General features: G+C 41.0%; 3 protein-coding genes across 7 annotated transcripts; 1 reads left to right on the top strand and 2 right to left on the bottom strand.

The window, feature by feature from the left end:
* Positions 1-14,299: 14,299 nt before the first annotated feature.
* On the bottom strand, positions 14,300-35,119 carry gng13b (guanine nucleotide binding protein (G protein), gamma 13b). Its single transcript, XM_078269866.1, has 3 exons — positions 34,583-35,119; positions 20,795-20,921; positions 14,300-17,631 (listed from the first exon to the last, which is right to left on the bottom strand). Exons 2-3 carry the CDS (start codon positions 20,890-20,892, stop codon positions 17,526-17,528), a joined length of 204 nt encoding a protein of 67 aa, XP_078125992.1. The 5' UTR covers positions 20,893-20,921; positions 34,583-35,119; the 3' UTR covers positions 14,300-17,525.
* A 16,884-nt stretch (positions 35,120-52,003) lies between these two features.
* On the top strand, positions 52,004-72,565 carry traf7 (TNF receptor-associated factor 7). Of its 5 annotated transcripts, none has more exons than XR_013503037.1 (23): positions 52,004-52,097; positions 54,437-54,576; positions 54,769-54,826; positions 54,968-55,047; positions 55,472-55,588; positions 55,703-55,795; positions 56,751-56,784; positions 56,872-57,094; positions 57,252-57,386; positions 58,590-58,685; positions 58,948-59,069; positions 59,908-59,981; positions 60,114-60,162; positions 60,547-60,674; positions 61,903-61,985; positions 62,105-62,144; positions 62,278-62,394; positions 64,107-64,229; positions 66,731-66,850; positions 67,311-67,442; positions 68,004-68,123; positions 69,051-69,139; positions 71,661-72,565. XR_013503037.1 is itself a non-coding variant. In XM_078268893.1 (23 exons), the coding sequence occupies exons 4-23, from the start codon at positions 54,775-54,777 to the stop codon at positions 69,063-69,065; spliced, it is 1,953 nt and encodes a 650-aa protein (XP_078125019.1). In that variant the 5' UTR covers positions 52,016-52,097; positions 52,619-52,681; positions 54,437-54,576; positions 54,769-54,774; the 3' UTR covers positions 69,066-72,565. The 5 variants fall into 5 exon arrangements, 4 of the variants coding, with proteins under 4 accessions (XP_078125020.1, XP_078125017.1, XP_078125018.1 ...); XM_078268893.1 differs by adding an exon at positions 52,619-52,681 and having other exon boundaries at positions 52,016-52,097; positions 69,051-72,565; XM_078268894.1 differs by having other exon boundaries at positions 54,971-55,047; positions 69,051-72,565.
* Positions 72,566-73,889: 1,324 nt separating this feature from the next.
* Positions 73,890-214,300, bottom strand: LOC144530517 (caskin-1-like). Its single transcript, XM_078270115.1, is given in 25 exon segments — positions 73,890-79,311; positions 92,391-92,800; positions 92,802-92,896; positions 93,669-94,224; positions 94,944-95,243; positions 95,705-96,909; positions 98,014-98,157; positions 99,480-99,618; positions 99,999-100,100; positions 102,354-102,464; positions 104,947-105,059; positions 105,554-105,635; positions 107,498-107,613; positions 108,453-108,557; positions 114,816-115,061; positions 120,035-120,152; positions 121,314-121,408; positions 122,185-122,293; positions 123,944-124,052; positions 126,117-126,247; positions 126,388-126,483; positions 130,192-130,337; positions 130,692-130,789; positions 147,716-147,767; positions 213,518-214,300. Coding segments are annotated over 25 exon segments (4,869 nt in total). The 5' UTR covers positions 213,612-214,300; the 3' UTR covers positions 73,890-79,214.
* Between the last annotated feature and the right edge of the window lie 8,454 nt (positions 214,301-222,754).

Genomic DNA, 222,754 nt, shown 5'->3' with positions numbered 1-222,754 from the left:
GAGCAGGATACCCAGGGCTCGGTTTACACCTATCGCCATTTCTAGCCACTGGGGGACCATAGGCAGGCTGGAGGAACTCATATTGATGTTAAAAAACCTCATAAAGTGAAATTTTCATGCCATCGGACCTTTAAATGTAGCTGAGAAAAGGTTAGTGTGAGGCGGGTACCGGCGACCGTGAGGTGCCGGTCGTTTCAGAGGCCATGGCAGTTGACTTTAGCCGACAAAAGGTGACTGTGAGCCGGGTACAGGGCACCACAAGGTGATGGTCCTTTAAGCTGCCGTTGCAGTTGAGTTCAGCTGACAAAAGGTGACCATCATGCGGCGACAACAGTTACGTTTAGGCACCAACACGTCTAGTTAAGATCAGAACCACTTCGGGCGCCTGGATAGCTCAGTTGGTAGAGGAGGTGCCAATACATAGAGGTTTACTACTCGACGCAGCAGGCCCGGGTTCGACTCCGACCTGCAGCCCTTTGCTGCATGTCATTCCCCCCTCTCTCTCTCTCCTTTCATGTCTTCAGCTGTCCTGTCAATAAAGGCCTAAAAATGCCCAAAAAATAATCTTAAAAAAAAGATTAGAACCACTCCCCTTAAAGCAACACCAAAGATTATTTTGTACTTTAAAATAATGTTTTCAAAATCGTTTCAGTGGCCCTCTGCCGGCTATAACCGCACTATGCAAGTTTGTCAGATTGGGTAGCGGATCTGTAGTTCGAATGAGACATAAGGGTTACGGTAATGGACAATTCCGCTTCCAACCTGTAGGGGGACCGAAGAGGAAAAGTGCTTTGGTGTTGCTTTAAGTAGTACTCCCGGGACAGGAACACGTTTCCTGGGTGATAGTCTTGTTTTCCCCAGGACACAAACTCCGCTCCCCTGCCTTAAAAGCCCTGTGTTTTATGACCCACGCATCCACGCCGACCTCCTCCCTGTGCGGACCAGAACGGTCTTATGCAGCAGCAGTCAATGTGGTTACAGTTTTGGGGTTACTGTTATTTTAGTTGAGAACTTCCTCTTTCCTCCTTAATGCAACCTTATACAACCACTCTATTATATCTCTAATATGTTGTATATTATTATATTATTATTATTATATAATGTAACGAAGTACAAATACTTCCTTACTGTACTTAAGTAGAATTTTCACGTATATCCATCCATCCATCCATCCATCCATCTTCATCCGCTTATCCGGGGTCGGGTCGCGGGGGTAGCAGCTCCAGCAGGGGACCCCAAACTTCCCTTTCCCAGGCCACATTAACCAGCTCCGACTGGGGGATCCCGAGGCGTTCCCAGGCCAGGTTAGAGATATAATCCCTCCACCTAGTCCTGGGTCTCCCCCGAGGGAGGCGCCCAGGGGGCATCCTTACCAGATGCCCGAACCACCTCAACTGGCTCCTTTCGATGCAAAGGAGCAGCGGCTCTACTCCGAGCTCCTCACGGATAACTGAGCTTCTCACCCTATCTCTAAGGGAGACGCCAGCTACCCTCCTGAGGAAACCCATTTCGGCCCCTTGTACCCTGGATCTTGTTCTTTCGGTCATGACCCAGCCTTCATGACCATAGGTGAGGGTAGGAACAAAAACTGACCGGTAGATTGAGAGCTTTGCCTTCTGGCTCAGCTCTCTTTTCGTCACAACGGTGCGATAAATTGAATGTAATACCGCACCTGCTGTGCCGATTCTCCGACCAATCTCCCGCTCCATTGTCCCCTCACTCGCGAACAAGACCCCAAGGTACTTCCTTGGGGTAAGGACTCATTCCCTACCTGGAGAAGGCACTCCATCGGTTTCCTGCTGAGAACTATGGCCTCCGATTTAGAGGTGCTGATCCTCATCCCAGCCGCTTCACACTCAGCTGCGAACCGATCCAGTGAGTGCTGAAGGTCACAGGCCGATGATGCCATCAGGACAACATCATCTGCAAAAAGCAGCGATGAGATCCCCAGCCCATCGAACTGCAACCCCTCTCCACCCCGACTACGCCTCGATAGCCTGTCCATAAATACTACAAACAGGATTGGTGACAAAGCGCAGCCCTGGCGGAGGCCAACTCTCACCTGAAACGAGTCCGACTTACTGCCGAGAACCCGGACACAGCTCTCGCTTTGGTCGTACAGAGATTGGATGGCCCTGAGAAGGGACCCCCTCACCCCGTACTCCCGCAGCACCTCCCACAGTATCTCCCGGGGCACCCGGTCATACGCCTTCTCCAGATCCACAAAACCCATGTAGACTGGTTGGGCATACTCCCAGGCTCAGTCCAGGATCCTTGCGAGAGTAAAGATCTGGTCCGTTGTTCCACGACCAGGACGGAATCCGCATTGTGCCTCTTCAACCTGAGATTCGACTATCGACCGAACCCTCCTTTCCAGCACCTTGGAGTAGACTTTACCGGGGAGGCTGAGAAGTGTGATACCCCTGTAATTGGCACACACCCTCTGGTCCCCCTTTTTAAAAAGGGGAACCACCACCCCGGTCTGCCACTCCTTAGGCACCGTCCCAGACTTCCACGCAATGTTGAAGAGGCGTGTCAACCAAGACAACCCCTCCACACCCAGAGCTTTAAGCATTTCTGGACGGATCTCATCAATTCCTGGGGCTTTGCCACTGTGGAGTTGTTTAACTACCACAGCAACCTCCACCAGGGAAATTGATGCCAATCCCCCCCTCATCCTCCAGCTCTGCCTCTACCATAGAGGGCGTATTAGTCGGATTTAGGAGTTCCTCAAAGTGCTCCTTCCACCGCCCTATTACCTCCTCAGTTGAGGTCAACAGCGTCCCATCCTTACTGTACACAGCTTGGATGGTTCTCCCGCTTCCCCCTCCTGAGGTGGCGAACGGTTTTCAGAAGTACCTTGGTGCCGACCGAAAGTCCTTCTCCATGTCTTCTCCGAACTTCTCCCACACACGCTGCTTTGCCTCTTTCACGGCAGAGGCTGCAGCCCTTCGAGCCCTTCGGTACCTTGCAACTGCCTCCGGAGTCGTCTGGGATAACATATCCCGGAAAGACTCCTTCTTCAGTCGGACGGCTTCCCTGACCACCGGTGTCCACCACGGTGTTCGTGGGTTACCGCCCCTTGAGGCACCTAAGACCCTAAGACCACAGCTCCTCACCGCAGCTTCAGCAATGGAAACTTTGAACATTGTCCACTCGGGTTCAATGCCCCCAGCCTCCACAGGGATGCACGAAAAGCTCCGCCCGGAGGTGTGAGTTGAAAGTCTGTCGGACAGGGGCCTCCTCAGACGTTCCCAATTTACCCGCACTACCCGTTTGGGCTTACCAGGTCTGTCAGAGTCTTCCCCCACCCCCTGACCCAACTCACCACCAGATGGTGATCGGTTGACAACTCCGCCCCTCTCTTCACCCGAGTGTCCAAAACATACGGCCTCAGATCAGATGAAAGCTTGATTATAAAATCGATCATTGACCTTTGGCCTAGGGTGCTCTGGTACCAAGTACACTTATGAGCATCCCTATGTTAGAACATGGTGTTCGTTATAGACAATCCATGACTAGCACAGAAGTCCAACAACAAACAACCACTCTGGTTTAGATCAGGGAGGCCGTTCCTCCCAATCACGCCTCTCCATGTGTCTCCATCATTACCCACGTGCGCGTTGAAGTCCCCCCAGCAGAACTATGGAGTCCCCGACTGGAGCCCCATGCAGGACTCCACTCAAGGTCTCCAAGAAGGCCGAATACTCTGAACTCTTGTTTGGTGCATATGCACAAACAACAGTCAGAGTTTTCCCCCCCCACAACCCGCAGGGCGTAGGGAGGCGACCCTCTCGTCCACCGGGTTAAACTCCAACGTAGCGGCGCTCAGCCGGGGGGCTTGTGAGTATCCCCACACCCGCCCGGCGCCTCACACCCTGGGCAACTCCGGAGAAGAAAAGAGTCCAACCCCTATCCAGGAGTATGGTTCCAGAACCAAGACTGTGCGTAGAGGTAAGCCCCACCAGATCTAACCGGTAGCGCTCCACCTCCCGCACAAGTTCCGGCTCCTTCCCCCACAGAGAGGTGACATTCCACGTCCCCAGAGCCAGCCTCTGCTGCCCGGGTCTGGTCCGTCGAGGCCCCTGACCTTCACTGCCACCCATGTGGCAGCGCACCCGACCCCAGCGGGGTGGTGGGCCCATGGGATGGAGAGATGTCCGCCACGTAGCTTTTTCGGGCTGTGCCCGGCCGGGCTCCGTGGCAAACCCGGCCACCAGACGCTCGCTGACGAGCCCTCCATCTGGGCCTGGCTCCAGACGGGGGCCCCGGGCTTCCTCCGGGCAGGGTCACTTCATCCCTTCCTCGATGTTTCATAGCATTTTTGAACCACCTTCGTACTTCGTTATTTATATTCCTGGAAACTTTTACTTTTACTCCACTACTTTTATAAAATGTATACTTTTACTTCACTACATTTCCCCTGAGTGTCTTCGTTACTCGTTACCAGAGTGATAGAGAGAGACTCTCTATGGCTCTGCTCGTTACTTGCAAAAAATGTTTTTGTACGTAGGACTGAAAGATTCTTTCTCATAAAAAAAATGAAAATTCTGTTTCTGTTTTTCTCTTTTTTTTGTTGATAGCAGACTTTGAATTTGATGTTTAAGAAGGAGTGGAAACCCTGAATATTACGCTTTACTATAAGGAAGCCACAATTAAGTTCATAATCAAGTTTTTTTTTTACTTCTAAATATTAAGTACATTTAATATCAGAAAATAACTTTTGATACTTAAGTACAGTAAATAGCAGATACTTTAAGACCTATTCTAAAAGGTGACTTTAACTTCTACCAAAGTCATTTTCTGGTAAAATACTTTTAAACTACTTTATACAAGACTGATTAAAGTGATGTCATCATTTGTAGAGTTCCATGTCCATCCGAGCCACGGGAGTGCTGAAACTCAGTCGAAAGCACCAAATTGCAGCCAGTTCAAAATGTATTCTAAGGTGTTTGTTATTCCTTCTTGTGTATGCTTGTTGACACACATTTTACTGGTTTTGATACTAATGTGATCTCATTCTCTCCCCCCCCCCTCCCCACTTCCCTCCTCGTCCCCTTCTTTTCTTTTCCAGTCTTGGTTCCTTGGTAAAGTAAATATCAGATACTTTAAGACTTTCACTCAAGTAATATTCTAAAAGGGGACTTTAACTTCTACCAAAGTCATTTTCTACTATACTTGTACTTTTACTCAATTATTGCTGTTTTGCTGTTGACTGTTTTATTACAGATATGTTAGAATGGTCTAATAAATGTTTACTATATTTATCTGACAGCTACAGTTATTAGTTACTTTGCAGATTAAGATTTTACATACAAAACAAATTACAGTTCATTTCTATAGGTTAACAGTATATGAAGTAGGTAACACATTTATAATAAAGTAGTACAAATCCATTACAATGACTTTATATAACACTCACAGGGGGCATTTTTCTGCACAACAACTACTTTTACTTGTGATACTTGCACTGTGGGAACTTCAATAATGCAGCAAACGCCCCCAACCCCCAAAGTATACTGTGGTTGCTCCTCCCCCCAATGACCTGACCTCATATTTGATCTGGCTCGGTTATGTGAATTGAGCGAGCGAGTGAGTGAGTTGTTTGCTGGGTTATTATTGATCTTGGAGCACTGAGCTTGGATTACTGCTGGGTTTAATGGCTGTGATGTTGATGGAGCTTGCAATACTACGATATGTAATTTTACTAGATTGTATCTATGGAGCTATACAGTCTGCTAAGAGACGGTTGGATTTTCAGGCTCTTTGTTAAGCTGTGATTATCTGAACAGCCTGATATTTTTCTCTCATGATTTTAAAGTAAACTAACAGGGAAGAAAGACTTGGCTTCCATCAAATCATCTTTGGTAGTACTGTATTTTTTTAGGTTTTAAATTTCCTTTGGTATCTGCAATGTAGGTTCATCACTATAAGCAACCTCTTTCACATTGTCACATAGTTTTCACACCATTATTTAATACATTGTTATTATAAATATATAAATTTAAAGCTGCTTTAAAGCTAAACTTTCATATGGCACACCTGTTAAAGTGATAGGCTCTGTAGAAGTTTCCTGCTTTAGATGTGCCATTCTTTCTTTCTTTGACATTGAAATCCCCTTTTGTAATACCAAAGTTTTTCACCTTATGACAGCTGAACGGAGAGCAAAAGTCAAGTATTTCTCAGAGGCTGAACAAATGTTCAGCAGTAACTTAATCTGGCATGCAGCGTGTGCCACTAAAAGATGCCCAGAGCTGGCACAGATTTTTAAATTCCATTTGAGTTTCTTGACAGCTCCATCTGGATATAGCATAGAGTGTTATGCAAGTGTCTGAGCTGCAGCTCTGGTGGATTAACCCTTGCTGCGATAATGAGTGTTGATGGTAACCTAAAGACGAGGGAAGCTGCTGCTTGACTCCCTGAACTGCTACTACTATTATTTCTAGTCATTGTTCTATTGTCTTTATTGTAACTATAATTGCCACTGTTCATCATACCAACTGCTATAATTATTATGAATCATATTTCTGTATATCTGTATCAGTGTCTCTGTGTCCCAACCATAGGTCCCAACTGGCAGCGGCAGATGGCCGCCCACCAAAAGTCAGGGTCTGTCCAAGGTTTTTGCCTGTTTTAAAGGAAGTTTTTCCTCGTCACTGTCGCACCAAATGCTTGCACTTAGAGGAAATGTTGGGTCTTTGTAAATTATAGAGTGTGGTCTAGACCTACTCTATCTGTAAAGTGTCCTGAGATAACCTCTGTCATGATTTGACACTATAAATAAAATTGAATTAAATCGAATAGTTACTGTAGAGCAAAGAGGGCAGACTGTTTTTGAATTCCAAAAATAGCCTACATGTACGAATAGCCTACATGTACGAAAAAACAGATCTCTCTAAATGACTTCTGTAAAGCAGTGACACACAAGGTTGTCACTGTTTTACTGCAAATTAATATAATTTAGTGGATCTTTTTAGCACAACTGCTGTTGCCTTCACTCTCTCTGGCCCACTAGTGTGTGATAGCATGATACCCCTTCACATTCTCTCGAGCTTGGACCAAACTAACATGGAGGTGTTCGGACGGAAAATGTAAAGTGACTTCAAAATCGATTTAGCGTTTTTACATTTCTAGCATTTCATTATCTGTTTAAATAACAACAACGTAATGTAATTTATTAACACTTTATACTTTAAGATCTGTAGTTTGGTGTCTTTATTTTGAATCATTGTAAGTATAGTAACATCTGAAAGGAACAAGAGGCGTAAGTGTGAGAAAGAGAACCATGCACAAAAATACTTATGCATGTGTGATTGCGTTTAGTGTGGGTGTGTAACTTTATTTATTTATCAGGGACAACACAGGCTATATTTAGAATATTTTTACAGCTTTACATAACTTTCAAACAGCCCTGTTTAAGTTTACGCAGGGGGAACTGAAGCTCTTATCTATGCTCTCGTCAAGCAACCAGACTCCATTGACAAAAATAGTAATTTTACCTTACAGAACACGGGCGTGGCTGGTCAACCACTGCCTGGATCGGTTAGTTAGTTTGTTAGATTTGTTAGTTCCTAACCCTTTTAAAACACCAAAGTCGCACAATAACACAAACTAACTAACCAATCAAGGCAGCGGTTGACCAGCAACTCCTATGTTCTGCGAGGTAAAACTACCGGTTTTGTCAAAGGAGTCTGGTGGTTTTGACAAGAGAAGAATGGCTTCAGTTTTCCCTGTGTAAACCACACAGGGCTTTTTGACGGCAAGGTAAAGTGATGAAAATCTAGTTCTATATAAGTCTAGGTGCTGCCCAGTTTACAGCAATTGTTAGCTTCCGTGTCGGTTCTCCTGCCTGCTTCTCCAAACTCCAAACTGGGGGCGTGCCAACCTCCATCTACTGTAGCTAATACACTGGCTATGGATAAGTATCTCATACAACCCCACTTCAAAAAAATCTGAACTATCCCTCATTAAATTTATCAACAAAATTGTGCAGGCGAATTAACAGAACACTACATTAAATGATATTGTTATCTTTTTAACATGTGCTTAAGGGACGTCAAAGACATTCTTCGTCAATACTGCTATAGGTGCACATATACCTCTATGGAGAACTTTTTTCTCAAGCTCTCTTCTTTTAATTTGTTTTACACAATTACTTTGATAACCACATGCAACACAGCAAAGGCTTAAAGAGGATCCTAAGAGTTTTTTCAAGTGTAGCTGTTTGAAATATGTAGGTAACCACTCTGCCTTGCCTTGCCTTGCACATCACTTCTGATACAAGCTTGTTCTTTTGAAGCATACTGAAGCCTTAAATGCTGCCAGTTCAGCTTTTTGTTTGTATCACAAAAAGGCTTAAGGGTGGTTTTACATGTCTGAGACCAACTGGTAAAACAATATGTGATATGCAACTTCTGCCCACAGCTCTTTTCCACATTTAAACACAGAACAGTGCATTAGAAGGGCCCCGAAAGAGTGCATTAAAACTCGCAGATTAGATGGCATCTGGTGACCTCAGCAGCACAGAGAGCAGTGATCTGGGTGTATGCGGTGAGCGTGAGAGAGATGGAGAGAGAGATTATCACTACCAGCAGAATGTGCATTAGAGATTGGTTCTGTTTACACTCTGTGTGTCTGTGTGTCTGTGTGTGTGTGTGTGTGTGTGTGTGTGTGTGCGTGTGTGCGTGCGTGCATGTGCGTGTGTGTGGCGGTGGATTGTTAATCCTAATCCACTCTTGAATGTAGATGCTGAGGACAAACAGACCATTAGTTCCTGTTTCGTGTCGCATGTGCACCTGTGTATACGAACACGTCCATGTTCACCAGTGTGTGTTTTTAAGTCCGTGCATGAATGTGCGCGTGCACGCGGAGATGTACCGGTATGTGTACGGTTGTGTGTGTGAGAGTGTAATCTGAGAGTGAATAAAGGGTTAGAGGGCCATTAACCAGTGCATTAGCCCTGACTGCAGACAGACTGGGTAAGAGTGAGGAGACGGCGTGTGTGTGTGTGTGTGTGTGTGTGTGTGTGTGTGTGTGTGTGTGTAGGAGAGCTGATGGCTTGAGGATTTCAGGGGGAAATGGACAATGGGGGTGAGGATTTAGCAGCAAGGGTGAGGGGAGGGGGGTTGGGATGGGTGGAAGGGTGGGGGGGATTGAGTGCATTAGTGAGTGCAGTGTGTGTTGAAGGGATTGAGGGGAGCTGACCCATTAAAAGACAGACACACACCCTGGGCAAAAGTCAGCTGTCTCACCGTCTCCTCTTCTTTTTATTCAAAATCGACCAAACTAACAATTTGACATTGAGTTAACACACCAGTGTTGAAAATGTGAATATGTGCGCAACAAATGAAAGTTGAGATGCCATTCTTAGTCACCCGAAGGTATCAGTATCATTTAGGGGCATTGGGGGCTTTGTTTCACGTTCTGCAGCTCCCTAAACAAACCTCATCCCACAGTTTAAACTTGCCATTTATGGCATTAGTTGAAGAAGCATTGGGCATTGGTTGCATTTTGTTTTCAAGATTTTCCAACACAGTGTCCAAAGACATGGACCTGCATTTGTTTGTACTGGCTAGAATGTAAGGTAATCCTTTGACACACAGAGTATGAAGCATTGTAAGGGAGAGGAGGACAGGTGAAAGTAAATATTTCTGTGACAAACCTGCTCCTTGTTTAAGGGCGATATGAACTGATTTGTTTGTTCGTATGTTTGTTTTCTAATAGAATGGAATTCGCCAGCTAGGTACTTCTTGTGCTAAATGTTTATAGGTTAAAAGGCATTCAAATATACATGTACATGTAGAGGGGAGTAACATTTTGGAGAAGTAATAACCATGTTTTTCAGTTCACAACTGGTCAACTCATGCTGTGTTCCATTTACCACGCAAGTCAGAGGTCGGAACTGGGAATGACGTCACTCCTGAGGTAGTCAGAGACAGTTTAGAAAGTATAGAGGATCTTTGAGGTAGTCTATATCAACAACGTTTCATTTCTGGGATTGTTCAGGTGCCGGCGGAAATTCCGCTGGATGTCTCTCATTTAGGCCAGATGTCCGTTACCTTCCTCTTTCTTTGTGTTGGCGTTCTAAACTCCGGTGGATTTCTGAGGACTATGGTTAACTGCTCCTCAGATCTCTGCAGGGTAAATCCAGACAGCTAGCTAGACTATCTGTCCAATCTGAGTTTTCTGTTGCACGACTAAAACTACTTTTGAACGTACACATGTTCCACCAAAACAAGTTCCTTCCAGAGGCTATTTTGCAGTGGCGCCGTCATTGAGTACTGCGCTTAGAGCCGCCCAAGACCATTGTGATTGGTTTAAATAAATGCCAATTAACCAGAGCACGTTTTTTTTCCCATCCCAGAATGCTGTGTGTGGACTAGCCAGACCTTCCACCACAGCGGTGTGGAGGAAGGTCTGCCAATGAGAGAATACTCCTGAGTTGACCGCGTTTCAGTACTAAGTTGGAAAACCATTAAAGTTTAACATGGGGGGGGGGGGGTTAGCCGTTGTTATCAACACCAGTTAATAACAACACATTGTGCTCTATTTTGTGCGTACAAACTCCGCAGGAACTAACTTAGCATAAATGTGTTTTATTGCTTATGAATTCAACTTTTTATTTGTAAGAGGAAGAGGTTACACATGCTCACTTTAGGAGAGTAAGCTAGATCTGAAACAAGTGTTGAGTAATATGCTGTAATTCCGAACCCAGCAGTTCAGGCGATACATTTTTGGTTAAACACACTAGTTTATGTTTCAACATACATTTTCCTACTGGAATAATATTGGAAGAGAAGTAAAAGGGATGAGATGGAGAAAAAGGTAGCCACGGGGAAAGTGAGAGTCCAAAAGGCGCTGACAGGGTGAAGAAAGTCAGAGCCCTTCCCTTCTATAGCTATCTCCTGTTTTCCATTATTCATGAGTTACAAGAGGCAGTGGAGGGGAAGGAGGAGAAGAGATTGTAGCTTTCCATCTTTCCCTCGAGTGTAGTCTGTTATAGGACCATATGCCTCCTCCTGTCTCTTACTCCTTTCTTGTAGTCTTTTATTTTCCCTCCAGGTCTCTTAGTCTATCGCTCATTCCTCTCTCTCTCTCTCTTTTGTCTTCTCTCGCAGATTTGAACTTAAGAGTTTTGTGTACAGTACACATCCCTGAGCCAGAGATGCTTTGAGGCTGAGAAACTTGTGACTAATGGTCAGATCCAAAAGAACTGCAGTTTCTCTGGCTAACATCATACGAAGCACAGCAAAAAGGCAAGTGGCAGGAGAAAATGCTAAGAGTTTGAAGGCTAGCATTCTACTACCGTAAAAACAAAACAATTCTTTTTTTTGTGTGTGACTACCAGTAGGGAGCATGCCTATGTTCCCACAGCCCTATGTTTCCACATTTTAAGAATTTATTTTCAAAATAAGGCCCTATGTTCCCACATTTCTTTTTTTATTACTTTAGTTTTTATTGAATTTTCAGTACATTATAACTACTGAACACAGTCACCTCAATTTGTGAGTGATATATGGAGAAAAAAAATAAATATATATATATATATATATCAAAACAGCTCCTGTGAGGAAAGGTGATAGCCACAAAAATAGAAATAAAATGTATACATGTATATGCTTTATTTAAGTAAGATGTCCACTTCTGCCATCTTTTGGCATATACACCTTCTCTCAAACCTAGCAAAAAAGTCAAACTTTCCATTGCCCCTATTTCATGTATGACCTCAAACCATTGTTGCCGTTTAGGACAATCGGGCTTATACCAGTTTCTGGTTATGGCTTTCCTCGCTGCCGGTGCCGTCACCAGGTACCTGTCCCTCTGTACTGTTACAAGTGAAATATGACCCAAGTACAAGACAGTGCATACGAAAGGAATCTTATAGCCAAGTACATTACTCAAAACTAAATGTACATCCTCCCAAAATGACTTCAATTTTTCACAACTCCAAAAAACGTGTGTGATGAGCTTCTAAGCAGCCACATCGTCTCCAACAGGGCTGGTGTGTTGAAGATGTTTTACTTTTAATCTTAGGTGTAATAAAGAAACGCACCAAATTCTTCCAGTTAAACACCCTCAATAGTTTATGTTCCCACATTTCTAAGATTTATTTCAAAATTAGGCCTTATGTTTCAACAGTTCCCACATTTCTAAGATTCTTAGAAAATTCTTAAAAAATTAGCCACTATGTTTGCCTAACCCTTAACCCACCCTAACCCCTAACCCTAACCCATCCATTGAAGGGAAATGTAGGAACACAAGATCTCATTTTGAAACTGTCCTAGAAATCTGGGAACATAGGGCTGTGGGAACATAGGGCCTAATTTTAAGAAAAAATTGTGACAGACTACCAGTTAGCTGGTAAACTAGAGAGGCAGACTTTCCACGGTCATGAATGCTTATATGATATGGCCATAGATACATATACATAGATACCGCATTGGCCGCTGCTGTTCATTGGAGTGATACATTGACGCGGCCGCCATTTTGGGACGGACATGCCACGCCTCCTAATGCATGTGTGTCTATCCAGGCAGGAGGTTTATCCACAATTAAAATAATCTTTTCTTTCTGAGTTTCCAAATGATTTTCAAGCAGTTTGCTTTGCTACAAATGTCAGACATGTATTTATGATACAGCATACTTGAGTAGGCAGTGATCCAAAGGTGTGGAATCAGACCTCTTTTTTTTTTTTAAGATTATTTTTTTGGGCTTTTCCGCCTTTAACTTTTGACAGGACAGCTAGGTGAGAAAGCGGCGAGGCATGCAGGAAATCATCACAGGTTGGATTCGAATCCTGGACCTCTGCGTCGAGGCATAAACCTCTCTGCATATGCGCGCCTGCTCTACCTGCGGAACCAACCCGGCCACGAATCAGACCTCTCTTAATGTAGATTTGCAGTTGAAAATATACATTTTCGCACTTACACATGTACATACCAAACACATAATAAAAAAAACAACCCAGACAACCAAGTTGTCTAAAAATCGTCTACTTTATTCAATAACATAAATGTTTTTGTAAAACATTCAATAAAAAAATTATCTTTAATTTATTGCTCATTGTCATCTTTACACTAGGACTTGATCTGATGCATAATATTTTTTTCCAAAGCACTCTCACAAGGAATATGTTGCTAGATATTTAGACAAGATTTTATGCTGCCATTATAATAGTAATAACTTACATACGTATGCATGTTCAGATTATATAAAAACAAACCAAATAAAGTTACAGTTGCTGAACAGAAAACAGACAAGGGACAGGCAGACTCAGGAATCCTCTCGTGTACTTTTGGAGCTGCTGTAAGACTGTAACGGACAGCATTTGTTGCATTACCAGTGGTGTTGTAAGAGAACAAAAAGTTTTAAACCTTTTGAGTTGTAAACCCATGTTGGAAGAGGGAATAAACTTAACACTGGAGAAGCTACAAACCTGAAGCTCAGAACTTTAGTTCTTTGTACCGTGGAAGCCGTTTTTAAAGTCCCCCTTCATGCATTTATTATGACATTACAAGGCTAGATTTTAACGCAAAGCTTTAGTATCATTCTGTCAACTAGTTAACACACATTGTACTTTCCAACACCTAAACTATTCAAATAAAATAAAATGAAATAAAATAAAATAAGGGAGGTGTATACTTTACATGCCAGTGAATCAAAGAGTTTATAAAATGGCTCCATTTGGAGTCGTCATGTTGCATAATAAGCTTATTGTTGTACTGGATATCCTAAATTCACCGGTCTCACTTCAGCTACACTGATACAATTTTACATTTGCAGTTTTTCTTTTGTTCCCAAAAAGTATTTTTAATAAATCTGAAACATGTCAGTATGATTGGATGGAATCTTTGCTTGTCGGACATGTTTTACAGAACATATGAAGCGCGAGGTCTACAATTTATTAGCACATTATGGACCATGTCATTGTTGAAATTGAGTTGTTTTTTTGTTTTTTTTAATAGGGAAATTAAATATTTGCAGTTCTACATTATATAACCAAAGTGATCCAAGCACTGAGTAGCCTTTTGGGAACCGGTTCATCTTGAAGAAAATGTATATAATGAGACTCATTACAGTACTGAGATGATGTGAGGCTCCCCTGTCCCAAGTCATTTAAAGAATCCCACATCCTTGCTACTCCTCCCCTCATACACATTCTCAATGTGTGTGTGTATGTGTTCTGCTGATCTGCTCGGCCTCAGGCTTGCCTGTGTGTGTGACACAGCTGCGTGTGTGTGTGTGTGTGTGTGTGTGTGTGTGTGTGTGTGTGTGTGTGTGTGTGTGTATGTACAGTACAGTATGTATGTGTTCTTCTCAATCTGCAAGGGAGCTTAATGTTCAAATGTATTTTTTTTTTTTTTAAGAAAACAAATACGTACACGTAAACTCACAATTACAGTCACGTGCACGCACACACAGGCCAGTTCTGAGGTCAGTGGTTATCATGCCACATATTTACATTCTCGTTTTAAGGAAACTGTGTACAAGGCAGTAGTAGATGGTGATCTGGCAAGGTTTAGTCTTTTTTTTTTTTTTGTGTGTGTGGTCATTTTTAGTTTTTTTGGGGGGGGAGGGGTATGAGGAAAAGGGAGTGCAGACGCAGGACATGAAAACTAAGGTGAGAAAAAAGGTCTCGTCAATAAATAAATAAATAAATAAACCAAGTATTAATCAATAAGTTAATAAGTTAAGTTAAAGGGGTTTTGTCTGTACATGTGTGGAGAGAGATAGCGTGTGTGCATGGTTCGTTTGATGTGGAGTGTTTGTGTGTTGTCCTCAGAGTCTGTCGCTAAGGAGGAAAAGAAGCAGTAAACTCAACCCCCACCCCCCCCAGAGACCCATAGCTTCATTGTGCTTTGACAACACAAACAGAGCTGCTATGAAAGTTTGGGATCTAATGACACTGAAGCAAAGAAAACTGGTTGCAGAGCTCGTCTTTTTAGAATGTAAATGCGATAACCATGCTTTAAAAAGTTGTGTGAAATCAAAACTACACATGTAGGAAAACTGTAGTCACATTGGGAAGATAGAAGTGAAAGCTGAAAACACAATTTCAATGTGATAATGATCCTTTCTTAACTCTTAATTCTCAAACCCTGGCAGCTACGCACACTTTTGTCTTCCGACACGGTCAGACGACACTAGTTTGTGTCAAGCATACTGACACCTTTTAAGCAACTAATAAGATACATTTTTAAATAAGTTTTTTTCTTCCTTTTTTGTCTTTAAAGAATCTGATCTGTAACAGTGGAATCATTTGTTAATTCAATTTGTGGTTTATGTATTAAAGTTGAAGGCACAATGAGTAGGATTTTCCTTAAAAATGATGTAAAGACAAAAATGATTCCTCTCAATCATCACTTATGACCCACTAGAAGTGTGTAGTGGTGTGTGTATCTGCAAAGACCCTGCTCTCTGCCTGTATTTTCTCTTTTCTTTACATTTTGCTGTGTTTGGGACGATTCTGGGCGTCAACCTCTATAAATAAAGTAGCGACCAGGTGCCAGATCGTAAGCACGCATCCAAGAGGAAGCTACAAAAATGGCTGTCACAGCGTCAAAAATATAGCAAGGCCAAATGCCAAGCGGACAAAGCTGGTTCCAAAACGAGAGTGAATCTTGGGTTGGTTTTCACCCGCTGGCGAGCACCATAACGCTCGATGAGCCGGGGAGGAGAGGCCAACTTTGAATGTTGTGTTTACAAACCAAAACTGAAAAAATCCTACTCATTTTACCTTTAAGTAATTAGTCAATAATAAACATGTTTATAATTTGTAAACGCGCCATAAGAACCTATAAAGATTTAAAATTGGTAATAATGAAATTCATAATGTTACAATTTCTTACAGTATAGGCATACATGTATTACAACTGGCCCCATGTTGGATGGAAATGCCTTGAATGTAGACAAAGACACCATTTACACTCATGCGTCTTGGGTAGATTGGATAGCTGTCAGATAGGGCTGGGCAATATAACATCTTAGATGTTGGATATCGTAATATCGTTATATGACATAAGTGTGTCTTTTCCTGGTTTTACAGGCTGCATTACAGTAAAGGGATTTTCTGAACTCACAGTTCTATTATTTGCCTTTACTTACTTACCAATTCTGTGGCCTTAGTCATTATATCTACATTACTGATGATTATTTATCACAAATCTCATTGCGTAAATATTTAGTGAAAGCACCAATTGTCAACCCTACATATCGTCGCAATATCGTTATCGAGGTATTTGGTCAAAAATATTGTGATATTAGATTTTCTCCATATCGCCCAGCCCTACTGTCAGAAAAAGCTGATTGTAAATGTATCCAAGAAGTGTTTGAGATGGGCTGAAATTCAAATGCTCAAACCATTAGCTTATGGATAGTTGTTAGCTAGTAAGTAAACTACTACTGTCACTACCCGATCCATACCGAAACCGTAATCCGTTCAGGTCCTATACCCCTGACCAATAGGCAGATCTGGGTTTTCGGTACGGATCGGACCACCAACAACTACGGCATTTTTGGCATTATTGAACAGCCTGAGGTGCATTACCACCTCCCTCTTTTCTGGAGTAAAGCCAACATGCATGTAGCCCAGGAAAACCAAAGCAATCCGATTTGTGTAAATATAAGTGTGTTAAATCACATCTGGATTTAATCTTACTTTACGCATCATATACACGCTACAGTCATGAGTCTTAAAGTCCTTTACATGAAGGTCTGACGTGTCTTTTAAGGCAGATTTCTAACTTTGGGGAATTGTGAAACATTAAAACCATTGTCTGTAAGACAACATAAGCAAATCCTTGGATTATAAGTATACTGTATTTACTATAAATCATCTTCATTCAATTATGAATCTTCATAGGTTTTTATGAATAGTTTAGTTGTAACGAGGTGTTAGTTATTTTGTCAACTACAGTGTCCAATCTATTAACTTTCAATTGAAAAAGTGCCTAGGTTTTATGATCATTTCGTAAGAGCAAGTAGTTCAATCTCAACGTGGGACAAAATTCCCTCAGCAGATCTGCAGTCAGTCTGGCAGTGAGAATTTTACAACTCATCAAAAATGGAAAGGAAGAAAAGCTGCTATGCTCACAATGAAGAGTAGAGATTGTAAGAGGAGAGGAAGCGTGTGACTGGCAGCTGCATAAATAAGTCGTCATCTATCATACAGAAACATGTAATAGGAGTATTGATCATCGTCATCATATATCATAGTAATGATGCATTGCTGTGGCAGGAATAAACTTGCAGTGGATGCATGGCGGCCAGGGGGGAAAAAAGAAAAAAGTTTGGAGTGTGTGTCTGTGACAGTGTGTGTTTTTGTGCCCTTGTTGGAGTGTGTGTTCAGGGAAGTTGGGGGACATCAGCTGTTGTACATTCACGGTGAGACGTTAGGAGGTGCCGTCCTGCCATGGCTTTCACAGGCCGGGACAGGAGGGTCGGGTTCAGGGGTCATCTGTAGGTGTGTGTTGGTCGGTGTGGTTAAAGTTGAAAGGTTGTGGCAGGGTTGTTGTTGTTTTTTCCTTCTAGAGAAGGATGCACTTTCCTTTCTCCACCCACGGGTTGTTCTTCATCAGCTCCGGGTTCAGGAACGGATCCTCGGGGACGCCGTCCTCTATCCACTTTACCAAACTTTGTGGAGAGACAGAGAGGGACAGAGAGATTTTTTGAATTCCAGAGGAAGTTTATAACCACAATCCATCCTCAATCCACTTTTCCTCTTTTCCCATACAAGGCAAGGAAGACAGGGAGAAGCTGAGCAAGCAGAAGTAAATACTTTCATTTAGCCTACCCTACAACTGTAGCTTTTTGTGTACTTTTACTTTTTTGGAGAAATTCCTTTTATTTAGCCAAAGTGGTGTTGCAGCAGTTGAAGAGTACAAGATTAAAGAGTACAAATGTTATGGCCTCACCATAAGCTTTAATACTTGAAAGTAGCCAGTCACAATCTACTGTACATGGCTGACAATTAGATGAGTCATCTGATTTTAATTGTTGCGCTTTATTGTGTAATTTCAGATTTTTTTACACTTGCATTAAAGGATTGTTTGATATTAATTTGGGAAATACACTCTTCACTTTCTTAGCGAGGGTACAACGAGAAGATCTTCTTTTTGTCGGACAAATATGAAGCTAGCACACAAATAGTTAGCTTAGCTTTGCTGGGTGCAGAAACTTCCTCTGCCTGTAGTCCAAAATATAAGCCCCTGTGTTGTATGTTTTTTTTTACACTTGGGTTTTTGTACAGATTAAACAAAGAAGACATAACACGTATATAACATTAGTGAGATTTAGATGTGGTGGATTGGATGGGCAGGGTCAGGCTAGCTGTTTCCCTTGGAGCCCGGTCTTTATGCTAAGCTAAGTTAACCGGCTGCAAATAAACTGAATTAATAAGCCTTAAAACACACACTTTGCTTGCTTTAACACATATTTGTTTCTGCTACAGCCTTACTTGGTCTGGTATGACCAGTAGCTTATAATGGATAATGTTAGCTAATCTTAGCTAACTTTAGATAGGTACTGTTTTGTAACTTATCCTGAATTAGTCCATTGTCTTACTATTCTTTGCTAGTGCTACATTGCAGTTACACGATGTTTTAGCATGTCACAGATATACATGTTTACTTCCTGTTTTACTCTTGTCATAAACACATTGAAATGTCAATCCGTGACAGTAGCACAAGTAAGGAAAGATTATTACTAAGTAATGCCAGCAATATACTGTATGTCTAATGTTTGCTATCATTAGCCACCATAAGCTACTTGTCATATGAGACAGTAAGGCTGAAAAACCTCCGCGTGTACTGTTATGTCTTCATTCAAAGGTTACATATTCTTACTTTAAATTCAGTTAATTATTCATAACAGCACTTTACTTGAGTAAAACATTGCACTCCTTCTATCACTGCTTCTCTTATTTGTTCAGCATCTTTTTAGATTCTCATTATTTTTTATGCAGGGTTTCAAAATACTGACCCTGAATACTTTAGTGAGTGTCATGTGTGCTGATGAAGCCTCAGAAGTGTTTCTTCTGAGTTTCCTTGATTGGGCCCTAATCTAGCGGCACGGCAGTGAGAGCCGGAGACAGACAAAGAGAGTGCTGAACACAGCTTTGCTTAATGATTAGATGTGCACTGCGGCTGTGACAATAGCCTTCAAGGCAGCATTACTTAATGAAGTCATATCACTGTTTTATTATTGTGGTGCAGTGACTAATACTGTCATATCCAAAGTCATTGTATTTATTCAATCACTGTACTCATTACAATGAGCAGCAGATATTGCTTGCCTTATGTGAGTAGCGTTTATATTAGTGTATAATTGAATAACCCACTGAATACTTGAGTTACCTTGGAAACAGCAGTTGGTTAAACAATCACAACTCAAGATCCACTTGTTCTGGAGCTTTCAACCATATGGCACAGCCTTTATTGGCTGATGGGGTTTGCTCAGTAGTCATAGAACTGTGATTAAAGTTGCCGACTGCCTCACTGACCAGTAACTTTTGGTTTGAAAGAAATTAAAGGCCTTAGAACAGAACAGGTGTGTCGCCTCAACCCAGAGGTGCCGGATTTGTGTCCGTTGTAGACTAGTATTTTTGCACATTTGTCACAACGAACAAAGTCCAGTTCGTTTCCATCTTTGTCACAAACAATTGAGAAACTCCTCCAAATGTCAGACTTGCCTTGCTTTGTTTTTGTGTTGTAAAGACCTCGTTTGAGGTTCTTTTCCACATCACTTATTGACTCCATCCTGTCGTTAGGCTACATCCCGATCCTGCAGTGTTTTTTTTTTAGCCGCCCGTTCCCGCCTTCAGCAAAGTTCAAACTGCCCGCTCCCGCGAGAATTTAGGGCTTAGTTGATGTTGTGATAAAGGTCTTACATTTTATTCATAATGGTCTTAAAAAGGTTTTAAAAAGTCTTAAAGAATTTTCATTTTAAGTGTGTTGCTTTCCACACGGCCAAGGCACAGGAGACGGCTGCCTGATTCCAAATTTTTTCAAACTCTTGTTTTACAAGCTGGACAACAGGTTGGTCTGTGTTCCGTGGTCGTGTGTCGTGCTGTTGTTTACCTTTGTAATTTCCGGATTTCCCTATGGTCTCCGCGCAGACTCACGGAAAGGGCTCGGTAAGTGTGTACTCAAACCCTCACGCCCTTTGAAATTCGACATTGGGACAACCCTAAGCCCTTACGAATTTTGTGAGAAAGCACACCAAAGTCCGTGAGTCTGTGAGTCCGGACTTTGGAATTGGGCCAATGTATTTAGCAAAAACAAAGCTATTTTATTTCAGTGCTTCTTACAGGCCAGTAGACAGGGGGGGGGGGTTTGGGGCGGTTCAAAAGACACCCCCCGCCCCATACTGCCAAAGGTCAATAGTTTAAGTCCGCTTTATGTTTTTGTTGTAATAAACAAGTGTCTTTTAAATAACAACGGCCAATAATTTGAATCCCCCCAAACAAAAATGATCTAAACCAAACCAAAGCCCTAATCTTGTTAAAAGCACCACTGTGAATCTGTGTTAACTGGCACGCGACATAATGTAACAATCTAACGTCTAATGTACCAACAATCCACCCAACTAACTTTATGCAGTCATAGAAATATCTGTGAGGCTAAGGACATCAAAATTAAGTATTTGAACCTCATAATTAAATATAAAATGAGGGAAAACCTGCAAAATGGTCCACTTTTGCACTAGGCTGGCTACGGCCCTGTCCTATCACAGTTGTTTTTCGGGGCTTAAACGCCGTGCAGGTGCTTGTAGAGCATTTTGTGGACTAACAACTCACTCAGTCACTGTTTTGGAGGACTTCTCTCGTTTGAAGGCCAGCTGGTACTTGAGGCTCTCCACCTCTTTCTTCATCTGGGGTACGTCCCACTCATCCATGGCTGCAGTTCGATGTAGGGCTTTTCTACCTGTGCACAGCAGGGAACCCACAATTAAATATATACAGTGCACACAACACTGTTAAGTAGTAGTCAGGCACACTCCATACAACTGTGCCCTGCAGCAAGAACACAACGGCGTACATCTGACTTGTAACCTCTGCTTTGCAATTCCACCTACAGGAGAGAAAAATGGAGGCTATTAAATGTTAGAGAACAAAACAAGTGCTACCAAAACTGGCAGAGCCACTTAACACCACAGGATACAGGACGCATTCTTTTGTGTCCTTAGGGCTGCATGTTTCTACTTTAAGAAAGGTTCCCCAGCTTTAAGGGATATGCCAAATTTAATTACATTTGCAAGCAAACTTAACAGCAGTTCCACAGCACTGCTGTCTTATTTTCTCAAAATTAGTTTTTCTCATACACTGAGGCGGAAATCTCCACTTCAGTAGCACTTAGGTACACCAAACTTTGCAGTTTCATTCCTGTCTATATTCTGAAGATTTCTTTTTTACCGAGGGCTTTGTTCATATATCATTCATAGCCTGATTTATGTAAAATGTTATACCTAAAAACTGACTAAAAAATAGATTTTTTTATGGCTGTTGACACCATTTTTTGTTTTACGAAGTATTAAAACGAATAAATATATATTTTATATATATATATATATATATATATATATATATATATATATATATATATATAAAAATACGAGTATAAATGACTCATATGCATATTTAAACATAACATTTCAGGAAACCTTTAATACAAATGTATAGTCTTAATCCACTAGGAAAGTGTCATGGTGATATATATTAGTTAAAATATTTCCCATCACCTCCAGTGTTCCAAGGGAGGGAAGAGAGAAAATGTTTTTGCTTCGCCCAACAAGAAAAAGGACAGCCTGTACTCGTGCTGCGTCCCATTTCTTCCCGTTTGCCCTCAATCCTCCCCAATCCCTATTGCGTGTGCTTCTGATATGTAGCGGTGTTCCAACACAAAACTTCACTCTGTGAGACGAGTGCTTAGCCCTTCACTCTGTGAGACGAGTGCTTAGCCCTCCCCTCCACACCCCGTCACACCGAGGTTTATGTACGAGGTTTTAGGTATAAAAAAAAAAAAAAAAACACATATTGAGTCGGCTGAAACACAAGAACACCGGTACTTGTTGTGATTGAGAGTGCATGGAACAGAGATGTTCACAAGTCATTTTTTGGATGTCCAAGTCGAGTCTCAAGTCTTTGAGCTCGAGTCCAAGTCAAGTCTCAAGTCTTTGAGCTTGAGTCCAAGTCAAGTCTCAAGTCTTTGAGGGGCAAGTTCAAGTCAAGTCTCAAGTCTTTGAGGGGCAAGTTCAAGTCAAGTCTCAAGTCTTTTGCCACAAGTCCAAGTCAAGTCTCAAGTCTCTGGCCATCTGTCCCTAACACTGTATTGTTAAATCTCATGAATTCAAAGCATGTCCTGTAGCTACCATCCAGACAGTACAGTATCAAAATCAGTTGTAGGATAACTTTATGGGGTCTACTTAACACATCCCTCTAGACCTCGGACCTGGTGAAATATTAACCTAAGTATGTCACATCATATGGATACAACTATAACGATACAATTTGCCTGTTCCCAGCATTAGCACAACACTTTGCGATGGTTAGCTTGGCTTAGTTTGGATCGTTTCCAGTTTCTGAAATGTGAGGATTTTTCTGCAATGAGTACATTTACTTTTAATACTTTAGGTATCTTTTCCTGACACACTTTTACTTAAGTAACATTTTCAATGCAGGACTTTTACTTGTAACAGAGTATTTTTACAGTGTAAAGTTTACAGTTAGTACTTTTACTCAAGTAAAGGATCTGAGTACTTCTTCCACCACCATCACCAGATTCTGTATATATGACACCAGCACTTCCTGGCTCTTCTGAAGAGTGAATTTTCCGGGCAAATCTTTTGCTAACTACCTAAAAACTAACTATATACACAAGTCTTAGCCACTCACCCATCATAATAAGATCAGTACTCCCTCAACACAACCTGGAGAGATTAATGCATCAGTAATATGCACTTTTACAGGTCCTATCCATTTCGCCCACACTGTACAGTGAGTAAGTGTGAGGAGCACATGGGAGGAGTTAGCCTTCAGGGCTTTCTGCTAGAAATATGGTTAAGTTTAGGCAACAAAACTACTTGTTTAGGCTTAGGAAAAGATCATATTTTGGGTTAAAATAGACCCTTTCTGGCAGAAAGCCCTGAAGGCTAACTTCTCGTATGTGTGTAGGCGGAGCTGCAAATAACAAAAGACAAAATCCATCCTATGGAGACAAAACTGTAGTGCGTTTTATCATGTCATAGGGTGCTAGCTGTAAAGACCACTAAACCTAAATGTCATGTCATGACTGTGTCAGATAAAGCGTCTTGCTGTGGAAGGTGGTAAAATATGTGGACAATTTATTACAGGGAAAAATCCCACGAATTTGAAAATACATTTGAGAAGCGCACACAAGCTAGGAGGCTAACCTAGCTTACCTTAACAAGGTAAAGGAGAACGCAAAGCTCCCCTCCCCCGAAACAGAAGCTAACCCCGGTAACGTTACAGGCATGGATGTATGGATACAGGCCAGGCAGCATGACGGAGACAACAGCAGGACAGAGAACACTACAGGAGGGCTTTCACCGGCGGCCCGATAGCTGCTGGTTAGTAAATACGCAGGATCGCCAAAAGCGGGAGGAAGCGAGGGTTAATATGTGGATTGATACTGGGATGTCTACACAACTGTGTGACTCGATTGACTTAAAAAAAGTTCGCCACTTTACTCAAACCAAAGTTTAAAACACCTGTTCATGTCTTCTTTAGTCTGTTGGCTATTTAGTTTTTTTTCCTGGAACACGTCACTTACACATTTTGCACATACTGCGTCTTGTGTCGACTGTTTACATATTTATGACCATATGTAGGCTACATTTTATGTACTGGTTATTGTTGAATACATTGTGAATACATATTTCTAAAATCGTATGATGTTTTTGTTGAGTTATTATTACTAACAATACTTTTTCTGATCTTTTTGAATCCCCCGACAAATAACCCATATTACAAAAAAAGACTAAAACTAATAAAAACTAAGCATTTTCAAAAAATAAAAACTAAAGTAAACTAGCAAACCCGCTTTAAAAACGAATTAAAACTAAACTGAATTTGAAAACAAAAAGTCAAAACGAAATAAAAATAAAAACTAATGACAAATGCAAAACTATAATAACCTTGGCTGGCGGTCACCTAATTGCGTAGGATATCATACGAATTGGTGTGCATAAGTTTTCGTACGCCATCATACCAACCCGTTCATGAGAATGCTACCTCATACAACACTATTTCACAAGATCCAAACTATCCCTTCGACGCACAGATATGAGAGTGGTATTGACCGTCGCATCTCACTTTCAAAAATAAAGGAGTACATAGGAGTATTTCCCAAAATGTTGAAAATATTTATTTAAACGCAGTATATTTAGGACTTTACAAAATCCACTGAGGCACACACACACACACACACACATTTGGATGTTGAAGGGTTAAAGTGAAAGGAAGTGCTTTCGTGAATGTATTTTGGGCCATGACCAGTTTGTACCTCTATCACATCTCATGTTTCATCAGGAAAACACGTTATATTTACATGTAATAATTGAAATTGTAAGTATTTTTCTTTGTCTGTTCCTCCCTCTCCCTCTCTCACACTCTGTGTCCACTATACCCTCTCAGTACTCTATATACCTTCTTGTGTGTGTACTTCTGTACCCTTGAGTGTGTGTGTGTGTGTGTGTGTGTGTGTGTGTGTGCATTCAGGTGAGCCGAGTGCTTATCTGGTCTGCACTCAGAATCGATCTCACTGAGGTGCTTCAGTGGTATTTATAAAAGGGACATTAAATAATACTTAATGTTATGCAATGATCCTTTATGACAGTTTAGTGAGCGGGGGGGCATTGTGAGGCAGGAAATAGCCGCTCTGAATTCAACACCTACTTCACCGTATGGTCAGGATGCTAATGAAGTACATAAACAATACAATAGGAATGTGTGTGTGTGTGTGTGTGTGTGTGTGTGTGTGTGTGTGAAACTCTCTATTTTTACCCCAATGCAGTGTAGTTAGAATGGTGTTTGGAAAAATATAGCTTACAGTAAAACAAGAATCTAATAATACAAAAACATGCATGCTTTTATTCTACATATGTCCGTATGGTCGCTGCATGTTAGAAAGTAATGTTTCACACCGCTCCTTCAAAATGGATAGTTAAGATGTTAGAATAGAATGAATCAATCATCTGTCTGCTTCGTTTTACAGAGAGAGACACCACACTGGGAAAAGAAGAACCATTTTGCTGGAGAGTGTGGAAAAACATGAAAGATTAAGCTAAAAAAAAAAGAGTGTTCTTAACAGTGTTGGAGGCAGACAGTCATTTCAATTTGGAGATAAACGGACGTAGTAGGAGCTGAAAAATAAATAAAAGATTTGTGCTGTAATGTATAATGTTGTAATTTGTTGTTGTTGTTGTTGTTGTTGTTCGTTGTTAAAATTGATTTTATAAAATTGGTATCGAAAAAAGTATCATTCAGGAACCGGTATCGAAGTCTGGGTTTTGGTAGCATTACCGGTATCGAACATTTTTGAACGATACCCAACCCTAGACAAGAAAAGGTTGTGGCTCAAAAAAGGCGAGACTGAGACAGGCAGTGAAAGATACATTTACAGTATAATGAGTTAGTGAAGTGTGTGTGTCCTTTTGTGAGTTTAAAGGAAAACACCAGGTGCAATATTACATGACAAAGTGTGTGTCTTACCAATATTAGACACCGAGAGAGAGAGAGAGGCAGAGTGATGGCTTCCTGGCTGAGATCAGGTTTCAGCGCCCTCCTCCAGAGACGACGGGAGGATTGAATGCTTTTTCTCTTTCTTACTCTATCACTCACCATCTCCTTCATCCCTGTTTTCCCCTCTTTCCCACTTTCATTTCTTTTTGTCCGCTCGATCCATCTGTTTCCCAGCCTCTACCTTCTTTCGGGTCTCATTTTCTCGCTTCTTCTCAGCCAATGTCTCTGTTTGGCTTTTTCATTTTTCCTCTACTAATTTTGTCTCATTCTCGCCATTTTTTTTCCTCAATCCTTTTCTGCTTCAGTCTCTGTCACTATCTTTATGACAGAGGGATTAACCAAGCTTTGAGGTACTGGCTTGAGGATGTAAAGGTGGTGTGATGGTACACTGTCCACAGCTAAATCAATTCAATCGCTGCATAATTGACAGAAAAAGCTCCAAAAACAAACTGTCTGAATATGAATTTAATAATATGTAACTGAGCTTTAGCCTTAGTCTTTTAGCACAGGTAGGTAGCCATCAAGTGCATATTGAAAAATCATTTAAAGGGTTCTCGTTTTTAAACAAGTCAACTTCAGCTGGAGGCAGTGTTTCCAACCTACTCCTGAAGCTAGCATTAGCTTAATTAGCTAGCTACAGTGGATAAACTCTACTAGCGAGAGCTGCCATGTCAGTCGACAAAATTGACGGTCACCTGCTAGAAATGAGAAGCCTGCTTTTGTCTACTTCTGACTGAAATCAGGGACTCTAATGTTTCACAAATGACTATGAATTTTGAGTAGTAAATCAGCCACCATCATTGTTTTGCATATTCCTGAGGTTCACTTTCCATATTCCTCGACATCCACTACAGCACTTACTGACAGAAACAGAAACCTTTAAAAAAAAGTCAAACTACGTTTACTTTGTGAGCACAGAGGTCCTGGAAGCCATCCATATCACATGTTTAGTCTAAAATTAGCTGCTATGATCCTGATCTTTATTGGCTTTGGAAACATTTACATTCCAGCAACCCCAGTCAACATTACCCAAGATAGTGTTCCGTTTGCCAAATACACCCTAAAAGTCTTTTTCCTTGTAATGTTCAAAGTGTTTCCTACTGTTCAAACGAAGAAAGCATTTCCAATCAATTTGCAGAGCTAACGTTAGTCTGTTTAGCTAGTTGATATAATCTGCCTTTTACAGTGTCATTTCAGCGGGCAAAATTAACGGTTGCCGGCAAGGCATGTAAAGCTGCTTTTGTCATTCTCTGACAGAAGTCAAAGCCTAACATGTGTAGCAACAATAAGAGGGTTAGGGTTTAGCGAACGGCCAATCAATGGACTTGGGCAGAATGACAGAAATCTCTCATTTTTGATGGTTATGCAGCACATGCAACTGTTCGCTTATGATTAACTTAGTGCAATTATTTGTAGTTAAACTTTCTTTGCAGCTGAAGGTAATGCTTAATTTTATACTGTGTATTGTTTATTTTTTAGTTATAAATTAAATATTGGACATTTTCAAGAATGATTACTTGAAAGTTAATTAGAGAATTAATAACTCCCATAAAAAAAAAAACTACAAGCATGGCAGCGCGTGTATTTATGTCATTGTACCTTCTACAGTCATTTTTTCAGCTTTCTAGCTGTAATCTCTACTGTCCAAAAACTTGCACGGCATTCAGTCCTCTCTGTCCTGCTGTTACTACAGACATGTCTGAACTAGCGCTAGCGGCGACCACTCGCCTATCTCGTGTCTCATATCAAAGCGATGTCTTTAAATAATGTCCTCCCTCTTCTCTTCTCACTCATCTATCTACCTGCCTGTTTCCATTATATTCTCCCCATTCTTTCTCGATTATTTACCTCATTGACATCATTGTCCTGTCTCCCTCTCCTTCAAAAATGACTCTGCCTCACTGTGTTTATCTTCTGCATCTCAGCTACCAGCTAATTACCAGCCTGAAGCAAACTTTAAGCCTTAGACATCACACAAATCCAAATCATGGAAAGAGTGTAAGACAACAGTAAGCCACATGTCAATCCATGTGGCTTACTGTTGTCTTACACCAGGGGCGGTTCTACATTGAATTACACCCAGGGCGAGACCCCCTTCGAGCACCCCCCCAACAACATAAGTGAAAGAGAAAATTATATTTCTCAATTGCACAAATCCTTCATTAGAGCGTTTGAAAAACACACTTAAGAGAATCCAGTTATTTAACTATTGCAATTACAACAGGAACACACTTTTTAAGGTGAACAATCTCCACAATGAACACAACTCTGCACAAAATATGACAGTATAGGTTATCAGAACTTAAAATAAATATACACTATATACATGAATGTGCCAACAATATATACAATAATAAAAAATGTAAGATTAATAAAACGGTATACTCCTCATGAATCATAAAACAAGCTATATATATATATATATATATATATATATATATATATATATATATATATATATATACATTTATATATATATCTGTCTCTGTCTCTCTCCTACTGAGTCTCGTCCTCATTGTGGATGTCACTGCCGCCTACACCGACACCAGCACCACTATCATTAGCCACGGGAGCTGATGAAGGTCCTGCTACTGCCGAAAACATTTCTTTTCACTTTTTTCTTTTATTTGAGCCGCTTGGGTAACTTTGTTTCATTTTCGGGTTTAGACCATTGACATAAAAGAAAGGTTTAGACTCGTCTTGCTCCGTCTCTGTGTACTTCCGAGTTCTCCTGTCTCCCGTGTGTTTATCTTTCGTGCCGGGCCCCATCACCGTTACGGACTAGTCCATTTCATTGTGAAAGTAGGGGGTGCAAGCAGGGCGCCGATTTGCCAATTCCCCACACATTGAAATGGTAGATAACAGAAAACCGCTTCGCGGCGCAGAGGTGCGGTGTCCCCCGCGCGCCCCTCCCTTTTTCCCCTTCTCACACACAGCTTCTGTGCACAGCACTTCCAGCAAGCAGGGCGCCTGCAGCTGCAGGGGGCGACAATCTGTCAATTCCCCACACAGTGAAATGATAGATAATAGAAAACTGCTTCGCGGAGCAGAGGATTTTTTTTTTTTTTTTTTCAAGTGCTCATGGCGCCCCCCCCCATGACTCATGATAAAATGCCGCCGTTGCCGGTGCCAAAAAAGGCCCCTGTCTTACACTGTGAGGTTTGAATGTAAAATACTAGTCAAGTGAGGTTTTCCCTGCACTGCATGCATTCTCCCTGTTTTCCTTTCATTCTCAGTCTGTCTCCTGCTGTCATCTGCGGATGCCTCCTCACTAAGTGCTCCCAGTCCATTCTCCTGAATTTCAAACAGTTACTACATTGCTCCACACATTAATCAATCCCTCTTTCTCTTTGTTGCCCATCAACACCCCTCCAAAATAACACATTCAACCTTAACCAACAGTCACATTTAAAGGTGCTCATGTAGTTTATTACAGGCTGTTTTCATTAACCATTTGTACATGTAGCTACGAAAAGTAAAGGACTGTAATAGACCTTTTTTCACGGCAGACATGTTGACATGTCATAGTAGGAAAAACACAGGTGTATTCAAAACCATTAATGATGGCTGCATTCCACTTAGGAGAGGCCCTGGTATTGTGCATACTGACTCACTTAAATAGCTTACTGGGACACTTGATGGAATTGAGCCATTGTTTAGGTTATCAATTTCAGCTGTGCTTTTCCTACTATGACAAGTCAAAATGTCTGCTGTGAAAAAGGTCTATTCGTATGTAGTCCATATATTTTTTGCTGTATGCACCACATTGGCTGCCGCTGTATAAGAGTGCTGGACCACGTAGAGAGGAGGTCGGGGTGAATAGGTGGGTCATTAAACCCAGGGCCAAGCAGGTGAGCAGAGTTCACTTCCCGGGAAAAACAAAAGACTTACCAGACACCCAGGAAACACGTGTTTGTTCCTGGGGAGTATTTTAATCCAAACCACAATCTTTTTCCTAAACTTAACTACCCGTTTTGGTGCCTAAACTTAACTGTTGTCGCCACATGACGCTCACTTTTTGTCAGTTAAACTCAACTGCCACGGCCCCTGAAAGGACCGTCATCTCGCGGTGCTCTATAGCCGGCTCCCAGTAACTTTTGGTCCGCTAAACTCAACTAGCAACGGCCATGGTACGACCGACTGCTCGCTGTGCTCTGTAGCCCGTTCCCAGTAACCTATTGTCGGCTAAACTCAACTAGCAACCAGTGTTGAATTTTCGGTCTTGGTCTTAAGACCGGTCTCAAGACCACTTTTTGAAGTTCTCGGTCTCGTCTCGGAATCAACCGCATTTTTACTCGGTCTCGGATAAAGAGGACAGACGAGGGTTCTAGTGGGCTCTCCACTAGCAGTTATCAATCTCGCTTCACTGAGAACTGACAAACAAAGAAAAACTGGAGGCTGCACCTGATTGGATGAACACTTTACGTGGGGCCGTCTGCTCCCGGACCATAATGGTGGCTCGTTAGGAAAACCTTCTCTTATTTTAGGAAAGTAGTTCACTGAAATGTGTTTCTACAAACATTTTATGCGAGAAATAGGCTATGTAGTTTTTGAATCTCTTAATTTCGGATCGACAACTGTTGAAAATATTTGCGCAAGTTTTTTTAAAGGCGGCTAGTCGAGCTGCCCGCTCCTCATTTGCATTAATTTGCCTGGATTCAATTTTATGCAAATGATAATGGCGCTAGATAAAAAGTCAAAGGATCACCAAAGTCAGCAGGATACATTTTCAGGGAACCATTAATGTCTGTGCAAAAGTTCATGGCGATCCATCCGATAGTTGTTGAGATATTTCAGTCTGGACTGAAGTGCTGCACTGTCTAAATGACAAACCGACTGTCGACATTGCCATCCCTAGAGTCACGCTGCCAGTATGGCAAAAAAAAGAAAGATTGAATGTTCTTTGTCTGCTGCACTGGATCACAGTGTACTGTGTGATGTATTTTCCTCAACCAAGCTGCTGAATCACTGTGGAAATAAACTTCTAGTCAATTTATATATAATCTGTGTACCGGCTGAACCAGGCTTTGTCTGCATTTACACTAAGACAACAGTGACCTGTGCTTTGCATATAATCTGACTTATGAAACAGTGCAGTGCAGTCATCATGGCAGTGTTCTCATTTTTGCAGCATTTCTACTTAATATAACAATAATTCATTGATGTAAATGTGCTACATTACAAGTCAAAGGTAACTAATGGTATCCAATGTACACCTACTGTATAATGTAGGCCCACCTGTGAAGCACTTTAGTATCAGTGTAAGAAATGTTGGTTGAGTGTTCAGAGGAGCAGTGTGTGGTGTTTGGTTGAGGTTTGAGTGTGTAACTGCAGCCGATATTGAGCTGTAAGTCTAAACTGGGACACTTTGCCATGAAGGGAGTTCAGGTTTGCCTTAAGATAATACTCTGCTAAGGAATTTTGGAAGATGAAGAACCAGTTAATTACATTTGCTTTATTAAAAACTATTCTTTAAGATCTTCTAATCAAACTTTTTCCTGTCTCCTCAGCTTGAAGGCAATCCAATCCTCCAGCCTGTTTTGTCACAGGTAATTAATAACTCAACGGGGCCTTGGAAATTGGTTTTCCAGTTGTAGGGGTGTAAATCCCACATTTTATCATGATATGATATTATATTGATACTGCCACTTTATGATTTTGAACGATTCCATAGATTCCGAGACGATACGAAAGCCCGTTTAACACAATCAATTCCATTTATATATATTTACAAAAAGCAACTAAAATATGATTAGTCAATTTCATTTCTAAACTCTACCCGGACATTTCAGTTAAAACCAAATTACTCTTTTTGATAAAAAAAGAATGACTATAAAGTGGGAATTTCAAAATAAAAGCACATCTTAAAGATGACGATATGTACCGATATTTTCACTTTGTATCGATAATATTGGATCGTTGAGGATTTAATCAATATATCGATCCATATCGATGTACCGTTACACCCCTATCCAGTCGTAGTGTGGCTCAGAATCCAAACGGCTGTTTTTGTGTGTGTGTGTGTGTGTGTGTGTGTGTGTGTGTGTGTGTGTGTGTGTGTGTGCTGCTTTTTAAAGACATGTTTGGGTGTGTGTGTAGTGGGGATTGTTGAGTGGTTGTTTAAGTATGTGTGTGTGTGTGTGTGTGTGTGTGTGTGTGTGTGTGTGTGTGTGTGTGTGTGTGTGTGTGTGTGTGTGTATGGGGGGGGGTATGTAGGTTGCATGGAGATTTGGGTCAAAAGCATCCAGAGATTAGCCTCTGCCCCGTCTCCTCGCTGTCTTCACAGCCTCACACAGTAATATACTGTATGTATGTATGTGTGTGTGTGTGTGTGTGTGTGTGTGTGTGTGTGTGTGTGTGTGTGTGTGTGTGTGTGTGTGTGTGTGTCAGTGGAGCAGTTGGCATTCTGCGTGCTGAGCTGCTACCAATGCTTAATGTGTTAAATCGTTCTGTCTGACTTGATGATCTATGATGATGGCACAGATAGCAGCTTGAAGGAGAAACCAAAGGTTAAAGGGACATTAAAAAAAAGTGAGTAAGTGAAAGACAGAAAGAAGAGGATCAGACAGGTAGGGAGAGATGCGAGGCAAAGAGACAGATGAAGGGAAACAGAGTGAGGTGCCTCTGTAGCTACTGCAGTGTAAATAGAGACTAAAAATAGAAAGGAACAGGCAGAGCTCCTCTGACCATCTGAGAGTGGAGACTAAGAAAAAAGGAAGAGGCTCCTTGCTGTTAAACTGCAGAGGAGATGTTGCTGAGGATTACAAATGCCAGATGCTGACAGATGATATTTGAGCTTTTACAACCAGCCGATCTGTTCGGCACTTCAATGAGCTCTGAGGCCAATGAGGACCAGTCCAGCTGATATCACACAAGCATACATGGGGAAATGTCCAGTCGATCAGATCTGATCAATATAGGCCCGAAATGGACTGGATGGAATGTAGGTTTTTGTGTGTATGAGGGTCAACTGTTATGTGTTCTGCCCCACTGTTTCCACATTGTAAGGAGCCCAATCAGAGTTCTCTAATCTGGGTGTGTGTGGGTGTGTGGTCCCAGAGGCCAGCCAGATGGGTGGCCCGGGTCCCTGTACCAGAGCCAGAAGAAATTAAATTAGTATCATGGATTGATTAGTGAACAGGCATATCGTGTACAGTCCCAGGGGACCCTGGACCAGAGCCTCTGTGTGAAGGGACGTTAACCTGAATGTTTAAAAGTCAATCAAATGACTACAAAGTGACGCAAAATTAGGGCTGGGCGATATGGAGAAAATCAGATATTGCGATACTCTTGTCCTAATACCTCAATGTCGATATTGTGGCGATATTATTGGGTTGACAATTGGTACAAAATATCTTCACAATGAGATTTAAGATAAATAATTTTCAGTAATGTAGATATAATGACCAAGTGGGTAAAGGTAAAAATAATAGAAGAGCTAGAATAGTCTGGTAACACAGAAAATGACATAACTTTACTGTGATGCAGCCTTTAAAACCAGGAAAAGACAAGACTTAAGCCATTTACGATATTATGATTTCCAAAATCTAAGACGATATCTAGTCTCATATCACGATATCAATATAATATTGATATATTATATATTGCCCAGCCCTACGCAAAATAACCACAAAGTGACGCAGAACGACCACAAAGACGCACAGAACGACTACAAAGAGACGCAATATGGCCACAAAGAGACATGAAATTATGACAAAGATGCAAAACGATCACAAAGAGACACAAAAACAGCTACAAAGAGAAAAACTACAATGAGACAAATAAGGACTACAAAGATGCAAAACGTCTACAAAGAGATGCAAAACGCCGCAAAATCACTAAAAAGACATGCATAACAACTACAAAGAGACAGAAACTGACTACAAAGACACAAAATGACTAAGAAAAGACGCGAAAAGACGACAAGGACAAACACAACAGCTACAGAGCGACTCAAAACATCTGCAAAGAGGGGAAAAAAAGCATGCAAAATGACTACAAAGAGACAGGAAATGACTACAACGACACAAAATGACTAAGAAGAGACACAAATTGACTCCAAAGAGAAGCAAAACAACTACAGAGAGATGCAAAACGACCACAAAGATGACTACAAATGACACGGCCATTTTCTGTTTTCTGTGTCTTCTTTGGCATTCATTTATTACACTAAATGAACCAGGGCTTTAAATGTGAGACAGTCATTTTACAAATGTGTCCCCCTTCTTTAAAACTTGGCCCTAATCTGGGCCCCCTATACCAAAGTTTAAACCGCCCCTGCTCAGAGCCAGAAGTAAGATAAACATCTTCCATCCTTAAAACAGGTTCAGGTGAGGCCAGAGAAAGAGAGGGAGAAGGAAAGGATAGAGGAGGAGAAACTGCGGAGGAGAAATGTAAGTTTTATGTAACATTCGTGGGTTCCATATGGACCAGTATTAAGGTGTGTGTGTGTGTGTGTGTGTGTGTGTGTGTGTGTGTGTGTGTGTGTGTGTGTGTGTGTGTGTGTGTGTGTGTTGGGAGGCTGGATGCAGACAGCACAAAGTGTGAAATCGTCCACCCAGATTGTTGCACTTTGTGAAGTACACACAGAAATAAACAGGTGAGCACATACACCTGCACATATAGCCTAGTCAAATCACATTCATAGAAATGAATTTTCGAGCCTATTTGATGCCCATGTTGAATCTAACGCGAAGTTATTATTGCTGCAGAAAGGCCTGTAGGCTTATTAGGATATTACAGCACTGTGTTGGTATAACAGGCACAGTGAATGATTATTATAATTGCATAATGTGACTAAAACAGACATGCAGGCGCATCTCTTACCTCACTGATGCGCCGGTGGAGGCTGTTGCTCTTTCCAAGTCTGATGCAGTTAAACCGGAGGGGGGGCAGAGAAGACGGCTGGACGGACACAAGGCTAGAGGATTTTAGTCCCCAGCTATAAAAAAAATAAATATATATATATATATAACAGCAGACTTAATGTCCGTACACTTAGTTTGTCTCGGGGAGGCGGTGCGCACTCTCAGTAGCCTATCCACTGGAAAATAAACCAGGGATAAAATCCGCAGTCTCCGGAGTAAAAACAGACGATGACGACCAGTCTAAGTCTGTCTGGAGGGTTGGAGGTGGAGGAGCCTTTCTTTAGCCGGTAGTTAGCCCGGTAGTTCGATGTGTGGCTGCTGCTGAAGCTGAAGCTGAAGCTGCCAGAGAAAGAGGGGAGGGGACATAGGAAGTTAACGAGCTGGTCCGGTGCGCGCTCCGCCGTTCACTGGCCGCTTCTCTACTGGGAGCCTCCTATATGAGCTTCCGCGCGCGCACGTGTGTGTGTGTGTGTGTGTGTGTGTGTGTGTGTGTGTGTGTGTGTGTGTGTGTGTGTGTGTGTGTGTGTGCGTGCGTGCGTGCGCGAGTGTGTTAGTGTTAGAGAGAGAGAGAGAGAGAGTTCCCTGAGGATGCGGTTAGAGTTGGCGAGGGAGAGAGGGAGGGAGGAGGAGGAGGAGGAGCTGTCTATCTAAGCAGGATTTTAAACTGTCTTTACTGTGTGTGTGTGTGTGTGTGTGTGTGTGTGTGTGTGTGTGTGTGTGTGTGTGTGTGCGTGCGTGTGTGTGTGTGTGTGTGTGTGTGTGTGTGTGTGTGTGTGTGTGTGTGTGTGTGGACACTTTTTGCCAGACTCTGGATTTCTGCCCTAATATGGCCACTTATAGCTCCATTTGCAAAAGTCCGATTTAGGTTCTCAGTGCAGCTGCAGGGGGAACACTGTTTGGGTTTGTTTGGTTTCACATATGAGAAATACTGCATTTGAGACCACAGCTGGAGATTGATTGACTGTTCATGGTGTGTACAGTGAAATTGCTGATTCAGGGATTGTATTGTTGTGTGCTAACAGTCTGTCTGCCTGTGTGACCTTTGAATTGCCTTTAATGGTGTTGTCTACGACAGTGAAATGAAGAAACATATATGAGATACAGAGAGCAGCTAAACAGATTGTCATTGTACTCGGAGCACAATGGCAATAACGATCTGTCTATTGTTGAATATGTAGCCTACTTTTACTGTAAATTGGACCAGAATACTCAGAGTAACTGAAGAAAGCAAAAAATAATAAATATGTCCATTGCTTTTATCTGAGCGGGACCATTAAAGGGTAATTAGAATTTCACATGTTTGTCCCAGCCTGCACGGTCCATGACTTACAGTTTCAACAGAAATCTCAATGCATGTATGCACCTGCACAATTCATTAATCCAGCAGCACGCGTTTCATTCATTTCCATCTGTTCAGGTGTCCTATTGAGAGGGGAAAATGCTTGATTCAACAACAGCGACGTAGTAACAACAACGATGTTGTGCAGGTGTAGTTTGTTGAATGTAACATGTTGATCTGTGATCTGCTCCTAATTAGTTAGGATGGGTAAAATGCAGAAGATGTATTCCTCGTATGTGTAAATGTGCTTGGCAAATAAAATAAATATATATCTTTATAGAACTTAAAAGGAAAGACAAATGTAACATTAAACTAGAAGGCTACGTTTTCTGAAAACAATTTGCATGTGCTTGCTGCTGAAAATCCATGGTTGAAACACTTGAAAAAGTTGAAATCCTAAAAATAAGAAATGTTAGTTGAAGTGGCAGATGGAATACAAACACTTAATCCCTGTACTGAGTGAAGTTGTGGTATCAGTGAAGTGAAAGTGCTAAAAAAAAAGCTGAAGATTCAATGGTATGGAGCACTGAAAGGAGTTGAAATGTCAATGAAAGCGTAGATGATGACTTGAGCCAGAAGTGTCCTGAAAACTGTTAGTGTCATTTGAAGTGTATAAACTGAACGACATGTTAGTTAAAAAAGTGTTGGCTGAAGTATATGAACTGAAAATACTGAAGAGACCATGTCAGCTGAAGCGTAGGCGCTGTGATCAGTTAAAGTTTCCAACAACAGCAACAGCAGTTGGTTTTTAATAAACAATAAAAACTGCTAGATAGCATGAACAGTGACATATGAATCAAGGCCCTGACACAACAACCCGACGGCTGACCGTTGGCAGAAAAGGCAGTTGGACTGACCAGTCGGCTCCCCGAGGTCCAAAAAGTGCCTTGGAACACACCGAAAGGGACGCCAACTTGAGCGTACGTTCTGCGCGTGCGCGAGATGTAATACAAAAAAATTAAAACCGGAAATGACAAACACATCACGTGGGTCTTTTTCTTAGAAGTGACAACATTTGGACAAGAGGCTGGAGTTTGGGAGGAGCGCTAAGCTAAACGCTAAGTTACCAGCTAACACTAGCGCTAGCTTGGTTAGCAAGGTGCATCCGTATTTCACGTTAACATATTAATTGGAATGCTAATTTCGGCTTAAAACTTTACCAGAAGAAATGAACAGCCGACTCCTTAGTGTCTTTTAGTACAACCTAATGCTCAACAAAACATTTTTAGGCGACCAAAATGTTACAATTAACTTTAATAGACTAAAGAACACATTGAGAGGGTCAAAGTTCTAAGAAGAAAACACGGACAACACTCAAAAACAAGTTCACAGCTATATAAATGTACTCAATGCAATGGTTAGCATTGCTAAGCCTTAGTCCTGAAAAACAGGTCAGCGTGTAGCCATGCTAAATGGGACCATAGTTTACAAAATGAACATCATGCTGTATTAGAGAAGACGTAAAATTACAATTGATACCATAAACAGTTTACTGGGGTAAGGAATCAATTGAGAAGTAGGGTCATTTTCTCATAGACTTCTATGCAGTCAGACTTCTTTTTGCAACCAGTGGAGTCGGCCCCTGCTGGCCATTAGAAAGAGTGCAGGTTGAAGGCACTTCCGCATTGGCTTCACTTTTCAGGCCGTCACAGTTGCACCACGCTCCCATTCAGTCATCCCAAGACACTGATCTGGTTTCAGTCCATCGATTTCTCACTCCAGTAAGGAGTTCAGGAGTCCCTCCCCCACCCCCCCATCGTGGTGTCCATTGTGCTTAAGCTGGCTCTGACCTTTAACCTTACAGCAGTAAAAACAGTACCAAATTACATGACAAACCCACCATACACAGTTAAAAAAATATATTTTAAACTAGAACACAGTTTTGGTTTTCTGAGCATGAATAACGTTAGTTAACTATTCATTTATGTTGAGGAGAGTACATCCTCAACATATGCAAAAACAGGACTGAGAGATATTTAGATGGAATAAATGTAAAAATGTATATTACACACGCTCCCCTCCCCCCACTGTAAGGGATATGACACTTTACAGACTCCATTAAGAGCTGTGCCCATCTCAGAGAGTAGAGATACCAGGATGCTGGCTAGATGAAATTAGTCCCCTTCACTTCTTAGTGTCATGGTCCGCCACTCTCTATAGCCCGCCCCCGGAAAAAAAGAAAAATCTATTTCCATTCTTTGATAGATGATTTCCTGGAGCCAGAGTGCATATTGGGAGCAGAGGCGGTCAACCAGTTACACAGAAGGTGTGAAATGACCTGGAAATTGGCTGTCTCACTGTCCTACAAACAACCTTGAAGAGTTTTTTTTTTTTGCTTTTCTTGACACTAGTGATTCCCAAGAGCAGAAGGCAGAAGGTCAATTTGAGAACTGTGATACTCATCTTCAGATGTACTTATGCTAAATTCATGCCATGGCAGCAGAATGGGAAAAGCAGGAAGATGTTCTGTTGACTTGGGATTATTCCCATAATACGTACATGTACATACTGATGAATTACAGTAATAGTCCTTCATTCTTGAAGACCTAGAGGTTTAAAGAGATGAAGAAAGTAACTGGACATACCAGTTTTTGCAAAAAACATTTGAATAACTCAAGCATTTGATTTGATTGGTTGTTTTTTCGCCTCGTCCATACACTGACATCTTACTAATATTAATCTGGATTGATGACAGTCGCTGGACCCATGTGTGTTGCCGTTGTCTTCGAGCTACAGTAGCAAGCTACACCCTGAAAATAGCAAGTTTTGAAGAAGATAGAGAATATATGTTTACAGCATTTCCTCTCTAACTGGCAAGTTTTGAGAGCGACTGGCAGGGATTTGCTAAAGACAAAATACACACGGCGATACACTGGTAAGAGCAAATTACGTTTAACCATGTATCCAGCCAATTTAAATAGCTCATGTTATATAAGATATTTAAACTGCAGGAAATCTCCAACTTTATGTGTTCTGGGTCTTCTACCGGACGACATAGTTTTGAATGAATGGAAGAGATTATGGGTTTGTCTGGCCACAATAACAGGGTGTAGAATAATATTAAGACACTGGAAAATGACTAGCCCATGTTGTTTTAAGGAATGGATTGAATGGATGATGACACAAATGGCTACATTTGAATGTGTTACATACAGAGTAATGGGGAAAGAAGATATTTTAAGAAGAGTGTGGGACTCCTTTTTGGATGTAATAGAAGAAATCAGGCTGTCTGATTTTTTTTTTTTTTTACTGGCACCTGGTATTATAGATTGGTAGGCTTGGTAACTGGTTCTATCAAGGCATGTTTCTTCTTTGTTTATTATTGTTTATCATTGTAATGTTCGTTCTGTGTTGTCCACAGCTGTGTCTCATTTTGAAATTGTATTGAATGGCTGACAGGTGCAGCCTGGGATAATTTAATCGAAGAGGGAAAGTATTTGTGTAGTAGTCTGATTTCTATTATTATCGTTAAAGGGATGCTGTGTTATTCAAAAAAATGTTGGGGACAAGGAGCATAATCTGTTGTCCTTTCAAAATATCAATAAAAAATAAATACTCACGTTACTGTATTGTGTGAACAGTTAACTTCATTTAATATTGTTTGTGGCAGTACAATACAGTACTGTGGAGTAAGGTCTGGCTATGCGAGACTAAACTAATATTGACAGTCTGTTTTATACTGTTGTTCAGCCCCAGTTGCCCTTGGCGATAAAGAGAAATATCTTTTGTACTGAAGTCTGGTACAGCATGGCAGCAGCTGCTGAACAAGGATGTTGCTACTTTTAAAAGACATTTAAAATAGCAATGATAGAATCGCGAATGAAATATAATTATACAGTAAATAGACTCTTAAAGAGGAATTCGCTTCAAAAGCGGGAGTGAATCCAAAAATCTTGCTTCTGTATGGTGCATGTGCAGTTTTGCATAAGAGCATTCAGACTCGTTCAGCGTGCAACCTCTGAGCCTAAGAATAATACACTCATGAGCACACACCCAGAGGCTGATGGGAATGTCATTAGATTAGATAAAAAGTCAGGGGTAGTTAAAATATTTTAGTCCGGACCAAAGTTGTGGATCAACTGACCAACGGACAAAATATTGATTAGTGCAGCTTCAAGATTTGTCTGCGCTAGCTATACCTCTTGACTTCATTTAAGGCCGTCTCTGAAACACACAGGCCACCCTGCAGTTTCCACAGAGAAGGCTCTGGAAACACCTTCTGTCTTTAGACAAGCTGTTTCTAATCCAGGAAGTGTCCACACTCTCACCCATTAATCTAATGTCATATCTGGTGTGACATATTGGATGAACAGTCAGAGCCAGTAAAGAGGGTCTGGATTAGATTAGATCACAGCTCTTTGTGTAAATGCGCACGCTGCTGTGAGATTACATACTATGTCCCTCTCTATGTGTGTGTGTATGCGTGTGTTTTGGGATTAGACGTCATTCAGCAGATTACTGATGTTCCATTAGAAAAAAGTCTGCTGGTTTAGTAAAACCAGTTTATTGAACACACTGGTGATTACTGTAGGACCTTTACAGACAGTGACACCAGACACACACACACACACACACACACACACACACACACACACACACACACACACACACACACACACACACACACACACACACACTAACATACACACACAATGATTATACAAGAGGAGTAGACAGATAGAAAGCTATCTGAGACTTTCATGTCTGTACTGTAATTGAAGAGCTACAGCCAGCAGCCAGTTAATTTAGCTTAGCATAAAGACAGGGAAACAGCTAGCCTGGTTCTGTCCAAAGGTAACAAAATCCACCTACCAGCTCACTAATTATGTTATATCTCGTTTTTTGTTACCTTTGAACAGAGCCAGGCTAGTGTTTCCCCCTGTTTCCAGTCTTTATGCAAAGTATAAGATAACTAGACGGCGCCACTACTATAAATATGAGTCGTAATTGTTGCTTATATAACAAACGACTTATATGGGCTAGTATTACCTTTTGTATTTAAAAAAATGTGAAACTATGTCTTTAAGCAACTGAGAAAAATCCTTGGATTGTGGTGGCACCTGGATTGTGGCTGCGGCTGTGGTCCTGCTCCAAGCCCACTGCTACTACATTTATTATAATTTTTCATAGTTTTATTATCCTACTGTTACTATAATTGCCACAGTTCATCATGTCATTCCATTATACCTACTGCTATAACTGTTATGAGTCATATTTCTAAAATTGTTATAGTTACAGTAGGTATTATTACTCTCTCTCTCTCTCTCTCTCTCTCTCTCTCTCTCTCTCTCTCTCTCTCTCTCTCTCTCGCTCGCTCTTCCCCAACCGAGGGCTTGGGGGGCGAGGCAGAAATCTAGTCCTAGAGCTGAGGTGTGGCGGGGACGGTTTATCTCGCCCCCGCCACGCTCCCTAGGGTGAAATGTGTCACCACACCTGATCTTAACAGCAGGTATGAACTACAGTATCATTAGGGATATCAAGGTTTCTACTTAATTGTTGATTACTGTCATTATTGGTTTATTTTTCCTTTTTGGAAAACATTCCTCTGATTTCTCTTCAAATGAAGTCAGTCATTGTTGCATAAATCTGCAGAATATTCAGTATTGCTTTGATCAAATCTTCAGCATGGTTCACTAAAACTTCCCAATAAAAGTTCCCCATCACTGTTTCATTTTCTCTCTCTCGCTAGTGTGACTGGAAGATTCAATTGCCAATATCTGTGCGTATGTGAGATGGAGCATATTTAAAACGCACGCAGATGGGGCAGCACTGGTGATGTGAGTACCAGCAGTACTTAGAGACAGGGTCTTATTCAGCGCTGATTATTAATTCATGATGCACATCTCAGATGGAACCTTAGATCAGAAACCTCAGCCTTAAGCGTGAATTCTACTGGACGCAGCCCAGCTGGCGCATACAAATGTGACGTCATGGGATCGCTGTGACTATTTATACCCGCGCTGGTGCTCGCGACACTAGTTGCAGTCTTCTCCTGAACAGCGGTGGCGCTAATGAGCAAAGGCTACTGACGTTGCTCTTTCTACGGACTACAAGAAGAAGAAAAAAGAACAACAGCAGAACTGGCTGCAGCATTGCCTTCAATGCTTCGATTTGATTGGATGATCTACTTCGTCGATCAAGCCTTTCATTCACCATAAAAGAACTCAACCCAGTAAGGTTACCAGAGAGACTTGCAGTCACTCTGAGAGTCCTGGCATCCGGTTGTCGGCGAACCCGTTCAGGCCTCCTGTTTCCGCTTTGTCGCACGCCGCTGGAAAAAAAAAGAGCCGTGCACGACAGCTGGGCACGCGCCATAAATCGGCGCGCTACCTTGGATGCGTCCAGTATAATTCTCACTTTACATTGATGAAAAAAGTGAAACTGAACAATAATTTCATAAATAGATAGATAGATAGATAGATAGATAGATAGATAGATAGATAGATAGATAGATAGATAGATAGATAGATAGATAGACATGAAAAAAAGTAGGGAGTACAGGGTGGGAAAGAGAAGAGAAAAGAAAAGAGAGAGGGGTTCATTTGTACCAGTGAATTACTAAGAGAGGAGTGTGTTTCTTCTGTTTCTAAAAACATCCACTCTTCCAGACCATGGCCCGTAAAGGGAATATTCCATTTCAGCTTTAAGCCTGTCTCATCTTTCCTCTCTCCACTCAAACTCTGATCTCCTCTGACCTTATATGTGCCAACACTCAAAGAAGTTTTCATCTCAACAAATCTACAAAAAAACTTTTCTACTTTGATTAGTTGGACAGAGTTCATATATTTTCCCCATCTGTTTGTTTGTAAGTCTGTCTCTTTGTCAAATCCCAATGAAGGGATAGTGAACAATCAATTGACTTAGGTGACTGTTTCACAGAATAGCCAGCTGTTAATATGACTACAATATGAAAATGAAACCTTTATGGTTTGAACCCCCCCCCCCCCCTGCTGCTTCCATCATCCCGCTCCTCTCATCCGACCCCACCACCACCCATCACCCCCACCCTTCCTCTATCGTGTGCCTGGCTGTCTCTCTGTAATCCAGTGTGTCTCTTTGTGGCAGTACAGCATGTGGCTCAGCTGCACTTTGGCCCCTAATGGACCCAGTCAATGGGGAGAATTGCCACCCTGTTGTCTGTATCAAGGTCAAGTGTGTGCATATAAGCGTGTGTGTGTTTGTTTGGTCGGTATATTTGGTGGTATTCTTCAATTGTATTCTTTGTTTGCATGTGGGTTTGCTGGCAGAGTCATGCATTTCTGTGGAAAGATATCTATGTAAGGGTGCAACTAATATTAGTTGTAGTAAGTAGTTGTAATTTTTAACTCTGGTTAAATTAACTTGTGCTTTTGTTTATCTTACATTGTTTGTGTACTGTTACAATATATAAGTGTGTGCGTTTGTGATTGCGTATAATTCTGTATCATCAAAGATTTTGAGTGTGTGCAGTGTGTTTGACCCGGTTCCTTGCTCTCCATTTTCAAAGGGAAACAAGACAGACACAACAAGTCTGCCATGCTAGCAACTACAGTATGTGATACTGTACATCATCATGCTAACAAGGTTACAATGACAATGTTAACACAATGATATTTAGCAGGTAGAATGTTTGCCATATTTGCCATCTTAGCTTAGCCTGTTAGCATGCTAACATTTGCCGCTGACCACTAAACAAAAAGTACAGCTGAGACGGATGGGAATGTCATTAGTTTTTCAGTATAATGTTAGACATTTTTTGTAAACCGAAGACACAGTTACAAACATTTTAAAGGGGACTGATTATGCTAATTTTTAGGTTCGTACTTGTATTTTGGGTTTCCACTAGTACATGTTAACATGCTAAAAAAACTGTATTTTTCTTATACTGTCTGAGACACTCTGTTGTAGCGTCTTTCTCTTTAAGTCCCCCTCCCGAAAAAGACCAGTTTGCTCTGATTGGTCAGCTTTCCAGAGCCTTCCGCATCCTGTATTGCCAACTTGGCAACTTTCTTGCTAGATCTAGCAACCTTTTCCGACTTTAAAAAAAAAAAAAAACGACTTTAGACCATCAGGGGAAAAGATATATTATATTGTAATGTTTTCCCATGCATGCTAATCAGAGTAATCACAATCCACACCTCTTCAGCCAACAGCACGGGTCTCTCTCCTCCCTTCAGCCATGAGCAGCAGGCACTCAGCTGACACAACCACTAAGCATCATGCAAATGATACGTGCAGACGTCAGCAATATGCAAATGAGTGTATGGCGTGATCTGGCGACCTTAACCACTACTAGCACTACTACTTTCATAAGAAAAGAGTTGGCAACACTGTCCGCATCTGTGCTCTTGCTGTCTGTCATTGCAGCCGGGGAACTGACTGTAACTGACTAACGTTACAGCAGCATTTTCTACTGTGAAAAATCACCAAAAAAGGCTTCTTAATCAAAAACTAAATAACCAGACATGTTCAAGCAGGAATGTGATCTGAAATTGGAGAGAAATTAACAACACTGGCAGCCAAGATAACAGCTTTCTCTGGCATTAGCAGCTACGTAGCAGTGTAATGACTGTAGGCTTATGGAGAATAAAACTGCCCTTTCCACAGAGAAAAATTCCAAATAAAAGCTTCTAAACTGAAAACTACATAACTGGACATGTTCTAGCAGGACTGTGATCCAAAATTGGGGAGAAATTAACAACATCGGCAGCCAAGATTGCAGCTTTCCCTGACGTTAGCATGTAGCTATATGTAGCAGTGGAATGACAGTAGGCTAAAGAAGTATAAAGCAGCACTTTCTAAACCAAAAACTACACAACTGGAATTCTTGCAGCAGGAATGTTATCCGAAATTGGGAAGAAAACATCGGCAGCCAAGATTACAGCTTTCCCTGACATTAGCATGTAGCTACATGTATGTAATGTAAATACTGCAGTAACGTGCCTGGAGTAAATGACCATATGAAGAAATCCGGCACGGATTGACGTCACTTTGAGCCGGGAGTAGAAAACTGAGAGAACTGTTGGAAGCGAAGTGTTCAGAACGTTCTGAAATCTGTGTTTTTTGCTCACAGGGATTACCTTTTTACATACATGTACCTCATTATTTGAAACTTTGGCCACGTTTAATATGAACACCCCACACTGTAACATTATATATATAGGACAGGAAATAAGGAAAAGCATAACAGGTCCCCTTTAATGTCACATCTAAAGCATGTTTTTTGTATGTGTGAGAGGGAGGAAGACGGAGGGGGCTTTGTGCACACTGTCAGCTGTTACAGGCATGGTTACTGTATCTGCACAGAACATAGGAGACAAGTGTTTTGTGAATGGAGACTGAACTGACATGACACAATGAGACATTTTGTAATTGCACATTCAGAGGGACTGGCAAATATTCTGTACACACTGTCAGCTGTTTGAGGCATCTTATCAGCATAAAAGGAGAGACAGCCTTTTGAAAATGAAGCTGAATCACTCTCTGTGAAGAGCCTGCTCTGCTGTTGGGACCGCCATTAAAACTCAGAGTAGCAACACATCCGAAACATCTGCATCAGAGAGACAGTTAGAGACAGTGGGGGCTGTGTGTGTGTGTGTGTGTGTGTGTGTGTGTGTGTGTGTGTGTGTGTGTGTGTGTGTGTGTGTGTGTGTGTGTGTGAGTGTGTGATTTATAAGTGTGTGCTGGGGGGGATAAAGAGGGGAGACTTATCAGTGCTGTCCCACACAAAGAAGATAAAACTACTAATGGCCTGGGTTTTCCTGTAATGGAGTGCTGAGCTGTGTGTGTGTGTGTGTGTGTGTGTGTGTGTGTGTGTGTGTGTGTGTGTGTGTGTGTGTGTGTGTGTGTGTGTGTGTGTGTGTGTGTGTGTGTGTGTGTGTGTGTGTGTGTGTGTGTGCGCGCACACAAAGCATTCAAAACATCTCTTATTCATGGCTGCATTACGGCATTCAGGCCCGGTCTTTCCCTCTTTCTATTTACAGCTCCATGTCTCTGCCTGTACATGTGGGCATCTATTCACATGCACCCACTGTTTCCAGGCTGCAGAGCTGCATGGATCGGCTCCATGCGCGATGATTCAGCGTCCAACAGCGCCTCTCTTCCCTGCACCTCATCCCACATCCATCACATCTTATCACACTGCGGTGGAAGTGAACAGAGGTTCATTTTTGTGTTGATGCCCTTGCAAATTTTTACACCATACATTATGTAATGTTGTCCTAGGCCAAGGTTATGAGACATATTGTATAGTGATGGTCAGATTTAACTGTTTCAAACAAATTTAATTTACAATGTATTGTTATAGTCAGTATATTTAGGCAAGTACCATAGGTACACTTGTGAGGTACTTTAACTTTACCACTTTACTTTACTTTTACTTTTAATACTTAAGTATTTACATTTTTAGGTTACTTTATATTTCAACTAGGGCGTTTAACCGCATGATTGTCCATAGTTAACTCGTGATTAATCGCAGATTAATTGCACATTTTTCATCTGTTTTTAAATTTACTTTAAAATTGATATTTTTCAAGTTTTTAATGATCTTATCAACATGCATGGACAAATATGCTTGCTTTATGCAAATGTTTATTATTCTTGCAACAATCCAAAACAATGACAAATACTGAGTAGAATATTCTCCAGAATAACCTCAAAGGTAAGGTATGCTCAAAAAATATGCTGAAAGCATTATATGGCAAACTAAAGCCCATCAAGCAACAGATGGGCACATTGACCTGAATGTAACATCACTTGATACTACTAACACAATGTAGTGTCCCACTTTACACTTGGAAAGGTTGACTGAACATCCCATTGTTTTTAAGCAGCTCTACACAAAACAATGGACAGTGTGTATTACAGCAACAGACACATTGTACAAGTACATTGTGTAATTGTGTTTAACCTCACATGTGGGAAAATAAAAGCTGATTAAATCATCCCCTACTACTAAGTGAGCTCAAAACAGGTTGATACAAAAAATTGTCTTCAAACAAACAATACATAAAGTGTGAGAGAAACTGTTGATAGCTTGGTGGAGGTTATGTGCCACGCAAGGCATTTTCTCGAACAGGAGTTGCCTGGCCGCTGCAACCATGATGCATGCACTATCTCTGGTCAGTGTGCTGACTTTATGTTCGATGTCACACTGTCTAGCTACTTGCAGTAAGTGCTTGGTGCACGCGTCGGCAAAAGGTTTCTCCTTTATCTTCATCAATAGTCAAAGCGTGCAACCAAAGTTCCCACTGTGGGTCAAAATAATGTGCTGTGACTCCGAGGTAAATGTGATTAGTCTCCGATTGAGTGCCAATTAGTGGCGTTTAAAAGGAATTTGTGTTAACTCGTCATTATTGCGTTCATTTTTAGCCCTAATTTCAACACAACATGTCAGACTTACATTTATTTGACAGCTATAGTTTCTATTTACTTTTCAGATTAAGATTTTACATTTAAAAAAAAATTATATGCTTGTAAAAACCAGAATCAGAATCAGCTTTAATGGCCAAGTAAGTGTGTACACATACTGTACAAGTAATTTGAGTCTGGCTTTAGTAGATACACAAAAATAGACAGCTAAAAACAAGGACAGCAAAGCTGAACCAGGTCAACATAAACAGCCCTGCATTGTTACAGATTAAAGCAGTGGACCCCAAAGTGGAGCCCCTTTGGGCTTGTGTCTTTGGGGCCCCTTGTCACATTCCAGATGTCTAGTTGTTAGCAGTTACGCCAAAGGCAGAATTCCCCTCAAACTTGGGGGAAGATGGTTTCATTTAAATAACTGTTTGGGGGCCAATGAGGAAAGATTATCCAATATTTCACAAAATTTCATTCATCAGAGCTTTGATTTCTCTTCTTTCCATCCCCATCAATCATGGCACCACTCATTGTGACCCTTTTTTTATTTATTTTTTTGGGTGCAAACCTAAACTTACTATTGTATGTAAAGAAGATCCACCTCGAGCCCGTACAACAGTAAAATGCTGCTTACACACTAATGTTACATACCGTGTTTTATCGTCTATTTTAAAATCAATCAGACAATAATTCAAAAAATGAACATAATTCTGTATTAAAAAAGACTTAAAACTAGCGATTAAGACCATAAACTCTTCATGATAATATTTACTGAGGTAATAAATCAAGTGAGAAACGGGTCATTTCGCCATAGACTTCTATAAAAACCAACCTCGTTTTTGCAACGCCCCCTGTTGGAACTTAGATAGAATGCAGGTTTAAGGCACTTCCGTTTGACTCACTTCGCCGAACCAGATGCTCTGTCCATTAATTTTACAGCCAGTGGGTGTTACTAATAACGAAGGCTTCATTCTAGTAAAGTGTCCCGGTGTGACTATGAGCGTGCATGAGACCATAGATATACTGACCACGAACCTCCTTTGGCGCCATTTTGATGCTACCAAGCCATCACCTCCCGTTAGCATCCCATTGACTGCCATTCATTTTGACAACTTTACATCTGAAGCGTTTAAAGACTCTATTTGTCCATTGTTTATTTCTAAAGAAACACGACAATGTATAAAAGGCTCCATTACCTTGTACTTCACGTTATGGCTCCGTAGCAGGCGTTTTTGTAAAAATAGGCTAACGATTGTGTCATAACCATGTGACTTACTGTCGCATAGTAGAGGAATTACCGTACAGTACAGGAGAAACTCGCAGGCAGTTTCGTCTCACATTAGCTGTTTACGTTTAATTACTAATGTTAACTAGCATTTTAGTTAGCAATAATTAGCCTGTGTCCATGTTATCTCCTTACATATACCTACGCTCTCCGTCTCTGCAAGATTGGGAATGATTGAGATTTCTCTTGGCACAGCTACCAGAAGACTTAAAACTTTCAGAAAGTTGCTCACGGCGCATTTACGTCTCTCTCACATGTGCGGCAATGTAGGCAAAGGTCTAATGGAAATAAAATCACCATAAATCGTCAAAATCTCATGCGATTTTCTAGTTTTTTTTGGTTCGTATAATTAATATGAATATGCAAAGTAACTAAAGCTATAAAAAATAGAGAAGAAAAAACGTACAATAGGCAAGTAGGAGAAAATGAAAATACACAATTAAAAGTACCTTACAGATGTAAGTGTGGCATAGTTACATTCCACAGCTGATAGAATCCAATGATCTTTACGTGTAGCAAGCCTAAACATGAATTCATATATATATTATATCTGTCAGCAACTCGGACAGCAGTGTGTCCGCGCTGACGTACCCTCACCTGTTGGGACACAGATGTTGTCCGTACCGTCTCTGGTTCTGGCTCCGACCACGGGAACAGTGGCGGGACAGCTCGCTTCAACGCAGCGTAATAACGCCTGAAAATAATGTCCATCTCGCAAATGTATCTGTCTCTGCAGTCATCTCAACCATCGAATATAGCAACAGGAAATAATACTCACTTTTTTATTTTCCTGTGAAGAAATGTTTCGCGGTGTTGGTGAAAAAACACCACTAAATGTTACACGTTATAATGCGTTAACGTGTAACTCGCGTTACTGAGATTGTAACGGGTATAATATTACCGACATTTAATTAGCAATGCGTTATATTACTGCGTTACAGCAAAAAGAATACATTACTGTAATTGCATTGCATTGTACGTTTTTAATTGCATTACTTTTGTAACGCGTTACTCCCAACACTGGTTATCGTTCTTGGTGTGCCCTTAACATTACTTGACAAACTAACACTGACACAACTGTGTGGCCAAATTTCCAACATTTTACTTAGATGTCGCCTTGGGCTTCTAAGCATGCGTCAACACCGCCGCCATCTTGGAACGGGCATCTGAAGCGCCAAATTAGTTTTCCCGCATTCAGATGAGCACTAAAGATGCCGGACTTTTGTGCTGCTCATTGATGTTCGAACGAAAGAAATTAAAAACCAAACAGCAAGGGATAACATTTCACAGGTGAGAATGTGTTTTATGATATTGAATGTTACGAAATTATATTTCATGTTTCAGTCCTTGGTCGACGACCGCATGTAGTTAATCCATGCTAGTTAGTTACCCATGCTAGTGCTAGTTAGTCTTGCCAGTTAGGAAAACCAGCAATGAACGGAATGTATTTATATCAATGTAAGACCCTGATACTGACGCAGCTAAATGGAATGTAGCCTGAATGTTTTTATTATCTACACCTGTGCTTTTCTGTCACATTTTGAAATGTTTGTCGTAATGTAAATGTCTGTTAAATTATCTATTAGTTTTGGTGACAGTTAATAAGATGTTAAACTTCAAGCCAATGTGGATGAAAATGTTGTTTTGTTTGTATCACTTTTACATGGAAATCTCTGAGCCACTTTCTCAAAAGAGTCACAGTCACAGACAACCATAAAGAGGTTTTAGACCAATGCTCTGGCTACATCTAGAGAAGCAGCGCCCTCTAGTGGTGAAAAGAAGGTAGCATAAAATAACTTAAACACTAATATGTAGGCCTACAGTGTATATACTTTTACCAAATATCCGGACATCCTAAGGCTAAGGTGAAGAATTGGGGAAGGAGAAAACTGAATAATAAAAGAATAACAAATGATTCCTCCACCGTCTACTAAACCTTTTGAGCTACGTAACTGCTGTAGACGTTTTTTGATCCTTCTGTTTTGACAACTGACATGCAGACATCAGGGTTCCTCACATCAGTTTGTTCTCTGCTACAGCTCCTTTATACTTACACACACACACACACACACACACACACACACACACACACGCTCACACACTTCTCTTGCCATGTGCTGATATAATTCAAAGAATGTGGGATGTTCATGAATGTTGTGTTGTATTTCTTGCACGGTTTCTTCTCAGTCAAGTGCTTTTTTTTCACAGCTGTTTGTTAAAAGCACTTCAGGAATGTCTTAACTGGACTTACTGCCACCTTTCCCACAGAAAGTCCACTGTAGGGAAATCAATTAGAGTCAAAAACAGAATGGCTTCATTTGCTAAAAGCAAAAAGTACATGGATTTATGTAGATGACTTTGGTGTAGAAAATGGCAACAAATAATATGCACAAAGTACAGAGAAAGATGCAATCCCAGGTGCAAGATGTCCAAAAAATTAGAAAAATATATTTGATTATTTTCCTTAATATATATTTCTATATGCCCTGTCCATGGTTCTTATAGTGAGTTTATAGTACAACTTTCATAGTAATTACATATGACCACGTCATTTAACTTTTTGAGTTTGGCATTGCTATTAGTGGGCCTCTCTGATGCTATAAAATAATATTTTCTTTATACATATTATCTTTGGTATTTGTGCTGTTTTAGTTATAGGATGTAACAATATTTTTATTCTCCACTTATATATTCGTTGTACATTCTTTTCATTCCTCTGAGTATATATTTTGAGTAGGTGTTCTGGTATTTCTTTCCTTTTTTTTTAAATCTTATTTATTTTTTAATTATTATTAATTTTTATATTCTGTATGGGTGTTGTGTGCTTTGTACCTGCCTGCTGCTGTAACACAGAAATTTCGCAATTTGGGATCAGTAAAGTCCACCTATCTAACTATCTAGCTATATATCTATCTATCTGTCTGTCTTTTTATGCTCTATGATAATACTATCACCTTCCTATATTGAATCACAACGTGCCTATATTAAAGCATACTCATGTTTTTTCTTTTCTCTTTTTGTATTAACATCTTTTAACCATGCATGCGGCTGCATGGTACAGTATTTCACAGTTTCTCTTTGATGTTGGTCAGTATCTCTCCACATCACACCACCGTGCACGTGCGTTTACCATAAAACGTGATGGTGGCTGTCGCATGATGGCTCGGTCTCGACAGGAGCCAATAACGGCGCAGAACCGGAGCAAATGTGGATTTATTTGGTAATAGTGCGCTTTGCAGTTGGTTTGCGGAATTTACTGACAGCACCGAGTCCAATGGCAGCTCCGCGAAGCGGATTGTGGGAGGCGTAGTCAGACAGCAGAAAAAAAATATACTTATCAAGGGACAGCGGTCCGCCTTCTACTACATGTCCCAGAACACACTGCGGCATTTGAACTGTGTGTATGTGAGGTAGAGAGAGAGCGAGAGAGAGAGAGAGAGAGAGAGAGAGAGGGAGGAAGATTTAGGAATTCGTCTGCAGACTTAGCTAGAACTGCGCTGTTATAGAATAATGGTAAGTCCACAAACCATTACCCAGCCATTTTGTTTAATAATTGTCTTACTAAGTATAACATAACGCATATTCCCCGTTGGTGGTTAGCATAGTTTGTCAAAGACCGTTAGAAGCAGTGATTGCTAATAGAAAATGTAACATTGGCTAGCTAACTTAAGCTAGCAAATGAGCCACTTTAGCTAGCTAATTATCGCAGTTTTAAATGGTTGTTGACAAGATGACGGTTGACAAGAAAGTGCAATGTGGGCTGTCGTTTATAGTAGCTGCCTCGCATAAAACTGTTATACTCTATGCTATACGTATATATTTGGTGTTTGAACATTTAGCTAGCTAGCTGTCAGTGTTCAACTTTGTGTGTGTGTGTGTGTGTGTGTGTGTGTGTGTGTGTGTGTGTGTGTGTGTGTGTGTGTGTGTGTGTGTGTGTGTGTGTGTGTGTGTGTGTGTGTGTGTGTTCCGTCCCGTCCCCCTTCTCTGTGTCGGGGCTCCTCTTTACGGGAATCTCCTGGCTTGTGAAAAAACAGACAGTGACGCTGGCTGGAGCGGTCCTGGATACTTTTCATTGGCAGATTCTGCAACATATTACCGTATGAGCTGACAGTCCGCATACCTTTCTGTTTACATCAGTATCTAGTTTTCCGGATCACTGGTTTTTTTCGGCTGTCACTTCTCCCTCTTCCCTTTGTCTCTGTGTAGCTCCCTCCCTCTTTGCCTCTCATCCTCCCCCTGTGTGTTTGAGGGTTTCCAGATGCTGGTCACTTTTTACAGTTTCCATTATGAAATTGTTGACTCTGGGTCAGTGCTGCCTTCAGTCAGACAGCTGTTTTGTTGTTTTCCTGCTGCCTCACATGTGTGTATGTCTCAGGAGGAGGATCTGCATGGTTGTCAGTGGTGGAATGTAACTAAGTACATTCACTCAAGTACTGTACTTAAGTACAAATTTTAGGTAATTGTACTTTATTTGAGTCTTTTCTTTCCATGCCACTTTCTACTTCTACTCCACTACATTTCAGAGAGAAATATTGTACTTTTTACTCCACTGCATTAATCTGACAGCTTTAGTTACTTTACAAATTAAGATTGTGTGCACACAAAACACATGTAGTTCATAAAATATGATGATTTATTAAAAATGAAACTACCCAACAATATGCAGTCTAGCTGAAACGATTAGCCGATTAAACACAGAGCTGTTTGGATCGTTTCCAGTTTCTAAAATGGGAGGATTTTTCTGCATTGAGTACTTTTACTGTTAATACTTTAAGTACATTTTCCTGATGATACTTACATACTTTTACTTAAGTAACATTTTCAATGCAGGACTTTTACTTGTATTTTTACAGTGTGGTATTATTACTTTTACTTAAGTAAAGGATCTGACTACTTGATGGTTGAGGAGTGCGTAAAGAAATTTTAAGTTGAAAACTATTTCCTCTACTCTACAACGTCCTGTTCAGCTTTTGCTGCTGAATTTGTGCATCCAGTTTTGCATGTACGGTATTAGTCTTAAATTTAAGCATGTAAAAATGTCATGTACGGTACATTTCTACATCACCTTTTAAAACTGTAGGAAACTGTCAAGTTGAGCAAAACTAAACCTTAGCAAAAGCAATGTTATGACACGTCTACATAGAGCTCTTTTGGAAAGAGCTCTATGTAGATATGATATGGGTGAGAAAATATCCATTGACAAAATACTTATGAAAACTCCTGGACAGACAACATCTAATCTTATGACAGTATAAGTAGTATTTGATGGATATACTATCCAGCTCTAGTGAACATATTAATATCTATCTAACTGGTAAATTACTGACTCAGACTGACTGATTCAGCCCCATGTGCTTCTACAAACTAGATAAATATAAAAAAAAAAAAAAGCAATCCAGTTGAACAAAGTAAGCCATAAGAACTTCTTGGAATGGAATCATTATGTTTGATTGTGTTGTTGTGCTTGAGGCCAGTAAAGTAGGTCAAGCATCAATTCAACAACAGTAACTGCACTGTACAAGTTCCACGCTGCACTTATTTCTCACTGCGCTGCCTCTCGTAGCTTTAAGCGGTCCTGAAGCTACTGGCAGTCGCCAACATTTCTCCGACCAAGTGTGGGTGTGTGTGTGTGTTTTTTTTTTTTTTTCTGTCTCTGTTGACACATAAAGTCAACCTTATGGCTAGCATTATGTATCTATCCTGATTTCAGGCTCCTGCAATCACAGTGCTGTTTAGAAATCCTCAGAGTTATTATTTTTGTACCATGTGTCATTTTCCCCCCAATCTCCTCCTTATGAATGCCCTCCATTTCTCTTCACCTCACCCCTCCCTGGCCTCTTTTCTCTTCATAGGCCTAGCAGACCTGCTAACTGTGTGTGCTTTGGGTAAGGAGCAGTGGTAAGACGCCTCGCTACAACCCATACTCCTTAGGAGCAGCATCAGCAGCCATCCCCTGCAGCCCCCCAACCCAGCAGCAGACTCTGGCAACGGGGTGAGAGAAAATAGTGTGACACGGGGAGAGATTTGAATTAAATACCCAGACTATACTCATGTTGAGTGATGTATTCCTGCTGTAATTACTCTTTTTTTTTTTTGGTTTCTGTTTAAATAATTATATAGTTGAACTCCACACTGTCTCTATACCAATTTATCGAACCATCCAACCCTCCTTTCTTCACTGCAGAGCAGGATGGAGGCTTCATTTGGCCCTACCTTCGCAGCCGTGGCTGCTGGAGCCAAAGGTGATACACTAATCATATTCCCCTCTATAAATGCTCTCTCTTTTTTTCGACATTACTGCTTCTCTCTTTTGCTCGATAGTCACGGAAGTACTCCAATATTCTGGCATTATTTCTTGAGACTTTGCCCTCATGTGTTTTCAGCAGAAGGGTCCAGCACCTACAAGCAGCATAGAAGGACTCCCTCCCTGACCTACTCTCCCCGGGATGACGACGATGGAATGGTACACTCTCTCGCGCGCACACGCACACACAAACACACACATACATCCTTTTGCGTGTTGTGTTTTTCCAAGCTAGCCTAATGGATTCAAAGCCCAAAGACATCAACATTTATTATAAAGTTACCAAAGATGATCAGATCTGAAGAGCCTTGGGTTAAAAGTAATAATAAAAATAATACATTTGACATATATAGCGTTTTCACAGTAGTACACCTAAAAGTAAAAGTACACCTGGAATGGGTGGGTAAAAGTGAATTTCTTTTTTTAAACCCCTGTGTCAAACCTCACATTTCATCTCATCAGTTGTGTGAACTATAATGGAGGAACTTGTGCACAACATCCCACACATCTGGATGTACTCTGGTACTGTCGATGTATGGACAGGCTTTGACCTCTTCTCTCCACTGCTTCCCATCCCTCCCAGCCTCCTATTGGTACTCCCCGGAGGTCCGATTCAGCCATCTCAGTCCGATCTCTCCATTCCGAGTCCAACATGTCTCTGCGCTCCACTTTCTCTCTGCATGAAGAGGAGGAGGACACGGTATGACACACCGCACTAATGTATATGACGAAACGTCAGCCACCATGTAAACTGAACTGAACCCATACCACAAACTGAGCAAATGAACAAATGAGAGTGTGTGTTTGTGTGCAGGAGCCCCAGGTGTTTGCTGAACAGCCGTCCGTTAAACTGTGCTGTCAGCTGTGCTGTAACGTCTTCAAGGACCCCGTCATCACCACATGTGGAGTGAGTTTCCTTCTGTCCCTTCCAGCCTTTCCTCCATCTCCATCTGTCCATCTACCTCGTTCTCTTTGACCACTCTCAGATTTTCTTTGTGTCTCTTTCTTTAAACTCTGCTCACCCGTCCTGTAAAAATCATTTTTTTTTAAAAATGTTTTAACAGTTCTAAAACAGTTAACCAAGGGAGGCAGGGCTTAGTGAATGGTTATTGTGTTAAAACAGTTAATAATAATGTCACGGCATAAGCACACTGAAAATGTGATATCATCGTCAGGTGTCTAGGGCTTCCAGAGCTTGGTTTACTTGTGCATATGAAACATATGGTGCAACATCGATCAGCGTTGACGTTCAGTTGATAGTTCATTTGTAGACATTTACGACGCAGACATCGATATTAACACAACTTGATTGGGAAAAGAGGATTTGTAACGACATTCTGAAAATACTTGGCGTCCTTCAAGACTAGGTTGGCCATGAAAGGCGGCGTCCGCAGCCCCCCCCACCCACGGTCTCATAGGCCTGTTCGTCTTCTCGAGAGGGATAAAAAGGCATACAGGAAACAAAAACCTTGAAAAAAATGATATACAACACCACCAAATCACCGGCATGTTGATTCGCACGGGACTAATATTATCACAGGACCTCGGTGTCCGGCGAAATATGGTAGGTCATTTGCGGGTGAATTTGTACTTTACAAATTACAGACATGGCTGATTCGCACAGGATAAGGCTCACAGACAACCTCCGTAATTATTACAAATGACTAAAGGTCACCAGGGAAATACTAATCCCGTGCGAATAGTGCTTTAGTCTGCTTCCCTTCCGCTTTGGAAGCTCTGCGACGCAACTGAGCCACACCCACCTCAGCCTGGCGGCCAATAGGAAGATGTTTATGTCGTGACAAGAAGAAGAATGAAAAAACATGAACATATCACCATGCCTGTTTTTCCTTCTCCCTCAGCACACCTTCTGCAGACGATGTGCCTTGACTTCAGGTGAGACTTCTGAACGTGCCTGCATCACGGCTGTAGTTAAAACTTGAGTTAACTATAACCTTACATTCACGTCTGTTCCCGTCACAGACAAGTGCCCAGTGGATGCGGCCAAGCTAACGGTCGTGGTGAACAACATTGCGGTAGCCGAGCAGATCGGAGAGCTGTTCATTCACTGTAAATATGGCTGCAGGGCCACGGCAAGCGCTGCAGGCGGGGCTGCAGTCTCCACCTCCACAGTGGCTGGGAAACCTGGAGCGTACGAGGTGGACCCACTGGGCTGCCCGTTCACCATCAAACTGACCACACGCAAGTAAGGACTACAGAAGGGGATTTAATGGGGTGTTTTATTTCTACTGCTTTTCAGTGGATGTGCTACAATGTAAAGCAGCAACACATTGCAGAGCAGTTACTGACAGTTTCCCTTTGTCCTTTTTAAAAAAAAAATAAAATCTTTCTTATCTCTGTAGAGAACATGAGGCCAGTTGTGACTACAGGCCAGTCCGCTGTCCCAATAACCCTTCCTGCCCCCCGCTGCTCACCATGAACCTGGAGGCTCACCTCAAAGAATGTGAGCACATCAAGTGTCCGCACTCCAAATATGGGTGAGTCCTAAAAAACACACTTTCAACAAATGATTTGTTTTGTTTGTTTTTAATCTCCAATTCTTATATTTATTTATTTATTTATTTGTTTATTAAAAAGATCCCCATTAGCTGATGCCGTAGCAGTCAGCTACTCTTCTGGGGTCCACACTGGACACATAAAACATACCCATTACATCACAGACATTCCATTACATGAATATATGTAAAATCGCTTTAATATGCAATACACTTACCCACGCCCCCACATACATCCATGTACACCCGCAAACATGCACATACCTACATTTCCCATAAACAAGAGATCAAACTAACAGTCCCACTCAGTAACTTGTAGTCACGTTATAAATAACCCACAATCTAAAACCTGTATGATGATGATGATGATGAGTCAATGAAGTAATCATGTATTAGCACCGAGACTTTGGAACGCTCCGAGTCCTCCTTTAAAGTGCCCATATTATGAAAAAAACACTTTTTCTGGGATTTGGGGTGTTCTTTTGTGTCTCTGGTGCTTCCACACGCATGCAAACTTTGAAAAAAATCCATCCATGCTGTTTTGAGTGAGAAACGGTTTCTGAATGTGTCCTGCCTTCAGTCTCCGGGTGAGCTGTTCAAAATCGGCACGGCTTGTGACGTCACAAGCCGAAATGAGCTGTCTAATCGCAACTGTTAGCTCGTAGCGTTAGCGTTCGCATTCTAATGCTAAAGCTAGCATTCTACCTCGTTCTCAATAGCAAAGTACTGCTACAACACACACAAGTTCACCATAATCTACAAAAGAACTACTTCCATGTGCGCCCTCATTTAGAAGTCTCCCAGCTAATCCTGCCTTGTAACTGACCGAAGTTGGAGAAACAGCCTTTCTTTTACTGTCTATGGCGCTAGCTAGCTGATATGATCTACATCTGAGCTACTGCACATGTGCGAGTGCAATCAAAGATAGTACAGAAGAAAAGAGGTCTCACTCTGTAGCTAAAACAGAGACCAGGTGAAAAGAGGATCTGCAGCAGTGAGAGAGAGCTGTGCAGTACAACAAAAATATGGTGAATTTTGAAAATGAAACCATGTAAACCTATTCTGGTACAACCTTAAAATACAATTATGAACCTGAAAATGAGCATAATATGGGCGCTTTAAGGTGTGCTGTTTCTGTGGACTCTTTTAAAAATCAGTCACCAATCTGCCTATTCTCCCCGACAGCTGCACCTTCATCGGTAACCAGGACACGTATGAAACACACCTGGAAGTGTGTAAATTTGAGGGTCTGAAGGAGTTTCTGCAACAAACTGATGACAGGTGAGCAGACATACTCAAGCTGTACACATCAAGTGGAGCTATTGACTGTGACAAAGATCCACGACTTGATATATTCTCATCTGAAGAGCCAAGTGTTCAGATATCCAACAATTAGATTGTTAGTTAGATTGATTGGTTTCTGTCTGTGTACCTTTCACAACTTCATTGGATTATTAAACCTAATGAAACTCCATAAATATAATGAAGTCATTACTGTCTCTGATCTATCTGTTTGAAATCTCTGCCCTTTGACACTGTTTAGGTTCCATGAGATGCAGCTGACTCTGGCCCAGAAGGACCAAGATATTGCTTTCCTGCGCTCTATGCTGGGAAAACTATCTGAGAAGTTGGATCAGCTAGAGAAGAACCTGGAGCTCAAATTTGGTAAGATAGAGTTCTTCATTTTTGCCTGCTTATTCAGCCATACAAGCCAGGACTGAGAATACATTCTTATTTATGACATTTAAAAGAATTATTTGCGGCGGTGACCTAACGTGTAAAGTAACCACTGATACTTTGGCACTTCCTGCATGTTCTTTACAATGTGAAGGAAGTTGTAGGCTTCCAATGTGTTGACAGTGACTTCAGCAGTTAACTTACCAAAGATGTACTACATTTAGTTTTTCTAACTGCGAATGCACTTTTTGTGAGGAGGTAATTTTGAAACTTTGGATGGAATACAATTGTTTGTGTTCATCAGAGCTTGTTAAAAGTGATGCCAAAGAGAACAAAACGGAGATCTTCAAAATTGTAACTTTAAAGCACAAACTATGTGTTTTATGTGTACTAAGAACATGATGCTTTCTCAATTCCATAACCCCTAAAAGCATGTTAATGAATATTGTATGAATGTTTCCACTTGTACTTAAGAAGTGATCTGTAGTTATGGCCTTATGTTAACTTAAGTTTAAGTCAACCAGTTAGTTTGACACAGAATGGTTACAGATTTAGCATTATGTAAAACAACGAGTGCTGGTATCGGATCAGTACTCAGGATCTGATTAGTCAGTAATCGAGTTTGGTTATGGGAATGCTGGGTTTAGTGCATCCCTAATTGCCTGTTTTTATCAGCTCACACAGACCTTCTGGGTGCTGATGGATACATATTGACAGGAAATATCGACTGGAGAAAGTGTTATTATGACCGTAATGGACCAGCCTGCTTGAGCACAGCGTCCTGTGTCTTTGTCTCAAAGTTATCTCGCCTGTGTGTGTATTTCAGATGTGTTGGATGAGAACCAGAGTAAACTGAGCGAGGACCTGATGGAATTTCGTAGAGATGCGTCCATGCTTAACGTAAGTGTGTGTGCACATGCAGACAGAGACAAGTGTGTATGTGTGAGAATAAAAGTTTGAATTAGGATTGGAAAAGGTGTGTTAGTGTCGCTGTAAAACAAGTCCCCTAAGCTTTTGCCTGTCTCTCTGCAGGATGAGTTGTCCCACATCAACGCCAGGCTCAACATGGGAATCCTGGGCTGTAAGTATCTGCTCTCTCTCCTCCTTTTTTAAAATCCCTTTTTAATCATCATTGTTGCTCACCTCTCTCTGTGGAGGAAAGCATTTGATAATCACTTGCTGTGACCTGGAAGCAGTTTTGAATGACTTTATCATTAAAGTTCTGTTGACTTGAAATGCAAAATCTAGCTCTGACTATCTTCTCTTGGCGTTCCTTCCTCCTCTCCCTTATTCCCACTCACCTTCCTTCACCAACCTCCGTCTGTCTCTTCCTTCCTCCTTTCCTCATCTACCTTCCTGTCCCTTTTTTAATCCTTCTGTTTCTGCTTCAATTATACTCCTCTCTTGTTTAGCTTCGAATGAAAAATACATATCCAGTCATACCCATCTCTGTGCCTGTGTGTAGCATACGACCCCCAGCAGATCTTCAAGTGTAAGGGGACATTTGTTGGCCACCAGGGTCCCGTTTGGTGTCTGTGTGTGTACTCCACTGGAGACCTACTCTTCTCTGGATCCTCAGATAAGACTATCAAGGTAACATCAACGCACACATAAAGGAAATGAAAGGCCGACATTAGCACTGCGAAAAAAAAATAAAAAATCATCCCAGTTTCATTTTTTGTGATGCCCACTGTTGGTGTAGAGGGCCTTTAAACACATGCATGTATTACTCAAGCTTCTCCAGAATACCTGTAGCAACACGCCCACACCAATGCAACCCCCGTAGGGTCTTATTTTTGACACAGCGCTATTTTTTAACACAGCCTTCCAGAGAGATTCAGATAACTTCCGCCCACAACCTTGTTTTGTATTGAAAATCTGGTATTATAGATTTGTTTGAATGCTCTTACTGGAGAGTTAGAAGACACCTTTAGTGGACATGAACTGCCTTTAAAGAACAAATCCGGCGCAAAATGAACCTAGGGGTTGATAACGTGTACCGAGTCGACCGTTCTCTGGGACATGTTTTCATGCTAATCGAATGTGTCTCTAGCTTGAAACAAGCTAGCGCGAACAGCTGATTAGCCTATAACGCTAGCCTTCGGGGCAGAGGGTAAATCGCTATTTCTATACCACTAACAAGGCTCAAAATACCACCACACTCCAACAGTAGCATAATGAGGGTCCCTACATGTAAACCGAAGTACTGAGAACTTTGGAAGTGTAGAGACAGTTTATTAAAAAGATAGTTTAGAAAGACAGTACCTTCCGCGAATACATGCGGGCGCCATCTTGGGAAAGCATTCACGACCAGTCGAACCACAAACGCCCTGCTTGACCTATGTCACTGGTTACTGGTTGCAAGGCGTTTGTCGTTCGACTGGTCATGAATAGCGTCTGCCTGTATAGTGAACGGTACTGTGTTTATAATCTATCTTTTTAATAAACTGTCTGTACACTTACAAAGTTCTCACTACTTTGGTTTACATGTAGGGACCCTCATTATGCTACTGTTGAAGTGTGGTGCTATTTTGAGCCTTGTTAGTGGTGTAGAAATAGCGATTTACCCTCTGCCCCGAAGGCTAGCGTCATAAGCTAATCAGCTGTTTGCGCTAGCTTGTTTCAAGCTAGAGACACATTCGATTAGCATGAAAACATGTCCCAGAGAACGGTCGACTCGGTACACATATGTTATTAACCCCTAGGTTCATTTTGCGCCGGAATTGTCCTTTTTAAGAGGCCTAAAGATGCACACAAACACAACATTTAACCTTTTCAGCCTTTTGGCAGTATGTCTATCTGTCTCCTCTCTTGCCCTCAGGTATGGGACACGTGTACCACCTACAAGTGTCAGAAAACCCTCGAGGGCCATGATGGCATCGTACTAGCATTGTGTATTCAAGGGTAATCACATGCACATAAGCAACACACGCTTTGATCATAAGATACATGTCGACTGGGAATGACCAGCCTTTTCCCCAAAGCATAACTCGTTGATTTGATCTTTTTTTTTGTCTCCATAGAAACAGGCTGTACAGTGGCTCTGCAGACTGCACCATCATCGTAAGTAACATTCACCCCCCATTGCTTCCTCTTTTTAAGAGCACTCTTGCACAGTTTGAATTGTTTTCATATGCTATAGAAGTTGTGTTTTTGTCTTTCTGTTGCGTGTCTTGCCACTGTGCATCTTGCGTAGGTGTGGGACATCCAGACCCTGCAGAAAGTTAATACAATCCGTGCCCATGACAACCCTGTATGTACACTGGTCTCCTCCCACAACATGTTGTTCAGCGGCTCCCTCAAGGCCATTAAGGTAAACTTTCTGCACACCACAGGCACAAATTTATTTCCCACTCAAGTCAAGTCAAGGATTATTAAAAGTGCTTTATCATATGAAAGGTACCTCAATTCATTTTACAGCTATGAAAACAAGAACTCACATACAGAACAATTAAATTACTGATAAAACATTGAAAACAATGGACTGGAAAGTATCCTGAGGCAGAAGAATGTAGGAACTATTTGCTAGTTTATATGGCAAAACAAGGTTTGAGAGTAGGGTTGGGTACCGAAACCCGGTGCTTATACGGCACTGGTGCCTTAACAACCGGTATCTACTGGACCGAATAGTAACGCGGATTTCGGTGCCTCGTTTAGGTGCTACTGAAATGCCAGCGCTGCCCTCTGATGCTCCAAAACGGACGTTAGAGGCACCAGAAGCATCGCTGCATGTGACGCTAGTTAACATAATACACTTGGCAGCAGGTAACGTTAGCCTACCGTTAGCTAGTAGCTGGATTAAACACGGTTAAAATGCTGACCGCTAATGTTAAATGGTGTGACTGTATTTCCCTGTAGAGGAGTCCAACACCCGGTGTGTCACTTGAAACTCGCCTCGTCAGCCTCGTGCTGCATTCAAAGTTATTGTAAAATACCCTTTTTCCATCTAGTGGTTGTTTTTGTTGTTTAGCAGCAATTTACTGGTGAAATAAGTTATTGTTATAAGTTATAGTTATTACATTTTTATTAAATCATTTCATTTTGACCATATGGCCTTAGCAATAAACAAGCCGTTCTTTAATGTCGCCGACTGTCGTTTTGTGATCCTTTTTTCTTTTATATATATATATATATATATATATATATATATATATATATATATATATATATATATATATATTTATATTTAATCTTTAATCTTTTTAAAAGTATCGTTTTAGCACCGGTTCCAGTTCTGAGATCAAGCAGTAAAACTATAAAGGAAAATATCGTTTGTCACCTTGGCCAAAGCGTGTTTAGTGGGATTGACTGCGTGGAATCCAGATTGGTTATTTACTGTATAGATAAGTGGTGAGTTGATTGGCTATAACCAATATATATGTTAAGATTGAATTTCTTTAAAAAATATAAATTATAGTATCAACTAATTACCAGGAAATGTTTTTTAAGTGGCCTTTTGTTTTGACTCAAAAGATGAGTATAAAAATGTGGCTCAGCGAGGAGGAGAGACAGACAGTAAGAAGCAATGGCTGCAGCCTTGTCTTTGTTACCATGGTTACAAGCTAGTGAGAAAAGGGAATGGGATGATTGTGGTGCTGTGTGCGTGTGTGTGTGATGTCATTCCTCTCACACAGGGACTTTCCTTTCTTACCCAACTCAAGTGCCTCCCCCTCCCGTCACCCAGCTTCTTTCTGAGCTTAGTGACATCATGCACTTCACTTTATTCACCATTGTGTATCAGCCCCAGCTGTGTGTGTGTGTGTGTGTGTGTGTGTGTGTGTGTGTTTTAAAATGGCAGTCTCAAGTAACTACTAACACAATGAGTTAAACTGAACTTTTTTGTGATGGAAGATCCCCAGTAACTGCAGCTGTTGTTACATTATTTCTTAAATGAACATTTTTTTTAAATCTATTCTCTTGTGTAGTTTGAAATTGGTAAAGTTTTAAGTTTTAGTTTTCATCATCTACGTAAACTTTATTTGTGTGTGTGTGTGTGTGTGTGTGTGTGTGTGTGTGTGTGTGTAGGTGTGGGACATTGTGGGTACGGAGCTGAAGCTGAAGAAGGAGCTGACCGGTCTGAATCACTGGGTTAGAGCACTGGTGGCCTCCCAGAACCACCTGTACAGCGGCTCATATCAGACCATCAAGGTAGGTGGAGGGGTGGGGAGACATAAGTAGCATACATACACACAGTTTCAATTCATGTTTTGATTGTCCAATCGTAGCTTAGCAACTATAACTAGGCACGGCAGGCCTGTCAAGCTTTGGATTTCTCCACATGGGGCTGTTGTAAGAGCGAAACTTCAGATATAAAGATTTGTGCCTTTTGAGCAAAAGTGTAAGGAATGGAATACACTTTTAAAGTAAGCGTCAAACATTAGCATGTCTGGCTAACTACTTTTCAGTAGTAGGTGTTAAATGTGTTACATTGCCATTGTTATCACTGTAAACCACATATGTGTTGTGCTAAAATGGGACACTTGATAGGTGTAGCAATAGTAACTATTAAGGGAGGCGGGGCTTAGGGAATGGTCAATTGAGTAAATAGCCTGTAATTAATATACTCTTTTACTAGACAACATAACTGTCGATGTTGTCATCTGAATCTTTCTCCTCAGATACAGTTAGTCAAGTTTATATTTTTTTAGTTTTCAGCAGAATAAATATTTGGAAGTGTTGTGTTTGGCAGGTGCTACAGATTTATCTGCCAGTGACAGATTTGAGTGGAATGTGGCTGATGGCTGGTGCTAATTTTGGAGTCAGAGCAACAACAAATAAAGCCAGAGGAAGGTGGAATGAGTTGATACTGTCCTATGGTTGTGTAGAAATACACAACCATAGGACAGAGAAATACAAAGGGACCTGTGTGGTTGTGGGTTGTCAGTAATTACATTATGTCATCTCTATATAAAAAAAGGACTTTGTGTCATCTTTATTTACTCTGTGTGTGTGTGTGTGTGTGTGTGTGTGTGTGTGTCCGTCCGCCCGCCCGCTGTCTTGCCAGAGTTGGTCACTAATGAATACCTCAGGGACGCTGTAGAGAGATGAAGAGAAAGACAGAAAAGAAAGCAAAGACAGGAAACTGGTTGTGGGAATGAGGAATTTCTGTGGAAGAATACAGAATGAGGAAAGAGAGATGAAAGGATAGATAAAGTAAACTCTGCTCCTTTTTATGATACTTATAAGCCAGCAGTCAGTCTCTAACCAGTACTTAGCTGGAGTTGTTAAGAAAATGTTTTGCTGCAGAAATTGCTGTGACAAATGTTGCCAATATTCAGGGAGAAACATCCCTTAGAACATTTTGGCAATTAAATAACTTTTGACACAGAGGAACTACAAAGCTCAGAAGCGTTAAGTTATAAAACTTTTTTTGCACCGATTCATTTTTTGAAATACAAGAAATTAATATTCTAGTATTCAGTAAATGAGTCTGTATTTTTGATGATTGATAAGTTGGACTCATTGGCTTGCTTCTACACTGACTGCCAGTGTACTGTGTATAAAACCTAATTAGCACTATTTAATAGCTTCCCCTGTAATTAATTAGACTGCTGAGGATTCCCTGTTGGTGTTTACTGGATGGTATAGCAACAGAGAGACGGGAAGGATGGAGCAGAGAGAAAGAAAGATCTCTTGTGACAAAGCTCATAGGCTAGATTTGAAACTAAGAGGTTACATTTCCATCGTGTGCATTCTCCTTATTCATTTCAATGAGACCAGTGGGGTCTTGCTGTAGAGGGACCCAGCAGAAAACAAAGTAAACAGAAAATTCTGAATTGTCCTACCAAGAAGCTGATCCTGGCTCAACCCTTTGATGTTTGTTTCTGTATAAATCAAAATACATATATGACTAAAAGAGTTACAAATTACCCTGTCTGGTTGGGATCATTATTGAATATTCTCTTGAACTTTTATTTCAGTTAATAAGTCAATCGGAAAAAAAATATAGACCATAAAGACAAGATGTAACCAGTAAATATTTGTTTTATGTACCCGACAAGCAATTGGGACAATGAGTTGCATAATCGTAATTGTTTCATTTGGTATTGATTAAAGCTGCTATAATCTATACTGTATATTGTGATCAAATGAGTAATGTAAAAGGTGTCGCTCGTAGTGAGGAACCCGCACAATTCTAAACTTTGCAGTTCCCCTCAGCTATACGGAGCGTTTTAGCGTCTTTTAGCTCACTGCAATTTTTCTTCTTTGGTTCACTCTCTCAGCATGTCGTTTTTGGCCACAGCAGGCAGCTGTTTTAAGCCAAATAAAGCTGCAGCCATATAACGTGATGCTCAGTATAAGCTGTGCACGGGCGTGTGTGAAACCGAGACAGATGACACATGAGTATTGTCTCTCGACTGCATTTTCTGGCCTGTTTTCAGTGCCGCATTGGGATTGGCCAGCTAGAGTAGCTGATTAAACTAGTGATCACTCCACTCTGTGTTACTATGCAGATGGAAAATGAAAACTCGCAGCTGTTGAACAACTCACTTTTTCCGATATAGTGTATGTGTGTTTTATGTTTAGTTATCTCTTCCTAAGCTACTCACTCTCTCACATCCTCTTCACCATCCTCCTCTTTCTCATTTAAAATGCAATGTTTTTGACATTTCTGACTCCATCCTTCTCTCTCTCTCTCTGTCTGTCAGATTTGGGACATCCGCTCTCTGGAGTGTGTTCACGTCCTGCAGACCAGTGGGGGCAGCGTCTACTCCATCGCCGTCACCAACCACCACATCGTCTGTGGCACCTATGAAAACCTCATCCATGTGAGGGAGATACACACAAGTACACACATACTGCTGCACATACACATAGGACTGGCTATACCTGCTCTTTTTTATTTTTATTTCCTTTATTCCTGCCTCATAAGCAGAACTAGAATGAGTCTCGCTCTCCCTCGCAAGGCATGAGGTCGTTTCTTGCTCCAATTACACTTAGCTCTTATGTTTTTTTTCTTCTTGTTTTTTTTTGCCTCTAAGTATTCCGATTATATTCACATAGGGCGTATCCTCTATAAAGATAGGGTTAAATGCACTCAAGACACATCATCACCAGACTAAGAGCTGATGTGGACTAGCATGTGCACCAGACCACAATTAAAAATGTTGCTTACTTCAACTATCTTACAAATCAAAAAGCTTTCTTGGACACAGACAAACTACTGTGATGCCGGGGGTTTTAATGATGCTGATGGTGATGATGAAGGTGTTTGTGTCTTCTCTCTAGGTGTGGGACATTGAGTCTAAAGAGCAGGTGCGGACCCTGACAGGTCATGTGGGAACAGTTTACGCTCTTGCTGTCATCTCCACCCCTGACCAGACCAAAGTGTTCAGCGCCTCCTACGACCGCTCACTCAGGGTAAGATCGGACCGTGTGTCCATTTCTCTGCGTGTTTGTCTTGCGTGAGTGTGGAAAGACAGAGTACACTTTACTGGTACATAGGGCTGTGCAATTAATCACATTTTGATTGTGATTGCGATTTTGATTTTGGCTCCTAACGATCACAAAAACAGATTATTTTAGCAGATTACGTTTAGCAAGTAAACTCTTATTTTGTCTTGTGTTCTGAATGAAAAAATAAGTTTAAACGGGAAAAGTATTAAGGGAAAGTTCCCTTTTACTGTTGATTTGTTTAAGTGTTTCACTGTTATTTCTAAGTTCAATAAATGCAACATCTTTGTAGAAGTCAATGAGTCATTGTGTCAACTAGTCATGATTTCAATATTGACCAAAATAATTATGATTATGATTTTTTTTCCATAATCGAGCAGCCCTACGCTTACACTTAGGATGCTGTGTGTGTATTTAAAGATACTAATAGCATGGAAAACCGTATGTATCAACAAAAGGGTGGAAGTTGAGTTTGTGTGTAAAATGCTTATTATATATGATGAAACCTAGTTGAAATGTGTTCTGTAGGTGTGGAGCATGGACAACATGATCTGTACCCAGACCCTGCTGAGACACCAGGGCAGTGTAACGGCTCTAGCCGTCTCCAGAGGGCGCCTCTTCTCTGGAGCTGTCGACAGCACCGTCAAGGTACCACTGCTCATCTCTCCCGCCAGCTGCTCCAGCTGCTGTACATCTGTATCTGTCCCCCTCTATTCTGTTGCTCAGTCCACCCAGTAAAGATGCTGTCCTGTTGTTCATGCTGCAGGTTCTCCTTGGATTCTAACATCATTCATTACTGCAATGTTTTCTGCTTTATCCAACCAGCATCCTTAATCTCAATCACCCACTCTATACATGCATGTCAAATGTATGTCTATCCATCCATACTACAGTTTACATATTTTACATAGTTACATATTTTATTTATTTAACCGGGGACAGAAGCATCAAACTGAACCTTATAGAAGTTGTAGAACAGCATCATAAAAAAGTGTCAGAATAAAAGCACTTTGAAATAAGTTCATATAAACATTTTATAATGTATTGTAACTTTGTTTCTTCTAAAGTAATCTCTCTCTCGCTCTCTCTCTCGCTCTCTCTCTCTCTGTCTCTCTGTCTCTCTCTCTCTGTGTCTCTGTCTCGCTCTGTCTCTCTCTCTGTGTCTCTCTCTCTCTCTCTCTGTGTCTCTCTCTGTCTCTCTCTCTCTCTCTCTCTCTCTCTCTGTGTCTCTCTCTCTCTGTCTCTCTCTGTCTCTCTCTCTCTCTCTGTCTCTCTCTCTCTCTCTCTTTCTGTGTCACACTCTCTCTCTCTCTCTCTCTCTCTCTCTCTGTGTCACTCTCTCTCTCTCTCTCTCTCTCTCTCTCTGTGTCTCTCTCTCTCTCTCTCTGTGTCTCTCTCTCTCTGTTGAATTCAATTCAAAGGGGCTTTATTGGCATGAAAGTTTCAATGACAGTTTTGCCAAAGCATCAAAATACAATGTGTCCAAATATTTGGACAGAACACAAGAAACAGTAATATGAACATTAACGCCATAGAAGATTAATTATAATCTCTCTCTCTCTCTCTCTCTCTCAGGTGTGGACATGCTAAACGAACTGTTTGCTGTGCAGGAGTCCAGTCAACTCCACATGTCTTTGTTAGTCAGAAGACAGACGCTATGAACGGTAACCTTTCTACACGATTTTCCTCCTCCACACCCGTTTCTTTGATTGTGATTTAACGGCCGCAGACCAGTCATAACCACCCCTTCACAATCGAGCTGCATCGGAAGCATTTTAAACTAAGTGTTGCTGTTAAAACGTCAAACAAACCCTCCAACACCTTGACCAGATCGCCCGGATTGAGGCTCAACTCGCGGTCATGCTCTTTAGTGACCTCTTCACCAGTGCATTACGGGGCAAAATAAGACAAGCTGCCTTACGGTTGCGCCGCACTCTGCCAAAAACTAACATGGACTGGCTGCTGCAGCCCTGTAATTAGAGCAGTAAGCAGGGAGTTTTCAAACTGTAGTCCTGCCTGCTTCCTGCGGACACACCGCCAGTTTCAGAACTGTACTGATGACGCCTGATGCATACTGTTCACACAGTCTAAGGGCTGGTTTCACAAACATGGAGTGACAACACACTCATTCCAAATGTATATGTTATGTATCCCACAATACATTAGAACAAAGACAGGACATTTAAATTGGGACTATGTTATTTTATGCAAATGAAGTAGTTTTATGTTAAAATGTATGTAAAGACGTTTATTGATCCTGACCTGAAGAAGTGAGTGAATTATGGTGACCACATAGTAACTATCCTCACCATAATATTACCGTATCCTCTTTTTTTCCCTGTTGTAACCTGGTGGTCTTTATTCATAACTTAAAGCTGGCGTAGGCAGTTTTCTGGAGAACGCAAAACAAACACTAGAATTTAAAAATACAGCCCTCCGCCTGCAGCTCTCTCCTCTGGGTCCTAATGTGGACCCCAGGAAGAGTAGCTGTGCTAATGGGGATCCTATAATAAACTAAACTAAACTAAGCCCCTCCCAGCAGATGAGTATGGGCACATGCTCGCGTTTCATACATGGACCTGTCATTCATTTCAATCATCCCATCGGGATTGTAATCCCGATGCCGTTATATAGCAGCAATTCTATGAGAGTGACCGTCCTGTTTTCTCTGTAAAGCCCTTTGAGATGACAGACTGTGATTCGAGGCGACATGAACTTGAATTAGCCACAGCTGTGGGCCTTTGGCTACAGTTAGCAGAAGGCTAAACTATTAGCAACATTATGTCTCCATCCCTGAAAACGCCTCGCCAATATTGACACGTTTTATTGTCTCAATGCCTCGTTGCCAATGCTGGCATAGCAACTTTTTCTGCAGGTTTTTGCTCTATTGAATCAGGCTCAGACCATCTGAAGGGATGTGCACGCACATCTGCATTTGTAGAACAGCCAATAAGTACTCCGAAATGACCTGTGATTGGCCAAAGTCTCCCGTCCCAGGCTTAGATTTTCTAAAGCCTGAATACAGAACCAAGAGGAGGTGCAGAAGTCTGGATTTCTTAGTCCGTGTGAATTACAATATGCTGAAAGGTTAAAATGCCTACCCCAGCTTTAAAGTCAAGTTAAAGTCTCAGTTGATAATATTAATTTTTGTTGTGAGCTTTTTGTGACACCAGAGACCGTCGATATACGCATGAGAAGCATCAAAGTGCTACGTGGTCTACATGGTCTGTAGTCTCCAGAATTAGATTTCTCTGTGTTGGTCCATGTAGCATTGATGATGATGATGATGATGATGATGATGCAGAAAGAGTTACCTGTCAGTCCGTTTTAACTTCACTTCACTCCTGGTTCGTTTATAAACTGCCAATGTGAACATGAACCGAAAACAGAACCAAAAGGCAACGGTGTATCTTTCCGGGGGGGGGGGGGAGCGAACATAGCCCTGGTTTGTCCGGTTGATCAACGGCAAAGAGATGCATGAAGGTGAATTTTCCATCAACTTGCACAAATAAGAAAGAAATGAGAAACATAAAAGATCAAAGAAAGGATACCCTGATACTTCAGTCAGCATCTTCTGCACTTTCACACTAGCTTGTGTGTTGATAGAAACGATGGCTGAGAAGCATCAAGAATGAACTAAAGACAAAGTCCAGTTCCTTGCAGACAATGTCCATGTCTCTTAACACTCCATTTCAGGACGCAGACTTACTAATGTTTTTCCTCCCTCCTTGACCACTGTGGTTGTCACCCAGAAGTTTGTGAAACCAGCCTTTCATAAAACACTTTTTATGAATGAAGACTTTAAAGAGAATGATGGATCTATATATTTACTGAGTTTTATATTAGTGCCATGATAGAGCTGTATTCAGAGAGCCATTAACGGTTGTACAGTTGTGTAAAATAAGATAGTGCCGAGCCCGGACATGTGCCCATGAGAATGACTCACACTGGCCTACATAACAGAGAGGGACAGGGGGAGAGGACGTGTGTGTGTGTGTGTGTGTGTGTGTGTGTGTGTGCGCGCGCATGTATGTGTCGTTATCGTATATATTTGAGTGTGTTTCAATGAGTGCCATATGTGTGGATGAAAAGTAAGGAAAGACTGTAATGATGTGTCTTTTTGTCCCCTCTTTTCTGCCTCTCTCTCCTCCCCCCCCTCTCTGATTTCTAACTTGGACTGGTTAGAATGAACATAACCACAGATTAATGCTGATTGTTGTTTTATGACTGTAACACTCGATGGACTGACCGTGAAGGCAAGCAGGTGATCGTTTGTAATTAACCTTAAAAATGGTAGTTTTCAACCAGAACCCTTTTCCCCTATGCATTTATGTCTAATAGACTGATGTGAACAAAAATCTTTGAAATTGTTCCAGTATTGAGAAAAAAACGCCGTTCACCCGACTCACGTTCCACACTCCACACACCGCTGTCTTCGGACAAGAAGTCACCTCGCGAGAACGATAATGTTGAACGACAATCTGAGCTCGTCGGTGGCAAAACCAATCATTTTTAGTGGACAAAAATCAAGGGTGCACAATTGCCCCACTGGGTTACATTGCAGCCCGGTTCGCGGTGGCCCGATTACTGCGTTCTCGCTCAATACTGGAACCGATTTCAACGGATTTTGTCTATGTGAGGAATGGGGAAATAGTCCAGGTTGAAAAAAACAAACAAAATGAAATTACCCTTCAAACTCCCAGAGGCAAATGCATACTGTAGAAAGTGCCATTGAGCTAAAGTGAAATCCTGCTTTCCTAAATTATGTTTCGGGACCCATATTGGGTTGACAATGTATAAAACTGACTAAACGAGCCTGGGAGGGTAGTTTTAAGTTCATGAGATCATGTACATCTACACCAAATTTAGACACGTGGGCAAAATTCAGTTTTTACAGATGTTTAGTATTATGTTGCCTTCATTTCAGTGCACATCTGGCCACTACTACTGTACTTACTGTAGCCTTGGTGAGAAAGGTAGTGGGGAAAGGAAGGAAGTGTCTTCACTGGTCACAGTTAAAGTGATTCATTGTATACTTGTAATCATGTAAGCCTGAGTTGATCATTGATCAATAAAACTGTTGTACACTTTGAGAGCTGTTGATCTGATTTATTTCCACTATGAAACGTGCTTCTAGACCACAAGATTCTGTTGAAAGCCCTGGAAAAAGCTAGTTAGTGGACCTTGAGTTCAGTTTTTTTGGTCATGCCCAAAGTGCGGACCGAGGTCCACATCTGCACCGAACGGCACATCGATCTGGACCATGTGTAACGAATACAAAACCTTCTGTTTTCTATTTTTAAAAAACATTTTCAATCGATCAACAATTCAACAATTTGGTCAGTGAAGTTAGCGGTGTAACGGAGTTTGTAGGGAAGGGTTTTATTGTTTGTGGTGTGTAAATCCGGTTTACAACTGAAATCATTTTTTTTTGTTATAACAGAGAGAAAGTAGGCCACCGAAAAAAGGTACAGTTGGGTACAAAAGTTGACTAGGAAAACGGAGTATTCAACTTGAATGTATGTTACTTAAAAGTAACAAGCGAGTTGATTAAATGTTATTTTGTTATTTCGGACCTTCGGCCTTGAATAAAAATCTTTTTTTATGGCCTTTGAGTGATACCTTTTGAGAACCCCTGCTATAGAATATAACTTAAAATCTGTATCCATGATATAATATTCATATCAATAGTTGCTTAATATTTTAGTGGGTTGGTCTCGCAGCTCTTTCATCCAAGCCACCGTCTGCGGTGGTTCCCAACCTGAGGTTCTTCTAGCAGTTTCCCTGTTTCCAGTCTTTATGCTAAGCTAAGCTAACCGACTGCTGGCTGTAGCTTCATATTTGCTCGATGGTGTTTTAAGCCCCCACCGTTGACTTCAAGGCACCTAACCATAACCCTTGCCTAACCCTAGTGCCTTCCATGCAGCGCTGCCTGGAAGACGACGTTGGGGGCTTAAAACACCAAACACCTTCATATATACTGTGCAAACATGAGCAGAGCTGCAAAGATTAATTGATTAGTTGTCAACTATTAAATTAATCGCCAGCTATTTTGATGATCGGTTTGAGTCATTTTTTATCGACAATGAAAATAATCGTTGGTTGCAGCCCTAAGCAGGAGAGTGATATTCTTCTCAACCAACTCTCAGCAAGAAAGCTAACATATTGCATTACCCAAAATGTTGAACTTGTCCCTTTAATCAAGCACATTCTGTACATGCCCTGAGCTCTAAACAGCCACATTAAGCGGAAACACCTGTGTGAGAGTAACAGGGCTGTGAAGGGGCTTTTAAAGGTGCCATTAAAAAAAGGCATTGCCATTTGAGGGCTGTATTGCAGTCATGTGCTGCCGCCTGGAGGAGGACCTCACAAATACCAAGTTCACAACACAAAGAGAGGCTGACGACGGGACGGTGCAGTTTGTATAGAACATTTATTTATTCAGAGCAGATGGCCATAAGATGCAGTCACTGCAAGCACACCACTGTCCAGCCACTACAACACACACACTCACACATACTCACTCACACACACTCACACACACACACACACACGTTTCATACAGTCAATAGCAGAGCAACATATAACACGCTCGGCCTCTCTCAAGCATTCACATACAGTCACTGCAATGCAGAGGAGACTCCAGTCTGGTATGTGTTCAGATAAGCACAAGCGGAAAACCAAATAAAAACAGCTTGGCTTCTTTTGTTCGGAAAGAAAATGAACTGTACTTTTTGTTCCATAACATATTCGACCATCTGTGTTTGTTTTTTTTTTTCCTTCACCATTTGCAGTATTTCACTTTTGTAGCCTGAACGCACCCCCGCATGCTCAAACACAACTCCGAAGAATGCCTACAACATGAGAAATGACCAAAGTGAGACCCAAGGAAGGAGGAGGACAGGGCCGGCTTTAGAAAGCGGTGCGTGGTAGAAGTTAAGTGAGAGAACTAGAGTTAACCTTTGACCTCTGTACAGTACAGCCTCTGATCACAGGACGTTGCCATGGATTCATGTGCTACAAAATCAATTCGGAAAACTTGCTTTTTCTGCTTGGAAATTCCACATAAACATCAGGTTGGAAAAGTCAGACAGATGGGACCAGATGTAAGAAAATTCAAATATACACCCAGCTGTGGTTCGATGCACAGCTGTACCAACCATCATAACTGACATTTTGCTAATTAGTGTTCATTACAGGCATGTTTTTAGTAAATCCACATTCAAAAGTAGTCGAAAAATACACAGATTCACTTTCTTGCTGAGAGTTCAATGCTCGTTATAAAGGGAGTGGTATTAATCTTCTCATCTAACTCTCAGCAAGAAAGCAAAAAAAAAAAAACAACACATTTTCCAAATTGTTTGCGCTGTTACTACCTTTTATGTTTGGATAAAATAGATCACATGTTGCATATTCCTGCAAGCATGTAAAGAAGTGGCCAAAATGTAACTGTTTAATTGGAATAAGTTACTTTCTAATTGTCCAATCAGATGGAGAGAGACACATTAATTTGGTATGTTACTGATTAATTACTGAACAGCAAGTGTCAGAAAGATGTATATGTTTCAAATGTCTCATCTCATTGGTGATGGTGGGAGGGGGAGGGGGGCAGCATACTTTTTAATGATGGCATATCAACAAACAATGCATAACAGAACAAGAGAGAGATCCTCATATATTGTACGTACCCATCTACTGTATTGTAGTCAGACCAAAATGACAAAGCAAGGCACATGTTTCAAAGGAAAAAAAACAAACAGAACATTGCATTAAAAATAATACAAAAATAATAAAATGGAACAACAAGAATTGCTTGTATTATACACATCGCCACACCTGGACACATGTAGGCAGAGGAAAACATGAAAAATAAAAAACCACAAACCTGGAAATATCCCAACATGGTTACCTACAATGATTCATCAGCTCGGACCACTTAAGCATGGAGAAGCAAACTGACTCAACACTCAGATTAGATCGGTTTACTTTGAAAAATAGTCTTCAGGATGACACACACATCATAAATACACTTTTTTTTTTTTTTTTTTTTGTTGCAAATATCCATATATATAATCTCTATTTGATCATAATTTAAAAACCACAACTATTCTCTGAATTCTTAGTCATTTATATAAGGAGTGTGGCTGCTATGGGACTGTGAAACCTGGATTTTCTTAATGGACCGAGGTGCATATGGAATATCAGAGCCTGGCAGCTCGCTGGATGCAGTTTCTGGTTGTGTTTGAGGAATTTAAAGGGGCACTCCACCTATTTTACACATGAAGCTAGGTTTACTAGCCTAGTACAGCTCAGCTTTTGAAAACGGCAGGGGAGGAGCCAGACGTTGTAAACTTTCGGGGCTCAGCCTAAATCTGGGGGGGGGGGGGTCCTGGGGCATGCTCCAATTACGGTAGCTGTATGCACAGTTTTTTAGCCATTTGCCACATGCAAAGGAAAACTATCCTAGAGAGCCGACATCCTGTTTTGTATCTATTGTTTTCCAACTGTCTTCATCATTCTGAAACCAGAACACAACAGATGTTGAGGATCCCTACTATTCACTTCTGCCACCTAAAAAGCGGCAGAAACGGTCTGAAGTTACATAACATGGGTAGGGCATAAACTGGCATTACTAATCTTGAAACATTTTCACAGAATGAATAGCTGATATATGATATTTCTCCAGTTATATAACTTGTGCTCCATTGATTTGCCTGTCCAGTCAGAGAAACTGAGGGGAAATGACAAAAAGTTATTTTAAAACCCTTAAAGATTTGCGCCTTTTAAGAAAACATTCAGGCCTGGAGCCCCAGAAGTCACCCCCTTTGCTCTGCCCCTGGAAAACAGTTGTTTAATGTCCTCTGGAGTAGTTTTGTAAAAATTCAGAATGATGTCATAGTGATGTCATCGGAATTATTATTTTAAAAATGAGATCCTGTGTTACAAACTGGCGTCATGGAGTTTGAAAGATATGGGCGTTTACCAGGCAGAAAGGATCTAGTAAAAGACACTATTTAGATGCATTATGGGAAGTGTAGGACCCATACCATAGCCTTTATAAGTGCAGTACAAAAATGGCTGGAGTGGCCCTTTAAATGTTTCACTGAAACAAACCATCCAAACGGCTTCACAGATCTCTGCTGCTGCTTGCTCCATCAGCATTTTTTTTCTCTCCTTTTTAATCCATGTCATGGCAACATGTAGTGTAGTAACTATGGTGATGACAATGAGTATGGTGAGGTTGATGATGTAGATTGTCATGGCAACATAGGGTGGGTGGTTAGGAGAGTGTGGGACGAGAGAGATGAAGATATAAAGAGGACGGTTATCCACTGGAAGGGTTTCGCTCCTATTCTAATCTTTTTATTTGCTGACATTTTTTTTTTTTTAAGGGATCCCACATAGAGATTCAGGACAGTTATTGATCCTATAAGTACGAATGAATACAGGGTCTTTAAAGTAGGGATGCGCCAGTATCTGACCTTATTAACTGGATCTAGTATCAGTAATATTATACTAATTCAGTGTTCACTCAAGGCAAGCTGCTGACTGACAGGCTGAGGTTTTTGCACCAGAAGAAATACATGTATTTTTAAGATTTTTTTAACACAGTAAATGAAATGTTCAGTAGTAAAAACTAGACACAAATAACTATTCAAATTAGAGTATTTTAACGGATCAAAGAGAGCACTGATACTAGATTGGAAATCTGTTTCAGCAGATACCCTGAGTGAAGGTTTCGGAAGAGTATAAGTTGCATCAATGCATCCCCCCAGTGTCTGAAATGGGCCAGTACTTAGCTGTACTGAGTACTAGCACTTCTGATTTTTGTCCACATGAGTACCCTTACTTCTAATTGTTATTAACAGTAGCCCGTTATTCGGCTGAGATCATAGACTGTATACAGCCTTTGGCTGATATTTATACCAAAGTAGGCTATATATTATGATTATTAAGAGAAAACGAGCAATTCTATGTAGAATCAGACATTCAGCACCCCCCATATAGCCCGAATGGAATGATCATAACCACATTTTCAGACACTGTGAGGATGTGACTGTGAGACTGATAGTCTCCTTAGATTGAATCATTGAATAGTCGACTATTCGGGGTCACCGTATAAATGTAAATATATCCATGATACATGCGCTGATCATATCATGCAACTGCTGAATTAGGGTGCTGGCACTTTTTTTTTGTGGTCCAATTCAGGCACTGTGCATTCCTACTTAAAAGTGTTTGAAAATGAATTAATGTTCATGAATTTCTCAGTTTTTGAATTTCAATTAAAATCAAAAGGTTAGTCAATGTTCTGAGTGTGGGGAACATGACGTTTGTTGCTTTATAGCCTTGTTTTCTTCTGAGATAGCAGCAGGTATCAGGAATGATTTGATACTGTCAGGGGGTCAAGCTGAATGTAGCTCTCTCTAGACTTTGCTGCTTGTGCTGCAACTGGGCCCAATCTGACCTTTGACCCATCCTCCTTAAAACTGGCCAACTCTACTACCTACCTACTACCTTACCTTGCTAAAATGTTGCACATTGAACAGCATCCTGAAATCCTTCTCCACAACTTAAAAGCCAACGTTATCCCCTAAGACTTAACATCTGCTTTCAGAAAACCTGCTGTAGCCTTGCTGCAGTTCTCCCCCCCTAACCTTCCTGTTTGAATTGATATTGTGCAGGCTCCCGTGTGTGTGTGTGTGTGTGTGTGTGTGTGTGTGTGTGTGTGTGTGTGTGTGTGTGTGCAAGTTGGCTGCATGGGTCATTGTGCTTCTCCTGTTGGTGTGTGTCTATGTTACGGGGTGATAATGAGGATGAAGCAGAGTGTATGAATGCAGCCAGGAGAGGAAACTGAATTTGATCCTGAAATTCCGACAATTCACAAAAGCTCACATGCACACATCTGCCACACTGTTCCTATCTCGCGCGCACACGCACACACACACACACACACACACACACACACACACACACACACACACTTCAGGAGCTGAATAGTCTCGTTTTGGTCACAGATAAAAATCTTTCCACCTAGTCCTTTACATCGTCACAACACCAGAGGTCACCATTCCACACAGAACCAAGACATCAAACCAAAGAGCTAGAGATTCATATTTATCGGTATATTATATATTACTGTGCTAATGCAGGACTTTTTCAATAGATATAAACTCTCCATGCTTAGAATGTACACATACCATACTATGATTCGTTACACAGTTGGGATTTTTCAATCGGTATTACTTTAGTTTATTTGTTTGAGAGTCCATGTGGAGTTCTGAAAACGACCCACGTTTTGATTGCAGTCTCTTCCGTTTAGTTGCATTTCTTCATCTGTCCAGCTTTAGATTTATTCTTTATTTTCTCTACACATCATCAGTCGTTTTAGGTCCTTTTTTCTTCTTTTTTTTTACCCTCTCTCTTTTGGTGTCTCTCTCTTTATCCGTTCTTTATTCTTGCACCATCTCTGCCACACGTCTGTCCAGGCCTGTGGCGCTGCTCCGTCATTATTTTCATCATCGGCGACAGGAGATGAAAGGAAGAGGAAGAGGAGGAGAAAAGAGATTTTCCAGAGCAGCGACGGACGACAGGACGAGTGAGATAGACGATGAGCGCGAGCAGAGAGAGAAGGACTAAAAGAAGGAGAGAGAGTTAGAGAGGCATTTTGCCCATTGTGCCGTCTGAGTCACTCCTGATGCAACATTGCCGTGGAGACACGCTGACTGGTTCCTGCGGTTACTCCAACATGGCGTCCAGCTGGTCGGCCAAGTCATCGAACATGCTGCCGATGTCGTCGAGGATGCTAACCGTGGTCTTCTGCTCATCCACAGAGCTAAATGTGTGCACACACACACACACACACACACACACACACACACACACACACACACACACACACAGGGAAAAGTGCAACATTAAACCAACAAAAGGGAATACTTTAAATCTTAATTTGGTTACACTTTACTTGAAGGTATCTACATAAGAGTGACATAACACTGTCATGAATGTGTCATAAACATTATAAACAAGTCATAAACGTTTATGACATAACCCTTCTGTCATTAAGTGTCATTAGGTTTCTGTCATGACAAGTCAGGGTTAGGGTTAGAGTTAGGGTTCATGTGTCATGACAGTGTCATGTGTTCATGACAGTACCTACTACCTGTCATAGCAACGTTTGCACTTCTTTATGATTTTTTTTCGGCATACTACACTTTGACTCTTTTTGACATACTATACTATGAACTTTTTCAACATAGTATGACTTTTTTCGACATACTATACTATGAACGTTTTCAACATAGTATGACTTTTTTCGACATACTATACTTGAACGTTTTTATGACTTTTTTCGACATACTATACTATGACTTTTATTGACATACTATACTATGACTCTTTTCGACATACTAGACTATGACCTTTTTCAACATATTATGACATTTTTCGACATACTATACTAGGACATTTTTATGACTTTTATTTATTTTTCGACATACTATACTATGACGTTTTTCGACATACTATACTGTGACTTTTTTCGACATACTATACTGTGACTTTTTTCGACATACTATACTATGACTTTCTTTCAACATACTATACTATGACTTTCTTTCAACATAATATACTATGACCTTTTTCAACATTCTATACTAAAACTTTTTTATAATTTTTCTTTTGACAATGACTTTGAATTACTTTTTTGGACATAGTATACTATGACTTTTTCGACATGCTATGAACTTTTACGACATACTATACTATGATTGTTTTATGACTTTTTAAGACAGACTACACTATGACTTTTTTCGACATACTATACTATGACTTTTTTATGACGATTTTTCGACATACTATACTATGACTTTTTTATGACGATTTTCGACATACTATACTATGACTTTTTTATGACGATTTTCGCCATACTATACTATAACGATTTTTACCCACTATGACTTTTTTATGATTTTCTTTCAACATACTATACTATGACTTTTTCGTGACTTTTTCGACATACTATACTATGACTTTCTTTCAACATACTATACTATGACTTTCTTCCGATTTTTTCAACATACTATACTATGACTTTTTGTGACTTTTTCGACATACTATACTATGATTTTCTTTCAACATACTATACTATGACTTTTTGTGACTTTTTCGACATACTATACTATGACTTTCTTTCAACATACTATACTATGACTTTTTTAGTTTTTTTTGACATACTATACTATGAGTGTTTTATGACTTTATCAGACATACTATACCAAGACTTTTTTATGATTTTCTTTCGACATACAATACTATGACTTTTAATGACTTTTTCGACATACTATACTTTGACATTTTGTTACTTTTTTTGACATACCATACTATGACTTTTTTGACATACTATACTATGACTTTTTTGACATACCATACTATGACTTTTTTGACATACTATACTATAACTTTTTTGACATACTATACTATGACTTTTTTGAAATACTATACTATGATTGTTTAATGACTTTTTCAGACAGACTATACTATGACTTTTTTTCGACATACTATACTATGACATTTTTATGATTTTCTTTCGACACACTATAATATGACTTTTAATGACTTTTTGAGCCATACTATACTATGTCTATGAGGATAGTGGCTAAATTATCCTCCATGATGGAAAACATCCCACCCTATGCAGGACATTCTGGAGCCACTGTGCAGCTCCTTCAGTGACAGGGTGCAGCAGCAGCGCCACCTCAAGAAGAGATAGTGCAGGTCTTTCCTTCCTGCTGCTGTCAGACTTTACAATCAGCACTGCTCCCAGTGGACCACATGGATAAAACACACACCAGGACTGATAAACCTTGCAATAATAATGTGACTGTGAAATACTGTAAATACAACTATTTGTTTATTTACTATACAAATTAAAAAATGTTGTAATTATTTTGAATTGTTTGTTTATCTTTTTTGTATTGTACTTTTTCCTCCATATCTCTTTCTGCTGCAACATTGCGAATTCCCAGTTGTGGGATTAATAAAGGATTTTGAATCTTGAATCTACTATACTCTATCATGACTTTTTTTTCGACATACTATACCATGACGTTTTTATGACTTTCTTCAACATACTATACGATGACTTTTTTATGACGATTTTCACCATACTGTACAATGACTTTTCATGATTGTTTTCGTCATACTATACTATGATTGTTTTATGACTGTTTCAGATGTATTGTACTTTTTCCTCCATATCTCTTGCTGCTGCAACATTGTGAATTCCCGGTTGTGGGATTAATAAAGGATTTTGAATCTTGAATCAATACTATACTCTATTATGAGTTTTTTTTCGACATACTATACCATGACGTTTTTTCAACATACTATACTATGATTGTTTTATGACTGTTTTAGACATACTATACTATGACTTTTTTCGACATATTATACTATGACTTTTTTCGACATACTATACTATGACTTTTTTATGATTTTTTTCGACATACTATACTATGACTTTTTTATGATTTTTTTCAACATACTATACTATGACTTTTTTTGACATACTATACTATGACTTTTTTATGATTTTCTTTCAACATACTATACTATGACTTTTTTAGTTTTTTCGACATACTATACTATGACTTTTTGAGTTTTTTCGACATACTATACTATGACTTTTTGAGTTTTTTCGACATACTATACGATGACTTTTTTATGACGTTTATTTCGACATACTATACTATGATTGTTTTATGATTTTCTTTCGACATACTATACTATGACTTTTTGAGCTTTTTTGACATACTATACTATGACTTTTTTATAATTTGTTTCGACATACTATACTATGACTTTTTTATGATTTTCTTTCAACATACTATACTATGACTTTTTTGACATACTATACTATGACTTTTTGAGTTTTTTCGACATACTATACTATGACTTTTTTATGACGTTTATTTCTACATACTATACTATGACTCTTTTCGACATACTATACTATGACTTTTTTTATGATTTTTTTTCGACATACTATACTATGACTTTTTTGAGTTTTTTTTCGACATACTATACTATGACTTTTTTATGATTTTTTTCGACATACTATACTATGACTTTTTTGACATACTATACTATGACTTTTTGAGTTTTTTCGACATAATATACTATGACTTTTTCAGTTTTTTCGACATACTATACTATGACTTTTTTATGACTTTCTTCAACATACTATACTATGACTCTTTTCGACATACTATACTATGATTGTTTTATGATTTTCTTTCGACATACTATACTATGACTTTTTGAGCTTTTTTGACATACTATACTATGACTTTTTTATGATTTTCTTTCAACATACTATACTATGACTTTTTTGACATACTATACTATGACTTTTTGAGTTTTTTCGACATACTATACTATGACTTTTTTTCGACATACTATACTATGATTGTTTTATTACTTTTTCAGACAGACTATACTATGACTTTTTTGGACATATTACTATGACCTTTTTTCGACATACTTTTCTATGACTTTATGATTTTTTTCCTACATATTACTATGACGTTTTTCAACATACTATACTATGACTCTTCTAAACAAACCTGGATTCTTTTATGACTTTTTTTGGCATACTATACTATGACATTTTCAACATACTATAATATGACTTTTAATGACTTTTTGAGCCATACTATACTATGTCTATGAGGATAGTGGCTAAATTATCCTCCATGATGGAAAACATCCCACCCTATGCAGGACATTCTGGAGCCACTGTGCAGCTCCTTCAGTGACAGGGTGCAGCAGCAGCGCCACCTCAAGAAGAGATAGTGCAGGTCTTTCCTTCCTGCTGCTGTCAGACTTTACAATCAGCACTGCTCCCAGTGGACCACATGGATAAAACACACACCAGGACTGATAAACCTTGCAATAATAATGTGACTGTGAAATATTGTAAATACAACTATTTGTTTATTTACTATACAAATTAAACAATTTTTTAATTATTTTGAATTCATTGTTTGTTTATCTTTTTTGTATTGTACTTTTTCCTCCATATCTCTTGCTGCTGCAACATTGTAAATTCCCAGTTGTGGGATTAATAAAGGATTTTGAATCTTGAATCTACTATACTCTATCATGACTTTTTTTTCGACATACTATACCATGACGTTTTTTCAACATACTATACTATGATTGTTTTATGACTGTTTCAGACAGACTATACTACGACTTTTTTAAGACTTTCTTCAACATACTATACGATGACTTTTCATGATTGTTTTCGTCATACTATACTATGATTGTTTTATGACTGTTTCAGATGTATTGTACTTTTTCCTCCATATCTCTTGCTGCTGCAACATTGTGAATTCCCGGTTGTGGGATTAATAAAGGATTTTGAATCTTGAATCTTGAATCTATACTATACTCTAATATGATAGAGTACTATACTATACTATGACTTTTTGAGCTTTTTCGACATATTATACTATGACTTTTTTATGATTTTTCGACATACTATACTATGACGATTTTTACCCACTATGACTTTTTTATGATTTGTTTCGACATACTATACTATGACTCTTTTTGACATACTATACTATGACTTTTTTATGATTTTCTTTCAACATACTATACTATGACTTTTTTGACATACTATACTATGACTTTTTTTCGACATACTATACTATGATTGTTTTATTTTTTCGACATACTATACTATGACTTTTTTATGACTTTCTTCACCATACTATACAATGACTTTTTTATGATTTTTTTCGACATACTATACTATGACTTTTTTTATAATTTGTTTTGACATACTATAGTATGACTCTTTTCGACATACTATACTATGATTGTTTTATGAATTGTTTCAGACATACTATACTATGACTTTTTTATGATTTTTTTCGACATACTATACTATGACTTTTTTATGATTTGTTTCGACATACTATACTATGACTTTTTTGACATACTATGACTTTTTGAGTTTTTTCGACATACTATACTACGACGTTTTTGACATACTATACTATGATTGTTTTATGACTTTTTTAGACATACTATACTATGACTTTTTTATGATTTTCTTTCGACATACTTTACTATGACTCTTTTCGACATTCTATACTATGACTTTTTGAGTTTTTTCGACATACTATACTATGACTTTTCTATGAGGATTTTCACCATACTATACAATGACTTTTCATGATTTTTTTTGTCATACTATACTATGATTGTTTTATGACTGTTTGAGACATACTATAGTATGACTCTTTTCGACATACTATACTATGACTTTTTTATGATTTTCTTTCAACATAATATACTATGACTTTTTTCAACATTCTATACTATAACTTTTTTATAATTTTTCTTTTGACAATGACTTTGAATTACTTTTTTGGACATAGTATACTATGACTCTTTTCGACATCCTATACTATGACTCTTTTCGACATACTATACTATGATTGTTTTATGAATTTTTCAGACATACTATACTATGACTTTTTATGATTTTCTTTCGACATACTATACTATGACTTTTTTTATGATTTGTTTCGACATACTATACTATGACTCTTTTCAACATACTATACTATGACTTTTTTTGACCCTACTATGACTTTTTATGACTTTTTTCGACATACTATACTATGACTTTTTTATGATTTTCTTTCAACATACTATACTATGACTTTTTTGACATACTATACTATGACTTTTTGAGTTTTTTCAACATACTATACTATGACTTTTTTATGATTTGTTTCGACATCCTATACTATGACTCTTTTCGACATACTATACTATGACTCTTTTCGACATACTATACTATGACTTTCTTTTCAACATACTATACTATGACTTTTTTTGAGTTTTTTTCGACATACTATACTATGACTTTTTATGTTTTTTTGACATACTATACTATGACTGTTTTATGACTTTATCAGACATACTATACTATGACTTTTTTATGATTTTCTTTCGACATACTATACTATGACTTTTTTTATGATTTGTTTCGACATACTATACTATGACTCTTTTCAACATACTATACTATGATTTTTTTCGACATACTATACTATGATTTTTTTCGACATACTATACTATGACTTTTTGTGACTTTTTCGACATACTATACTATGACTTTCTTTCAACATACTATACTATGACTTTTTGTGACTTTTTCGACATACTATACTATGACTTTCTTTCAACATACTATACTATGACTTTTTTAGTTTTTTTTGACATACTATACTATGACTTTTTTAGTTTTTTTTGACATACTATACTATGAGTGTTTTATGACTTTATCAGACATACTATACCAAGACTTTTTTATGATTTTCTTTCGACATACAATACTATGACTTTTAATGACTTTTTCGACATACTATACTTTGACATTTTGTTACTTTTTTTGACATACCATACTATGACTTTTTTGACATACTATACTATGACTTTTTTGACATACCATACTATGACTTTTTTGACATACTATACTATGACTTTTTTGACATACTATACTATGACTTTTTTGAAATACTATACTATGATTGTTTAATGACTTTTTCAGACAGACTATACTATGACTTTTTTTCGACATACTATACTATGACATTTTTATGATTTTCTTTCGACACACTATAATATGACTTTTAATGACTTTTTGAGCCATACTATACTATGTCTATGAGGATAGTGGCTAAATTATCCTCCATGATGGAAAACATCCCACCCTATGCAGGACATTCTGGAGCCACTGTGCAGCTCCTTTAGTGACAGGGTGCAGCAGCAGCGCCACCTCAAGAAGAGATAGTGCAGGTCTTTCCTTCCTGCTGCTGTCAGACTTTACAATCAGCACTGCTCCCAGTGGACCACATGGATAAAACACACACCAGGACTGATAAACCTTGCAATAATAATGTGACTGTGAAATACTGTAAATACAACTATTTGTTTATTTACTATACAAATTAAAAAATGTTGTAATTATTTTGAATTGTTTGTTTATCTTTTTTGTATTGTACTTTTTCCTCCATATCTCTTTCTGCTGCAACATTGCGAATTCCCAGTTGTGGGATTAATAAAGGATTTTGAATCTTGAATCTACTATACTCTATCATGACTTTTTTTTCGACACACTATACCATGACGTTTTTATGACTTTCTTCAACATACTATACTGATGACTTTTTTTATGACGATTTTCACCATACTGTACAATGACTTTTCATGATTGTTTTCGTCATACTATACTATGATTGTTTTATGACTGTTTCAGATGTATTGTACTTTTTCCTCCATATCTCTTGCTGCTGCAACATTGTGAATTCCCGGTTGTGGGATTAATAAAGGATTTTGAATCTTGAATCAATACTATACTCTATTATGAGTTTTTTTTCGACATACTATACCATGACGTTTTTTCAACATACTATACTATGATTGTTTTATGACTGTTTTTAGACATACTATACTATGACTTTTTTGAGCTTTTTTCGACATATTATACTATGACTTTTTTTCGACATACTATACTATGACTTTTTTATGATTTTCTTCGACATACTATACTGACTTTTTTGATTTTCTTTCAACATACTTGACTTTTTTGAGTTTTTTGACATACTATACTATGACTTTTTATGATTTTCTTTCAACATACTATACTATGACTTTTTTGTGACATACTATACTATGAGTTTTTCGACATACTATACTATGACTTTTTGAGTTTTTTTCGACATACTATACTAGGACTTTTTATGATTTTTCAGCATACTATACTATGACTTTTTTATGACGTTTTTCAACATACTATACTATGACTTTTTATGATTTTTTTCGACATACTATACTATGATTGTTTTATGACTTTTTCGACATACTATACTATGACTTTTTTCATATCTTTTGCTACTATACTTTGAATTCGGTTGTTTTCGACATACTATACTATGACTTTTTTATGATTTTTCATCAATACTATACTATGACTTTTTGAGTTTTTTTCGACATACTATACTATGACTTTTTTTCGAAATACTATACTATGACTTTTTTTCAACATACTATACTATGACTTTTTATGATTTTTCGACATACTATACTATGAGTTTTCGACATACTATACTATGACTTTTAATGATTTTTCGACATACTATACTATGACTTTTTTTTCAACATGATTTTTCAACATACTATACTATGATTTTTCAACATACTATACTATGACTTTTTATGATTTTTCAACATACTATACTATGACTTTTTATGACTTTTCGACATACTATACTATGACTTTTTGAGTTTTTTTCGACATACTATACTATGAGTTTTTGATTTTCGACATACTATACTATGACTTTTTGATTTCAACATACTATACTATGACTTTTTTATGACGTTTTTTTTCGACATACTATACTATGACTTTTTTTATGATTTTTTTTCGACATACTATACTATGACTTTTTTATGATTTTTCAACATACTATACTATGACTTTTTGAGTTTTTTTCAACATACTATACTATGACTTTTTGAGTTTTTCGACATACTATACTATGACTGTTTTTTTCGACATACTATACTATGATTTTTTCGACATACTATACTATGACTTTTTATGATTTTTCGACATACTATACTATGAGTTTTCAACATACTATACTATGACTTTTTGAGTTTTTTTCGACATACTATACTATGATTTTTTGAGTTTTTTTCGACAAACTATACTATGAGTTTTTATGATTTTTCAACATACTATACTATGACTTTTTATGATTTTTCAACATACTATACTATGACTTTTTTTATGATTTTTTCGACATACTATACTATGACTTTTATGACTTTTTTTTTCGACATACTATACTATGACTTTTTTATGATTTTTTTTCGACATACTATACTATGACTTTTTATGACTTTTCAACGTACTATACCAGTACTTTTTGAGTTTTTTTCGACATACTGTACTATGAGTTTTTGAGTTTTTCGACATACTATACTATGACTTTTTATGATTTTTTTTCGACATACTATACTATGACTTTTTTATGATTTTTTCGACATACTATACTATGACTTTTTTGAGTTTTTTTTTCAACATACTATACTATGACTTTTTGAGTTTTTTTCGATATACTATACTATGACTTTTTATGATTTTTCAAAATACTATACTATGACTTTTTTTATGATTTTTTCAGACATACTATACTATGACTTTTTATGATTTTTTTTCGACATACTATACTATGACTTTTTGAGTTTTTTTTGACATACTATATTATGACTTTTAATGATTTTTCGACATACTATACTATGACTTTTTATGATTTTTCGACATACTATACTATGACTTTTTGAGTTTTTTTCAACATACTGTACTATGACTTTTTGAGTTTTTTTCGGCATACTGTACTATGATTTGAGTTTTTTTCGACATACTATACTATGACTTTTTGATTTTCTTTCGACATACTATACTATGATTTTGAGTTTTTTTCGACATACTATACTATGACTTTTTGAGTTTTTTTCGACATATATACTATGACTTTTTATGATTTTTCAAATAAACTATACTATGACTTTTTATGATTTTTCAACATACTATACTATGACTTTTTATAATTTTTCAACATACTATACTATGACTTTTTGAGGTTTTTTCAACATACTATACTATTATTGTTTTATGACTTTTTCAGACAGACTATACTATGACTTTTTATGATTTTCTTTCGACATACTATACTATGACTCTTTCTGACGGGCTAGACAATGACTTTTTCACAATTTGTATCGTCAACATTGTGAATTCCCGGTTGTGGGATTAATAAAGGATTTTGAATCTTCAATCAATACTATACTCTATTATGAGTTTTTTTTCGACATACTATACCATGACGTTTTTTCGACATACTATACTATGTTTGTTTTATGACTGTTTCAGACATACTATACTATGACTTTTTTGACGTACTATACTATGACTTTTTGAGTTTTTTCGACATACTATACTATGACTTTTTTCGACATACTATACTATGATTGTTTTATTACTTTTTCAGACAGACTATACTATGACTTTTTTCGACATATTACTATGACTTTTTGAGCTTTTTTGACATACTATACTATGACTTTTTTTCGACATACTATACTATGTTTGTTTTATGACTGTTTCAGACAGACTATACTATGACTCTTTTCAACATACTATACTATGACTCTTTTCAGCTTTTTCGACATACTATACTATGATTGTTTTATGACTTTTTTAGACATACTATACTATGACTTTTTTATGATTTTCTTTCGACATACTATACTATGACTTTTTTTATGATTTGTTTCGACATATTATACTATGACGTCTTTTCAACATACTATACTATGACTTTTTTCGACATACTATACTATGATTGTTTTATGACTTTTTCAGACAGACTATACTATGACTTTTTTCGACATACTTTACTATGACTTTATGATTTTTTTTCGACATATTACTACGACTCTTTTCGACATACTATACTATGACCTTTTTCAACATACTATACTATGACTTTTTTATGACTTTTTTCGACATATTACTATGACTTCATGATTTTTTTTCGACATCTTACTACGACTCTTTTCGACATACTATACTATGACGTTTTTCAACATACTATACTATGACTCATTTCAACAAACCTGGATCCTTTTATGACTTTTTTCAACATACTATACTATGACCTTTTTCGACATACTATACTATGACTTTTGGAGTTTTTTTCGACATACTATACTATGACTTTTTTCAACATACTATACTATGATTGTTTTATGACTTTTTCAGACATACTATACTATGACTTTTTCATGATTTTCTTTCAACATACTATACTATGACTCTTTTATAATTTTTTTTCAACATGCTATACTATGATTGTTTTATGACTTTTTCAGACATACTATACTATGACTCTTTTATAATTTTTTTTCAACATGCTATACTATGACTTTTTTCAACATACTATACTATGAATCTTTTCACCATACTATACTATGACTTTTTTTCGACATACTATACTATGATTCTTTTCGCCATACCATACTATGAATCTTTTCGCTATACTATACTATGACTTTTTTTATGATTTTCTTCCAACATAATATACTATGACTTTTTTTTTGTTTTTTCGACATACTATACAATGACTTTTTTATGATTTTCTTTCAACATGCTATACTAAGTCTTTTTGAGTTTTTCGACATACTACACTATGACTTTTTTATAATTTTGTTCAACATACCATACTATGACTTTTTTCGACATACTATGACTTTTTTATGATTTTCTTTCAACATGCTATACTATGTCTTTTTGAGTTTTTTCGACATACTATACTATGACTTTTTTATCATTGTCTTTCAACATACTATACTATGACATTTTATGATTTTCTTTCGACATACTATACTATGACTCCTTTCGACATGCTATACAATGACTTTTTCATGATTATTTTCGTCATACTATACTATGACTTTTTCATGATTTTTTTCGTCATACTATGACTTTTTCATGATTTTTTTCAGACATACTATACCAAGACTTTTTATGATTTTCTTTCGCCATACTATACTATGACTCTTTTCGACATGCTATACAATGACTTTTTGAGTTTTTGAGAAAAAAAAAAAAAAAGGTCTCCTTAACGAATGCCGTTTGTGCTAGAAGAGTGCCTTGGACCTTTTTTCTCTTTTGAATTTTTGTGTTCCCCTTCCAAAGAGCACCTTCATGATTTGTTTGAACTTCTGAGCACTCCTGACTTCTTTTCTTCTCATAGTATGTCGAAAAGTCAAAAAGATCATCGGTATGTCGAAAAAACACATTAAAAAGTCATAGTATAGTATGTCAAAAAAGCTATAAAAAGGTAAAAAAAGTATCACCAATTAAGTTGAAAAAACCTAAATGTTTTTGTTTGGTTCCGAAAACGAAGCCCTTTTGAATATCAGACCTGGTGGACTGGCGGCCACCTTGGATTTGACCTCTAAGGGTCCTCAGAAGTTAAATCTGACTTCCCTCCACTTCTGAAAATAAACCTTACGGTATGCACTATGTAAGAAATGTCATGCTTTTCCTCTTTCTTTCTATCCGCCCTACTACTCCATTGACGTTTCATTAACTGCTTATTTAAGCCTGGAAACAAGCGAGATGAATCGTGACCGTAAAACATTTGATTAGGCGCAAAGGAACATTTTAAAAAATGCCAAAAAGGCAAAGGTACAAGACTGTAACAGCGAACTCCACCAATCAGACACATCACTGTTACGCTTAGGATTGTGGGTAGTGTATTACTTCTTCATGACATCGCAAATAAAAGTGTTTTTCTTAAAACAAGGTTGATTTCAAACGGACTTGTTGCTTCTACAGGGGCATAAACCTGCGTTTCACAACCTCGTAGCTCATGGAAAGTCTAAACTTTGATGGTTTTGACATTATGGCTAATAATCAACATCCTTATGGAGATATTGAATGGGATTTTTAGTTCCAGAACCACACTGTTGAGCTCTATAAAGAAACAACATTGTTCATGTATTGCAGTCTGGAGCTGGTCCTATAGCATTATGCTAAGAAAACTATAGACTACAGCTGAAGCTGATGGGAATACCATTAGTTTGCAGATATTCAGTCATAAACCAAAGTATTAGACAAATACACATTTTGACCTGATGATGACTGAAGTGATTAGAATTTGTATATGTGAAGTGTGTGTGTTTTCTTTCTGTGAGTATAGAAGTGTGTGTGTGTGTGTGTGTGTGTGTGTGTGTGTGTGCGCTCCTTACTCTTCCTGCCGCAGTATCTTGTCCTCCACGGCCTGCAGAGCGGCGGCCAGCGACGCACTTGTCTCCTCCAGCTTCTGATGCACCAATGAATCTACACCGAAGTCCGGTGTCGTAGCGGCCGGCACCGTGACCCCGCCTCCCGCCATCCCAGTGTCCACCGACACCCCACCGATGGAGGAGCGAGGGGGCTTGACGGGTGGCGGGGTTGGGCTGGGAGTGGCGGGAGTCTGGGGCGTCTGTGGTGTAGTGGGGGTCTGCGGGGTGTGGGGGCTCTGCGGAGACGGGCTCAGCGGCTTGGCGTTTGGCGGGCTGGGGATGTTGGAAGGGGGGAAGCAGGGGGGTGAGCTGGTCTGTCGGGCCACCGCATGGTGCTGCTTGACCGGGGCAGAGGCCGGGTTAGGGGAGGGGGGGGCTGGTCATGGAGTGGATGAGCTTGGCCGGTTTGGGTGCCGTGGGTGGGGGCGCCGGTTTAGGCGACACAGGTGGAGGGATCTTCTTTCCGTTCACTACAGAAATAGAAACATGGAAAAAAGAGCGGGGTTGGATCATCTGCATCCTGATATATTACCTCTTGGCACTCATTTTTTTATTCAAAATCTAAAGTTTTTCTAAACAATAACTCTGTTTCCCTGGTTATGCCTGAGGATTTGACTAATACTTGGAATAATCACCCATAAGGTTTATATGCAATGCTTTCTAGATATTTTTTTTCTTGGGTTTTTCTAGTTGTTTCCTTGTTATTTTGTTTATTTAGATTGTTATTATTACTTTATTTTCCTATTGTCTGATTTAATATTGTCTGTTTTAATATTGTCTGACTTAATGTTGTTTTGGACCCCAGGAAGACTAGCTGGTCGTCTAGGCGTCAGCTAATGGGGATCCTTATAATAAACGTAATGCCTTTTGCCTGCCAATGTGGCCAGATGACATGTTTGGACTTGTCATTCGACCACATTGGCAGTTTGTTTTAAGCATACTGACCCTGGTGGCTTTAAGGCTTTAGTATGCTTCAAACAAAGTGCTTTTCAAATAGTGTCTCAAACTCCCTTGCCCAAACCTTTCTGACGTTGGAATTGAGGGCCCTGTGTTACTTTCTGTAGCCGACAGTTTGTACAAATCATTGCGTCTCGACCCTATTTATGACTGCTGGCTTTTTGCCCCGCCTTCCACTATGGCCATAAACACCAAGATATTGATTTTTACTGCAAAGCACTTTCAAATTTGACCCCAAACTCATCCTCATTTGACAGAAAACCCACAATCATACGCCGTGAGTACCTGGGCTTCCAGGCGTCCCCGGGCCAGGCAGGGGGACTCTTTTGTTGGAGATCGGCTGTGGGGGGGACTGTGGGCCTCCCTGTCTCTTTATCTGTGCCACCACAGGCTTCGGGGAGACTGGAGGCTTTGGTTTTCTCACAGGGCCTGCTTCATTGGCCACTGGAGCGCCTTGGTCCACACTGTCCCTGCGGGGCGTGGCAGTCACTTGCGGTTGAGGTTGAGGTTGAGGTTGCGGCTGCTCTGTCACTCCAGCATCAGACACTGGGCGGCGTTTCACTGTGGCCGTGCCGTTCTGGTAGGGTACTGGCTGCGTGGTGTTGGGCTGCCCGGCCCCCACGGGCTCTCCATTAGCAGCCAGGTCTGTGTAGCCCTCAGGCTCCTTGTCGCGGCTCTTGGGCCGCCGTTTGACAGTAGACGACTCCTGGAGGGTGAAGTCGGAGCCGTTGGGATGGGGCTTGGAGCTGCGGGGCCGTCGCTTTAAGGTCGCCGTGGCCTCAACCCTGGCGATGTCCTCCTGCGTGTAATCCACGTCTCCCTGGGGACCCTCGCCGTCTCCCTGCAGACAAACACAAAATACACACTAACGGAAAATTCATACATTCGTGACAAGAGGTAATTTTTGCACAAACAGTCAAAAACATTGACAAAGATCAAAGGATAACACAAATAAAGCCTACAGAACACAGAAGCTTGATTTTAGCACATTACATTACATTGATAGATGATGTACACATAATATATAGATAGAAAGATTGAATAGCTAGATAAATATATAATAGATTGATAGCTAGATAGCTAAATAGATAGATCGCCCCCTGGTGGTTGGCTGCAGTATATGTCATAAATACCGCCCCCTCTGTGTTAGCGGATGGGACATGGGCCAAGCAAAAAAGTACACGTCAAATCAATTTTTGTTGGTGGATGGTTTCTGTCATTTTAGCTAGTTCTTATCACACTGCTGTTTGTTCAAGTGTTGATTTTTTCTGATTGGTTTTCATTAGTTATTTGATGCTATAAAGAACGTCATGATTGACAGCTGTGATTGGCTTGCGAATGGTCGGGCGGGTGTATGGGCGGGGCTATGAGACCCCTGCTCCACCGCCCAATTACTACCCCGACTCTCCAAAATAGCAGCGCCCGTATACGGGATATTTTGGCTTCACTTTTGTACAGTGGGAGAAAGCAGAGACGCGTCACCCATCTTTACAGTCTATGAGATAGATAGATAGATAGACAGATAGATAGATAGATAGACAAACATATATAGATAGCTACCTGTCCTTCTCCTTCTCCTCGTCCTTGGCGGCGGATGGTCAGGCTTCCCTCGTCTGCAAACGGCAGGTTCTCTGACGAACTGCCTCCCGAGCTGGGGTGGGGGGAGGACGGAGGATTTGGGGAGGAGGAATTTACAGGGGGAGGGGAGGTTTCAGGCTGGACGGAGGGAGAGGGTAAAGCAGAGGGAGTTGGTTGCTCACGCCTGGCAGCTGCCACCAGTTCAGTGACCGGGCCACTAATGGTCCGCCGCCGGTTCACCACTTCACCGTCCAGACCAATGGCATCGCGTGTTTTCCCCACCTGGTAAACACACAACCATACAGTTGGTTGATCATGCTTTAGTTCATTAGAAAAGATTAGAATATAGGACAGATGTGTATTGCCATTTGCACAGGTACGGAGCCGTGCAGGTGCATTGGAATTTTTACACAAAAATATAAGAAGAAATAGAAATATACAGTGAAAATATAAAGCTACATAAATTTAAAAAAAGAAATAAAATATAAAGTAGAAAAACAATATAAAGACAAAAGAGCTGTAAGATAAAGTTGAAATTGGAAATTCACTGTATAAAAACTTCTTGTTAATATAATAGTATTGATATTATAGGTCCTGAGATTTTCTCACTTTTTTGCTAGTGCACACAGAAAAACATAATATTGCACTTGTGAATATATGCTTTATACATTAATTACATACTGTATACAAATTTTAGAGAAGCACTTGTTTGTGTAAACTAATGGACAATTTTTCTGCAATACCTGCAGGAAATTCCTCTGCAGTGCCATGCCTTTGGCTCCACCTCCTATGGAAGACATCTCTAACATGGCGGCGATGCTCCTCACACTACCCACGCTGCTCGTCTCCACAGCGGCCGTCTCTACGGACACCCCCAGGTCGCTGGCTCGTCTCTGTTGGTGGTAAGGCACGTCCAGCATCCCCCCCGTGGTGGTGAGCGTGTGCGGCAGTGTGTTGGCTTCCGTCAGGTTGGAGTTGGAGGTGGAGATGTTAGAGCTAGAGCGTTTGGGCGGCGGTGGGGGTGGGCCTTTTTTCTTCTGACGCAGAGCAAAGGACTGCGTCAGGGTGCGGTTGGCGTTCTTGTCCTGGTTGCGGACCGAGTGGCTGCGGCTTACGCGGTGGGTCACTGTGGCGTATTTAACTCCGTCCCCCCTGACGGCGGCAGAGCCCTGACCCCCCGCCACCTCTGCTTCCCCCTCTCCACCTCCCTCTCGCCCTCCAACTCCTCCTGCTCTCTCGTCGCACTCCCCATCTGAGACGGCGTATCGGTTGAGGCTGTGGGAGCGTTTCTTCTGCAGCGCAGAAGGCTCTTCTCCGTCTCTCTCAGCCAGCTCAGCCTCTGGCGGGAGGCAGAGCAGCGGCACCTGTGGCTGTTGGTTCTCCCTAACCTCCATCGCCTGCATCTGTGGATGGTGCTGAGGGTGTGCCTGCTGCTGCGGCTGGACTTGAGGCTGCTGTTGTTGAGGTTGCTGGGGCGGGAGCTGGGCACACGGAGGTCCACGTTGGGTTGGAGACTGAGGGGGATGGGAGCGCGGCGACTGAGGCCTCTCCCCCTGGATGAACTGCGGGGGTGGCTTGTGTTTGGCCTGCGGGGACGCTGTGCTCTGGACGGAGGACGTGGAGGAGGAAGATGAGGTTCTAGTCTTGGTAGGGGTGTGAGGGGGTGTGTAGGGAGGCGCAGGCTGGGAGTGGGAGTGACGGTGTTTGCCTTGGGAGGAGGCGCTGCCTCTGTGGGAGGAGCTGCTTCCCTGGCTGCTCTGCTGCCTCATAGTCCGCGCCTCCTTCTTAGGTGGCCCAGCACCTCCTCCTCCTCCTGTCATCACCTCATCATGGTCTTTGCTACGTGTTCGCTGAGCTTTGACCTCCTGCCCTGGCTGGATCAGGGCACTCTGCAGCTCGGTGCTCAACTCGCTGTCCTGGAAAGTGCTCATCTTTGGAGACATGACCTCTGTGAAAAAAGAGAAAAACAGCCTTAGAATTAATGAATTAGATCTGGGGTGTGAAACTCAATTTAAGTAGGGGCCGCACTCAGAAAGGAGAATGACATCAAGGGCCAGATATGTATAGTTTATCGTAGAGATGTTCTGATACAATTTTTTTCTTCCCAATACTGATTCCAATAGCTAAACTTGCGTATCGCCTGACACAGAGTACCGATCCGAGACCAGTGTGTCATATATTTTATTATGTTTTAACAGCTGTATACTTCTATCCCTGTATGAATGTGATAGGATTGCTATCATTGTTGTACGGCCTGGCTCGGGTTAAACTCTTTTATTATCCAGTTTGACAGTCAGTCATAATTGAAAAAGAACATAAACTAATTTAAAGTAGAATTACATGGTATTGGATCCGTGCATAAACTCCAGTACTTGCCAATACCGAGTATCGGAGGCTTTTTTCGATACTGGTATCGATATTGGAACATCTCTAGTTTATTGACGTGCTTTAATGAAGAGAAAAGTTAAATATCTTTGACTGTATTATTGCGTGTCTCATATAGTCTTCTCACTTACAGTGTGGTCCACATAAAGCCCTAAAAAAGTCAGCAAAAAGTTCCTTAGCCAGCATAGAATGTAGCAAATCAAACAAAACAATGATTACAGTTTTAGAAGTAGACTAACAACAACCTGTTTCACAGCCTGAATATGCAAAGTCTCTGGTTGTGTGGGACTCTCAAAGTCAGCAAATGTGCCAAATTCTGCTCTGTGTCGCGTAATTGCACATTGAACAGTTTTTCAGTTTTTGATTTGGTGCACAACTAGGCGGGCCAAAATCTGTTGTGAACCTGTTGTGAATCATATGCGGGCCGGATCAAAATTTGCAAGGGGCCAGATTTGGCCCACTGGTCTTGAGTTTGACACTTGAATTAGATTAAAATGAATATTAAAATGAATATTAATCCCAACAGGACAGGAGGTCATGACTGTACTGTCACACAAATTATAAACTATTTGGCCTTGGAGAGATCTCATTAGATAGGCTAAGGCATGCACACACTCCAGTGGATTTCAGTTGAACCGCATTATGGGACTAGCATCTGTTAGCTCACCGTCTGGAGGCGGGCTGTCCATGGACAGGACGTCCTGCTGCTGTGTGATTGGCGGGGGCTTCTTTCTGAGCGAGCCCCGGCCGTCGGAACCGCGCTGCATTTCAGCCAGCCGCTTCACTGCCAGCATCAGCTTCTTCTGGTGGCCTAAAACATTAGAAGATTAGAATAACATGTATTGTTTAATTAAGGTAACTTCTATGAAGATGGTTTTAAATAGAATTTGAAATCAAAATAAAATAATATTTTCTATTATTATTTTAATAAAATTATTATTATACATAATTATACATGTAGATTTTCCCTAAACTCACAATATGAACATGGGCTGCAACTATGAAGCCCGGAAACAATATATGGCAAAAGGTTTTCCTTTATTGATTTTTTAAAAACATAATACATTTAACTGCTCTATTTAAATTTCAGTTGCTCTTTTTACACCTTTATTTTCTTATTTTTTGGACTTGGCACACATTTAATCATCTATCTATTCCCTATTTTCCACACCGTTGAGAGGACTGTGTGGCTAGCTAGCTTAACTGAAAACACACTGTGCACGGACCTTTTAGCTACCCAGCTGAAACTAACTTTTGTCATAAAACTAAACCAGCCAGTGCATGTAATGTTAACCATATCCATAGTGCACTGCATACTGCTGTAGCATCACTGTTAAAACTGTAACAGTAGCTAAAGCATTTTACACTTACAAACACTTAACTAGCTAATGCTACTTCAAAGCTCACAGACACGGTGCTTCTTTCATCATAACATTAACATTATCTTTAGGTGCATATATCTTTTTTTTGTCTTATTACGTGGGGAAAATACGAAATAGATAAATGATTAAATTTAGTTTAGTAGTTAGCTTTTCTTTTAACCAACAGCAGGTAGCGGGAGAAGTATAAACCTTTATTACCTACTTATAGGTAACTAAACTACTAGCCCGATTTTCATGAAACTTGGTGGAAGAATGTAGCATGGGCAAAGGAAGAAAGCAATACATTTTAGAGTGAATCCAAATCAATGGGATGGATACACTATTTATTTTTTACTTTCGTAAACATAGCGAGATAGGGCATTTGGCATTTGGCCTTTGCGGAGGTCTGTGCTTTCCAAGTGTCCTTCTCGGTCAGTTATATTTTTGACTTGTCTGATAACCTTTTACTACATTTGGTCAGTTTCGGGGCTCCATATACAACATGTCTATGCCCCACTCACATTCATCTGTTATTATGTTGCAGGGTAGCTGTCTACTTAAATTCAGCACATATAAATGCTTGCCACAGATCTAATCGTGGGTTTGATACGCTTGCAAAGACCTAGCAAAAATTGCTCTCTATGGTGCTGAATCCTGTTGGCAGACAAAAACACATGCAGACTCTAACGCCATGAAGGCGTACTTACTGTTGCCATCATGGTGGCCATATGTTCTGATGTGAAAATTGTATTGACTATCTTTACGTTCTTACCCAGTTTGATGATGCCTATTTCCTGCAGGTCCTCCCAGGTGATGTCAGTGATGAACTCGATATTCTCGTAACCGTTCTGCACCAACACCTGGTGGTACTGGCTTAGACCAATAGCAGACAGCCACTCTCCTAGACTGGCCTATAGGAACACCAGAAACATGACAGCTTACAAGACGAGCTGACACTACACCTGTTAGCTTGCTTTTTTTTTTTTTAACAGATTAGCATCTAATTAAAGTGTTGATGTGTGTGAATGTGTGTGTGTGTGTGTGTGTGTGTGTGTGTGTGTGTGTGTGTGTGCGTGCGTGTGTGTGCGTGCGTGTGTGCGTGCATGCATGTGTGTGTGACTGTATGCATCCATTTGTTTGTTGCATGTGTGTATTTGTATGCACAAAATGTATACATATTGTTTGGGTGGTTGCATGTGTGTGTAAATGCATGTGTGTGTTTTTGTGTGTGTGTGTGTGTGTGTGTGTGTGTGTGTGTGTGTGTGTGTGTGTGTGTGTGTGTTGTACTTACAGGTTTGTGGTCAGGCAGCCACTCAGTGACACTAAGTTTGTTAATCTCTGATGTCATCTTCTTTCTGTGACCTGGTTTACTTATTCCGATAGCTGTCAGATCCTACACACAGAAACAAACACACACACATACACAAGTAAGATACACTGGTGGCATGTTCAGACTTTTCCCCCACAAAGGGAATTAAAATCTCTACAAGAGTCCATCAGTCATTCTCACACACTTTCTCTCTCTCTCTCTCTCTCTCTCTCTCTCTCTCTCTCTCACACACACACACACACACACACACACACACACAGAGGAAAGCTTGCAACACAAAGAAACAAGTGACAACGTGACATCTGATGAAAGCGTCTGCCAGTTAAGAAAAAAGCAGAAATGTAAATGTCTCAAAATCATAAGAAAAGCAAGGAAAGCCAAAGCAAATGTCTGCAGTGAAAAGGAAGCATCTACAAGAAAGAATCAGCTCGGTTCTCCATGATATCATTTAAATGCAGCCCTTTATACGCTTATATTACTGTGATAAGTAAACAAGCTCATATTTAAATACAAACTAAGTGTATTAAAATGTAATGACGGTGTGCAGATTTATTTGGAACTGTGATTAATAAACCAAAACAGTGTGTCATCCTGCCATTCTATCAGTTTTCTTTTGTTTCTGTGTGTTTTAGTGGTAGTTGTGTTGGACACACAGGAACACACTTTTACAAACATACATGAACAATCACAATCACAATCACACACACACACACACACACACACACACACACACACACACACACACACACACACACACACACACACACACACACACACACACACACACACACACTCGGTTGCATAACTCAAATTATATGCAGATGTGACCCAAACATACAGTAAAATAGGGCAGAATACTATGACATATCTCTGATAACAAAACCTTTTTTAAGACAGCTCAGCTCTGAACCATTCAGCATGCACAGCCCCTCAGTGTACATATATATACAAATAATTGATGTATGCTATACAATTATTATTTGTATGTAGGTGAGCATGGCAGAGCTCATCACTCTAGTTTCTCAGAACAGACAGCAGCAGCAGCAGTGTTGAAGATGACGGGAGAGTCAGGAGGTTGTGTGGATATATTGAGCTTTTTTGAAATTATGGATTCTTTTATTGAATTGTTTTGTTAAAGGGAATCATTTAGTTATGTTTGATTTTATGTGAATAATAAAATATGCTTAGTAAACTTTCAAACAATGAAGGTGAAAGTGTTGTCAATGCATTACTTCTATATTGCTCCATATTTATTTATTATCATTATTATTATTTTTATTATCCATGCAAATTGAGGTATTAGGATTTCAGCTTTGAAACCACAGAGTGAGGTTATTGGAAATGTACCCTTTTTAAAGGAATAGTTTCTGAAAATACACTTTTCATTTGCTTTTTTGCTGAGAGTTAGATGACAAGATTGATACCACTCTCACGCCTGTAAGGTAAATATGAAGCTACCGCCAGCAGCCAGTACCTTAGCATGCTACAAAGACTGCAAACTGGGGAACCCAGCTCAACCAGTCTTTGTGCTAAGCTAGGCTAACTGTAAAGACATGAGTGTGGTATTGATCTACTCATCTTTCGACAAGACAGTGATAAGGTGTAGAATCAACTCAGCCTTTTCAATATTTTGAGTCAATTTCATTCACATGTTTAAAATACTCATAGGGCTGCACAATTAATCGCAATTTTATTGAAATCACAATATGGACTAGAGCAATATCCAAATATATAATATTTGTTGAAGGCAAAATGTGTGTCAAACCATTCTGAATGAAGTACTGTGGTGCTGCAGAGACGTCCCGGCCTACAAATCCTATCCTACAGACTAAAGAAAAAAATCTTTTTTGGTACAGATCCTCTCACACTATAAATTTTTTTTATTTTAACATTTTTCAATGAAAATGAGAATAATACAAAAATGATCATTACCTCCAATATCATGAATCATATCGCAATATTAGTCAAAATAATCACAATTAGATATTTTCCTCATATCGTGCAGCCCTAATAGGCATGACAATAATATTTTTTTGTAAACTATAATGTGCAGTTTTTGGACCCAAAAAATATATTATTTTTTAACAGGGGTCAAAGAAAAACGCAGAGACGTGAGAGGTGAAAGGTTTGGCAGGAGGCAGGGAAAGTATTGAGCGGCATAAATGTGCTCATTTGAGATTTTTTAAAAGGAATGGTATACATGCATCTTGAAAACATCAAGGACAAATCAAAGTTGTGCAGACTTGTGTCCATTGTGGTCCTTGGAAGTGCCTGGCACCTCTCTGGGGTTCAGGGGTCAGGGTTCAGTTGCCTTACCTCCGGGGTCATTCGGCTAATGGTGGGCAAGTCATACCCAGCGCCCAGGAAGTTTGGAGCGTAGACCTGCAGCTGAAAGTCGCTCAGCCATTGGACAACGGCCTCTGAGCTCTACAGGAGAGAAGACAGGGGGCATGCTGTCACTAGCTCCGTGTTTGCTTCTTCAACAGCCACTTCTTCTCAGCAGGGCCAAGAGGGGCCAAACACGGGCCACAATTTAGATACTGTAGCAAGGGACCATTAACCGGTATATCTTTACCAATATCACAAATACACATTCATATACATTTATGGATCATTGTAATAATGCTGATAGGGGTGTCACGATTCTCCAAATCCACAATTCGATTTGACTTTTGACTTTACGATCACGATTCGATTCACTTTTCGATTTAAACATTTGTTTTCTTTAACAGGGACAGCAAAGCCACAATAAGAGCCACTAGATGACAGAAGGGTAGATTGCAACAATAGTTTGAGTTTCTCAGAGTGCAATAGAATGTACTATTAGTTTAACGAGGTGCACATAAATGCACTGTGGAGCCCCGTCGGAGCCCATATGCTTTACCTTCGTTGTTTGTTTCCATAACTCACTCACGGGGAAGGAAAAATGTTGCCACATTGTTTTTCTGTTGTTTCTCCGTCATCTCCGACTTCAGTAGCGGCCATGGTGTCTGGAAAATTCAGGCTGCATGCTACCAGTAAGCTAATGTTACTCTATGTCTTTAGCTGCATGCCACTAGCCGGTAAGCTACACTGTGTCTATTTTTTTTTTTTTCCTACGGACGTGCGCAAGTAGGCGGGGTGAAGAGAGAAAGAAATACTGGGGAAATCGCTGAGCCTGTCGAAATCGTGACACCCCTGGATGCTGCTAAAGTCAATGAATTAGCCCTGCTTGGCCCTGAAGTGAAAACCAGGCTAAAGTTAGGAGGGAGAAAGGCCCTGCCTACAGTATCTGAAATGTTACAGCAGGAGATGCAGATAAGCAACAGCAGGCAATCTGCATTTGACACTTTACACTTGGAAAGTAAAGATAAAATAGAAATTATGCTGTTTCTTTTGCTCTTGAAGGGAAGAAAACGCTGTATTACTGTGCTGATAGCTAAAAATATACTGTATATCGTACAGTATAAGCGCATAACTCATTATCTACAGTGAGTCCGTCCAAAATGTTCAGCCAGCTGAGACAGGACAAACAACAAAAGCTCTGCTGTTGATTGCTAAAATTGTAGCTGAATGTTTTAGAAAGTTAATTTGTAAGTTATAAGTTAATTCCATAGATGCTATATTTTCAAATGCTAATGTTAGAATTACCATTAAACATGGAGCTGGTTGCAACAGCTAGTTCTAGTTGTTGATTTGCTGCTATGTCCAGCTGTAGATGCTGATGGTCGACAGCAGGGAACGGAGCTACAGGGCCGAGTGTAACTGCAAAACCACTGCATGACTTCTTGCCACGCACTCTGCTTCTCTTTAAAGTCCCACATCCCTTCTGTCTTTCTCCATTCTGCCTGTTTCTTCTTCTTCTCTTCTATCCTTCTTCATTTTTCCCCATGACCCTCCTTCCTCCATGCTGTCCCTCAAAGCTGATTGGTTTTCCCTCCCATCTTTCATCCTCTTTACCCGACTGAGGCAAAGAAACATTAGGACAATCATGGGTGCTGAGGAATAAGGACACTAGCTAACAGATGGCCATGAGAACATGGCTAACATGGCAGCACGCACGCACCCACGCACGAACGTCATGCACACACACAACCACCACGACCACCTGCTATTTAAATATGCTCAATTGTTTATCACGCCTTGAAATTCTTAGACAATAGACAAATGAACTTCAATGTAGGCCCGCACACACACACACACACTACAGTAAACAACAGCTTACTGTACATGGTGTAAGCTCAGATTTCACACTTCTGGTGCCGAGTTAGTCCACCCACGACATGCACACTGCTGAGCACCTGCCAGCAAACACACACACACACACACACACACACACACACACCAATATCTAGAGTTATGCTTGCCTGAGGCAGACCTACCAACCATCAATTGAGAGACATTTGTCTCTGCAAAAGAAGAAAAATACCGCAATGTAAAAAAAAGCTGCAACTAAAAGGAATGAATAACGATGGATAGCAGGTAGCAAATAAACAAGAGAAGGAAAAGATTCTCTCTCACTCACACACACACACACACACACACACACACACACACACACACATGAAATTTATCGTTCCAAGATTCATACAAGATCAAGCTGGAGATCTTCCATTCACACACTCACCGTGTCATGGCTGCATCCGAACATTCGCAGCACGGACGAAGCCAGTTGCGAGAGAAATCGCTGGGACATCTTGATGTGTGTGTGTGTGTGTGTGTGTGTGTGTGTATAAATATAAATATATCTATAGTATGTATGTGTGTGTAGAAGAGTGAGAGGGTTGTGGTTGAGGTGACTGAGCTACATTCTCATTGTGCTGCAGTTAGATGTTGATGGTGGTGATTGTCTGTATGTGACTCGTGTGTTTGGAAGAAAGACGGAGAGAGGACTGAATCTGTGGGACTGAATCTGTTAGGACTGTCCTACCTTCCCCTCGCCTAGCCCCTCCCCCTTCCTGGTTGCTGTGGCATCGTAAGGCGGTGCTTCGTGGAGTGGACAGCCCGATTGGCTTGATGTCCGTGAGGAGCTGGCGGAGCCTGCTGGGAGAAATACCATTGGCCAGTGTCAAGCTGTCGCCCCATCACTGCACACAACATATGAGTTGACTTCCGACCTAACCTCTACCCTTATCCAACAATCAATTTCTGGTCAGTCTCCCTCATTGCTTTGAGAAGGAACCAATCGCATTCTTGCTTTCCAAGATTAAAAGAAAACCTTCTTAACCGGGAGCACCCTTCTACACTTCCTCCCACATCTCCTGCCTTGGCCATCTGTCTGTTAAACCAGCCAAGATCTGTCTGTGTGCGTGCATGCGTGCGTGCATGTAGAAGACCATGAGTCATTCTCTGTCTACCTGGTTTTAATCTTTTTCTCTCTACTCAAAACATTTCCCCACTAGTTTCATAACACTTGCAAGCATGGTTCCTGTTAATTAAAGTGTCATAAAGAGTTATATCTAACACTCCTACTATAAGTAAACTCATTACAGTGAAACTTAAACTGGGTTGAAGAGGGATCAGCCTCCCTGTCCTACCTGCAGGCTGGTCCACAGACTTGGACTGCTCCAGTAGATGCTCCTTGGCTTTGGCAGACTGGGACAAGACTGTGGCGAGAAGCTGAAAGTGCACAGACACAAATGCTTCATGTGAACAAGCATGTAGCAACTTACATGTTGTTGCATTAAAGCAGCAATAGTTCTTTGTTTTTAGGAGTCATCTTCTTTTTAATCACTTTGTTGTTGTTTATTGTAGCTTGAAGAAAGAGAAAATCCCGCACACCGCTCTTGCTGCAGCGTCACCATTTATTTAAGAAAACTAACATTTCGGTCCCTCTGGACCAGTGGTCTTCACTATTTTTTTCATGAGAGCCACACTGATAGGACAAAGTCAAAAGGAGATCCACTTTTACCACAAAGCATCAAAAGTTACATCCAGTCATAAATAGCAGTAGTAAAATAGTTTGTTGTCTGCTTATCAATCTGTCATCCCTGAACATGCAATTTTTTATACATCAGCTATCATGTATCTAACCATCCAAGAGCACATTCGGGGTTAGAAGCTGCAAAGAGTGCTCAAACTGGCAACTCCGCACTGAGTCGGTGATAAGGACAAAAGGGCAGAGCAAGTTTAAATATCTTTTCTAGTCTATATTTCTATCTTGTAATGCCGCTGTTTTGGGTATTTTTTAACTATTCATTTTTTGTAATAGAGCAGATTTAGGCTTATGTTATAGCCCTGCTTTAAAAAAAATGTTTTTATGAAATATCTGTATTGACTGCATGATCATATCACCATATTATTTACTGCCATGCGAGCAACAAGTTAAAGCTTGGCGAGCAACAGAAGGCTTGCAATGAGTAACGCTGCTCTGGACCTTCGTCAGGGGTATTTCAATCATGAACTCAACAAAGGTCTAAAATACATTCTGCTCCTCCCATTCTGTGTCGCCAGGTGTGGGATAATTGACAATCGCTTGTCAATGGGAGTGTCTCTCAGTGAACTCCCGTGTCATTTGTGCACACATTTCTTTACATCCTTTCCATTGATACATAGCTCGATTAGATTACAATCACACACACACATAAATTACATATCCATACCAGGAATAACTAGTGACTCCCCGATTTTAACTTATTAGTGCTTAAAAAATATTTATATTCTCAAAGTTTTTCAATTGTTTCTTCAAGCAGCACGTAGACGGACATGCCCAGGGGTCGTTCCTGTTGCTGTTTTCTTTTATAAATATATCTGACTCTAGCTGCTAAATGCTAAATTGGTTGGGTTCCTTTTTAATCTACTCATTAAGAAACAAAAAAATGCCAATTCTAAAACCTCATCATCTCCAATAAGATTGATCTCTGTAGGAAAGTCTGTCTGAAAAAAAAATCTGTGATGTTTGCTGAGTATTACTACATTAATCACATTTAAACCTCGGTTCTGAAGCTTCCAACTCGAGCACTGTCATCAGAATCTGACTGGCGCTGATGAGGAATGAGTGGAGTGGGACTCAGAGAGGACAGATGCTACCAGTCAGTCTGGGTCTAGGGATGTTTTAGTAGGTTTAAAAATGTCTCACTTGCAGTTTATTAACAGGACGCTTGCTGAAAATGTTTGACATGTACTGTACATTTGGCACATAAACTGAGTTTAAAGTGTTCAAATCTCTATCAATAATAAGTTAGGAGTTGTTTTAAACTTTAAGTTTGATTGTTGGTTATTTAGTCATGAATAGTTATTGTTACAGAGAAATAGTTAAGTCCCACTACATTCATGTAATACTCCATGACAAGCGTAAAAAAAAAAATCCTATTTAAGTGAAAGTACAGAAATGTAATCAGCAAAATGTAATTAATTAACGTCTTGGACATAAATGAACTAACAAAACAAAGCAATGCATATACACCAATTTGTTTGTGGCTGTGTGTGTGCGTGCGTGTGTGTGTGTGTGTGTGTGTGTGTGTGTGTGTGTGTCATCGTACCTTAACCCCTTCAGCCTGTGCATGGAGGATGTGTGCACTGCCGGCACTCTGACCGCTGCCCGATGACCTCACACTGGTCACACTGCCAGAACTACCCACACTGCTGCGGTCTCCACCTGCAACACACACACACACACACACACACACACACACACACACACACACACACACACACACACACACACACACATGCATTTACACACACATGCAACCACCCAAACAATATGTACAGATTGCATACATGCAACACACAGATGGATGCATACAGTTTCACGCACACGCATCGCATGCACGCACACACACACACACACACACACACACACACACACACACACACACACACACACACACAAATTGAGTGGTTTAGCTGATATCCAAAGCAATGTGCTAACAGGTGTGACTCTCCATTGAAATGCACTGAGCAGCATGTGTTTGAATGGACAGGACGGACGGACAGACAGACAGGGTGACGGACGACTGAGCGACAAACACAGAAGTGGAGTAAACAAGACACACCTTTTGTACACACACTTCTTTTCTCTCATTCTTCCGCTCTCTCTCTTTCCTAAGTTTTTTTTCTTCTCTCTCACATGAAGACGGCCCCATACATCCAGTTGGAAAGACACACAGACTGTAGACCGATGCAGATGGCTGCAGTCCTACACATGAGGCCGCTGAGTTAAGCTAAGCTTCAGATGGAGGGATAAGCAGGATATGAGGACTGTCAGGAGCAGGTCAAAGAGTATCTGAAAGCCTTCAAACATTCATTTCTTAGCGCAAAGAAATGGATGTGTGGATAGGTTCTGCTCTTTGGGACATTTACCAACACCATAGACACTTGCAAGGCACTGCCAGGCAGAAAAGCCTTTTTTTTTAACGGATGTCAGATACTGTTTGAGCCCTGGAGTTTAAAGGAGTCAGGAGTTGAGGCCTCAGCGCAACGCGGCTTAGTTACCTGCCACGGGCTTGCGCAGTACCCAGATCTCTTCGTTGGAGCCTCCATGGGGCCCGCGGGATGTGGTGGGAGAGCTGTGAGGACTTGCCTCTGAGCCGCGACAACCTTTAACACAGAACACCACTGTTAGCCGCTAACCGACCCTAAGCTGGCCTTGGAAGCATTGCTACCCATTTGCTATCGAATATTAGCATTTAAAGCAGCGACTATTGCATGCTTTTGTCAAGTTTAGGGCAGCGGAAACAAGCTGAAAACAACACTGACAAATTCTTAGTTGATATGGCTAACGTTAGCATACAGTTGCCTATTCACACTTTGGCAACATTAGCATTACATTGAAGTTGTGTTTCTGCTCATTTGGTGAAAAGACCAATATTCACTCTCCTTTTAGCTCTGCTTTGGTCACCGCCATCTCTTGAGACAAATACCGGTATGAAACTTTTTAGCTTCTAAATGGTCCACTATGTCGCTATCTTTGTCCGCTTCTCTTTGGTACTTCGTAAAACCAAAACAATTAGCTTTAAAGAGGCTAAAAAGCTCCATAGAGCTGAGGGGAACTGCAACGCATAACTGATTGCTAATTCTCTGTGGGTTAATCATTACAAGCGACCCCTCTTACATTACACGCAGTCATTTGATCTATTGTTCATATAAAAATATTCATTAGTGCAGCTTTAATATTAGGCTGAAAACTAGCTTTTATGTATCCCTAAACCTGAATTTGATACTATGACAAAATAGTGATGTAAACATTTATATTTTTTTGTATTTATAATTCATTTTGGTTTTTGTCACAGTTATATCCACTGTAAAATCTAACAAGTTGATATTACTTTAAAAAAAAAAATGAAGGTAACCGGTAGCCTTGAAAAAGGTAAGTTAATATAATCATATTAAATATATTAGTCTTAAGTTACGATTGCTTTAAATGTACTTGTTACGTTTACTTGTTGCAAGTTGCAACTTAAAAATGGCAAGTGAAATTAAAATAACCTGTTCTTAGTAAGTACCTCTTTTCTGGTAATACAAGGTTCAGTTAAGATTTAGTATCTTTGGACAAGTATTGGACAATAGCCAATGCTACATACAGACAGTATTTGTCCTTTACAAATACACTAAGCAAACTACCTCACTTCAGTAACAACTGATACTGCAAACTACTTTTGCCGATTGCAGATGTTGCAATGATATTTTGAGACAAAGATGGGTAACATGGGATTAATAAATTAAATTCCCACCTATCTGCGAAAAAAGACAAACTACAGAGGGGCCAGTAGGAGAACAGGGTGATGGGGTAAAGGCGGGAAAGGGAGTTTTTTTTTTTAAATATACAGTGGGGCAAAAAAGTATTTAGTCAGCCACCAATTGTGCAAGTTCTCCCACTTAAAAAGATGAGAGAGGCCTGTAATTTTCATCATAGGTACACTTCAACTATGAGAGACAAAATGAGAAAAAAAAATCCAGAAAATCACATTGTAGGATTTTTAATGAATTTATTTGCAAATTATGGTGGAAAATAAGTATTTGGTCAATAACAAAAGTTCATCTCAATACTTTGTTATATACCCTTTGTTGGCAATGACAGAGGTCAAACGTTTTCTGTAAGTCTTCACAAGGTTTTCACACACTGTTGCTGGTATTTTGGCCCATTCCTCCATGCAGATCTACTCTAGAGCAGTGATGTTTTGGGGCTGTCGCTGGGCAACACGGACTTTCAACTCCCTCCAAAGATTTTCTATTGGGTTGAGATCTGGAGACTGGCTAGGCCTCTCCAGGACCTTGAAATGCTTCTTACGAAGCCACTCCTTCGTTACCCGGACAGTGTGTTTGGGATCATTGTCATGCTGAAAGACATAGCCACGTTTCATCTTCAATGCCCTTGCTGATGGAAGGAGGTTTTCACTCAAAATCTCACGATACATGGCCCCATTCATTCTTTCCTTTACACGGATCAGTCGTCCTGGTCCCTTTGCAGAAAAACAGCCCCAAAGCATGATGTTTCCACCCCCATGCTTCACAGTAGGTATGGTGTTCTTTGGATGCAACTCAGCATTCTTTCCCCTCCAAACACGACGAGTTGAGTTTTTACCAAAACGTTCTATTTTGGTTTCATCTGACCATATGCCATTCTCCCAATCCTCTTCTGGATCATCCAAATGCTCTCTAGCAAACTCCAGACGGGCCTGGACATGTACTGGCTTAAGCAGGGGGACACGTCTGGCACTGCAGGATTTGAGTCCCTGGAGGCGTAGTGTGTTACTGATGGTAGCCTTTGTTACTTTGGTCCCAGCTCTCTGCAGGTCATTCGCTAGGTCCCCCCGTGTGGTTCTGGGATTTTTGCTCACCGTTCTTGTGATCATTTTGACCCCACGGGGTGAGATCTTGCGTGGAGCCCCAGATCGAGGGAGATTATCAGTGGTCTTGTATGTCTTCCATTTTCTTATAATTTCTCCCACAGTTGATTTCTTCACACCAAGCTGTTTACCTATTGCAGATTCAGTCTTCCCAGCCTGGTGCAGGTCTACAATTTTGTTTCTGGTGTCCTTTGACAGCTCTTTGGTCTTGGCCATAGTGGAGTTTGGAGTGTGACTGTTTGAGGTTGTGGACAGGTGTCTTTTATACTGATAACAAGTTCAAACAGGTGCCATTAATACAGGTAACAAGTGGAGGACAGAGGAGCCTCTTAAAGAAGAAGTTACAGGTCTGTGAGAGCCAGAAATCTTGCTTGTTTGTAGGTGACCAAATACTTATTTTCCCGAGGAGTTTGCAAATAAATTCATTAAAAATCCTACAATGTGATTTTCGATTTCGTCTCTCATAGTTGAAGTGTACCTATGATGAAAATTACAGGCCTCTCTCATCTTTTTAAGTGGGAGAACTTGCACAATTGGTGGCTGACTAAATACTTTTTTGCCCCACTGTATAAGATTCACACTCACTGACACATTCTCACATACATGCTCACACACGCACACACATACACAGAAAAATACAGCATATATATAGATATATGAAAACATTTATATACCCATAGTACATAAATAAATCCATAACATGAATATCTGTGTATATACACATATATATGCCATAATGTACATACACATACATATATAATGCATCCATATGTGTGTGATTATATATGTAAGCCTTCAGAATGGGGCTGTTGTAGTGCATTCGGAGAGTGTCATAAACCATTAAAACCATTTTAATAAGGGTTTATAAATGGTTTATATGTGTGACCAACAGTGCTCCAGAGAAACACACACATTAAAAAGTTTCATTTGCTATCATGTAATGTTGCAGCTCCTTCTTGTGGCCATTTTGCATCCCTCCAAGTGACCTCAAACAAAGGACTGACCAGTGTTTTCAACAGCCTTTGATTTGACTTAAATCCTTTGTGAGTTTACAATCATTTTGCTGTTTTTACCCAGCATGTGATCAGGGAAAATGTACTGACCTGATGCAGATATAGGTAAAGGCATTATATTTTTGGACTTACTGCATGGCAGGAAATTTGCCTAAAGGGATTTATTCTCCTGGAGGAAACAAAATGGTGTCAAGTGAAGGCTCCCATTCATGGATCATACAAGTTTACAGACAGGGGATACCTTACCTGCAAAACATCCTGGGTGCCATTTTCTAACAATGTTTTGGGGTCTCTTATATAACACTTTTACATGACATTTATGATTTGCAAATCTCTGCATGTAATACATAACTTCAGCATGCATTTTTACTACCTTGTGTTCAGGAAACCGAGAATGGCATTATAAAAACTAAAGACTGTTCGAAATGAATAAGCATTATTCCAGCGGTGCTTTCTTATTGACTATTATAGCTAGAAAAAGCTTATCTTTTGAAGCAACATCTCCAACTAAACCTCAGACAAATTTAACATCATTAAAACTCTAAACTTTCCAGAAAACAAATGTATATTTTTACTAAAGGATGTGATGACAATTTCGCTGAAACTCCTTCAAATTATTAAATAAAACAGTTGCTTAAATTATTCACCGTCCAAAGCCTGGTTTAATTTTTACTTTAGTATTCCAACCCTTCACCACCACCACACACACTCTTACACACACATTGAGGGTACAAGTGCAAGGTGGGTAAAAGTGGTGTTAAAATGATCAGACGTGACAATAACACACAGGACGAGGCAGGACAGAACAAAAAACACACTCACAGTACTACACAGTCTGGTCAGGAGAGGGTTATGTGCGATGTGTGTGTGTTTAAGAAACTAGCAGGGTTGTCTTAGTGGCTGGGACAGTCGTGATATAAGGGGATAGAGGAAAGAACGAAGAGGAAGGAAGGAAGGAAAAAAAAGAACTTAAAAAATAAGGCAAGAGATTCAACTGAAGCACAAACCAACTCAGGTGAATAGAGGTCTGTGGTAAAATGGTGAGCTTTCCTCCCACCTGACGTCTATTATTCCTCACTACCAAAGAAATTCTTCTGTGGTGTGAATCGAAATGTCAGCAGCAGGTTTTAAAAAAAACACCTCACTTAGCATTACTTTATCAACTGTTTTTCAGTTTTCTCCTTTCTACGAAGCTGTTTTCGCACAGTCTCACTCCCAGCGCGTCAAAACCTGACGCTTGGTCAGGTGCCTTTAGCATTAGTCTCACATTGCCAGACCTTCCTCCACAGTGCTGCGGAGGAGAAAAAACGTGATCTGGTTTATTGGCATTTCTCTAAACCAATCACAATCGTCTTGAGCGGCACTAAGCGCCGGACATAATGAAGGTGCCGCTGCAAAATAGCCTCGGGAAGGAACTTGTTTTGGTGGAACGTGTACATTCAAAAGTTGTTTTAGTCGTGCAACAGAAAACTCAGTTGTTTTAGCGAGATGAGACATCCTTTCCTTAACTCTTTCAGAAGCATGGCTTCCTGGGAAGGGAGCTCTCGTGTATCCTCGCTCATAGCTCCTCAGAGATCCTTGCTCCTCTGCGCAGGAATAAGAGTTTTGAGACGGCCTTTGTGAAGGCGGACCAACATGACTTCCGGTTCAAGCAAGGAGTGGGAGGATATATTGAATAAGAGACTTTGGATCCGCCAACTGATACTACTCGCTACCGCCGTTGCTCTTCACACTACGTAATCTTACAGCGTAGCGGTCGAGCTGCTGCTGCTATGTCCGGTGCGTCCCATTCTGGCGCTAAAGGGTTCCCTTTGTATCGGGATCTGACGCTGGAAGCCACTGACCAGGCGTCAGTATATGACGAGTTGGGAGTGAAACGGGTTGGTTTTCTTATCGACAGAAATGAGGCAGTGACCAAAACCTGCATGAGAGGGGCATTACTTTGAATTATGTACATACAGACATTTCAAAGAGATTTCTTATTACAGAGTAAGTGCTTTAGGTGTTTTGATGGTTGACTTTGGCCCTATGGCGCCTCACTTGAGAGCTGACTAACATTAGACAATAATATACGAGCTCTGAAATAAAGCAACTAGTAGGATCTAAAAAGTTATAGTTCCGCTATAAATTACAAGCTGTAATTTTGTATTACATGCATGTATTGTTTCCTGTGAGTATGTGTGTGCAGGTATATCGCATGCAGTGTAGGAATGGCGGACTCCAGACAACTACTATATAGAGAGGTATTTACAGACCATAAATTCCTCGAAAACCAGGTTTGATTTTATGAAAATGTTAAGGATTGCAACTGTAATAGCATTTAAACTCAATATGTCTTTGGTTGTTCAGAAAGCTGTGTTTATTCAAGTGAACTTTTGTGGAATATGTATTTAGGTTATACGCTGTGCAACAGCATGTCTTACATAATCTAAGTGCAATGACCAAGAAATATGGTCTTTGGTGTTTTTTGCCCCCAACGTCTCCTCCCAGGCAGCGTGGCAATGGTTATGTTTAGGATTAAGGTTAGGGTTAGCTGCCTAGTAGGCGCCATTGGAGGCAAAAACCACCACTGAGCAAAAAATATTTATCTTTTTATCTTTCATCGTGTATGTCCATTCAGTAAGCTCAAATTTCTACAATATTGTGCAATTGCGCAATGCAATAGTGGCTTAAACACATTAGACGCCTGTCTAAAAGCTGACTATTTACTTAGTAATGGAGATGACAACAGCAACAACAGAAAAAGAAAAGTTATACAGTATGAGCAACACATAAAATTACATAAATAATGATCCATAATAGAAAACTTCAATGGATGCCTTCTCAGAACAACATTTAAAACATCAGACGAATCAGAAATACTGTATAGTTTGTATATGGGCAGTGGAAAACATCCCTTGAAGCTTTAACAATAACAATAATCATAATAATACTCATAATAATACAAATAATAATAACCATAATCATAATACAAATAATAAAAAGGGGGCGTGTACCTGGGGCAGTGGGTGTGTCTCCCTGTGGGGTTGTCACGGGCGACTTGCTATAGCCAAAGGAAGTGAAAAGTGGAAGCAGTGGCTGATGGGAATGTGGTGGAGGAGGAGGCGGTGGAGGCAGGATATGGATCTGATGGAACGTGGTGTCGTTGCCGTTGACTACCGCGTTGGCAGGGGCAACCGTTGCCGGAGGAACCAGCGGTATCTTTTGAAACTGTTGAGTGCAAATGACTGTGCTGGCCAAACCTAGATAACAGCCACCGCGACGACACACACGGACACATACACAACCAGCCAACAGTGAGCCACCGCCATGTAACAAACAAACGACAAAACAGAGAATTACACGTAAGAAAGAAAGAAGGGGGGGGGGAAAAAAGGAAAAATTAAAAACAAAGGCTGAAGTGACAAGATTAAACAAAGAAATTAAAGGTGGTGAAGGACATGGCTGATGTTAAAGGGCCAAGGAGTGGACAAACAAATGCGGGCATTGTTGAAATAAAATATATGGAGAGGTTCAAAGGGAGGTGATGGATGGTGAAAGAGGGGATGGACCCAGGGTCTGATAACTATTAGCTGCTGATGTGTCTTTCGGTCTTATTCTGTGACAGAGAAAATGACATCCAGTCAGTATGTTCTATTGCATGTCATTAGCTATTAGCATACAACAACAAGGACCCAGGGACTGATAACTATTAGCTGCTTTATTCTTTTACCGTGTGTCTTTAAGTCTTATTTTGCGACACAGGAAATGACATCCAGTCAGTATTTTCTATTGCATGTCATTAGCTACTAGCATACAACAATACGGACATGTAACACTTGCCATATATCCAGTGTCCAGTGTTTATTGGCTCACCAGCGTCCTTCTCAGTAGTTAAATGTCACTACAGTAGTTGCTGTACAGCATAACTCATCACATATATGCCCAAAAGAGGTTGTTTAGCTTAGCGCTTCGCACAACTGTTACAAATTGATATCAATATGTCCTCTGTATGAACATGCAAGCGTTGTGACTTATTAAATTGCTACTTAAAAGTGGATGTATTGCGTTCTACAGCGCTAAATTGGTCATATGACATGAAATCGTGCACTCTGCAAACTAGCTAGCTAGCTAGCTGTTGTGCTAATAACTTGAATGACTGTTTACAGTATAGAGTGTTGTGTCTAAGCTGACTCTGGTGAGTCAAGCCAAGTGCATACTATATTCTATTCCTATCTGACAAATATAGAGTGCTGCAGGAATTTGTCCTAAAACCCAAAAATTAGATAGCATTTTTGCACTTTAGGTTACCTCGTCAAGAAGTCAATGTTTGTTTTTTTAATGGGTTTTTGGTTAGATGCCTCAGTTAAGGTCTGTGGTTAACACAAGCTTAAGAGATTCTCACGTTTTGTTCTACAACATAAAATACATCAGTAAATAACCCACTCATGAAAACTGAAGCTTTCACAAGTTTTTTTTTACGTGACAAATGTGATTGCTAACAAGTGGCAACATGAGACTACAGAGGTTGGCAGGCTAACACGCAAAATCAAATTACAAGTGGTGGTGCCGTTGAAGTCTGTTCTGATCGATATACTAGGCATAATCTATTCCATGATGTTAAGGCTAGGTTAAGGAAATTGCTTAATAACCTTATATAGATCAAGGAGGTGAGGGTCTGTTAACACTGCAAGTGCAACAGAATCTAAAATACTGTGCAACCTGTTGGTAGTCCTTTATATGTTTGTGCATTCAAAACATAAATTTTTCATGTTAGCAAAGCCTTCCATTGTCCTCGGACAATGACTTTGCAAATTCTACTTTTGTTGGGTTCCACTATTACTTTGCCAACAAGTGGTACTGTGCCAAAAATATCAGTGAAATATTTGTCAGTTGTGCACAAAGATGGTCATTGTGCATGATTTGGGAATCAGACAAACCTTTATAATATCCTGAATACTCCAATACAAAATATTTACAACTCACTACTAGGACCTAGCTTAGATAGCTACTGAAGTAGATAACTGCCTTGATAACTATCCACAAGCGAACTGCTAAATTCATCGTCTTGTAATTGGTCCCTGATTTTAGACAGTAATTGTCCCATTCTCATTGAGGTCACTGTAATTCTTGTTCTTTTTTTTCTTTTTTAAAAATATTTTCATCTACTTGATGTTCTAATTGGTCATTTATGTTGGTTGAAAATAAATGTTTAATGAATGTAGAATCATTAGAGGAAAAAGAAGGAAATGAGAGGTGCAGTACATGTACAAGAAACTGATGGGGGAAGAATGGTGGGGAAAAAAGAATAATTAAAAATTGATGAAAAACAGTTGAGTAAATTAAACCCCTTGCTAAAACAGCTGTTGTAGCCCCAAGTGTGTGTGTGTGTGTGTGTGTGTGTGTGTGTGTGTGTGTGTGTGTGTGTGTGTGTGTGTGTGTGTGTGTGTGTGTGTGTGTGTGACTGTGCCTGGCAATGATTCGTCAGTATGGCTGTGCAAGCTGAGTGGGATAGCTCCAGCTGTTTTGTGCTGTAACCACAGCTGCTATATAACGCACTGTTTGTAAGGACAGATGCAGCCACAATGCCATTTTCCTAACTTGGAGCAGGTTGCATAGTGGTAAAGGGACTGTACAGTAAATACAAAGAATGATGTGACTACGTGAGAGAGGAGAGATCATGTGAAAGAGACAAGTGAGACTTTTGATTACAGGGGATGAAGCAGACAGCAACGGAGGGACAGGAATACAGACTGAGACAAGTAAGACATTATAGTACAGAGAGACAGACGGATGGACAGACAGAGGTACCAGACCTACAGACGAAACACCAATACACAGTTAAAAAACATCTGAGCCTCTTTGGGAGAGCGCAGTGACACTTTGGGATGACGGGATAGATGTGAGTGTGCTCTGTAGATCTCACCAGAGAGGTAAAAAAGCTCATTATAGGTGATATAAAATGGAGAAAGGAGGTTAGAGTAGTTTTGGGGAGATTGACACATTAGCTGGTCAGCTTGCCTGTTAAGTAATGAAAACACAGAGATGACACCAAAATGAGACCTGTAACCCCAGGCACATCTTTGACTTGATTCGCAAACATTAAATTGCTCATCATGTAATCTTAAAACGAGATGTATCGCTGTAAGTTTACATGATGAGCAATTTGATGAATAGTTCAACATTTTTTTCAGTTATACTTGTTTGCTTTCTTGCCACATGTTAGATGAGAAGATTGATACCGCTCTCACATCTGTACGGTAAATTCAATGCAACCGGTTAGCTTAGCTTAGTAGAAACACTGAAAACAGGTGGAGCTAGCTTGGATACACTAGAGGTGAAATGAATTCATATTATCACAACTTGAACTTTTGCGTGTAGAACAGAGATCTTCAACAGGGGGTCCAGGAACCCTAGGGGGTCCTCAGAGTCAATGCAGGAGGGGCCTTCAAATTATTGGTAATTTTTGAAAGTTTTTTCAAAAAATTTAAAAATTCTTAACATGAATCCAACATATTATTAAGGCCATACACAAATACAGTTAATCCTAAGGATTCACTAAAATCATGACAATAATAGGTTATTTTAATAGCTTAGTATGCTATGCGCTAAAAAGGGAATGTATGAAGGCTTAAGGCCGCCCAACATGTTATTGTAGGCCTAGTTTAATATGCAACTTCATTTTATACAATATGTAGTAGGGGGTCCCTGCTCCGTCTCTCTTTCAGTTAAAGTATCCTTGGCTTAAAAAACGTTGAAGACCCCTGGTGTAGGAGAATATAGTGGCTGGCTGGAACACGCAAATGACCCCTATCTACTGTAGAGCCAGTGTTTAATTTGTCCGTTCTGGGCTACTGTAGAAACATGGTGCTGCCACATGTCAGACTCTGTGGAAGAAGATCATCTCCGCAAGTAGATATAAACGGCACATTCTAAGGTAACGAAAATCCACTGATTCTTAGTTTCAGGTGATTATACAATGAAGAAAACATACGTATTAATATTATATGTCTGTAGAATATTCTAATGGAGCTCAGCGTATAACTTCAATCACTGCTCTCTCTTCCCAAATCAAATCAGCTGTTTAGAGGCGTTCACCTTTCAGTTAAACCAATCAGAATTGGCCATGAATTTCAAGGGCCAATCACAGCATTACAACCCTGCTTTAAATCTGTCTCTCTCCCTGTGCTGTCAGCTGTCGTTTCAGGCAAAGCGTGCAACCCTCCGCCTCCCCTTCCACCTCCAGTCATCGTCACCCGCGGCACCCTGGGTCCTCCTCCGGCTGACCGCTCCGTCGCCTCCTTCGGTCTGGTCTTCGGGCTCCTTCTCCGCCACCACCGGTGTCTAGATTCCATCGGGGGAGTTATGTCCTGTTTCACTACCCCTTTAAAAAATTACTTTACAACGATGGAGTCTAATCTCCAAGGACAAACCTTTGCATATCTGCAACGAAGTCTCTCCTGATTGAATTCTATATTCCATTTCTGCCAATAGATCCCCCTACACACTGGTACTCAAAAGTCAATTTAAAGTGGATACATTATGCATCTGCAGACCATGTATCAGGTTTTTAACCACTCTAGGCAAGAAAACAAAGAAGCGTATTTCCCAAAATATCGCACTATTATCATCCAGCAGGTAATGCTAAGAGTCAGCAAGGAGAACTGAACACATTATCAGCTGGGACATGCGGACATGGGACATTTTTGTGTCTGTGTTCTCATTACTTAACAGATATTTTCATCATCAGGCTGAACTCCTAAAAACGTTGTGTTTTCATTCAGGTAGAGCTGTAGTACAGTTAAAAAGAATCTGGTGGATGTGCAACTAAAATGCTTCATAAACATTCATCTTGGGTTACATCTTCAGCATGCAGGGATGACAGCAGGCCGACTCACAACTGTCTTCTCTCCCAGTGAGATGAAATATCTCTGAGATGATTTGTATTCTGTATTCATCCAGGGAAAGTTAACTAATGTTGAGATGTAAGCTTAGGTGCCTTTCTCGGGGGTTTATGGGAGAGGCTAGAACATTATTCATTCACTTAGCTTCACTTTTCTTCATCTTCTTCTTTTTCTATGCTTCTCCGAGTTCTTCTTCTTCTGTGTTTAGCCCAAATATGTGAAATGTATTGCCATGACACTTGGCTGGCACGCAGCTCGGTCCCAATTTGAATGAACTCCAACACACTCCCATACACACACACACACACACACACAGGAGGGCACACACACACCTGTGCGCTTGCTGATGACTTCCACCATGGTGGACGGGAAGTAGCCCACCCGGTCATTTCCTGTTCGGTTGTCATGGATACAGCCTTTCCAGCGTCCGTCAGGGTGCTGCTCCAGAACCTGTCAGGTGGGCATGTTTTACGACAACAATGTTAAGTTTCACTGTGTATCTCAACTGTGTCTGCTGGTTTAATAACATTATTCAAATCTATTTTTAGCATTACTGAAAAGCCTTTAAAGAACCAGCTCTTTTGAAGTGAAAACTACTTTTCTTTCAAATACAAATACAAAACTGCATTTGGAGCTGTCTAAAAATTCCAGACAGCAGCAAATTGTTCATTCAAACCCTGAGGGAGGAGGCCTAGGCACTGCTTGGCTTCCTTATTACAGTAATACCCAAAGGCTGCATAAATACTCATAAATATTCACGAGTGGTGGATGGACTGCCGTTTCTGTAAAACATATTTGTATTTGTAAATGAGGGAAGCTGAAAAAACCCTAATTGTTGACTATTCATGTGTAATCTCACCGAAGCAAGCTTTCTCAAACTACCGGCCCAATAATTAAATACCCAAGCAGGATGGTTGTCATGGCGATGTTAAGTAAACCAACCAGTAGGGCTTCACGAAGGAAATAGCTAATTGTGATTATTTGGACTGATATTGTGATTGCGACATGATTTACGATATTGTAGGGAATAATCATTTTCATTGAAAAATATTCATTTCAAAATTGAAATAATTATAGTGTGGTTTTTGCGAAGGATTAAGTAAAGTTTTTTCTTTAGTCTGTAGGATAGGAATTGTAGGCTGGGACGTCTCTGCAGCACCACAATACTTCATTCAGAATGGTTTGGTTTGCTAAGAAAATACTCAAACGATTAAGCAGTTATTAAAATTGTTTCTGACTACAGTATTCAACTAATCGTTTCAGCTCCAGCTGCATGTGTATGAGTTATGAGCAGTTCAATGAAGAAGATTTTCCCTTCCTCAAATTGTTTTGTTAAACAATATTTTAGCAGCCTGAAGAGGTAAAACAATAAAAAAAGTTCTCATTTTGTGTAATTAAAAAAAAAAAAAGAAGAAAACTTTGTGCATCACTATAGTCAACAAACTCACTTTTCAGCTTTGATGTCAGCAATGCTCAGTGTGTCTGTTCATAATGACATCTTTTTGTTGTTGTCAACATTGAGAATGGCCATTTTGTGTGTGTGTGTGTGTGTGTGTGTGTGTGTGTGTGTGTGTGTGTGTGTGTGTGTGTGTGTGTGTGTGTGTATGTTACCGTTATGACGTCTCCTGCTTTGATGTTTAGGCTGGTCAGGTCATAGTTGTTGCAGTAATCCTTCAGAGCCCGAACCTGAAGGGCCGCTGACGCATCTGAGTGACAGAGAGAAAGCCAGTGAATCATACTGTACATTACAGTACATGTACATTCATTACAGTACATGTACATTATTCTACAAAACACATTATCGTGCCAGTACGGTGTGCAATTAAATAGTTCCAGTAATGGAGAATCGCTTTAAACCAGAGTGCCGTGCCGTCACTTTTCAAAATCTAACTGTTCAACATAACAGCATTACCTCATCATGTTATCTTCCACACCAAAATCATGTACACATTTCTTATTGTCTGTGTTTGGGGAGCATCAGTGTAAAGGAATAGTTTGATATTTTGGGAAATTCCATCCCCCCACCCCCACATCCATCCATCCATGCATTCATCCATCCATCCAAGCACCGACCCACCCATCCACCCATCCACCCATCCATCCATCCACCCATCCATCCATCCATCCATCCACCCATCCACCCATCCACCCATCCATCCATCCACCCATCCACCCACCCATCCATCCATCCATCCATCCATCCATCCATCCACCCACCCATCCATCCCTCCCACCCACACACCCATCCATCCATCTACACACCCATCCATCCATCCACCCCCCACCCACACACCCATCCATCCATCCATGCATTCATCCATCCATCCATCCACCCATCCACCCATCCATCCATCCACCCACCCATCCATCCATCCATCCACCCACCCATCCATCCATCCTCCAACCCACCCACACACCCACCCATCCATCCATCCACCCCCCCACCCACACACCCATCCATCCATCCATCCATCCATCCTACCCCTCAGCAGCTGTTTGATCTCTCGGCTGGCTTGTGTTGCAGTGAACTGGTAGACGATGTCGAGCGCAGTCTGGCTGTAGGTGTTTCTCACTGTGGCGTTGATACCACTCTGAAAGAAGATGGAGATGGTATGTTTGGTGACTTTTTAATTTTCTTGTTTGTTTGTTTTATGCAGAAAGTGAAAACAGACGAAAATGGTTTAATTTTTTGTTCTGTTATTGTTAAAGGGACAGCTGACCCCAAAATCTAAACATGTTTTTCCTCTTACCTGTAGTGCTATTTAACAATCTAGATTGTTTTGGTGTGAGTTGCCCTGTGTTGGAGATATAACGGCCGTAGAGATGTCTGCCTTCTTACTAATATAATGGAACTAGATTGCTAGACCTCTTGTGATGGTCAAAGCTCAAAAGAGACATTGCTGTTGACTTTTTCAAATGTATAATTTTGGCGCTTTGCTGAGTGCCATCGAGTTCCATTATATTGGAAAAAGGCAGACATCTCTACGGCTGAATGCTGGGCAACTCACACTAAAACAATCTAGATTGTTAAATAGCACAGGTAAGAAAGAAAATATGTATATAACTGTGAAGGTGTTTAATTGGTATAAAGAAAGTCTTCAATAACTACATACTGTGGGTAATGTTTTTTTTTACAAACTTAAAGGGACAGTTCATGGTTTCTGGAAAGAGACAGGTAAGAGGAAAAATATGTATTTTTGTTTTTGGGGTGAACTATCCCTTTAAGTTTGTAAAAAAAAACACTACTACTCCTACTAACTAAACACCCTTAGGGATGTAATATTTTACCATCATGGCGTCAACAGAATATAACCCATGCTTGCTCATTCCCTGTAGCTGTAACTAACCACAACAACCTCTGGGTTCAGTTCGAAAGTCGCTTCAGCGCAAAGACTCGTATCCCAAGTTGGTTTTGCGTGCTGGAACTCACATGGTCGTTACCACATATAGCCTCTTTTCTTGCCATTAACCCCGTGGCATTAACATGTCAGCCGCACAAATGGCTCATTTACATCATCTCTCTCTAGCAGTGCAATTTAGCAGTATTAACCTCGATTTTATCACATGGGGATGTAGGGATTGCTCAAATCCTTTCATAAATAGGCCATGGGCCCCAGACCCCCAATGCATGTAATGCATGAAACATTTACCAAGGAACACTATCTAAGAATATTTTCATTGTAAGTAATATATAAGTAGTAGCAGAGTAGAGAGTTTGGTCTAGACCTACTCTATCTGGAAAGTTTCCTGAGATTACTTCTGTTATGATGTCACACTATATATAAAAAGTGAATTGAATGCAATTCAAACCCTTTTACAATATTACATTCATTCCATTTTTTGCAGCATCTTTTTATTTATTTATTCTTCAAATGATGTACAGTATGTAATGGGTTACAACTTACGTGCACAAATGTAGTCATATAAATAAGTCAGGAAGATTCATTCATTTCAATTTGATCTGAAAAACATTTCCACGGTCTAGTCATTCATCACAGAAAACAGGCAGCCTTGTTGTTATGACAAAAGATCAATTTGTTTTATTGTAATTTTATGGAAATAAAAAAATGCCTCCCCTTTTTATGCCACCTTGTGAGTGTTACTGGCACAGATATAGTAAGTAAATTACAGTAGCTGCAGACAGCAGTTCCATTCAGGGGAGGTTTTGGCCTTCTGTAATTGTTCTTTAAGTGAACTCAAGCTGTCAGTGCTAGAAAGTCTTTCCGTAAAGTTCCACTTACTTCCAGCAGGAGTCTCACTGCCTCAGTCTTTCCACAAAGGGCAGCTTCATGCAGGGCAGTGCCCGCTTTGGTCTGTCTGTTGATGTCGATACCTGCCTGGATCAACAGTCTGACAGCAGGGGCAGAGCGGGGGGGGAGGGTAAAGAGTAAGGGTATGAAGAGGTGAGAGGAGGAGAAAGAGAGAGGTGTCAAAGGACCCACAGGATTAGGAGAGAAAAACAAGAAAAAGATAAAGAGAGGAAAAAAAAAATCTTAATTTGCTTTATCTTGCTGAACTAAATGACTGGAGAAAGACAGAAATATAAAGTGAAACATGGTATACTGCTCCTGATTTAAATTAAATGACTGGTATTACTCTATAGTTCTCCTAAAAGGATAGTTCGGATTTCTTGAAGTGGGGTTGTATGAGGTACAGGGTTTCCCCCAGTCTTTTGCAAGCCTGGTGGCCCACCGGGCCTAAGTTGCCCCCCACCAGGCGTGAGCCACTGGGAATTTTTTATTTTTTTTTGAATGTACTTTGAAGGTACAGTAAGATGGCTCGGTTGAAAACGTAGACGTAGTCATATTTTCAAATCTCCAGTTAGCTTTTAGCACCGACTTAATGTAGGGCCCTATGGAATCTGTCTGGTAGCTTTTATAAATTCTCAATTTCGCAATTCTGTAAATTATTATTAAAGAAACTATTGGGCTCTAGATTAACGCTGCCGTCAGCCTGTGACTGGCCCCAGCCGGGCCCTCGTCAAAAAAAAAAAAAAAAGACACTTGCCACAGGGCTTAACAACTTTTCTGGGGGACACCCTGAGGTACTTACAGTATGTATAGTGAGTGTATGACCTACGGTAGATGGAGGTCGGCATGGCCACAGTTTGGAGAAACAGACAGGAGTACTGACACGGAAACTAAGCAATGTACTGCTGTGGATGGAGGCAGCAGCTAAAAAGAAATCTATATTAGCTTAAGTGTACACTATATTTAGAATAATTTCACCTCTTTGCCTTGCTGTCAGACAGCCCATTACGACGGGGAACCGAAGTCGTTATATACATCTACGCTGTCGTCAGAGCTACCAGACTCTAATTAATTAAATCTAATTACAAACCTGACCTCTCAGAAAACGAGAGTTGCTGGTCTACTGCTGCCTCGTCTGGTTAGTTTGTCTTATTGTGTGACTTCTGTGAATCCGGACTAACCCTTTAAAACACCAATTTGGTATTTTAAATTATTGGACCATTACCATTATACTTTAAATGACAGGTTGAAGGTTAAAAGATCAGATGACAGGAAGCAATAAAAAACACCTTACATTTTTCCTTTAACTGTGTGTGTGTGTGTGTGTGTCTTCCACAGACTGCTGGTCGTGCCTAATAAGCATCATTTATCAGTGTCACTTCTAGAGAGGCACGCTCTACTCAATCAACTATGACAGGCTTTATTCTCTCGCTCTCTCTTCTCTCTCTCTTTATTTTTCTCTCCCTGTCTCTCATTCTCTCTCTTATCTTCCCTCAGTCACAGTCTTCTCTGATCTTTCAGTCTCTCCCTGCTTCCCTTGGCGTCTATGTCTATCTGCCAGGCAAAAAAAAACCTGTACCGACACACACACACACACACACACACACACACACACACACACACACAGCCCAGAGTTACTTAGTGTTTGCGAGCAATGAGAGTAAAAATAGACTTTGTGGTGTGTGTTTATTTGCCGTAGCACACCGTTCTGCTGGGGGGTCTTTCATCCCGAAGCTTTGTGCCGAATGCTGACATCACCACGGCAACAAAAGTCACTTTGCCATGATGCTCTCTTGCAAAAAAACAAACAAACACAAATTGGACGCACATCCCCTTCGAGATGAGATTATAATGACTTGACATTTAGCGTGACAGAGGAGTGCCATCATGCAGCTCTGCAGTCTTTCCAGTCTTACTGTAAAACTTATTTAGGAGTAGCTGACTGATGCATCATCTCTCACTGTATGACAACACATTTGTTACATTATTCCTTCACTTAATTGGATCAAATTGTTCCGCTGTTGTGTTACAGTACATATCTGTTTTCTGCACGCTCAGGTGGACATTTAAACCCAGTCATTTATTAGAAATGGTGTGTGTGTGTGTGTGTGTGTGTGTGTGTGTGTGTGTGTGTGTGTGTGTGTGTGTGTGTGTGTGTGCGTACCTGATGATGTCTATGTGTCCGTTCTTGGCAGCCAGGTGGAGAGGAGACGTCCCGTTGGGGTCGGTGGTGTCTCCTTTTTTGGGCTCCAGCAAAGCAGCACACATATTACTGGACAGCAACAACTGGACCACCTACACACACACACACACACACACACACACACACACACACACACACACACACACACACACGGAACACATCTGATCATCTCTGCAGATTGTCTTCAGGTGCTGCTGTTTTTGAAAAAGGGACTAAAAGCGTAGGTTCTTACCCCAACTCTGCCGAACTCACAGGCCAGGTCCAGAGGGGTTTTGCCTGCGTTGTCCACAATACACGGGTTGGACTGGTGCTGCAGCAGCATCTCCGACTGCAGACAGGAAACACACACACACAAAGCAAACACACACCGACACATGAGAAAAAAAACAAGAGATATTAAAAAAATCCATACCACGTCTTGGCAGAAAGCCAAACGTCACACCCTGGCTACCTTCTGTTCCTCTGGCTTCTACAGCAACTAACAGGGGTGGGGCTTAGTGAATAGATAACTTGCATTTCTTTTGGACTTTGTGGGATGAAACCAAAGACACCAGAAGAAAATAAACAAGAATCAATCAGACTTTATTGAGTTTTGCCAGTTTTTGTCCCTAAACCTGAACCTTTTTTCAGTAATACAATAATACACTTACATAACAAGCCTGGAAACGATCCAAACAGAACATGTTTAATTGGCTAATCGTTTCAGCTGGACTTGTACGCCTATATATTGTTGGGTAGTTTCATTTATAATAAAATATGTTTTGTGTGCATACAATCTTAATTTGTAAAGTATCTACTAACTAAAGCTGTCAGATGTGTCAGTGGAGTAAAAAAGTAAAATATTTCTCTCTGAAATGTAGCGGAGTAGAAGTAGAAAATGGCATGAAAAGAAAAGACTCAAGAAAAGTACAAGTACCTCAAATTTGTACTTAAGTACAGTACTTGAGTAAATGTACATAGTTACATTCCACCACTGCCGCAGTGTGACGGCGGGTTGCGCTTCTCCAAAAGTTGACTCGGTCTCAACTTTTTCGCCGCAGGCCACTATGTTTTTTTCCCCTATTCCCCCTGCGGCACCCCCCCACCGCAGCCTAAACGCACTCCCCCCATTCAAAATGAATGGAAAGACCTGCAATTTCACCGGACCGGCTGAGGACCGCAGCAGTGTGTGTGAATGCAGCCTTTAAAAGAATCCATCCCTGTAGGCCCGGCAGCATGTCCCTGTATTATACCCTTATAGGAGCAGCGACATCAAGTAAAAGGACAAGCTTGGTTAAAGCGGTAAAAGACTAAGAGGGACGATGCCCCACCAGAGGGATAAGTTAATTGTGCTTTCTAATGCACCTTAAAAATGGAACAAATTAGGAGAAAAGACAAAAATTGGATTCCCTCGTCTCAGATAAAAAACACCGTCTCGCCTTGCTTGTTAAAGCAAATGCCTCCCAAATCTTGTCTGGATGTTAAATGATTCATGTCTTTAATCTGTGGTCTGTTTCAGGTTTTGTAATATTTTATTTGTTTGCTCTTGCACACTGGGAGCACCCTGTATAAATCATGGCTATTTAATCAAACAGAAGCAGTGGTTCTTCAGTGTTGGAGCCTGTGGATGCTGAGCGTCGCTCTCCTCCAGGGTATGTCAGCTGCTGTAGTCGGCTATATTTCATTGTTGTTGCTTCGGCAAGCCTGCAGCAGCACTGCAGTGTTTCCCCACATAGTTTTTTTCTTAGCTGGAAAAGCCTCTGTATTTACCTTGTTTCGTTTTGTTTCCTAATTCGTTTTTCTTACACACACGTCTTTTTAAAAAAAAAAAAAAAACATTTTTGACACAGGAAAAACGGGCACTATGTATATGGCAGGGACCATTACATTCACTAGATAAGAACAAGACATAAGTGATGAACGTAAGAGTAAATTTAAAGGCAACCTGTTTCCAGATCCAGGGCTGTAGTACTTGAGACGTTTTCTGTTGTCTCGGACTTGTCACGGACTCGTTGGTATTTGGACTTGGACTTGTCTCGGACTCGGCCATTGGACTCGCCAAATATTCTAGAGTACTTTTTTTTCTAAAGTAACTTCCTCTTTCAAAACAACACCATTGATGAAGTGTGCTTGTTCAGAAAAAAGGTATTAGTTTAATTCAAAATCCATCTAGAACGGACCTTGATATCGGTCCCGATATTGACAAAATAGCTGGATCGGGGATCGGAAAAATTAACAGATCCACGGGCCGATCCAGTTTTGTTAGTTTTTTTTCCCTCTGTCGCACGCGTGTCGCATGCTGGAAGAGTTGAGTGTACAAATGAATAAGAATTCAACACATTACATCTATGTTATTTTGTCTTAGTTAGGAAAGTAATGTTTAGTTAGGAAAGTCTGGTGCCTTTAGTCTCTTCCACATGGTGGAAGGAAGGTATAAGGTGGAAGGTATACAGTGTATTATTAATTCAACAACGGTATTGGATCCGTATCGGGTATCGACAGATACACAAAGCCCAGGCATCGGTACAGGGACTGAAAAAGTCGGATCGGTGCATCCCTAGTCCTCGGTATACGCCTGGCTGCGTCATATACCTCAATCAACAGGCATCAATCAGTTTCATTTTGGCCACAGACAGTCAGCGAGCACTTTGTACTCTGGATTTTTCAGGACAAGTAATAAGTTCAAGGATGGGAACTTGTCTGTTTTTTAGTGACACCTGTGTTGCTTGTTACTTGTTACATTTTCCATCGGAAGTCCAGAATGTTCTTGTTACACCAGAATAAAAAGACTCAACATCTAATATGTAAAGTTGCACTTCTGCTTTATGTGACTCAGGCCTAAGTGAAATTGTTAATTGTACTTAAAGAAAATAATGTGGCCTAATTTGAGCCTCTCATTTGGACTCGGTCTTGACTTGGACTCAAACCTTTTTGGACTCGGTCTTGACTCGGTCTCGGACTAGTCCTGGTCTTGGACTTGTCTTGGACTTGACTACAGCCCTGTCCAGATCTATGAATCTCGTATTTGTGCAGCGATCCTTTCTCACAGCAGACATTTTGACTCGTCACAACAGGTAAAACACAGATGTACCTAATAACACTGATGCAAAGTAAGTGAAAACACCTGCATGGGTGGATTACAGATGTGTAGGGGCTTTAAGAATGGAGATGTCATCCTCCTACATAGTAGCTACATTACGTAGCTAAAGTACCTAGCGATGAAAAAACGGTGAAGGTGGAATGGTGAAGTAAAAAAAAGGGGCATTTCAGTCTTATTATAAGGCTACATGTATGTTAAACATGCAATAACTGTACAATAATGTGGCCACTTGGGGCAGCAGAAACAAGCTGTTAACACAACACTGGCATAACACTTTTTTGTTAACATGTAAGCAAACAGATACAGAGCTACATTAGCATTCATTTGGAGTCATGTCTGTGGCCAACTGATAAATGTCCAATTTTCACTCTTATTTAGCTCTGTTTTTGGTCTCTGCCAACTCCTGAGGGAAATATTGCTTATTTTAGCTAGTTGCTAACTGTGTCTATCTGCTGTTTGGTGCTGGGCAGGTAGTGTAGGCTACAGTGGGGGTTTAGATATTTTTTTTTAGCTGAAAACAGCCATCAGAGCAGTAACTGTGAGTGAACTAAAACAGTAAGATTATGGACCAGAAAACCCAAACAGTAAACTGAAAGACACAGCTCTGTAAAACTGCGAGCAACAGAAGAGTTGGGTAATAATTGTGCGTGGGTCTGTCACTGCATAAGGCCCCTTTCACATTCCATTATAAACATTTGATTATAGCTGCTATAAAGGTGCCAACAATCTCTCCTAACAATAAATCCTTTTAGCTTCTGCCCATTTTACTATTTCAGAACTATAGGATGCTGAATTACATATGAGTTATGACAGATGGCTTTTTTGTGACTCGTGTGGTTAGTACACAGGGAAATCAGCTGATGATTATCTGATCTGGGTGGCAAAAAAAAAAACCTTCATGTTCTTGCCTGAAGCTCCACTTTGATCTCTTTTTTTGGAAGAACTGCCATCACTCACCACGTCGTAGTGGCCGTGCTGTGCCGCCAGGTGGAGAGGAATCTGTCCTTCATCTGATTGGCCGTTGACAGACGAACCGGACTTCAGCAGCATCTTCATAGGCTCCGCCTTCCCCTGCCACGCTGCGTAGTGCAGCGGCCGCATACCTGCGCACACAGAAACACACAGTATGAACACACACCGAGATTTATATTATTATTGATCAGTGAGGATTTATATCTGTCAGTGTGTGTGTGTGTGTGTGTGTGTGTGTGTGTGTGTGTGTGTGTGTGTGTCTCAGAGTGTGTGGATGCAAAAATGAGTATCTCTGATTATTGTGCAGATCAATTACCCAGCAGTAAATTACCCTGCTGCTATACTCACATAATTATCAAAGACACAAACGACAGCTGAGCCTGTGTGTGCAGAGGTGTTTGTGTGTGTGTGTGTGTGTGTGTGTGTGTGTGTGTGTGTGTGTGTGTGTGTGTGTGTGTGTGTGTGTGTGTGCATTTCCCCCTCACCTTTCTGGTCTCTGATGTCGACAGCAGCCTGTGACTCCAGCAGCAGAGTGATAAGCTCCAGGTTCCCATTGAGCGCCGCATGATGCAGCGGAGAAAACCTATAGTACACAAACACACAAACACACACACACACACACACACACACACACACACACACACACACACACACACACACACACAGGTCAGTAATAATGGCAAAGCTTAGCATGACAAATAGATTTAATAGCAGAGGATTAGAAGCTAAGAGAGAGATGGGATGGTGGGAGATGGAAAATAATGCACAAGAGGAAGGGTATTATTATTATGTAAAGGATACAGTGTGTGCTTGTGTGTGTGTGTGTGTGTGTGTGTGTGTGTGTGTGTGTGTGTGTGTGCGTAAGAGAGAGAAAAACAGAGAGTGCATGGTTGTGTGTTACCAAGTTTACATGTCAACCTTGATGGATAAGCATGAGAAAGGGTATAAGGAGAAAGCATCACATAACCAGGCAAATATAAATGCATGCAAAGACACACATAAAATCCTTTTCTTAGTCTTGCTTACACACACCTATCTGACTCATATCAACAGTGACATGTGTCACCTTCCTCCTCTCTACGACTCTTCGCTGTTTGCCTTCACAGACAGCTTTATGAGGGTTTGAACCTCAGAGTGATGACCCATATAACTAAGGTGGCAAGTTAGGTTTGCGGCCCGTCACAGTGGCTCAGTGGTTAGCAGTACTGCCTCACAGCAAGTGGGGACTGCTGAGTACTGGGTTACTGGCAGCTGCGGTTTCCTCCCACCATAAAGACATACGAACCATGGCATTACAAATGGTGTTGGTCCATGGGCACCGGACTATAGCTGCCGACTGCTCCTAATCAGTTGGGATTGGTTTAAAGCGGTCAGTAGAGGAGAGGATGTGTTTCTGATTTGTCGTGACGTTTCCCTGTCAAGTTGTGTTAATATTATGTCCGTGTCTTAAATGTCTACAAATGAACTATCAACTGAGGGTCATCGCTGTTTTGATGCCACACCGACGACTGGGGTGGTCCGAAAGAAGGAGTGACGCGCAGCGGAGCCAGAGGACAAAAGGTAAGCCATTTAATTCTTAAGGCTGTTTTATGCTTCTGCGTCGAATCGACGGCGTACCCCCCAGACCCCTCTGCGTTGCCACGAACCCCCCCTCCGAGCCCTCTGCCGTAGCTCGACGTGCACCTCCTTTGCATCAAGGCGACGCAGACCGCAAGGACTGTGATTGGTCAACTCGTCCTGTGCCTTGACAGTCGGTGTTTCAAGCAGCCTACTGTGAGGAGTAGCAACATGCTAGTTTACTGACATAAGCTTTGCAAATAAACTCAGACATATTTTGGTTACAGTGACGGGGTTATCCGTTTGTAAAGTGCCTATATGTCAGTAACGTGTTGAAATTAGCACTTCGCCAGCAAGCAGTACTTTGTGGGCAGTTGTGCTAAAGTTTGCTTGCTAACATAACATAAACTGGCTGGCAGACACCTCGCAAATAACCTCAGACTTATCACCCCCTAGCATTACGGTGGTGAAATGCACTGCGTTGCAAAGCAACCCCGATGCAGAACTCCGAAAGGGTCACGACGCCGTAGGAGCAATGCCGTAGCTACGCCGTAGCTGCCGTGGAGTTGACGCAGAAGCATAAAACAGCATTTACCTTCAGCCTGGCGGATTAGCGTGTAGCTTCTGAAACTTCATATGTGAGAGTAAAGCGAAACCCTGTTGAAATCCTAGACCTAACGATAGTATTAAGTTTCCCCGGGGTTGTGGTTATGGCATTAATGGATACGATACAAATAACAAAACATCAGAAAAGAACCATGCAGATTGTTTAATATCATCAAACAGATACACACCGGTCTTCATCTATTTTAAATGAGTAGAGCCTGAAATGGTATTTAAACCTCCCCTGCTCTAACATTTTCTCCATAAGAACTCAGATGCCTAGTTTTTTATTATGTGTATCGTGAGATATCTCCTCTTCGCTCTGACCTTGACTCATGTTTGTAGCAGATGTTTCATTTCCTGGCTTACCATATCCTCTTGTAACCAGCCTTGAACAACCTCCCAGTTTCCATTGACATCTTTCATATCTACCTTACGTCAATACCCGCTCAAGCCTGTAATTTGTCTGTTATACTGTACTCCCCTGTGTTTCATTAAACTTCAGAACATTATTAAACTGAACCCTGCTTTGTGTCACTTTGTTCTCCGAGCGCTCGTCACTGCTTTCAGAATCAACTCACATGGGTCAAGCCACTAGATTAGAAATAAGAGGACACAAACCACACGAAAAGTATGATCTGATTGTTCACAATAATGTGTATCATAGAAACAGGAACCCAAGACTGTAACCAATTCAATTTTATTTATAGTATCAAATCATAACAAGAGTTATCTCAAGACACTTTACAGATAGAGTAGGTCTAGACCACAATCTATAATTTACAAAGACCCAACAAATTCAGTAAATCCCCCAAGAGCAAGCATTTAGTGTGACAGTGGCGAGGAAGAACTCCCTTTTAGGGAGAAACCTCGGACAGACCCAGGCTCTAAAAGACCGAGACATAGACTCCAAAAATAAATATAAGTGTTTGAAGGTTTGTGGTGTCTTTCTTTGTTAACTTTTCAAACTAACACCAGAAGAGTCTAACTGGGGTTACAGGTTATGTTAAAAAAAAAAAAAAGTTAATGTTAATAGTTAAAGCTAACGTTAGCGACTCAGTTCTATCTTCATTTGCACCCCAGCCAAACTTGTTTAGCGTTACGTTACGTCACACATTTATTAGTCCTCATCCTAAAAACCTTTTTTAATCATACTATTAAAATACAAACAATACAGTATACATCTAACCTCTGTCTTCTTAGTCCAAGAATCTAAGCAGCTAAAAATGAAAAAGGGTCTGATCTAGTGTAACGCTACACTGCAGTCCCTCAGTTTGTTAGCACTTAATCACGTATGTTGCCATCAAGTGCCTATTTAAGACTTTTTTTTTTATGAGATTCCTATTTTAAAGCTATCTAACTGGAAACAGTAAGGCAGAGAGAGTGTTTTTAACCAAGCTAACAGCTTGGCAGCTAACATAAGACTGCCACCGTTCCAGAAGTGATTTTTTAACCATTAAATATCTCCATTGACGTTTCATTAAATGCTTATATAAAGCGTTTTAAGCCTGGAACCAAACCAACCAACAACACGATGAATTGTGGCCATAAAACATTTGAGTCGGGTCAAAATAACAAAGGTACCGAAAAAAGGTACAAGACTGTGTACAGAAACTATCATAGACGTCAATGGTAGCAGCTTGCTATAGCCGATCGCGGGGTTCACAGGTGCGGTAAGCATTTCCATGGTAACAGCTAGCTCTACCAATCAGAGACGTCACTATTACGCTTAGGATTGTGGGTAGTGTAGTATTTTTCCATGACAGAGAATACCTTGGATAGTTTAGATATACTGGCTAATAATCAAAATCCTTATGAAGAAAATGAATTGGATTTTTACTTTCAGAACAATGCTGTTGAGCTCTAAAAGTGTACCCTTATGTGGCGTGTGAGAAAAGTGTGTTATAAAAAAAAAAAAAATATATATATATATATATATATATATATATATATATATATATATATATATATATATATACACACACACACACACACAGTGGGGAGAACAAGTATTTGATACACTGCTGATTTTGCAGGTTTTCCCATTTACAAAGCATGTAGAAGTCTGTAATGTTTATCATAGGTACTCTTCAACTGTGAGTGACGGAATCTAAAACAAAAATCCAGAAAATCACATTGTATGATTTTTAAGTAATTAATTTGCATTTTATTGCATGACATAAGTATTTGATACATCAGAAAAGCAGAACTTAATATTTGGTACAGAAACCTTTGTTTGCAATTACAGAGATCATACGTTTCCTGTAGTTCTTGACCAGGTTTGCACACACTGCAGCAGGGATTTTGGCCCACTCCTCCATACAGACCTTGTCCAGATCCTTCAGGTTTCGGGGCTGTCGCTGGACAATACGGACTTTCAGCTCCCTCCAAAGATTTTCTATTGGGTTCAGGTCTGGAGACTGGCTAGGCCACTCCAGGACCTTGAGATGCTTCTTACGGAGCCACTCCTTAGTTTCCCTGGCTGTGTGTTTCGGGTCGTTGTCATGCTGAAAGACCCAGCCACGACCCATCTTCAATGCTCTTACCGAGGGAAGGAGGTTGTTGGCCAAGATCTCGCGATACATGGCCCTCAATACAGTGCAGTCGTCCTGTCCCCTTTGCAGAAAAGCATCCCCAAAGAATGATGTTTCCACCTCCATGCTTCACGGTTGGGATGGTATTCTTGAGGTTGTATTCATCCTTCTTCTTCCTCCAAACATGGCGAGTGGAGTTTAGACCAAAAAGCTCTATTTTTGTCTCATCAGACCACATTACCTCCTTTCATTTCTCCTCTGGATCATCCAGATGGTCACTGGCAAACTTCAGACGGGCCTGGACATGCGCTGGCTTGAGCAGGGGGACCTTACGTGCGCTGCAAGATTTTAATCCATGATGGCGTAGTGTGTTACTAATGGTTTTCTTTGAGACTGTGGTCCCAGCTCTCTTCAGGTCATTGACCAGGTCCTGCCGTGTAGTTCTGGGCTGATCCCTCACCTTCCTCATGATCATTGATGCCCCACGAGGTGAGATCTTCATGGTGCCCCAGACCGAGGGAGATTGACCATCATCTTGAACTTCTTCCATTTTCTAATAATTGAGTCAACAGTTGTTGCCTTCTCACCAAGCTGTTTGCCTATGTCCTGTAGCCCATCCCAGCCTTGTGCAGGTCTACAATTTTATCCCTGATATCCTTACACAGCTCTCTGGTCTTGGCCATTGTGAAGAGGGTGGAGTCTGTTTGATTGAGTGTGTGGACAGGTGTCTTTTATACAGGTAACAAGTTCAAACAGGTGCAGTTAATACAGGTAATGAGTGGAGAACAGGAGGGCTTCTTAAAGAAAAACTAACAGGTCTGTGAGAGCCGGAATTCTTACTGGTTGGTAGGTGATCAAACACTTATGTCATGCAATAAAATGCAAATTAATTCAATGTGATTTTCTGAATTTTTGTTTTAGATTCCGTCTCTCACAGTTGAAGTGTACCTATGATAAAAATTACAGACCTCTACATGCTTTGTAAGTAGGAAAACCTGCAAAATCGGCAGTGTATCAAATACTTGTTCTCCCCACTGTATAGGGAACAGTAAATTGGACTAGCATTAAATTAAGGGGGTGAGATTTACTGTAGTGTAGCTATTTTAGTTTCTGGTTAGCCCTCAACTCAGTTTTGCTCTTTTGTGTTTGGACAAAGAGTATAGAAGTAAGTTACTTGTATACTCTTTGGTTTGGACACTGAATGTTCTGTAACCATGGAGATGGTGCTAGCTTTACAGTGTGTCAGCCGTTCTTTTAATACATCCACTGTGTCAGCTTGAAAGCTACTGAATCTCTATTTTATGTGTGTATTGTGTGTGTGTGTGTGTGTGTGTGTGTGTGTGTGTGTGTGTGTGTGTGTGTGTGTGTGTGTGGAGCAGCATACCAAAGAGTGACCTGCTCTAGTTTATTCACTACACATCACCCATCGCTCCTTCCCTCTTCTCCTCCTTCTCGCTGCCTGCACTTTGGACTGTCACTTTATTTTCCTCTCCTCTTTTCTAAACCTCCACTACCTCCTCTCCCTATTATCTTCCCGATACTTTTCTTCATCACCTTGACTCTTTAGAATTTCACTATGGCAACTACAACTACTAAATTGAGCCACTCAGAATGGACCTGCAGTGAACTGGGACCAACAAGTTGGGAACCACTGGCCGAATTACTGTGTACTTAATATACAGTAAGACCTTGAAATGTTTTAAATGTTTTATTAGGGAAAAAAGTCATATTAGTTATTAATACACAGTATAACCATGGAATAATTTGATTTATATAAAAAACATATTTTGTTACCATTTGAAACACACACGTTTCATATGAACACGGCTGCTATGAGCATGGCTGTGTTTCACAGATCGGCTCATAGGTGTGGTCATTTGACAGTCAGTGCTTTGGAATTGCAAGGAAGTTACATCATGATATACTTCTGTGTCTAATGTCTACAAGTGTGTTTGGTGTTTTGCAAATCACTGTTTGTATTGTTTTGCAAAAAGTGTGAGGCTGACATTGTGCTTATAGTGGTGCACATCTGGGCCAGTGATTTGCTCCTTGAGAGTAAGGTTTTGATAATTGTGTAATACTTTTGATTTCAGTGTGTAAGCAATCGGCAAAAACTGTGATAAAGGATATTGAATCTCAAAATCTTGAACCTATAATGGGCCAAAATATGGGGGAGCATTCCTATTGAAGTCCAGTATTCATGTACTGTTGGAGTCAACATTGGAAAAATGTTCTGCGCATGTTCCATCACCCACTATTGTATCTCCATGACGACTGTGTCTTCTTCTCCTCGCTTGCCCCTCCAGGGTAAAACAGGGATAGCGTTACACAATGCTGCACTAGGCAGAGTAAAACTGCACTGTGTGTGTGTGTGTGTTAGTGAGGGTGTGTGTATCGGGGAGGGAAACCCTTCCTATTTCCAAGTAGTAAAACCTGCCATGCAACATTTATACCCTCTTCTCCTTTTCTCCTCCACACATCCGCCTCTCCTCTCTCTCCTCTCTCCCTCTCTGTGTCCATCTTCCTCCATATCTCCATATCTCTTCAGCCTTCAACTACTTCCCTCCACAGCTCCGTCCTCTTTATCTGCCTGTACTTCCTCTCCGGTCTCTTCCATTATGCCTCCTTCCATCTCTACACCTCCATCACATTTCTTACCATCTACTGCTTCCAATACCTGATGCTGATCCCCAGCTCCATGTCTAACCCAGTCTCTCTTCAGTTTCCCTCTAACTAAACACTATAGTGGTACGTAACCAGTGGTGGAATGTAACCAAGTACATTTACTCAAGTACTGTACTTTAGAACAAATTTAAGGTACTTGTACTTTACTTGAGTCTTCTATTTTCATGCCACTTTCTACTTCTAATCCGCTACATTGCAGATGGAAATGTTGTACGTTTTTACTTCACTAAAAAAAAAAAAAAATACGTACAAACTCGTTACATACACACAGTACAATGTAGTGGAACTCTATTACTGCATTTAACCCATCCTAAGTATTAGGAGCAGTGGACAGCTATACATACAGCATCCAGGAAGCAACTTGGGGTTCAGTGTCTTGCTCAGGGACACTTGTGGCCGGAGGAGCCTGGGATTGATCCGCCAACGTTGTGCTTATGGGGCGACCACTCTCCGAGCCACATATTAATCTGACAGCTGTAGTTACTTTACAAATTAAGATTTTTGCACACCAAACACATGTAGTTTATAAAATATGATGTTTGTTATAAAGTAAACTACCCAACAATATACAGGCATACAAGTCCAGCTGAAATGATTAGCTGATTAAACACTTCGTTGATGAACAGTTCTTGTTCAACTAATACCACTCTGTAAACATACTCTGTTACATGTAAAAGTCCTGCGTTGAAAATGTTACTTAAGCAAAAGTATGTAATTATCATCAGGAAAATATACTAAGTAAAAGTACTCAATGCAGAAAAGTCCTCATATTTTAGAAACTGGAAACGACCCAAACGGTTCTGTGTTTAATCGGCTAATCGTTTCAGCTGGACTTGTATATTGTTGGGTAGTTTAATAGTTAACAAAACATTGTATTTTATAAACTACATGTGTTTTGTGAGCAAAAATCTTAATGTGTAAAGTAACTAACTAAAGCTGTCAGATTAATGTAGTGGAGTAAAAAGTACAATATTTGCCTCTGAAATGTAGCGGAGTAGAAGTAGAAAGTGGCATGGAAAGAAAAGACTCAAGTAAAGTACAACTACCTCAAATTTGTACTTAAGTACAGTATTTGAGTAAATGTACTTAGTTACATTCCACCACTGCAAGTAGCTAGCCGTGCATATACCAAACCACAAATGTGCAAAGACACAAAAGCATATTATCAAAAATATGTGTCTCACAATGATGACAAAATGACACTCACCACCAGCTACAGAGGGAGCAGCACTGCTGGGGGGACGGATGTTTAAGGTCAAGTGTAAGCATGGCAAGCCACAGTAAACCCAAACTTACAAAATCCTCACTGCACCATTGCCTCTGCCTCTTATGTATCTCCATATCACAAACCAAACTTTCTTATCTTGCTTTTTTCCAATTCCTCTCACCAGCTGCCTCTGTTTGTTTATCTCTGTTACTCATCTCTGTCTCTCTCATGATCCTCTTGAAGTCTGCATGTCTTGTATAGATATCTCCGACTAGCTTGATCAATTTTTAGCACACGCACACGCACACACACACACACACACACACACACAGAATCTTTTCATGTCGTTTTATTGCTGCACAAGCTTTACACTGGTCTTCTTCGACTGTCGCACACACACACACACATACACACACACACACACGCTCACGCACGCACGCACACACACACACACACACACACACACACACACACACACACACACACACACACACACACACACACAGCTTGACCCATTTTCACTAATGAGGGACTTTTATGCCTCCTCTGCCTTCCCGAGACCCACCGCTCCAACAATTACACACTGGACAGGGAAGGAAAGAAGACAATGTCTACTGCTCTTCTGTCCCTTCTGCTGCTGTGTGCTCTCCTGTGTACATACAGTATGTGTCCACACAATCCTGGCTCATATATCATGTTGTCTTATCTTGTGTCTCTGTTCTTTTCTAATCAGCGCCTGTCACTCTGCTGGTGTGTCTGTGTGTCCAGGTTTTATATGGCCATAAAACACACACACACAAACACACACACACACACACACACACACACACACACACACAAGCACACACAAACACACACTATTTCACGGATCCCAGATCATCTAAGAAGGAGTTATGTATTTTCTGTTAGGAGACGATATCTCTGGCTCTGACATCAGTGTAAAAATGACCTGGAGGTGTGTTAATACAGGCAAGTGTTCATTTAGCATTCACTTAACAAGGTGACAATCTATTCTAAATCTATTCTAAGACCTTATGGAAATATTGTCAACAAACTATTTGTCACTTGTTAAAACATTTTAAAATTTTATTTCACCTTCATTTTTACAGGCAAGTCATTAAGAACAGGTTCTTATTTACAATGGCGGCCTGATAAGTGGGATAGCCCCTTAGGGAAAGGGAAGGAGGGCTAGATAATAAATACATTAGAAATACATACAGTTTAGAAATTACATAAAATACAATGTGAAATACTACACAGAAAACAATAAACACTTATAACGAGATAACTGCACAGGTACATGGGTGAGTAAGAGAGGGAGAAACCATTCAAATATTTAGCTGGAAATTATTATGTAGAGAAGCAACTGCATATGTCCGTGAACAAGGATGATATGATGGTTTCGAAGGATGAAATGGAAATTAGTTTGTCCAGTTTGAGAATCTTTTGCAGAGCATTCCAGTCGTGAGCGGCAGCAGATTGAAAAGATGCGAGACCAGAGGCGGAGTTGGTTTTGGGAATGCTTAATTGAAGATGAAGTGAGGACCGGGTATTATATGTGACAGACTTTGGCTGCAGCAGGTGACCTAAGTAAGGAGGTGATCGGCCAAGAAGGGTCTTGTAAATGAAAGTGAACCAGTGAATCTTATGGCGAATGTGAAGGGAGGGCCAGTTGACAGATGAATATAGGGTGCAGTGGTGTGTATTGAAGGGGACATTTGTGGCAAAAATGATAGCGGAATGGTAAAGAGTGTCGAGTTTTGATAGAGTGGTCTTGCAAGCAACCTTGTATATAGTGTCACCATAATCTAGCATGGGTAGAATTGTCATTTGAATGAGAGTAAGTTTGGCAGAAGTGGTGAAGTGGAGCGGTTTCTGTAAAGGAAACCAAGTTTGGCCTTGACCTTAGATTGCAGATTTGATATGTGGATGGCGAAAGAAAGTGAAGTTTCCAACCAGATGCCCAAGTATTTATATGCAGTGACTTGTTCAAGGATAGCCCCCTTGCAGGTGGTAATGTTAAGGGCGGGAGAAGGCGTAGTACCCTTACGGTAAAACCACATGACTTAAGTTTTGGAGGTATTGAGAGTGAGTTTGAGTTGGGAAAAAGACTGCTGTAGTAATAGCAGACTTTATTTCTTGAGGAAGCTGAGATCCTTCAATGTGTGCAGCAGAATGTTGATGATGTTGAGATGTTCTACCAGTCTGTTGTGGCCAGCGCTCTGTTCTCCTCCGCCATCTGCTGGGGCAGCAGCATCGGAGCCAGCGACACAAACAGACTGAACAAACTGATCAGGAAGGCTGGCTCCGTTATTGGCTACAAACAGGAGACATTTGAAGCTATGGTGGAGAGGACGTCTCTGAACAAACTGTTATCTATCATGGATAACCCCGACCACCCTCTCCACCCCACACTGGTCCAACAGAGGAGCACCTTCTCTAAGAGGCTACGACAGCTTTGTTGTTGCACGGTACAAGAAATCATTCCTACCACAGGCAATAAAACTTTTTAACGCCTCATCACTGGGTGCTAGATAAGACTCACAGACATCACATCTGCACTAAGTGCAACTTGCACAATAGGTTTATCTACATCTTTATCATTACTAGTTAAGCAGTTGTACATTTTGTATTCCCAACTTGTATATATTTTAAATATCTGTTCTTGTATTCTATCTTATTATTATTTCATGTATATTGTATGTATGTATATTGTATCCTAGTATTTCATGTATATTCTGTGCTGTGTGACTGATATGTTGCTGCTGTAACACTGTAATTTCCCATTTTTGGGATCAATAAATATCTATCTATCTATCTATCTTGCAGAGTAGCTTGAACAGTATCAGGTGAAGGACCAGTGGCATAAAGAATTGTATCATCAGCATATAAGTGAATGAGTGAATTACTAGCTGCCTGAGGATATTAAATGTTATTAATGTATATTGAGAAAAGTGTGGGGCCAAGTATGGAGCCTTGGGGGACACCCCTGGTGACCGGGAGAGAATGGGAGAAAAGGTTTTCAAATCTTACACGTTGCACCTCGTGAGAGAGATAATTGGAAAACCAAACCAGTGAGTGATCAGTGACACCAATGCTGCTATATCTGTGAATGAGTGTATTGTGGTCCACAGAGTCAAAAGCTTTGGCAAGGTCAATGAATATAGCAGCGCAGTGTTGTTTGGTATCTAATGTGGATGTAATGTCATTGAGTACCTTTGTGGTAGCTGTTAGACAACTGAGATTATACCGTTCACATTAAGGTGTTTGGTTAGATGTTTGTTGACAAGTTTTTCCAGAATCTTAGACACTCAAGGCAAGATGGACATTGGCCTGTAATTGTTTAGGTCAGCCTGATCACCGCCTTTAAACAGAGGAAGCACAACTGCTTCTTTCCAAGCAGGTGGATTTTCGGCTGTATGGAGGGAGAGATTAATGAGGGCTGTTACGGGAGCCGCAATGACTAAAGAGTCATTACTGTATAAAACGACGTATTTATCATAATTCTTTTCTCGCGGCTACGGCGATATTACCACTACATTACAGCCCCCTACAACATTACACATATGACTAATAAATAATTTTAAACGGTGATGATATAACTCTGACAATTCTGTCAAAATATACAATTGCTAACCCAGAGAGAAACATATCACCTGAGCTCAATAATAAGCTCCTTAAATAATTTAAATTACGTTACTATGCTGTATTGGAGTTTGATTAGAACGTCCAAGGGCCTGGCTACGCCAGCTCCCAGTCAGGCTCTCGTCGTTACTTCGTAGTAAGACTGCAGCAGTTTCCAAGGAGGTAGCTCCCGACAGGCCAAGTCAGCCCCTGAACAAACCGGGCAGAGGTCACTGTCCGCTCCCAGAGAGGCTGCCGACCAGCCACCGTGATGCCGTCGTCAGTTTACAAAGAGGCTGCACAGCCACCGGTAAGTTGCCGACAGGTTACCATTTTTCTCTCTGCCTTCTCGCCGCAGCGGTCACTCTGGAAACGTGCAGGTTCCTTTCCCGTCTGGTAGGAGTCAACGGCCTCCCGGTCCAGTGAGCGGCTGACTGAGATCACTTTTCACTGGGAACAGCTTGCCGAAGGGCCCTGTAGGCGCATTTTCTGAGCTTTATGCACCGTAAAGTCCTCCTCAATCTGCTACAGGTTCAACTTCTCTGTTCGTTTATTGTCAAGGCATGATGTAACCAGTCCACGCACTCCTCAAAGTAACCCGTTTTAACAATTTAAGCTGTATAATGAGGCTCTGCAGGTACAATTTAGGAGAAAGTCCTCACACACCTGTGGAGCATCTCATAATCATATTTAGCTTCAATCGCTTAGCATACATAAAAGTGTGCTTTAATGTCTCCTTACTTCCCTTTTAGCTTTTATATTATCGATACAAAGTGAAAATATTGATACATATCATCTTTGAGATGTGCCTTTATTTTGAAATTCCCACTTTATATTTATTCTTTTGCATTAAAAAGAGTAGTTTGTTTTTCATTTGAATATCTGGAAGAGCTTAGTAATGAAATTGTCAAATCGTATTTTAGTTGCTTTTTTGTAAATATAAATAAAACACCTTGTGTCTTGTGTCTTGTAATGTATTCAATCGAATCAACATCGTATGGCGGCAGACTTTGTGATATCAGTAAATATCGTATCGTTAACCAAAGAATCGATTTAATTCTACCATATATAGAATTATACCAGGGGGCGTACAAACAAAATAATCTGTGAATAAGCAAGAAGAAGAAAAGAAGACAGCGGAAGTAAGGGAAAGCAGTCTGCCTGGCAACAGTAGTAAACACATCCATGATAAACACAGACGTAACGCCAAACATTACAGTGATCTACTCTAATTATTACAGTGACATCGAAATGACTGTCTGCCTCCAACACTGTTAAAGTGCTCATATTATGCTCATTTTCAGGTTCATAATTGTATTTAGAGGTTGTACCAGAACAGGTTTACATAGTTTAATTTTCAAAAAACACCATATGTTTTTTGAGATGGGTGCAGGTGTATTTGCATTTGCTATTTAAACAATGTAGGCGCTGGACGGGAACTTGAAAACTGCATCGGTCTTAAACCAGCAAAGACGCTTGCGACGGGCTTTGCGCTGCGCCAGGTGCAAGATAGGGCCCTCTGTGGTCTTTACTTGAAGAATCATCCGGGAGCCACTTACGTAGGCTGTGTAGAGCCTACGTGCAACATCAGTTAGTCTTCCTTTTCTTCTCGCACATTTTCCGGGTCTTTCTGTCTGTGTAAACCTCTACGCCTGCACAAACACACTCACGTAGAGTGCAGTGGAGCTCTCTTGTAATATACTCTCAGGTCTCAGTGGGGATTTCCTTGTCAGGGTTTTTAAAGAGGGACCTTCATACACTCTTAAGTGCTCTGTTGTTGTCATGTCTCGAGACACACCACTGCACTGTATGTCCTCACATGTATATGTGACAAACCCTCTCTATCTGCTCATTTCTCTCCTATACATCACTGTCTCCACTTTGGTGCTACGCTGTTTTCTAATTGACCTAAAAACATAAATTAACGCTGACCAGCGTTGGTTGGATTCCGCCTGTTTTTTTTATGACGTGCAAACACCAGCTGATTGACACCACTTAGGAAATGCCTTTTTCCACACGCGTGCACGCACACACGCACACACGCACACACACACACACACACACACACACACACACACACACACACACACAGCAGATGAGGAAAGTCTGCGGTAAAAATGCCAATTAAGATTTGCGATTGCCAATTGTTTTTTTTAACAAAGTGAGTTCATTACGAGTCTCCCGAGCGAATGCCAAGAAGAGTAAACAAATCTAAAATGAATTGTGCAGACTCATTAGCCATGTGCACTCAGTATAAAACCAAAAATTTAACATGATCCATGCACTTATTTATGACTTATTCACACACAGCCACGTTGGCATCAGCCAATAAGGATCACTTAATACTGTGGGAGTAATAAGAGTAAACACACTAATTGGATTACACTGTTCAGTTTCACTCAGCGTGGCAAAGCAGCGCTGAGAGGATGGCTTTTGATCTCCATCTTTACAGAAACCACTTTATTTAGCACAGATTGCAGTCTTTGGGCTCGATTTGATGACTCTTACAAGGGCTGAAGCTGTCGTGACTCACGGTTGTAGCAATTAGCATATCTACCGTGTGTTGTTTCCTGCTGCACTGTGCGGACAGGCATTTATCATGGATGAACAGATAGGATGGAAAAAGTAAGGGGGGCCACCACCAGCACATGGAAGAGCTGCAATGATACAGACTTAAAATTCATATTTTGTTTGTTTATGTCAAATTCCAGCCAGAATCTTTAAAGTGGGTGAAGGAATTTTCCTTCATTTAATTTTATTTATTTATTTATTTATAAGGACAACGCACATTAACCAACATTTCTGTAAATGTGCCAGTGTTAGCCAGACGGCTAATTTTCAACTGTAGTCCTTCCTAGACGTAGATGTTTTGAGACCAGAGCGATTCTACTTATAAGCATTATTCAGGACAGTACAGTGGGTAAAGTAAACTGGCAAAGCAGCTGTAAACTACAGTGGATATGTGACTCATAAGAACAGACAGTTTGAAGATGCTCCGCTTGAACATGAGGAGACTGAGAACACGGGAAGTGCAGGAACTTCACCAGGAGACAAGAAACTTTTGAGAAACTCTGGAACAAAGCCTGGGTTTCCACCGGAGGAACCAGGGACCAAATGTAGTTCCAGGTGTGTATATCCTTACGGGCTGTAGGAAGTTTGTTGAACATCACTGATTGGTTAACCACAGAGACCACATCAACGACAACTTGCGTACCGCCTTGTTCACAAAATAAGGACGCACTGGGATGCGACTATTATCAATATGGGCGAGGGGTGGACATTACAGGGTGCAAACAGGTCAAGAGCAGTGGGGAAATTAAACTTTGCTGATAGAAATAAATAACCATCAAACACATGTCTCTTTTTCATTTACTTATTAAATCAAACTCAAACATCAGAGTTATGCAGCCGTGACTACAAAGAATAACATGATGACTCTGTGCCATTGTCTCTTCATGTACAGTATATAAACTGCTTCAAAACCGCATTGTTTTTTTAATCCACTGTCGGTCTAGTTTGCATGGCTCATCTGAAGCGGTTTAAACGCAAACAGGAATGCTCCTAAGGAATGCTTTTCGAAACTTCCCCTTAAATCGCTTGGTCAAGCAGCAATTACGACTCACATTTACATTTACAGTGACTTCGCCCTCTAGCGGCCAAGCCGCATGTAACATGATGATGTATAAGAGTGCCAAATTCGAGGTAATGAGGCAGGTTGGGGTGGTGGATAGGTCAAACAAATACAGGACTTCAATCAAGGAGACCGTGGTCCGTGTTCTGTTTAAAAATAAAAGTATACAAACGGAACAAAGTCACATTCTGCGTCAAATTGCGTCAGGTTCTGTGTCACATGCATAACCAGAAGTTAAGTAACATAACTGATTTCAAACTGCGACCGTTACTTTCTTTGGTTAAGATATGAGGACGGAGGGGCGCCCGGGTTGCTCACCTGGTGGAGCGTGCGCTCCTTACAGCAGCGGCCGCAGGTTCGATTCCGACCTGCGGCACTTTGCTGCATGCTGTTCCCCAGTTCAGTTTTCTCAGAAAATCCGTTGTGAAACATTTTGAGGGAATATCATTTGACGAATTGCAGATTTGTTTTTGATTGAGAAACTGACAACTGACATTCACAAATTCACAGTTTTACGTTTTAAGGGACCCCTTTAAATTGTCATGTTAGATTTGCACACTATTCTTTTTTTTGTGCAACATAGTCAGTACGTATATAGCTGGAATTTTCTTTCCTCCTCCATAATTTCACTTAAAACTGTTTACCGCATTATTGATGACTATTGGTTGATTGATTATTTATTTGTGAAACACCTTTTATTTGTCACGCATATTGTAATAGCTGTTCTTCATCAGCAGCACACTATAGAGCCTCAGAACTGATTTGACATTGTGAACCTGTTGTGTTTCTGCTCCCCATTCTGTCTGCAATTAGTGGGCAAGTTTGTGTGCAGGGTCTCAAACCTTAAGGGGAGAGAATAGCTCTGTCTGTCCCTCTAAATGCTCTCTGTCACACACACACACACACACACACACACACACACACACACACACACACACACACACAACTAACCCAGGATGTGGGCCACAGTTCTCCATTTGATGTTTTGTCTGTTTGAAGCAGTAAGTCACGAACAATACTCTCTACTTTATTCTCTCTCTTTGTCACACACACACATAAACACGTCATTCTAGTCCGAACTTTAGCTGAGTGGTATCTGGGCTAATCCTTCCGCTTTGAATACTACAGGAGCACAACTAACACTGTCACGGTACTGACATTCCTGACATTTGTTAACAATGGTAACCTTGAGGCGGCAATGGAAGGGTGATAAGTGAAAATGAATAAATATATCATTTGATGTGAAAGTGTGCTGTAGACGATGATACTATGACAGTTGTGAAATTTCAGTTGTGCAATTGCTTTGTTTGGTTTATTTCTTTTCTTCAATTTGTGTGCTCCATTATATTATTATTTCAATTATTAATCAGTAAATATTAGTCTGCTTTTAATCTATTCCTGGTCAATATGTTTATGTTTATATGTTACAAAATATTTATTATATATATATTTTTTTTATCTATATGCTGTCATAAGAGGGAGGGGGGGGGTTGTTGTGATTGTAATTGTTGCAAAAAACAATAAAAAATATGTTTTTTGAAAAAGGGGCGGAAAGGAGGAGGGGAGTGAGTGGGAATGGCAGAATGAAAGGAGAGAGTAAGGGGGGAGAAAACGAGCGGAGAGACAGATGAGATGTACATGGAGGGAGGAGTAAGGGAGATAACTCACCCATCTGTATCCTGGAAGTTGACATTCACTTTCTTTGCAGAACCGAGGAGCTCTGAAACACAAATAAAGTGGAACATGAATTGATTTTTGCAGCACGTAAGTGATAGTAATAGCCGGTCGGTGCCTTTTTATGATACAACACAGCAATATAAGTGTTATATTTAATGTTTGTGTTTACAGCATCACTGTGCTATATGGGACGAGTATTTTTTAATGCAATCTTCAAGCCGGAAAAAAAACACTGCCTTTTTCACTCCTCCCTTATTTATTTCCCCCAGAAATGACTCATTTATTATGAGTCATATTGATTTCATATTTCCTCTCCTAGGAAAGAATACCATTTCCTGGAGTTCAGGCCCCCACGGTGATAACATCTGTCTCTCATTATGAATATTTACATTATTCAGAGCATGCCTGCTACTGTGTGTGGTTACGCGTGGAGTGAGGTATGTGTGAATAAAGAATTCACATCATTCAATCAAAACCTCCCCATGTGCATATCATAAAAACATACAAAATGTGCAACTCGCTTACTGTATATGTGTAACCATTTTTTAAATGACATAGCGTGCAAAATTAGCAAAATAGCAGACAGAATTAGCAATATGTCATTAAAGTTATCACACAAAGTGCTAAAACATTATGTAAGTTAAAGTGAAAATGTTGCACACAACAGTTTAGTTACTTCAGTGCATTACTTTGGCTTAATGTTGTGGCCTTAGTAGAGTAGGGGTGGGACAAACTGGTAATATCATCGTGGGTGGGCGGGACAAGAACATGACAGTTGGGTTTAGGAAAAGAATAACGGGACAAGAACGGGACAGTTGGGTTTAGGAAAAGAAGAAAGCGACATTTAGGGTTAAGGTTAGGGTTAGGGGGTTAGTCCTCATAGATCCACCGGAGTTTAAAATGCCAACACAAAGAAAGCCGAAGGTAACAATTAGGGGTGTGCAAAAAAAAATCGATTCACATTCGTATCGCGATTCAAGCTCTACCGATTCAAAATCGATTCATAGAATTCCAACAATCGATTCATTTTTTTTAATTTCTTTTTTTCGTTTTGTAATGGCGTGTATACTATTGTCCTGAAATCAGTTTAGCTCGCCATTCCCATAGATGGCGCTGCGTCAAATTCACAGTGACGGCTGGTCACTCTTGTTATAATCAAAGGAAGAACGAGCGCAGCAGAAGTAGCTTAGTCGGCGCAAACAATGGCAAACCTCACAAAACAAATGATTCAACCTGCTCCATCCTCGTTGAAGGCGAGAGTTTGGGCACATTCCGGCTTTTATAACCTCGAGGGGAAGACGGAACTTGATAGGAATCATGCTATATGCAGGCTTTGCAAAGTGAAAGTTAAGTATTTTGGAAACTCCCATGGTACGCCATCCCCCAGAGATTAATATTAAAGACGTGGACGAACAACAACCTAAAGGACCTAACATGCCAGTCAACCAACGCACTCTTTCAATGCGCTAAACTCCCACCGAACTCTGAACGAAAGGCTCTTTTTAGTTAACATTTTTGTTTTATACTTGAATTAAAAGTATTTGAAAGCTGGCCAAAGCTTGGCACTTTGCAGTTTGTATTTTTGTAAGACATATATAGTAATATAGTTTATTTTCATTTAAATTGTATGTCTACTGCAATCACATGGGAAAAGTAACTACATTTACATACTGTGAATTGTTTTTTTCATCGAGAATCGTTTTTTTTTTTTTTTTTTAATATTGAGCCTAAAAATCAATATTGAATTTTCTGAATGGTGCACCCCTAATAACAATCATCCGGCCGAAATGAGGGACATCCAGCGGAATTTCCGAAAATGAAACGTGGTCGATATAGACTAAGGGCACTATGGCTTGACTCTGGAGATGGTCCATCTCAGGCGTGATTGAGCACATTTAAACTGGTAATGGAAATGCTAATCAGCACGGCATGGTTTGACTCGTCGCAGCCAAAAGAGCCAATGTGTGAGTGTAGGGATAGGGTAGGGATCAGTTTGCTTTTGGTCTCACAGTGATGATGTCACTGATTCAGTCACTCACTCTATCCATCACAGCTCAGCAGGCGTGCTGAGCAATGTCACAGGTGAGGAAACTAACAGGCACGGTGGATCTGACACTGCTGATCAGACAAAAACTAATGACTCATGCTTTTTAGCCCCTATACAGCTTCTAGAGTAACTTATTTACAAGAAGAAGTCAGAGCACAACCTTCTTTTACTTTCACCCACATTATTTTTCCATACTTTGCCCTTTGTTTTTATGTCTAACGTCAGCTGATGATCCAGAACGGAGGCACAGCCAAGATGAGTCTGTACTCTTTCTTTCACTCTTTCCACACACACACACACACACACACACACACACACACACACACACACACACACACACACACACACACACACACACACCCTCCAGGGTGCAGGAAACAGGACAGTCCCTCTATTGTAGAGGAGACAGCTCCCAGCTCCCAGGATCATTGATTTCCTAACAGGCTATTTCTGGCTGCTAAATGCAGGGATATATACACTATCTCTCTCTCTCTCTCTCTCTCTCTCTCTCTCTCTCTCTCTCTCTCTCTCGCTCTCTCTCTCTCTCTCACACACATTCACTCACACACACACACACACACACACACACACACACACACACACTGAACTTTTATTGGCGCTACCTACAGTACATCCTCCATGTGTGTGCTAGCTGTGAGAGAGGTGTAACAGCATGCATTACTGTAATACAAAGGCATGGTGTGGTTGTCGTCAACAGGAAGAAAAGTTCAAAGAGGTCAGAGAATCGGCCACGAAACAAAACAAATGAGAGACGAGGATGAAACTAACTTAAAGATTTTGTGTATCACCGCTAAGCTCCATACAATGACTGGCTTCTTTCCAAAAAAAGAACAAACACACGCACACACTAGTCTTTCTCCACAGGATTCCAAATCTGTCCCACGGCCAATAATCATGACCGTTTGACTCCATAACGTCATGAGACCATGAGACCTGACCCGTGGTCATATGTTGCCCTGTAATGTGACAGGAAAAAAGACACACTTGACAGAACAGAACAAAACACCCCCCCAGTTTAATCTGACGGTGTCTTCAATATAGACCTATGTGCGAAAAACTTTTCACTGTGCATATTTTCTCTTTACTTTTCGGTGGATGCGCTTTGACTCAAGCTGCCTCTTCTGTGTCATTTAGTGATTTCCTCCATTTCCCAAAATGTATTTTCAACAGCCTTTGAGTAACTCTCCCTGAATTTGATGAATTGACCGTTTGCGAAGCTAACTGTTGCTAAACCTACAAGCTTTCCGTTCTCGCACAACACATACAGTAATATATGCGGTTTACAATATAACAGATTTACAATTAAAATTCAACAATGGGTCCTTGATTGTAGACAGACGTAGACAAAAGCAGGCTTGTCATTTTTAGCTGTGGATGCAATGACAACTGTTGCTGAGAGATGTCAACACTAGCTAGCAAGCTATTTAAGCTAACATTAGCTCTATTAGTTGGTTGAAAACACTGCTTCCTGCTGACTTTTTAATGTTTCCAGCTCATTTTCATTTCAAAATGAGAGCCATGTAAAAGGGTCTTAAATATGCACTTGGTGGCTACATACATGATATCATGCTAACAGACTGAGGCTAAAGCTACATGTCCAGGCAAAAAGTCAGCATCCTCACCAGTTGATGATCCGTGTAGAAAACATGGAAATAAAGAAACCGTTTATTGGAGTCTAAACTCACAGTAATAAGTAACACACAATTGGTCATTCATTATTAATAATGTAATGTTTCTTTCAGACAGCGACTACATAAGTAGGATGGTGAGTAAGGACACTTACATTTATATGTTGCAACATGCAATATTACAGTTATGCTGTATGAGCAGCCGTTCATTTGTTCAAACCAACAAACAGTCCTGTTTATATGTTGATCACGGCACACACAGACACACACAGACACACACAGACACACACACTCACACACACACACACACACACACACACACACACACTTAGCAGTTTTGCTATTGCATGTGTCCATGCCTCTGTGTATATGTGTGTGTGTGTGTGTGTGTGTGTGTGTGTGTGTGTGTGTGTGTGTGTGTTGCTCGGAGATGCTGGACAGCAACATAGTAGCACACAGTCATAACAAACAGTGAAACCATGGTTATGATGAAGCCAGCCAGCTGAAAAACACACTCCAACACTTAACACACATAGCTGCAGCCACACACACACACACACACACACACACACACACACACACACACACACACACACACACATACACACACACACACACACACACACACAGATACTGTGGGAACTCATAAATACATTCATGTCCAAATAAAAAAATGACATGCACGCTTAAATGCACTGATAAAGAGTACACACACATTCAGAAACACATATAAATCATCTGTCTCTCCCTTTCTACTTCATACACAGCTGCTCTAATGTTGAACACGGCAATGACTGCAAGCCTATTGGAGTCACCGTCAAAGCATCTGACAGCACCCATATGTATTACCAGTCTTCTACCAGCCTAGACCTGCCTGCAGCGGGGACAGTATCTGCAGCGTAAAATGGAATATAAGAATATGATAAAGTACATTACGATACAAAAACATCCATACATGTCAATATTAATTTTGGCTTCAAACTGTTTTGTGGAACTCTGAAAACAAACTTTCCCACAGAAGCAAAGCTTCTCTGAAAATGCTGGAGGTGAGCAATCTTTAAAAAACGTAGAAATAAAAATGTCTTCTCATAAAGTCAATTAAAATGGTTGAACCCTTGGGGATTTTTGAAAGGTTTTTCTCTGTGTGTGCAAGTCAGGATGTTGCCATACTGCCTTCGGTGATAAAACAAACAGCAAAAAATATATACAGACTGAAAGCAGAGGGTTAAGACTGAGCTAGATCAAATACAGCAAATGATGGATTGTGGCTTCATTTGTGGCAACCGACACAGTATGTTGAAACATGCAATACGTTCAATATGAAATGTTTTGAATACCGTGGAATATAAACATATGCACAAGAAAGATGTGAGACTATGAAGAAATCATGTGCATTTTCGACAATTTCACACAATGAGCCGCAAATATCTCCACAAGTTTAATGTACAAGTTAAATAAGGGTAAGGAATGTATAAAGCATCATGGTGGATCCAATATTTACTAGCCTACTTCTGGAGCTTTCAACCACATCTCACTGTCTTCCCCAGAGGATGGGCTTTGCTCGGGTGTTGACGGTGAAATGTGGTGAAAGTTCCAGAAAAAGCTAGAGAATGGACCTCGGGTTGAGATTTTTTTTTCTTTTTTTCAAACTACTATAGAGAGTCAAAGACCAGAGAGCTTCTCCGGGCTAGCTGCCTGAAACTCAATGCAATATCTCATTCAGCATTTCTTTACTGGTCTTTCTAATGAAATGTGCTCCTGAGGTTTACTATCCATATTGTAAGATAAATTAGCATCTACTACCTACAGCATCCTTTGCACTTAGACGTTGAAAGCTTTGCGACATGGTGAAACAACATTTATTTCTTAGCATATAAAAAGCCAGACTTTACCAGCCCAGCAGTGTGTGTACTTGTCATCATAACTTTGTTTCTTCCTCATCCACCAATACTCACTTCTAACTTCATTTTCCAAACCCTTTCTGAAATCGACTCTGTCTGGAAAAAAAGCCCGAATGCTCTTTGGTCCCGCTGTTATTACAGCCTGTCTGATTTAGTTGCTAAAGGCCACTAAAAACAGGAAGATCAAAAAACAACAACAATGTTGTTATTTAAAGGAGAAATATCATGGAAAACGCACTTGTTGAGTGCTTGTGCACATACATGTGGGTATCTGGAGTGCCTGCCAACCCGCACAAACTGTGAAATAAGACAACCCAGTCTTGTGTTTTTTTAAACTTAAATTCATGTAAACATGTTCTAGTAGAACCCCAAAATACGAGTTTGAACCTGCGAAATGAGCATGATATGTCTCCTTTAAACAAAAGTCTACAGGTCCAAGGTTCTTTATTTAGTTATTACAGTTCATCCTGAGGGCAACATGAATGACCAACCAACAGACCATTGCCATCCCAAGAGCCAGAGCAGCCAGCGTGGCTAAAAATGGTCATCCTTGTCTAGACAAATTAAACAAACTGCATGACATCCTGTTGAGTAAGCTTATGTTCCTGGCTGGATGTTTAGTCATTTGCATTATTACAAATGTCTGGGATTTTCAAATGGGGTTTTCTTACTTGTGGAACAGTTCCTGTTTCACGAAGGCTCTTTACAAGAGTGACATTTTAATGTGTTGAGTTAACACTAGGCATGGGCCGGTTCCCGGTTTCAAGGTATACCACGGTTTGAAAAAGTCACTGTTTCAAAACCACTCAACATTTTCTGTCATACCGTTACTAAAGTATGAGCTGAAAAAATAGGACACCCATGCTAAAGTTGACTAAAAAGAGGAATAAAAAAAATCTTAATGCCTTAATTAAAAACAAATGAGGAAAAATCCAACCTTTAAGGACACCAATTTTCTTTGTGAATGAATAATGTAAATGAATAAATGTTCTTCCTTAAAATACAGGGGGCATAAGTAAGTACACCCCTATGTTAAATTCCCATAGAGGCAGGCAGACTTTTGTTTTTAAAGGCCAGTTATTTCATGGATCCAGGATACTATGTATCCTGATAAAGTTCCCTTGGCCTTTGGAATTAAAATAGCCCCACATCATCACATACTCTTCACCATACCTAGAGATTGGCATGGTTTTATTTCAGTTAGCCTAATAGCTGGTTTGATTTGCATTGAGAGATGATTTTATGGAAAGTACCCCACGCCAATCTCTAGGTATGGTGAAGGGTATGTGATGATGTGGGGCTATTTTAATTCCAAAGGCCAAGCGAACTTTATCAGGATCATAGTATCCTGGATCCATGAAATAACTGGCATTTAAAAATAAACATCTGCCTGCCTCTATGGGAATTTAACATAGGGGTGTACTTACTGGTATACAGTGGTTACAGGTATGCCCCCTGTATTTTAAGGAAGAACATTTATTTATTTACGATACATTATTCATTCACAAAGAAAATTGGTGTCCTTAAAGATTGGATTTTTCCTCATTTGTTTTTAATTAAGGCATTAAGATCAATTTGCAAATGATGATTTTTTTTATTCCTCTTTTTAGTCAACTTTAGCATGGGTGTCCTATTTTTTTCACATGACTGTATGAGATAGAGGCAGTGAAGGTAAAAGGGGAGATGTTTTTACAGAGGGATTATTTTCAGTCTGCTGATTCTCTGTTTTCTTACCCCTGGCGAAAATGGGCTGATTTTATCCTCATGGGAGAGGAAAAGAGAACAGTGTCACTGCTTTTCTTAATATGCTGTGCTGTTACATAATATCTATCCTGGGGAAGACTGAGTCTGTGGTACACACCGATTTTTAACCAAGGGAGTTTATTTGGTTCCATCACATGGTATACATTTACTTTAAAGAGTGGAAATGGAAGGAAATAAAATGAAAGGACAGAAAAGGAAGATTCCTTAGCCCCGTGAGCGTATAGCCTTAGCTCTTTATGTCTTTCTCCCGTCTCTCCAAATGTCTTTTCCCTTCCTCTCTCCCTCTCTTTCCCTGGCAGTGAGGATGGAAAATACTGCACTGGAGTCTGGAGTGCTCTCTGAAAGTAGACCTGATGTCTTGGCCCTGATTGATCTGTCCCCATTTCCCCTCCTCTGACTATTTCCTTCACCTCTCCACCGCTTACTTTTATTTCCTCCTTTCTTCTCCTGCCATTCTTGCCTCAAGTTCGCAAATGAGAAAGGTCATAGCATTTCTTTTCTCTCATGCAACCGTTTTCCCTCTCTGTTCCTCCAATCACTGGCAGGCATTGTAACAGGTCTCCATGTATTTAGCCTGCATTATAAAGGTCAGTTGCATTGCTGTGTTGTTTTAAATTAGGGATTGACCAATACCGATACCGATTATTAGTAGTTACTGAAACCGATAACCGATATTTGGAACCAATATGCGTTTACAGTGAAAATGAACATGAGATTTTGGAATGTTACAAACTCCAACACAAAAGTTTGTTTAAATGCTTTAAGCAATTATTTAATAACTTAGTAACTTTCAACATAATACCCAGTAAGAGATAGTCACATAGAGTTGTGGGCGGGACATTAAGTCAGACTCTGAAGCAGAGGGACAGACACAGACACAGAGGTGTAGTCGAGCCAAAGTAACGCACTTTTTAATTCATTAACTTGATCGGCTATCAGGCAAATAAAACACTGATACAGATAATCTGCAAAATGCCAAAAAACGGCCTGATAATCGGCCAGGGCCGATAATCAGCCTATCCCTATTTTAAATAGCTCTAAATGAACTAGTTCGAGCATGCACTTGTTAGCATGTGGTTGGCATGTGAGTGTGTGTAGCCTGCCTGTACAATATGTTTGGTGAAACCCCATCGATCTTTATATTTTCCACTGATTTCTTTGGTAGTGACTTTAACTGGTTGGTAGTTGTTTGGTTATCCGTTCTTACTGTTCATGCAGGGTGCGGTTTGCCGCAGGGGGATGCGTGGGATTTCCCCCTTTCTGGTCTATATATCCCTGCCTCTGCTGAATTATTTGTATCACCGGTGGGGACAAAATGTACAGTTTCAGACAAATCGCACCCTCCGATAAGCAGTTCAACCAATTATATGGAGAGGTGATGATCTTTGTGCCCTGGGCATCTAAGTAACCCCTCCCACTTCACAACTCCATGAACACACATGTGAAAGTTACATGCAGATGTTCATGCACAATCAGCTAATTTAGATCCAGTTAAGATATAGAAAGCCATCTCTCTTCTTCATGCCTGTGTGTGTGTGTGTGTGTGTGTGTGTGTGTGTGTGTGTGTGCGTGCGTGCGTGCACATTGAATACTTGTTTTGCTTGGACTCGATGCACTCGTGACTTCCCTCGTCATTTTCTGACACCATAAAAAGCTCTGCCAACATTGGCCACTGCCTGTCAGATGTACACAGACGGTAAATCAGCCTGCACACATTCACACAAAGTGCTGCATCATGACTGTGTACACACACAGTGACAGGGCACTTCACAGCCAAACCAAATACACACACATTACAGTGATTTGTGAACAAGTACGTCACTCTGATGTCTCAGTATAAATAATTAGCATTAATAATTCATCTGTGTATAAATACTACTGGAGAGAGGAACTGTGTGTGCGTGTGCCTGTGTGTGTGTGTGTGTGTGTGTGTGTGTGTGTGTGTGTGTGTGTGTGTGTGTGTGTGTGTCGACATGGTAACTGCAGGAGCTGTTTGATCCTCAGTGACCCTCTCTGCTTTCTCCCTCCTCATGAACACTTCCTGGACTGAGCATCCTGAGCAAGGGGGTAAGCCAGCCTCCGCAAAGCGTACCTCCCATTGAGCCATTTAGATGCTAATAAGCCATCAGGTGCCGTTAACATTCCACTGACTGTCATTCATTTTGGCGCCCCTTTGACAGCGAATAACTTTACATCGGAAGCGTTTAAAGACTCCATTTGTCCATTGTTTACTTCTAAAGAAACACGTCAATGTATAAAAGGCTCCATTACCTTGTACCTCACGTTATGGCTCCGTAGCAGCCGTTTCTGATTGATTTTTGAATGATTGAGATTTCTCTTGGCACAGCTACCAGAAGACTTACAACTTTCAGACGGCACATCTACGTCGCCAGCATTGGTATTTTTGCTTATTGTGATTTCATTTCTTGGAATATCTTTAAATGCTTGTTATCCCTGTAAATCTGTACAACCCAAGCAAAAAGGTTATACAAGTCAATAAACCATAATAATTAAAAGTATTGAAAGTGTGTCATAAATAAAGACAATTACAGAAATCGCACGTGCTTTCATCACATTTTACGAAATCAACACGCAAAACATGTTGATCCAAAAGATTTCTAAATGTAGAAACATGAACAAAACATTTCTTAACACTCCATAAGTGACTTGAACTGCGTACATCTTTTTTTTTGTTTTTGAGATGCTCATTTTTACGAGCAGAGTGTAAAGGCGTTTTGACACTTTCACCTGCAATAGAAATGGTGTCACAGGGTTTTGCACCGGACATCACTTAACGTGATGACGTCATCACGGGCGTACGACGTAATGACACGAAAGACAGGAGCCTTCTGCTGCAAAAAGAATGCATGCTCTATCTGTCACAGTCTTTATTTTTGATCGATTTAAACAGGATCATGTAAACAAGGATTTAAGGTATTTATTTAAATACTGACAGACATACAGTCACATATTTGAATGTAATCCTTCACAATTAGAGTTTTACACATTAAAACACAGATATTACAGAGCATACCCGTGACAAACTGTTCACATAATATCTACACCTTCTTCTCCTTTTCAACGTGTTAAAGCCAGTCAAAGGTTCCACTGTATTTCCAATGACATTTGTGAGCTAACGATCATTAAACATGCAGAGGTTCTTAAAAAGTGGGTTGGGGGATCAAATGTGCAGCACTACTGGAACTCAGTGTCCCGCCAAAGTGCGAGTCCGGCCAAGAATGGTGTAGCCGTGGGAATTAGGGCGGTAATTTCGGTGTTAGTTCCACATCTGTTGCCGTTTCCATCCGAGTACCTAACGCTCAAATGGAAACAGGCCATGCTCCTCAGCACCAAGGCATGGGATGGGTGGTGTGATGTAGAAATTAGAAGATGATATTTTTTGAATATTGGACCAGTTTTTTCACTTGCAATGTAATGTGATTTAAATGCAGTATAAGACTATGTCATTTCTTATCGTGTGGTGTTAACGTGACAGTGGTATTAATGAATATCCAGCACTTTACAGTGCTTTACAGGCACTAGCGGCGCCAGGATTTTGATTGTAGGTGGGCCTCCAGAAAACTGGATGGGCCAGTTAAAATAAGCCAAAAAAAAAAAAACCCGGGTTCCCTTTCATCTCCGTTTCAGCGCTTTTCTTCGGCACTGAGGACAGCGACTCAGTAGCCTACCTGTGTGGCTCTTGCGTCGCTGTCCTCAGCTCAGTGCTGAAGCGGACAAAGACATACACCTTGGCAGTAAGCCTAACTTCATTTATCTCTTTTGAACGTTCAATACACAAAAAGACTGAAACGGAATTATTACAGCCAGACACTAACGTTAACAGCCGCTTTCCGACCGGAGGGATTTTTGCAGTTCCTAGAACATAAAATTCCTAGAACCCTTTTTTTCTCGTGTTCCGACTGGACCAATTTGGGGATTTTTGAGTCCCTCTGGCCCTACTTCAGGGCAGGGTCTTTTCCCTTTTCCCTTTTCAGCATTTGAACCTAGGTGAACGAGGGTCGGGTTTCCGGTACAGACAGACCAACAACGGGACAATTTTTGCCATCTTATTCATCACTAATTTCACTTATGACAAGGATTTAGGCGAGAAATTAACTGTTTAGATTTCGAATATAGGCAGTCTTGCGAAAATTGATGCCGAATTGACAATTTGCTTCAAAGTTTTTGGAGCTCCATGAAGTGAGGCGACAGCCAGCAGGCGCCTGCCCCGGCCGCTAGCTCGTCGCTCGGCCAGTCATGCTCAGAGACCCCGCTGTAAGCTGGAGGTCTCTCAGACCGCTCTCGTAAATAAGAGGCTTTCATTTCGCCGTTGACGGTTCGTTTGTTTAAATATCACAACACATCATCATAAGATTAACGGGAACCTGTGGTTAACTGTCTTTTCGGAGTTAAACTCCACAAGCGTGTCCTGCGGCTGGCTGGCCGTCTCACACACACACACACACACACACACACACACACACACACGTCCAAGCGGGGGAGAGAGAGATACCCGTTTCTCTTTGGGAGACTTGTTTAAATTATGACAAATATGCTATATACATTAGATTTAGTATTTAGTTCATACTTTTTTGATGTATTTGTTTTCTGATTTTAACGCTATAAAGACCGTTGCCGTGCTTGCGTCACTCCCTTACCCCTGAACCTAGGGGTTAATAACACATGATTACCGAGTCAACTGTTCTCTAGGATTTGTTTTCATGCTAATTGAATGTGACCAGTTTTATCGCAAACAGCTAATTAGCTTATGACGCTAGTTGTCGGGGCACGCTAAAGTAAAAACTAATCGCTATTTATACCACTAACAAGGCTCAAAATAGCACCACACTTCCACGGTAGCCTAATGAGGGTCCCTACATGTAAACTGAAGCATTGAGAACTTTGTAAGTGTACAGACAGTTTATTAAGAAGATAGTTTATAAAGACAGTACCGTTCAGTATACAGGCAGGCGCCATCTTGGGAAAACAGTCATGACCAGTCGAACGAACGAACAAACGCCGTGCAACCAGAAACCAGTAACATAGGTCAAGCACAGCGTTCGTCGTTTGACTGGTTAGGGTTAGGGTTACAACGACTAGCGTTATAAGCTAATTAGCGGTTTGCGATAAAACTGGTCACATACGATTACCATGAAAACATATCCCAGAAAACGGTTAACTCAGTACCCATGTGTTATTAACCCCTAGGTTCATTTTGCGCCGGAATTGTCCTTTAACTCCATGCCGCTAAAGGCCTCTAAGTCCATACCTATTGACAGACTGTGGAAGGTGGAGCTAGCTTTAGGCTACATTTACATTGCTACGTTTTGGTTTTTAAGCGGAGTTTTTAGCCAAAAGTGATGTCCGTGTTTTAAGCTCCAGTAAAAGAACAAATCTCCATTTAAACTAACATGCCCAGACCGCATGAACATTCTCGTATACTGGGCATGTGCGTGCCGGGGTAGCATGTATCAGAACTATGAGTCTCAGAGAATGAGACGTCATGACCCAATCAGGCGGCGAAACATTGGCGTCAGTGTCGGTGATGCCAAAGGTCTCCGTTTGCGGACGTTGAGACTGTGACACAACCCCGCAGATTCCAAACCAAAACGGGTCAGAAGTGTTTTCAAATGTCTCCAGTTTAGAGGCTCTGAAATAACAGAGCAGTGTGAATGTGAGCCAAAACGTAGCAAAAAAGATTTTCGTTTTTCAACCAAAATGTAGCAATGTAAATGTAGCCTCAGATACAGTGGGGCAAAAAAGTATTTAGTCAGCCACCAATTGTGCAAGTTCTCCCACTTAAAAAAATGAGAGAGGCCTGTAATTTTCATCATAGGTACACTTCAACTATGAGAGACAAAATGAGAAAAGAAAATCCAGAAAATCACATTGTAGGATTTTTAATGAATTTATTTGCAAATTATAGTGGAAAATAAGTATTTGGTCAATAACAAAAGTTCATCTCAATACTTTGTTATATACCCTTTGCTGGCAATGACAGAGGTCAAACGTTTTCTGTAAGTCTTCACAAGGTTTTCACACACTGTTGCTGGTATTTTGGCCCATTCCTCCTAGAGCAGTGATGTTTTGGGGCTGTCGCTGGGCAACACAGACTTTCAACTCCCTCCAAAGATTTTCTATTGGGTTGAGATCTGGAGACTGGCTAGGCCACTCCAGGACCTTGAAATGCTTCTTTCGAAGCCACTCCTTCGTTGCCCGGGCGGTGTGTTTGGGATCATTGTCATGCTGAAAGACCCAGCCACGTTTCATCTTCAATGCCCTTGCTGATGGAAGGAGGTTTTCACTCAAAATCTCACGATACATGGCCCCATTCATTTTGTCCTTTACACAGATCAGTCGTCCTGGTCCCTTTGCAGAAAAACAGCCCCAAAGCATGATGTTTCCACCCCCATGCTTCACAGTAGGTATGGTGTTCTTTGGATGCAACTCAGCATTCTTTCCCCTCCAAACACAACGAGTCGAGTTTTTACCAAAAAGTTCTATTTTGGTTTCATCTGACCATATGCCATTCTCCCAATCCTCTTCTGGATCATCCAAATGCTCTCTAGCAAACTCCAGACGGGCCTGGACATGTACTGGCTTCAGCAGGGGGACACGTCTGGCACTGCAGGATTTGAGTCCCTGGCGGCGTAGTGTGTTACTGATGGTAGCCTTTGTTACTTTGGTCCCAGCTCTCTGCAGGTCATTCACTAGGTCCTCCCGTGTGGTTCTGGGATTTTTGCTCACCGTTCTTGTGATCATTTTGACCCCACGGGGTGAGATCTTGCGTGGAGCCCCAGATCGTGGGAGATTATTAGTGGTCTTGTATGTCTTCCATTTTCTTATAATTGCTCCCACAGTTCACCGTTCACACCAAGCTGCTTATCTACTGCAGATTCAGTCTTCCCAGCCTGGTGCAGGTCTACAATTTTGTTTCTGGTGTCCTTTGACAGCTGTTTGGTCTTGGCCATAGTGGAGATTGGAGTGTGACTGTTTGAGGTTGTGGACAGGTGTCTTTTATACTGATAACAAGTTCAAACAGGTGCAAAGAAGAAGTTACAGGTCTGTGAGAGCCAGAAATCTTGCTTGTTTGTAGGTGACCAAATACTTATTTTCCCGAGGAATTTGCAAATAAATTCATTAAAAATCCTACAATGTGATTTTCTGGATTTTTTTTTTCTCATTTTGTCTCTCATAGTTGAAGTGTACCTATGATGAAAATTACAGGCCTCTCTCATCTTTTTAAGTGGGAGAACTTGCACAATTGGTGGCTGACTAAATACTTTGTTGCCCCACTGTAGGTCTGATCTGAATTCTGGAGCTCATTCAGCATAACATCAGACTATCCCTGTGCCTGACACTGTGGGCCCCCACTCAGACAAAATAAAGACACCTGTGCCTCCCCAACACACCCACTCCCCCAAACTCAACTCCTTCTTCTGCTTCCAAAAAACTGGAGAGAAAGCAAACATTTTTTAGGGCTATTTGTTCCCCTTTTAATATAGAGAAGCTGGAGAATGACAGGAATGACACACAGCAAAAAGCAGCGGGCTGAATCTGAACCTAGACCACTGTCAAGACTTAACCTACATGGGGCGCAAGCTCTACCGATTGAGTTAGAGGTCGCCCCCTTCAGTGCATTTCTTTGTGTGCAGAATTGATGCCTACAATTGCAGTATATTGTCGTTAAAAGGCCTTAACACCCACATCACCACGGGTGTTTTCTGGCTAATTAGAGCTCTAGTCAGATTGAAGCTGGGTGGAGCTATGCCTGGAATTGTACACGCGCACACAGTCCTGTAAAGAGATCTAATCCAGCAACATAGGTGAAAGCACCAGGGTGGATGCACTGTGGTTGTGTACAGGCTTTATATGCAATACCACTATAAAATACCAACTTTAAAGTAAACAGCTCCAACTAAATAGTTGCACTAAACACATACATGCATGCACAGTATGTCCTGCAGATGCACACACTACACCGCACAGAGCACACACCCAGCATACACACACTGAATGACTTCACTAAAATGTTGCCTGCCGCAGCAGAACTCTAGGAAAATACTGATTTCATGATGTGCTGCAACACCTCAGGCTGCAGGCGTGCTATGTTCTCTATTTCCCTGCCTACACACACACACACACCACACACACACACAACTAGGTAGCACTGGGCTGCATAGAGGTGGTTGCTAGGCAACAAGCATCTTCTGGCTCTTCCTATACATGGAGAAATGTGCTGTTCACACACCGAAAGCACGACGATTCTGAATCACATGTAACCTTACACACACAAGCACACACACACACACACACACATACACACACATACACACACACACAAAAAACATTATTCACATCGCCGTAATGAGAGCGGTGACAGTGTGAGAGTGTAACATCCTTATTTCCAGACTGTGTGAAACAGCATCTGCTTCTTCCAGAGAGACTCCCATTGAACATGGAGACTTCATGGAGACTCCTCTGCTCAGACATGCAGCTGACGCCCGTACACCCAGATCAGCTGAGCTCAATGCGGTCAAATAGCTTCAGTTCATTACCACAGTTCACTCATTAATTACTGTAAGTATAGACTAGCTCGCCCTGCCGCTGACCCATATAGGAAGTGAGTAGTAAACACACTAATTGTGTAATTCAAAGCAAAAGGGAGCACTAAGCCATTAAAACAGAAGGCAGCGCATTTATAATCATAGCTGGGAAAACGCAACCCAAGCACTGAGACACCAGGGATAAACAGCAGCATTCATGGTACAAATGAGTGATTCTAATTTGGGTTTCGGTCACGGATTACTTCAGTTAAATGCTGCTAAAAAAACAACAACTTATTCTCATAATTGCGCATTGATTTGTGGAGTGTTGAAAACTTGTCCCTCCTGTAGAGTAATGAGATGATCTATAATGGAGTACTGCAGTGCACAGGTCTGTAGCTCTCATTTATCAAACACAGCAGTGACTGATAGTATGCTCGGATAGTATTTAAAACGTTATATGCATTATAAATGAAAAATGTCTAGGATACATCCACAGAAGGTTGATGTATTACATCATGGGTCTTCAACGTGTTTGAGGCCAAGGACCCATTAGCTGAAAGAGAAACAGAGCAGGGACCCCCTACTACATATATTGTATTAAAAAAACGTTGCAAAGTAAACTGGGCCAGATGAATGAATATGGATGGTGGATATTTATATATTATTTAAGCATCATGTTTTAATTTTAAACATACATGTGGAAGGCACAGTGTATCCTTAAGCTTAACTGTATCTGTGGATGGCTAAAAAAAAAACAATAATTTGGCTACTACATTACTCACTGCTGAACGTAACTAGTTACACTACTAGTTTACATTACTTTTGGATTACTCCATAACGTCACCTGAGATGCACCATAACTTACTTGCCAAATAACAATATAAAGTTAAAGGTGCAATATGTAATACTGACATATGCTAGTGTTTAAAATAGTTACTGCAGTACGAATTCAAAATACTGGAGAGAGTCGTCTGCCCCGCCCCCTCCTCCCCAGACTCGAAGATCACGGAGGTTGCCAGGCTGAGACCGCAGCATCCACAACAACGTTGCTAGACGCTTGTCTCACATAGCCAGACATTACTTCACACAGCGGAGTAGCTAACGTTAGATGCTGGCTACATAGACGGTCATAAAAAGCCCGTGCTCACGCGGAGCTCTGTAGCCAACTGACAGACAAACTTTTTCGGCTTAGAATTGCGGGAGGAACCGCTAAAAACACAACAACCTCGCTGTCCTCTCCACCCGACAGACAGACACACTTCCTCGGATTAGAATTCCGGTAGGAACCGCTAAAAATAACACTACCTTGCCGTCCTCTCCACCCGACTGAACACACTTTATTGGCTTAGAATTACGGCAACAGCCGCTAAACACACTGCAAACTCACGGTCCTCTCTTCCCGATTTACAGCCGTGAGTTATTTTAGAGAGAGAGGGGGGGCTGTAAATCGGGAAGAGAGGACCGTGAGTTTGCAGTGTGTTTAGCAATTGTTGCCGTAATTCTAAGCCAATAAAGTGTGTTCAGTCGGGTGGAGAGGACGGCAAGGTAGTGTTACTTTTAGCGGTTCCTACCGGAATTCTAAGCCGAGGAAGTGTGTCTGTCCAGATCTTTTATGTTTTAAAGACATTGGACATTAGCTAAGGATCCAAAGTGCAGTCATTTCTTAACTAATTAATTAACTAGAAATTAGAACTGGATTAGATTAAAATAGATTAGAATTGATGACCACACTGCCTATATAATATCTCTCTCTCTCTTGCTACGTAATGGACCCCCAGACCATTTGTGTCATTCAGAGGGCCTCCATGGGACAATTTCATTGATTGACAGCTGCATTATGGGAAAGCAACAGTCAATAACTGCATGCTGTCAGACCGGACGACATCGCGTGACGGATGCATTGCAACACATAAACACAGCAATGGAACCACACGTGCATGCAATGTCGAACGTGTAAACATCACAAACTCATGCACGAGCAAAGAGTGCATGCAGCCAGTACACACGATAACGTGCATGAACGAACACACACACACACAGGTATTGTTCAGAGAGAGTGTGCCAGAGGAATTCAGAGGGGCAGCCAGCTGAATTCATTAACTATAAATACACACGTCATATCCTTGCTAACTCTCCACACACACACACACACACACACACACACACACACACACACACACACACACACACACACACACACACACACAAGCACACAAACACTGTGAGAAGCTCCCTCACACATGTGTGATCCTGACGCATCTGTTTCTGAAGCCTCAGAGAGGGGAGGGAAGATGAGAGTAGAAAAAAAAACATTGGATGGAGGAAGGGTGTGTGTGTGTGTTTGTGTGGGTGAGAGATAAACTGACTCCCACATGAAGCCCACAGACCAAGCCATGTTACCTATTCTATTACCTGATCAATTACTCCCGTTTTCTCTCGTCTTCTCCTCCATGTCTGCCTTCTTTCCTCTCTGATTTCCCTCCTCTCCCTCCCTCCCAGCCGCTCACCCCTTGGCCTCCGCGCCTCCCCTCCCCTGCGATTTTTGCTTCCCCTTTTTTGACTGCTGAATCAATCAATCATACGATGCAAAACAAACTCAGACAGTAAACATACAAATTGTTAAAATTTCTTATAAAATAATTTACACGGGATAAAAATTACAATATATGTGTGCAAAGTGGCATAGTGTTAGTGTGGGTGTATGGGTCATTACTTCTTATTTAAGATGTTTATGGCAGTGGGAATAAACAAGTATATAGTATATAAAGGAGTAAGTGTTTTTCTTGGCTAAAGGGACTTTATAGCTGAGGGTAGTAACTGGAAAGAGTTATGCGGGGGGTAAGTGGGATCTTTTGTAATGTGATTGGCTTTCCTTTCAACTGCTTGGGTATGAAGTAGTGATAACGAAGTTTGGGTTTGGCCAGTTATTTTACTTTGCTTGATTCATGATCCAGGAAAGCTTAGATTTATTCCCAGGAGTCTTATGTTCTTCTTGGTATAACCTAACATAATAAAAGATAGGTAAGTTCAAATTGCAAACGAATGAAGGTTTGAATCATTGATCTTTGAATGATAGCTGAAACTAACATTGTAAAAGATTGGTAAGTTCAAATTCCAGGGAGATGCACATTTCAAATGCAGTTTGAATGGTAAAAATCTCCACTGTGGTGATATCAATGTCTAAATTAAAAAGAAAACTATCTTGCTCGCACATTTGAGGGAGTGTTTCAAGGAGTATAACATCAGTAGACCATTAGCTGTAGGTGGGTGATTTCAACATTGGACTTCATCAAACAAACATTGCTGGAAACATAAAAAACCTTTGACAGGGCTCGTTAATGTGTCATGTTGAGAGGATATTAAGCTGGGGAACATAGGGCCCTGGGAACAAAGATAGCTATAGCAGAACTCCCCTACGTAATATTTATTTTCCTTGGATGGCGCAAGCATGGCCCGCCTTACTCTGCCTCTGATTGGCTTACCCAGGTATTCTTACTCTAACCTTAAAGAGCCCCTATGATGCCCCCCCTCCCCGTCTTTTAGTGTGTTGTATTTTTTTTGGTTTGTTTATGTAATAGATGTATGTAAGTACAAAAAACACATTTCACTCCAAATGGGTCTTTCTCTCCCACAGACAGCACTTTTTCACAACTGCCTGAAAATAACTCATCCACATTCCTGTTTGAAATTCCTCAACTAGTGATGTCACTGATTGAGAAAGCCAGCCCCAGTTTTTCATATGTGCTGCCCACAGGTTCTGCCTGAGCAAACACAGCACACCCAGTGGCTTGTTTGAATTTGGTTGACCAATCACAACGGCCGGGTGACCAATCAGAGCAGACTGGGCTTTTCAGGAAGGCGGGCCAAGAGCTCAGACAGAGTGTTCCAGGCAGAGGTCCTGCAGCAGTGGGCAGTATGAGAAACAGATTATGTTTTTTGAACATCAACGCATGCAAACCTATTTTAGTAGACCCCAAGAGTGCAGATATATCGCTGAAAGGAGTATAATAGGGGGCTCTTTAACCAATGTCACGCCTCATGCCTAAACCTAACCAACCTAACCAAGAAAATTAAACTCCCCGACTACGTTCACACTGAGCTACAGTAGGTTTGAACGTACATGCAGCTGGTGCAACAGCTTGCAGGTCCAGCTTGAATGAGACATTTCTGTGCATGTGTGCACTAGTGTGTTTCTGTTTGTATGCACAACAGTTGGCAAAGTGCACAGGACAGGATGACAAGTGGTGATTAGTTCCGAGCTCTCGATCCATATTTGCTCAGCTGCGCGCACACACACACACACACACACACACACACACACACACACACACACACACACAGGTGAACAGGAAGTGGGTGATTGAATTATATAGGAGACACTTTCCAAACGGATGCAAGGCCATCTGACAGAAAAAGACTTACAGAGAGATTAATAAAGAGGAAAGTACAAACAAAAGGTGGGACAGGAAGCACTGATACAGAAAGTGATTATGAGACAAACCGTTCAATGCAGGCAGGCTTTACTGTAATACACTGCATTACTGCTGGGTTGTTTAACGATGTTATGAATTTGCACCGGTTTGCGGCTAATGCAGGCTGACAACCTGGACGTTTTCATCAGTATCTATTAGTGTTTTTGCTATTCATCTCTTACAGTTGTTCAGGAATCTTATTCCTCATCCCATTTTTTTGTTCATGTCTTACACTGCACTGTGACTTTTATTCTTGTATTTCATACCGGTCTTATTCTTATCTTTGAATTGCCTAGTCGCTGAAATGTGCTATACAAATAAAGTTGCCTCGGCCCGCCTTGAATATATGCAAATAACTGTAAACTGAAAGTGAAATGGAGACAAAGTGGCAGTGCTTTTAATCTATAGTTGCTAATTGGCTGTTGGCTAAACCCCTCCCCTGACCTAATCATAGTTTAGCAGCTGTAACTAGGCACGGCAGGTCTGTTAAGTAGGGCTGCACGATATAAAGGAAAATATGCGATTACGTTGTTGAATATCACGATATTACCTGCGATAAATTAACAGATAGTAAAGGGAACACACTTTTGCATTTCTGCTGCTTTCAGTATTCTGCTTAAATACAACAAACTGCTTGTTGAATTTAAAACAAATGAAAGGAAGTCATTTCCAACATTCTTTTATTGAACAAATTGAACATTGACTTGGACATAAGAGGCACCACTAAAAAAAAGAAGGAAAGTTACATTTTAAAGCTCTGTGCTGCTCTGTATTGTATTCTGGGACGTTTACACTCCTGCACTCCCAGCCAACCTTTACTGAGATGCTGTTCCGTTGCCAAACACATCGGTTAATCTCCACCCCAGAAGCCTTTCATCTTGTAAAATTAAAAGTGAAAACATACCGTTTGAAAATATGAACGAGTATGTAAGCTAAGCGGCTAAACAGGATTATGTCAGAACAGTACAGTTTGATCTTACATTTTTCCATATTTTTATGCCAGGAATAACTAGCTCTACACTGCAATACAATGTTATTTTAATGTTATTTTTTATTTAAAGTAAGATGTTTTCCAGATGGCTCATCAAGTAAAGATGATGGTGACTTTTTGCATTAGCTTCAGTCCTTTAGAGTGATATTATGTATGTAGCAATCAAATGCATATTCAAGATCCTTTTAAAGTGAGATAATTGTTTAAAGAAGTTAGCGTTGCCTTAAGATTACTAGCTATAACCATGGATGTATAAAGATCAGTGCTGCTTCTGCACTAGCGCTCCACTAGATTCGCATTGCCAGACCTTCCTCCACAGCACTGCAAAGGAGGGCCTGGCTAGTCCACACAGCATTCTGAGATGGGAGAAAAAAAATGCTCTGGTTTATTGGCATTTCTTTAAACCAATCACAATCGTCGGCGCTAAACCCTGGACACAATAACGGCGCCACTGCAAAATAGCCTCGGTAGGGAACTTGTTTTGGTGGAACATATGTACGTTCGAAGGTTGTTCTAGTCGTGCAAAAGACTAGAACAACAGATTCAGATAGTCTAGCTAGCTGTCTGGATTTACCCTGCAGAGATCTGAGGAGCAGCTAACCGTAGTCCTCAGAAATCCACCATAGTTTGTGGGGTCTTAAAAAAAATGTATCCACTCATATACAGACATGTCTTTCAGCACATAAATCTATGGGGAAATGTTTCACCACTTGGCATCACGTGACGGACCCGGAAGTTGTTATTCCACCGTTTTGACCGCTATGTCAAATTGCCTTTAAAGCCCGGCTCACTTCCTGGGTGCATGGCTACAACTGATAAAAATCTGCGATCAACAGTCGCATTGGGTGCCCAGTCACATTTCAGCCGCAAAATCGAGGGTCACTACTTAGAAATGAGAAGCTGCTTTTGTCCAACTCTGTCTGTGACCCATTATTTCAAAAACTATGAATCTGAAATTTTTTTTGGCCATATTTAGGCCTTTCTTTTCACTGGACAGATGAAGACATGAAAGGGGAAAGAGAATGACATGCAGCAAAGGGCCACAGGTTGGAGTCGAACCCACGGCCTGTGTCAAGGAGTAAACCTTCATATACAGTATGTGCGCCTGCTCTACCAACTGAGCTAACCTGGCCACACTATAAATCATTTTTGATGGTAAATTTGCCACCGTTATCATTATAAGCTGCATGTTTAGCGCATGAGAACAAAGTGTGAAACATATCTAAGGGGTGGGGCTAAGCCAACAGTCCAGTCCAGTTTTATCTCCGTTTACTTCATGCTCACTTGTAACCTGTAGTGTCTTGTTTGTGTCACTATTTCAATGTCTTTAATTAAGACATTCATATTGTAATCAATATTACTCAGTTCTGCATCTCTGCTGCTTTCAGTGTTCCATCATTCTTTTATTGAACAAATTGTGTCTTTCACGATATGTTGCGGCCTTTCACTATGTGTTTACTGCGGCAGTTGATATCGCGATGACAATAAAAAGACAATGTATTTTGCAGCCCTATTATCTAACCGACATTGTTGTCCAAAAGGCCGGCCCAATTGAAAGTTGACCACCTGCAATCAGAGTGTGTGGGGGCGGCGCCTCGGGTCTCTATCTCGGAGACGCAGAGTGAAGCATTGCAACGCAGATAAGCAGAGCTGAACACACAGCACGGAGCGGAGAGGTCACACATCTGGTTGACCTCCATGTGCAGTAGCGAGTGGCAATCGGGAGAGTCAGGACTTTTCCCGGTGGGCCGGTAGTGTTTCGAGGCCGCGAGGGCCGGTCTGATAATAGTTATACATTGCAAGTTCTTAGCAACACCATCCAGCTGCCCGCTGGTCAAACTGTGCAGCCTCTGCTCAACCGGTACGGCGGGCCGCAGCAGCCTCTTATTTCAATACAAACACAGGCTAATCAGAAAGCACTAACGAAGTGCAGGTCACAACCATGTCTAGGATTTTCAGAAATATAGGGGGATCAGTGAGCGGCCCCTCCCCAAATGGCATAGCCCTGGTCGGCCTATGACGTAAAGCCAACGAAGACCTCTTTTTTTCGGTAACGTTAACAGACGGTGTGTGAGTCTAATGATGGAAAGCCAAAAAAGAAAAGGGAAAGGTGGCGCTGAGAAGGTCAGACTCAAAAGGCTGCTGTGCTGTGTGTTCTTCATTCATTCACCGGACCATCCGAAACCCCCCCCCCCCACCCCCAATGCTCTAAGTTTTTGATATATTCCTTAGGATAAAATAATTAAAAAAAAGAAGAAACCAATATAGGAGGGAAGCAGAAAATAAATCGCATCATTCAATACAACAACCAAAAATATTAATACCTTTTGTCATCTTTAAAAAAGATGTGTCATAGTATCCATGTGTCTAGATTTTGGTCACTTTCTAACTCCATATGTGATTAATAATAGCCAATTATGTGTTAAGACCTAATGTGGATAATAACAGCAGTGACGTTGTGTAAACAACTGCGTAACCGTCACTGTTACAGAAATAATCAGTGTGATTATTGTCTCCGTGTCAATTAAGTCTCTGTGTCACCCACAGGAGACTCACACAGACAAGGAAATGAGATCCATGTTTCCTTAATCATAACTTCTATTAGTAGAGCTGGGCAATAAGCACATCTAAAGCGCTTTAGGCTCCATCTGTTCGTGACTGCTTCAACATTTTTTCTTACTTATATTCCAACAAGAGTGGTATGAAATGCTTCAGCAGAACAGGGTACAGTGCAAATGTTTTAAATGACTGACTCTGTCTCTTTAAGCAGCTGCCACCAAAACTAAATAAAAAAAAAATTGAAATAAGTGTTTGATATATTGATTATCATTGCCCGTAAGACCTTGGAGTGGAAGTGTTGCAACCATAGACATATATTATGTCTATGGTTGCAACTGCCACAGTCAGAGAGGTACACTGGCGCTCCATAGTTACCTAGCAACAGCTTTCTCACCCGCTATCAAGGTTATCTGCCTGATGGCTAACATGTCTTGTCAGAACCATGCACCCACACACCCACACACCCACCCACACACACACACACACACACACACACATATATATTCACGCACACACGCACACACACACACACACACACACACACACACACACCCAGAACATGTTTGAATGCTATACACATTCCTGAAAACAAGAAAGCATCTGTTCTGTGTTGCTTCTTGTTCATTTTTATTTTATTGTTTTTCATTTCTTGTGTGACCAAAAATGTGCTATCAAATGTAATGGCAATTTTCCATTCAAATGTTGCAGTAAATTGCCTTTAAGCTGTCATTAGACAATTTAGACTAAAGAAGGTTCACAGATGTGTTGAAAATATAAAGGTTTTAACGCTTTTGGGAGCATCAATGGGCTCGAAACATTTAATGGCTTTCTAGCCACAACGTTATTTATATTACTATGTTAGCGAGTTCTAAAGACATTAGGAATCATCATCTTGGGACCATTAACATCCAAAGCAAAATTCATAGACATTTGAGGCGTGGTTGCTAAAATATGTGGTGCTGCCTCCCTTTGTATGCGGAAATGTTTGGATCACATGGGTCATAAACATACTAGCCACCACTGGAATCTAATTCTGCAAATAGTACAATACTGATAATACTAGTGTAGCCTAATCTTTATGTGCAACTGTGCAGAAATAAGAATGAAGCTTCAAAGCTTCGAACTGTTACAGCCCTATGTTGTTACTCAGGCAGAACTAGTTAGTATGAAGAAGACCAAAAGGGTACATCACTGACAGACTGATGACAATGTTGATGGTAATGCAATATATATGATTTGGTGAGCACTTTGAATCAAAGTGTCTGAATGCACGCAATTGTAGAACCGGCTGGAGTGGAAGCCCAAACCCTGGCTGTGTTAAAGTCCGTGTTTAAACTTTCAATCCAACAAGTCCCCCAAACCATACGACGATCTGAGTTGTTTGTTCCCTACCCTCTAATACGACGGGTTTGGCGGATAATACAACCCCATATCTGAACCTAACTTGAAACATTTAAAATATATCGTATATCGAAATATCGTTTTCTAAACATAACTTGGTTATGTTTAGAAAAAGATTGTGGTTTGGGTTCAAATCACACGTTACTTCACTTCCTAAAGGTTACGCACGTGACACTGAACAAAGTTCATCAGGTTAACAAAAACTCGTCGTTTTCTGATATTTTCAAATCGGCCTCGAACCTTGCTCTCCCGCGTGTCCTGTGTTTGTTTGTCGGGTGAGGACTAGTCTAAATTGACGACGTTTTTACGGGATTGTTCAGGTGCCACCGGAAAATCCGCCGGTTGTCCCTCATTTTCAGCCGGATGTCCGTCCCCTTCCTCTTTCTTTGTGTTGGAATTTTAAACTCCGGTGGATTTCTGAGGACTATGGTTAACTGCTCCTCAGATCTCTGCAGGGTAAATCCAGACAGCTAGCTAGACTATCTGTCCAATCTGAGTTTTCTGTTACACAACTAAAACAACTTTTGAACGTACACATGTTCCACCCAGACAAGTTCCTTCCCGAGGCTATTTTGCAGAGTCACCGTTGCGCCGTCCGGCGCTTAGCACCGCCCAAGACGACTGTGATTGCTTAAAAGAAATGCCAATAACCCTGAGCACGTTTTTCTCCCATCCTGGAATGCTGTGTGGACAAGCCAGACCCTCCTCCCCAGTGCTGTGGAGGAAGGTCTGGCAATGACAGACTAGGGGAGGACAGTTTCTTTAATCTAGGACCAAAACATGCATTTGCTGCTGGATTTTTTTGGCCCTTCCCCTCCATTTTAGTCTGATTTGTTTGAATTTCGCATCTGAGCTTGTTTGCCTGGAGAAATGCAAAACACAACAAAGTCCAAGTGCAGACACAGACGCCACTTCCATTCTCTGTATCCCTAACACGCTGAGACACGCAGACGGCATGACGACACCCACGCAGACAGCCGAGCAAAGAGAGACTTACAGAGGACCACAACACACCCAGGGGACAGTACAATGGCTCAGTGATCAATAGAGACCATGTGTCTGCTGTATAAAGATCTTTCTCTGCCTTCTCTGTCTCTCTCGCTCTGTTTTCAATGCTTTCCCGAACTCTGCTTCCTTTTACATTGCTCTTTCCCTGACCCCCCACCATTCTCCAGTTTTGGTTATTAAATTCGCCTCATTATCATTCCAACACAATTTGTTTCCTCTTCAGCTCTTTGTTGAATGATTTTTCTGTCTCTCTCTTCTGACCCGTTTTTCTCTGATCTTCATTTAGGAGAATCTAATCATCCCTGGCCGCTCTTTTGCCTCCCGATGTGAACCTGCACAAATACTTCTTCCCATCCAATAAAACATAAAAACCAAAGGCCACTTACAATACCAATCTTGCATGTACTCTACGATTAACCTCAGTTCAACACACCCGATCTATCTTGGAAAACAGGATTCACAAACACAGTGTGTTGGATGATGCTTGAAATGAGAACCAAATGTATGCCATTTTCAATTTTTGCAGATTAGCTACAGTAATAAGGCATGGTGTCTCTAACCCAAAATCCTCGCACTGTGTGAGATAGTCCAACAATTGACAGTAAATCTGGGCCAGTATGTACTAAACCGCCCAGAATAGGATTGCTGATCCTGCAATACAAGTAATTCATTCGTAAGGATGAGAAAGGAAGACTTTCTGCAAAGTCAGCACTCCTGTTCTCCGATACATTATGGACATTATGGACCCTGGTTTATCTATCTATAAATCGGGATATCTCTGTGCGTGTGTCCCCACACATGCGCGGTACAGCAGCGGGGGCGGTGAGTTGCTGAATCCCTACAAGGCTCATTGATTGTGATTCACCGGCTGCAGGTGTCTTGCCAAAAACTGACCATCCGTCAAAAACTCATTGCTGTCTACCCTCCATGCAAATGATGAAATATGGGACACGCTGAATCTCTAGATGAGTCGCAGCCGAGCAGCGACTGATTGAGCCACGCTGCAACGTTCTCTGTCAGGTAAATGTATGTTTTCCTCTGAAGTACAAGTACACAGTAAGTCGGTAGGCCTACAGTTGGATTAATAAGTGCTTTGGGGGCCTTCTGTAAGTTATTTCGGAGTACAATGGTTCTGGAGAAAGCTGCAAGCAGCAATACAGGAGGCCAAGCAGTCGGCCCATTCCAAACAGGCATGTTCGGAACGGGCACTGCACTAGTATCTTAAAGTCCAGTATGTGCATTTCCAATGGCAGAGGCCTTTGAGACAGCTGTGCAAGACAACAACTGTCATCAATAGTTGGATAATGGAGTTTAATGTCTGACCTATAGCAAGACTAAATCTGCTTCTTGGGTAAAAGCCATTACAGGCAGAATCATGAGAGGCATTTGGAGGTAATTGACAACAGAAAGACTGCCTTTCAAAGGCTGAGTATTAGTAAATGGGATAAATACAAGGCAAACAGAAAATACTGCTGGCAGTCCTTGTTAGCAAATTTTTGTTGTATCTAACTGTTGGTGTCATTGGGAAACCGGATTAAACTGATTCTACAGCCATGCTGTGAGGCTGGACTTAGGCACAGCAGATGATGTCGATAAAAGAAAAGTTAGGGGTTAACCAAAGTTATTATAATCCATCCTGAGGGAGACTTGAATGTCCGTACCTAAGTTTATAGGAATCCATCCATAATTGGTTACAGATATTTTAGTCTGGTCTAACCCAAAGTGGTCGACATTGCCGTCACTAGAGCAGAGTATGAAATAATAACAATGTAAACACTACTGGAGAAACTAGCCAAGGAAGTTCTATAAGACACGAAGAAGTGTTGTGTGACAAGTCAAATGCAAAGCAAGATGTCTTAACATCTGTCGGCTGTTATTATCTAGTATTATCAGGTGTAAATTACTCCTGGACTAATCTATATCCTTGACGTTACACTTCCGGGATTGCTCCGGTGCCTCAGGAAATTCCGCCAGATGCATGTATTTTCCTTCCGCTTTCTTTCAGTTGGAATTTTAAATTTGGTGGATTAATGAGAACTATTTTTGACTGCTCCTCAGATCTCTGCAGGTTAAACAGCAGACAGCTAGCTAGACTATCTGTCCAATCTGAGTTTTCTTTTGCACGACTATTTTGCAGCGGCTCTGTGCGGAGCTTAGCACCGCCCATGACGATTCTGATTGGTTTAAAGAAATGCCATTAAACCAGAGCACATTTTCCTTTGCAAAACGTGGACCACTACTCCTGGACCAATACTTTGGTATCTCTAATTCCATGGCTGTGTTTGAATGCAAAGTGGGACAGCGCTGGAGGAAGCAACATATGACGATTCCCTCTTTTCTCTTTCCTGTCTGTGCTGATTTACATCACCCCGAATATAATACTGTCTACCACAGACATGTTCTTAAAAGATGAACATGGGGTCAACTGCTGCCTTTGGGTTCTTCCTGCAATGTTAAGAGCAGAGTGCATAACACTTGAAGCTATACCCGGACGGACACACACACACACACACACACACACACACACACACACACACACACACACATACATACATACATACTGTGTAATCTGCTAGGTATCTTTTGAGGAACCGAAGAATAAAAAGGAAATCTCGTGAAAGTTCTGATGTTCGCAAGTTCTTATATGACCTCATTTAGGACTAGGGTTCTTTTTTTTCCTCAATACCGGTACTAAAGGGATACTTTTGAAAACGGTGCCGGTGCCTAAACGGTGCTTGAACCAATACTTAAAAAAGAAGAGCACAAAACAGTCAGAGAGTTGGTGACAATAGAGAACGGCTTGTTCATTGCTAAGGCCATATAGTCAAACTTATTTCACCAGTCAATTGCTGTTAAACAACAAAAAGAAGAACCACTAGATGCAAGAAGGGTACTTCTACTACTAGGGTACTACTGCAAAAACAGTTCGTTTCTCAGGTTACACTTTAAAGCACCATGAGCTTACAAGGTGCAATTGAAGGCACATTAAGTCTCGTCAGTGTTGTTTCTTCTACAACTCCAACTCCAGCACGGTCTCGAAAAGTGCAGCTAGGCTACAGTGTGTCTTTAGCTGCAGACTGTTGTACATCTGGGTGTTTGAATCCTTTTGAGTGAAATACAGCCACACGTTAGACCGTTTAGCTGTCAGCATTTTAACTGTGTTTAAGCTAGCTACTGGCTACTAGCTAACAGTAGGCTAACACAACCTGGTGCCAAGTGTAGTGTAAACTAGCGTCACATGCAGTGCTTCTGTTGCCTGTACGTTTTCGGAGCCCCAGAGAGCAGCGCAGGCATTTAAATGTCACAGAAATCTGCGTTGTCATTCAGTCCTGTAGATACCGGTCGTTTAGGGTCACCGGGTTTCGGTACCCAACCCTATTTAGGACTCAGTTCTCTACAGCTTCGAAGAAAAAAGGTTTTAGTTATTAGTGATTGTATGAATTATTAGGACACATTGTTGGAGATGTGCTATTAAGCGTCCCTTGACAACATAGAAGAGCGTAGTCGTAGGTACCGGGCTGAGCCCCAGACAGCCCTGAACCAATTTATCCCCTGATGTCCACGTTTTGTAAATGACAAAAAGCTACGTCACGTGGAACCCTTACGGCCACACAGATGCAGAACTCATTTGGACTTTAGTATTTGGGTTATAGGATGGCCTTTATTCATATTGATTGATATGTACAGTAAATATGGCCAAACACACACAAATACACACACTAGTAAATTAAATCTAGAGATGTTGATTGTGCAGATATCGACTTGAGAGGATCTGAACACAGTAAAAGTATAGCCCTACAAGCCCATGGAAACGTCACAGACACAGAAGAAGAGACAACAAGACAGGAAGTGATTGAGAGAGGATATATTAACAAATGAGGTCATGTTTTCTGGGTTTGATGCCAAAACACAGCTAGGAACCACAGAAAGACATGGTCATATTCATGCTGTTTGATTTAGTTTATTTATTGATTATTCCGTAAATCACATTGTGTGTGTGTGTGTGTGTGTGTGTTATGAAGTGTATTCTCTTGTAGACTTAACTTTATTTTGCCAGGCTTCCCTGTGAATTGTGCTGCTTAGTGTGTGTGTGTGTGTGTGTGTGTGTGTGTGTGTGTGTGTGTGTGTGTGTGTGTGTTTGTTTTGTTGAGTGTGATGACTGACTTAGTGGCCCCTCTTTGGTGTAGACCTCAGGGCAGCACTGTGAGGACTATACTGAACAGACAATGACCACCTTACACACACACACACACACACACACACACACACACACAGAGAAATTAGGCTAACCCACCAACAGAGTGCAATTTTCACTCTGTTAACCCAAAATCCATCAAATAACTGTCATTTACAGGAACATTTACACTCTGATTACACACACACACACACACACACACACACACACTGAATAGCCTGTAGTTACAGTACATGCACAAACACCCACACAAATGCACACATAAGGGTTGCCCATAACATGTTGCCTTCGACAAACATGCAAACAAAACAGGAGGCAACCCACACAAACACACACACACACAAACGCATGCACGCACGCACGCACACACACACACACACACACACACACACACACACACACACACACACATACACACACACACACACACACAGAATGGAAATCCTCCACATAGTCAACACCTGGAGGACATTTACAGTAAGTCACAGGACATCATTATGTGCTCCCCTCTCTGGCTTCCTTCATCACAGGAGCCACGTTTGTCTTTGAGCAAAAAGGGAGGGAGGCGGGAGAAGAGGAGGAAGAAGAGAGGGTCAACAGAGTGGTAAAGTATAGGTTCCACTGTAAGGGGGAAGAGAAGATGGAAAAGGGAGGATAACAAGACTTACTAACTAAACAACAAACTAGGTTGAGCGTCATTGCCCTTTTTAAAAAAAACTGTTACAAACGACACAGAGAGAACTTGGTTGAGGTTCCAGAAAGATCATAGTCATAGCTTAAATGATGAGAGAGAATGCAAACAGCTGTCTCCCAATAAGGAGTGACGATTAATGAATAGTCGGATAATCACCATAAATAATTGAATCACTCAACTCATCAATGTAAGAGCTTATTGTCTTAAATAAAACTACTGACACTGGAAAAGATTGATGTAACTTATTCTGTCCGAAGCAGATGTGAGGGTGAGGATCGGAAAGGCCAGGACAGCTTTTCTCCAACTGAAGAATATATGGAGCTCAAGGGACTTCAAAACCATCAAAACAAAGATCAGGGTCTTCAACACCAATGTGAAGTCAGTCCTTCTCTACGGCGCCGAAACTTGGAGGACCACCGTCACCACCACCAAAAAGATCCAGACATTTATCAACACGTCTGCGATGCATCCTCCAGATCCGTTGGCCTGATCCCATCAGCAACCAGGAACTCTGGCAAGGCACAAACCAACTGCCAGCAGACGAAGAGATCATCCAACAACGCTGGAGATGGTTAGGGCATTCCCTCCGCAGACCGGCTTCCAATATCACCAGACAGTCCCTTTCATGGAATCCCCAAGGGAAAAGGAAGAGAGGTCGACCCAGAAACAGCTGGCGGCAAGACCTGGACACCGATGAAGGCCACACTTGGACGGCTAGAGAATCCTTGTAGGCGGCCTATGCCCCAGTAGTGGAAAATATGCGCAAGAAGAAGATTCTATGTCTTCCATGTCTTGGTAACAGCTATTTGCTGTTGAAGGCTACAACCTTTTTCGCTAATATTAGAAAAAAAGGGTTTGTTTAAGATGCTAGATCTGCATGTTAGGTCTCATCTAATTTATGTCCTTAAAATGATGCCCGCAACATGAAGTGAACATATTTGGGAAATAACACATATTCACTTTCTTGCTAAGAGCTAGATGAAAAGATCACCGCTATCATATCTGTGCCATAAATATGGAGCTGTATGTCAGCAGCTGGTTAGGTTAGCTTAGCTTAGCATAAAAACTAGCAACAGAGAGAAAAAGCTTGCCTCCCGTAAAAACTACCACTTGTCGAACTTTGTTCAAATCTATGCGACCTGTGATTGCTGCATAAACTGTGTTGTTCATAACTAAAAATGAATAAATATACCTTGTTTTAAAAAAAAAAAAACTACAACTTGTCCTTTTTACACTTCGGTTTTCGCATGGTTTAAGCAAATGAGATATAACATGTTAATTAGTGAGCTAAAGAGGAGCTGGTTGAGCCCAGCTAGCTTTTTTCTCTCGGTTTCCTGCTAAGCTAACAAGCTGCAGCTTCACATTTACTGTACAGATACAAGAGTAGTATAAACTCTCAGCAAGAAAGCTATATTTCCCAAAATGTCAAACTATCTCTTTAAGTGAAGGCATTGTTTTGTTACTATAATTTAAATGTGTAATATGTAATACTGACAGCTAGTGTTTAAAATAGTTACTGCAGTACAAATTCAAAATACAGCTAGCAGTTAGGCAGCGTTAGCCAAGACCTGTCGGGATCACTTTACTGGCTGTGTCTCAATTGTATTTGAGAGTAACCAACTCAGGTACTCTAGCTATATAATTTAATGTGAGTACACAAATGTTTACACAATTTACACAAATGACATAAAATGCCCGTCCCTTGTAGCCGTGATAAATTAGCCTGAAGCTAATGCTTTCAGGAGGAAGTTAGCCAACTCTGCGTCCTTTGGCTCTCAGCTGTCTCCACCTTTCAAATACATCTCCAATATTTACCTGGGGTTTGTTACGTCTCTGGTCACGCAACTGTTAGAAACATGCCTTTTTTTTTTCTTTTTTTTTTTTAGGTCGGGTAGAATCTATCTCCGTTGATCCCGTTCGTTTGTTTGCTGCTTCCATGGCTTTACTAACTGTTACAGCTGTAGCGTGCTGGGTTTACATTTTCACAGGTATATCTGGCACGGACTGGCTGTCTGTACAGTTGATACCAACACACAGGCCAAAACACAAACAGAAATTCTGTCACAGAACGGAAATTTCAAAAGGAGAAAATACTGGCATTAGCATTGTTGTCAGAAAAAATAGTATTTTCAACTTAGCATGTTTCCTTAATATCTGATGACGCATTGGGGTCATTTTTGGATTTATTACAGTAAATATATTACATATTGGACCTTTAAATGTTTGTTAAATGTATTACTCCAATCTTAAATATACTAGGATTTTGCAGTGATTATGGGCCACATCAGTAGTTTAATAATGCTGTAGAAAAACATGAACTTTGACATGACACAAACATTGTGTTGTGTAATTTTTCAACGATTAACCAACTATTTATTGTTCACACACGTCCAACTATCAATAACAGAAATTGCTTGGAATTTAGCTCCCTATCTTACAACCAACAATCCCACCCCAGATGTTTATCTTCTGACTGATAACAGTCATTATTCGCACGGCCACAAGAGGTCCTTATCTGGTAAATGTAAACATAGTTCCTTTTAGATATGTGGACAAGCCACAAATGCTATCATCGCTACACTGAGGACAGTCTAATGAAAGAGGAACTGGAAAATCTTAGTGTAGGAGTGGGAGATGACAGGTAAGATATGAAAAAAATAGGAAGGAAACAAATAAAAAAAGAAATGTCAATAAAATAGAAAATAAATCTGTGAAATAGAGAAGCTAAAAGCATGAGGAGATGGAAAAACTACGCTGCAGGCTGTTATGAGTGGAGTGAAAATGATAAAGAGGAAAGAGCGACTGAGGCGACAAATTCATCACCAGTGTTGTAGTGAACATGGCCAGGAATAAGCCAGCGCTCAGAGCTGCAGGGTTTAACACAACAGCAGCACAGCCAACAGCCAACCTCATCCTGCTGCTTTACACCCCGCCCCCCTCTCATCTTTCACCATTTCTCTCCGCTCTGTCATTTATCACTTATCAATATCTCTTCCATCTGACTCTCGCTCCCTCTCTTTCTCTCTTTTGCTCCCCGTCCCTCTATTACAACCCAACGCCGTGGGCTCAGGCTATTACGGAATATTGTGATTGCTCGCTGCATTTAGACTGTGAGAGGAGGAGAGGGTTAGGTGAAATACAGAGATGCAGGGAGATGGAAAGACAAAGATGGAGTGAGATAAAGAAAAAAAAACTTGTACGACCTTTCTAGTTAGCCTTGGGGCGTTAATAAAGCAGAACAAGGTGTGTGTGTGTGTGTGTGTGTGTGTGTGTGTGTGTGTGTGTGTGTGTGTGTGTGTGTGTGTGTGTATGTGTGAGTGTGAGATATCCATCTGGCCTTGCAATGCTGCAGTAAAACTGCCCCTATGCAATAAAAGGGCAAGGGCTGGGAGGAGAGGAGAGGAGATGAGATGGAAAGGAGAGGGGAGAGGAGAGGAGAGGAGATGGAAAGGAGAGGGGAGAGGAGAGGAGGGGAGAGGAGAGGTTTTCAAAGTCCCTTTTTGGACCATTGTCAGAGAAGAATAACAATCCCAGAAATCAAAAACAAAATCAAGAAAAAGAAAAATCTAAATAAAACACAACAAACCCTGTCAAACAAATAAAAATTTGCTTCCTTAATCGAAAATTAACCACCAACTCTTCATCCCCACCCCCTCCAACACACAAGTGACTGTAGTCCAGCAAATTGTCCATCATCCGGTAGTCTATATCCACAACATTCCACTTCCGGGATTGCTCTCATTCTGCCGGAAATTCCGCCGGATGTCACTCTTTTCAGATGTCCGTTTTCGGATGTCCCTTTACCTTCCCCTTTCTTTGTGTAGTCATTTTAAACTCTGGTCGAGGACTATGGTTAACTGCTCCTCAGATCTCTGCAGGGTAAATCCAGACAGCTAGCTAGACTATCTGTCCAATCTGAGTTTTCTGTTGCACGACTAAAACAACTTTTGAACAAACACGTTCCACCAAAACTAGTTCCTTCCTGAGACTATTTTGCAGCGGACCTTACAGAATTTGCACTGCCGCTACACTTCCACTTATTTTAGACCAAAAATAGGAGAGGAGAGGAGAGGAGAAGAGAGGAGAGGAGAGGAGAGGAGAACTGTTGTGTCCCAGTTTTACTTTAACCTCTATCCGTCTATCTTTCCCTCTTGTTCCTGATGACACCACACACATTATGTGAAGCTCCAGAAGGCCTTTGGATGCCTGGGACTGTCAGTGAGCTGTTTCCCCAGCGGCACTCAGCCTCCCTGGGCATGACTCATAATGAAGTCATGCCCCCCCCCCCACATCACCTCTACTCCTCCTCCTCCCCGCTCTTCTAACAAGAGTCCTCCACTCACCCGCCATTCTCCACTTCAACTCTCTCCTGCTCCCATGACACCCTCCTCTCCGCTTTCTAATCCTCTCTTCTTTCTTCTGGCCCTCTCTCCTCCTTCTGCTCCTGCACTCCCTTTTCTTCTCCTTCTTTTCCTCTCTCTTACTCTTGCTCTCTTGTCATCCTCTTATTCCATCCCGGCTGGCCTGTAAACTCCCATTTCCTTTTCTCTCTCAGTTGCATTTTCGGCTCCCCTCTCTCTGTCATCCTCTTACTCCCCTTCCGAGCAGTGCTGTGTTATCTCCAGCTTTCAGGCTGAAAATTGGCTCTGGAAAAGAGCCCCCCGCCTCCCCACCAAACACACCCACACCCACACCCACACACCCACACACAAGTCAGACACAATATACCAGTAATGCAAACATGACGTAGAACTGAAGCTTTTTCACAAAAACGCAAACACATGTGCAATTGATTATTCGCACAGGCCCTCTTAGCTAGTGTTGCTAATGTTATACTTTCCGCTTTCGCACGGTAGATAACGTTAGCAGATTTAGCCACTTGAATTTCTTAGAAATGTTAAAACATTGAGTCCTTAACTTCAGACAGGGGTAGACAATTGCAGGCTTCTCGTTTCTAGCTGACGACCATTGTTTTCTTTGGCTAACATGACAACTTGTCACTGGCAAATTTTATCAGCTGTAGCTAGCTAACTTATTAAGCTAACGTTAGCTCCGTGTGTTAGTTTAAAATATTTCCAGGTGATTTTAATGATTCCAGCTGACTCACTTTAAACTACTATCTTGTAAAGGGGTCTTAAATATGCACTTGGTGGCTACATGTTATGCTAAAAGACTGAGGATAAAGGTACATGTCCAAAAGTCAGCATCCTCACCAGTTGACATAAAGGAGAGGCATTTTCCTTGTATTTTAGTGTAGAGTTTGTTAGTTGTGTGATAAGAAAAAATGTGAGACCATACTGTTACCATATTTAATTTTAACATAACCCCTGTTTGACTGTTTAGCGTGCATACTTATACATATTTTCACATCCCTACAAGAGAAAACTCTTTCAGGATGAGGACAAACCGATGTGTTTGGCAAATGTAACGCTAAGTTGGTAACACTGCTGTGTTTGCTGACTTCCCCAAATTGAATACAGAGCAGGACAGTGCTGCTAACATTAGATTTAACTCTGCTATAGTTGCATTCAGGATTGGCTGGGGAAATACTACATAGTGCATATGCTAGTCATTAGCAGGGTTGTTTTTACGTAACCTAACACCACAAACTAATATAGTTAGTTAATGATGTGCTCTTTGGCCTTGGAAATAACACTAGAATACTACTGTAGGCCGGATATGCTAACAAATGTAGCTTTTGTTTACAGTAAGCAGATAAACACACTGTTACTCTCATGTTTTTGGTTTTGGAAAGGCTTTAAAAAAAGACATCACCCTCTTTGAACACCACATATCTCTTTTATTACAGCACCACGACCGCTGTTTCGGCATGTTGAGAAATCCAAATCTTGACAGAGGCTAAGCTATGATTTGGCAATGTCAGGAGTGAGTGAAAGGCCAGTTAGGGAAATGTAATCACTTGCATACACATAAAACACACACATGCACATTCGTTTACACGTGACACTGACATTAGGTCCCTGAACTATCAGAGCGTCATATTCAGCAGAGAGGGACTCTCAAATCTGACTCCTAATATAGCTCATAAACCAGGCTGGCTGCACTGATTCAACACTGCATCACTGAGTCTGGGTGTGTGTGTGTGTGTGTGTGTGTGTGTGTGTGTGTGTGTGTGTGTGTGTGTGTGTGTGTGTGTGTGTGTGTGTGTGTGTGTGTGTGTGTGTGTGTGTGTGTGTGTGTGTGTGTGTGTGTGTGTGGATGCAAAAATGAGTATCTCTGATTATTGTGCAGATCAATTACCCAGCAGTAAATTACCCTGCCGTTATACTCACATAATTATCGAAGACACAAACGACAGCTGAGCCTGCGTGTGTGTGTGTGTGTGTGTGCGTGCGTGCGTGCGTGCGTGCGCGCGCGCAGGGGAATGTCTTCGCATATTGATTCTTGAAGCATCAAATTAATCAAATATTTTAGTATTACACCTTGGTAGTTGAGCATGTAGTTAACGTTTAATCAAGTCAACAGCGTGTGACTGGAAAATGACATGTTTTCCAAAGTGAGCTACTGTATTAAGTCTGATGAGGGTGTGGATCTAACATTACCTACATTATGAAATCTTTTAACATTTCTACTAATACTAATTGAGAGTTTTTCTTTCTTCTTGAGAAGTCTCATGTTGTTCGGATGTTGTGTAGACAGAAGGCAAAAATATAAATATTTATTTAAAAATAATATAGCAGCAAATCTTAACATTTGAGACGCTGGAACATTTCGCTTTTTGTTTGCCACAGGTTAATTATTCTGATTGTCAGTTTATCAACTAGTCGTAATTTAATTGTTTGGTAACATGCACATTCTGAATCATACTAAATCCTAAATGCTACAATGTAGCGTAACAGAAGCACAAGTAGAGATGAGAGGACTAATAAAGTCAGCAACTGACTCAGTAATAGCAGTAATATAACAATATGTATATCTAACGTTTGCTAACTTACAGCCACCATGCTATTGGTCATAACAGACCGAGTAAAGCTGTAGAAGCAAAGCCCCTGAGTGTATTGAATTGTGTATTGAAAGGTGTGTTTCATTGCTTATTAATAAGGTTTTTATTTGTAAAATAAATAATGTATAATTTCCTCTTACAAAAATCACATAGGCTCACTTTAAAATTTACTGTAACAACATTGGCTAACAGAGAGAGAGACACAAACACGTAATGATAAAGTATGTAATAGGGCTGGATTAACCCACTCGAGGGTAGGGATGCTAGGATCCTACTTTTCTTTACTCCCGATACAATACCTGGGCTCTATGTCTCACTTTTTAAAAGTGACTAGGATCATTCTTTTTATGTGTAAGACAACATCATTACGAGGTGCACCTGAATACACAATGAGTTTACGAGCGGCACCTGAACACAAGTTTGTTTACATAACTTGCAGGGAAGGCAAAATGTTGCCACACCGACTGACCCTGCCCCAGGCTTTTTCTATGTCAGTCAGTTTATTTAATATGGATATGTTCTATTTTATTTACTATAGTGCAAGAGCTGCCTTAAGACCCGTATCATTAGTGGTAACAAATTAAAAAATGATATCAATACCACCAAATTACCCCAGATTTATACAAAGTAATTGCTACACAGTGAACCTATTAACCGATGGGACCCCTGAGGTTGGTAATTTTGGAGAGAAGAGGTAATAGATTATGTAACAGCAAATGCTGAGTGCAGACGTAGCAAGAAATCTTGCTACAGCAAGACAAGAAAAATCATTTACCTGAATATTTCAATACAAAAATAACCGTCTAGGTTGAAAAAAACAAAAAAACATGCATCTCTAAATAGCAAACGTCTGGTCTGACAGAAAATGTGTGAGAGTGTGTGTGAGACAGAGAGAGAGAGAGAGAAAGAGAGAGAAAAAGAGAGAGAGAGAGAGAGAGAGAGAGAGAGAGAGAGAGAGAGAGAGAGAAAGAGCAGGGGAAGAAAGGTCAAGTTTAGGAGGGCTTTGATGTGCAAGATGGTGCATCCATCTCAGAGTGCAAATGTCAGGTTTCTAACAGAGACCGCCCATGGAGAAAGTCTAACCCTGTGTGTGTGTGTGTGTGTGTGTGTGTGTGTGTGTGTGTGTGTGTGTGTGTGTGTGTGTGTGTGTGTGTGTGTGTGTGTGTGTGTGTGTGTGTGTGTGTGTGTGTGTGTGTGTGTGTGTGTGATATGAGTAGTACTGTAACACACACATCCAGTGAGGCCCTGGTATGGATCTATTCCAGTTGACTACTGGTACACACAGGGCTATTTCTGTCTGACTGCTGGGAAACAAGGACACAAATGGATAGATGTAGAATGAGGGAGGGAGGGAGGTAGGGAGGGAAGAAGGGATGGAGGAGGAGGAGGATGGGTGGATAATTGAAAGGAGGAAGGACAGAAGATGAGAAGAGATGTTGAAATTAAAGCGGTCACTGATAGATCGGCTCAATTGATGCTTGACGTGTTACATTTAAATGTCAATAAGTCATTATCACAAGTGTTTTTGAGACTTAACGTGACAAACACAGAGGACTGGCATACTGACTGACAGTGATGTTATAAAAAACTCTACCTACTGTACTGTTTTAACCTAAAAATATCAGAAGCAGCCCTAAAAAGCCCAAATTCGGCCACAGTCTCAAAGAGTAAAAAGGAGGTTAGAAGGGAGGGAGAGAGACATGTAAGGAAGGATAAATGCAGAGAGGTGGGGGAGAAAGAGAAAGCAGGGGGGAGTCCTAGAGACAAGCAGGAAGCAAAAGGGTTTTTAGGGAAGATACTGAGATTTTTTTAGTTTTTAGTTATGGTCATGGGAAGAGTGGTAGAAACAAGTAATACCGACCTTACACCAAACAACTTTTCAAGCGAATCCACTGTCGCCAGACTCATTTCCAATATTGGAATGAAACAATGAGAGACTAGACTAGTTGTAGTCTTGCATATTGTGACCCTGCAAGATCCCCAGTCTCTGCAAAATCCTATAGTGTACTGTCTAAAAACTTGGTGACATTATGACAGATAGTCCTTGGATGTGAGATGGTGTCAGATTTTAGTCTTTTCAAAGTCTTTTCAGTCTTCTAGTGTATGGTAGGCATATGTAAAGTAGGCTGAGTAAAGTTTATTAATATAGCACCGACAGTGGCCAGGTTAGCTCAGTTGGTAGAGCAGGCGCACATATAGAGAGGTTTATGCCTCGACGCAGAAGATCCAGAGTTCGAGTCCGACCTGAGACAATTTCCTGCATATCTTCCCCCTTTCATATCTAGCTGTCCTATCCATTAAAAGGTGGAAATGCCCAAAAAACAATCTTTAAAAAAAAAAAAATATATATATATAGCACCTATAGTTATCAGAGAAAGAATCACAAAGAACTTCACAGGTCACATAAATGAATACATTAATATCACAATAAATCTCAAAGGCAAGGAACATAAAAATACAATCCACGATGTGGCTAATCGAAAGCCTGACCAAAATGATACTTCTTTAGCTGCTTTAAAAAAAATATCAACAAAGGTCGCCACTCTCGAAATCAAGCCTATAGCCATCCACAGTGCTTATTTTGTAAAATAGGAGGTCCCGGAGCGCAGGGCGGGGTTGGATCCCGCGACTTAAAACGGGGGTTGGAGGTAACGGAACAAAAAAACAATTACACTGCCTACGTAGCTTCTCTGACAACAAATGAGTGAAATGAGGCTATAACAGCAATCTCAACCAGCACAAGCGCTTGTGTCACTTGAAGTGCCTCCGTCCCTCTCCCCCCTCTGTCTTACCCTGAAAATTCACCTCAAAACGCATCGAAAATGCAAACACAAGATTTTTGTGGAACTTCAATGGGGAATAAAGACTAACAAGACAGATAACAACATTGAACACTACACAAACAGTAATTACATTTTTCGTAGTGACACAGGAGGTGCCGGATCCAATAAAAAAAGGTTCCGGATCCAACGTCGGAGGTGCCGGGTCGGAACATGTTCCGGCGTGTTCCGGCTCAAATTAAGCCCTGGCCATCCAGCTCTCTGAGGCTGTACTCAGACAACGCGGTGATTTGAGCTTAATGCTAACGTCAACATGCTAACATGGTCACACTGACAATGCTAACATGCACTAATTTTGTGGTTTGGAGTCAGTGTGCAGGCATTACTCTCTTTCATCACGCCAAAAGCCTTAAAAAGTAAGGGTGAAATTGTGCTGAGTCTGAGTCTCCAGAAGGCTTTTAATGTGAAATAGCTGGAAGTGTTGCATTTTATTGACAGTTTCATTACAGCGATTCAAAAGAACAGCATTGGTGATTGAAGTGGTAATTAGTGGATGAAAAAGTATTTCTGTTAAAGAAAAGAAACCTTGAGCAGATGAGTGGTGATCATTACATGGCTCTGTTGTAGGACTGGGTATCAGTACTTAATACTTTTCAGGTATCAACCGAAATAACCCAGTACCAAGTAGTATTGAAACTTCTCCAGTCAAACGATTCCTGCATTCGATCGTTTTTGTACCCAGATCTGAATTTTTGTTCTATCTGTTTGGTTTTGCTAGCGTTGATTTAATGCGACATGTGATTGGCCCACTATCACTTTTAAACGATATCCAGTCCTACTCTGTTGCTTTACTAATGGAATTAATGATGAGGAATCTACTTTATACTGAATCTATAAAGACTTGATGTAAACATATAGTGATTAAGGGTTGAGTTGGCACTAACAGCAAACAGCAGCAAATCAAAATGGAAGCAGATGAGAAAACAGGAAGATGTCCTCAAAAAACCTGATAAAATATACTGGGGAACAGGGCGAGGCCTGTCTCTAATAGAAGACATGAAAGAGAAAACAAACAGGTCAAGAGTTTGATGTGCTTCTCTAAAATGTTGACGACACACCCTGATCTCTCTCTCTCTTACACACACACACACACACACACACACACACACACACACACACACACACACACATCCATTACACAGCAAGGGGATAGATTTACAATCACAGGAAGCCAATCCCTCAGACACAGAACCACGACCCTCCCTGGTCTGAACCTGATCCAACAGACAGAAGTCTAGGCCTACTAATAATACTGCTCTCTCTACTTCCATTATCTGTTTCACTCTCATATACTCAATGCAAAAAATGCTTGTAGATATCTGTAAATGCTGTACATGCTGAGTACAGTACACACATACAGGTAGGGCTCTGCCATTAATCAAATTTTGCAATCTGCAATTTGCAAAAACAATGTATCGAGAAAAGCGATACAGCCGATAGTCAGCGAGGTCCTGTTTGTGGTATCTGGTGGCAGCAGAGGAGAGGAGAGGAGAGGAGAGGAGAAAGAGGAGAGGAGAAAGAGGAGAGGAGGGGAGAAAGAGGAGAGGAGAGGAGAAAGAGGAGAGGAGAGGAGAGGAGAGGAGAGGAGAGGAGAAAGAGGAGAGGAGAGGAGAGGAGAAAGAGGAGAGGAGAGGAGGGTAGAGCTGAAAAGAGGAGAGGAGACGAGACGAGACGAGACGAGACGAGACAGAGGAGAATAGTGTATGTAGAGTCCAGTGGGGCATGTAATGAACTGATATCATGCAGTGTCAGCAGCAGCCCCCTAATTTACTGCTATAGATTAACCCTCAGAGAGCGTTACACATTGAGTCAGACAGTAAAGGGGGGAGAACAAGCAGAGGTTGTTCTTTTTCTCCTTCAGAAGGGTACAGGTGAGAACTGTATGTGTGTAATGTACTCCAGGTACAGTGCTTTCAGTTCTGTTTCCCCTCCAATCAGCATACACTCACACTCCGAGGCTAAAATGCACTGCTCACCTCTTCAGGTGAGGCTTGTGAACTCAAGGACTGTCCAATGAACTATCTACTGTGTGCTGCTGCCATCCCTTTTCCCTAAAGAACTGTATGAACTTTACCCTATGGACCGCTGATGCACTTTATGGACTGCTGATGCCCTGAAATACTTGTCGCTTTGATTGTTTTTAAAGAACTGATTTTATTTCTTATCCTATTTATTCTATATTTAAACCTCGTCTTTTTTTTTTAATCATAGGCTAATGAATTACTGCCACTGCCATATTGCTGGTCCTTTCGTTCTCCGTGTGTCTAACATGCTGAATGACAATAAAACTGAATTGAAGTGAATTCAGACTTCAATAAAAACAACACATGTTGCTGATTGACCTCCCAGAGAAGCAGCCGTTTCCCACGGTTGTGCTACCATGGTTTGATGTACAGGAACACATGCTAACATGCATACTGTAAAATGACAATGTTACTGTAACATGCTGATGATTAGCAGGTATGGCTAAGAAGATGATGGTTATAAAAAGAAAAGAAAAAAAGTAAATCGCACTTACTATGTTGCTCTTTGTAGTTTGGCTTATTTGAATGAATGTACTTATTGGAAGTCGCTTTGGATAAAAGCATCAGCTAAATGAAATGCAATGTACTGTGGTGTATAATGTTTACTGTGATCGGAATCTTAATTTATCGTATTAGCATGCTAACGTTTGCCAATTAACACTGAAGACAAAGTATAGCCGAGGCTGATGTTATTAGCTTTGCAGGTATTTGTTTTAATAATCAAAGCGCTGGACAGAAAAGTGAATAGATCAGTATTCATCAGAGGGTGTACGCGTAGCGGCAAGTGGCATAGCGATCTACTGCGCATGTGTGGAACGCGTCCTCCAAGCGTCCTCCAGAAAGTAGTATAAACAGAACATTTGAGAGTATAACCCGAGGCTTTAACCTACTCCAAGTTGGATTATTCTATAGTTTATACTGTCACAACTGACTAACAAGGGTCAGTGCTGCTGACTATTTTGTTACCCGTGCTGTGACTGATACAAAAGGAGTGCTGGGGGTGGTTGAAGTGGATACCTCTTTGTCATGGTTTTCATTGTGATCAGGGGGAAAAACATGTGACTCGTGTATAATAATATAATAATATCCTGTAACTGTCTTAACACTATCTAATGACACTAATTTAATCATAAAAAGTCAGTTGATTTCGTATCATTGAGAATGCGATTTTTGAACTTGAAGTTTTAAGGATGCAGCAAACCCTAAAATAAAATGTCATTATGACTTTAAATAAGAGATTTTGATGCCTATGCATTTTATTTTTTTATTTTTTTTATTTGTACTCGGAAGCACGTTATGGGCCTCGACGCGAACAGAGGCAGATTTTAAAGAGCCTGGAGTGCAAAGATGAGAGACTGACTTTCTCATTTGAATTTTGGAGCGGTGAAGGTTAAGGAAGCAGGCTTTTAAACTGATATATCCAGAGTTTAAAGAGCACACACTGAGATCATTGAAACCCAGGGGCTCTCTTTTTTTCATTCTCCCTCTCTCTTAATTGTCAACCTATCAAATGTCTCTTTGTATCTCGCCTATTCACAAACACCAACCAATGGAAAGCTTTGGACTGTTTCTGACAGAGAGGTGTGTGTGTGTGTGTGTGTGTGTGTGTGTGTGTGTGTGTGTGTGTGTGTGTGTGTGTGTGTGTGTGTGTGTGTGAGAGAGATCAGGGTGTGTCGTCAACATTTTAGAGAAGCACATCAAACTCTTGACCTGTTTGTTTTCTCTTTCATGTCTTCTATTAGACACAGGCCTAGCCCTGTTCCCCAGTATATTTTGCGTGTGTGTGCTTGTGCGTGTGTGTGTGTGTGTGTGTGTGTGTGTGTGTGTGTGTGTGTGTGTGTGTGTGTGTGTGTGTGTGTGTGTGTGTGTGTGTGTGTGTGTGTGTGTGTGTGTGTGTGTGTGTGTGTGTGTGTGTGTGTGTGTGTGATTGAGACTTGGAGGAAGAAAGAGAGAGAGAGACTAGAGTTACATTGAGAACAATGGCCTTATTGTAGCTGTGTCTGCAGCTACTGTCTGCCTGCTACTGATAGCCCTGCCCTGCCCTGAGCCAATTGGCCTGATTGTCTGTATAACAGATCATTTTTAAGATAGGTGACCAGATATTTTACCTCAACGAGAATAAAGTTAAAAAATGTTGTTATAGTTTGTAACACAGGTTTTCTGTTAAGAAGTTTAAAGCCCAACCTATCTCATCAAGTAACCTCATCATCATCATCATCATCATCATCAGGGTTATTTTCTCAGACTTCAGAAAACTCACAGACATCATACAACTTATACCAGAGGCTGAGCAGTCCTTGTGACCAGTAAACTAGAGCTGCAAAGATGATCGATTTGAGTAATTTTTTTATGAAGAAATGTCAAAATGTCTGTGATTCCAGGTTCTTAAATGGGAATATCTTCTGTCTTGTTTGACTCCCTGCCTTGTGCGTTTTCCCGCCTCTGTGATTGTCTGCCCCGCCCTGATGTGTTCCACCTGTTCATCCGCCCTCTTGTCAGCTGTCCCTCGCTTGTTATAAGCGTGTATGTAGTTTACACGTACATGGTTATTTTGAAAAACGGAGACATTTCCCTTCGTTTGTGCCCTTTGTTTACACGCAAACGGAGAAGTCGCCTCCGAAAACGATTCTTTCTAAAAACTCCGGCCAGAGTGGAGATTTTGGAAAACTTCGTTTGCACGTTTGCATGTGAACTGGGACAAACGGAGGTTTAGGCAGCCGACGCCGACGCGATGCCTGGCGCCATCTTTGTTCAAAAGAGTGTGATTCGTTGCTGTTGTTGCTATTTTCGGGATTCTGATTGGCTAACGTGGGCTTGAGCTTCTCGTTACACTGACACCTACAGGTTTGGCATGCTCTTGACGGCATATATACACGGGTAAACAAACACTTTTCTGAAAACTGACAGGTGTGCACGATGTTATTTTTGAAAACGGAGAGGGTGAAATGTCCGTTTATGAAAATAGCCGGCCACGTGTAAACTTAACATCTGTGCTTTGTCTCTTGTCCGATCGTCGTCATTTCTTGCGTCTTCCTTGTGTGCTGAAGTTTTGCCCGTTTTTTTGTAAGCCGTTTTCATTTAATAAACCTTCTAAATCTTCCATTGCCTTCTCGTCTCTACACTCGTCTCGCACTTTTGGGTCCAAGCCTGCAATTCCAAGTCGCCGCAAATTTAGCTTGTATATGAAAGAGATTCTCAGAGAACTTATGCTGTAAATTATACAAGCAAGAAGCAACCCAACGTGTTTTCTAATGCACCAGGTCCATGTTTATATTAAGACTTGACCGTTAAAGTACGTTTAAAGTACTTTTTACTTACCATACATCCATGGTCAAAAGGCATACATTAAAAGACTGATTTCTGGATTTTATGAATCAATATCAGATCACTCTAGCAAAGATCGGTTTTAATTGGAGAATCGATTATTTTAACCCAGCCCTAGATGAATCTGCCAATTATTTATATTGCTTAATCATTCAGTCTATTAAAAAATATAATTTCTTAGAGCCCAAAGTGGCATTTTCAAATAGTTGTTTAACTAATAGTCCAAAACGTAAATATTACATTTACAACACAAATCCTTACATTTGAGAAGCTGGATCCAAAAGCGTCATTCATTATCTAAATAGTTGCAGATTATTATTTTGTCTATCTACGACTAATTATTTCAGCTCTGCTTGTACTGCCGACCCTGTCCAGTATATTAACTCAAGAATGAACGTGCAGTGCAGAAACCTGTCGGTACAAATGTCTCTCCTGACATTGTAACGATCCGTGGACCTGCTACAGTATGTTGCATCTTTGTGCAAGCAACCGGAACTGTGTTGGCACTCGGCCCTGCAACCATAGTAGCATGCAGACGGGGGCCCGGGGTTCCCCCGGCAGGGTGACTGGGATGGAGGTGGGAGGGGGGGGCAGCAGAGAGAGGAGTGATTAGGGAGAAAAATAAACGTGTGAAAGGGAATTTCTCCTCTTCAATCCCATGAGAGTTTAGCGAGAGATTTGGATGAATGAGAGATGAGAGGGGGGGGGGGGGGGGGGGGGTGTGTTAGGCAAGGAAGAAAGAGGGAAGGAAGGAAAAGAGGACGAACAGTGGGATGAGAGTCCAACTGGAAACTGAAAAAAGGCAAATGAAGCGAGCAGAGAGAAGGAGGGCAGAATGTGGGAGGCATACAGAAAGGGGTGGGGGTTAAAAGGATAGATGCAGGGATGATAGATTCAGAGATGAAAAGGATGGACAGGAGGGAGAGATGGACGTATCGGTGGGGGCATGAATAAAAGAATGGGGTGGGAGGAAAGATGGGAAGGGATGAGACGAGACGGGACGGGGGGGCGGGGACAGGACGGGGGGGGGGGGGGGAATGAGAGCAGAGGACAGAGACCAAAAGGGGGATGAGAGAAGCTGCCAGCCGGTGGAAAATGATTACGAGGACGAGAAGAAAGAGAAAACAGAGATGGAGGGATGATGATGGCGATGATGAAGATGATAATTGTTAACAGAGAGAAGGAGAAAAAAAGACACTGAATGTATGATAGCCAGTGGGCCAGTAGGTCTGCCTGTGCTAATCCGTATTGTCAGATTATAGTGTAATCCCATGCTAAAACGCACGCACGAGCGCACACACACACACACACACACACACACACACACACACACACACACACACACACAGCGCAGGACTAAAGTGTCCAACCGGACCCCGGAATGCTGAATTGGAATAACCGTCGGTGATCCAGAAATTTCCTGGCCGGCACTGTGTGCTTGTTGCTATGGCGATGGCTCCAGGAAGAGGACGAGAGAGAGAGAGAGAGAGAGAGAGAGAGAGGGGGGGGAGCAGGAAAGTGAGGAAAGTGAGGAAAGATAAGAAAGGACAAGAGGGGGAGGGATGGAAAAAAAAGTGAAAGAAAACTGAGACCAGAATCAGGCGGGGCCACAGCGGGTTTGGCACAAGGTACACACACACACACACACACACACACACACACACACACACATATATATTGATGCACACACACTCACCACACACAATCATGTGGCGCCAAACCACATGTTCTGCATGTGTTGAACAGCTGCATACAGCCAGCCCATTAGCCAGAACATACAAAACAACGGTGTTCATTGGCTGAGGGACGCCACTACTTCTCCTCCATTGGTTGACGTGCTGAAAAAAACAACCGTCTGATTGGCCCGAAGTAACACACACCTACTGTAAAAGAGGGATCAAAGGAGTTGAGTTAACTGAACATGGATGTTGGTATGATACTATATACAACACACACATGCTGCACAGAGGAGCTCATGTCTGCTCACAGTTTTTTGGAACTGCGTGCGTTTTTACATTCATGCTACTTTGTAAATGTCAACTTTAAAATTGAATGTTGCCCAAAACGATCGCAAAATATGAATCATTATAAAGTTGTCTTGGAAATTAGTTTGGGAAACAAAATGTCTTCCTGCAGTCTGTGCTGTGAATTTAGCCTGACAATGCTTTGATGTTGGATTTACAGCAGAAGCCGCCCCACATTTCTTTGGTCTTGACTCAGGTGACATCAACTGTGATCTAATCTAACAGGATTTAGAGTTTGCAGCCATGCTAGCAGCTCTGTGAGGCTTAATCTAGGCAAAAATGCTATGATAATATAAATGTCAGCATGCTAACATGCTCACAATCATGGGTGTATAAAGAGAATACTGGACACAGCGTTGGAGGCGGGGTCCCGTTCATTCCTATGAAAGTTGCTCAGTGGCGCATGAAGCCAAAAAAGTTTGACTGCTGTGTCTAAAATCACCCGGATGGTCGGCGCTGCTTCCACACTGTGTGGCCCGTAGAACAGTCGCACTGAAAACATCCGCCGACTTTCCAAATTTTATCAGACCGAATGGATCAAATTCTGATAGTGAAAGGAGTCATTTTGCGGGGGTTATGAGCATAGATATGAAACCGTAGATGCTACACTATCTCATAACTATTGGGATAACTGTCCGCCATCTTACCTGGGTACTGTTTACAATCGCCACCTATGGGCAACAACTGCAGTATTTTATCAACTCTGCAGCACCTATTGCTTTACCAAAAGGACCAAAGAGACCAGGGAGGCTGGCATCACGTTCCACACGTTAGTATAGAGTAGATGAGAGATTTATTTTGTTTACACATAGTTCAACTAAAACTACAAAAAGTTCAGTGAACTACGAATCTGTACCAACGGACCAGCTGAGTTCTAATCCAAAGTTATTGCTGATTGCTAGCTCTCAACAGCATCGATCTGTTTAACAGATCATTTATGACCAGCAAGCATCGTTTACTTACCTACGCTAACTTCGATCACAAAGGTTACGTTTAGTTGATGTTATTGCAAAGTCATTAATACTACCCTAACATTTGACCGCTAATAACCTTAGGCAGCTGACTGCATGTCAACCAAGTGTAAACATACAACTTGTCAACGTGAAGACGTGCTCTCCTAAATCCCATAACATAATATTTCAAGACAAATCCAGCAAGCAACGTTACAACCTGCACAAAGAGTAAAGCCCAGGCAAATCAACACATTAGTAACGTTAACCACATCCTGACAGCAACACGGAACACTAACCAAGCACACAATCACACAGACCCATAAATAGAGTACTGTAAATCCATTAGAGGAAATTGTATAGACAAATGCATGTCAATTTGCACGCTATTTGTAGCGCAAGAAGCAACACACACTCATAACGCACAAACTCATGCTCTTCTCTGGGACAAAAAGGAAGGGCAGATGTTGGACCATCGTGGTGGCTCATCTGGATGAAAGGTGTACCATGTTAGAATCTGACCTTTCTAGAACTTTCTATGCATGTGTCCTTTTTCACCCCCAGCTTCCCCTCTCATTCCCACCCTGTCTTTCCACTGTTAACGTTTAAATACAAGGCAAAAAGAAGAAGTACAAAAAGAGAAGGGGGCAGCTGTTGCTTTGGTGGAATCTTTCCGAATCTCTTCTTTCCTGTTGTCAGCTCGGGCCGTCCAGATCCTGGCCCAGTTTGACATGACTAATCGCCATCACCGACTCCTTGACAGCAACACACAGCCAGCCAGACTGATTCATTGGGCGGACACGGAGGAACGGGGGCGGGGGGGGGGTTGCCAAGAGAAAGAAGGAAACAGAGACGTAAAAACAAAAACGCAGTGCAAATGACAGACCTTCCAGGGATTTGTGGTGTGTGCACCCACACAATACAAATGTAACCAGTCCCTGCATCTTTTTCAAAAAAACATTTGTCATTTTGGCGGGTCTTTCTTTGCATCTGCCTTGATCTTTTCACAGTCCAACAAATGAAGACGTGCTTTCATATGTCTTCACACATTAAGGATGAACTGTAATAACTTTGGGGATCCCTTAACTTTCCATTTAGAGCCACCAGTGGGTCAAAAAGTTGGTAGTTTCTCCAATACGTTGGTCAGGCTAATGACATTCAGCCTCAGGTGTACTTTGTGTTTAGCGCTAACTAGCAAATGTTGGCATAATAAAACACTATAGACAGAATCACTGTGACGTCGTGCTAACAAAAGAATCTGGTTTATATAGTAAAACACGGAGGGCCGACCTATCTGACGTTGCTGCTGTGCTTATTTTCTGTACTGTGTTGCTTTGCTAGCGGAGTTGATAAACCCAAACTTACGTTACGAACAGCAACATCTCACCGCCGGTCGGACTGACTGCTAGTTTTGGGTAGGGCTGCACGATATGAGGAAAATATAATGTTGAATATCGCGAGAACGAAATGACTTGCAAAAAAATAAGCAGATATTAAAGTGTGCTCAGTTCTGCTGCTTTCAGTACTCAACAAATTGCTTGCGGAATTGAAACCAAATGAAAGGAAATCCTTTCCGTCATTCTTTTATTGAACAAATTTGAACATTGAGTTGAATATAAAAGGCACCACTAAAAAAAGAATAACAGTTGCATTTTAAAGTGCCGTTTTCTACTAATATTTTCTTTTAACAAACACAAAAGAAATCTCTGAGTGTCTTTCGCGATATGTCACAGCCTTGTGCGATGTGTTTATTGCGCCAGTTGATATCGCGATGACGATAAAAAAGTAGGTCTCCAAGTGTTGACGTATGAACGCATCAAACATTAGATGAACGAGTAGAGAGTATATCCAGTTGTTCCGCATCCCGTTTGCTCAGCGCCGTTAAATTGTATGGTGGGGTTTTCTACTCTGAAGTTATTGTAGCTGTTGCATTAATCCAGTCTTATTGACAATTACGTATGACAACCATTGGGATGTGGTCTATACAGTACTATATGCTAGCAGCTCTGTAAGGCTGTATATAGGCACAGCGGCACTTTGAACATCAACATTAGCAACATTAGCAGGTATACTGTTTACATGTTCACCATCTTAGCTTGTTAGCATGCTAACATTTGCAAATTAGCACTAAACCCAAAGTACAGCAGAGTACTGTCAAGATAATGGACTTCAGGGTCTGTGGAAAATGAAATGGCGCCGTGGAAGAAATCAACTTGATGAGATTGGAATAAGTTCAGAGTGATTAATCACTGTGTGTGTGTGTGTGTGTGTGTGTGTGTGTGTGTGTGTGTGTGTGCAATGGATCACATGTCTTAGCATGAGCTCTGCGGTGACAACTGTGACACACTAAAAGCACCTAGGGCAAGATTCACTCTGAATACAGCTTTCCATTCTCCTTTCCATCGTTGTATCTCTTCCTTCTAGTTGATTTGTTCCTTTTCATCTTTTCCTTTTTTTTTTCATTAGGGAGGATGGAGGCTACACTCTCCCTCAATGTGCTCACGTTTTCCCAGCTGCTCTGAAGATTGGGTTCAGATGGTCTGAAAGTCCTCCAGTCTAAAGTTCCCTGATCATCTCCAACCATCAGTCTATGCACATATATTTCAGACAAGCTTCCTGGGCAAAAAAAATCGGACCCAGATAGCTGCCTCCAAATCAGCAGGAGAGGCGTCAATGAGACTACACAAAGAAAAGTCTGAAATATTTATTAGTTAGGTGAAGGGGAGGCCTTCATCGCCAGCTTCACATCGTGCTTTAAACATTAGTTATATACTGCCAATGTGTCCAACCTTATATGTGTGCCTTAAGACCTGATAACACAACCTTAACCATACAGATGTGATGTTGAGTTAACAAGTGGTGTTAGGAACAGCGGTTTAAATAAGTCACAATATATTGTAAACATGGGGGATTCACACTAATAAGTGACAAAAGCAGGCAGTAACATTATCTTCTCCTTCAACAACAAGAGAGCACATTTCACTCAATAATGCAACCCAGGTTTGCAAGGCACACGTTTCAAACTCAAGGACCGTTGGCCAAATGCGGATCAAGCCCCCATTTCAATTTAGGCTCACAATAAATTTTGGCCCGCCTAATTTTTGTCACTTTTTACAACGTTTCTGATGCTTTATTCAACGTTTTTTATGCTTTTTTCAACATTTTTGATGCTTTTTTTCAACATTTTTGGCATTTCTTTTCAGCATTTTTGTTGACCAAACTGTAAGTGAGAAGACTATATGAGACATGCAGTAATACAATCAAAGATATTTGACTTTTTCAATGACATATCTGGCCCTTGATGTGATTCTCATTTTCCAGTGTGGCCCTTAGCGAAACTCCTGCTTTAAGGTAAGATAGATTCTTATTTTACAAAAGAAACGAGCTAGTATAGAAATAGAATTTCATCCTGAATTCCTTCTTCTACATCCTCTAACTTTTGTAAATTAAATATTGGTGATGTTTCACAATTCATCAATTTGCTGGGGAGTGGGATCCCTTTAGTGGAATCCCTTGACATGTCTAATAGTAGGCTAACTGTAGCATTGTCTCCAAATAATGTTAAAGTAGGTATTGCAATACTTTACTACCTTACTGAGCTGTATACAACCTAGGTAGTAATACACTGGTGTTTCACTTTGAATTCTTAGTGTTACTAAAGTCGACAGTGATGTCTTGAGATATTACCTTGGATAAAGTGATCTGAACACACCCTACTGTTCTGTGAAGGTTTGAAATTCTTCCGGTTGATTCAGGCTAACCACACATTTCTTCTAGCTTTCCTTACTTCTTTTGTAGCCTCTCCCTCGTTTTCTCTCACCACTGGAATTAGGTAAAAACGTAATTGCCTCGTTTTGCTATCACTGGACTTGTTGTGACAGCCAAAGATTACACAGGTAGAGACCATTTTCGCCATAAAATGACATATTTTTTGTTTAACTCGTGAAATACTATATATCTAGGGTGCGATTTGTGAAAAAAGCAGAGGGGGAGTGTTTTTTGATCATGCACAACAAAGCATGCAAAAAATGAAATCCCCCTTTCAATACCATGAATATAGAGCCACTCAGCCAGGCGTGCCAAAACACTTATTTATGAACTTCAATATCCAATGGAAAATAATGTCAAAATGAAATAACACAACGTGGTGTCAACATAAAACACAGCACTTTCAGGCCGGAGAGCGGAGTTCACAAAAAACAAAAAACTTTCACCCAGGAAACTTTTCTGGCTAAACTCCACTACCATGGCCCCTAAAAGGACCGTCATCTGGCGGTGCCTGTAGCTGGCTCACAGTCACCTGTTGGCGGCTAACCAGCTGCCGCTGGTAGCCGGCGTCCCGGAGCTCTGTAGCGGTTAAATACAACCGGCAGCTGCCGCTCAGAATTTATCGTTCTATCGCACTATACACGTTCACGTTACAGCGCTTTACTTAGTTTAAAATACTTCTCTTTTAGGTATACTGTATCATATATGGTCTATTGGTGAAGTAGCATTGATCACTTTGAGGGGGGGGGGGGGTGGCATTTTGTCCACTTCCCTCCCCCCTCCGGCAAATTGCACCCTGATTATATCTTTCATTAACCTATGCTGTTGTGCAGTTGCTGCATGGCGCATAGCGGACGGTGGCGCTTATCCATACGATATGGCAGACGGCATTCGTGTGACATCATCGATATACTACCTACAGAAACAAGTGCAAAAAAATGGAGCTATTTTGAAAGAAGCACTACAAGTAGGCTAAGTTTACACTGTCTCTGAGAGGTATCCAGGGTGCCGCTGTGATCCTAATTAACTACTCGGTTTATATTTGTGTTACATTTGGATGGAAACCTGACTTGGCAGCAGCAACAGCTGTAGCTACTTGTAACACTTGCTGCCAGGCTGCTGCAATGATGTTGCAATCCAAAGATGCTTCTTGAGTCAGATCCTGCAGTGCTAATGCAGGATGGGGGGGGGGGTTTACAATAACTATCAGTGCGTGAAGACGTAGGGTTTGGTCTTGGTCGACTAAGATTTCTTAAGTCAATTAGTCATTTTTTTTTATGCTTTTTCATGCTGAATGACTTATTTTGAAGAAACTTGTGAGCACATCTCTGGTAAAACACAAGATTTAAAGTGGTGCTTTTGCATGATTCTTTGTGGAGAAACTCAGTTTTACAGCTCTGTCAACAAATAGATTAGTCCACACACACACACACACACACACACACACACACACACACACACACACACCATGCATTTGGGCCCTTATAGCATCTTCCACTGTCTGTTGATAACGGTATCAGCCGGTATTTATCAGTATGGCAGCTACATGGCTTGACAGAATGGTCTATCCGCAGCTCTCTCTCTCTCTGGCGCCACTCTGCATTGCCCACACATTAGAGTGGGCTGTGGAAACGAAGCATTTTTGGATGTTGTAGTGCTACATTGCATACAGAAAATAAAACAAGTAGAAGAGCAGAGTCATATAGACCAGGGGAAGCAGAATAGAGATTCTACTCCTCACACAAACACATGCACACGCGCGAGCACGCACACACACACACACACACACACACACACACACACACACACACACACACACACACACACACACACACACACACACACGCTACGAAAGACAGTCAGGCAGATATTTTGTTACTCCAGATGGTGATGGTGAGCATACAGTAGCATTAATGGACAGCTACCTTTTAATAGAGGGCGAACGAGAGCAAGTGAAAGGAAGGGGTTGAACAGTGTGTTTATCTGCTTTAATGTAAGAGTAGAGAGAGAGTGTAGAACGGACATTTAACTGTTTACCGCGGCCATTTGACTAGTTAGTAGAAAATGGCGCTCAGCACTGTGGATTGACCATAGAAACCATAGAATGAGTTAGCCCGCTACAACGGTCACAGTTCTTTGAAATGTCACGGTCAAGACACAATGTGAGTCCCCTACATGATGTGAGTCGCGCATGTGCAGATCGGCCGCCATCTTTGACAGCTAGCTACAGCAACACCACTAAATACAGGATGTGTTTTAAGCCAAACCACGATCTTTTTTCTAAACTTAACTTGTCGTCTCGGTGCCTGAAGCTAACTGTTGTGGCCAAATGACACTGACTTTTTCTGGGCTAAACTCAACTACCACGGCCCCTGAAAGCACCGTTATCTGGCGGTGCCTGTACCGGGCTCACAGTCACCTATTTGCGGCTAAACACAACTACCAACTGCCGCTGATGCGAAGGAGTTCTGTAACCGGCGTCGCGGAGCTCTGTAGCGGGCTGAACACAACTACCAACTGCCCATTAAAAACTTAAAGGAAAATAATATATAAAAGCCTATATATATATATATATATATATATATATTTATTTATTGACCTTTTCACGTTTCCTATCACATCAGTCGATAACTATGTGGTCTGTCTCAGTGGCGTTATTATGGAACCCACGCAACTTCTAGGCAAGACCCGCCCTTCAATAGCATTCACACGCTACTTTTGGCCAGGCGTCCATGCTTATGCAAGGTAATGGAACCCGATTTGTTCAGGTCCTATCCCCTGACCAGTCAGCTATCCTAACCTTAACTACTCGAGGTCAATGCCTAACCCCAACCAATTGGGCTACGTGTCCAAGTGGTGTTGCCGTAGCTAGCTGTCAAAGATGGCAGTCGCTCTGCACATGCGCAGCTCACATCATGTAGGGACTCACATCGTGTATTAACAGTCACTGGTACCCACCAAAAAAATGGCCGGCGCTCTTACCATAAACTGTAATTTTAAATAATTATTTCATTAATTTTCCTGTATTTTTTAGAAACACAAAAAAATTACAAAAATGTACTGTGAATTTACATGTCTGCGGTAAAAGAGCAGGATTTCTTATTATTATTATTTTCCATAATTTTACAGTATTTCTTTGGCTCCCCTGCTGCCAGAATATAACCGTTTTTTACAGTGATGTTGATTTGAATGTGAATGTCTGTTCTATTCTCATTCTATTTCTATGGTTTCAAGTTTCCACATCACACTTACTGTACTGCAAGTTGCATAGTGGGCCGGTATTGGCTTGGCAATAAAAAGTCAGCTGAAGACAGCATTTTCAGTGTAAGGCGCTAACATTAGCTTAATTAGTGCACTAACTTCCAGCTGATTTCAGCTGGCAAAATCAGCAGTCATCCATTAGAAATGAGAAGAAATGAAAAGCTTGCTTTTGTCTACCTCTGTCTGAAATCATGGGCCCATTACTAAAATTACAAAGAATGTTAATCTGCCGCCATTCATCATTCAAAACTGCATATGTGCTGTGTGAGAAAGTAAAGCTTGACAGCCATAGCAACAGTAACTAAGGGGGCGGGGCTTAGTGAACAGTCAGTTCACAGTTATTCATCCACTGGTGTTTGGCAGAAATTTGTAGGGTTCAGTTTATTTCCTGTAATGTAGCAGAAAAAAGCATGTCATACTTATTATTATGTTTTAGTCCAACCTCTATATACTCTCACACATATTAAAGGCCTAAGGGTATGTCAGTGTAGGGCAACCAAACTGAGTCACAGGCCTGTTTTGAGTGGCCACTCACATAGCAAGAGCACCGGCATTCATTCACAAAGTCCCAAGGCGATGCTAAATGTATTCACTGTGGATGAAGGGCGGAACATTTCTAAAAGGTTCTCATGTAGTACAGTAAAACCTTGTCCACACCATGTTAGTTTAAGTTTAGGAGTTGAGTCTGAAAAAGTGCATCATTTCCTGTCTTTATTAGCTGCTCAAACATTCAAAAGCAGTAAGAATACACATAATGTTATGAATTCAGGGCATGAGTGGAAAAATCCTGCAAGGCGATGGAGAAGCACAGTCGCACTCTGCAGCAGCTGTTGAGGAGAGACACACACACACACACACACACGCACACCTTTGCACACTAACAAACACCTACACGTGCATACAGCTACTGTATTAGTTACTAATTACCAAATGACATGGCTCAGCTGTCTGTTTATTTTCTCTCTCATATCTTTGAGATTCAACTCTCATTTCTGCAGAGGATTTTGCCAGCATATTATTCTATATGTATGTGTGTGTGTGTGTGTGTGTGTGTGTGTGTGTGTGTGTGTGTGTGCGCGCACGTGCGTGTGTGCGTATATGTGTGTGTGCGTGCGTGCGTGTTAAAGAGCGTGACAACTTTTAAACTTAACAATCATAACACCAATAATGAAAATTCTAACAGAGTCTGCATCTCTCGGTGCCAGTCTGTGTGTGTGTGTGTGTGTGTGTGTGTGTGTATAAGCCAGTACAGTAGGTGGTTAATGCCACCTCTATAATCGGTTGATATAATGATTGAGCACGGGAGGTCCCACCCCGCTGCCCTTGTCATTTTGTGGGTGGTCTTTATATCCAGACTAAACCACTTACTCCCCTTCCCCTCTCATCCTGTTAATCTGCACTATGGCTACAATAGTATATAATACAATAGAATAGAATAGGTGTGATGGTATTCACCATTAATGGTCATATCACACTTCGTATAACACTTTATTTATTTCTGTCCCACCTTTGCTCCTCTCTCCTTATTAACAGCTCTTCCTTAACTGCATTTCCTTTCCTGTGTGTTCCTTTCTCTCTCCTTTGCAAACCGTCCTCCTTGTCAATGCATGATGTGAGTCCCATTTTCTGTCCTGTTCTGTCCTGTTCTCTCACGGTCCTGTCCTTTCCTTTTCTCTCATTTCCTTTCCTTTCCTTTTCTCTCACTTCCGGCCGTTTCCTGTCCTTTCCTTTTCTCTCATTTCCAGGCAGTTTCTTTCCTTTCCTTTCCTTACCTGTCCTTTTTACTCACTTCCTGTCCCTTTCTCTCACTTCCAGTCCTGTCCTTTCCTTTTCTCTCATTCCTTTTTCTTCCACGTGCTGTCCTATCTTTTTCCTTTCCTTTTGTGTCATTTCCTTTCTTTTAATTCCATGTGCTGTCCTATCTTTTCCTTTCTTTCTTTCAGTTCCTTTCCTGTGCTCTCTTGTCCTGTCCTTTCCTTCCTTAACTTTCCAGGCAAATCATCACTTTTCCTTTCCTTCCTCCATATCCACACGTTCCCCTTCCTCCCATCATCTCCTCACCTCTCCTGTGCTCTCCTAGTCTCCCTGAACTTGCCACTGACCCATGAAACTATGTGGATGTTATTTTTGGTGCAGCGCATTGTGCAGATGGGTAAAAGTGTGTGTGTGTGTGTGTGTGTGTGTGTGTGTGTGTGTGTGTGTGTGTGTGTGTACGTGTGTGCGTGTGTGTGTGAGTGAGTGTTATTTGTGGGAATAAAAGAGGTGGACATGACTGAATGTGTTCAGCTATCCCTTTGTTTCATCGCCCAGTTCTCCCTTTCCTCGTTTGCAGCCTTTCATCACCCCTCCTCCATCTGTCTCACTACAAGATGTCTCATCCTAGTTCTTTTTCTGCCCTTTCTCCCTCTTCTGCAACTGCTCTCACCATTCCCTTTTCCTCAAAGCAACAAATATCCATCCACCTCTCCCTCCCCGTCTCCCTCTCTCTCCCCATCTGTTCTGTAATTCAATCATGGAGGCAGTCAGCTCAGCAGAGAGGTGAGTGATGATGTTTTGGAGGAAAACGCAGCGAGCTCAGCGAGCCAATCCTGAACTTCTTTCATTTCGAAAGCTATTTTTAAGATACAACTCAATAATCAAAGAATCAATAATTACTTTTTTTTCCTCCCCTTCTCGCTTCTCTCTCTCTCGCTTCCTGCGTAAGTCTGTGTGGTGCACTTGATTGACTTGCCCCAGCACAGTTATTCATAAATAAAGCATTCCGTCAGATCTTACATGTGGGCTATCTGTCTATCTATGTGTCCGTGCTGCTGCTGCTGTCATTATGCTTCACGGAGAAAACACAGCATGCTGGAATTAAACCACCACAGCATACTTCATGATATCTTCAAGGCTCTCTGAGCTGATGCAACAGCAACACGCACATGTTCATCATGTCGTTTACACCAAATCTCATCTGAAGGGCCTAACATTTGTGTAAAGATTGCCACGATTGGACTGGAAGTCTAAATTTTTGCGAGAAATTTGCAAAAATGTAAGTCTCTGTGCCATGGTAGCTCTTGCACAATAATAATTGGATCGAATCAGAGCTTCCGATTCACAAGGCCCAGATTCGTTTGAATTCGATTCAATAGCCATTCGATTCGGGATGTTTTCAGTTGCAAAACCAATTTCGCTTGGATATGAAAGAGATTCTCAGAGAACTAATGCTGTAAATTGTACAAGGAACCCTCTAACCTGGTGCATAATTAAGACAATATTAATGCTGTCGTTAAGAACCGACCCCAAATAGAGACAAAAAAAGAAGTGCTTTCTTTAGTACAGAGGGTGTGGTGCAGAGACGGTGTACCTAAAGCCATACAGCTGTAAAAACGGTCATGCCAGCTGTTTTTCCCTCGCCAACATTTCACCTAACTTTGGAGCGTTATTTAGCATGACATTAATAGCCTACCTTAGATTGTCTAGCTTCATACGATACCAATATCTTCACTGTAGCTTTAAAAAGATCCATCTCTGGATTTTATGAATCGATATTGGATCATTCAAATGAAGATTGATTTGAATCAGAACATCAAACCCAGCCCTATGGTTTATATTGGATTATTAATTATGGATTATTTCTAAGTAAATGCATGGTCATTTGGTAACACTTTAATCGAAGCTAAAGCATGAAGTATTACAATTTGATTTATATTTCAGCAATTTCTAACAGCACTGCAGCACAAAAAGCTAGCGCCATGGGCACTAAGGTGCAAAAAGAATAATGTGCACTATGATATAAGTGCACCCTACAAAACAAAACAAGCTTCTTGCACAGCATGTTTCTCTCACTGAGGCATATAGTTACAGACAGAGCACAGTTGTGACAGTATGTGAAGCTTCCTCTCTGCCTGCCTGCCTGCTCCTTTGTGAAAGTGCACTGGTGTGGATGCAATCATCTGCTCTACTCCTCTGCCAGCCTCGCACATCAACACAGAAAGATGGGGTGGGTGGGGGAGAGGGAGTGAGAGAGGGCAAGAGAGAGGGCAAGAGAGAGAGAGAGAGAGAGAGGGAGAGGGTTAAGAGACAGGGGGTTGGTATCTAGAATGGTCGGTGGGCATTAGCATCTCTCTTGGCTTCAAAAGAAAGAAAAAGGAGGAGGCAGATAGGTGTTGTGCAGCGATGGAAGCATGTGTCAGACTCTCATGGCAGCAAACATCGTGCCGGACACACACACACACACACACACACATCATTTAATGACACACAATAAACAACCATCAATACAGATTACACCACCCACTTTGACACACAAACACTGAAATAGCCCATTGACAAACACAGACCTCAGGTCACACTCAAGGTCTGCTCCATGTAAACACACACACACACACACACACACACACACACACACACACACAACCTTGTCTAGTGCCATGTGCAGAGGGGGGTGCTGACTGACAGCAAACTGATGATAGCTTTCCAGATGGTGCCAGATGTGTCTGCATGTGTGTGTGTGTGTGTGTGTGTGTGTGTGTGTGTGTGTGTGTGTGTGTGTGTGATGCAGGTGTATCTGTACAGACTGTATGTCTGGCCTGAGTAGGAGTAAATTAGTTGCAGCAGGGCAGAGCCTTTTCCAGATCCACAAACACACACACACACACACACACACACACACACACACACACACACACACACACACACACACACACATCCGTCCTGTGAGCATTGTATTTAATGCTAGATGACAAACAGGTCTGTGTTAAGATCAGCCTTGGGTTACACTTCCCTGCTGTTTGTCTGGGACTCTCAACCCCACTCTGTCATTATTGCCTCGCTGCTGCTGCTCGATCGGCCCCATTTGTTTGTTTTTTTTCTGCTGAAAGAATGGCCCACAGCCCGCCTCATGTAATGTCAGTGTCCTGCAGACACGATCCCCCGAAAAACACTCAGCTTTTCAGGAACTGAGAAAAAAAATACGGTTTACTTAGCTTTTCATGTCCACAAATGAGATTTCACAAAGCGTGTTAACCAGTTTGTGCAGCACAAATCCGTTTCTGTGCTAGCGTCAGTGATACAATTGCAATGCAGTATAATTGCTGCAACTAGTGATTGTTGTCATAGTTCTGCCGATCGTTTTCTCGATTAATCGATTAGTTGTTTAAAAAAAATGTTGATCTGTTTTCTAAAGCCTGTCCTCAAATGTCTCGTGTCGTCCACAACTTAAAAGATATTCAGTTGACTGTCACAGGGGAGAGAAGAAACTAGAAAATATTCACATTTAACAAGCTGCAATCAGAGAATTTAGACTTCTTTTCTTTTCTTTACAGATAACATACTGAAAATGAAATACTTTTGACAACTAATCGAATAATCAATTAATCTTGGCAGCTCTAATACAAACGATGAAATTCAGTGTGATGCTGGAAAGGCAGGGCTTTGAAAGAGAGAGGGGGAGAGACCTTGAATGCTGTATAAACACCTTCAGTTAAGCGAGATGGTACTTCAAACCAGACAAAAGTGTAAGTTATAGAAGGGCGAACCTCAAGATGGAACCATAAAATGTTGTACTCGGCCAATGATGCGGTTTATGTGTTTATTTGGGAGTGATGGCAGCCATTAGATGCCAGATGAATGATTGATTGTCCAGCACGTCTGCCTGCATGCTGCTCGTTTAAATATGAGTATACAGAGAGTATAAAGCAGCAGGAATACCGGACGGAGGAATATAGTCACACTGCCATTACAGTAATATTACTTTTTATACTGCCATTAATACTACTACACTCAAACTCAGAGACTCTCTCTCTCTCCCTCTGAGATGTAGTGGAGTAGAAGTAAGTAGGAGAAAATGTAAATACTCAAAAGTAAAGTCAAAGTACCTTAAAATTGTACTGAAGTAAATGTACTATGTACATGTACTATAGGACGTTTAACATTGCTTCACGATTAATTTAAATAACACAGCGTTAATTTAAACTGGTTGTAATCTTTAGACATTTATATTGATTTATAACCGATTCACGATGCATCGTTAGATCCGTAATAGACTGTAATAAACAGAGGGCTTATAATAAGCAGCATGTCTCAGGCTATTGCCTCTTCCACCTGCAGAATCGGCTTTAAATTGCTTTAGCTGCCCTGTGTATGCACTGCAATCCACTGAGGATCGGCTCATATTCGGCGCACATCTGTGTTGCTGCTGTGAGCAACTGGCTGACGCCTGAAAAAAACTTGTTTGAGGGCTTACCTGTCCTCTGTATCTGATGTACTAAGCAGCGTTCTGAGAGGGGCTTCCAGCTGAAGTGCACTTCACTGCAGCCTAACGGCTATTTTGTGGTGTGTGATGTGCTCTTGTACATAATGTACTCCACTGAGTTCAACAGACACTACTGTATTTTGGGCACTAGCTGAATACGCTGGACCCTACCAACTCTTTTTTTTTCTTTTCATACTAAAGGGATGTCTGTATTTTGCACTAGACCGTCCATCTGCAGACTATCTTTAATCTAAGGGGTTTCCTGTATGTGCTCTGCTCCACTGTTGGCCGCCTGCAGTCATGCAGTGCCCCCCCTCTGCTTCCTACAAACTGTTTTAAAGCTATGTGCTGTACGCCACAGAGTCCTGCAGAGTGAGCTTTGCCATCTGTTTTATCATATTGCAGTGTAAAAGTTAGCTTTCTATAAAACAAGTCCAAAAATAACGCTTTCTATACGCCTTAATATATACTCCCTTCCCACATAATGTCACATCCAATAACCCGTTTCACCCAGAAATGTATTAAAGCAACACCAAAGCACTTTTCCACTTCGGTCCCCCTACAGGTTGGAAGCGGAATTTTCCATTGTAGTTTCTTATGTCTCATTGGAACTACAGATCCGCTACCCGATCTGGCAAACTCTGTTAGGAGTTGATGAACCAATGAAACGATTTTGGAAACATTATTTTAAGGTTCAAAAGAATCGTTGGTGTTGCTTTAAAGCAAGCGAGATTAAAGCATGAGCAGTGATTGACACGCAGTTAGACAGTTTTCTGTTGCACGACTAAAACAACTTACATGTTCCACCGAAAACAAGATCCTTCCTGAGGCTATTTTGCAGCGGCTCCGTGCGGAGCTTAGCGCCGCCCATGACGACTGTGATTGGTTTAAAGTGCTCATATTATGCTCATTTTCAGGTTCATAATAGGTTTACATGGTTGAATTTTCAAAAAACACTATCTTTTTGTCATACTGCACTTTGCTGCAGCTCCTCTTTTCACCACTGAGCTCTCCGTTTTAGCTACAGAGTGAGGCATCTCACTTCTGTTCCATCTCGTCGCACATGCACAGTAACTAGGTAAGGACAACTAGCCATTAAGAAGCAGAGCATGAGGGCGTGCCACGCTAGCAGCTAGGTGAGCATTATAACGTGTGTTACAAAGTGACGCATGTTTGTCACGGAAGTAAAGGCTGGACTACAATAGAGCTGTTTGGAGCAGATTGTCAACAGTGTTTTCTCTGGAAGACGGTAAGTCCCTTTGGGGGTGGACTTTGGGCTTTTTCACTTTGTAAACCTATAACATGCACACAAAAGATATGTAACACAATAAAGGAAAGGGAAAAAGCCAAAAAGCATAATATGAGCACTTTAAAGAAATGCCGAAAAACCAGAGCCGGAATGCTGTGTGGACTAGCCAGAGCAAAGCGAGATTATGGGTATATAAAGATTCAATTAAAAGGTCCCACACATGTGTCACAGAGGTCTAATTAGCCGGAATCATTGAAAACACCTGTGTAGGTGCACAGCCAGGGTCCTAATATGAGTGAATCAAAGAGGAGAAATGTCGGGCTTGATGTTGTTCAGTGTCAATGATTTTTGTCATAAAGTCATCACACGCAAGACAGCCACAGTTCTGGACCAATCTCTGTCATCGACACCGGCTCCTTTTATTCAGATGAGGCTCACCTGCTGTTTGGAGTCTGATGGTGTGTTCCATTTGAACAGGGAAGTTGAAATTCCCAGTAGGGAAAAATTTCAACTGGAATGCCCCCTAAAGTCGGATTTCCGACTCGGAAGAACCTCACCAACCCCGACCAAAGCCGAGCTCAAAATCTTACATGGCTGCTCCGTGCATCAACAGTAGTGAAAGCTGTAGTAATATACAGTTTATTAGCACTTCTGTCTGTCTTATTTTTGGCTCATTAAATGAGTCATTCACACAGTACTGCCCAACTATCTGTGGGCATGTTGCTATGCTGTTTGTGCGCATAAAATACAGCCTAATGTGTTGTTATCAACTGGTATTGCTAGCAATTGCTAACTGGGCTAGAGCTAAACCCCACTGTGAAATAACAGTTATTCCAACTTGTTGTAATCGCACGTGGTCTACTCGGGACGTCATTCTCAGCTCAGGCTTCTGACTCCCGAGGTAAATGGAACGCATCATGAATATCCAGTGTGAGCACCAGGTCAGATGCTGCAAACCTCCCTGCCTGGAACAGTTTCAGCTATTGGATAGTGAGGGGGATCTGTCTGGACTGAATTTTTTAACTGAATGACTCACTATTTCTAAGCTTAAATCTGCAGAAATTGTATACCATGCATTTGGGCCCTTATAGCATCTTCCCCTGTCTGTTGATAACGGTATCAGCCGGTATTTATTAGTATGGCAGCTACATGGCTTGACAGAATTGTCTATCCGCAGCTCTCTCTCTCTCTGGCGCCACTCTGCATTGCCCACACATTAGAGTGGGCTGTGGAAACGAAGCATTTTTGGATGTTGTAGTGCTACATTGCATACAGAAAATAAAACAAGTAGAAGAGCAGAGTCATATAGACCAGGGGAAGCAGAATAGAATAGAGATTCTACTCCTCACACACGCACACACAAGGTTTAACCAGCCATGTTAACTGGATCCCTGTATGTCTGTGTTTGTCATTGAAGGTGATGTTGAAGAACCTAACAATCACAAGGCCACCGGCAACATCACTCACTCCTGAGAGGGTCAAACGGATCCCTCATCCAAAAACACAGCAGGTCTCCCACCCTCATTCTCTCTCTTTCTCTCTCCCTTGCTGCAGTGCATTCAGACAGGGGTTTCAAGATGAGCTGTCAGTCTCCAATCACACCACTAATCGTCTCTGAAACACCCTGATGCATACAACCCCTCCTCGCTCTTTCACCCTTGCTCTCTCCATCTCACTCTCTCAATCACAAACACACACACACACACACACACACGCATACACATCATCCAGATATCATCATCATCAGTTAGGCCTAATAGTAGCAACAAACAGCCAGCAATGGTGTGTGAGAAATAGCCTTCTGACTATTGGTCTCACAAAAACATCAGAGGGGTAGGTTTTCAACAGAATACCAACGCTGTGTTATTATCTTTTTTTAGGTAGGCTTCCGCCTACAATAGAACAGAATAGAATGTCTTACTTGCTTTCCCTGGCCGGGGCCTTTGCAGCAGCTTCTGCACGGTGAGCAGGTCCTCGGTCTTCACCGCCTGCAGCAGTTCCTGGTCCTTCCCCATCTTCCGCTCTGAGCCGCTCTACTCCCGCAGCATCCTCCGAGACAGCGGCGCTTCAACCCCAGCCTCACCACGCGGAGGGTGCGTCTACAGCGGCCACGAACAGCCTCCCTCTTCCTCCCCCCTGGTCCCTGACTGGATGAGATCACCTAAAGCTCTGGCATATGATGGGGTGAGAGTGGGAAAGGATAGACTGGGGTGGGATGGAGGGATGCTCTCGGGTTCCCCCAGCTAAGGGCAGGCAGCGCCGCTGGATGTGGACGGGACCGGGGGCAACGGCGGCCGTTCTAGATTCCAGTATCAGCGCGCTGGCGTCGCGCGCGTGATATTTTGATGGTAGAGATGATTGGTTTCTCGTTTCCACGGTTTGCTCGCGCTCCTCATCTGTGATAACGTCGGGAGGCTGATTCGTCTCCCCTTGCAGCTGCGCTCCGAAACAACGATTAAATCCGAACGGGAGACAGCCTCGCCTCGCTGAAGGCAGGGGACGTCAAACGGACTGATGAAGCGAGTAGCCTCGCAGGCTCAGGAAGCTAGAGTAGCCTAAATGATTGTGCGTTTAAAAATCGGATGCGCGCGGTGTCCGTTTCTCCCGAGGTTGCCGCTCTCGTGCTCTGCGTCGTAAACACAATCCAGGGCTGATGCTGCTGCTGCTGCAGCCATCGCTCCGCGTGAACTCGGGCTCTGTATTTGGTAATGGTTTTCTCCGCGTGGGGGGCAGGGGTAGTGAGGGGTGGGGGGGGGGGCGTACACGCGCCCGCGCGCTCTACAGCTGGCCCAGCTCGTACCGCTAAGTGGCTCGTGCTGCAACTTGGGGGCGGACCAGGAGCGCGGTGCTCTCCCGCCTCCTTTTTTCATCTCTCTCTGGCTCTGTTTCTAATAGTCCTCTCTCTTTGCTTTACAGAGAAGCTGTGGAGATTTATTCAGCTGCCAAGGAAGGCACAGACAAAGTGAATAGCCTAATCAATGTGTTCAGCTCTCTTTTTCTTATTGGATAGTTGGCTAGATTAGCTTCACTGCATATAGCCTACCCTTTCCCCCAAGTGATGCAGAGTTAGAGATGTAATCCATTACAGTTATCTGAGAAAAGTGATTTCAAACGCACGGTCCTCTATCACATTTTATAAAGACACACCTGCCTCTGTGTAAAAAGCCTCCTGAGCAGGTGTGTAGAGAGGAATTCTAGCTCCCCTTTTTTGCTATGGCACTGCACAGGGCAGCAATGGTCTAGGCTACTGCAGCAATACTAGGCTACATCATATTACACAAAGCATAAATTGGAGCGTGTAGGAGGAAAACAAAGATAAAAGTCTATACAGCTACGTAAGGGTGTCCGCTTACTGCATAATGACAATGCCAACATGATGTTGTTAAGCAGGTAAAATGTTTACCATGTTCATCATCTAAGTTTAGTGTGCTAACATTTGCTAATAAGCACCAAATATTAGCATTACACGCTGCGCCAATGTGGACCTCGTTTGAAAGTGTAGTGAACGGTGTGTGGATGGATGAAAAGTTATATTTGTATAATGTAAACATTTTCTTTTGCCAACATTAGATATTTACACCGCTAAAAGACATAGGCCTATGGAGCATTACGAAAATTTGTTTTGTTACAGCGTTCGCAAACGTTAGTTGACGTTAGCTTATCCGTGTTGTTAGATCTCGCTAAAGTTTGTTCATGTGACAGGAACGGGTCTCGAACAAAGTTCATTTTTTCCTGATTTGTCCATCTTAAAAATGTAATTTGAGTGTCAGAATATTCAGGAGATTAGTGGCTTGTGAAGAATGGGTCCAATATTTACTGTGGTGACTATGGGGCGAAATAATCGGTCATAATCTGCGTTCACGTTCAGTCGCTAGCCGCTAGTCTCCTAAAGAGGCATGGCAGTGGAGAAACCCATGTGACACAGATAGAGGAAATTACTTTGAGTTGGGCCGTCTCAGTTCTAAACTGAAACTTTCACCTGATGATGGTGCTAGATGAAAAGCTAATAGATCACCAACGTTATTAAAATTAATTCCAAGGTGCACATGAATGTGTGTAAATTTCATGGCAATATTTATTTTACACAAAACCCCAAATGTCAACCTCATGGTGACATGGCTAAAGTAAAAGTCCGGGGAACCGTGTATATCTGTAGGCTACAAAATGTCTTGGCAATCCATCCAACAGTTGTATTTCAGAAGGGCCACAAATCTGTGAAAAACATGGCTACAAAGCCAATATAGTCAGTAGGTCAATTTAAATCTACCGGTCAATTTTCATTCCTACGCTCACCTATGGTCATGAAGGCTGGGTTATGACCGAAAGAACTAGATCGCGGTTACAAGTGGCTGAAATGAGTTTCCTCATAAGGTTGCTTGGCGTCTCCTTCAAAGATAGGGTGAGAAGCTCAGTCATCCGTGACGCAAAGAGCTGCTGCTTCTTTGCATCGAAAGAAGCCATTTGAGGTGGTTTGCGCATCTGGTAAGGATGCCCCCTGGGCGCCACGTCCAGCTGGGAGGTGGCCACGGGGAAGACCCAGGACTAGGTGGAGAGATTATGTCTCCACCCTGGCCTGGGAATGCCTCAGGATCCCCCAGTCACTGCTGGTTAATGTGGATCGGGAAAGGAAAGTTTGGGGGCCTCTACTGGAGCTGCTGCCCCCACGATCCGACCCCGGATAAGTGTGTGACGATGGATGGATGGATGGATGGAAGTATCCATCCATCCATCCATCTTCATCCGCTTATCCGGGTCGGGTCGCGTAGTAGCTCCAGCAGGGGACCCCAAACTTCCCTTTCCGGGCCACATTAACCAGCTCCGACTGGGGGATCCCCAGTGCTCCCAGGCCAGGTTAGAGATATAATCCCTCCACCTAGTCCTGGGTCTCCCCCGAGGCCTCCTCCCAGCTGACGTGCCTGGAAACACCTCCCTAGGGAGGCGCCAGGGGCATCTTACAGATGCCCGAACCACCTCAACTGGCTCCTTTCGACGCAAAGGAGCAGCGGCTCTACTCGAGCTCCCTCACGGATAACTGAGCTTCTCACCCTATCTCTAAGGGAGACGCCAGCTACCCTCCTGAGGAAACCCATTTCGGCCGCTTGTACCCTGGATCTTGTTCTCTCGGTCATGAGTATTTATGGACAGGCTATCGAGGCGTAGTCGGGGTGGAGAGGGGTTGCAGTTCGGTGGGCTGGGGATCTCATCGCTGCTTTTGCAGATGATGTGGTCCTGATGGCATCATCGGCCTGTGACCTTCAGCACTCACTGGATCGGTTCGCAGCCGAGTGTGAAGCGGCTGGGATGAGGATCAGCACCTCTAAATCGGAGGCCATGGTTCTCAGCAGGAAACCGATGGAGTGCCTTCTCCAGGTAGGGAATGAGTCCTTACCCCCAAGTGAAGGAGTTCAAGTACCTTGGGGTCTTGTTCGCGAGTGAGGGACAATGGAGCGGGAGATTGGTCGGAGAATCGGCACAGCAGGTGCGGTATTACATTCAATTTATCGCACCGTTAGACGAAAAGAGAGCTGAGCCAGAAGGCAAAGCTCTCGATCTACCGGTCAGTTTTTGTTCCTACCTCACCTATGGTCATGAAGGCTGGATGGAAGTAGGTCATTGTAAATATTCAATTAAAGGGGAGCTATTATATAGCATTTTCAGGTTCATTCTTGTATTTTGTGTTTCTACTCAAACTAAAGCTTTACTGTTCAAAAAACACTTTATCTTGCTCATACTGCCCATGGCTGCTGCGCCTGTATTCAGCCTCTGTATAACAATCTTTTGTAGCGCCTGTCTCTTTAAGCCCCCCTCCCGAAAAAGCCCAGTCTGCTCTGATTGGTCAGCTTTCTGTATCACCCATCGTTCCTGTTGTAGCTGGACTTTGTACAGTGAAAAACACCAATAATATAATAATAAACCTTATAAACCAAATATTACGCAACCAAACATGATTCAGCAGTAATGTGAATTACAGCCAAGATTACATATTTCCCTGCCGTTAGCATGCAGCTACTATAGTTAGCAATGGACAGTAAGAGAATATAGCGGTACTTTTTACCGTCAAAATATATATATATAAAATATATTATATATATATAAAATATATTATATTATATGCTATAGTTAGCAATGGACAGTAAGAGAATATAGCGGTACTTTTTACTGTCAATATATATATATATATATATATATATATATATAGTATATATATACTATATATATATATATATATATAGTATATAAATATATATAGCATATATATATATATATATATATATATATATATATATATATATATATATATATATATATATATATTTTACACCAAATACTACCCAACCGGATATATTTCAGCAGTAATGTGACCTGAAATCGGCAAGAAATTAACAACATTGGTAGCAAAGATTACAGCTTCTCTGGCGTTAGCATGTAGCTACAGTACTTGTGGCAATGAACAGCTGCAGTAACATTAGCCTAGAAAAAACGCGTTCAGTAGCCTGCCTGGAGCAGATGACCAATCATAGCAACCCAGCTCCGAGTTACGTGAAACGGGGCCGAGAGTAGAAAAACCCGATCTGAACAGGGATTTCTCTGAAATATGTTTACCTCATTATTTGAAGCTTTGGCTACCCTGGCCATCCAGAGTTCTCGCGAGAGCACAATTTGAATTTGCTCAGCGAGTCACTCTGGCATTGAGAAACGATGCTCATTAACCATGCCCTTGTAGCCGAGCTGCACCAATCACATCGGTGTATCTGATATAGGCGGGCCAGAGACGAGCTAAACAGATGACAACAGTTTAATCTACCAGTTAGCTCCGCTGGTAGCTAAACTTATGGGGCTCTGGATACGTCCCCCCGTGTATTGTTGTGATTGGTGGTAGTGTTATCCAATTGCGCGCAGTGAGATTTTCAAATGCACGCTTGCTGCATGAAAATACGGAAAAGCTTAACAGGGTCCCATTAACACTAATCGACATTGTTGATTAAACAGAAGCCTACACTTTTTATTTACAATTGGTTTAACTTGATCAGTGATCCCTTCGCTCTTTGTCAAAAACCATCATCAGGTCAACATTTTGATTTGTCCAGTACTTTGGTTTGTGACCAAATAGGGCCTAACATTCCCATCAGCCTTTCATTCCCATGAAAAAAACGTGATTATCTATGTAAGTGGCATAGAAGTGGATATCTTAAATCCTCCTGTATATCACACTGCTTTGAAACGTTCCTGTATGCTGACTGATGGGATTCAGGCACTCCCATCAGTCAGGGCCTTCATCAAATGGTAATATTCTAGCATCATTTATGTCACCTGTCATCACAATGCCACTCAAGCTTAGCCACACATTTTAATTTTCTGTATGTTTCTGTAATTACTGTATTTAAAGGAATAGTTCTACATTTTGGGAAATACGTTTATTTCCGTTCTTGCTGAGAGTTAGATGTGAGGATCAATACCACTCTCATGGCTATATGGTAAATATAAAGCTACCCACTGGCAGCAGGTTATCTTAGCTTTAGCACAAAGACTTCACCCTGTTACCAGTCTTTATGCTACGCTAACTGTCTCCTGGCTGTAGCTTCATATTCACTGTAGCCAAAGATAGGGGGAGTGGTATCAATCTTCTCATCTAACTCTCAGCAAGAAAGCAAATGAGAGAATTTCCCAATAATGTCAAACTTATCCTTCAGATTCCATTTTTAGATAACATATCAAAGTACACTAAGTTTTTATATTTGTAATATTTGATGCATTTTTAGGAATCCAGTCTCTTCACAAACCTGTATATCCTACATACAGTTGAAACCAGATATTTACATACACTTCAGAAAAAAACACAAAAACTTTTATTTCTTTACTGTCATACATTAAATCAGTGTGAGTAAACGTTTTCTGTTTTAGATCAATACATATTAACATATTTTTTGCATTTGTTAAATGTCAGAATCGAGCGAGGGAGAATTTCTACGTATTTTATTTATCACTTTCATCAAAGTCAGAAGTATACATACACTAAGTTTATTGTGTCTTTAAACAAAAAGAAAACTCCAGATGATTCCATTCTGAGCTTAAGAAGCTTCTGATAGGTTAATTGATTCCATTTGAGTTAATTGGTGGCACACCTGTGGATGCATAGAAAGGCACACCTCAAACACAGAGCCTCTTTCTTTGACATCATGGGAAAATCAAGAGAAATCAACCAAAACATCAGGAAAAGAATTGTGGACCTCCACAAGTGTGGCTCATCCTTAGGTGCAATTTCCAGATGCCTGAAGGTCCCACTTTCATCTGTTCAGACAATAATACGCAAGTATAAAAAACATGGGAATGTACAACCATCATACCGCTCAGGAAGGAGACGGATTCTGAGTCCCAGAGAGGAACGTTTTTTGGTGCGAAATGTGCGAATCAATCCCAGGACAACAGCAAAAGACCTTGTGAAGATGCTAGCTGAAATTGGTAAGACAGTGTCATTATCCACAGTAAAACGAGTCCTGTACCACCATGAGCTGAAAGGTTACTTTGGGAGAAGAAAGCCATTACTTCAAAACCACCATAAAAAAAAGCCAGACTACAGTTTGCAACTGCACATGGGGACAAAAATCTTAATTTCTGGAGACATGTCCTGTGGTCTGACGAAACAAAAATTGAACTGTTCGGCCATAATGAAAAAGGGCAAAGCTTTGAAGCCTCAGAACACCATCCCAACTGTGAAGTATGGGGGTGGTAATATAATGTTGTGGGGCTGCTTTGCTGCAGAAGGGACTGGTGCACTTCACAAAATAGATGGGATCATGAGAAAAGAAAATGTTGGATGGAAAATGGATATATTGAAGCAACATCTGAAGACATCAGTAACAAGTTAAAGCTTGGGCGCAAATGGGTCTTCCAAATGGACAATGACCCCAAGTATACCTCCAAATTAGTTACAAAGTGGCTTAAGGACAACAAAGTCAAGGTATTGGAGTGGCCATCACAAATCCCTGATCTCAATCCCATAGAACATTTGTGGGCGGCACTGAAAAGGCGAGTGCGAGCAAGAAGGCCTACAAACCTGACCCAGTTACACCAGTTCTGTCAAGAGGAGTGGGCCAAAATTCCAGCAAACTATTGTAGAAAGCTTGTGGAAGGATACCCAAAACGTTTGGCCCAAGTGAAACAGTTTCGGGGCAATTCTACCAAATACTAAGGAAGTGTATGTATACTTCTGACTTTGATGAAAGTGATAAAACAAAAATACATAAAAATTCTCCCTCGCTCGATTCTGACATTTAACAAATGCAAAAAATATGTTAATATGTATTGATTGAAAAAGTTTACTCTGATTTAATGTATGACAGTAAAGAAATACAAGTTTTTGTGGGGTTTTTTTCTGAAGTGTATGTAAATATCTGGTTTCAACTGTATAGAACCTACAGTGAATGCACATATGCTGTGGTCATGAAGACAATTGGAGAAAGCAGAGCACATATCAGTGATTTTGACCCTGACTTCTAACTGCAACAACAAACTTGTCTTCTTTCTCTGTCCAACCTCCTCCAGATTTTTAACTCCACTCTCCTCTCCAGTGTGTGTGTGTGTGTGTGTGTGGGCAGTGCCTGGATGCTGCTCTCTGCCTCCTCCACATATTCAGTGAGTTATGTAAGAATACTGAAGAGTAGCCCATGAGCATATTTATAAATCTGTCTCTGTTAATGCAAAAGCTGCTCACTTTCCCCACACTATGATGTATAAATGCTCATAATTTTAGAGTTTACATGCAACACTCATACCTCCCTCTCCATCTTTCTGTGTGTCTTTTTTTCTGGCATTTATGGTTAGACAGGAACAGTTGGTTTGAGACACGATTTTATATTATGTCCAAAGGAGGAAACTGTAGATTCATGAGCTACTTACTGTAGCCATATTTATCACACCCAAAGGGAGACCTGTTCTCTTTCTGTCTATCGGTGTATGTTTATTGTGTGGTATGGGAAGTGAAATTCCTTACCAGTATGGTACTTTCTCTGGGTTCTAAGAGAAATTGGTGCATGTAAGCTTTGCACACATGAAAACAAGACAGGGGACTGTTTTAAGATAAAGCAAACACTACAACCTGCAATGCTTTAAAGGACAAGGACAACTTTGATCTTTGGAAGCAGATATAAGAAGAAGCAGCAGAGATGAAGTGCTTAGATGCATATTTAATAGACAGTATGTAGTGGCACAATTTCATAATATTTCAGTAAACATTTTGCCCATTGAATGTAACATTCTCATACCTAAATGAGATGTATCGATATGTCTCTTTCCATTTGAATCCAGAAGCATATCTTTCTGACTGCATGGTGGTTAATGGATTGGAATAGCTGTTTAGTGTGTGGTTAAAGGGAATAGTATAGTAATGCTTATCAGGCTAACACTACACATGAAACCACACCAGAGTCACTTCATTTAACAAGAACTGAAATAGGGCTGTTGTGTGAAGGATTCAGACAATCAAACACTGCCCTCAAGTGGCCTGTCACAAAGCACGCACCTCCTGGGAAGGCTTTCAGTGTTTAGCCTTGTTATTGGAACTACTGAGGCACCGAGAGAATGAGCAATGATAAGTAAAAAAAAATTGTCTTTTTGTGCCCATTTTAAGATAAACCATTGGCTGGAATATGCATCTACTATTGCATATAGTTCTACCAAGTTGTAGGTAAGTACATTATCACAGTCAGCACATCATCTTAAAAATGTAATAAGAAAAGAAGAAAAAAAACATCTAATGAACAAAACACTTTGTTGCATAGCACTGCTTTCTTTGTTTTATTTTGGTGCCTTTTCTTATGAAATGAAACATCAGAAGGTTCAGAATATTCGGAAATTGGGCAAACTAGCAAATCTCCATGTAACAGTGGATTTAGTTGGTAATTTGAAATTAGATGTAATGACTGAACTCTGATAAGGAACACACAAAACTTTGAGAAATAGTGTTTGCATTATAAAATTACCATAGTGAGGGTCTTGGACCCACTTGGACCCAGTGGTGGAATGTAACTAAGTACATTTACTCAAGTACTGTACTTAAGTACAATTTTAAAGTACTTCTACTCCACTACATTTCAGAGAGAAATATTGTACTTTTTCATTTGACAGCTTTAGTTAGTTACTTTACAAATTAAGATTTTTG

Source organism: Sander vitreus, chromosome 15, assembly GCF_031162955.1.
Source record: "Sander vitreus isolate 19-12246 chromosome 15, sanVit1, whole genome shotgun sequence".
Lineage (NCBI taxonomy): Eukaryota > Metazoa > Chordata > Actinopteri > Perciformes > Percidae > Sander > Sander vitreus.
This window is presented reverse-complemented; position numbering and strand designations above follow the sequence as displayed.

Excerpts from the sequence above, each read along its gene's own strand:
- gng13b (XM_078269866.1), bottom strand. The coding sequence starts at position 20,892 with ATGGATGAGTGGGACGTACCCCAGATGAAGAAAGAGGTGGAGAGCCTC. Across the intron at positions 17,632-20,794 it reads TCCTCCAAAACAGTGACTGA|TTTGGTAAAGTGGATAGAGG; the intron begins GTGAGTTGTTAG and ends CTCTCCACAAAG.
- traf7 (XM_078268891.1), top strand. The coding sequence starts at position 54,775 with ATGGAGGCTTCATTTGGCCCTACCTTCGCAGCCGTGGCTGCTGGAGCC. Across the intron at positions 59,982-60,113 it reads GAGATGCGTCCATGCTTAAC|GATGAGTTGTCCCACATCAA; the intron begins GTAAGTGTGTGT and ends GTCTCTCTGCAG. Across the intron at positions 62,145-62,277 it reads CTGCAGACTGCACCATCATC|GTGTGGGACATCCAGACCCT; the intron begins GTAAGTAACATT and ends CATCTTGCGTAG.